Source organism: Octopus sinensis, linkage group LG9, assembly GCF_006345805.1.
Source record: "Octopus sinensis linkage group LG9, ASM634580v1, whole genome shotgun sequence".
Taxonomy (NCBI): Eukaryota; Metazoa; Mollusca; class Cephalopoda; order Octopoda; family Octopodidae; genus Octopus; species Octopus sinensis.
In genome coordinates this window covers 22,982,039-23,270,396 of record NC_043005.1, presented here as the reverse complement: position 1 = coordinate 23,270,396, position 288,358 = coordinate 22,982,039, and the positions used below count along the sequence as shown (strand labels likewise).

The window sequence follows — 288,358 nt, the reverse complement described above, 5'->3', positions numbered from 1 at the left end:
TCCAGCAAATCCTGGTGTTGACCAAATCGACACCAGGACTTATTCTTTGTAAGCCTGGTACTTATTCTATCGGTCTCTTTTGCTGAAGCACTAAGTTACAGGGACATAAACACACCAGCATTGGTTGTCAAGCGGTGTTGGAGGGACAAACACAGACACCCAAACATACACACACAAACATATATACACACACATACATATACATATATACGACAGGCTTCTTTCAGTTTCCGTCTACCAAATCCACTCACAAGGCTTTAGCCAGCCTGAGGCTATAGTAGAAGACACTTGCCCAAGGTGCCATGCAGTGGGACTGAACAGCCACTCCTATGCTTATGTGAAATTTTGGCAAAAGTTTTTCATTTAAATCAATTTAAAACGCAGTTTATTTCATTGACATGCAAGGATTTGATAAACCAGAAGTAATCTTCATATCAAGGTAGGTTGATATCAAAATGTTCAATCAGTGTTTATGTTCACTATCACATTGCTCCATAGGACATTTAAGTTATCAGCATTAGGAACTTAAAATCTAAATTTTCTGTAGGTTTAATATTAAAGCTTTCTTAATGATATTCATCATTATGCTAGGCTAATCAACAAATTATGAAAGCCCAACATATATCCTGATTATTTCAGTCATCCTGTATTTCAGTGTTTTCGCTCTCTATTCTTGGTTGTTCCACGAGGATTGGTGACATCCATTTTCCCTCCACAAATGATGAACCATGCCTGATTTTTCTCTCTCCCTGCAGATTACAGCATATGATGTTCCTCTTGCTTTCCATTTAATGGGTACTTTGTTTCACCTTTATATCAACTGCTACAACTACTTGGAATGGAATACAGAATACAAACATGTTCTTTTTGGTCATGATTTCTTCTTATGGAGGCCAACTTCAAATGGATTTGAACTCAGAATATAAAGCAACACAACAAAACACTGAAATATAATTTAGTCCTGCTTCTCTGCTACTTCAACACTAAAGTGATGAAGAATACTGCAGTTGCTTGTCTTCCTAGGAATAGCTGTCAAATGTCCCTCAAGCCATGTTCTACTGTCTTTAAAAAGCAAGGGCCACATTAGGCAATGTAGTAATACATATTTTATATTAATTTGCATACCCTAGTTTTAGAATAGACACATCAAATCCTTGCATGTCACAAGAGACGACTAAAAGGGTTTGATAACAGGAAGGACATCTGGCCCTAAAACATTATCACAGAAAATATGCTAAATGCAAGCCAGCATGACAAAGCTGATGTAAACAATGATGTACAACGATGATGATGATGCCTAAAAAAAGATTAGTTGGTCATAGATAGAATACAAATGATCATAGATTTATTGGATAAGAGGCTAAATAACAAGGAAGGGTACATCAAAAATGTAGTTCTAGAAACACACATTTTGTCTCTTGAAAAGAAGAGGATGGTCACAGGCAGAAAGCTTTCAATGACAGATCTGTAGAATCAGGACTAGCTTGGATCAAAACAATAACCATCACCACTAGCATCTTTGAAAACTCCTTTATTCTATGTTCTACAATAAAAATGGTGGGGGGAAATGGCAATATATCAATTATTAAAATTCCTTTGTAACAAGAAAAAGCACTTTAAAAATCAATTAAAGATTTGATTCCATTTATGAAACCAAACAGAGTGAGGGTGAGGTGAAATGATAACCTTTAACCTTTAGTGAATCCACCCACTGGTTGACCCACATTACTGGTCTTATATCTGTAACATTGATTCAGAAGAGCAGGTGGGTGAAATGAAATGTCAGCTGTCAAATGGGCCTTATCCCTATTTCTAAATGCTTTGTTTGTTCACTTGTACTGGTTCGTTTTAAGCTTACTCTTTACAGCTAGTTTCTAGAGAGCCTTGCAAAGAGTATGGCCTATTTAATTTATTTAACTGCAGTAGATGTAAACATATTTAGATATAACTTTGTCAAACTGATGGGAAAAACTTGTGTTTTGTAAAATGGCGTGGATCTTTAATGATTTGGTCACTGCTCTTCTTCAGCTGGTGTGCATTGCATGACTCTGTACCATACATAATTACGTATGTATGTATACACACACACACTATTATTGTACTATTTTTAGTACTTTTCAATACAACTAAAGGTTTTACCCTTTCATTACTGTATTTATTTTGCGATGCTCTGTGTTTCTTTCAATTACTTTAAAGATAACAAAGAAATTAGTGAAAGAACGTAGTTATCATTAAGCTAGTGTTAGGAACATAAACTGTGACTAAAGTCTGGTGGAAGATTTTAATTCAAAACTTATGAAGACAAGACATTTGTATTCGGAGCCAGAGCCGGTTTCAACTGGGTTGGTAAAGAAAGGTTTAATTAATAAAATCCTGAATCATATCACAAAGCATTAAGATACAGTAGCAACTGTGGAGAGTTTGTAATTGCTGTAAGTGCATATATATATATATGCACACATAATAAACTACTTTTGGTATGTATGGGAACATCACAAAATCCATTTTTCATACATGTGATTCTACAGATCTTACAGATAAAGAAATGACTGAAAATTGAAAACCAAGCTATTGGATTTGTTAATATTTACATCACACACATGCACACACACACACGCACACACAGATATATACACAGTTATGAATGGATCTATGATATATATATATTCATATACACATATTTACACGTATATATACATATGTATATCTATATATATATGTATGTGTATGTATATATATATATGTGCGTGTGTGTATATATATATATAGATATGTATGTTTGTATATACACAAATATATAGATATATACATACATACTTATATATATATATATATACATACATATATATATATATATATATATATATATATATACACACATATATATATGGATGGATGGATGTATCTACAAATATATATATGTGTTTGGTGTATGTATGTATATATACACACACACACACAAACATATATACATGCATACATACAATATATATGCATGTATGTAAATATTACCAAAGTAAATATGTTCTTAACACCAACTACAACAACAACAACAAGACTAGCAACCAGGGAAACAACAACAACAAGATTAAAGCATAGGAAGACCACCTGAATATTAAATTTTCCTCAGAAGTGTCTTTGTTTCAGTGAAATATCCTTAGAGTTAAAGCAGAATAGCTGTCAGCAAAGAACATAATAAAGGCAAGTGCACTGTTGCCAAAGTGTTGAAGTTAGGAGACCAGTAGTTTTGGAAAGGAAAGCCAGCTTCTGGCAGTGAAAGCTGAAGAGATATGGTTTAAAGATAGCAGCTGTTGTATGAGAAGATGCAAATTATTTATGGAGACTGCTGAGGAGAGAATTATATCGATAGAATTGACTGGAATGAAAACAGAAGGCACTAAAAGAATTGTCAATGATGATTTGGGAAGAGAAAAACCAGGGAGTCTCAATTTAAAAAAAAAAATTTTAATACAGGAACAAAATAAAATATCTGCTGATAGAGATTTTTATTATTAATGTAAAATCTGAAAGTCTAAAGGATATAAAAAGGAAAGGTTGTTTAATAATTTATACTATTATTACAACAAAATAACAATAAAAATAAAGTGAATATAACAATGTACGTGTATTTCTAATGATTAATATGACTTAACCATGATGACAAAGGAATGTCATTTAAAATTCATGAAGACTATTTAATGTCTACTTAGGCTCTGCTCCATCTATTGATTTCTAACAAGCACAAAGTCACAAGTTTTTGGGAGAAGGTCTATTTGAATATAGTGACCCTATTATTTGATTTGTATTCATTTTATTGACCCTAGAAGGATAAAAATATAAAGCTGACATTGGCAGAATTTGAACTCAGAGCACACAAAAGCTTGTTACTAAATACCTCACTGGTATGTCCTGACACATATCCACCACCATCCCTCTCACTCTCTCCATCTCTATCTTTCTTTCTTAAGTCTCTCTTTGTCTCCCTTCTTCTCCAACTGGGGTATCCTTGTATCTCTTCTACAGCAAGACTCCTACCTCTATCCCTCTATTATTCTTTTAGCCTCTCAGCAACTAGCACAAAAACCACTTCCTTCAGTACTACCCACCACAGTTGAGGGGACTTTGTCTTGCAAATTACTTGGTGACCCTGTCAGTGCTGGTGCTATGAACAAAGACTCTGGTACACTCTGTGTTATGCAAATCGTGCTATGATTTCAGTGATTTCCCTGAAAGGGCATGCATATTTGATGATCAAAGAGAGAGTTAGTATACATTTTTTATATCTGATGGATATTTGTCCTCATCTTGTTTGTTGTTAACACAACGTTTCGGCTGATATACCCTCCAGCCTTCATCAGGTGTCTTGGGGAAATTTTGAACCTGGGTCCTCATTCCTTAGGTATTTTTCAATGTTGTTGTTGTTGTTATTATTATTATTATTGAGTGAGAGAGCAATGCCTGCCGTCAAAGTGACATTGGGGTAAAATATACAAAGCTCAGTATACCCATTATGACTACCCGTCTGATAAGGGTACACCAGGCACATGCATCACAACCATATGTGTGCGACATGGTGATCTCATATCAAGATAAACAGCGCATGACCTTGCAGGTGGGGCCCAGTTAGAATTTTCTTCTGGTCGAGTAACCCATCCCACTCAAAAGGTCTCTGAATGTTGAACGAAACATCCATGTTTCCAGAGGTGAATTATTCAAACCCCAAAGAATCCCTCTCAACACATGGCTATGATGCTCCCCCACTTCTTCTGCTCGTGATCAGAGATGCACATATCGTCAGCTACAAAGGGACATGCTCAACTGGTTAAAGTCAAACAACTGAAAGCAAATCTGTGATATCGAGCAGAATATTTGCTGTAGCCCATCTTTTATATGAAGACAAAATGATGTACATGATAACACTTCCAATCAGTCAAGATCAGAAGCCATGAGAGCCACTGCCTGGTACTGCATCAGGGCATTTTATTATTAATATTATTATTATTATTATTATTATTATTCAGGTCACTGCCTGGAATCGAACTCGGAATCTTGGCGTTAGTAGCCCACACTCTTGCCCACTATGCCATATGCCTGTCAGTGTGTTTTCTTATTATGCTAAGTGGATCTCCAAATTTTCTGACAAAATATATTCTCTCAATAATGCCTTGAAATTTCTTCTTATAGCCAACAAGTAAAAGCATTTGAGTCATTAAAGATAACGCTCTAAAACAACAAGAAGCGTCCCTTCAACTGCGTCGATCTCAAAGAATTCTGAAAACCCTGGAAAGGCTTGATCTATAAAAATTTATTTTAAGTGGGGGTGAATGTTATGCAAATAGTGTTATGATTTCAGTGATTTCCCTTGACATAAAAGGCATACACATTTGGTGATCAGAGAGAGAGAGAATGGCCATTTTGAATAACACATTTAATTTGGAATATCATGGATAGCACTATATGACACTTTACTGTTTTGGACTATGATTAGAAATTAGTTTCTTTGAGCCAGGAATTATTGGTCATTCATAACACTCTGCAAAGTGGTTGGCATTAAGGAGGGAATCCAGTCACAGAAACCATGTCAAAATAGACAGAAGAGCTTAGCATAGTCCTCTTGCTTGCTAGCTCTAATCAAATCATCCAGCTCATGCCAGCAAGGAAAATGGACATTAAATGATGATGATGACGATAGTGGTGACACTAATGCTGACACCAACGCCACAGTTGCAGCCACCAGTGCTGATACTGACAACAATAACAACAACATACTGCCCGTCCACCACCCCAGGCCTTACTTAATATACTAAATTCTCTTATTCCTAAAGCTACATCAGTATATTTCCCTTTCTAGTATTTTACAGAAAGGTTAAAAATGTTATTTCAAAGAGTTTAATGGTTGTCTGCTTTGACCTTGCATAATATTTAAGATTTTTCTATTCTTTACAACACACCTAGTTACCTTTGTTCAGGTATTTTTTTATAAAAAAAAAGGCATAAACACTAAGAATTCAAGAAGACTAGTTATTTGCTTCTCTGGCACTGCTGCAAAAATGTTAGACATTCCTTTTCCTCATGACACATCAAGATATCTCAATTTATGCTTTGGCATGGAACAGATAAAAATCAAAATTCAAGAGGAACTGTAATTGTCTACTTGGACATTACTTGAAATGCCAGATTTTCCTTCTCTTGTTATACAAACATATTTAACTTTATATTGTTTTTTTCACACAAAAGAATAAACACTAGAATTTGAGGAAACTGGTTGTGATGTGTACAGACAAAATGGCCAAGTGGCCAGAGTATTAAACTACCAAATCGTAGTCAAGAGGTTCAAATTAGATCCACTCTTTACTCTTTACTCTTTTACTTGTTTCAGTCATTTGACTGCGGCCATGCTGGAGCACCACCTTTAGTCGAGCAAATCGACCCCAGGGCTTATTCTCTGTAAGCTTAGTACTTATTCTGTCAGTCTCTTTTGCTGAATCGTTAAGTTGCAGGGACGTAAACACACCAGCATCGGTTGTCAAGCGATGTTGGGGGGACAAACACAGACACACAAACATATACACACACATACATATATATATATAGATATATATAAATATACACATATGTACGATGGGCTTCTTTCAGTTTCCGTCTACCAAATCCACTCACAAGGCTTTGGTCGGCCCGAGGCTATAGTAGAAGACACTTGCCCAAGGTGTCACACAGTGGGACTGAACCTGGAACCATATGTATGGTAAGCAAGCTACTTACCGCACAGCCACTCCTGCGCCTGTTGATAATTTTTGTTGTTGTTAGTTAAACTCTGGTTGAGAAAATTGCTTTGTTGTGGTTTGAGCCTACATTGCCATAGTTCATCCTAGCTATTTGGTAGAGTGGGTACTGCCAAATCATATAGGAATGTTATCTGCACTAGATTGCTGTTCTTTTCAGGAGAACTGCCGTTCACCTTGTGCAATGAAACCAGAGTTAATTAAATACTGACATTTAATAGCTCCTAAAGCTTAGGTTAGGTTTTAAGTTCCTGGCAACTCAAGTGGATATGGCTCTGCAAGCACAAAAAAGGAAGTATGGAATAACTAGTGTGTTGCAAAGAATGCTTTCAACAGAGTGGACTCTGCTAAAGCACACAATGACCAGGTACTGGAGTTAACACTTTCTTTATCATTATTCTGTTGAAATGCATAACATTAGATTCAATGAATTTTGAAAATAATGAAGAATAACATAAAATAATTTATTCATTATTAAACTGGAGTTTGGAACATTAATTAGCATGGTAATGTGAGAGAAGGTTATAATCTAGATTACTTAAAAATAGAAAGTTTGAACCATTGAACCGGGGCAAGTGTCAGGTAGATTGGTATCAAAGGGGCTAAATCAGATGACGAATTAAGTGTATTTCCTAAGAATGGCTCATCTCTCCTTCTGATGGGTTATTTTGCTCACAAGAGTTTGGTTGTTTTGTTTCTATATTTTAGTCAGGAAAGAAGGACAGTGTCCATGACCCTTTACTGGGCTTTTGTTGCTAAATACATCCAAGGTGGGGGTATTAAACTGGATGACAGACTAAATCTACCACCCAAGTATGTTATGGTGGGATTTAAACTCAGAATGGAAGTAATCAGAATAAATACCAAAACACTTCCTGTCTGACACTAATACTTTCACCAGTGAAGGATGAAAAGTAAAGTTGACCAATGTGAGATTTGCACTCAGTGTACAAAATCCCAGAGTAAATACCACAATACATCTCATCTGACTTTGTAACGGCTCTATCCACTCACTCACCTATGTTGTAGTAGAAAATACTTACCCAAAACGCTGCATTGTGGGATCAAATCTAAAACCACAATTAATTTTACACCAGCTTTCATGTTAATGACTTCATCTTCATGCTACATTCTAAATAATTTGTAAGAACTACAGCTTTTTTTGGATCTATTTGATTTGGCTGCCAGTATCAATTGTGTTCGAATTAATTTCATATTCAGTGTAATGATACATTTTTATAGGCTGATGAATCATGTAAATCAATAAATAAAGAGTTATTAGCAATTAAAGTTTGAAAATTTGGGGTACTTTTAGCCAATCATAAGCCACAGACACAGTCATGCCTCTTTCCATAGTAACAAGCATAACATGAGAACTCTTTTGTCTGCGAGAAAGCGTGTGCCTGTTTTCATTGTAACAAGCAGAACCGAGAACTCTTTTGTCTGCGAGAAAGCATGTGTTGACAAATATATATATGTATTGACTTTTTGATGCTGTGTTCTGTTGGAAATTATACTGTTTGATTATGGCAGCAAGCTCTGGTAAACTTGCTTCTGTGGTGGGGACACAAAGAACAGAGGAGGATACTGTGTCATACCTACAAGAAAAGGGTGTTATACCTAAAAACGTTTTGGATAAATCTCATGCTATCATAATGCTTAAAACTACAAAAGGCATGTTGTTTACTCTTTCTTGACAATATGTGCTATTCCCAGGATGTTGACAAAATGTGCAGTCATGCACAAAATGACAGCTTCCAAATCCTGTTTCCTGACTGGGTGGAAATGATCGAACTTTAAACCTCTATAACTTTTTAAAAACATTTTCCTGGAAAAAGTGAAATAGCTCCAGCAATTCAGCTTGGAAAAGTATACTAATGTGCCACATAAAAAATTTTTTAATAAACTTTGATTTTTGAAATGCTGGCAACCAAACCAAACAGATCCACTATTTTTAACATTAGTTATGGATCCTATGTTAACACTTCTCTTCAGAGGAAATGTAACTTTAATTAATTGACTTTTTTTTGTTGTTCTCACTACATTATGCATGATAACATTTATTCAGTTATTATGTTTATTGCAGATGGTGTCTCCAGGTAATTCTTCTCAATGATTTATAGTCTGGAGCTGAACCATTCTTGTTCCATGATGCTAACCTGATGACATGACAAAACATTTCTTAATAAAAGTCATTATTTGAAGAAGAATCTTTTTGAAGCAAACAGACAAGCACAAAATGATTGCATGAAACTTGTGACATTTGTAAAATAAAAGGCATGGCTGTGTGCCTAAGAAGTTTATTTCCCAAATATATGGTTTCAGGTTCAGTCCTACTGCATGGCACCTTAGGCAAATATTTTCTACTATAGCCATAGGCTGACCAAAGACTTGGTAAATGGAAACTGAAAACAGCCACTTGTATGTGTGCACATGTGAGTGAGTTCATATTTTCTTGTTTACATGTGTTCATTTGCTGATTTTAAACAATGGCTTCAGTGATTTGCTTGCACTCCACCATGAAAGCATGTCCTGGCTTTTTGACATGTTTTAACATGTTGTATGATCTTTATCAACAAAAAGCTTTATTCTTATGGTGTTGTTTGTTTCTAGTTCTCCCAGTAAACATGTCCAAACTATTTGTTGTTTGGTAGACTGGGATATCATTGTCTCACTTGGAAACAAGTGGGTGGCATCCAATCTTAGAAAACACTACCCTAATATAGTTTTATGTGACCCATGCAAGCATGCAAAGTAAACATTTTTTTCTACTCTAGGCACAAGGCTTGAAATTTTAGGGGAGGGGACCAGGCAATTAGATCAACCTCAGTAAGCAACTGGTACTTAATTTATCGACCCTAAAAGGGTCAACGCCAAAGTCAACTTCAACGGAATTTGAACTCAGAACGTAAAGACAGATGAAATACCACTAAGTATTTCACCCGGCGTGCTAACGTTTCTACCAGCTCACCACTTTATGTGAAAGTAAACATTAAAACTACAATGATGATGAAGAGGAGGAAGATAAGGATGAAGGTAATCTCTCAGTTAGATCATGTTTTTTAACCCTAGTCAATCCTACTCAGCCAATCTTTGACCAAAGGAATCCCAGCCACAACTCTCCCATTTTCTTATAACATCTAGCATTACATTATTCAATATATCCTCCCCTTCTTTTTAAAGACAGCAAAGAGGGATTTGAGGGAGATTTGACTACTTTTTCTAGTGGGTCAAATGACGCCATAGGTGCTCCCTAGTTAACTCAAAACACAAGTTAGAAACTGTGCTATCATTCCACAAAGCAAAAAGCGTTTTTAAGTTGAAAACCAAAAGAGTACACATCTTTGCAGATATTTTCTACTGCTGCCATCCTTGTGACATGCCATCAGTTTCTAGTTTCTACAGCATTTATAATATATTATAAACAGAAACAGCAACTGTCATTCTGACCAAGTCTACTTTGTTCCCTCTTACAGGAATACAGGAACAGATTGGACAGTGGAGAAAATACAGTTTGTTTAGCCTGTTATGTTGCACTTCATATCATACACCACCATACAGCAGGGGTAGTCAAGCAGGTGGAGGATCACAATAAATCTGGAACACTAGTTCTATGAATAGCACTTAGTCATTCAAGTGACTATATGCCATACACCTGGTCAAATGGTGCCGACCGGGACTACACAACATCCTCATCACCCCCACCACCATCACAATTGTCAAAATTGTTTTAACATCCACTTTTTTATGCTTGCATGGGTTAGATGGAATTCATTACAATAACATATATTGCTGTTCAGTACATGATGCTATCTTGAAGTTCCATATCAATAAATGGCAACAAGCTATATTAGATATGAGTAGAAACTTTTATTGTTTTATTTTTCTGCTTTCTCTTTTTTTTTTCGTTTTGTTCTCAAAGCATCTTCCATATTAAGTGATGACAGTGACTTCTTAGATGGCTAAAAATCATTGTGGAGGGAGAAAGATGCAGTTGGCTACTTATTTTATTGACCTTTGAACAATAATTACTAACAGAGCCATTAGGTTACAAATTTGGTGGGATGGATATAGGCAGTATCACCTTGTCCTTGCATTCCTTTAATAGCACCCTCTTCCTCTCTCTCTACTAACTGACACCAATACATGACTGGTACTTCATTTTATCAATCCTTTCAGCAGAATTTAACATTAGAATGTAAAAATGACTGAAAAAACACTACAAAGCACTTTGTCTAACTCTCTAACAATTTTGCAAACCCACTGCCTTCATTTGGCTCTAGAACAAGGAAAAGTTAAGGTGGTTGCAGACATGGCTGTGTGGATAAGAAGTTCATTCCACAGCTATGTGGTTCTGGGTTCAATCTTGCTGTGTTGCACATTGGGCATGTGTCTTTTACCATAACCTTAGATTGACCAAAACTTTACAAGTGAAATATAGTGGACAGAAACTGCATAGGTGTAGAAGTGGCTGTGTGGTAAGTAGCTTGCTTACCAGCCACATGGTTCTGGGTTTAGTCCCACTTCGTGGCACCAAAGCCTTGTGAGTGGATTTCGTAGACGGAAACTGAAAGAAGCCCGTCATATATATGTATATGTGTGTGTGTGTCTGTGTTTGTCCCCCACCTCCCACATCACTTGACAACCGATGCTGGTGTGTTTACGTCCCTGTAACTTAACGGTTCGGCAAAAGAGACCAATAGAATAAGTACTAGGCTTACAAAGAAAAAGTCCTGGGGTCGATTTGCCGCAGTCAAATGACTGAAACAAGTAAAAGAGTAAAAGAGTAAGGGTAAAGAGAGAGACCAATCTTGTTTTGGAATGGTCAACTTAATTCATTGCTTAATTTAACAGCATCACCTTGTCCTTGCATTCCTTTAATAGCACCCTCTCTGTGGTCGTATTATTGCCAAATCTCTGGTCTATGAATAGTTTCCTCTCTTCCTCTCTCTCTCTATCAAGCTCTGGGGACTTGAAAAAAATTATGGGTTCTATTCTACCTCTGATGAAACCATGAAAAAACGCAGGTTTTTAAGTTTAGAACATAAATCATCATCACTTAACGTCCTCTTTTCTATGCTTACATGGATTGGACAGCATTTACTGAGGCAGGATCTCTTTGATTGGATGCCCTTCCTGTTACCAACCCTTACATGCTTCCAGGTAAGATAATATTTCCCCATGGTCAGATGTTTTCTATGGAAGAATAGAAATGAAGGACACCATGTGTGTGATGCTGACACTCATTTACAACTATCACATGATGTCTTCACAAAGAGACACTAACACACACACACACACACATATTTATATGCATATGTGGCAGAATTCTTTCAGTTTCTGTCTATGAAATCCACTCACAAGGCTTTGGTTGGTTTGTGGCTATAAAAGAAGACACTTACTCAAAGTGTCACACAATGAGATAGAACTTGGAACCATGTGGTTGAGAAGCAAACTTCTTACCACACAGCCAATCCTGTGCCTATAAATGGATGTAACCAAAGACACTAAGTGTGAACAGCTTACCATTTCTGTCATTACATTACTTGATACTTGGTAGAAATATAACTATATAAGGCTAAATGGATTTCAGTCAGAGAGTTTTATTTTTAAAAAAAATCTTTTATCTATATAGCAAATATTCTGACCTGAACTGGTTTGTGACAGCTGTGTGACTTATTAACGAGACATTTTTAACAGACTACCTGAAGAGGTAGTGAGAATTTCAGGTTTTACTAGTTGAGAACTTGCTTGTTTTGCCATCACAAATTACCATGCCTTTACCTTGAACCAATAAAGGAGACTCTATATGATTGTTTTACCTGCTAGAAATAGCAACCAAATTCTCTCCAATTACAACTACTAAAGGGAATAAATATTTATTTCTTTATTGCCCACATGGGGCTAAACATAGAGGACAAACAAGGACAGACAAAGGGGTTAAGTCGATTACATCGACCCCAGTATGTAACTGGTACTTATTTAATCGACCCCGAAAGGATGAAAAGCAAAGTCGACCTCAGCGGAATTTGAACTCAGAACATAATGGCAGACGAGATACTGCTAAGCACTTCACCTGGCATGCTAACGATTCTACCAGCTTGCCAGGAATAGATATTGGCAAATGTATGTAGTCCTTGTATGTAAAAGTAAAAGGAACAGTCATGGCTGGGAGGCTTTCATTCATAGGTATGTTCAATGAGATGGGATCTGAAATCCAACAACAACAATAATGATAATGATAATCATAAATTACAAGAAAGAAGATTGTGTGGTCATTTGATCTGCTAGAAATAGCCACCAAATCTCAACTTCTAGCCTCCCTGAAAAAGGGAGAACACATTGGATAATGTAGTCCTAGGTACAGTATGTCTGCAGAAATGATGAAAAAGTCGTAACTGAAATGTCTTTGATCATATTTCTGCTCAACCAGGCTTGACATGAATCTAAACAATAGCCACAATCCCCACCACTGCTACATTGCCATTACCACCACCACCACCACCACCACTACCACCACCACCACCACTACCACCACCACCACCATCGTCATCACTGTCATCCATCACCATCATTATCAATAGCAATAAGCCAATGAAGAAGCCTTTACAAACAGCGACCTACTATTTCTAGCAGGATGAGTGACCCTTGTTGGCTCATTTTGCTACACATTTCCACAATGGAAATTCAATGGTTGTATCTCTATGGAACATGATTTAGTTTATTTTCAGAGTTTATTCCTGTTCTGTAAAATCCAGTCCCATACTCTATGTTTGATTCTCTAACCATACCAAACCTTGTTTAACCATATTGAAACTTTCATCCATCTACCTAAACAATTTTCTATGCACTTTCTTCTGTTTCTTAATTCTTCTTCTCTATTCTCAAGGCATTTTTCTTGAATTCTTCAGGCTTTACACACCCTCTAGTCTTATCTAGATTCCAACCAACCTCAGCTCTTCCAGTTGAGATTCTACATTATTTCCTACATGACTAACCCTAACATGTCACCATGTTTAATACCACCATCTGTCATTGGGTGCCTTTAACAGAATTCACTCTGTTAAAAGTGTTCAGGTCAGGGCCATGGTCTGACACTAACTTCAGCCCTTTCTCCCATCAGTTACATATGCCTGAAAAAGATTATGAGTACTACTCTCCCCTCTAATCAAGCTGTTAACCCCAACCCACCTCAAAAAAAAATATAAATAAAAACGTTTTCCCATCTTGTTTACATTTTTCTTAATCAGTTATCTTCTTCCTCTTTTTACACAAGACATATTATTGCCAACACCTAAAAGAAGGTGCTTCTTTTCTATTCACCAAAGTGAATGGGAACATTGGCCAGAAGGAATTGATGTCATCAACGATCGATTGATTGGGTCTTTTGACCCTGAACCGTAACACCCTCTTGTTGGTGGCTCAGTAGAAGCAGCCAAATCCCTGCTTATCATCTACTCCTGGCTTCCAGCTTAACTTCTCTCTCTTACTCCATAACTAGCAGGAGGCTCTTTCTGCTGCTTCTCCCATCCTGCACAAAGCCACCTTTCACTCCTTTCCTCTCCTCTGTAAGTTTCCTCCATACCGACCAGGCAGGGAATCCCCTTCAGCCAACCTTGATTGGGAAAAGCCATGATTGCCATCCCTACTCCCTGCAATTCTGCAGAAGGTTCTTGCTAATCTCATTTTTGGAAATACAATTCTCCTTATAAGGTCGTTATTGTTGTGTTTGCTTATTTGTTTTTTTTGTTTTGTTTTGTTTTAGGTTTTAAAAAAAAAAATTCTTATCTCAGTTAATCACATCTCTAATCTCCTCTAGGATTCCTTATACCTTAAAAACAGTATTTTGATATGACCCATATGTTAATGGCCAGAAATTTATTTTCCTTTCTCAGCTTAAATTTAATCACCACTTCTCACCCACTGAAACATTCTGTCAGTTAATTCCTTCCTGCTGGCTTCCTTTCTCTTATCTAACTCTATTCTATCCAAGTATTTATAGTCCTCTTTGCCTATCTCTTTTATAACTTCATTACTTAGTAACCATATCCTATTATGTTATATTACACTGTCTTTCTTTATTTCATTATTAAAACTCCACATTGTTTAATGACAAATTCCATTCCAATATCTTCTACTAAAATCATGGACTGTTTGCCCTCAGGAATCTATTTGATCTCCATTCTTTGTAAACAGCTTCAAATCACCCATAAACAGATGGTTGATTTTATGCTGCATGCTTCTATCCATTCTTTATTGTTCATAGTACTGATATTAATGGTATCATTTTTATCAAATAGAATAAAATAAAAATGCAAAAGGGACTTGCAATCACCCTAAAATATTCCATCATCGATGTTAATACTTCTTAAATATTGAATAAGTTATTTTTGTTTCCCATTCCACAAATTCTTACTTTATCTGATAATATCTAATATTTTCTTCTATTTCTATCGTGTCTAAATATTCTAAAATCCAGAAATGACGAATCATATCACAGGTTGTAATCAACCAAAGCTATTTCAAGGTTTCTATATCACTATCTATAATCCTGTAATATTGTTTTCTATTAATAATTACACTTTAGTTTCTCTTCTCTTTCTGTGCCATATCTTCTGCTCTTAATGTAATGGACCTTCAATTTCTTCATATATATATATATATATATATATATATATAATATATATATATATATATACATACATACATATACATATATACATATATATATATATATATACATATATATATATATATATATATATATATATATATATATATATATATATATATACATATATACACACACACGCACACACACACACACACACATATATATATATATACTATATCTCGTGTACAACTGCAACATCAATAATAAATATGTTATTGACTTTCTTATGGGATGAGTCAACAAGGACGTCTCTACATGGTCACCCAATCTTCTAGAAATAACAGCTTTATCTCATGTCTGTTTGTGATTATACTGATACCTAAAACAATTAGAAAAAGCATAGTACATGCAACTAAGACATCCGTGATTGCAAGTGACAGATGGGACATTGCACCCTTGAGCAAGGCACTTCTCACCACATTGTTCCAAACTACTTATGGCTACTTTAGGCTACTTCAGACCACTTTAGCCTACTCTCATCATACCAAAGTATGGTAAAAGGAACAGATTTATAGTTGTGGAAGTATGGTAGAGGAGATAATAACAGAGTATACACTATAAGAGGAGAGAGTATATAATGGACATAAGGAAGGAGGAAGGGATCAGTGCCAGGGGTTAGTAAAAAAAGGAGGGACAGAGTAGTAAGATAAAGGTAATGTAGTAAGATAAAGGGTGTTGGGAGGATCCTGTGGTCTCCCATATTATAAAGGTGAGTGTAGGTAAAAAGTATGAGGGAAAGGGATGTCAACAAAGAGAAAATGCTGAAGTGGAAGAGAAGCTGTGGGGAGAATGCAGTGAGGGAAAAGAGACAGAGGAGTGATGGGTGAATGCAGTGAGAGTAGTGATAGAAAGAGAGGCTGGTGGATATGATAGAGGTGGAAGGGAGAGCAGAGTATGAGTGCAGAGAAAGCATCCCCAACAGGGAGAGAGAAGTTCAAGGATATCACAGAGGTAGGGAGAGAAAGAGAAGATGGAATGTACCATAGAGAATGGAGAAGAAAAATGTAAGATATGAATGCAGAGAAAGTATCCCAAGCAGGGAGACTGTGGAGAGAAGATGATGAGAGAAAGAGAAATAGGGGTGGAGCAATGGGTGAATGCAAAGGAAGAGAAAGGGAGGCTAGAGGGTACCACAGAGATGGGGAGTAGAGGGTGGATGCAACAAGAATAATGAGATAAAGATAGACTAGAGGGAAGAGGAGAATTCCATAGGCTACTATGAAGTACCATAGAAGTAGGAGAGAGAGAGAGAGAGCAGGGGATGAAAGCGTTCTTGGTTATGGAAACACTGTAATAAGAACAGTGAGAGAGAGGCAAAGAAGGATCTATAGGTGATTGCAGCATCTCCACCTGCCCCAGAGAGTGGGGTGGTGGTTTCTATTACAGCTTATTACCAGTTGTTGTGATCATATATAACCACCTTTGTGAGGTTCAGAAATGTGAGATTGGTCTTCACCAGTTCATCCCATGTCTTTTTAAACCTTCTTGTTCCACTGGTGCAATTGCCATCCAATTTGAACACTCAGACCTTATTTATGAAGCTATCTTCATCCATATGATCACATACTTACACCAATACAGTTTCCTCTCCTGCAAACCATATATATTTGTCTATGTGAGATAGCTGCTCAATCCTAAGTGGGTGGTGTCCTCCACTTCAATAAAAGAAACTTGTTCATGAGCTTACACTTGGTAAAAATTTCAGATCTGGAATTAAGTTGTGTGGTGGAATTCTTGGACCTAAAAAAATGTACAATCTTTCAGCTGTGCATAACTTGCATCTCTTTGAGCCATTTATGTATGGCATAGATTTCTCTACGATTCTCCACTTGATTGTATGTAGTGTGCAGTTGGTCTTCAGACACCATACATGGCTAGCCAACTTAGTGGCCTTATTTTTATCAATGTGTCAGAAAGAAGACTGGCAGTTTACATAATGGCTTTTAAAATTGCCTTCACATAAACCAATGTAATTTTTCTTCTCAACTAAGTTGTCTTGGAGCACTACTGTAACTTTGGATTCATAAACAACTGCATTTATTAAGCACATCTGATCAAGCATGTGAGCTTCAGAATCCCCACTAGATGAATCCATATTTTCAGGAGTTTATTTAAGTGAAGACTTAAAACTATTTTAAGCCACTAAAACTATTCCCCCTTACAAGTCCCTTCCACTCTTGTTAAAGTCAGACACATGCATGCATACATATGTGTGAATGTTTAGTGTGTAAAAGGATGTATGCTTCTGAAAAGTTTTACAAAGGTGTCTACATAACAATACATACAGTATTATGTTTTTAGGCAGCAAAGTTAGTTTACTTAAATTTACAATTATATATGTGTGCATAAGCTTTCATGCCTAAGAACAAATGTATTTCATATACATATATGTGTAGATGAGAAAGAGCATTAAAAGGTACACCTACCTTGAATATCACTAAAAGCTGATTGGTGTCTTATGACTGCCCTACCCACACCTTCCCCATCCTCCCTTGTTTGCTAATGCTTGCCCTTGAAAATTTTGTGGGATTGGAGGGAAACAGAAAACATTGAGTAGTATATGCGTATATACCTATACCTGCTTTCACTGGCATGTGCAAGAACCCACTACCCCCAGACAAGTGCCTGAAAATGTACTCATCATCACAGATGTTAAACACAATTACCTGTGTGCTCTCTCAATCTTCTGATATCCAAAAACTTGGAACAGCTATGATAAATGTCAGTACTGTGAAAAGTAGGTCTTGAACATAGATATGTAGATATTTGTTGCATGCAAGAGATACAATGGTGGAGATTCTAAGTTAGACTGTTTGTGAGTAAGCAGCATAGAAGTAAATTCTTCAGGCTAAAGAATTAGTAATGAAGTAGGTATACTTCTGGAAGAGAAGTGGGGAGATAAGGAGACTGAGGTAGTCAAGATATGTGGTTGGATTATCAGGTTAAGAATAGTTTTGTATAATGTAAATCTCTGCTATGCTCCACATGCTGGACAAGCTGTTGAACAGAAGGACTGTTTCTATGAATCCTTTCAGCAGACTATCTCAATAAAAAAAGAAAATTACCTTATTATTCATAGCTGGCGGCTTCAATGGTCATATTAGGCAACACTCCAATAGATTTTATGGTGTGCAAAGAGATTTTGGCTTTAGCACTAGAAACAAGGCCCCATTGTCTGTTTTGACATGGTTTCTAGGGCTGGATGCCCTTCTTAATGCCAACCACTTTACAGAGTTCATTGGTTGCTTTTTATGTTGTACCAGCACCAGTACCTTTTACATGGCCTCAGCAACAGTGCTTTTGGATCTTATCTGTTTGGTTGCACTTTTTGAAATTTTAAAATTAAGTGAAAATTTTGAAATTTGGTGTATTGATGAGATTTTTCTTGATGAATATCAGGGCCTAATTCACTTGTTTCAGAAACTTTTTTTTAAAGTTACACAGGTTTTTGATCATTTTTACCCAGTCAATAAACAGGATTTGGAAGCTGTCATTTTGTATGTGACTGCAATCGTAAGACACACGTGGTTTTTCATAAACATACGTGGAACTCTCCAATGGTTGGCTTGTTACTATTGAAACAGGCACCTTTATGTCTGGTTTTTGATTGGTTAAAGTTACTCAAAATTTGCAAACTTTAAAAGCTATTAACTGTTTTTTTTTTTAATTTGTGGCAAAAATGAATTTCATGCCAATAATTATCATACAGATCTACATCAATACACCAAATTTGAAATCAATAGGAACAAAATTGAAGAAATTGAAAAGTGGCAGTAAAACAGAAAAGATCTGTGCTTTCTACATGGCTTCATTACTGACTGGGTCATCAAGTAACTTGCAGGACAAACCCCCACTCAACTGGAAGTTGGGAGTAGTATTGAGTAGAGTGGTTTTGTGCCACTTGATGAGAGATTAAAGGTAAAGAGGGACAGAGAAAGGTGTCTTGCTGTAGAGTAGATACATGGATACCCTAGTTGGAAGAGAAAAGTGGGTGAGTTAGAGAGTAAGATAAAGAAAGCAGGTGAATCAGAGAGTCAAATAAAGAGGGCAATAGTAAGAGAGATGGTGGCAAAGATGTGTAAGGGACATGCCTTCAAGGGATGTGGGGGGGGGGAATTAGAATAAGTGGGGTGATAAAAGTTTGGATTGGGTGAGAGGGCATGATAGAGGTAAGTGTAGTAAAATAATGGAGAGAAATAGAGGAGAGACTAGAGAGTGGGGGTTGCGATGGACATGTGAAAGTATTGAGGGTGATAGCAGATAAGTGATGGAGAACAGCACAGGGGAGAGAAGACACAGAGAGGAGGAGGCAGTTGGCAAGGGAAGATAATGGGAAATGGCAGTGGTTCAGGGAGGGGGAAGGAAGGTATCTGATAAAGCAGGGAGATGTAGTATGTGCCTATTCTGCTCTCAGGTGATAGAGAAATGATGGGTATTAGGGGGTGAAATGTTGTGGGGAAATGGTTGACAAGGCAGAGAGGATGGAGCTGTGGCTGGGGCAGGGGCCCTCATGGACAAGCATTACCAAGGTGGTTTTAGGATATCAGTTCTGCTGTGGTGGACGAGTCTTCCTGAGTACAACATGGTACCAGATATCTCTGTTCTTCGTTTTCTCCTTTGTAAGGTTCAGTAACTTGAGATCAGCTTTCAATGCTTCATCCCATGTCTTTCTGGTCTCCTTTTAACCCAACTTCGGTCCATTTTATGCGATCAGCACTTCTTTATGCAACTGTCCTCATCCATACAAATCACATGACCAAAACAGTTCTGTCTTCTTTCTTGCACACCACAGCTAATTCCTCTTACGTCTAACATTGCTCTCAGCACACTAGCACTGTGTTATACATGTACACTGACATTACACATTCAGCAAAGCATACAAGCTTCCTTCCTCCCTAGTCTTCACACACCCTCTGCAATCAGGACCCGCATCTCACTACCATGTAATATTGCTGTCTGTATACATACATCATACAATCTTCTTTTTACTTGAAGAGAGAGAGAGAGAGAGACCTTTGGTTGCCAACAGAGATAAAAGCTCTTTGAATTTTCTCCATCCGATTCTTATTTTAGTGATTACACTCTCAGCACATCCTCCTCCATTACTGATTGGGTCACCTAGGAAGCAGAAATTACCCACTACCTCTAGAGATCTTCCAGGACGTTTGAGAAAATCAATTTCCTGTGTATTTATATAGATTTTATGGCTCCTGTGCATCTTCCACACACAAACATTACTTTCTCTGTTAACTCTCCTCTTATTCTACTGCACCTTTTGTGTGTCCATACCTTACACTGGACACACCATATGAAATTCCTGTCTACACCTTTCCTACATACTGGACAGGGTCATTTACCTGATGGGTGTAGGGTCCTGTCTGTTTTCTTGTTTACTAGCAAGTCGCCTGGAAACCAAAGATTGAATAGGAGGGAAATGAGAACCAAACCCTTGTGAACACCTATCTGTACACTAAATTCATCACTATACTCATGGCTAACTCTTACCTCCCTGACAGAACCTCTGAACAAGGCCTGTACAGGCTTTCACAAGCCACTCAGCTATCCCTAGCTTTATCAGGACCCACCATTTCATACAGTGAGGTACTCTGTTGAAAGCTTTCTCCAAGTCAGCAAATGTCAAGTACAATGGTTTATTCTTAGCCAAATACTTCTCCTGCAGTTGTCTGACTATGAAGATAGTGTCAGTTGTGCTTCTCCCAGCACAAAGCCAAAGTGTATTTCATCTAACCTGATTCTGTTTCTAATTTTCTGTAACCTTCATGACTTGGCCAAGCAATTTCATGCCTCAGTAATAACTTCTATCTAAAGCATGTCCCTTGCCTTTGTAGTAGCTGACTATAACGCTGCTATACCAGTCATTGAGGATGACACCTTCCTGAATAACCTGATTAACTTTCCAGATAACCAGACCGTATCCTACCCAACCAGATATTTTAAGCATCTCAGCAGTAACACCCAATGGACTAGGGGCTTTCCCTGTCTACAAATCCTTAATTGCCTTATCTATCATACTGCTTTCAACTCAAATAGCTGGTTCCTCAGTTAGGTTCACATAGAGAAGGCTCTCTTTCTACTATTCATGTCCCACAGTTAACTATCTTTCATAGTAGCACTTCCAAACCTCTTTCTTTTCAGAGTCGCAAAAAAAAACCTTTAGCTATTTGCACACATTTCTCACCCACCACATCTCTATTCTCTCTGACACACTGCTATGCAATCCTGAACACCGCATGACTCTGATCCTCAAGCTGTAGAACATTGGCAAATCTCTTACTTTCTACTTCTTTTATGTTAACTTGTTCCCTAGCTTCCTTTCTTACTACCTGATGTAATTCTCAACTACCACCATTTTTCAGTCTTTCCAGGCCTGTCGCTTTGCTTTTATAGCACTGTCTACCTTCTTGTTCCACTACCATGTCATCCTCAGCCTGGTTATGGATTTGCACTAGCCACAGATTTGGTCTGGAGCCCTCAGTAAGTTGTTCTACAGGAACTTCCTATTATGCTCTTAACATTTATAGGAAATTAATTATACGGCTGGTCATAGAGTGACGAATGGTTTTGCATCTGTAAAGCACTTAGCCTTATAGACAGCTTGTCAGCCATATAATTAACATCTTATAGATACTTCACTGCTCCTGATTTAGAGGGTGCTTCTTTTACAGATATATGATTCACTGATGATCCATATATGTATATACATGTACATACATATGTGTGTGTGTGTGTGTGCATGTGTGTGTGTGTGTATATATGTATGTATGTATGTGTGTGTGTGTGTGTAAATATATATATATATATATATATATGTATGTATGTATGTATGTATGTATATAGGTGTATGAAGGTTGAATGTGGATTCATCCTTTAATTGGAAGTTTCCAAAAAAGATTTCCAATGTTGATTCTTCATACTTTGCTGGGAGTTTACAGGCGTGAATTTGCAAAGATATGGAAGTAGTACTTGTATATAATGTATGATGAATTTATGGAATTAAGTTCCATATATCCCATCAATTTTGTTAAGAATGGAGAAAACAAGTTGTTAAAATTTATAAGGAGTTTAATTCTTGCAGACAATCATTTTGTACAGAGATATAATAATATAAATTCATGATTGAATTAAATAAAATAAATATCAACATACTCTTCAGTGCAGGGAGGAAAGAAACTATAATACAAGGAACTTAAAAAAGAGGAAAAGAGCAGAAAAAATTAGATCTAGGAGAGTCATATTGGTATTCATGTGAGAAAGAGATGGGAGTCATGTCAGATATTGAACCATAACTAACGGCTTCAACAGTTATTTCAAGATATAAGTAAAGAGGTATCAGAGACGTTCCCTCTATAGATATCAAAATCAAGAGGTGGGGCAAGATCAGCAAAGGCATCTTCCTCCTGCAGGACAACGCTCCGGTTCACAACTCGCGTGTCGCCAGATCAGAAGCACAGGCGTGCTGCTAAGAACTCCTCCCCCATCCCCCCTACGCTCCTGACCTTGCACCCTCTGATTTTCACCTCTTCCCAGCCATGAAGTTTTTTTTTGAAAGGAAAGCATTTCACAGATGATGCAGCCTTGATTTCTAAAGTCACGTTGTGGTTGGAAGACCAAGCTGGGGTCTTCTACAAAAACGGTCTCCAGCGCTGCATCAAACGATGGGAGAAATGCGTAACTCTGGGTGGTTCCTATGTAGAAAAAGACTAATAACTGTGTCAAGTTTCGTTGCTCTACTGCTATGGGAAGTGGGTCAGGGGCATTACTTATTGAACGCCCCTCGTATGTATATTAACATATATATATATATATATATATAAAAGCAACAAGCTGACAGAATCGTTAGCATACCAGATGAAATGCTTAGTGGCATTTTGTCTGTCTTTACGTTTCTGAGTTCACATTCCACTGAGGTCAACTTTGCCTTTTATCCTTTTGGGGGCCGATAAAATATGTACCAGTTTATCACTGGGGTCAATGTAATTGACTTGCCTCCTCCCCTGAAATTACTGGCCTTGTACCAAAATTTTTGTGTGTGTGTGCATATGTGCATGCATGTGTGCATGTGTGGTGTGTGTATGTGTGTGTATATATGTATACACACACACCTATTCTGAAAAACTATCATTAATCACCTTCAGGTAATAAGTTTAGATTCAGAACCCTAAAGGTAGATGATCTTGAAAACTTTAAGACCAACCTAATGAACCTGATAAAATATTTAAGATTTAGAGACCATACCAATAGCCTCCAGAGTCTTCTCAATAAGCACATCATATCCATCAGAGACACCTGCAACATTCACATGATTACCAGAAAAACAACAAAAAAAAATAATAATCTGAATAGTGCTGATAGCACAACACACTCCAAACTCCTGTCAGGCAACATTACTTAAATTTACAAAAGGATAATATAATCAACTTTGAAGCAAATTCATTAGCCTAAAATTAAAAATAGATGACAAGCTGGATTGCCTTGTCATGTACAAGTTACATATTACTGTAAACCTTTTATGACCAGATTTGCAACACGAATACATTCAGATTCTGTGTATTAATTGTTAGAATAATTAAGAGTTAGGAGAGGCTTATGGAAAGAACTAATATGATAAGTAGAAATTTGAAATGCTATATTCATGTTATAATATTTCAGCTCAAGATTTGAATTCAAGTTTCTTCACTTTATAAAGGCACCAGATTCAGGAATGCTGCTTTTTGAAAAATATAGGATCTAGAAAGATGCCTTTGTGTCCAATCCCAAATATAAATTAACAACTGCACCCCATAAAAAAAAACAAAAAAACACAAGACATTGAGGAAATATATCTTTAATTCCATTAGCCTAAAAATTAAAAGCACCAGAGAATTATTAAAAGGGAAGAGAGCAATGCCATAATTAAGTAGTTCAAAACAAAAACACTCTGTAGACTTAGAGACCACACCAAACGCCCTCAGAGCCTTTTCAATCAGCATAGCATATCCATTGGATATGTTCCATAGACTTGAAAGAGCATTACTACCTGGAGCTTCACTGCTGGTATAGCCACCCTAGGTGGGCCAGTCTCCTGGGGAGGTTCCAGACTAATGGTGACCTGTGGTATGTCAGCTCATCACAGCCCCTATTCCGTGGAGGACCAACTAAGATGGCAGCCCCTATTTTGTGGAGGACCAACTAAGATGGTAGCCCTTATTCTGTGGAGGACCAACAACTTATTTAGAAAAACCCTCGACTCATTATAACACTGACCAGAAAAAACTCGACTGCAGTGGTGGACCTGATCAGCTCTGTGTACCATGATGTGTCTGTCATCAAGCAAGGGCTCTTACATTCACAGATACATTTCTAAATTGCATCTCCAAAAAAGTCTTGGAATTCTTTAAAAGCTTTATTATTATTATTATTATTATTATATTATTATTATTATTATTATTATTATTATCATTATTATTATTATCATTATTATTATTATTATTATTAACAAGACTAATGTAATGAATAGTAGGCAGTTATTCTTACCTTATGGGGATTCTTTTGGAGTTAAAAAACAAATCAAGGAACTTTTTGGTGTGTCTATGGCTCATTCAGAGATAAAAGGCATAACAAGGAACTTTGAGTAGATTTGAAGTATACAAACTAGTTGTTCTTCTCCATTAAGGAAAGAATAAACCCCCACCCAATATATGATAATATAAAGTTGACAAGTTAATAGTTTCCCTCCACAAAATTAGTTGTAGTATTGACAAATTTTGGAAAGATGTGACATAGTTGAGAAATTTGATTTTAAAATAGTTCTCTGCATTAATCATCAATGTTTTATCCATGACATTAGATCTTACCACAGGTAAGCACAACTACAGAAAACCAAATAAAGACAGTTTATATAAAGAAAAACTCCAACCAGCACCCTCTACAATCATAAAAAAGATTTTGTAAGGTAATATAAGTAGGAACATATCCACCCTATCCCCCAGCAGGGACATATTCAATTGGGCCACACTCCACTACAGTGACTCGTTTATAAGAAATTGCATCAAAGAAGAATTAGAACACGTGGAGCTAACCCCAACAAAACAGCAGAACTGAGAAAAGACATCATCTAGTTTTAAAATTTCCTCCCCATCGCATGAGCATAGCATTCAATGTAGCTGATTATTTCTTGCCCTTGATAAAAGAATATTTCCTGTGAAATGCATATTGTAAATATAAGCTCTTCAATATGGCTGTCTTTGCCTTTCAGTAAAGGCAGCCATATTAAGCCAATGGCAGTGTTGTGCATGGAGTAAATGTAAATATGAAAAAAAGTATTTCATCTCTAAAGAAGATTTAATAATCAGAACAATAATAATTTTATTAATAACAAACTCATTTCAGAAACTTAGATAGTTAAACAGTTATTGGGCTGTTGACCATAAGCAATGCAGTGCATAACTGAAATATCTCAACTGTCTACAGAGTACTTGAAACTTGATAAAACCAAACACTTTTGCTCTTAAAGGATTGTTCTAGACAGTGGAATTTCTAGAAACTCTATCATGGCAGAGTTCACCAGCAAAAGTAATTTTGATATATAGGCACTTCACTTGCGATTTCAATGAAGTAACCACTACATCATAATTCAATCTGTTCAATATGTTAGATTTAGCCACCGAATATTCTTAAAAATCATATCCTTAGGCATAAGCATAACTGTGTGGTTCAATTCACAGCAACAAGGTTTGGGATTCAATACTACTACACTAGACTTTAAGGGCCTGAAAAGAGTCACAGATTTTTACCCTTCCTTCTCAAAATAATGTAAAAATAAAAAAAAAAGAAAGAAAAATGGAACAGAGGAACACATTAGATAATGTAGTCCTAGATAGACTATGCCAGGGAAATAATATAGGGTGGCTATGACTATAATACATTTGACCATATGACTGTTGGATCAAGACTGCTTGGAGCCAAAAAACATGACAGAAACAGCTAACACTTTCATTATGAAAACACAAACAAGACTTAAACTCACAAGGTAGATCCATCATTTATTGTGTTATGTATTTTTTAATTTTTGTTATTTGTTTGGGAAGTGGGATTGTACACATGAAGCTTTCAAAGGCATTTGAAACTAGTCAGATTAACATAGTTGATGTTCCACTTCTAACAGCTGTAAGTCAACATATGAAGAGAGATAATGTTTAGGGGAGAAATAATTGGGGAAATGGTTGGTGCAGGAGTAGGAAGTAGATACAATATGAGTGATGACAGAAGGAAAGACAAGGGAGACTGACTGGACTTGGTGTGAGATAAATCAAGTCCAAAAAGCAGAGGCCATTGTAGTAAGAGTAGAAAAGGTTGAGAGAGAAGACAAAATGTCTGTGGAACCGTATCATGAAAATTGTTCGAAAACAATTGTTTGAAAACAATTATTCAAAAAACAGTTATTTGAAATAAATTTCATTTGTGTACTTGATTTTTAATTTTATCATTTTTATTTATATAAAAAAAATTAGAATAATTAACATTTCATATAATTGTCCTTTTGAATAATTTTCATTAATATAATTGTCCATTCGAATAAATGTTTTTCGAATAATTGTTTTCGAACAATTATTTCGAATAATGCTCACATAATCCTGAGGGACAGAGATTGGAGTGTGTTGGAGAATGACTTCTGGTCAATTTGTCTGGTGGCATTGGGGGCGGGAGGGGGTGCAGTCTAGCATGTCTATATGTGCTGTAGCAGTAGTACCATTCCAGATATGAGAGCATTACTTCATCGTGTGTCATGGTTAAACTTTAGAGTGATGCAGAAATGATGAGATTACTGAACAGAAATGTGATGCCTCTTTTGGTTGTTGCTGTTGTTGTTATTGTTGCTGTTATTGTTGTTGTTGTTGTTGTTATTGTCGTTGTTGTTGTTGTTGTTGTTGTTCTTCTTCTTCTTCTTCTTCTTCTTCTTCTTCTTCTTCTTCTTCTTCTTCTTCTTCTTCTTCTTCTTCTCCTTCTTCTTCTTCTTCTTCTTCTTCTTGTTTAGTCCCAAGTCAATCTCAATCAAGCAGATCTATAGTCAAAGATGCTCCAGCTCTGACTAACCCATCTTTTTGTATACCTAGGATTATGCTGGCTAAAATATCCTTCCTGTTTTAAGGCAGTAGGGAGTTATTTAAAGAAATTCAGTTGCTATTTCTAGCACATCAAACAACTATACAGAGGCTTCTATTTTGGTTGGATGCAAAATTCAATTACCAAAAGAACTGTAAGAATCAGATTCAGTTTGGGAAGTTTAAATTAAGTTGCACAGCTTTTGTAATGGACATACTTTGCCAGTTTTAATGCTTAAACAAAAACCAAAAAAAGAAGAAAATCTAATTTTTATTAAATTCTATAAAACAATTTTTTTAAAGAACAACAGAAGACATTAAAGATCAAAGAGATTCAATTAAAGTTACATCCACACTACAGCTAGAGGAATAATTTCTGTTGAGATGAGAAAATGACCAAAGGAAAAGACCTAGCTGTAATTGTTTGTTTCCTAGAGCACTTGACTGGGAGTTGACACTTGGTCTAGAGGGACAGCTTAAAAGTCATCTCTTAATCACATCGTCCTTGTTGAGATCGGACATTGTCTTGGTTTCAGATGCCTCAAGACAGCTCATTTTGCTGGAACTAACTATGCCTTGAGGTGAACAGAGCAAGTGAGGTAGTGAGCAAAGTATCAGGAATTGCAGAAACAGGTGCAGGAGCAGATGCATGTCAATGGAGACAGGGAGTAGAAGGTTCAAAGTTCAGTCTCTCCTTTGGTAAGGCCTGTGGAGCCATGGGTATCAAAGGAGTGACCAGAGGAAGACCCATCAAAAATTAATGTAGAGGCTGAAGAGAAAGCATCTTGATAGCTCTAGCTAAAAATAGATGACCAGTGGGGTCAGCTGAATGCTACTTGGACACAGGTCAAAGACTGATCGACTTTAGTTGGGTCACCCATTCAGACACAAGCCAAATAGACATACCAAAGTGGCTTGTCCTAACTTGAACAAACCTTGTGGCCCAGAACAAAAATACTACTTTGGCAGCGAAGTGAATACCAATTTGTTCAAAGGTTCAAAGGTCACACTCTCCTTTGGTAAGGCCTGATGGGAAGTGAATACCAATTTGTACCAAACCAACTATCAGAATCAGAAACTACCCTGACACCAAATGGTTGGACATAATCATTACTAGGGATTTTTGAGATGTAGGACTGTAAGCTATCATAAAAAAGTATTTTTGTTGTATTTATTACAAGTCATTGTCATAGCATGGCAGCTTATTAAAAATGCTGAGTTCCTCTCCTTAAGATCCACTTTTAATGGCATAATGCAACCTCTTTGACCTTGAGGTAGTTATCATAGTTGTTTAGCAATAGTAGTTTTCCTTACAAACCCAAAACCAGATAACCTAATTCCAATTTCTTTCTTTGCTTATCCAATAAAAAGTGCCACCTCCTATTTTTTTCTAGTTGACTTACCCCCAGAAAAATCAGTTTCACTAAGAACAACAACATCAATGTACTTGTAAGAAGAAAGCCCTCTCCCTCTCTAAAAACAAGGAGCATCACCCTGAAGAGTTGTGCCTTCCATGATTTAATATTCAGTTTTCTCTTGACAGCTCTCTTAAAATCATTTTATTGTTTCAACTGCTATAATTAAATGCATTAACCTAGCAAGCCAGAACATGAATACTTTTAAAACTTTTTTTACCACCCCTTCATTGTTCAAGGATAGCAATGCCATGTCTGAAAAAAAAAACTGTTTTGTCACCAACAAAGAGCATGGACTGGATAAATACTCATTAATTAATTTTTTCTTTTCATGCTATCATTTGAATCTTGTCATCTTGTCACTGAGAAGAATCACAGTTGTGGATTTCCAGTAGTGTCCTCTATTTTTCTCCATTGTTGTCACTCATCACTAGTGAACCCAGTGCTAAATGGATAAAAAAAAAAAGAATTGGAATAGAGTAGCAGTAAGTATAAGCTGACCTCTACAAGGTCTAGTCTTTGCTGCAGTATGATGGCTTGTGTATGTCAATGACCCTGAGAACCATGTCAGCAAGCTCCTGGTAGGTCTTTCTATGCTGGACATGTCAAAGGATATTATTTACATTATTTACATTTGACAGATATTTGTCATCTTGTTTGTTGTTAACCCAACATTTCGGCAGCACACTTAAGTTCTTCATGCAGAATACGTGCTCTTTCAAAAGTGTCGACCCCCTTCTTAACCTGCTTCCTCCATCTGTGGTGATGACAGGCATTGCTCTCCCAGTCAGTCTCCTGCATATCACAGACCTTTAATGAGGACTTGACACAATCCTTAAATTGCAGCCTTGGTTTCTGCCATGGTCACATTTCATTAAGAAGTTCCTCATATAGCATCTGCTTAGGGATCCTGCTATCCTTCATTCTAAGGTGTCCAGTCTAACATAACCAGTGCTTGTGCACCATCACCTCAATACTCAAGATATCAGCTGTCCTCAGGTCATGTGTGTCTGGAGTTTTTAAGGTCCAGCCAACATTCAGAATGTGTCTGAGACATCTTTGATGAAATTGTACATACATACATGCATACATACATACATACATACATACATACATACATACATACATACATACATACATATATGCATGCATACATGTATGCATGTGTGCACACACATACACAATGGGATTCAACACTGTTTCCATCTGCCAAATCTCACTCATAAGATCAACTCATAAGATCAAAATGCTGCTGCACAATGAGATCAAACACAAAAACATGGTTAGGTAAGATAAACCTTTTAAACACGCAGCTATATCTACACCCATGTTGCCATCATTTGTTGGTGTTACAGTAGACTGAGCATGTCTAATTGTTCTTCATAGAAAATTATCTTTCTGCAGCTTATCAAGTTGATCAGTAGCAGTTGGATCAATAGCAGACCCAGTCAATGAGTCGAGCAGTTTCCTCATTCACTGTTAGGTGTTCCATGCACTCACTGTTATTCTTTGGTGGAGCTTTCAGCTTTGCTTTCTATCGATGATAAACTTTGTCTGTACTGAAGCTGTTCATTTTGTCTTGAAGAGACAATTATAATATCTTTATCTTTCTTCTGGAGAACTTCCAAGTCAGCAATTAAGAACAGTGTCCACATACTATTAGTCTAATAATGCCACTGCAGTGAGGTGGTTCTATATGTTAGGAATAGATTATATAGGTATAGTAAAGCTTTCAGTCAAGACTGCTTGAGATATATTGGGAGAGAGGGGCGAGTATTCATTTTGTACTCATTTGGGACCAAGTGAATGGTGTCTACTATTATTGCATGTGAAACAGGCGAAGTCTATTGAGAAAAATAACCCAACAACCTAAACAGTATAAAGCTTGCATATGAAGTATGATTAGCCATAAACATTGACTGCAGATGATTTGCAAAGACTTGAAAGAAACAAAGATAGCATATTCTACAGGATATGTAATATTAATGTACATGAACGACAGTCTACAAATGAGTGAGATAAAAACTGAATTTAAGAGGAATAAGATGTATGCAAGAGAAGACTGATGAATATGGAGGTCGGTAGCTGTACCCAGAAGTGTGCATACTCAAAGTGATTGAAGCTTGTGTGGATGAGAGAGAGTGAGGAAAACTTGGGACAAAGAAGTTAAGACTTATCTGAAGATGCTGTGTCTCATAAAGAAGCATACGAATGGCCATGAGGATTGGTAACCTACTGAACTGGAGAAGTCCCAACCATTTGTGTAAGCACCGTGAAATGTATGATAAAATATAGATGGCGATGGTAGTGATGGGATATGTAATACATATCTGTATCTGAGTCTTTTTTCTATTTCTTACCTGCTAAATCTCTATCTGCAGCAATAAACCTGAACAGAAACTGACTTGCTGATAACCTGTCCAGCTCATGCCAGTGTGGAAAGCAGACATAGACTGATGTATATATATATTGTTTGTGCCTTCTTGAGCCATGTGGAGCTTGATGTTTCGCTCATAAACACACACATCGCCCAGTCTGAGATTCGAACCCGCGATCCCTCAACCACGAGTCCGCTGCTCTAACCACTAGGTCATGTGCCTCCACACACACATATATATGTATGTATGCATATATTTATATATATATACACACATACATACATATATATATATATATACATACATATATACATACATACACACACATATATATATATATATATATATATATATATTGGGTCATCCCATAAATAATGCAGTTTTTTTATACTTCTTTTATTTTTCATAATTAAGATAACCAAAGTTCTTTCTAAATTTAAAATATACTCTCCTTCATTTTCTACAATGCTCTTCCATCTATCTGGTAGATTTGCAAGGCCCCTCTTCCAAAATTCACTTGTCAGTCACGAAAAATATTCCTCCAGTACTGTTCTGACCTTGTCTCCAGAATTCATACTTTTTCTGTCCAAATGATTTTGAAGACTGCAGAATAAATGATAATCAGATGGGGCAATGTCCGGTGAATATGGTGGATGGGGCATCATTTCCCATTCAAACTGCTTCAGCCTTTGGAATATCCTCCTCACTGTATGTAGCTGAGCATTATCCTGATGGAAGAACACCTTTTGTCTTGAAACCAAAGATGGTTGTTTTTCTTCTAGTGCTGACTTAAGCTGCTCACAGTAGATTTCCTTTCTTATCATTTAGTTTGGGTTTACAAGTTCAAAGTGGACTAAACCTTTCATATCCCACCAAACAGATAGCAACACCTTATGTGGATGAAGACCTTCTTTAGCCTGGGCTGCCAATGATTCTCCTTTACCTACACTCTGCCTTTGGCGTTTGACATTTTTAATGAAAACCCATTTCCCATCACCAGTCACTGTTCAGTCCAAAAAAGGTTCATTCATGAGGTGTGAGAGCAAACAAGAGCACACAATCACACTCTGCACGTGATTAGACTTGGAAATTTTGTGAGGAACCCACTGACCCAATTTGCCAACTTTTCCGATGGCCCGCAGGTGCCGATGAATGGTTGAATGACCAAATCCAAGCTTTTCTGCTAGTTCTACAACACTTGCAATGGGATTTTGTTCTGCCAGCATTTTCAGGATGTCCTCATCAAGCTCTACATATTTTCTAGGATGAGGCTCATCTTCTTGGCTGTATTTTCTGGATTGGAATTTCTGGAGCCACCGTTGAAACTGGCTTACACTTATTGTTTGATCCCCATATATTGCATTAATATTCTGCGCACTTTCCGTTGTGTTGTTGCCTTTATTGAGCTCATAAAGCAAAATATGCTGAATATGCTCCTTTGTCACTTCCATTATAACTTTGAAAAAAATAACTGTTAAAATCGAACAGCATTCTTCAAAACTTACACTAAGAATATATACAAGGTAAAATTACTACCTGCTTTTATAGCAAGTTGATGCAGGTAGTTAATCCTATCCCCCTTTGACTTTTAGTTCATGCAATTGAAAAACTGCATTATTTATGGGATGACACAATGTGTGTGTATATATATATAATCATGATGTTATATATGTGTGTGTGCAATAATTTTATATTTATATATAAAACGTAAAGAAGGAAATTTAAAGAAGCCTGTCCTATATGTGTGTGTGTGTTTATGTGTGTGTGGGAGGGGATAAGTGTATCTCAGTATCTGTGTTTACCCCACCACCACCATCACTTAAACCTCTCTCTTTGCATCCTCATTCAGCGCAGGTGAGCCATCATCCATGCGAACACATTTCTCTCCTAAAATATCACGATTCTCTCTCACACTGTCTTGCAACACGAAATACCTCAAGTCTTTGGTCCTCACGGGGCAGAACATTGGCAAATTTTTTCTTATCTGCTTCCCCTCTGGCTAAATAAACCTGCCTCCTAGCTTCCCTTCTGGTAGTCTGATACAATTCCCTGCTACCACCATTCTTCCAGTCCTTCCAAGCTTGTTTCTTTTCTCTAATAGCCCTGTCAACAACATTGTTCGACCACCACATTATTTTGGATCTAGAGAGGACCTTGCACCAACCACAGATCTGGTCAGTGGCTCTTAGCAGGTTGTCTTGTAGAAACCTCCAGTTGTCTTCTATATCATGTGAAGCTATATCCCCTACTTTTTCGTCAAAGGCTTCAGTTAATATGCCTCTAAATCTCTGTCTGTTTGCCGGATCTTTAAGTCTCCAGACCCTTCTTCTCCTTGCTGGTCGTCTTCTGGGCATCCATTTAGCCCTGATCCTGAAGTCACTAACTACCAGTCTATGTTGTGGGGTACATTCTTCACCAGGGAAGGTTTTGGCATTTATAAGCAGCCATCTTTCCCTTTTAGCCATCTTTCCCTTTATATATATATATATATATATATATATATATATATATATATATATGTATGTATGTATGTATGTATGTATATATATATATATGGCAACCCTGTCAGTGCAGGTGTTACTTAAAAAGCATCCAGTCCACATTGTAAAGTGGTTGGCATAAGGAAGGGCATCCAGCTGTAAAAATGCTGCCAAAACAGTCACAGAAGTCTCTTGTCAAACCGTCCCAATCATGCCAGCATGGAAGGCAGACTTTACATGATGATGATGATGATGATGACGATGACGATGATGATGATATATATACATATATTATTATTATTATTAATATTTAGTAGAAGTAACAGAGTGACTCATTGTCCAAGAATTTCGTGGCTGTGTGATGAGAAGTTTGTTTCCCAACCACATGGTTCCAGGTTCAATCGCACCACATAGCACCTTGGGCAAGTGTCTTCTGCAGAATGACCAAAAGGCTTTGGTCATTCTGGGGCTGTGGTATAAGACACTTGCACAAGATTCCACGCAGTGGGACTGAACTTGGAACCATGTAGTTGGGAAGCAAGATTCTTACCACATAACCACACGTGCGCGTGCGGAGGAAGAGAGAGAGAGAGAGAAAGAGACAGACAGACAGACAGACAGACAGTCAGACAGACAGACAGACAGACAGACAAAGACACTGAAAGACAGACAGAAATGGACCTGTACCAGCAAAAGAAATTAAACATACGAGTCCAAGAGTTACTTCCCTTTCCGTAATTTTATTGTTGTTAAAGAACAATAAAATTACGTTCTCATGTTTAGACTTTACAATTTCCACTAATTATTATCATTTTAATGGTCTAATCCTTTATCAGTTTTTCCTGGTAACTGTTTGACAACTGAAAATCTTATGTTTCATAGTACCATAATTTATTTGACGTTTGACTTGTAGATCTGTGGAATTTCTTTCTTTTGCTTGGAAATAATATTCAGATATCGAAACGAGGTGAACTTCTTTGAATTGAGTTCCCTATCAGATGTTTTTTAACCCCATGGCAATATATTGTCAAAGACACAACCATGATCATCCCATCTTTTTATTCGAACATTGTATCCTGGTCTTCATTATCTTGTGTCTTTCCTTTTATTTAAAATTGTAGAATATAATAGAAGATTTTGACACTATTTCTAGCAGGTCAAGCGACCGTGTAAAGATTCTCTTGTGTAATTCTTAATCAGTCTTGATTATGCAAACCTCATATATCAATGAGCTCTAACCGTGACCATTCCATCCTTTCAGACATAGTGTATCTAGGAGTGACTTATGTAATGTGTCTCTTTTTAAAGTAGTAGGTTAAGATTTGACTACTTTTTTTAGCAGGTTGAGCAACTCATTACAGACTTTCTCATTGAATTTATCGAGTTATGTTAATGACGTTCTTAAATTTAGAAAAACTCCTATTCCATGAGGAGGAGGTAGAGAAAAGTGCTGACGTTTTGGGTCAAATTCCTTGAACTCTGTTTTATTGGCTATTTCACATATCGTTCCACCAATTTAATTTCCTAGAGAAAAGAATAAACGTCACAACTTCCTATTTACTCTGTTCTCCCTTAAAATATAAAGATCCTAGGACTACTTTAACGTGAAATTATTTCGTAAATATAAGTTTTTCTCAAAAACGCTAAGAGTAAAAGAACGTTTTATATGACACATTCTACCAGTGTCCGAAGTTTGAAAGTGTTTAGTTACAAAAAATATTTTTTAAATCTGTAGGTCAAAAGGTAAAGATCCAAGACTTATGCTGACAGATGTGAGTTTGAGTAGCCTTTGACTTCTTTTATGAAAAGGGGCTTTTAACTCAATGTTTACACGCTATCATTTATAGCTTTATCTACTGCAAGTTCTACCATTAAAAACGAATTATAGAGACTATGTTTAAAAACCAATATTTATCAAAACCATATAATTACTACTTATATGCAAGGAAACAATATCTATTCATAAAAGTACGAGATAATTGCAGATAAATATGGGCTCAAACTAGAAAATAAATCCCCCCAAAAATATTCCACACATTATTCTCACTTCATATATTGCAATTAAATATAGAAATATCTTTAAATGTTTATTTACTTATTGAAAATGTTATTGATGTTTCTTGCCTTTTTTTCATTCCACATCACTTTTCAAGCTGTTGAGACCAAATTTAAAAGAGAGTCTCCAAGACTTTTAGTGGAAATACCAGCCCCACCACATTATCACACCCAATCAAAAATTTTCTTATATTTAGAGCTATATATTTTCTTTTAAATATCTCTATACTATAGAGATATATAATATGGAGTCTATGGGGTGGAGGTGCAAAATGGGGTGTTTTTACTGCATTTTTCACTTTGAGACAAAATATATTTTTTTACAAATACTCACTACATTAGAAAACTTATGTCCACTCTGCTGGGTTGTTGGTGTTAGGAAGGGCATCTAGCTATAAAAACCGTGCCAAAAATAGACACTGAAATCTGGTGCAAGCTCCTGCCTGCCAAGATTCCTGTCAAAGAAGTTACTCATTTTCCCCCACTCACCCCTACCAAAATGTTATTCACTGTTACAACTAATGCTGAATTTTCAGAACCTGTTTTAGTTGAAGCCAAGAAAGATCTGCGAATCATAACGATCCAAACAAAAAATTTTTATTCATAAACATCTCAAACATTTTTGATACATTTGAAATGAGAATTACTAAATTGTAACTTTCATTATTAAAAATTTTAAGATGTAGGGTTTTCGTGTCATGTCAATGTATGGCTAACATTCTAACTTTTCCATATTTCAGGTTTTTTGTCTCAAGACCTAGAACTTACGCCTGGTTTCATTTTGAAAATATGACGTCGTTATCGAAAAAATTTGGCACAGGTAAGATGAGGTTTGTAATTATGGGAGGCAACTCATGTATACTTGGGTTGTTTGAAGACGATGGCTACAGCAGACCATTTGGTTGCCTTAAACACTATTCTCCCTTTAGTCACCAACAGGAGGCAAAATTTTCAATTGTATTGCGAAGACCCCAAACAATTAGAAAACATTATTTAGTAAGAATTTAAGGAAAAAATTGAGAGTGAGTTTCTTCGTTTTTTTTAAAGAAAGTGGGATTTTTGCTTTATTTTAAGGAAAATTTCCAGCTATGATAGATGTGTATGTGGAACAGGAAATAGATTGTTGTGTGTATTATCGTAGTGTGTTTTATCGTAAGGTTTTAGTGAAAATATAGTAGAGATAGCTTAGTATGTAGCGGATTAAGATCTGAATAATTTTTGAAGAAGTTATGATAAGACTGGAAAGTTGTCCTGGATTAAAGATGAGGGTCAAGTTTGCTGTAGGAACTATGGCTATTTATAAAAAGGTAGGAGTATTGTACAGTAGTACAGTAGACCAAGTGTTTATATATATATATATATATATATATATATATACAGGGGTTGGACAAAATAATGGAAACACCTTAAAATTTGAAACAAATTTATTTTAATATGGGGTAGGACCACCTTTGGCAGTAATTACAGCTTGAATTCTACAAGGTATGAATTGTTTCCAAAGGAATTTTTGTCCATTCTTCAACTAAAACAGTCTCCAGTTCTTGTAGTGATGATGGTGGAGAATATCGACTCCTTACTTGTTTTTCTAAAATGCACCATAAATGTTCAATAATATTGAGATCTAGGGACTGTGGTGGCCAGATGCCCACAAAGTTGTCAACCACCTCACCAATAACAACACTGAACACCTTTTTGATCCCTATGTGTCTAACACACGTGGCCATGCCTACAAAGTCAGAAAACAACACAGCTCCCATGACTTTCGGAAACATTTCTTCACGCTCAGAGTTGCTGAAGCATGGAATAAATTGCCTGCGTCAGTTGTTGACTGCCATGACACTGCATCCTTTAAGGCCCTCATGCTTTCCGAAATCCGTCAAAACTACACCTGATTATATATGCACTTTAGATGAGTTGTAGTGCACCTGAGCACTGTACACAATGTTTATTATTATTATTATTATAAGATGTTCAACTTCACTAGAATGTTCCTTGTGCCATTCAATAACAACTTTAGCGGTGTGAATTGGTGCATTATCATCCTGAAAGATTGCATTTCCCTCTGGAAACAGTTCCACAACCATAGGATGAATTTGATCTGATAAAATGCTTAAATAGACTTGACTATTAATTCTGCCATGAAGGGAAACTATTGGGCCAGCGGATTTCCAAGTTATAGGTCTGCCAGATCATCACAGATCCTCCTCCATGTTTAACAGTTGGAAGAAGGTAGTCTGGGTCAAATGCTTCTTTTGGCTGTTTCCACATGTATACTTGGCCAGTGGTTGGAAATAAGGTGAAGGATGACTCGTCTGAGAAAATAACATTCTTCCACTGCTCTAGGGACTAATTCTAAACGCATTGCAACATTTGTTTTTGAAAGTAGTGGTTTTCTGATTGCAGCCCTCCCATGAAATCTGGCTTTGTGCAGCTCCTGGCAAACAATTTTTGAGGAAACTGAGTTCTCAAGGTGGTCATTAAGCTCTGCAGTAATTTTGCCCATCCCCTCTTCACCGTGGTGGGGATGCTGGCAACGGGTAGTATCAGAGCTATGCCATCGGGAACTTCGGTTCCTGGTTAGGCCACCCAAGGTGGATTGGTCTGACACCGAGTGGTATTAGGCAGACAGGGCTCTGGTGAAAATCCTCGGAGTGTCTGTTTCGGCAACTGGCGGCTCCTTGGTCATTCTGTCCCTGTGTCTGTGGACAATCTGTGGCAAACAAGACGTCTCTACATGCGGGATTGTTGGGGACCGCTTGTGAAATTCATATTCTCACGAAACTTCTTCCAGTGCCATGGTTCAAGATGCCTCGAGGGTGGTAGAAGAAGCCGACTCAACCCGCCCAGGGTGAATGTAAGTACAAGTACAAGTACAAGCAGTAATTTTGGGAGCTGTACTTTTGTGATCCTTTCTAATGATTCACGTAAGAGTCCAACAATCCCTATCTGAAAGTTTTGGTTTTCTTCCGGAGTTTTGTTTTGACAAGGAGGTTTTTCCCACTTTCTCAAAGGCTGTCGTTACTTTCGAGACAGTACTTCTTGATACACCAAACATTTCAGCTGTTTTTGTTATGCTAGCACCTGCCATACGAGTACCAACAATTTGACCTCTTTGAAAGTCCGATAGATCTGTCATTTTAATGAATTTTAATTACCTTTTTCTGATGATATCTGAAAAGAAACAGCAATGTTAGCAAAACATATTAAGCAACACTAATAATAAATCAGAAAACATAAAAATAAACAAGCTTTTGATGGTTTTATAGATATTTCAAAATTATTATGCTAGGTGTTTCCATTATTTGGTCCAATCCCTCTATGTATATGTATATATATATATATATATATATATATATATATAAGTTCAGTAAAATTGAGATTCAGTTGAATATGGTACTTAAGTTAAAGGCACCAGAATTTAGTATGGTATTATCCATATAATTCAAAATGGGGTGATTTTGATTGTAATATATATATATATATAGTGAAGGCATGTGGCCTAGTGGTTAGGGTATTTGGCTCACGATTGTAGGGTCACAAGTTCGATTCTTGGCAGCGCATTGTGTCCTTAAGCAAGGCACTTTATTTCACGGTGCTGCAGTCCACTCAGCTGGCAAAAGTGAGTAGTACCTGTATTTCAAAGGGCTAGCCTTGTCACACTCTGTGTCATGCTAAATCTCTCTGAGAAGTATGTGAATGGCTACACATGTCTGTGGAGTGCTCAGCCACTTGCATGTTAATCTCATGAGCAAGCTGTTCCGTTGATTGGATCAGCTGGAACCCATGTCGTCCTAAGGGACAGTGTGCCAATTTTATTTATATATATATATATATATATATATATATATATATATTATATATATATATATATATATATACACACATATATCAAGAATGCTGAAGTAAGATCTTGGTCAGCCACTCTCCAGCTATTTATTTAAAGCTGTATATGGCTATGGTACATCTGCACTTAATGTTTGCATCACCAGTCTGGAAGCCCTATCTTTCTCAGCATATCAGTCTCCTGGAAACTATTCAGAAACATGCAACTAGATGAATCCCACCATCAGGCATCTACCATACTCTGAATGTATTGCTTCCCTGGGTATGGACACATTGACTCTCCACCATCTGGCATCTGATTTCATGGACCCCAACAAGATTATCCACCATCCTTCTAACAATAATCTTGGGCACTTTTTTGATTTTGTAAGCATGTTTACTCATGGACATTCTTACAAAATAAAAAAAAAACATAACTCCCATGACTTTTGGAAACACTTTTTCATGTTCAGAATTGCTGAAGCATAGATTAGATTACCTATATCAGTGGTTGATTGTCAGAACACTACATCCTTCAAAATTTCCATGCTTCCTGAAATTTTCCAGCAGTACACCTAATGTCCCTGCTCCATCTTTTCTTTTTAATGACTTATTCTATTCTATTCTGTGTACTTTTCATGTACTTTTAGCTATTTTTTCTGATGAGTTGTAGTGCACCTGAGTGTCACCCTCTTGAACCAGGGCAACACTGCCTCCTCCGGGCACTTGATGTAGGCCTCCATGTTGAGTTTGAGGCAGTGTGAGAAGATGAATGGAGGCATAATGTTGCCATTGCTAGTGATCACTCCAAACACCATGATGTTGACTGGATGTTTGATTTTTATCACTCTCAGTACATGTCCTCAGATTGCACTGTCCTCAGATTGACCCCCAAACACTTTGAAATGTTCGTATTGAAGTTTCCAGCACAAATGCCAAGCAGTACAGCATGTCATTTCCAAATTTCTGGCAGAGTGAATTGCGTCATGGTGCTGTTTTTCTCACAGATGGTGCCCAACTGACCCTACTATACTGTGTATTCAACAAAATCAAAAACAATCAATGTGCATGAACGAAATTAAAAATATAAAATGACAACAATTTACCCATCCCACCTTGTATATATATATCGATGCCAACCCCGCCTCGAATGGCTTCTGTGCCGGTGGCACATAAAAAGCACCATCTGAACGTGGCCGATGCCAGCCCCACCTCGACTGGCTTCTGTGCCAGTGGCACATAAAAAGCACCAACTGATCGTGGCTGATGCCAGACCCCTCTGGCACCTGTGCAGGTGGAACGTAAAAAGCGCCCACTACACTCGCAGAGTGGTTGGCGTTAGGAAGGGCATCCAGCTGTAGAAACACTGCCAGATCAGACTGGAGCCTGGAGCAGCCCCTGGTTCCCCAGACCCCGGTCGAACCGTCCAACCCGTGCTAGTGCAGAAAACGGACTTTAAACGATGATGATGATGATATATATCATCATAGTGCATTAAGTTACTGGTTAGACAACTGAGTGGGATTCACAGATTCTGTAACTCTCAATATACAATGCCTTTGCATTGTTGGCAACCACTTAGACATGCAGTTGTTATCATTAAGAAGTACAATATGACATTTGAAGCATGTTGCCTATTTTCCACCACTCAGTGTTTCTGTGTTAGCAGCCCCCACCTCTCCCTCCGTCAGCCCTGATCTAACAGACACATGATGAAAATCGTAATTGTTCCTTCCCTGACCATCCCATTTTTTTTTTTTGTCTTTCAATGACAGTGTGTTCAGAACTACATTATCCAAAACTTGTCTATGGCTGTTGTAGCTTAATTCAGACCAAGCCTGATTAAGCAGATCTGTGATCAAACGCAATCCAGCTATGATCATCCCATTTTTATTTCAGACATTATGCAGTGTATAAGTTTGTTGTTGTTGTTATTTGTTGTTTGTCCAATATATGTCCAGTTGTAGCAATTTACCTTCAGTTCAGCCCAGACTGAGCACACATACAATCAAAAGCATTTCAATCATGAACATCCCAATGTTGTCTCATGTGCATTCTCTAATGCTCTTCCTTTTTTAAGATGGTAGCATGTAATTTGTAGGAAATTTAACTGCTCTTTCTAGCAGGTAGAGTAACAGCAGAAGTAGATAAGGTGGATTCACTCAAAACAGTTTTGTGCTTTTGTACTTATTACTGATGATGTACACCCCAGCACAGTATTTGAAACTAATCAAGTTATTGATGCTGTTATTATTTTGTATGGGTTACGATATAGCAGTCCTGATCAAGCAGACTTTGACCAAAGACACTCTAGCTGTGATCATCCTATCTTTTTCCTATATACAGAGAATCCAGGACAACATTATCAAATGTATCCTTTTTTTAAGACAAAATGTAATTTGAAAGAGATTTGACTGCTATTTCTAGCAAGCTGAATGACTATGTAGATGCTCCCTCGTTAGCTTATACTGTTTCTATATATTATAAATACTGAGAAACAGTACAAGCCAAAAAGCTGTTTGTGGTGTGCGTCCCTCAGCAGAATGTATCACTGACAGTCCAATGGTGCATGAGATCCCACAGCGACATGTAACTCTTTTAGATTTATATATAAATAGATGAAATACTATACCAGAAATTCTATATAAAATTCTCCGAAATTACATTTTACTCAAGTTACAAGGTGATGCTAACACTCTCTAAACGTCTGCCAACATTAACTATAACAATTGCTACGATTTTCTCTGTAATGATTTCTGATATTGACATAATGCTATATAGTTTTAAAGGAGGTTTAAGTAGATTGAATCAAAACTGAGAACTTGATAAGTATTTGCTTTATTGGCCCTAGAAGGATCAAAGGAAAATTCAACTCCAGCGGGATTTGAACCAAGAATGTAAAGGGAGATAAATTGAATATTACAAAATTTTGTCTGGAACTATTGATTCCATTTTCTTCTGAATAATGATGATGATAATAATGATGATGACGACGACTTCAGTGGCCACAAAGACTGAAGACGTTGGGATAGTGCCAAGGTAAAATACCAAAAAAAAAGAGAGAAACGAGAAATAGTGGTGAGTTTACATAAGTAAAAAAAATATGATCAACAAATACAGTGAAAACATACATAAATAGGTATTAAATAAGAGCACAGAACAACACTAACAAGACTAACAGCACAGAACAGCAAAATAAAGACAAGAAAAACCCTTTAAAAGAAGGATGGGCGTCCACTAATGATGATTCAACCTGGATCACAAAGGCCAGTGCTTTATCCCAGTTTTGCCACCTGTCTGCAAGCACATGGTGTAAGTTCATTTAACCATGGCAGTTTTACCACTCTCACTCACCATAAACTTCATAAAATACACTAAAGATCAGTATCTCTCAGTCTACACTTACCTTCTCCTTCGAATGATATTTGAAAAAGTTGATGAGGATTTGGCCTGAGAAAGAAAATATCTATCCTCAAGCATTTCAACCTTGTCCACCTCACAATTTCTTTCATTACACCCACTAGAGATGAAAACTACCCATTTTTCTTTCCAAAGGAAGATGATGAGTTGATCTTGTGATAAATTTAACAGAGATTTGGGCGAGTGGTATAGCCATTCACCCAAAGTGTTTGTAAGGCGGTTATTTCATCAACCTTTGAAGAATAAAAGGCAAAGTCTAATGTGGAAGAATTTGACCACAGAATGTGAAAGAGCTCTAAAAAATAGTATTGGCAAGACATTTTGTCCAACTCTATGTTAATTTTGCTACCAAGGCAATCAAAATCCATTAGCTCACAACAAGAGGCACAACCTTCTCCTTTCATCAATCCCAGACATCAATTTTGTTGTCTTCACTATTCATCTCCTTTCAATTAAATATCATTCATATTCTGGGGTTGATTTAGTTAACTGCTCATCTCTTCTACAAGTTTGTAGCCTGGTGCTAATGTTTTATATTTGATGATAATTGAGAACGATGGGTGTGTCAATTAAAAGATGATGAATTGTAGACTTCGAAGAATAAAACTTTTCTGTAAATGTTTTCCATTGTCATCTCCTCTGTACATTTCTTACTGTTGCTCAGCCACAACATTTATGATCTTCCTAGAACTCTTTCAGTGGTTGTTTGTTCATGACTGACCATATTAGCAAGAGATTGTTGTTACTGTTATTGCTGTCAATGTTTAAACCAGTGGTTCCCAAAGTGAGTGATATTGTCTCCCTGAGGGTGGTGGAAATTTCCAAAGGGGTACTGAAGAAAGGTGCGGCAATAATAGGGTAGTGATTCATGTAAAAAGAGGGGCGATAATGGGGTAGCAATTCACGTAAAAACAACAAAATAATGGGTTCATTAGGTTAAGTTTTATTTGTTAAATACAGTTACTTTGAATTTGCTTCAGAAACGGGTCTATGTTTGTGATGATTAGTTGAGGTGGAGCCACTAGGAATGTGGCCTGGGTATCAAGGGTGTGGCAGCCCAAAAAAGTTTGGGAACCACTGGTTTAACCCTAAGATAACCCTGAATGAGCAAAAATAAAATAAGCATTCTAGCCTTGATCATCCAATCACTTTTTAGGCATAGGTTATCTTGAAATACATTATCTAATTTGTCCTTTTTAAGAAATGAGGGTGAAATTCGAGTGAGATCTGGCTTGCTATATCTGTTTGTAAGGCATTAAAGTGTTGTAATATATGATTAAACTACTTTGTGTTCCAGTGTTTGGTAATTGATAGAAGAGTTTTATTCTTCAACGTCTACCATTCACCATTCTTTAATTGACACACCCATCATTCTCAATTGTCATCAATTATAAAACATTAGTACCAGGCTACAAACTTGTAGAAGAGATATGCAGTTAACTGAATCAACCCCAGTATATGAATGGTATTCAATTGAAGGAAGATGAATTGTGAAGACAGCTTGACAATATTTGAATTCAGAACATTGAAGAACAAAACAAAATACTGTTTAGCATTTAGTGCTTATGTCCTACCACCTCTGCCATTGATTTCCACTGCAATCTTAGTACTTTCTACATCATTAAATCCACTACAAAAATTTGATTAGAGATCCATCTCCTTCAAATTAGTAAAAAAAAAATCGTGTTTACATGATGCATTTTTTTTTTAATATATATTCCAATTTTTCTATGATTGAACAGACAAAATGGATTTTGAAAAATTATTCAATTATATATTGATTTTTAAAAAATTGCTTTTTCATTAAATTTTCTGCTATCATGTCTGGAACAGTCTTTGCAAATTTTGACATTTGAACAGTAATGAACAAATAATAGAATATATTATAATAGAATACACCTCCCTACTGCTAACCCTTCATCATCATCGTTTAATGTCCACTTTCCGTACTGGCATGGGTTGGACGGTTTGACATAGAGCTGGCCAAACTCCAATTGTCTGTTGTAGCATGGTTTCTACCGCTGGATGCCCTTCCTAATGCCAACCACTTAACAAAGTGTGAAGAACCTGTTTGTCAGCCAGCCAGTTTGGGAGAAGAAGAAACATGTGACTTACTCATGGTGACCATATCTCACTTGTATATTCCAATTTTGGCATATTTTCTAAAGCCCTTCATAACACCAACCACTTTAAAAAGTTAAGTGGGTGTATTTTATCATGTGACACATAGTACTAGAGAGGTCATCATGTTCATGTTGAGACTAAATGGTTCTTCTTAATCCCACACTGTATCCATTCATTCACTAACCACCTTAGAGTATATGCTGAATGTACTTTATTGTGACAATAACACAAGTGAGGTTGTCTTGCAAAAGACCAGTGAAAGGCAACTTTGCTGTTTTTGATGCTGCAATTAAAGACTTTCTGCATTATATATGTATTGTTTTATTTGTTTAAGGCATCGTGATCAAGAGAGTAAATACAAGACTGGGTGGTCCCAGAAAAAGAACCATGGTGAGAGGGTGAAAGAAGAGAAACAGTGATGGGAAAGATACAGTGATTAGAGTGAAAGGGTGGAAGCGAAGAGAATAGTGGAAGAGGACAGTGATTGTATCTTTGTATCTACAAGTCTGCAGGTAAGAGAGAAAGAGAGAGAGAGACACACACACACAAATTGTGGGGAGACACAAATGTAGACATATTATACATCCCAGGTTGCATTAATACTACTTTTTTCAACATCTGTTTGATTATGTTTGCTTAAGTCAGAGGAGCTTCTCCTGGGTCATGAGTCCCCAAACATTGCTGTTCTTCATCATCTTCTTAGAGAGACTCAACCTTGAAAACATAAAAGAAAAAGTACAGAATCAAACACAAATGTGTATGCAGCCTCCGGTCCCCCACCCCCAAGATGCTGCACATATGATACCACTGCACACATTCCATACACTCTTTTCCAGGAAAGTCTTGTCACCTTGCAACACCTCCAGAGATAGCATTTTGGTACCAAGGGACATAACTCTTGTTCTGTTCATTTCATTGTCTTTTTCTCAGCAACCACCAGCCACATGTTTCTGCTCACCTCCAACAATAGAGACCAGTTGCCATATTGTATTCCATAACTACCATCACTGAAGAGCACAGGGTTACATAATCGGACTATTACCTAACGCTTCACTGAACTCCTAGTGTGAAACCAGTTGGTAAGGTTGGCTATAATGGATATGTAATATTGTACACTTCAAGTATATATATATATATATATAAATTATATTAGAGATAAAAACACTATTATGCAAATCAAACAGTGAAAAACATAAACCAAAACATAAAAATAAAAATAATTAATATAATATACAAAATATATAAAATATAAAATTCAAAATTTAAATTATTTAAATTTAAAATTATTAATTTATATTTATAAATTTTTATATTGTTTTAAATATTTAAAAAATTTAAATCAATAAATTAAAAAATTTTTAAACTTTTAAAATTAAAATTTTTTAAACATTTAAAAAAAATTTAAATATATATAACTATCAAAAAGTATTAAAAAGTTAATATAAGATATATATATATATATAGTTATGTTATATTCTGTTAGGAACATGGTAGAATACAGTATAAAGCTCATTCACCATCAGAATTGCCCAGTACTATCGGTAGTATTATTATATACTTCCAAGTTTAGGCATTCATTGTGCGTGAATGTAAAATTGAAGAAATTGGAGTCAAGAAGAAGTACAATTAGACATTTATTTATTATTCATTACAGTTGTTTCAATGCAACATAGTTCTCCAAGAATACAGCCATTTGATTATGCAACTGTTAGTTTGCATAATGACTCCAATTTCTTCAATATTCTAATATAATAATGAGCATAGTGTTTTTATATATTTGTATATACTATTTTTACTATTTTACTTGTTTCAGTTATTTGACTGTGGCCATGCTGGAGCACTGCCTTTAGTCAAGTGAATCGACCCCCGGACTTATTCTTTGTAAGCCTAGTACTTATTCTATCAGTCGCTTTTGCCGAACCGGTAAGTTACGGTTGTCAAGCGATGGGGGGGGGGGCAAACACGGACACACACACATATATATATATACATATATACGACGAGCTTCTTTCAGTTTCCGTCTACCAAATCCACTCACAAGGCTTTATCAACCCGAGGCTATAGTAGAAGACACCTGCCCAAGGTGCCACGCAGTGGGACTGAACCTGAAACCATGTGGTTCGTAAACAAGCTACTTACCACACAGCCACTCCTCTGCCTTATATACAAATATATACAAATGTTCTATAATTATAAACATAATTATAATTTGGGGTCAGCTAATTGCTTCACCGCATACCGAATTTAGAAATAGGAGTTAAAAATTCCTTTTCTACTACTGTAAGAATCTCTACAACAGTAACACACTTTTTTAGGTAGGCAAAGAGAAAAATAATGAATCAACATGACTCTGATTAGTCACAGACATGTTTTGAGATTAAAGTGTTTTAATTACTTACTTCTCTCTTCAGTGTAGCATTTCCAATTATAAAACTTGAAAGTGCTAGGGTTAAATATGCACACGATCGAGCGACATCATGCAACAGATATCCAACCAACACTTCCAAAATTATTATTTATATGTATATAATTTATATGTTTTATTTATTGTTTTGCACATTACTTAATCATCGTTATATGTTTTATCTTAGATTTAATCTTTCTACAATACGTAATTTTTCTAAATGGTATAATTTAAATTTTCATTACTGAATTGATAAAAGGTGGGTTTTTTCTAATTTGTATATATGTATATATATATATATATATATCATCATCATCATCATCATCATCATCATCATCATCATCATTTAGTGTCCGCTTTCCATGCTAGCATGGGTTGGACGGTTCAACTGGGGCCTGGGAAGCCAGAAGGCTGCACCAGGCCCAGTCTGATCTGGCAATGTTTCTACGGCTGGATGCCCTTCCTAACGCCAACCACTCCATGAGTGTAGTGGGTGCTTTTTACGTGCCACCAGCACAGGTGCCAGACGAGGCTGGCAAATGGCCACGATCGGATGGTGCTTTTTACGTGCCACCGGCACGGGGCCCAGGCGAAGCTGGCAACGACCACATTCGGGGGGTGCTTTTTACGTGCCACCAGCATGGAGGCCTGTCAGGGCGGCGCTGGCAATGGCCACGTTCGGATGGTTCGCTTACGTGCCACCAGGACTGGTATCACAGCTACAATTTCCATTGATGCTGATTGATTTTGATTCTCACTTGCCTCAACAGGTCTTCACAAGTAGAGTTTTGTGTCCCAAGAAGGAAAGGTATGCATAAGTGGACTGGCTACATCCCTGCTGGGTCTTCTCATGCACAGCATACTTCCATAGGTCTCGGTCTCTAGTCATTTCCTCGGTGAGACCTATATATATATATATATTTGTCCAAAATCACGCAGGAGGGAGTAGGAGAAAGAGTAGTATAAGTGAAGGGAGAGCAGAGAAAATAGTAATTCAGTGAAGGAGAAGTAGTGAGAATGATAGCCCTGACTGAGAAGGAATGAGAGAAAGTAATAGCAATGAGAGAGAGGAAGTGGTAAAGAGCGCGTCATGTGTCTTCTGTTTTTCTCCGTCACATATGAATGAGAAAGGAAGGGGTGAGAAAAAAATCAGCATTTGAACTCTGTGTGAGTATTTGTGTGTGTGTGTGTGTGTGTGCAATGGAAGTGGGATGGTGAATGTTCAATGCTGAAAAGAAAATTCAAACAGCATTTCAACTCTGTGTAAGTATATGTGTGTATGTGTGTGCAGGTACAAGGGATGCATGTGTTTGATTCTGTAGTATATATACTATATAGTTATGTTAAATTAATACACTTGTCAAACAAGTATATTAATTTAATTTACCTTCCATATCTTCTACTATAATAATACTCCTCTGTATTTCTCCATCACAACATATGAATGAGAAAGGAAGAGATGATAGATGAATAAGGAAGGAAGGGGTGATGGCAAACTGGTAGTGGGTTGGTGGAAGTTCTATGGTGAAAAAAAAAATCAAACAGCATTTCAACTCTGCATGATGATGTGTGTGTGTGTATATAAAAGGGAGTCATGTAAATATTTGTGTGTGTGGTTGTGTGTGCAATGGAAGTGGGATGGTGAATATTCAACACTGAGAAGAAAAATCAAACAGCATTTGAACCCTGTGTATATGTGTATGCATGTACAAGGGAAGTATGTGAATATTTGTATCTGTGATTATTATGTACCTTATTTTGTACCTTACTTATATATGAAATACAACAATTTGCCAGCTACTATATATATATATATACTACAGGGGTATTAAACTGTTGGATCAGGTGATGAAGGTCACAGAGAGGGTCATAGCCCATCTCATTAGGGAGAAAGTTTGCTTAGATGAGATGCAGTTCGGTTTTGTGCCAGGTAGAAGCACCACTGATGCCATATTCCTGGTTCGACAACTGCAGGAGAAATACCTAGCTAAAGATAAACCCCTCTACATAGCTTTCGTGGACTTGGAGAAAGCCTTTGACAGGGTCCCCCAATCCCTTATCTGGTGGGCAATGCGGAAACTGGAGATTGACGAATGGTTAATAAGGGCTATACAGGCCCTATACAGAGAGGCTGTCAGCAAGGCTAGGATTGGCAATGAGTATAGTGAAGATTTCTGGGCAGAAGTAGGTGTCCACCAAGGTTCAGCCCTCAGTCCCCTTTTATTCATCATAGTCCTCCAGGCAATGACAGAAGAATTCAAGATGGGTTGCCCCTTGGAGCTCCTCTATGCTGATGACCTGGCCCTCATAGCAGAATCACTACCGGGTGTGGAAGCAAGGTTTAGAATCAAAGGGCCTTAGAGTAAATGTAGCAAAGACCAAAGTCATAGAAAGCAGAAAGGCGGACTCATCACCCACCCCCTCGGGGAGGTGGCCTACTCGATCTGTAGGAAAGGTGTAGGTAGAAACTCCATAAGATGTACCTAGTGTAAGCTATGGATGCATAAGAGGTGCAGCAACATCAAAGGAAAATTAACTGATAAGATAGCTTTCATGTGAGGCAGATGTATAGGGGCAATAGACACCACAGATACTCAGAAAACAGATTCCATCACACTCCAGGGGGAGAAACTAGAAGTAGTTGATAGTTTCCACTACCTAGGTGACCAAGTTAGTAGTGGAGGTGGATGCTCAGAGAGTGTCACCACTAGAATAAGAATAGACTGGGCAAAGTTTAGAAAGCTCCTACACCTACTGGTGACAAAGGGTCTCTCGCTCAGAGTGAAAGGTAGATTGTATGATGCCTGCATGCGAACTGCCATGCTTTACAGTAGTGAAACATGGGCTGTGACTGCAGAGGACATGCGTAGACTTGAAAGAAATGAAGCTAGCATGATCCGCTGGATATGTAATGTCAGTGTGCACACACGACAGAGTGTAAGCGCCCTGAGAGAAATGCTGGACATAAGAACCATTAGATGTGGTGTGCAAGAGAGATGTTTGCGCTGGTATGGTCATGTACTGCAGATGGATGAGGAGAGATGTGTGAAGAAGTGCCACTCCCAAACAGTTGAAGGAATCCGGGGTAGAGGTAGACCCAGGAAGTCATTGGATGAGGTGGTCAAGCATGACCGAACGTTGGGCCTCACAGAGGCAATGATGAAAGACCGAGATCTCTGGAGATATGCTGTGACTGCAAAGACCCAGGCTGCTTCCTGCACCAGTTTCGCATAGCCCCAGCTCATCCAAAGTACCTTGGATTGCAGAACGACCTGCTGTGCTTACCTTAGATTGTAGGGTGACCTGCTGTGCTTGAGGAGACCTATTGAGTCAAGTACATCAATATCAAAATAAATATCAATGGAAATTGTAGTTACAATACCTGTGCTGGCGGCACGTAAAAAGCACCATCCGAACGTGGCCGATGCCAGCGCTGCCTTGACTGGCTTCTGTGTTGGTGGCACATGACCTGCTGTGCTTGAGGAGACCTATTGAGTCAAGTACATCAATATCAAAATGGATATCAAATGGAAAAAGTAGTTGTGATACCTGTGCCAGTGGCATGTAAAAAGTACCATCCGAACGTGGCCGATGTCAGCGTCGCCTTGACTGGCTTCTGTGCTGGTGGCACATAAAAAGTACCAACTGATCGTGACTGCTGCCAGTCTCCCCTGCCACTTGTGGCGGTGGCACGTAAAAAGGACCCACTACACTCACAGAGTGGTTGGCGTTAGGACGGGCATCCAGCTGTAGAAACACTGCCAGATCAGACTGGAGCCTGGTGCAGCCTCCTGGCTTCCCAGACCCTGGTTGAACCGTCCAACCCGTGCTAGCACAGAAAACGGTCATTAAACGATGATGATGGTGATATATATATTGTTGCTATTATTGTTAAACTGTTGTATGTCCAAATTTGGCCAAGTGCATTTTTTTTTTCAATATTTAATTTTGCTTGCAATAGCTGGTTCTTTTGGTCATACTATTGTATCTGCAGCTGCTTCAGATGCCAAGATATGCAAATAAAAGCATAGTACAATGGTTTAGCATTTCTCAAAAGTATAGTAAGTCCCACATACAACAGTTTTGTAAAAATATTTCTGACTGAAAATATACATGCTGGAAATTACGATTTTATGCACCCAACAATGTATCATTGTTAAGCTGAAACTCTTAAAGCTTCTCTCTTAGTTGGAAAAAGAAAGTATAAACCTAGAGACAGTTGTTAGATATTGGAAAAGGTGAGACAATTTCAAGAAAATTAATTTCTGAAGTATTTCAGAATAGGAAAATCTGGTTTTTGTTTATGTGCATGAGACAACTATGGATATGTTTCCAGCAATTGGCCCTCATCAACAGAGTATAATCTAACTAAGCCTGCCAATCAATAGATGAAGATATTTTTCATACTAGACATAGAGTTACGAAATTTTTTACAAATATAAATTTGCATACATATAAATAAAGATAAAAAATTATATAAGGGTGAATCTTGAAGTGGAGACAGCTATAAATGATAGCAATCAATGTACTATATTTAAAAAAAGTGGATGGAAAATAAGTTAGTAAAAACAAAAATGCTTATGAGTTATTTCCCTTGGCTTATACTTTTTATTTATCTATCTTCACACGCCTTCCGTCGCCTTTCATAATATATTCGTCGCTGTATAGTCAGACGTTTGCTTGCCAACCACGTGGTTCCGAGTTCAGTCCCACAGTGTGACACCTTGGGAAGGGTCTCCTACTATAGCTTCTGCCTGACCAAAGAGTTGAGTGGATTTGGCAGACAGAAACTGAAAGAAGTGCGTCATATATATATATCATCATCATCATCGTTTAACGTCCGTTCTCCATGCTAGCATGGGTTGGACGGTTCGACCGGGGATCTGAGAAGCCAGAAGGCTGCACCAGGCTCCAGTTTTATCTGGCAATGTTTCTATATATATATATATATATATATATATATATTAGAAAATACACCTGTATACACCATCATCTGTAAAATACCTGTACATCATCTCCAAACCTTCTAATATATATAGTCTAATTCTTCAATTGCATGTAACACGGGCAACGCCGGGTATCTCTGCTAGTCTATATACATATATATAGGAGTGGCTGTGTGGTAAGTAGCTTCCTAACCAACCACATGGTTCCGGGTTCAGTCCCACTGCGTGGCATCTTGGGCAAGTGTCTTCTGCTATAGCCCCGGGCCGACCAATGCCTTGTGAGTGGATTTGGTAGACGGAAACTGAAAGACGCCTGTCGTATATATGTATATATATATATATATATATATAATATATATATATATATATATATATATATATATATATATGTATGTGTGTGTGTTTGTGAGGGTGTCTTAATGTAAAGCAGAGAAGTTGAATTGTTGAGAATCTTTTTAACTTGGGTCTTATATCTATTGTTTGAATTTCTTTGAAATAGGAAATATATGTTCATTGGGTTTGTAAAAGAGAGCAAAACTACTGGAAACCAAAAGACAAATGATCACAATAAGCAGTCAGCTACCCTACCCTAGTCGTTACCACTCCCAATGTAGGATTCCTCACCATCAAGGTGACAGGCATAGCCATAAGATGCATTACGAATTTATCGCAATTGAAAGGGCGTGACCCAACTGAAATAAACATTAACAACTGTGTGACATGAGGGCTAAGGAGAAATGAAAGTTGAAGTTTGTAAATGACCACTATACAGATACGTAACTGGACAGAATAAATTTATAATCTATAAATGTCTTTGAATAACCAGTCACTCATCTGGGAAGGTCTTGGAATCAATGTTACCATCTGGGGACTATGTGTGACCCAGTGATAATAAAAACACTGAAAGGAGGTCTGCAATCAAATAACTTTACTCAACACGTTGCAACTGGATCAGTGGAGGCAATTGCAGAAATCACAATCTAAGTGTATGTCAAAGCAAACTGTTACACTGTTGTATCATTGAATTATAAATAATGCTCGTCTTTTATGCTCGGGTAACCCTACAGCTTCCAAGAGTACAACTGTATTTGTCTTTGCTTAGATAAAATGACAAAATTGTGGGTGTTACATCGCCATGGAGGGTCTTTCTAACTTGTAAGAAGATGAAATTTTATAAATATTACTTCATTTGTGCCTAATATCTATGGTTAAAATTTCATCAATAGCAAAAATATATGAATTGTCATGGGGTTATGGCCCTTATGCATAGAATATAAATTCCAAATTTCATAAAGATCCATTCAGTACTTTTGACCTAGTTTTGGATCATAAAAGAAATGACTAAAATTTGGGAGTTAAGGCCCCCATTAGGGTGTTTTATATATATATATATATATATATGGAAGGTGGGGAGGGTTAGTTAGGTTTAGGGTTAGGGGTGAGGGAAGGGTATCTTTTTTTTCTTCAGAAATGTAAATAAACCTAATTTGTTTCTTAGGGACATTTTCATATGACACCGCAAAAAATTGCTGTTGACAGACTTCGGCAGATATTGTTTTCACCTCAATAGACGTCATTGATTGGTTGAAATTGCCGAAATGAAAGAAATTACAGACCAAATATCTTACAAACTACAGAATTTTCTCAAGAAAGCCAAGAGAAAAAGATGTTTTATAAACACATTCTACCAGTATACAAAGTTAAAAATTTTTTAGTTACATAGAAATTATTTTAAAAAACCGAAACGATCCAAACTTTCTTTTGCCCATGACACTACATGGACCCTAAGTAAGGCATGTGTAAAATTTGAATGAAATTGGTTGTGTAGTTCTCAAGTTTTAGGGATTCACACAGACAGACAGACACACATTCTCAGTTATATATATATATATATATATATATATATATATGTGTGTGTGTGTGTGTGTGTGCGTGCGTGCGTGTGTGTGTGTGTGCGTGTGTGCGCGTGTGTGTGTGTGTGTTTGTCCCCACATACCATTGCTTGACAACCGATGCTGGTGTGTTTATGTCCCCATAACTTAGCGGTTCGGCAAAACAGACCGATAGAATAAGTACTAAGGTCGATTTGTTCGACTAAATAGATCCTTCAAAGCGGTGCTCCAGCATGGCCGCAGTCAAATAACTGAAACAAAAGAATATATGTATGTATGTATGTATGTATGGATACACTCACTTATTTATATGAAAAGAGCTTTTTCTTTGTGTTGAGTTTATGTCAATCATCAAAATTTTTTAACCCTGCGTAGTCACATCTTCATATAGAAATGCTGCTGATATGTGCTAATTCTTAATGAAGGCAAGCCCAAAATGAGAAAAACGTACACGATCTCTTTATATATAAAAGTCAAGTTGTGTGTCTGTCTCCTACGATTCAGATTCCTAACTACTCCCACATTTTGCGGTGCAGTTTAACCAAAACCGGGTATCTTATAGTCGTGATTCATATCGAGCCCTTCTGGGTATTAGCGCGCGTCTACGATGAGTCAACGATTTAAAAAAAAATTTACCATCATTTTTTTCCATTTTAATGCATTTTTTCGCTATTATATAAGGGAAGTAACTCTCTAAAAATGTCTACGATGAGTCAACGATTTTTAAAAAAAATTACCATCATATTTTTTCCATTTTTAATGCATGTTTTTGCTATTTTATGGCTATAACTCTCCAAAAATGCTTATATAGTTATTTCCCTTACAAACCCGAGCAACGCCGGGCGATACTGCTAGTATATATATATATATATATATATTATATATATATATATATATATATATATACACGCAGACACAGAAAACTTAGGTGTGTTTTTGGCCAATATAACAAAATCTGTTAATTTTTTTGTAAGTGAAGTTCTGTGTTATTATGGCCCATTCAAGTGAGGAGTTACTGACTGAGGCATATCTGGATATAAGTATAGGTGGCTTGACTGGTATCCCCTAAAGAAATTTTATATAAATATGAAAATTTTGCTTAGTCATAACGCTACTAATAACACAAAACACACTGTATATATGCTGCAGAATAAAGAGTTATGCAAGCATAGAACATAATATGAAGTTAAGTAAATAACAAAGGAACAAGAATTACGTAATCAACTTCATTAGCTTACAGCTGTTTCTACTATTAGATACAGTGCACCTAGATCTGAGTGTTTGTGCATTACTTTATAGCTTCATCAGAGTTTCACATATAATGTACAAGTTTATTTTGACATACACACACACAGACATATATAAATAAACATACACATATAAACATTATATATATGTATGTATATATATATATATATATATATATATATCCACACAAAGATATAGTGAGAAAGCTAAAAGGAAGTTGTCGAGTCAGTCTCACGTGGACCGATGAACAATCGGAAATAAAAGCAAGTGACATCATATTGACATGCGCAGTGGCAGCTGTAGAGGAAGTCGAAGCTGTGTAAAGTGTTGAAGTTTTTAGCTTAGTGTCAATGTGAAAAGGAGGAGCTTACGTCTGCCGTCGACCCCCCACTGTTGTTGTGAAACACAGGCTACAAAATATGCCATTATTTGGTAACTCGGGATCTTTTGATCCTGATGTTGGTAAGTAACAATATATTGTTAAAGCAACAACGACAGAAAATACGATATAATATAATATAATATATATATATATATCAGTGTAATCATTTGACAACGCATACATCAAGTACTTCCTTCTGTTGAGATGATGGTCTGTTTGTGATATGGTTCTGGAGCTTTATATATAAAGTGTGGTATATATATATATAAATATATATATAAGTATATAATATGTATGTATACACACACATATATATATACAGACACACGTATATGTGTGTATATATATATATTTGTGTGTGTGTGTAATTTTGTATATGTAGTAATATATTGATGCAGCAGCAGAAAATATTACACACACACACCTATATATATATATATATATGTAATAATTTCACAGCGTGTATATACACATATCAAGTACTTCTTTTTGTTATCGTCTGTGTTGTGTTTGAAGCTTAATATTTTGTCTTGGGAGATTCATTACGCCTGTTTATATATATATATATATATATATACACGACAAAAACGAAGTATGTGAGTTTATTCATAAAAATGTATATGTATAAATGTATAGAAATACATAATGTTTGTGTATAAAGTTATATATTTATAATAAACGTGTTAGGGTGTAAAGTGAATGACTAAATATTTGTGTAAAAGCGTGTGTGTGTGTGTGTGTAACCCCCCCCCTTTTTTTTTAAAAACTTTAATAGTATATGATCATATCTGATTGTTAAACATAAACATTGTGTTCGACTCGAAGCTGTATAATACTTGTAGTCACTACCAAGACTGCTACTATCTTTGCGCTGACGAACTAAGGAGGGTCTCTTCACAGTCACTTAGCTTTTTAGAAGTCACAGCCAAACCCATATCTTCCCCGAATAGCAGCAACACTCTATCCTGTTGGGGAATTTAACAAAAAAAAAATAATAAATAAATAAAAGAAAAACAGGGAAGGACACATTTAAAAATGTAGGATCTAATACACATATATAAAAATAGTAGTCACGGTTAGAACTTGGTTTGTTCATTCAACATGCCCCAGATCAAAACAGCTATCAATGCTGTGAGTCAGTGAAGGAGCCTCTGTGATTCGAACCTACTAGAATAGGAACCAAACCTCACTGTTTTTGGTATACCATTGGATTTACCTAGGGTTATATATATTTAAAGGATGATGAAGGCTGAACTGTCTTTTATTATATGTTTGTTCGATCTTGGCTAAAACCTAATATCTAAACAACAACTAACATACCTGCTATTTTAATTCTAATATCTGTCGCATTTTAGATGTTTTGTTTTACGTAAAATATTCCGAGTTTTTTTTAACTCTTTTTCATATCTATGGAGTAGACTAATGGACTACCGTGGTAGTTTGAAATCTCTTGACTTATTTTAAAAACTTTATCGAACACTCGATGTTATCATGTCTCAGTTGGAATGTGTTGTGTTCAACACGTCTAAAACGCACATCTTAAATCTCTCTCTCTCTATCTCTTTAATTTCCATTTCAAGTTAATATCCTTTATCTAATTATATATTCTGGGTTGGTTGTGATCGAGTTATATGTATGTATAAACGTGTGTCTAATATATATATGTGTGCGTATAATTTGTGTACACACACACACTATAGTAAGGTGGTCGTGCTTGCTACAGTGTATCAAAGCTTACTTCATTGTTTTCAGTTTGATGTTGATTATTACTGAACAGGAACGAGATAAAACATTGCTCTACAGTGTTTAACTCTCATAATAAATATATCCATTACCTACATAAATAAACTACTATTTCTGAAGTTTTGGCTACGAAAACCTAAAGGCGATCGTCTAACCTTCGAAGTAAAGATTATTAAATAGAATATGTTCATGTTTTTTGTATTTTGAGTCATTTGGCCCAAACATACGTTTGGTTGTATATCACTTTATACTTCTCTATTAATTGATAAATTAATACATAAATAATTTCCTCTGTTAATTACAACAGAAATATATTAATCGTTCAGATAAACCTTTAAAAAGTAAAGATTTTTCGGGTCTCGGGTTTTTTTATTCTATTTGTTATTAGTTATAAAAAATGTATTTATTTGGGTCTGCTTATAAAAAAAAGAATATTTTGCATGTCATTTTTTAAAACTCTGGTATGTCCCCTATCATAAATAAAAAAATATTTAACATCCTCGTCTTAATGTGCTAGTTCCAAATATATAAAATAGCTAAGTAGTTTCGAGGGAGGTGACTTATTTTTACGTTCCATCACCAATTTCAATGGGTTTACAACATATTAAGTATTACGGGGTGGCAGCGCTAAGCAGTGATGGTTATTACCAGTTCAAATATGCTTGGGGCATATTCGAGCCCGTAATGTTTTTTGTCGTGGACAAAATTTACACCATTTGTCTACTGTGGGGATTCGAATATGCTTCAAGCATATTTGAACTGGTAATAACCTTATATTAAACACTGTTCATTGTAGGTAGTATTAGTATTGTTTATTCAGTTTTTTTTTTCTTTTAATTCTTTGTTGCGGACGATGTTTATTTACGTAGCTTTATGGTGAGGATTTGAACACTGAACATAAATTACGCTTTTCATCCTTCTGGGATCGATAAAATAAAGTGCCATTCAAGTACCGGGGAATATCGTTTGAATTAATGGCAGTGCCCCTGCCCGATCAAAGCACACTGGCTTAGTAGAATTGGTAAAAAAAAGTTTTTGTATTTACCAAGCACCTTGTTAATACCATCTCAAGCGAACGACGCCTTAGTGTGGTCGTCCGAATTGCTAGAAATAGCAGCCAGATCTCACTTAAATCGTATTAGTATTCATATTAGATTTTTAAAGCAGGATGGTCACGTCAAGAATACTTTTGATCTGAAGTTTACTCGATTGTTGGTGATCTAAGGTTAAAATATCAACAATAACATTCGTTCTCTCTCTCAGATAGAAACTAAATAATGTAGACTTCTCTGCAAGGTTTCTTGTTTGAAGAATGTTGCGGGAACGTGTCAATGTTTATAGCCAACATATTTAGTTCTTTTATTTGTTGTTTTCGAGAGAAATGGAAAATCATCTTTCTAAAATTTTACACTCGAAACTAAAAGCTATACGAAAGAATATCTCTCATATATGTTGTGCGAGAGAAAGGCTTGTAGTTGATTGTGAAGGGCCATCATAATATTGATATGGCACAATGTAAAAATAGGATATTTAAGCATTTATAGTATGCTGAGTAGTAGCAGTATGAAGAATAAACAGTTCTGTCTACTTCCTCTGTAGAAATGTCCAACAAATGCTCTATATGTCAAAACTGTTTCATACAAATAAAAGAAAAATATTAAAAAAACAGCTGTGTCCTCTATATTTTCTCTTCGATTCTAAAATATCACATAATAGCAAAACGTGAAATAATATTTTTAACAGAGAAATGGAAGGGAAAAAAAAAACGGCTTTGTCTTGTCTATTAACAAACAAAGGCCTTCACTAAACTGTGGATGTTTGGTCTCTGCTTTTGTAAACCAAAGTTGATTACGAAATGACAAGACATCATTTTGCTTCAGTTACTGACTTGTTGATTTTGTTTTTGATATTCCAATTTGTTTCCATTTATGTTAGCTGTATAAGAAAAATAAGCTAAAAGCAGACAATGGAAATGGTCTTATTTGCCACAAGGGCAGCGATTGAGACATTACTAGGAGGGAGTTTGATAATGATGATAATAATAATAATAATATAATAATAATAATAATAATAATAATAATCGTTTTTAACATACAACAACAATAGATTTCCTTTATCAGAATGACTTACACTAGAAGATATTGGTTTCTAATTTAGATATAAGGCCAGAAGAGAGCTAATTAGGGATTAGCCTATACTATCGACTCCAGTACTTGACTGGTACTTTATTTTATCGACCCTAGAAGGATAAACGGCGAAGTGAACCTCTGAAATTACAAGGATAAATTACAAAACGTTATGGGGTTTATGCAGTAATAATTATATGAAAAATAGAATACATGTTTGTTGTTTTTCTTCCCAAAATAGTTAATAATAGATGTAATAACGCTTACTCTAATGTAGTAGTAACTTGTTTCACAATAATATAATATGGCTACTAATAATATATTATTGTAAGCATTATTACCCCAGGTAAATCTCATCGATCAAGTCTATGATCTCGTATTTTTTAGGCATTAGTATATCCTCCCCTTTTTAAGATATGGTGTGAGTTGATAAAAAAAGTTGGCTACTATTTCTAGCATGTCGAACTACTAACATAGAGACCTCTTTGGTTTCTTAGTATATAGTAGCTGCAACAGCAACAATGGCAAGAGTGTAACAAGAATAATTTTAATAGTAAATAATGGCTATTGTCTGTGATAGTAACAACAACAACAACAATAATAATGATGATGATTTCTTTCTTTGCAACATGTAAGCTCAAGGCCACAGGTTTCTAAGACTGATAAATTAGATTATACGATGTCCATACTCGTACGTAATACAGGCGTTTGTTGAGCTCGTATCTACAGTTAAGTAGGGTTGAGATGAGGTGATATTCATGCCTTACTCAGCTCTAGTATTTGTAGAAGTGAGATAAATGATGTTCATGCTTTGTTCAAGTTGTAGTAGCAGAAGTAATTGTTGTTCAAGCTAGAGATGATTTGCTGCTGAAATTATTCACACAGCATCGTTTACTGTTTAATGCCTTCATCTTCACCGTCGCTACCTTCAATTTCTTGTTCAGTGACACTATTAATTGGCAGTGGCTAATTAATTGAGCAACAATAACTCTAATTCATACATACATATGTATGTTTATATTATATAGTATGAGAGAGAGAGAGAGAGAGAGAATTGTGTTAGTGTATATGGACATGTCTGAGTATGTGTGTGCATACATTTTAGTGTCTGTGTTTAGATAGATAGATAATAGACAGACACAGATATAAAAATGTGTGTATATATAGATATATAATTGTGTGTGTGTGTGTATATATATATATATGTAATATATGTCTGTGTATGATGATTTATGCGTGAACGACTGTATCTGTTGGTCTGCATATGCATAGATATTTGTATCTGTGTATGTGGTCTATTATCATTATTTAACATCTACTTTTCCATTCTTGCATGGACCTGGTAAGAGCAGAATTTTCTACGGCTAGATGCCCTTCCTCACACCAATTCCCACCTGTTTTCAAGTGAGGTAATAATCTTCCAGACTATCGAGCAATAGACATGTTGCTTGAACATAGTTATGCAGAGAACTGCAAACAAACGACACTGCTTGCAAGGACATTGTTTACAACCAATGAAGACGAGGGAAATATGAACTCACTCGCTCCTGCGAACACACGACATACACACGACAGTTTTCTTTGACTTTCGATCTATCAGATCCACTCACAAGGCTTTGGTTAGCCTGTGGCTATAGTAGAAGATACTTGCCCATAGTGACTTATAACGGATAGCAAACTTCACCATACAGGCTAGTCTGCACCTATATCAAACTCAAACATCTTCTTGTCAACTTATCTCTATGCAAATTCATTCGATTTACAGTTATTTTAATGAATAATAATATATTGAAAATTAATATGTTAAGTATGGAATTCTTAATTTGTTAAATATAGAGTCAGAGACAAGGCTAATCTAGCTACCAATTTCACTTAGAAGTTATGGGTCAATTTTGAGGCTCTAGAAAATGATCCAAGATGTTATGTATAACCATGATCTCATGATTGCAGATCAAACTTCTTAAACATATAACCATACTATCCCTACTACATAGCATATATATGTGTATATAAGTGTGCATATATTTATTGCTGGGTAGATAATCAGCTTGCTTTCCCACCATGTGGTTTTGAGTCCAGTCCTACTATGCCGTACTTTGAATAAGTGTCTTCTGTTACAACCTCATGTTGACCAGTGGCTTCAGCGAATTTGGTAGATGGACACTGAAAGAGGTGTTTGCATCCCCTTGCCTTGACATTGAGCAACAGTTTTCAACAAGCTTCACTCTTATACAAGTGTTGTCATTTTTTTACAATCCTCTTTGAAAACACGTCGACCCATTGTAATGATCATGTTTGAACAACTAAGAGAAATATTACAAGGCTTGGAAGCAGTTGGGAGATTGTGACAGAAAGAGTATTTGGGCATAGAAAATCTGCTTTAACAAACAGCAAACCCATACAAGCATAGGAAAGTAGAAGTTGAAATGATATGTATATCCTTGTATATGCTTGTGTGTAGACATACATCTGTTTTGTCTAAGTGAAAGTCCCCTCCCCCTGCCCCAAAGTCCTTGAATGTACAGTGACCAGACATGTCATCAACATCACCACTAAGTACTGACAAGTATGGTATATCAACAAGCCTGTACTCTTACACAAACAAGCTCCCTATGATTTCTATACCAATTTCATTCACAAAGCTTTGTTTGGCCCAGGTTAACCCTTTAGCATTCAGATTATTCTATCAAATGTAATATTTATTAATCCACATTATTTGAATTAATCCTGCATTATAATTGCACCTTCAAGATTATGATGTGACTGTATATTTTTACAATGACATTGTAGGGTAGGTGTGAGAGGCTAGATCTGGTCAGTTTGAACATAAAGCAAGTAGAATATTTTGGCCAGATATGGTTGGTTTAAATGCTAAAGGGTTGAAGTATATACCTCCCCAAACAGCTATGCTATGGGACTGAACCTGAAACTACACGGTTGTAAATTGAGCTTCTTAACCACCAGGCAATACATGTAACCTAGATAACTAAGTTGGTTTTGTCTATTATTGGCAAGAGCGTTGGGCTTCACAGAAGCTGTGACTAATGACCGAGAGACCCTTGGCAATATGCTGTGCTTGAGAAGACCCGTCAAACAAAGTGAAATCGGAGTTATGGCAGATACTGGTATCATGCAACTGGCACATGAAAGTACACTCTCGGAGTGGTTGGTGTTAAGAAAGGCATCCAGGTGTAGAAACGATGCCAAATCAGACTGGAGTCTGGTGCAGCTCCTCAGCTTATCAGCCCTGGTTAAAAGCATCCAACCCATGCAAGCATGGACAACAGATGTTAAGTGATGATGATGATATATGAGAAATTAAATAACAGAGAAGAAAATTATGTAATGAACTTCACTAGCTTACACTTGTTGCTGCTCCAAGATGCAATGCATTCATAGTTGAATACTTGTGTATCACCCTATGGCTTCATCAGAGCTTCAAAAATGAAGTGCAATCTTATTTGGGAAAGCATTTATATATATATCATCATCGTCATCGTTTAACGTCCGCTTTCCATGCTGGCATGGGCTGGACGGTTTGACTGAGGACTAGCGAACCAGAAGGCTACACCAGGCTCCAGTCTGATCTGGCAAAGTTTCTACAGCTGGATGCCCTTCCTAACGCCAACCACTCTGAGGGTGTAGTGGGTGCTTTTACATGCCACTGGCACGAGGGCCAGTCAGGCGGTTCTGGCAACAACCATGCTCAAAAAGTGTTTTTTTCGTGCTACCTGCATGGGAGCCAGTCTGGTGGTGCTGGCAACGATATATAGTGGCTGTGTGGTAAGAAACTTGCTTCCCAACCACATGGTTCTGGGTTCAATCCCATTGTTGGGTAAGTGTCTTGTACGATAGCCTCAGGTCAACCAAAGTCTTGTGGGTGGATTTGGTAGACGGAAACTGAAAGAAGGCCATCGTATTTTATATATACATATCTATATGTATAATCTCTGTGTGTCAGTGTTCCCCTCCCCATCTCTGCTTGACAAAACCAGTGTTGGTGTATTTGCGTCCCTGTAACTTAGTGGTTAGGTAAAAGAGACTGATAGAATAAGTACTAGGCTTAAAAAATAAAGTCCTGGGGGGTGATTTGTTTGACTAAAACTCTTCAAGGTGGTGCTCCATCATGGCTGCCATCAAATAACTGGAACATGTAAAGAATAAAAGAATACACAGATACACACACACATACACACGTATAGGAAAAGCATTACCATTAAAAAAGTATAGGTTGAGGCACAAGCATTCAACTATGAGTGCATTGTATCTTACAGCAAAAACAGCTTGTCTTATGTTTAATCTCTTATTACTGATCTGTACTCAACTGATGCTTTTTTCTGAAGGATACGTATATTGAATTCTAATGCCAGCTTATTAGTGTTGCAATCAATCCTTAAGTGAAATAACACACACACATATATATATTATAATGTCCACATTTCTATGTTTGCATGGTCAAATTAGAGTATGTTAAGCACTGACCAACACCTTTGGCGATATACTGTGCTTGAGAAGACTCGTCAAGCCAAGTGAAACCGTAGTCATGGCTCTTGCCAGTACCGTGTAAAGGACACCCATGAAATCATAGTCGTGGCTGTTGCTAGTGTTATGTAAATGGCACTCATGCTGGCGGCACGTAAAAAGCACCCATTACACACTTGGAATGGTTGGCGTCCAGCTGTAGAAACCATGTCAAATCAGATTGGGACCGGGTGCAGTTCTCCGACTTACCAGTTCCAGTCAAACCATCTGACACATGCCAGCATGGGAAACAGACATTAAATGATGATGGTGTGTGTGTGAGTACACACATGCATATGTGTCTTTTATCTTTTACTTGTCTCAGCCATTAGACTACAGCCATGCTGAGGCACCACCTTGAAGGGTCTAGTCAAACAAATTGACCCCAGTGCTTATTCCTGGCACTTATTCTCTCTCTTTTGCCAGACCTCTGAGTTTCTATTAAGAGTATGCAAACAAACCAACACTGGTTGTTATATATATGTGTGTGTACGTATGAAATGCATATATATGGACCGAGATGATTGGCAATTGATTGTGCTTGAGAAGACCCATCTATCAATGCAAAAACGATGTCCTAAAACCACCTTGGTTGTGCTTGTATGTGCAAGGCCTTTCTTGTCAAGCGTTCTCCCAAATATAACACACATTACTGCTCTCTACCTATGGTAATGCCAGCTGCTGTAATCACTTGAGAGCAGAATCTGTACATGTTACAACTCTACTTCCAGTTTCCTCCATCCCACCCTAGGACCTCTTCCATTCCTCATTTTCTTTATCCTCTCCTCCTGCATTGTTTCTATTGATCATTACCTCTTTTCTGTATCTTCAGCCATCTCCCTCTCATATATGCTATCATTCCCAACACTTTCTTCACAGCCCACTTACTATAGTCCCTCTTTGTATCTCTGCACCTCTTTTTCCACCACTCTTTGTACATCTTCCCCCTATTTTTCAATCTGCTCTCCTTCCTGAGCCACTTCTATCCCTCTTACCTTACTCCTTCTCCAATACTGATATTTACCAAACTGCATTTCCAGTTTTTCCCCACTACCCATGTTTCTGACCATCTCCTCTTCTCTTACATCACCCTGAGACACTCTGGCATCTAATCACCATCATCTCTTTCCAGCTATTCCCACCCTCATATAATGTAGAGTATCCATGTATGTAGTCTATTGCAAGACACCTGGGCTATCCTCTGCCATACTTTTTAAACCTCAACACTTCTCTTACACCTCATCCTAATATTCTTCCTTCCAACTTATTCAAGGGTATTTTCTTTTTCTCTTTTCTTTTCCCTCTATTATACTTTCCTCTATTGCAAGTCACCTGGTGACCTTATTAATGTCAGTGATACAAAAAAAAAAAGAAAAAGAAAAAGCAGCCCAGTACATGCTGTAAAGTGGTTGGTATTATTTGGAAGGGCATCGAGCCCTAGAAGCTGAAGTTTGATGCAGTCTTGCAGCTTGTTGACCCTGTCAGTCCATCCAGCCATGGAAAATGGACGTTAAATAATGATATATACAACTATGTACAAATAATCCTTCTCACTACCCTGGAACCATTTTACTTGATATCCAGCCCCTCATCCTTAATAGTCCTCTCCATCCACACTTTATATTAACCTCCCACCCCCTGTTCCACCAAATCATCTCACCTTCATCACCATTTGTTTCTTGCACTTTCCATACACTATACTTGCCTCCTACCCACTCATACAACCTACCCAACTCAATCTCTATCTCCCCCCCCCCCATTTACTGTATAATCACTACTATTCTGTTTCTCTTCACCCCATAATCATTGGTCATCTTCCTACCCCTTATCCAACATTCACTACATCCACCTCACAACTTTACCCCTTCTCTACAGTTGTCTCCTACTCATCTACCTTATCAACACTTGTTCTTCTTTCTCTTTACTCACCTCCTTACCCATACCCCATCTCTCACTCTCCCATACACTCATACAACCTTTCCCTGCCCACGTTCCCAATCCTTTTGTTTGTACTTCTTCTACTCACCTTGTACCCTTCTTGTATTCACCAATGCTTCATTACTACTATTTTTATCTCTTCTTCATTCCACCCCAATCACCTCCCACCCTCTCTGAAATGTGAGTTGCCATGTGGCCCCTCTACAGTGAGAAACCTGTTCTACCCCCCCCCCCCGGGACCCTACTCTTGTACTTTAATCTTAGCATGAAACCATCTCTCTTGGGGTTCATAGGTTTGCAAGCTGCACTAGTGCAAGTGGTATGTAAAAAGCACCCAGTTCATGCTGTAAAGTGGCTGTTGTTAGGAAGGGCATCTAACCATAGAAACTATGCCAAAGTAGACAGCGGGGGACACAATGTAGTCTTTGGACCCTGTCAGATCCTGTCAAGCCATCCATTCCATGCCAGCACGAAGCGAGGACATTAAATGATGATGATGATTGATAATGACATATTTTATTCCACTAAAACAACCGTAAAGCACATTCAAATTATGAATTCTGTTAGATTTATGCTTTTTTGCTTTTTATTACATGCAAGTTTGTTCCACCTGGATTTACTGCATTGTGATAATATTGGAGTTTAATTATATTTGTGATCAACTAAGTTCTTAATTACCAAGGTTATATTTTTTTAATGTTTAATGCCCTATTGCCACCATTTTTATTGCTTTCCAGCTCCACCTGATCACCTTCCACCCTTTCTTCTAATATTTGAATAGTCATGTAGTTCTTCTACATCAAAACAGCCTAAAACAGACAATACCCGACTAAACACTACAGAGAGAACATTACCAGCCTAACACAGACAATACCCGACTAAACACTTTAGAGAATACCCATCAGATCCTGAAAGCTACACAATACACCCCGCGAATGCTAGAGACACAAAACTCCACTAAATAGTAGAGAGAATCCCCACCTAACACTACACAGAATACTCCACTAAACACACACACACACACACATATATATAGAGAAAGAAAGAGAACATCGCCTAACACAGACTTTTACCCCTCATCTCCTAGCATAAAGCCACCCACCTTCGGATTCATAGTCCTGTAAGTAGCATGGTGACCTTACTAATGTTGGTGCCATGAAAAAGCACCTTGTATATGCTGTGAAGTGAAAGGCATTAGGAAGAGCATTCAGCCATAGAGATCATGCCAAAGCAGACATGGGACCACTTGGAACCACGAGACCCTGTCAAACTATCCAATGCATGCCTGTGTGAAACATGGATGTGAATCAATGGTGATCGTGATTTGTAAAAACATATTTAAATTTTCTTCATACAGCTGTGGTGCTTTTGTATAGGAGTATGTTATGTATTTACATGTATACTGTAATAGTTTTCTTCATTTTGTCAAATGAAAATTCACTGTTTGACATTGTTTTCTTACCTCTTGATTACTACACCTGTCCTTTCCAAAGCTCTGAATTTTGCTAATGCTATTATATTCTTGAGGTGGATATACTCTGATATCCATCTAATCATACATGGAATTTTTTTTTTTTTTTTTAAACAAGTGGAGTTGATTTATTTTTTGTCTCTTGTGAATGAAATTGGGTATTAGAAACTATGTGGAAGCCAAATGGATAGGTTGCACCTATAATTTACTATAAGGGTATCCTTACCATATGCTATATCATACTTATTTGTCTGAGAATTACATCAAAAGGTACAAGTGTGTGAAATGCTCAGGTGCTTAATTGAATGAGTAGGTAATGTAAGTGATCTAACAACTGGAATACTCACTGCTGAAACTGATGGAAGAGGATCCATAGATCATAAAATCTATACGTCTATATGTATGATGCTGCAGCTAGCCACTGAAGACCTTGATGAAGAAGATGGCATCTACACTTGGTAGCATACTGATGGCAGCCTTTTCAATCTGAGGTGCCTGCAAGTTCACATGAAAACACTGGAGCAACTCCATGAATTACTCTTTTGCAGATGCTATTCTTGTTACCCATCTAGACACAGCTCTGCAAGATGCCTCTCCTTGACTTGCAGAAGCTACCCAGCATTTTGGCCTAGAAATCAGTTTAAAGATAACAGAAGTCCTGCATCAACCAGCACCACAGCAAGAATACCATGTCCCTCACATCACCATCAGGGAGACTGGACTAAAGACAGCCAAGCAGTTCACCTACCTAGGGTGCACCATCTTATCAGATGCTGAAATTGACAAGGAGGTTAATAACAGACTGGCCAAGGCAACCAACGCATTTGGCAGATTGTACAAAAGAGTCTGAACAATAACCATTTGAAGAAGGGGACTAAGATTAGTATATACAGAGCTGTCTTTCTGACCACTCTCTTCTATGGCTCAGAGTCATGGATCATCTATGAGCACCACCTTCAACTTGAGTGATTCCATTGCAACTACCCTGGCATCATTTTATGCCACTAATGTCTTGGTCCAAGAGCAGGTGAAGGTCACTAGCATTGAAACAACTCTGCTACGTTGGACAGGACATACTACCAGGATGGGGAGTCATTGACTTCCCAAGATTACACTGTATGGTGAACTCAGCTCTGGTCACTGATAAAGGCATACTAAAGAAGCGGTACAAGGGCTCCCTAAAGAAATTGCTTGGTGCTGACTACATAGATTACCACCAGAGGTCTGTTCTTGCTGCTGACTGTGAAATCTGGCATCTCATTGTCCACTGGGCAACAGCTCCTTTGAAGACACCTGCAGGACTATTCTTGCAGACAAGAAAAAAGGGAGAGAAAGCAAGGACACCACAACCAGTCCTAATCAGCCATGCAGTTTCTGCAGTTGTGCTTGTTTGTCTTGAATCAGACTTTTTATGCATCAGCAAGCTTCTAACAGACATGGACAGTATCCTCTATAAATCTTTGCTTGCAAACCCAAGCCACATGGTGTACATATATAAAATAATGACTGTGATGTTTTTATATGCTATCTCATTAAATTGGGAGGGAGAGAGGGGGATGAGGATACTGTATCAAACAATGAATAGAGAATGAATGACTAGTAAAATGAAAGTGAGTTGAAGGATGAGGTGTTTCTCACTCTTCTGTCACTGGCAAACAGGAGGAAAGAGTGAGTGAAAGGAATTCTGGAATAATGATAATTACATGTAAATCATTCAAAGGTAATATTTATTTTTGGAAATATATTATCATTTTAAATTACATTTTTATGATTATCATTAAATTGTTTGGCACTACTAGCAAATACTGGTTCCATCAGTTTACTGTCTTCAGACTCAGAGGATAATATCAAAGACATAACTGAGAATATAATTTCATTATTGAACACTTCCATTCTTTAAATATTTTCGTTATTAAATGTCAAAATTAAATTTATAAAATAACTAATAAGGATAAAAGTTGTGGAGTTGAATACAATCTGAAAATATGGGTTAAAAGGTTGTTTTTGTAGCATTAATTGTTTGATCAAATGCATTATCAACAGTTTAACTCAACAGTTGATGCCTTTGGAAATGCCATGCACTTCTGATATTGCTTGTTTGTCATGTTATTTCAAAAATAAATTCATCAATATGTGTGTGTGTGTGTTAAAAAAAAACAACAAATTCCAGTTATGAAAGTATTTCAAGAACAAGTTTTTGATAATGAAATTATTTATAATCCCATTTATGTTTTTACTATCCTTTTATAGTTAAGATTGATTAAAATAAGTCAATGGTACATGTGTTTGCTAGTAGTGGCAGCCATTCGGTGGACCAGGAGAAGTGATGTGCTTATATAGCACAATCACGTTTATGAATTATTGGTCTCAGCCTTTTGCTATTAAATACAAACTCAGTACAATTTATCATTGGTTTTGTCTGTCATTTTGAAAGGTGCACCCACCATTCTTTGTAATTAATGAAACTTATATTTGTGACACAGGTATACTTGTGTAATTGTGTGTGTTTACATGCATGCATGTATACATACATGTATCTGCAGATATGGCTATGTGGTTAAGAAGCTTGCTCCCTAACCACATTACTAGTTCAGTTCCACTGCATGGCACCTTGGGCAAAATGTCTTCTATAGTCCTGAGCCCACCAAAGCCTTGTGAGTGGATTTGGTAGTCAGAAATTGAAAGCAGCCTGTCGTGTGTGTGTGTTTGTGTTTTGACTTGTGATTGTTGTAAATGAATGGTCGTTTCCAATATTCTGAGAAAACATGTCTAGCCATTGGGAAATATTACCTTGCTTGGAAACAGGTATGGCTTGGTGACAAGAGTATCTGGCCTTAACAAATCTACCTTAATAAATTCTATCCAACCCATGCAAGCATGGAAAAGTGGACATTAAAAGGATGATGGTGACCAAATATAAAGCTAAAAAGAAAGAAGTGCTCTATCTTGATGGATACATTACACATATCTTGTCTGACACACATGGCCTTTCTTTCTGCTTACAACACAGAAGCAGAGTTCTGCTAATGTTTATAAATGACAGTTGTAATGAAAGGAATTCTTATAATACTACTTTAAGAAATGCCTAAAAATGTACAGAAGCTGAATATTTTAATATATCTATATAACATTACTTACTATAATTAATTTTATAAAAACTGGCAATAAGATAATTTAAAATGAGCAGCTTAATAATTATAATAATAATAATAATAGGCAATGCTTGATCGATACTTTATTTCATTGACTGCCAAAAGGATGAAAGGTAAAATTGACTTTAGCAGGACTTGATCTCAGAACATAAAGAATCTGAAGAGATACCAGGGTTAATAAAATAATGTACCTATCAAGTTGTGGGGTCGGTGGTTTTGACTAATCCCTTGCCCTCTAAATTATTGGCCTTATGTCAAAATCAGAAACCATTGAGGGTTGATAAAATAAAGTACCAATCAAGTCCTTTCTCCCACTAAAATACCTGGTTTTGTGCCTGTGGTAAGAAATAAATGGTTGTGTTACAATTTATATACTATGCAATATCTGGAGTTGCAAATGTTAACTCTTTTGGTACCATATTTCTATTGAAGTACACTGTCCCTGTTTCAATCAATTATCAAAATAATGAAGAATTTAGTAAAATGACTTAAGTTTGTGTTTGAAACTTGAATTAACATGAAATTTTGAGTGAAGGCTTAATCAATTAAAAACATGAAATTTGTATCATAGAACCTGAATGGTTTCAAGCAAGTTACTAAATGTGATTGGGATAGTAAGAGATTTAAAATTTTTTTATATTGACTGTTAGTCATGGGGTAAGGTAATGGCTCATGACGCTTTTATGAGGCCTCTGAGACTGGTGGGAGATAAGGAAGACCTGGCCTGTGCACTTACAACTTTGTTAAGGCACTCATGTTGCCAGGTGGTCTTGTTAAACCAGGCAACTGTCTACAACTCTAAAACTATGGCTGAGCTTCAACTTAGAACACAAGCAAGTGCTACAAGGTATCTTCTCTGGTGTCCCTTTTTGTGGTGCCAGTCCATCACCCTAGGTTCATATTCCAAAAAGGTGATAGGCAAAGTTTTCCTCAATGGGATCTGAGCACAGCGAGTCAAAAGAAATGCCTTGAATCATTCCATCCAATTTACTAATGATGCTGCTTATTGTTTGAATCTTACTTGTTTCAGACGCTTGACTGTGGTCATGCTGAGGCATCGTTTTAAAGGGTTTAATCGAACAAATCAACCCCATTACTTTTTTTTTTTATGCCTGAAACTTATTCGATCAGTCTCTTTTGCCCAACTGCTAAGTTACATAAAACAAACCAACACCGGTTGTCAGGTGGTAGTGGTGGACAAATACACATAAATACACACACACACTCGCGTGCGCACACACAGCAGGCTTCTGTCGATTTTTGTCTGTCAAATTCATTCACAAAGCTTTGGTCAGCCTGGGGCTATAAATAGAAGACAGCCATGGTGCCATGCAGTGAGACCTGAAACCATGTGGTTGGGAAGCAGACTTCCTACCACACAGCCACTATTTATATATTTGTTTATTTTGATAATTATCGTTTCATTAGCTTTTTCATGATGCTTAACCCTAAGTCAGCTGTGATTGAGCAAGACCTATGATCAGACATCTGACATAACGGTTCTTTGTTTTATTCCCTCCACCTCTCCAGTAATCTCGAACTGCATAATTCAATCTATTCTCTCTTTTTTAAGACGGTGGGGTTTAATTTAAGGGCGATTTTGGCTACTGTTTCTAGCAAGTCAAGTGACCATACAAAGGCTCTCTCATTATCACTTATGATGTTTATGAGGGTCGGGTGGTGGTGGGGGGCTGACAGTTCTTTTATTTGGTGCTGGTGTTGTTATTATTTAATACGAAAATGTAAAGGGAAAATAATTTCATTTTCGACATGAAAGTTCGCCCTAATTTTAGATGTTGGAAGCTGAGCAGACTTCTTGCGTTAAATGGATGTTGCTTTTCTCTGTTCGTGACGTTGACTCTGTGGATGATCTCTGCTTTGCCACAAGGACTACAAAGGCGCGGTAAAAAAAGTAAAACTGTGGTGTGTCAGAAGAATACAGCAACAGTCTATAACGACATTTATATATATGTATAAAATAAGCAACAGGCAAAAATGCTTATAAACGTATTTATTAATATGAAAAATATCCAACTCCATCAAAATACATGTATCCTGTATCCACTTCCAAAATGAGGCTATAAGTTACCAGTAGAGGAATGGAAACACCTCAAATAATAAATTTTGGCCTTATTTTCTATAAAGACACCAATGTAGGGATTCATTGCTTCGACAAAAAAAAAAAAAAAATGAAAATTCAAGACAACGAAGAAATACTTAATCGGTTGCTCGACCTGCTACAAATAGCAGCCAAATCTCGCTAAAATTATACAATCCATTTTTTTTTTAAATGAATAACACAGCGAAAAACATTCCTAGATATACAAATAGAGTGTGGTCTAGACAGGAATAGCACTGATCATATTCATTGATTTGCTTAACCTGGGTTGACCAAGGGCTAAAAACAAAACAACAAAATACTTGTAGTGTTATATCGTGTGGAGTATCTAAAAATATCCGATAATAAAAATACATCAGTATTTACAAACAAAGAAATTAATGATATTTAATATTAATATTTAAATTCAGAACATTACAGAAGCAATAATAGATGTCAACCACACACACACACTCTCTCTTTTTCATCACACACCCTTTTTTTATACACACACACACACACTCCTTCCCTTTATCTCCCGCACACACGCACACGGTCGTTAAACTTTAGAAGCGTACTCAATATATGTCGTAGAATTTATATATTCGAGGATGAAGCTTCCGTCCATCTCTACCGTTTTCCATTCCTATATAATATAGCAGCGATATAGGGAGGCATTTGAGCGTATTCTACATGTGATTGAATCCTTAATTATTTTATAAATAAACGTTACAAAGTGTTTTCTTTTAAGTATGTTGTGTACATAGGTATACGTAATTTTTTTACGTACATAAACATATATACTTATACACAAATGTAAATGCACATGTACACATACACACAAATATACAAACATACCCGTGTGTGTACACACACATTTCGTGTTATGAAGATTAACGACTAAATGGATTATTTCTGTACATGTCTGACTAAGCTCGGAAGTGATTATGATCTCGTCTCACAATCTGTCTATTCCATGTCTAACTGACTGTCTATAACTAACGACTGCCTCTTCTTTGTGATGTGTGTAGTAAATCCATTATTCTCCTGTACCTCATTAACTGAAGTTCTAACCTTATCCTCCATCTATTTACTATCACGACTACACAACCATCCAGTAACTTTCGTTTCATATAATATATATATATATATATATATATATATATATATATATATATATATATATATATATATGTATAGTACAATTTTATTGTCCTAATAGGGATGTTTACAACGTCTCTCTTTTATGTAATGAAATAAGCTGTAGTTAATGACTCGGGTAGTTGGTTATTGTCATACATTTATTATCAATTGACTAACGGATTAACAGTTTCTCTATCCCTCTTTTTCACATACTCTGGTGTGTGTGTGTTCGAGAGAGAAAGAGAGAGAGAACTTCCCACAAGCTAAAATAAATAACGCCATATCTGCTGTGCACTAGTTGATTCGTTGTTTTTTTTCTTTCTTCTAGAAACCTCAAACTGTAACCTACCCTAAATTCTATTTAAAATACATTCCCTTTTATATTTTGTTTATCATTAATTTTTTTTTTTAAATGTATTTTTATTTTTATTTGTTAGAGATGCATGAAGGCCAAAACCTCCTGTGTGTTATGATTGTATCATTTAGGTCAGATTTCGTTCGCTAAATTGTATGTCAACGAAACGAGAAGAAATCTGTTGGAGACGGAGTGGATGTACGATTTGCGATTGTAGTGGCAGTGGTGATGGTGGTGTTTAAAGTAATCAATATATATATTTATCGATGATTAATTAGCAAAGAAAATCTATAAAACGAAAATTAATTTTCATCCGATTCGCGAACTCAAAAATTTAAGATGTCATTGTTTTAATTATTCCTGAAATACATCAGTCCATAATCATTGTAACCCCAAACATACAAGGGTGGGGTGAGTTTCTTTTGCACTCAAATGATGTAAATCTTATACGTTATCCCTAAATAAATTAGTGAAAATAATAATTTTTCGGAAATATCCAAATTTTCCATTTAACTAGCACTTTAATTACAAAATGACTGCTTTTGTGGTTGGTAGTCGTAACTTATTACGTGTGTGCGCGTGCGTGAAAAACTCCCTGAGGTTTCATCTTTCTTGTAAGAGATATTAATTTGCTTTAATACAAACCATTTCGAATTTCAGATAAGAACAACTAATGATTTGTTTTGTGTTTGAGGTGTTAAACACAAAGAGGAAGCCATTCCTACTTGAGTAGGAAATCTATTGATTTCCATCAAACTATTTCCTATTCATCAAGCTGTGTCCTCTCTCTATCTCTTGTTTTGTAACTGAAGCAGCCTCTGCTCTTTTAAACTTCTTAATCTTCTATGCACTACAAACATTCTAAGTACACTGAAGGGACTGTATTTCTGCAGCTAATTCCTTTTTTATCCTCTTTTCAGCTCTCTACTCTCTCTGAAATAATAAAGTCAATCATTGGTAGGATTTGAACTTCAAAACAGAAATGAAACTACTGTTAGGCATTCAGCCGAACATTTTACTTCTATCTCCCATCCATGGCACTATTACCCAATTTATCTTTCATTGTTAACTTCTTTGTTGTTCATCTACCTCAGTGAATTGAACTTTTTACATGTGTATCCTCTCGTATGTGTAAAACAAATATTCTGCTTGAGTAAAGCAGCGAGGGGGCTCCTATCTAGTTGCTCAAGCTAGTAGAAACAGTAGCTAAATCTCCTCAAATTACTCTCACTGTCTAAACAATGGAGGACATATTGGATAATTTAGTCTATATTAAAACTGTAATACCTTAATCCGAAGCGTGCTCACTCAGAACTGACCTGGAACTCAACAACAATGATTTCCATTATAGCCTTTTGGGAAAACTTGTAATTTCATTGAATTTGCACTCAGAATCTATGAGCTGGTAACAAATTTGTTGAGGAGCTCTTAAAGCAGATGAAAGCTGACTCTTCACTTGGATAAGATTCCAGTCAATCACAAATGTTTCCGGGTGAGCTAGTAGTACATGACAACTTGAGTGAAATAAGACAGTGTAGAATAAAGTATTCTGCTAAGGGCAAGAGAAACTTGATGGTTCATTGAATTCCAGATGATTTTAAAAATTAACATATATATATATCATCTGTATATTTTTGTTAATAATATATTCAGAGTTATTACTATAGGAGGGTATATGATTTGTAAAAGGGTGTGATTGTGTTTATAATACAAGTACTCTTTTACTCTTTTATTTGTCTCATGCGGCCATGCTGGAGCACCACCTTTAGTCGAACAAATCGACCCCAGAACTTATTCTTTGTAAGCCTAATACTTATTCTATCAGTCTTTTTTGCCGAACCTCTAAGGTACAGACATAAACACACTAGCATCGGTTGTCAAGCGATGGTGGGGAGGCAAACACACACACACACACACACACACATATGTGACGGGCTTCTTTCATTTTCCGTCTACCAAATCTACTCACAAGGCTTTGGTCAGTCCGAGGTTATAGTAGAAGATGCTTGCCCAAGGTGCCACGCAGTAGGACTGAACCTGGAACCATGTGGTTGGTAAGCAAGCTACTTCTCACACAGCCACTCCTAGGAATAAATCTCCATGCATTCTATTGTCTGTCTTTTACTGGCTTCTGTCACTGGACTGTGGCCATGTTATGACACTACCTCAAAATAACACCTTTGAATATATCAACACTTGTACTTCGTTTAGTGCATATTTAATTTATCTTGTGAGATACAAAATGCAGAGTTGGTATTGGAAGAAAGGAGTGATAAGTTAGTCAGACAGAATCACCATAGTGTTTCAGTTTGAGTATACAGGTTTTGCTCTCCCTATACTGATATAAGCATATGACACACACACACACACTACAAGATTCCACACAGGTGCTATCTAACAAATTTCATTCATGATGTATTGGTCAAATCGAAACTCTTGCTGAAGGTGGCATGTGTTGGGATTAAATTTGGAATCATCATGATTGCAAAACAAACTTCTCAATCACATTGTCATGTCTGCCCCAGTTAGCATATGTGTTTAGTAAATAAATTGTGTATAATTGCTTTATATTTCGCTTGGCACACTGTTGAATACATAGTGTACTATCATTAGGTATATGGTCAGTAAATGGTTAAGTCACATCTGTCCTTTAAATTCACCTTGCAGGTCATAGTTCATTATTTAAAATAACTGACCATGTTCTAGTTCCATACTCTATCACATCACTTCGAGATAATATTTTGTAGTTTAGAAAAACAACAATCAATAAATAAATTTGTTTTCTCTATTTTATCTAACTCTGCATTTTGACCTACATTTGTCATTCCACCATCTTCTCAGTGAAGGCTCAGCTGTCTGCAAACCTTTTGAAAAATATGTGTGGGCACGAGAGTGTAAAAAAAAAGAAATTTAATTATCTCCTTGCTTCGAGGAACTTTTACAGAGCAATACTGAGATATTATTTTTATGGTGTTAAGCTTTATGAGATACAATCTGGTTAAACACATAAAGAGCAGAGTAACTGCTGACTTAACCCTTTCAGTACCTACCTGTCTGGGACCAGCCTTGGTTCTATGATTCTGACTTTCTGTTAAAACCTATCAAAATTTCTCCCCAATTTATGTTCCAAATCCCAGCTTGATAATCCTTTCTATTTATAATAATTTTGGGAGGAGGGGAAAGTTGGTTAGTACTCAACTGGGACTTGTCTTATTGACTCCAGAATTTGAACTTGCAACATAAAGACCGACGAAATGCTGCTAAGCATTCTTGTTGTGCATGCACAGGCGTGTGAAAGTGCTTGTACTTCCTAACAGAGAGGAGGGGAAAAAATACATGCTTCTGTGTATAAAAAGATTTCAGAGCACACAGATTAGCAAACTAATTAAGGGGTTGGCAGTGGGTGGGGATGTAAACAACATATGTACCAGTTGAACTCTGGGGTTGATGTACTTCCTCCCCTGGACTTGTTGGCCTTGTGCTAAAATTTGAAGCCATTATTATTATTACAGTAGAATCTCACATATAAAACGTAGGTTAAGAAGTAGTGATAGCAGATAGTGTGGACCAAGGAGACTCATGGATAATCAAATGATTAAGAAGATGCATAGCAAATGACTTGCTTCTAGGGAGCTGAACCTTCAGCCATTTCTTTGACACGGAACACAAAACATGTGTTATTTGTGCTTGGACATGTGTGCAGAAGCACAAGGGCACAAAATCTATTTCATGAGCCTGAGTGGCTGAGGTGCAACATGGCATCAAAGCCATGTTTTGAAATCTGATAGATGCAGTGGACACGTGCTATTTGATTTGAAACAGATGAGTGTGTAGTTTTCCATTATTACCTTGCCAAATTCTTCATAAAGCATGATGGACTGGAGATGGTGAATGTTGATACCTATTTTAACAGGCTGCCCCCAACTCATTGCTGAAGATCTTACAAAAGTGGCAGAAACATTGAACCGATAGTGCAAGAGGCCAGTTACCAAGAGGACTTATGAGCTTTATTGCTATATGCAAGACATTTTTGTTACTGTATTAGCAACTGTCTACTGCAATTATCAGTAGACCAAGAGCACTCCTTGTCATGTGACTAGGAATAGTGACATTGGAGTGGAAAGATCTGAACAAGGAGAACAAGAAACAAATTCAATCTGATAACTTTTCTAAACAGTTAAAAATATGGCAGAGGAACTCCTAAAGGGGTTGGCACTTGTTAGTATAGTCAGAGATGCACAAAGTTGTGCAATCCCTGACAAAATGATCCATGACCATCTCCCTCATGTGATACATCAAAGAGTAAGTTAGGAATACATCTGTCTTTTATGGATCACTGACCAATTTGGCTCAATCTAAAGCTTACAACAGGATCCAGTAATGCTACTTGATGGCTATCTTAAAACTAGACAGTTTTGGTCTTGCCTTCAGAGACTGGATCACTACAATATATGATGGTATCTGTTCAATGATCAAGTTAAATTATTACTTCTCAAAGTGTGGAAAGCTTTCTCAGAGTTTGGAGACAGTGAGGGACATTCTGCTAAGACTGCAACACAGGAGAGCCATGTCTGCATATGTGGATGACATCATTATCGTAGCATCAAGTAGTTCTGAAATTGAAGTGGTCAGCATCTAATAACTGGTTACCAGGAGGTTATGAGAGTATGCATAATCTGGGACAAGTCAGTAGGCTAGCTCAAAACTTGGTGAGACAAGTTAATGCAAATTGTTGCTTTTGTGTTAAACTGAGAGGGTCTTGTTAAAAGCATGCGCCACTTGTTTGGAATAAGCTTTACAGAAATATTGGCAGATGAAACTGTCCAGCAGTATGCATCCTGGCTGAACACAATAAAATACACAGTAGCTAAGCACTTGGGTTGAATTAAACAAGTAGTCCCCTCCCTCAAAATGCATGGCCTTATACCATGGTTAGGAATTGTTGTTGTTATTGTTAACATAGTTGCAATGCTGAAGACTGAGTTTTTGGACATTTGTTAATTTCCACCAAACCTCCATTCAATTGTCCAGTATTTCTGTTTGTAGCAATCAATGAACATAATTAATCTGTCTCTCTATTGCAAGCATTTCTTAACACAAATTTAAATAAAAGCTGTTGTGTATTGTGTATGTCACATTTTATACAGTAGCAGAAGCAAAATGGCTGGATAGATACAATATTAAACTACCAATATACATATTATAAGTTGAACTTCAATTATCTGGACTGTACACTTAATCCTACATACCTCTTGGGAATGTTTCTTATATTTCATTTAGGACAGTGGTTCTCAACCTTCTTTTTCTTACCTATGGACCCCTTTGATTTCTCTTTTACTCGGATGGACCCTCTTTACCATTTTCTGTTTAAAAAATCCTATTATATTTTTATAATTAAATATCATTAAGAAATGTATAAAAAATTTTTAATATTTTGTGTCTTGTAGAAGAATAACCAATTTTATTGCAGATAAATTTTAACAAACTCTTATGTGAACCCCATGGGCCTTGAATTGGGAGAATATGTAACTTTTTATTGACCCTCGAAAACTGAAAGAAAAGATTTACAGGCATTTGAATTCAATGCAATGGGATAAAACTAAGCCCCACCAAGCATTTTGTTCGGTGCTCCTGCCATTTTTGCCATAATTAAGATAATACAATTTTAACACAGGAAACATTTGTAATGGGACTGTGTAAAGGACTGAATTACCCTCAGTACATGACAAGTATTTAGTTTTTGATTCCAAAGTGATGAAAAACACTCATGCACAATACTGTAAAAGGATGCAACTGAGTAGTCCATTTTCATGTCCTTCAAATAATAAGGAAAGGAGGACAATGCAAAAAAGACAGCCTACAACATAGTTGGGTGGGGGTGTTATGTAAAGTGTATAAAAAGGAATAGCAATTAATAAAACCCTCCTACTCCCCAAAAAAGAAGATGGCTGCCCAGCACCAATCTCGTTGCTATTTTTAATCGGTTGAACAAGTGTGTAAAGGTTCCCTTTATTGAACCATTAAGACATGTTTTTCTTTGTCTGGTGGCTATGGCAAAAGAAGTTGTATGATGGATGAGGTTGAAAGAAATGAAGACAGACATGTTCCTTATTGACCAAGACAAATGCTGCAAGACCAATGCTCAGTGCTGGCTCTTAAAAGTGCTCAGGGTTCAGCAGTATGCTAATAGGAAATGAGTACAGAAATGAATTCATTTTTTTTCATTTGTTAAGCTGGTTTTAAAAGTGATCCAATCTAGAAACTGGTCCACAAATAGAACTGGCTATCCAACCAAACACTCCTGTAATTATAATTGTTGCTGATTCATGTGTGTCATTTCTAGTACACACAAACAGTCATGTGATTTAAGTCTAACCCCTTTTCACGTTACATAACTGCTGATTTCAATAGAAGAAATACTTTTACCTAATGTGACATCTAATCACCTGATTATTAGTATTTGTGAATTGTCAGGTCAGCTCTTGTTAACCACCTTTATCAATGCCTCTTCCCTCACTCACATCAGCTATTTAAATAACATTAATATTTGACATAGTAAACCAAGAAATTTAAATTAAAATCACATCCTTAATGATATGAACAATAATTTTCTAAAACGTTAATCCTGGTTAAACAATCCCGAAATTTTAAGAATATAATCTGGAATGTAGTAATGTGCAAGTGTGATTTTTGTTTTATTTTATTTTTTAAAAAAGCTTTTTTTTTTTTTAGTGATAGGGTGACTACTCCAGACATGTTTAAGTCTTACTGGACTTTCTCAGTTAAACTTGGCCAGATCTTAACTGACCAGAGAAATATATAGGACTTCTGTGAATGAACACATAGTGGTGTTATAAATGAAGAGAATGACGGGTGGGAGTGGGGAATATCCAGGGGTACCTGCTGCATACACACTTAATAGTAAAGTGAGGGGGCACTAACATACTTGATTTAGTAAATCAAGAAATTTTTTATAAATTAAAATTATTGCTTCATTAATGATAGCTATTTTCTAAATGACTAATTCTGGTTTAAAAGGGTTGAAAACTCTAAAATTTTAGTTAAAAGTAATTAAATAGGGAATGCAATGGAAATTGTGTTGTACATTGACAACTCTTGACATGTTTCCATCTTATTATACCACCTCTGTGGTTTGTGACAAGTCAACTGCCCCAGATCACTTTATGATAAAGTACCCTCACAGTACCAGTAGGTTACTAAAACTGCTGAAAATAACAACCAAATCACCAACAAATCATGCTCTGTTATGTATAGGAAAGACATTTTTGTTTTAGATAACCATAATAAAAAGATTGGGTGGTCATGACTGGAGTGAGTTTGATTATAGGTTTGCTCCATAATGGTTGACCTGTGGCTATACAACAACAACCTACACAATATAAGCATGTTTTTTACTGTGTTGGTTGTCTCATGTATAACAGGGGCATATAATAAAAGCCATTATTATTAATGTTGTTGTTGCTTGATCCTGATCAACCCTCACTAAACAGATCAAGGACATTACGTTTTTTTTGTAAATCAGGATTATATTATCCTATGTGTCTTTCCTTTAGTTTTTTAACCCATTAAGTCCCAGGGTACTTAACTTTCTAAATATTACTTTTAAATTTTTACAGATGATTGAAAATAGGTTAAAATGAAAAATATAATTATTAACACTTCTTTACTTCAAGTAGAAATGGAAATACCTGGTGTCCTATAAATAGGACACTGAGACTATGTGATATAGCTTATTTAAGGTTCTCATTTAGTGTCCTATTTATAGGACAGTGGGACTCAATGGGTTAAAATGATTGATGTGATTTGAAGAAGATTTGATTACTAACAGTTTGGATGAGCATGTAGAAGCTTTTGTTATTAGATTGTCCTGACTTGTAGGTACTGTGAAAGAGGCTGCAGAAGACTGAAAAGGGCTGAAGAGTTGGTATAAACCCTTCACCGTTTACAAGTTCTTTTTGGAAAAGGAGAGGAAGCTGGGGAGGAAAGTGCTGCAATTCTCCCCTCTCCATCAGTAAATGTGTTAAAAGATGCGAGAGAATGGTTAACGTCATGAGAGTGAACAGGTTTCCTCTGAACATGTCTAGGCCAGGAATTGACAGCTGAGAGAAAGCACTTGCACTTGGTGGTTAGGGTGGCCCAGATTTCAAGGGGCTCCATGATTGGTCCTAGGTAACTTTTGAAGGGGGGTGGGGGACATTTTTATGTACTGCCCCTTCTCACTATACTGTATCCTATCTGTTTGTAATGTCCTTATCGAGCCTCTGTGGTTAATATAGAAATTATCATTGCTGTATTTGTTCTGGCTCTATATTTAGAGTTCAAATCCTGGGATGGTCAGTTTTTACCTTTCATCCTTCCAATGTGATAAAATAAAGTTCTAGTTAAGTACTTTATCATTTTAATTAATTGACTCCCCTCCTCAAAAATTCCCAACCATGTCTCTGAATTAGAAATTATTTATTTATTCATTTAGATCAAGGGTGGTTCTCAATCACCTTGAATACTGTTTGATTCTGGTGGACCCTTATAGCCATTTGATGTTTAAAAACTAGTTTTATCAAAAGTTCTTTCAAAATCCCTATTTTGTCTTCCACACATTAACTTGTGTAGGTTGAATTATGTAAAATGTTAGAGAAAGAAACCTGTTTCTTGCAATACATACCAATACATACATCTAAACTAAATTTTTTGCAAGGGCCTTTAAAATACTATTATGGATCCCCAAGTTATTATTTTATTGCATGGATCCCCAAAAATATTTTAGGGATCCGGTAGAGAAACCCTGACTTAGACCAAAGAGGAATAAATTTATTTAATGAATATCCCTAACAATGAAATTGGTGTTCAACACTTGCAATTATACTTTAGTTTATTAAAAATAATTAACAAACCACCAACAGTAGCAGCCATGGATGTAGCTTCATCATTGACAAAAATTACAAACATTTTAAGGAATTTCACATGAAGAACAATATATACGTTAAATCCACCCAGCCATGACTAACATGGTCATTTTGCTAAAATGAATAACTAATCGGTTAATCAGTCAACAAAATTAATTATATATTTGGCAAGGCAATGAGCAATAACACACAGTAAATACAGTTTTAATACAATAATTACAACATAATGTCATTGATAAATACCAGCACAAACAGATGTCTAGACAGTATGTTTCTAGCAAGACAGTTTAGGTCCTTGTGGCTATTTCACTTTTTTTTTTCACAGCACTAATAAAAGCCATGATCATCATAACTTCCATTGATTTCCCTCAGTCAGTAGATATTCCTTTTCTTTCTCCTTATGGACATCTGCAATTAGAAAAATTAAAACACTTGACTCTCTTTATCACATTTGTATGTAGGAAATAAATAATAATGTTGATTAATTGATTGATAAGTCAATGACCTGTTTGTATTGATTAATTTTTATTACCTGCTTCTATTCTTTGTGTCTGACTGTAAAGTTTATTTGGTTTTGTCTGTCGTTTTAAACATTTCACTGCTTATTTTGCTGCTAAAATGATGGGAATTCCTCATAACTAAAGCAGGCTGTCCACTTGGTAGTGGTGATGGTGGGTGTATGGTGAGTTCGATGTGGAATATACTGTACACACCAGCCATCACTTGTAACCTGTAATCAGAATCATTATTTCAGTTACTATGACAAGACAGCTGTATAAACCCAGGCCAACTCCGATTGAGCAACTTCTACTCATAGATAATCCAACAATGACCACCTTGTCTTCTATTTAGATATAAATATATTTATGACTAATAATCTTCTTTCATTTGAGGGAAATTGGATTACTATCTCTAGCAGGTGGCACAACCATGCAGACCAGTGGTTCCAAACCCTTTTATTTGAATGAGTTTTCCCATGGACTCCTTGTGTGTGTACAGACCCCTAGTACTACCTTTGCAGACCCCAGATTGGGAACTACTGATGTAGACCCTCCTTCAGCTGATGGCCTGATAGACTGGTGGTCTCTCATCTGAAGTTGAACATTCCCAGATAATCTGATATCTACTTCCTCACAGCCAGTTAAGAAAAATGTAGAATATATTCTGCCCAGATGTAGGAGCCTGGGGAAGATTTTTCAAATGTATTCTTTTTGTTGTTGTTAGTGTCTCACACACACACCAAAAACAAAAAAGAAAGAAAATGGTAATCTATTTGAGAGACAGCTATCCATTATCTCAAACACCATAATCACTATTTCACTTGCCCAGTGTATCCCTACCATGTGTTGTAACTGTGCATTGTATATAATATCCCTTTGACGCACTAAACCTGTTCTGAAGATGGACATGTCAAGCATGTTTTACTCACTCCTCCCATTGTTTACAGCACATGCATATACATTACACAACATGTGTAGGGAGGACAATTCTCGTTATATCCCTCTTTTTTCAACATTGTTGATTATTTCAAATGAGAGTATGAGTTGGGTGAGATTTATTAAGACACAAACCTTTAAATATTTCCAAGTAAGGTACTTATATTGCACAGTTTTGCATGAACCACTGACCTGCCAGATGTTTTGTTCATATGGAATGGTAAATATTGTCATAAATAGTGTGTCATTTCAAATACATGCAGAGACAAATACACACAGGTATGTATATGTGTAACCAAATTCAACCCAATGCTTCTCTCAAACTAAGGCCATAGTTTAGATACTGACCTAACGTACAAACTTTTTAACCACACAGCTGAACTCTACGGATTCCAAGTATAACAATGTAAGCAATGAAAAGGTTTTAAATAAGCGTCTAATGTTGGTATCTTTTTGTTTCTCTTGATGTAACTATTTCAAGAGCAAGTTAGTTAATGCTTATTAGATCACTAGATCTTCTCCTGCTGTGACTGTCTTACTATTTAGGGAATTTGTTTTTATTAGTTCACTTGTGTCATGAAGATCAGGAACTTTGTGAGATTACTCAACACTACTATCTGCTAAATCCAGGCTATTGGGTAAAGCTCTTCTGCATTTTATGGCTTGCGAGTGTGCTTTTCCTGTTTTGCTGCTATAACCATCACTCATGATATAACTACCTGTTATTTTCAGTCACTTTTGCAAGTACTCAATCATGATCATTTTTTTTGTCTTGGTGGAAACATATTTTGCCGATCTGCATTTTAGCATTTGCTCAGTCTACCATTATGTAGGATTCTGGGCATTCAGACACACTCAGTTTCAAGTGGAGATTAGTAGTAGACAGTAAGATTCTGGTTCTTCATCCAATTAATTTGAACTACAGGAAAAAGTACATGCACTGGCCTAGCTGTATTCCTATTGTAAAATATGGACCATCTGCTTTTTCTAAGTCATTTCAAAATTCCTGTAACTCTTTCTTACACATCATTAGGTTATAGACATATGTGGCTGGAAGTTCTGTGCACAAGTTGTTGAGTGTTGTAAAATTCTTTGAATAACTAACTTTTAAATGATGGCTCATTGTCTGTCACAAGATTCACTGCAATACTATGTCTCACAAACTAAAACTTACAGTGGTTTATGACTTATAATTTAGTGAATTCATTGTAGCAGTTTGCTGCACATAAGTTCTTTTCTTTGGAAAGTAAATTCAGATAACTTCTCAGCAGCAGTGTTCTCAGTAACGGTCACTAACATTGTATTATGCACCTGTGTCTAACACTAACATTGCATTATGCACCTGTGTCTAACACTAACAGGTCATATTTATCACTTCTGTTGACACTCACAGCCTCCCCACTATCTAGTACATTCACAAACAATGTGTCTGTTTTAAATGATTTTGTTTTTCTGCTTCCCTCTTCATGGAGCTTTCTATTTAAGCTTTTGATAGCCTAATTTGCCACATTTAAAACAATCTTTCTATATTTGTGGCTCTCTGCTGGCTTTGTTTTTGAAAGGTTTGTGAAACTGACATTCTTCATAGCATGTATAGCATTACCATTATTTAGATCTCTGTTGGTTTCATCAGCTCTTTGTACAAAATGGCTACAGTTTTAGCCAGGTCAAGATGTTCTAGACCAACAACCAATATATGCAAAACCAAACTGTCAGTCTAATTATTAATCTCACTTCTATAATGTAGGTCTCAGTTCTATCAAATATTCATTAATATTTCTCCTTTGTTTGGTAGTAAGAAACTAGTTAACAACATTAACCCATTAGTGCCCAAATTGTTTTCATTTGATTTATTACCAAAAATCTTTTTTTCTGATAAAAGAATTTTTATTACAATATTTGAAAGACACGACAGTCTCAATGACTAACTAAAGATATCTCAGAAAAATACAGGTGCTGCAGAAATATGATGGATTATCCTTCTGGTCCTGAAAAAAGGACCATGGGTGCTAATGAGATAAAGAGCAATTCTAGGTACACAAAGCAATTCTATGTCCTCTGCATATATATGGCTTCCCTCATCTGTTGTATTGATTGATTTCATTCATTTAGTCATTAATAAAATTACACCTCCTTGTTATTTTAATGTACAATAATTCAGAATTAGGTTTTCAGTTTTGGTTCAAATTAACCTACTGGTAATTCTCATTGGCTCATTAACATCAACTATTGTTCTTTCATGTGGATAGCATCTACTTACCCCACTAATCCCATCACTAATTCTGCAAGTATGGTCAAGTCAGTGAAACATTTGTCTTTCACACTTGTCAAAATAATCAAAATGTTAGTCAATAATTAATAATATTTGGGGGGGGGTCCCCCTTTCACAACAATCTTTACAAATTAATCATTTTTCATGTTCCTTGCATTAAATACATCAACACAAACTTCTATAGAATGGTTTTTTAGAATGGTATCATATTCTAGATCCCTAATTCTTAACTCAGTTGGTATTTCAGGATTTTGAGGGTAAATTTAGACATTCCAATGAAGAAATCATTTTTCCTCATTATTTCACAGTTTTTGTTTGATTTATTTTGCTTAATGTTGCTTTTAGAGATCCCAATTTTAAATTAATATAAAACGCTGTTATGCAATAAGTTGTGTTGTATACATGACTGTTCATTTATTATATGTAAGGTGGGCTGCCATGGTAAGCTGAAAAAAAAAAGCATAAGAAACAAGATTGTTGATTATTGTAAGTTTCTTAGCAGGCAATATTTAAGTATATTTCTTATCCTCATAACATCTGATACCAGTTCCAGCTAGTTTCAAATCATTTACTCTTATTTAAAATAATGTAGTTTAAGCTTTTCTGTATATGATAGAAGCTAATTGTTAACATTGTTTGAACAGAGGAGTGATATAAAGTAGGGATGTTCTCTATAATTTACTATATTATTGGGGCACCATAAAAAAAATCAAGAATTTTAATTAAGAAATAAGTGGTGTCTTTTAACTTTATGTTGAAGACAGGATTTGAGTCATCACAAGCTTGTCATTTGTATCTGTTGTATACATTACTTTCTGTTGTTCATACTGATAAACTTTACTGTGCCACTGTATCTGTTTACAAGTTGTACTAGCCAATCCTTTGGCGTCATATAATGTGAGTGTACTAATGATCTTAAAACCATTCCTTCAATCTTATTATATAAAGTTAAGTTTTCACTCAATGTTTTCAGGTTCCAATATTAAGTACTCTTTATTTATATACTACATAGCCTGATTTCAATTAAAGGAAGACTTATAAGGTCTTCAAAAACATTCATGATTTTGGTACAGTCAAATTGAATACCTTTTCACCTGTCTGTATTGGTTGAGGTGGTGTTAGTGATAAAAATAAAAAATTGAAACTCATTGTATGAGATGTGGGTGTGATAAATTTTATACTTAACCTGTAAATGTGGCTGTGTAGTGAGAAGCTTGCTTCTCAACCACATGGTTCTAGGTTCAGTCCCACTGCATGGCACTTTGGACATGTGTCTTCTACTATAGCCTTGGATTGACCAAAGTCTTGTGAGTGGATTTGCTGGACGGAAATTAAAAGAAGCCTGTCATATATGTGTGTCTGTGTTTGCTCCCTACCACTGCTTGGCAACCGGTGTTGGTGTGTTTATACTTTGTAACTTAGCAGTTCGACAAGAGACCTATGAACAAGTACCAGGCATAGCAAAAAAAAGTCCTGGGGTCAATTCATTTGACTAAAAAAATTAATCGAGGCAGTGCCCCAGCATGACCACAGTTTATATATAATAAATGAACAGTCATGTATTCAACACAACTTATTGCATAACAGCGATTCTGCTAGTCTATTGATATTTAAGCTATTTTAATTCTCTGAAAATAAAAGTTCTCTATCATCATCATCATCATTACTACCACTTTGATTGTTGACTGGATCTTATTAGCATTCTTTGATTGATAGACAACCCTTTTGATACCAACTTGTCTGAAACCACTCCTAGTCCCATGATACTAACTTCCTGTCTTAAAGTGACCTAAATTAAGACCTTCCATCAAAATTTCAAGTTAATTTATGTTCCAGGTGCCAGCATAATATCAAACTTATTTTACTAAATTCTTCAATATTTCCAAAACTAATTGAAACTAAAGCAATGTATTTCAATAGAAAAATAGGAACAAAAGGTCTACTTCATTGCATGTTTTATCACTACCATCTGACCCTTGGGTGCCGTTTGCAGGGTGCACTCTTGCAAGAAGTTGATCCACATTTCAAGTTTGAAGATAACTTGTTCCCTTTCTCCTACCAATCTAAGATCCTGAAAAAAAGGTAATGAGAATGACCCTTCTTCTCCAAGTCATGTGAAAACAGTAAGACATATCTTTTTACCCTACTCCATGCTTTCCTTTAACTATAGTTTTGGTGTAAAATAAAAAGGGTTTCTTTATATTAAAAAAAAATGAAAAACATATTACAAGTAAGAGCTGTCATGGTCTCAGGTCACTAATTATTGACACTTAAGAAAGTTACCTGCTGTGTGCTGTTGTCCTATTCAAATGAGCTATACTCTGAAATTATGTAGTTTTTAAAAATATTATTAACTTTGGAAATTAAACAGTATTTATATTTTTATATTGACAAGTCAGAGAATTGCAGGTAATGCTTTATAGCCTTTTGTCAGTTACTTCTGGCTAGGAGATAGGGAAGAGTTGGTGAGAATAGTGTGGTTAATGTTCAGTTTGAATTCTTACTGGTTAATGTCACCCTCTTGTGACACCCAGGCCAATTTATCAACCTAAGTGATACAAGCTGAAAGGACCTTGAGGATGATCCATTGACCCAAAGAAACAAAAGTTTTCAAGTGTAATAGCCAATCAGAGATCATCTTTCAGTTGATATAATATAAAACTATATAATATACATAGTTTTACATACTAGTAAAGTAGTTTTAAGCACTTTATCCTTTGTTTTCTACATGCACCTATCAATTTCAATCCATCTCAAAAGAAATAAAATGGAAATTACTATTTGTAAATCTTACAATGAGAGATATTCAGCAACAGTACTTTGGAGTAAAGATTGTTTGCCAACATAACATGGCAGTCCTGGTTTAGGACGAATGTTGCTGTAATTTAGCCCCAGGAGACATCATCTCCAGCTGGCTATACGACACGATCAGTGACTAGTTGTCACTTTGAAAACTATATATTTTGAACGGGAATTTGGCAGCGCCACCTCTAGTCGAACAATTATTCTTTGCTGATGAAGAGAAATAACCTGGAAATTGTGATACACAGATATTATTTTGAGCTGAGTGAGGGTGCTAGATTTCCTTTTTAAAAAATATAAGGACACAGATCATGTTGTATAGCCAGCTGGAGACAATGTCTCCTGGGGCTAAATTACAGCAACATTCGTCCTAAACCAGGACTGCTATGTTGTCAAACAATCTTTACTCCAGAAATAGAATAGTCTTTTTGGCTACAGTTACCAAAACACTGTGTCTCCCAAAAGGGTTAAAGAGAAAAGGAATGGAAGAAATATACAATTCTTGAAAATAACAATTTAGCAATGTTTAGTATGGCAGGGCATGTCTTGATGGGTGGGTATATATAACATATCACTTCAATAACTGAAAGAGGGGTGATAAGTGCAATGAGTTTTGGAGGAAGTGGCAAGTATTCAGCCAGTAAGTTGAAGTTAATAGCAGTGATGGTGGTTGCAGTAATAGGGAATGTTGTGTCATCTAAATGTATTCAATTACTTTTTTTTAGAAATTGGAATGTTGTCACAGTAACTGCAAAAATATAATAATTTTTTTAGACCTGACATTAACATGTGAGTTTTGTGCTCTAAACACAATCCTTTATGGCTATTGTGTTGAAGTATGGCTATTAAAATATATGCCAGCATATTCAAACATTGGTATAGAAATTGAATTACTCTGTTAATGTAACAACTCCATTCTGAAGTAAAAAAAATATTTCTACTGTGTGTGGTTTTAATAGCAATTCAAAAGACGTATGAGGAAATTAACAAATAGCATTCACAGGAACTTAGCACAAGATGATAGAAAGACCCAGTCTGCAGTGATGTGACAGTGCTAATGATAGATATGTAGACATACCTAAACTAACTGCAGTATTGCTAGTCATATTAGCTGGACTATCAACCTGCAGAGTTTGAATATAACATGATTATTGAAGTATGAGCATTCTTATATCAACTGTCCATCCATCTTGGTTAACTCATAAGTTGTAGTCATCATCAGTATGATTTAGAAGATTGTGTAGCAACATACAGTAATTCCTTGCCATATTGCAGTTCACCTATCACACACTCAATACATCGTGGTTCACTCAATACATTGCAGATTTTTCTGGCTAATATATGTAAATTTATATTGTGGACTCCTCAATATATCTGGGTTTCTGCTGCTGATCGGTATTTATATTTTTTTAGATTTTAATTATTTCTGTGGGAATGTGACACCCATGATAGTTCAGGGGTTACTGTATGTGTGATATATCCTATTGTCCTCACTATATTGATGCATGGTAGAATGTATAGCATGATCACAAAACAGACAGCCATTTAGTATATCTAGAGTACCAAAACCTGTGGGAAAGCTTTATATATTTGATGACATAACCTTTATATTTAGTTCTTCACAAGTACAGCTGATCAAAACTAATTAGCAACAGCAATAACAGTATTTTTAGAAACATTGAAGACTAACATTATACTTACAAGTTACATAGTGTAAGAATGTTCAGGTTTCTAATTTAGATGTCTTTATTACTTAAATGAAGTGCAGTGAGCTACCTTGGCCAAAAAACTGAAGCAAATAAACAGACCATTGCTTTGTAACAACACAATGTAATGTTGTTAGGCACTTCCTGCTGCTAATCTCTGAATGATGAAGTGGCAATGAAACCTGTTTTGTCAGCCAGGCAGACTTAGACAAATGCAGTTACAACTACCTTAGGAGCACAGCCCAGTGACTGTAGCAAAGATTGAACTTGTGACCATGTAACCTGTAGTCCATTATGCCTGTACCTGTGTTAATGTAAAACAAAAATTGGCTTATCTCATTAAAATAAAATATAGCAAAACAATGACAATTTAAAAATTGTGATAAGACAGATCTATATCTTATGACTGCAATTGAACTTCCAAGTAGATAGTAACTACTATAATAAACTATTTTTGAAATGTATTATTTAACTCCATGTCAACTTGATTATGTAGACCTATAGTCAAAAGCTCTCCAGCCATGACGACCCTGTCTTTTTAGGGATATGTAAGACTTATGTGTTATTTTCTTATTTAAGATGGTGGGGTGTGATTCGCTGGAAATTTAGCTGCTATTTCTAGTAGGTCATGCAGCAGTGCTGATGAGTTACTTGGTACATTTGCTCATTAGTATTTAATCATCATTTAAGTTACTCATAGCTTTATAACTAACACCATGTAAGGTTCTATATTTCAGTATGGTTTGGGAGTTTTGTAATGATAATAACATAATTGCTTCAGTATAATCATTTTAGCAGTTGGTTCTATATTAATGGAACTATTATTTACACCATAGCAAGATGTGTGTTGGGGAGATGGTTTAGATTGAAAGAAGTTAATGCTTCAAGTGATTTTCTGTTTAATGCTGGGCACATTGTTTTTAATGAATCATAAATTGGGTGATAGACTTAATCTGTCATTCAATTCAACACCACCACTAGGCCCTTGGCTACCTTTTCTTGGAGCTCACTGTTTGCAAAACTTTGAGCCAGGTCACCAATCTGAAGATAAATTCCTACTTGCTTCTCACTGGTCTTAGATGACAGATTTAAAGGAGATGCATCCAACCCATATAAGTAAGCGATGGATAGATTGGATGGTAGGCTTAAATTGTCACCCTGTTTAATACCACTACCTGATACTTAAGTACTTTTACTGGAACTCACACTCCTAGCATTTGGGCTAGGTTTCCTGTTAGAAGATACTTTTCCCTTCCTCCAGTCTCAGAGGCTCTGTAATGCAGTGTGGCCTGATTAAGTGACTGGAAAAAATTGCAAATGTAAAATTAATTATAAATGGAATAATATCAAGATGTTTTATTTTGTATTTTGGCACTTCATTTATTCAGACCAAATCATGTCAAGGACTGCTTTAATCTTTCAAAAATTTGATAAAATATCAGTAGTAAGGTGGTAAATTGGCAGAATTGTTAGCATGCCAGAATGCCTTGCCATATTTATTCCCTGTGTTCTGATTTTAGATCGTGTCAAAGTCAACTTTACCTTTCATCCTTTTTGGGGTTAAAGTTAATAAAATACTGGTCCAGAGTAGTGGCTTGACACAATCATTAGACCTTGCTATATCCACTCTGACTTTCTGCATTCTGAATTCAAATTCTGATTTTGGTGTCAATAGTTAGAACTAATCATCCAACTACAGGAGTCGCTCCAGCCTGCAAATGACCAATAAGGACAGATAAACCTAGAGCCATCATAAGATAAGTGAGCAATGATATAATGAGGTTTCATTCTGCAGTGAATTGAAAAAGGGTTTATGGCAAATATGCTGGTTTTTGATTTATTCAACTATAGCATTCCTATTTATGGAAAGTTGACCCTCTACTTAGTCAAAGAAAATTTCTCGATCGTGGTCGTTTGCCAGCCTCCTCTGGCCCCTTGCCGGTGGCACGTAAAAAGCACCCACTACACTCCCGGAGTGGTTGGCATTAGGAAGGACATCCGGCTGTAGAAACACTACCAGATCAGACAGGAGCCTGGCGCAGCCTCCTGGCTTCCTAGACCCTGGTCGAACCATCCAACCCATGCTAGCATGGAAAACAGACATTAAATGATGATGATGATATATAATAATTGCATTGCATCTGAACTTCTTTACTTCAGGTCAGCCCTTATGATGGAAGATTTTGATCATCCCATTTGTTTTTTTTATAATGTATCTAGGAATACGTTATCCAGTGTAGCTTTGCTTTTTCTAAGGCTGTACAGTTTAACAGGACTGAAATTTAGCTCCTATTTCTTGCAGGTTGAAAGACTGCATAGAGGCTTTTTTTCATTTACTTGGTGATTGTATTAAAGGTCCTGTTAAGACATTCCAGTTGTGACCATCTCACCTTTTTTCCCTCAGACATGTTTACTTTCTTTCACTTACCATGAAGTATAAACATGGAACCTGTTTACTTGTTTTAATTTTTCTAGTTGACGAAACAATTTTGTACCATATTCAGTTGTAATTGCGGTTTGAATTTGTAATCATACAGTTAATGAACTGACATCATATAACTTCACAACCATCATACTACATCTGAACGCTTGGGAGTTTATCAGTTTTATGCTGTTCATTCATCTATGGGATGTGTCTACATGAAACATGTAGACATACATGTGTATGCAAGCACATTCATTGACTTAGTGTTTTTTTTTTAAAACAAAAGAAATTTAAAAAGCAATTACAACTAATTTCCAAGAGAGCTCTCTCATTAGTGCTCCTTAAGAGCCAATGCTTAGTTCTAGTTTCATGGCATTAAGCAGATGCAACAAGTTTGTTTGGATAAAATGTCAATCTATCATTGGCAACTATGACAGAATGATGGAAACTGAGACATTAAGTGTCTGTTCGAAGTGACTTAATGTAAATAGTTCAAATCAACCAATGCACTCTATGTACTTCTAACTTTATGGACTGGTTAGTCCAGTCTAACATTTCACATCTGCTAAAAAGAAGGTTACTGTAGTTTAAGCTGATGAGAGAGAGAGAGAGGTTAAGGTTCCAAGTGATCATTTGTTATTGCTTCTTTCATTAATGTCTTTATTGAACCATAAATGTATAAGAGAGTCAATGTCAGCGAAGCTGCTTAGAAGTCATAAATCTCTAAATAGAAGATTGATCTGTTTAGTTTTTATCTTCCTCCTCCTCCTCCTTCCAATATGTTGCATTGTCTATCAAAGATACATGGAATTAAGACATTATTTTATGTCTTATAGTTCCAGGAACTGTACTAATATCCATAATCACTCTGGAACCATCATTGGATTAATACAAAATAAATAATTTAGAAAAAAGCTAAACGGGTTAATTTCTTTTCCAAGTCTTAGCTATTAGAGGAAAGGGTGTAGTGCTTATCTCCAGTTTTTGTAGAGATAAGCAGATGAAAAACAAATCAGTCCTTGGAGTTTCACTGATTTATTAGATAGCTTTGGGAAATATTAAACCCAACATAGCATGCCAGAAAATCATTTGTCAAATCCCTAGTGTTGCCACTGCATACATGAGTGAGCTATAAAGCCTCATGGTACTTATTTATACTACTGTATAGTGTTCGTTCATGTATAGCTACTTGGAGGTTTGTGAACTCTGCTTTTAAGAGTTAAGTACCTTCAACACTAATGACATGACATAAACTGTCAATATCCTTGCTTCTGAAGACAAGGGGTCTATGATTTAAGTATGAAGGATACATCATACATTGTGTGTGTGTGTGTGTGTGTGTGTGTAGGCCTGCTCAACTAGCCAGTAGGGTGGCATCCTTTGAAAGCTAAAATGATGGTTCGATACTGCTATATATATATATATATATATATATATATATATATATATATATATCTCTTTTACTCTTTTACTTGTTTCAGTCATTTTGACTGCAGCCATGCTGGAGCACCGCCTTTAGTCGAGCAAATCGACCCCAGGACTTATTCTTTGTAAGCCCAGTACTTATTCTATCGGTCTCTTTTGCCGAACCGCTAAGTAACAGGGACATAAACACACCAGCATCGGTTGTCAAGCAATGCTAGGGGGACAAACACAGACACACAAACATACACATACACATATATATATATACATATATATACGACAGGCTTCTTTCAGTTTCCATCTACCAAATCCACTCACAAGGCATTGGTCGGCCTGGGGCTATAGCAGAAGACACTTGCCCAAGATGCCACGAAGTGGGACTGAACCCTGAACCATGTGGTTGGTAAGCAAGCTACTTACCACACAGCCACTCCTGCGCCTATATATATATATATATATATATATATATATATATATATATTCTTTTCTTTTTCTTGTTTCAGTCATTTGACTGTGGCCATGCTGGAGCACTGCCTTTAGTTGAGTAAATCAACCCCAGGACTTATTCTTTGTAAGCCTAATACTTATTCTATTGGTCCCTGTTGCTGAACTGTTAAGTTGTAGGGACGTAAACACACCAGCATCAGTTGTCAAGCAATGTTGGGGGGGAGGGGCAAACACAGACACACAAACATCCACATACATATATACATTTATACAACTGGCTTCTTTCAGTTTCTGCCTACCAAATCCACTCGCAAGGCTTTGGTTGACCCACAAATATTTTAATAATCATATACATAATTATCACAAGGGATTGGCTATAGGCTTCTCCACATGCTAGAGAAATAGATGCCAAAAGGCGCTATTATATATATATATATATATATAAATCTTCCCAGAAGCTGAATAAAATGAATTGAGGCATGTAGATTTAAATGTCTTTTACGTATGTCTATTGTATTTTTTCTCATTTGCTTTAGATATTTGGGATGGGGTCTCATGAAGCCATATGGCAAGGAAAAAGAACATAGTATCATTATATTTCTCTTCTTGACATATATATGATTTTGCATCTATTAATTACCTCTTCATTTTAGTAATAAGCTGTGTAAACACCTGATGCTTTTAATTTTTTTTTTCTTAACATGTCAATCATTTATTTGAATTTAGTTACTGATAAACACTTAGATAGAAACAGTTTGCTAGATATTTATATAAATTAATTTTGAAAAGAAATATCTTTAAAGAGAGGAAGATAAGGATCTATATGGGAGGTTCTGTGTGTATGTGGGGGTGGGGTGTATATATATATATATATATATTATATATATATATATATTATATATATATATATAGTTAATCCTAACAAAAAAACACAACAACGCAAGGACGTGGAACAAATAAAGTATTATTGGATGCTCAGGAAAGAAGGGAAGAAGATATATATATATATATATATATATATATATATATACACAAACTAACAAAACGGGAGTATGTTTTTAATTAGGGTTTATATATTCTATTTGGTTGGTGCTGCAGTAAAGTTGTTCATCATTGATGTAAAGTGTCTAACCATAAGACATTTTCTTTTGAATCTGGATTGTCTTGTTGAAAAGTGATATCAGAATCTAAACTGGAGCAGGGTGAACTTTGTAGTGAGAAAAGTAGGTAAGTTGTACTGGTACAAACAGTTACATTGATAAAATGGTAAACTCTTTGGAGTATAATGTTAAGGTTTGCAGCAGATGCTGGGGTGGAGGTGGTGATGATAGCTGTTCTGTTTCTAGTTCCTTCACATCAAGTCTACTTTGCTGTGATGATAAAATTGGTTAATTCTGGTTACAGTGTGAATGAACACTGGGAGTTCTTGTATTAGACACTACTACTTTTGCTTACTGTAGTAAGATTTGTAAAGTGGTACCTCTTTGTAGTTGAGTGGACTGGAGCAACAACTAGAGACTTCACTATAGATGGACACCAGTGGTTTACTGGTAATGATACAAACTGTTGACCTAGTTAATGATCTTGAGAAACAGTTTGAATATAACAACTTTCATTGCTTCCTTCATTAGAAGATAATTGGGTTAATTAGTAATAGATGGATACCACTTGTTAGGAAGAGTCAAACAAGTGACTTCATCATATTTGTGTGAGATAAAGTTATTGATTAATTAAAGTAGTAAAATGTAAGAACACTTTCAAATGATCATTCACTGTATAAGGAACTAGCTATATATCAGTATTTATAATTTCTGTTTATTTAAGTACACAAGGTAAGAACTTATAAGTCTGACTTGGTTACTGACAGCTCATAATACAAGTAGTGGTTCTTGTTTGAGATGCCAATCTATTGGAGGAACTAATTAAACCCATTATGTGAATGCTAATAAACGTACAAAATGCAAAAGAAAATTGTTATGAGCTCTGTAATTGTTAGACCTACATAAAATAGGAAGAAGGTACGTGTGTCCAGAATATGTCAGTCTTGGAGACACTACAACTTAAACACTGGATGTTTATAATTTGAACATCTTTGATTGTAAGCCTTTTTAATCAGGGCTTTGGACTTGAGCCTATAAACAAGAAAAAATTCTGCTCTCCCACCTCCTCAACTTTATTTTTGTACATCATTGATGCTAGCATCAATTAGATACTTCTTCAAATATGAAAAACTTCCTGAATTATGGAGCACAACTAGTAATTATTTTCATAGATATTATGTACAAAGTAGAAATTAAACATACACTCGCACACATATTTACAATGGAAAGGTTGATAGCAACTGAAGTTTTGCAGCTGTTAGCTTTGTCAGACTATCCAACCCTCTAAGGAAGCTTATGTCCAACAAAACTTTGAAGCCTCTGTCAACCTTTTCCTAATAAAAATAAATGTATTGAGTTGTCCTTCAGAGTTGTCCTTCAATTAATGTTTGGCTGTTTATATATGACTATACATAAAAAAATGTGTGTTTGTATACAACATTCCTTCATATATAAGCACATTTTCTGGAGCGTATAGAGTGGAAGGTACATTCTTTAGGAGTAGACATTTGCCAATAGCCACAATTAAAACTTATTTTAACTAATAAATTTTACCACCTCGGATGATTGGTTTCTTACATGGGTATAAGGTTCAGGATAAATAATGGGAAGAGAAATGAGGTTCAGGATAAATAATGGAAAGGGAAATGAGGTTAAGGATAAATAATGGAAAAGGAAATGAGGTTTTATAAAAAAAAAAAACGTTGAGGTGATTGGAATAGTAAAATAAGTTTGTGGAGAAGATAAATTATCACATCAGGTCTTTCTGGTAAATGTGTACTAAATATATTTAGCCTGGTCTTCTGTTAGATGCCTGCTATTATGTTTGATCATTCAAATATTGAAAGCAAACAATATATTTACAGGCACATTTTTTAGCTAAATTTATTATATTTTTAGTGTTTGTGTGTGTATTTGATTGAGTAGGTGTGTTTCTTGTTTTTGATGTATTTTTCCAGACTAGGCTTAGTTTCTGTTGAAGTAATTGCTTTTACATCTGGTCACTCTTCCAACTATTAATGTGAATTTAAATGTGAATGAAGTAGAACTTGTTTTGTCAGCTAAACTGAAACTTGCAGCATATTGTGTGTTTCCCAGAGCTATAAAAAATATGAACACACTGGTTGTAGTCAGGTTTGATCTCAAATCTGTATATTCAGAAAGCTCATCACCACAACCTCACAGCTATTGTACTATTATTTCTACCAATAAACTTCATACCATCTTTAGAATAGGTACACTGAAGATGGTGGGGGAAATTTCTGCATGGTCATTCATCTATGTCCCTCTTTGTCCCTTTGTCACTCACTCACAGATTTATACAGCATTCTACACAATATAATGGGACCTCCAGAAGATAAAATCTAGCCTATTCTAATATGATGGCAGGTTCATATCAGTATACTTGGAGTAATGGATGCTGTGCAACTCTAAAAGTAGGATTAGTAGCAGTTGCAGTGGTAGTTAATGTAAATGGCTTTAAGTAGCTCCAAGGTACTTAGTTTTCCTTTCATTGAAGTCATGACCCTGTCTCTTGGAAATAGGATGTCACATGTTCACAAGTATTTCCATATAAATTTGTCCCTAATCTTGACAGCTGTATGCAATAAAGCAATGTATAATTTAGAGTACACTGCTGAAATACAAAGTGAAACACCTTCAGGTTAGTAGAAGAGCTTTAAGCTGGTGATCCCTTTTACCCCCATCTATTCAAGATCTATATATGATTTTAAATACCTTCTGTAGAATGATCATTTCAGGTTTTATGTTTCATATACAAGAGGGTGCTGAAAAGTTCTGGCTTCAAAGGCCTGGCTGGATGCTCAAACTTCTGAGTTCTTTTACAGGGCTTAGAAATACTGAAGGACCACTACAATGAGGGGAATATGTTGAATAAAATCATAATTAATTACACCTCATGTATCTTCTCTTACCCATCACCTGGAACTTTTCAGAACCCTCTCACATTATGATCCATAAAATGAAATGTTGTCTGAAATATAACCAATCAAGTATTTTAAGGGCATGTTTTGGTTATATTTGTAAACAAGATGGCAAGACAATAAGCTTGTATTTTACTACAATTGTTTCAAAATCTTTGCATTCTGTTTTTGTTTTGGAATGTAGAATGCAGTGAGGTAAAGGAATTCTTTTTCTCTGATGAAAAGGAATATTTATAAATATTTTGTTATTGTTCTTTTCATGAAATTCTATTAAATAACAACTCTATTTTCAAGGTTAAAGCATGTGATATAATGATTTTTGTTTACATCTAACTTGAATTGTCAGTGTTTTAAAATCAATATTTGTATAGTTAGTTCATTGATCAAAAAGTTCAGTTCATCACATGGTAATATAACCACGCTATAATGTTGAATGGTGTGTCTGTATGTACAGGTGAAATTCCATTAGAGAAAATACCAATATAACGAATTTTCTCAGTGTAATGAAATTTTTTTAATCTCTGGTCATAATCCTAATGAATCAATGCTAAATGAATCTGGTTATAATGAAATTCAATATGATGAATATTTCAATACCACAAAACAAAATTGAACTTCTAGCAGCCAAAATTTCTTGCTGCAGTAAAAAAAAAATGTTTTTAGAAATAACAGTCCTGTAAAGTCAATCATACAGACAGTATAGAATATCAATTGAAGATAGACCCAAGTGATGATTGAAAGTCCAGTAGTCTTAACATCAAACCATGTCAAATGTGTGCACTAAATACAAAGTTTTCTGTGTTTATACATTCATTCATTCATTCATTCATTTGTATTTATTTTTGGGTCCAAAATAGAAATTTCATGAAGTCAAACCAAATCAGTCTGATTACCCCCTCCCCCCACTTTTTTTTCTTTTTTGGCACATGCTAAATTTTATTGGTTAGGTCAATAAGGAAGTAGAAATTATTTATCAGTTTATCAAACTGTAAGAATGAAAGCATTCCAACTGTGAACATCTTGTTTTGTTTTTTTTTAATTGAAGTGTTCATCATTATCATCTAACATGCTGTGATGGTTATTTGTATTTTACAAATTTTTCAAACATTACCATACTTTTTTTATTTTTTAAAAAATCTTTTTATGGATTCAGAGACAGTTTCATATTAGTTAGAATGAAAGCATTCTATGACTATCCTCTTTTTTTTTCAAATTCAAATTTTAACTCAAAGATTATGAATCAGTTTGTTAGTGAGCAGTAGGAATCAAAATTAATAAAATTCAATACAATTTGATAAAACAATATTATTGCAATATAATACAATTCACATAATAAATATAATTAATGAAGAATAACGATGCCACCATGCATAAGAACACGAGTGGCAGGGTTAAAGTTGCAATGCTTTCATTTCTGTGAAAAATCTGTAAAAAAAAAAGTTGAGTGGTCATGCTTGGAAAGGTGGAGAAAAAAAAAGACATTCCATAAAAACAGGTAGGAATGCTTTTGTCTTAATGGTAGGGTTGAAAATTTTGAGAAAAATCCTTGTGATTTCATTTAAAAGATGGAATGGGATGGTCATAGTTGGAACACCTTCAGGTTTGATAAACTGATAAATAAATTCTAATTCTTTCTGCTCAAACATATTTTTAGCTCAAGCTCAAAGAGAAAAATGTGTTTACAGTTTGTTTTTTTGCAATCTCATTATAATGAATTGGTTTGTTGCTACAATTCTTTTTTATTTCCATACTGTATGGAAAGTTGTTTTATTCTAAAAATAATGTAAATGCAATTAAGACTGGAATTAGCCATGCCATTTATTTATCAAATTGTGTGACAATGAGCAATGTGTAATTGACAATATAAATAGAGAAGTTTTAAGAAAAATTGATATGCTGTTGTAGTGGGTAATAAAGAATAGAGTAGAATGTAGCACACTTGATGAGTTATGTTTGTAACTTAGTTTTGCTTCCTTTCATTTTGGTTACTTCACTTCAATTATATCACTAATGATCTGAGAGACTGGCAAGAAAGTTATTGTTTTGGCTCTTTATGTAAATAATTCTAATCATCCATCTGACAGATACAAAGAGGCAGGTTACAAATAGACAAGCAGTTTACTTAATCACACTTTTAAAATAACTAAAATATTGATTGATTTGATCAGCAAATAGAAAGAAATTTTACTTAATGCTTAACTTCATTTAATGTTCATATATTCCTATATTAACCCTTCAGCATTCACATTATTCTGTCAAAAGTAATGTTTATTTATTCATGTTTTTAATTAATCCTGTATTATCTTGTAGCTTTGAGATTTTGATGATGTAACTGTTAAATTTTACAATGATATTGTAGAGTAGGTGTCAGAGGCCACATCTGGCCAGTTTAAACATAAAACAATTGGAATATTTGACCAGTTTAAATATTAAAGGGTTAAAGGTTCCAAAGCAAATTTTTTAAAGATATTTCATCCTACACTAACTCCACCAGAATCATGAGTATAGTTTTCTTACTTCTTCACATAAAGAAGAGACCACATGGTCTCTATGTGGTCACACGACATTTCTTAAATCATAGGATAACATACCCTACAATAAGTATGGGATAACATTAGTTAAAAACAAAACTCTTGTTTGATTGGCAACTGCTGTCATGGATGTACTGCCAACCTTGGTAGGATAAAAGACAAAGTCTGTCCTGTACAAAGAATTATAACAATGACGCTTTCTAACACAGACACAAGAGGATTAGTTTATTAAATCAACTTCAAACTTTGGTTTGAGTCTTGTTTTATTGGATTTTTTTCTCTCCTAAAAGATGAAAAATGAAATTTGAACCCAGCATGCAAAGAGCCAGAGCAAACACTGCAAGGCAATCAATCTGGTCATCTAACAGCTCTTCCAATTTGCCACAGTGGTTCAAAGCAATCTTTCAAATTTATATGAACGAGAGAAATGAGATTGTGTCAAGTTCCCAAGAGCATCAGTGACTAAAGTAAAGTGAAATAAATGGTTATTATTAAAACCAGGTCAGAAGACAGTTTACTGGAAGCTCACTTCATCAAACAACTTCAATAAAAGCTATAAAATTGAAGTACTGCCACTATTTCCTTATTCAACCGACATCTCTCTCTCTCTCTTTTAGTTGAGCTGACGTAATTTTTTTTCTCCCTGTTAATATCAGGAAGAGTCAAAAGCCTACTCTGATCCATTTGTTGATATGCATCACTGAATGGACTTGCTTGCATCTGTAATAGACAGCTAAAACTATTTATTAGGAGGAGAAAAGACAGTGTGACTAGGTTAACGTTTAGTCACAGTTTAAAGCTTACATTTAAGTTCAGACTTTGATCTATTAATCTGGTATCTTAATTAACTATGTTACTTGCTCAGGCTAGCAACTTAATTGGCCATAAGAAGTCACCCAACTTCTCCTCTGTAGAATTTATACAGTCTGTGTCTGTCTATGTGTATGTGCATACGAGTGCATGTGGGTAACAGTGGATATATTTTATTTCTGATTTGATTTATTCATATTGCTTATTTGATTTGTTTAGAGATAGGATGTATGTGAAGTGAGAAACTGTTAAAATAAAAATGTAAAATAGGTTGGGTAGGGATTTAGATATAAATATTATTTTACTTTGATTTCAGTTTCAAATCTGTTGAGTTACTGGTTGGAAAATTACTATAAATGGGGATTAGTCTAGCTAGAAAATGAAAAGAAGAAAAAAATTGATTGGTTTCTTATCATAATATTTTTGTTGTGAATCATTATATCAAAGTTGGCTTCATCTCAACTATTGAGTGGCTGATGTAATCAGACTCTTTCTTTAACAGTCTAGTCTCTCTTAGTCTAGCTTTAAAGAGGGAAATAGTTTCTTTCTTTCAGATCAAAGAATAAATAATATAAACTAAGTTCCAACTAGATGTGTTTTTCTTTCTTTTTTTTTTTTTTGGTACAATTCCTTGTTTTTATATATATTTTTCCATTTTATAATTTTAGTGTCTGTTGTTTTTATCTGTGCTGATATGGTTTTTGATAAGTCTGCAGTCAAGTTTCTCTTGGTGTATTCGTAAATAACTATGATCATTTATAAACGATATGGTAGTGAGCAATGGTTCCAATTTTGACATAATTCTAAACAGCATAACTGTGACTGCAGGTAAACAGAAAGAAAAAGATTGAAAGAGAGTAAGAGAGAATTAGAGCAAAGTGGCACAAAAATGAAAGCAAGAAAACTCGTAAGCATGACTGTGTCATATCATAAAATACTTGCAAAGTTGTACATACATGTATCAACCTGGAAGTTAACAGGTACCAACATGACTAAAGCTAACAGTATACATTTTCACCCTTGCGTCAATTACCTTGTAAGCCCCAATGTTTTTAGATTTGACTTGACCACTTTTCCTCAAGCCACCTTCATCATTGTCATCAACATTTACATCAATTTTCCATGCTGGCATAGGTTTGATGACTCAACAGCAGCTAGCAATCAGAAGGATGCACTAAATTTTAGGATCTGCTCTGGTGTGGTTTCTACAGCCGGATGCCTTTCCTAATGCCAACTACTTTGCAAAGTGTACTGGACACTTTTTGTGTTCACCAGCATTAGTGAGGTTACTAAGGAACCCACAAGGACAAGACACCTTGACTGAGGGAGGTGGCTTTATGCTGACTGATGAGAGGCTAAAATATGATAAATGAACTGGAACAAGTATCTTGCTTCAGGGAGATATACATGGTTACTCTTGCTGGAAAAGGTAGAAAACAGTAGTGATACGCCAGGTCATACCTTCAAGTTATAGAAAGATGAATTTTAAGACAAATAGCATGGGTGGGACACATATTGGGTACACAAAACATAATTTTATCCCAATTCTAAACTAATAAAAAAGAATAATTAAATTTTGAATCTGCCTTAAGTCTTTGACTGTGTGATACTTGTAATATGATGATTGACATTTAATACCAGAGACCATTTGACCAGCTTAAGAAGTCAGCTGCCATTTAATACTTTAAACCAGAGGTTCTCAAACTTTTTGGGCCACTGTCCCCCTCATGGCCACACAATACCCTCAGTACTCCCACTCCTATTTTTTATGTGTAAATAAATATTTTATATTTTACTAATTTATATATATACTATGAATCATTTGATATTTGATATATTATATGATTTGTTTACAATATTATAATATTATAAACTCACAGTGTGCCCCAATCCACTGCCTTCCTCCCAATGCCTCCTTTTTTTCTACTACCACCCCCCTTAAAAACCAGTGCCCACCTGGACCCTCTTAATGCCCATCGGGGGTGGGGGTGGGGGTAGCGCCCACTTTAAGAACCTATGCATTAAACCATTATTGTTGCTTTCCATTCACTGAGTGCAGAAAGTTTGATAAGTCTGACTGCATGAAACTTGTAGATATGGGGTTCTAATACAGATCACACCAACACGCGTGCACATGCACTCACACACACACACATACACACACAGAGTTTTATTGATAGATTTTAGAGCGTGAATGCTACCTCTTCCAGTTAACATCATTTGAAGTGATTGATCCTCCAGTTAAGCTTTCATAACTTGCCAAGCATTCACTTCCTTTTGCTAGTCTTGAACAATGTTAATCATCATCATAATAATAATAATAATAATAATTATTATTATTTTTGCTACAATGCAAGACTGTTTGTTAGCAGAAAGGGTTATGCTATAGTCTGTTAAATAGCCCTGAGTATATTATTTGTATTTAATATATTGAACCAAGAAGAGTTAAAGAGAAGGAAACTTAGCCTGACTGGATTTAAATTCTGAAATGTTCTAACCTAACTAAAAACTAAAAATAGCTGTAACATGAAGTCCCATTATCTCTTGCTCTCTCTCTCTCTCTCTCTCTCTCTCTCTCTCTCTCTCTCTCTCTATATATATATATATCAGGGACGAGCACTATACATTGCTTTATTATTATTGATGATCAGGATATATGTAGCCTTTATCTTTGTTAGAAATTATTGTCAGGGAGGTGAATGGCACATAGAGCAGTAGAATGCTACACAAAATGTTGTTTAACAATTACACACATACCTTTGTTTTGAGTTCAAATCTCAATGAGGTCAATTTTGGTTGCCATCCAGCAAAGGTCATTAGATTATTCAGTCATATACTGAGGTCAGATTAAACACCTGTTTCTTGCACTTTGAATTTTTGGTGTTGTGCCTAATTTAGAACCTGTTATTATTAATATGATGGAAGGTAGAACTTGCAGAGTGCCAATTATCTGGACTAATTAGTGACCTTACAATATTTTATTACTTTCTGAGTTAAAATTTCACCACATTATCTGTGCTCATCAATGTAAAGAACACTAATCATCTGTTTGACAGATACAAAGAGGCAGGTTACAAATAGACAGGCAATTTATTTAATTAACTTTATATCTTCCCCTCAGAAAATTCGACCTCATACCACTGTTAGAAACCTTCATCATTATTAGTATATAAGGCAGAGAACTGGCAGAATCGTTAGCATACCATGCAAAATGCTTTGTAACATTTTGTATCTTTACATTCCGAGTTCAAATGCCACTAAGGTCACCTTTGTCATTCATCCTCTTGGGATTGTTAAAACAAGTACCAGCTGAGCACTAGGATTGATGAAATTGACCTTACCCCCCCCCTGAAATTGCTGGCCCTGCATCAAAATTTAAAACCATTATTATTATTATTTGTTTGCTGCAGCTAATGATGATGAACTACCAAATGTCCTATACTCGGTTGGATCATTTGACAGTCCACAAAGGTCATCCACAAATCTTTATCTGCATAGCCCCTTCTTTTGGATTTCCTCCCCCTGGCTGGTGGTGATGCTGCTTTAGCATAGGGTTAGATGAAGAGACATAATCCTAAACCAGGCTTTTGGGAATGTATACTGTGCACACACAACGTATCACCATGACAAACATCTGACTCATTGCAGTCACTGTCACCATGTGGAGAATAACGAGGAGCTGTTAGTTGACAATGAAATGAAAGTTATTTAGAACAATGCTTATAACAGTTCTCAGTCATACAACTTAGATTCTGTTTAATCCGTCATTGCACCTGCTTTAGGATACGTAAACGATGAAAGCGTGTGTGTGTGTGTGTAATCTTTTATTAGCTGAAATTGTTACAGAAGTAAAAGGGATTGTATATACTCTGCTTTACATATTAAGTTCACTTTCCTTCATTTGTAAAAATCATGCATCATCATCATCGTCATCATTTTCTGTGTGATTTCCATGCTTGTATAGGCTAAATGGGTCATCACAGTTTCAGATTTCTTATTTGGACTTGGAGGACCATATTTTGCTAACATTTTTGGTTCTGTTTCTATGGCTGGATGCCCTTCCTATCACCAACTACTTCACAAAGTGTATTGAGTGCATTTTATCATAGTACCAGTGCTAGAAAGGTTGTCAAAACTAAAGGATCTGTCTTAATTCTAAGCTTTTAGTTCATTCGCCAATCATTTTGCAGGGTGTACTGGGTGCATTTTATCATGGCATCAGCAATATGGGTTTGTTTTGTATCCCACAAAACTAAATCTTTGTGATCGCTTACCATGATCACAAAGAGGGATAGGAGATAGAGTTATGCTAGTGAAATCAGGATAGGTGAGAGGAGGTAGCAAGAGTATGATGCTAGAAATGGAATGATTGGAAGAGGAGAGTGTGATGGATAGTAATAGGGGTGGGCAGTAGCAAATGACTCACTTGGAGAGAGATGACAAGTTATAAAGAAAGAGTGGTGATAGAGTACAGAGTAGTGCTACTTTTCTGACACCTGCAACATAATAGAGTGAATATAAAAGAGGGAGAGAGTGGATGATATCAGACATGGTGGAACAGTAGGATGTGAACTTGATGAGGACATACTGAGAGTAATTTACTGCGAATATGTAAATACACACCAAAGCTTAGAAGTAGAAGTCAATAAACGTATGTGGTGGTGGCTAAATTAATCTGTATCCAAGGTACACTTGACTTACCAAATTACTTAAGTTGGTATTTATAAAACTATGAAAGTTGCATTACATGTTTCTATGGATGAACATAAAATAGTATAGAACTACAATGATGTCAAAGTTGATTTAAATGTTAAAAATGATCAAAACTGTAAGTGAAAACAAACTAATGTTGTCTTAAAACTAAACCTGGGGGTTCTACCAGTCAGCCCTTAAAAGACAAGCATGAAGGAATAGGGCAGTTTATTTGCTTAATGAGATGGATATATATTTTATATGAAAGTCTCTACACTTGCTTTGCCTGTTAGAAATACTAGGTACATCTCCCTTTAATTATTACTCTACCTTCTTAAAAAGAGGAAAGTCTTATTAATTCTTGTCATCCTAAACACACTATTCTTGAAAGAAAAACTTTGGGTGGTCATGGTTGGAATTACTTTCATCATAAAGTCTGCTGTCAGGGCTGACATGGGGCTAAACAACAATCACCAATCCCTAAATAAACCCCAAAGTGGTCAAAATTTCACCTTCTGTCAAATTTGAAGCCTATTACCAATCAGTTTTCTTAAAATCCAATTGCTTAGATGATTGTTTAATCCTTAAGATAAAAGCAATACTTTAATATTAGTAGCTTTCAGCACTTCATAAAGTTATTTTAAATATAATAGCATTAATAATGATAATAATAACAATAATAATAATAGCAAAGCTGTCACTTGCAAGAGAGAATGACTTGGTAGCAAGTGCCATGTTTTTGCTAATTGTTTTTGATGCTTAGTCAATCATAAGCAGACATAAACAACTTCTTATCTCACCCAACATTGACTCAGTATAGCACCAAGGACATGACAGCTGGTGGGAGAGAGACTTCCCCAGCACTTAAATGGTATTAAATTTCAGCTGAATAGACTGGACCAATGTGAAATTAAGTGACTTGCTCAAGGAGACAATTCCAGCTCAGGAATTGAACCCATGACCTTATGATTGTGAGATCAACCCCTAAATGTGCCTTCATTAGAGAAAATCATTATCTTATTAATTAAAGTAGCATATTTTAATTAATGTTGCTTGATATGGTCACAGGCATATCAGTTAATTTGTAAAATTAGTCATTATTTTTCTCATCACAGATGCATCTCCATACATTCACTTGAAATTCAATCTTCTAAAGTTTGTCCACTCCTGCAGTATGCAGTTTCTTGTTCTATTAGAAAGAGCAACCACATTTCCCTCAAATTGCACTTTACTGTATTAAAAAGGAATGGAGATATGTGTATCCAAGATAATGTAGTATTAGATATATTATTCCTTAAAAATATGAGATGATTATAACTGGAATGCATTTGATTATTGTTGTGCTCAGTCAAAGCTGACCTGGAGTACAATTCACTCTAATGTATTTTATTAATAGTTGAAGTGTTTTGTTTGACATTTTGTGCTTTGAATTGACACTGGTCTTTCAATGTGATTGATTTGTAGAGATGCTACTAGTCTTAAGACAATTCCCTGTTTGTTATTTCTTCCCTCAAATACCAAAGTATCCTAATAAGATAGGATTAATAGGATCTCAACTAATCTCATGACAATTCCTTATTTGTTGTTTTCATCTATAACTTTGATAATTCTTAAAGTTTAACCCTTTAGTGTTCAGATTAATCTGTTAAATGTAATACTTTTTTCACTAAAATTATTTTCAATTAATCATACATTATCTAACAGCTTTGAAGTTTCAATGGTGTGATAGTTTATTCTTAGAATGTCAATGTAGGTTAGGTGTGAGGGGCTGGATATGTAAAACATGTAGGATATTTGGGCCGGATATGGCCGGCTTAAACACCAAAGGGTTAAAATGTTTGCGAATTGATGTGGTTTAACCCAGTGTTTGATCAACCGTGACCTTATTATCTCAAGAATTTTGAAGTTTTGACAATGATATTTCCATTAAGTTAGATTGTTCTGCTAATCCACTGCTGTTACAATACCATTTGTCTACAAGGTTTTTTTGGACCGTAAATCCTCATTTAAATGTTTTCAGTAAAGATAATGGCATAACATAAAATTGCATTTTTTTTTTTTTTTTCATTATAGAAAAATATCCGATACAAAAATTGACAAATTTTATAGATATATGCTTTTGAAAAGTATAATTGAATGTGATGGTTAATCTCAAGCTAACATACTTTATACAAAGCAATGAGAAGCCTAATCAGCTGATGAAATGAGTTTCCCTGGCTTTTTTAATCTGCAAGATTTGATTCAATATTTACAATATTCAGTCTTGCTGAATCAACAGATTTAAGGTGGCATGCAGTGAGACTGAACCAGAAACCACACGTTGGGAAGTGAACTTCTTAATCATACAGCCATTTAAAAAAAACTAAAATGAAAATGAAATGAATCTATTATTTTCTATTTCCTTTCTCTTTTGATTTAGACAAAATTTTCCATGAATTAGACTTCATTGTTTATTTTGATCCTAAAGTTCTCTAACATTAAGATAATAGTTTGTAATTATAATTTGGATGTAACAAACTTCCTAATTTGTGACAAAATTAAAATTAATAATTAAATACAATTCATGAACCTAAATAATAGTTTTTAGAAAGATGGATTTTATACTGAGCTTTTTCTTTCAGAAGTATCTCTCACAATTATTATTATTGTTGTGTTTTTTTAATCAATTAGGATTCAATTTTTGGCTCTATGATTCATTTAAATTTTACTCAGGCATATGAAGCCAAAAATGGATGCAATATCTAAAATCAGATATATTTGACAACCTAGTTCATTGATATCATCAATCATCCCTTCACTAAATGAAATGATTTGTTTCATAAGAAAAACAGATAGATTCTGGTAAAAGGCCAAGAAAATAGATGAAGAGCTACATGTTTGATAACTTTCATAAAATAATGTAATGGAAAGAGGCTGTTTTTTTGGTTGGGTATGAGAAATATATAGGGACCCACCACCTGATACGCTATTATGTACCAGGTAAATCTCCTTCTAGGTCTTGCTATCTATTTACAGTTAAAATAGAATGAAATATTGATAATTAATTGTCCTCCAGCATGGGAACAATGCAATTTTGATAACTGAATCTGTTTCATACTTTGTTCAATAGAAAGTTGTTTCTCTCAATCTACCTCTCTCACACTCTTTCACATTCTCTCTCTCATTACTCTCACTTTCATCCCTCTCAATAATCTCTCTAATCCCCACCTCCCATTAATCTACTAGCCACTTCCACCTACTCCAAATCTCCTGTTTAACCAACCTTAACTACTGTTGTTACTATATAAAGATAGAAGCCAACAATTACCTATCAATTCACCACTACACTGTCCATTGTATATAAGAATACCACCTACCTGATTGCCAATTTCTCATTCACTGATAACCCTCTCCTCAGACACCATATTGCCACACCTAATTAGTTACCATCCCTCCCCCCTCTAACCTATACTTTTCTCTCTTATTAATCATAGCAGTTTATCAAACATTACTCATTCTCCATTGAAAACCTTCCTGTTTGCCCCAATCTATCTACCTGATACACCTTACCATCATATCTTTTCTAAGATTCTTTTATCCAGCATCACTTTGCTGTCTTCCATTTAGGTCTGTATCTCACCTCTAAAAAGTTGGCTTTTTGACTACAGTTTTACTTTCTTTTTCTCTCTCCCATTAACTTAGTCACGGGTAAACCTATTTTCTGTTTTCCACCCAAAGGATTCACCTGATGTCCGATAGATTTTTTTTTTTTTTTAAGTTAGCAGAATAATTAGTGTCAAAAAAAAAAAATGCTATGTCACATTTATTCCAGCTCTTAATATTCTCAGTGCAAATCCTACCCGGGTCAGTTTTACTTTTCATCCCTCTGTGGTCAATAAAATAAAGTACCAGTCAAGTACAGGGGTCATTGTTATCAACCTAACCTCTTTGCCTCAAAATCACTGGCTTTGTACCTGACCATTTTTATTATTATTATTATTATTATTATTATTATTATTATTATTAAAGCGGCGAACTGGCAGAATCATTAGCACACTAGATGAAATGTTTAGTGGTATTTTGCCCTTCGCTACGTTCTGAGTTCACGTTCCACCAAGATCGACTTTTCTTTTGACCCTTTCAGGATCAATAGATTAAGTTCCAATGAAACACTGGGGTTGATGTAATTGACTAGTCCTCCCCATCAATTTCAGGCCTTGTGCCTATAGCAGAAAGGATTATTATTATTGGTGAAGGCAGTGAGCTGACAGACTTGTTGCTGAACCAGGCAAAGTGCTGAATGGCATTTCTGTGTTCAAATCCCACTAAGGCCCACTCAGCTTTTTGACCTTTCAGAGTCAACAAAGTCAAGTATTGGAATTGATGTAATTCACTATTGCCCTCCCACTAAAATTGGTCAACTTGTGCCAAAGTTTGAAGCCATTATTATTATTATTATTATTATTATTATTATTATTATTATTATTATAATGCCTTTCATCCTTTCGGGGTCAATAAATTAAGTACCAGTTGAGTACTAGGGTTGATGTAACTGACTTGCCCCTTCCCCAAAAATTTTAGGCTTTGTGCCTATAGTAGAAAAGATTGCATTCTGTCTTGATAAGACAGTAGTTAGGAGTTTTATATTACAGACTCCTAAAGAAAGTCATTGATAGAAAAAGATGAACATATAAAAAAAAGTAAAGAATTTGGAATGTTGGTTTGTACTTTGTAAAGAATTCCTGATTCTGCTAGTCATCTTGGTTGTAGTCTCAATTCCAAGTAATGATGTCATTTCCCTCCCAAGGCTTAGTCTAAACTCTCTACAGTAAATCATTTGGGATGAGAAAATAGGGCTGAACTTTTTTTTAATTTAAAATAAGTATTTTATTATTTTTGTTTTTAGATTAACATAGTTTTTCTTTTACATCTATTCTTTCTTTCCTCTCTTAGGTTTTGTTTTTATCTGCTAGTAATTTAGTGACTTATAGAAGAGTTTTTTGTCTTTAGCCTATAAAGTTACTAATTGTTTAACTTTCAAATAGACTTGGTTAATTATTTTTAATTAAAACGTTTTTTATTGTTATATTTGGGAATTGTCATGTTTTTGCCAATTAACCACATACACACACTATGAACTTGGTCTTCAATTCTGCTTTATTATTATTTTTGTGCTCTCTGTCTGAAATCTTTCATCACACAGCCTGTGACCTCTTTAGAGACTCCTCATCGCACCTGTTTCCTCCTGTCCTGGAGGGGACACAAAGCTTAGAGAGTCACTAAAGCAGTCACAGGATGTGTGATGAAAGATTTCACACAAAGGACACTAAAATAATAATAATAAAGTTGAAGTAAAGAATGAATATATCACTGCATGTGGTTAATTGGCAAAAATATAAACATCTTCAAATATAGTAATCTGTTTCAACACACAATTTCAGATCAGGAATTGTGCAAAACAAATACATAAACGTAAAAAAGTTCTTTGTTTTTGTTTTTACTAAAAACTCACAAAACATTAATAAACAGGAGGAATATGTGTTGAATTAATAAATATCTTCATCCACTTTTTTTACTCACATGGGTTATACAGACTTTCACTCTCTGAGTCAGTTCTTATCTAGAGTTATTACTCTCCCTAGTCTGAGGACCATGTTTCACTCGTATGTTTAATTTTTGGCATTAATAATGAATGTTTAAATTTTAAAATTCCTTTCATAATTGCAAAAGCTGCCCTGATGTTCAGGTACTGTACTATGCAATTCAATGTCCAAGAGGTTGCTGTTGTTTAGAAGTTCTGATTGAGCAGATCTATGATCTATGATAGTCATGACTATACCATCTGTTTAGGAGTATGTAGGACCATGTGTAATTTTCTTATTGAAAATGGAAAGATGTGTTGTGAGGGTGATTTGGTTTCTATTTTTAGTAGGTTGAGAAACCAAGCAGATAATCACATTGGTGCATGCCAATGGATAAATGATTAAAATATACGGCTATTACTCATAAAGCCACGAGTTCAGATTTTATCTACTGTTAATTATGTTGTTTCCCAGTACTTATCACTGTACAACTACAATAGATCTATGCTACAGTACAATTACACTTATCATCAGCATCACTATTTTTACATCTGTTTTCATATGCTATCATGGGTTGGATGGGACTTCTGAAGGTAGTGTTTTATGGCTGGATGACCTTCATGATGTGAAATCCTTTTAATCAAATCTCATTATTGGCTTGTCATTAATGGCTATATTTAACTGGAACATAGGTAGTGACCTTAAGGTCACTACATAAAACATAAAAATGTTCTTACATGAAAATAAAATGGAAGGTGTTAATTTATATAGGAACACTTTAGCGTAGATGGTTTTGTCTCATAAAATCAGAGACTGGTCTCAGTCAAATTGGCATCAAAAGCGTTAAGGATTATAAAAAAAAGACATGCTAAAGGTGGGTGTACATCAAGATGAAAATAATGTCTACACACCCCACTTTTTTAGTGCTTGTTTTAAATAATTTGATAGCAATTTTTCCATGTCTTTGTTGTACCTTAAAAAAGAAATAATTTATTGATTTGACATTTTTGTATTTCAGAAAAAGCCACCAATGAAATGCGTACAACTGAAGACTGGGGTCTTATTATGGACATCTGTGACAAGGTCAGTCGGACTCCCAATGGGTAAGTATTTCTATTCTCTACTCTTGGATGAAATGTTGGCATAGGTTCTTTTTTTTTTTTTTACTTCACATGTTGCAGTTTGTTTTAGTTTGCTTTTTTTTTTCTTCTCTTTACACTTTATCTGAATGTATTTTAAAAGTACCCACATACAGATTGACATCCATTTCCAACAAGGTCAGCTTTACCTTTCACCTTTCCAGGGTTGATAAGTACTAGTGAAGTATTGTCAGTATCATCATTTAATATGTTGTCCATGCTGGAATGGGTTAGAATGTTTGACCAGAGCTGGCAAGCTGAGGGGCTGCACCAGATTTGACATGTCTGATTTGACATGGTTTCTATGACTGGATGTCCTTTCTAATGCCAACCACTTTACACAGTCTGCTGGGTGCGTGCATTTACATGGTGCTGCATGGGCCCTTTTCCATGCGCTTTTACTGTGGTTAAATAAATCAACTATATTCCTCTCTTCTGACTTTGTGTTTATGTAAAATCACTCTTCTGCCATTTGGGTTAAATGGTTTATTTGTATGAATGATTTTACTTTTTTCCTACCTTAATAATGTCCCTTCTTACTGTTAACAAAGGCAACCAATTGGCAGAATCATTGTTGTGCTTTGCAGGAATTGTTCCATTTCTTAACATTTTCTATTCAAATCTTGCTGAGTTCAGCTTGGTTTTTCCTCTATCAGGTCAGTAAAGTCCCAGTCAAATACTGGGGTTGATTTCCCCACTTCCTTCTCTCTTTCTCAGAACTGATTGATCTGTGCTCTTATTGCTGATTGTTCAGTTGTGAAACAGAGAATAGATTTTGCTTTCCTTATCATCATCATCATTTGTCTATCCTGCTCAAATAAATGAAATGGCAGCTAAACTCTTTCACAGATTCTGTTGCTTACAAGCATGCATCTCTTCTGCCCCATAATGCTCACAGCATGTTTGTTTAATTTTTGTGTTTGTGTGGAAGTTGACTGATTGATTCATGTATGTAAGGAGAGAGGGATGCTGTCTATTGTTTGTGTGTCTATGGAACATGTGTTTGTATGTGTATGGTACCAGTCCATGCTTTTGTGTGTATTGTACAAGTGTGTGTGTGTGTATGTGTGCATTGCACCAATCTATGTTGTGTCAATATGGAATGTATTTGTGCTGTGTGTCTGCATGTGGGCTATATATTATTATTTTTACTGTCTTAAGATAATTCTGTATAATTATGCGTGTGTGTGTGTCTGTCTGTGTATATTTTAAGTTGGTTCACTGACCGATGTACACATGTGCAATGTTGAGCAACTATTAAGGACTGAAATATTTTCAGGTCATAAAAAAACAATACAGCCTTTTGGCTTTGTAAAAGATGTAAGAGGTGGGTGATTATGAAAGGTCATTTTGAGATGTTTAGATTGTGTTGTAGATTGACATGTATATTGTTCAGTTGTTAATAAAGCAATAGCACCAAATGACTTGTCAAAGTTTAATGTCATTACTGTTGTTGTTGTTTTACTCTACATCGGTAATGACAAATCTGTGACTTGTGTCTCCAGTAACACGCTTCAGGTTTTCAGCTAGCATGCTGACATACAATCATCATTTTACATCCATTTTCTATGATGCCATGGATTGGATTGGTCATCGTGACCTAAGGGAGTTCTTCTTCAGAATTACTACCTTCCTAGACATGTCAGAGGACTGCATCTCAATTGTACATTTGTTTTTGGCTTAGTTTTTACAGTTGGATGCCCTTCCTAACACCAAACACTTTACAAGGTGTACTGTGCTCCAACATTTGTAAGGGTCCTTCTGCTCCTCAAGACCTCAGAGTTCTTGCTGTGTCAGTTCACTGAAGGCAGTGTGATTAAGCAAGTGAACAGTAGACGAGGATAACAGAAGAAAATGAGTCTGAATAGAACAAGATTATGGTGATAGAAATAGGGTGACTAAGGTGTGGGTGAGGGCGAGGAGGAGAGAGTGGGGATAAAATGAGTGACTTGGGAAAAGGGAAGGATGATTGGTATTGCAGAAAGGGTGATGTTTGAGGATATTGGGTACAGTCTGGTGGTGGGGGAAGACCCTTATTACACAGGTGGCCTAATTTAGTGAGTAAGAGAGAAGGTTAGCATCAGAAACGCGAGAGGGTCAGACAAGTTCAATGACCTCAACACAGGTAGCATGGTATAGTAAATAGATGAAAGTGGGGAGTGATACAGAGAGTTAGAGGGTGTCAAGGAGGAGCAAGCAATGATGAAATTTGAGAAATAAAAACAATCTCCTGCAATATCAAGTTCTAAAAAAAACAATCTATAAATATTTACCTAAAACTAAAATACATGTATACATGTAAGTGATACTCCAATAATTAAATTAAAATTTCATTGTGCCAGTCTAAAAAGACTCACCATCATTGCCCTAGGTCAATCTGATTGAGTACACCTATGATCAAATGCATTCTAGATTTGAATATCTCGTCTATTTAAGTTTACATTATATCTAATCTATTTAAGGATTCCATTATCTAATATGTTCTCTCCCTTTTTAAGATTGTAGGATATAATTTGAGGTATATTTGGCTGACACTTTTAGCAGCTCGTAGATTTCTGATGATGATTATCTTTCCATCACTTGTACTGAGTGAATTTTCAAAATAAAAATTATACAAAAAAGACATGTTACGGAGATGTACTTGCATAGCAAGTGACTTGATCTGAGATCATGTGCTGAAACAAAAACAGTTGCATCATGGAAGATGTTTATAAGCCATTTAAAAACACACAAAAACCATTAGATTCACTTCAACATTTAAATTGAATTTGTCAAAATATTTTCGTTGCTTTGAACCCATAACCTGTTCACTGACAAAATTCCATGCTGCATCTAATTGCTTATATAAGGCATGGTTGTTTAGAATTAAAATTACCATTTTACTGTGGTAATCACTTTTATACTTTTATCATGAAGAAAAGGTAGAATCTATGACATTATGAGGTTGGGGTGATGTTTCTGTAACTGGTAGGAGGAGGGCATGGAATAAGTAACTACAACTTATGGGTTACTGCATTAGTGGAGTGATATATTGGGTTATCCTCAGACTGCATCCAAAAACCAGCTTGTGGTGTTAAACTTGATGACATTTTAAGTGTACCACTCACATTGTATTTTAAATAAATATCATGAAACTGTTGATATAACTAGACCTCTATAGACAGCTTCAACCCCAAAGAAATATTAAAACTAATGATTTAAGCATGACTAAATAAGTTTGTACAAATGATAGCAGAGGATTACTTGACAGAACACTAATGGTCTTTAAATTATAGTATTGTGCTGCAACCTGTAAAGGCTTGTACTTAAATCCTCTGCCAGCAGTTAATTTAATTTTATATTCTCTCAGCTTCACTTCAGTGGGAATGGCTGTATGATCAACTGAGAGTGTTTCCCCGAACTAACCTACTTTCTGTAATGGAGTGGGAATTACAGTCATCTTTTTGTTATGCAACTGCAGATAACCACCAGCCTTTAAGATGGCCTCCAGAGGCTTAGGAAATGTGTATTTTTATATTGAACTAAACAGCTAAATCTGATCATATTGGAGCTTTGTGATTAGATTTAACTAGCTATTAAGTCTCACCAGTTTCACAGCTTTATGAAGCTATTGTCTGTCTGTGAATTCCATAGTGTTAAGTAAGTGGGAAATATATCCAGATTGGATGTTGGTGTACTGTAGGTAGCTTTTTGGTGAGAGAGAATTGAACTTGGTGCTACAAACCAACAAAAATTTCATCAATTCAACAGTGTTTCCACTCTTGTCAGCTATGAACTATACTATTTGGAGTTCTCTATTTAAGAGATGAGGAATTATTTACATTTGACAGATATTTTTGTCCTCATCTTGTTTGTTGTTACTAACCCAAAGATTCCGAGTTCGATTCCAGGCAGTGATCTGAATAATAATAATAATAATATAATAATAATAATAGTAATAATAGTAATAATAATAATAACAATAATAACAATAACAACAACAACAACAAAAAATACTTTAGGAATGAGAGCCCAGGTTCAAAATTTCCCCAAGACACCTGATGAAGGCTGGAGGGTATATCAACCGAAATGTGTTAACAACGAACAAGATGATGACAAATATCTGTCAAATGTAAATGATGTATACTATTTGGAGTAGCTACTTAAAGCAAGATAAATTCAGCCATTGAGAGTTGAGCATCTTCATCAAGGACTCCTGCAGTACACATTACAAACCACCGGGCTTTCTATTCATTGTCTAGTATTACTAACTTGGTTAAAAACCTTATGTTATTTTAAGTTTCTCTCTTTTACATTTTAATTCAAATCCTGATGGATTCGTTTTACTATGCTGCGTCCCTGCTAATATTGGCTTCGATCTGATTAAAGGAAGTGAACGTAATATTTTATAATCATTGAACAAATCTCAAAAAGTAGTACCAATTAATGGTATTTGTTGGTATTACATTTAGAGCTTCTGTTTAACCCCAGATCAGCCTTTATCCCATAGGCATATGATCAAAGATGTTTCAGATGTGACCATCCTTCTCCCTTTTTATTCATCCAAAACTACTATTGTTCAATACATTCTTCCTTTTCTTTGGTTTAGCTGTTGTTTCTTGCAAGTCAAGTAACAGTATATACCTGCCTTCATTGTGTCATGACTTGAGAATTTATAGTGATGTAACTCACAATTACACATGCCACTGTTTCAGTTGTCTGCACATGATACATACGTGTCTACTTGTGTGCTAAGCTGGAGTTTAAACATAGAATATTTAACTATTGACAGGTAGGGATGCTGCTCTAACCATTGGATTGATACCTCCCTCCTAGAACAAAACAGACATACACACATGCTTGATGTTGGTTACAAATTTGTCATGAAAGGTATCAGTACTGTAGTGGATAGAGCGAGCATATAAGGTTGGCAGAGAAATGGAGCGATAAAAGAATTGAATTAGTCAAAGTATGTGACGGAATAATTAGCTTTAATTACTCTTGTGTAACACAACAGCAACAGTGATCTCTGCCTGTGCACTGATAAATGAGTAAAAGGATCATTTCTATGAGCTCCTAATCTTGACTACCTTAATAATGATAATGAATGATAGTGACATTGTTATTATTGGCTAATAGTTTTAATGGACATTTTGGGCAAACACCATAATAGCTATTCTAATGTATTTAGAGGCTATAGTTAAGCTGTATGGAATGAAGAAGGATCAAGGCCCACAGAGTTCTGTGATGCAGTTGACTAAGTCATTTGCAACACTGACTTTAAGAAACCAGCTTGTTACCTGATCACTTACCACTCAGGCAAATGCACAAGTCAGATAGGCTACATAGTCACCAGGAAATGGGATAGATAGATAGATGGCTTGAGCTACTCATTTATGGACCCAGAGACATAAAACAATTTGCAGAAAGATGTCGAAGGAAAAATTCTGTGATAATACATAGGAATAAAGAAGTATAAGGTGACACATATGATGAGAAAGCAATAATATAGTTGACTAGGAGTTTCTATAACCTACTACAATCAGATCTGTGGATGGAGTATAATTCCATCTAAGTGAAAGATGACATGATAGTGGAATGGTATGAAAGAACCATAGAATCTAATAGATAAGTCAATTAAAAGAAAAATGGAAGACAGTGAATATCACAAAACAGTATCAGATAGCTAGAAGAGATGCTTGGCATCAGGTCTTCTAAAAAAGGAGAGAAGCTGAAAGTAAAAGATTTTCCAATGTTCTATAGTGTGTGTGTGGATGAGATGTATTTTTTATAACAAAGCAGTGTGACTGCATGAATCAGGTTGTGAAAAGTGTATATAATATCACTGATATATTCACCTTCACTGACACTGAAAAGTAAAAGGCACAGAAATGCTACTGTGAGAGGTTGCTGTAGTCTGAGTAAAGGAGTTCCTAGTGATCCAAGTGGAAGGAACTTGTTAAAGAAGACCAAGGAAGAAGTAATGAAGGCTGATCTCAGTTGGCTAAACTTCACAAAAGAGATAGCAAAAGGCTGCTAGTGAGATGTGTTGGAAATGACTTAAGCTATACAAGTATGAAAAACAGTCAGCAAATGATAGCAATGATAATATCACCTGAAAATGATTCCAATTTATTATGTATACCATTGTTTGCTTCCACTCTAAATTTTTGGAAAATACAGACTTTGTTCAGTTGTAGATTCATTCTCTAAAAATATTGATGCCAGAATTATCGTTCTATGTCTTTGTATCATATTTTTATATTTTTCAGGCCCAAAGATTGTCTTCGTGCTATTGTGAAACGGATGAATCATAAAGTTCCTTTTGTGACAATGCAAAGTTTAACTGTGAGTCAAAGTTTCTACATTTAATACATGACACTTTGATCCAGTGAATCTACCATTTGTACTAGAGTAATGATGTTGTTGGTTTAACTAATATAGTGGTAGACTAGACTATGTTCAACTAATTCAGACTCTATCTGGGAGACTATGCTGTGCTGGTGAAGTCATCATAATACTGAAACATGTCCTGGGTTGTCTCCCGGATCAACTACCTCCAACCTTGTTCACCATTTACCTCACCTTTATACTCATCTCTAATCATCTGTCACTCTCTGTATACTCTTGTAAACTTACCTACCCATCTTTTCTAATCCATATAATCCATATTCTCTCTCATACTCACTTTCTCTTATTCTGAAAGTATTCCCAGACACTTTGTCATTACCATCCTTATTTCTCTTTCCAGTCAATCCCACCCACCCTCATATAACATGAGGTAGCTATATACCTCCACTGTAGCAAGACACCTGTTCTTGTCTCTGTACCAAATTTTAGTCTCTCAACTTCTGACATAAAGCCACTTCCCTTTCTAGTGGGCAACAGATTAAGTCTATCATCAAAGAACAATAATGCTCCCTTTGAGTTTCTGTACAGTTTCCACCTACCTAATTTCCCTCATATGGCTGGGGTCAACCCAAGGCTAATGACCTTGCTTGAATCTTTTTACACATGCCACTGGCACAGGTGCCAGTAAGGCGACACTGGTAATGATCACGCGCAAATGGTGCCCCCTGGCAACAATCATGCTCAGATGGTGCTAAAGTTTATTAATTAAAATTATGTAAAAGATTAAAAAAAAAATCTGAACCTCAATAAATAAAAAAAATCCCACATTTTTTTTAAGAAATCAGCCCTTAAGGATTAAAGTCTATATCATCTTAAAGATACCTGTAGTTTTTCATCTCTTTATTTTTGTTTCCATTTCCAGCTTCTGGATGCTTGTGTAAATAACTGTGGTCGACCATTTCATTTGGAAATTTGCTCCAGAGATTTCGTGTCTGAATGTCGCAATTTTATTGGACAAAAAGTAAGTCTTTTGTTGCGCATTACTCAATAAGATTACTAACTACTGTAGGTACTAAATGACTTGGTTTGTTTTAAGAATTTCACTTGTCTTGCAAAAATATCAGATTACCAAAAGCAAGGTCTTTAGAATTACTTGAGTCACATTTCCAACACCAAACATTGTACATTGTCTTCAATTCTTCCTTTAACTGAAGTTTGCTTTACATGATACAAACAGTTTTTAACTCGTCATGATATTGTGAATGAGAAATGTCATAAGTCTTGAAAAAGCATGGAAAAATAGGTTTGGGTGGAGATGCCTCTTCAAATATGGTGACAAAAATTGTATAGAAAAATTTCTTTAGCAGTATATAATTATTGCAATCTGTAAGATGACTAAATATATCACTGTTTGGCACCTTGGGCAAATGCCATCTACTGTAGCCTTGGAATGAATTGGAAAAGCCATTGCAGGATATATATGTATCTAAATATTTTGCCAATATGCATCAATGAAAGATGTGGCATCAAAAAAATAAAAGAAAAACATAAATATTTCAAATAAAAAAAAATACCTTGTGTAATATTTGTTTTGTCAAACAATGCTTTATCACTCCCACTATCAGAAACGCTGCGAATCAGTGATTGGTTTGTTGGTAACTTGTAACCAATGATGTTATTGTTCATCAAATAGCAATATGAATTCTTTTATTATTGTTGTTAGCATCAATGAGTATCTGTTGTCAGCTTTACTTAAAGAGACATGTGACTTGAAGTGAGCTGATTGAAATAACAAGAGAAGGCCATATCTCAGAAATGATTTACTAAATCACACACCATAATGACTGTATTGTCTGTAGTGTAGCAATCAGGACATATTGTTTCTGCATTATTTTTTAAACTGTTTGTGTATGATCAGGATTTTACTTGTAGTTGCAGAAGAGACAGGCAGGACAGACTTAATTAGTGGAGCACTAGTTCTGCAATTTTGCATTTTTAAGCAACCTCTCAGCAAAATTAGCATGCTTTCTTTAATGTTTAAAGTAAAATGGAGGTTGTGATATTAAACCAAAAGATTACTTTGTTTCATTTCTAGCATAAGCTAAAAATATCTCTAAATATCTATTTTGTACATGTGTAATGCGCGCGCGCGCACACACACACACACTATCTGTTCAACATAAACACACACAGGCAAAAATTGTAAACAGTTTTGGAAATGAACAATATCGAAGTTTTCATCAACATCCTAAGAGAATCTGAAATATCGATATATATATATATATTTCATCTTATCTGAAATAAAGTGTTTGTTTCTTTTGTTTTCAGGCTCACCCAAAAGTAGCACAGAAGCTGAAGTTGTTGATAAAACGATGGGCAGAGATGCCAGAATTCAAAGATGAACCAGCTCTAAAGTAAGTCAAATTAATATTCTTAATTTTTAATTTAGGTTTCTCTTTTCTTAGTTTTCATCTCCATTTTTTGTGGTTATCACTGTCAGCAGCTGTTATTAACCCAACTGGGTAATTATGACCCAAAATGTTCCAACCTTTGGTCGCTCTACCTTTTTTATGTCCAGCACTGCATTATCCATTGTGTCTGATTTTAAGATAATAAGGTATAATCAGACGGATTTGGCTACTATTTCAGTAGGGAAATGCACTGTCTGGCTGTTGTTTTCTGCTGATGATCTTGAAGGAAATGTTGGAGGAAATGCTTGTGCTTTTTATATCAATTGGGTTCCAGAGTGGAGGTTGATGCTGCAGACACGGGACATTCTTTTCTTCTTTGTCTTCCCAATTGTCTGCATTGAGTACCATACTCCATTACACTTTGTATACATCTTTTGTATGAGAAGAAAATATTTTGTTGCCAACCGAAGCTGCTTTTTTAAAAAAATGTATTTTTATACCATTTATTCTACAGTAAATATATACTTTCATTAGGCCCAGATTCAGCAATAATTGTATCCATTCTCTAAGAAACATAGCTAAACTATTGTATCCAGCAGGCCATCAGTGCAGTCTATTGTCTTCAATTTATGGCTGCTGGTTTTGCCAGATATTCTAGTGTGCTGTTATTTCTAAAGCCCTTTTTGTTGCTGACAGTATGCCAATGTCTTTATTGTATCTTCTGTGCACTTCAATATGCATTTTCTATAAAGTTATTGTCGGCTGCAGAGTGACAGGTATGCTTGTGGTGAACTGAATGAAACCTACTTTTACTTTTGGGAAGTGCCATAAATGCTGAAACAGTTATTGTTGTATTTGAATTTTCTTTTTCCTTGTTTTGCTTCCAATCATTAATAAGTTGTGTCTCCATCTTTGATAAATATCAGGCAATTGTAAAACCTGTCTTTTTTCTTTTTTGTTTTAATTACATAAATTTATTGAAATGTTATTATTTTGATAATTCTCTCTAGCTTGATGCCATCGCTGTATGAAAGCTTAAAAAAAGAGGGACATGACTTCTCCGATCCAGATACAGTGGTAAGCATTAATTTTCCTAATGTTTCCGTTTTGAAATAACTTGTGCAATTTTATTTTAAATAGTCAATTGGTTAAGAAGTTTATTTCTCAATCACAAGTTTCCAGGTTCAATCCTGCTAAGTGGCAACTTAGGCAAGTATCTTTTCCAATAGCCTCAGATTGACTTAAGCCTTCTGAGTGAAACTGGGATTGATGGAAACTATGTGGAAGCCCATCACATGGTTTGTTCCTGTAATTCAAAAGGGAAGCTTTGTTATGCACACTGTCCTGCTGATTCTGCAGGAAGATTACAATAAGAGTACACATAAGTGGAATACTCAGACACTTACATGATAATTCATTGAGGAAGCACTTTGTTGATCACACAGCTGGATACTCGTTGATATTTGTAGTAATCTAGTTATTGTGTAGTAAATGTTGTCTAATAGATTACATAAAGATACCATTTAAGATTTTGTTAAGATAGAGGTCTGAGATGGAGCAGACCAATTTGATGGTGGGTCTGGACAGGGGTAAGTCATCTTGGCAGTGGGTATAAACTAGGGCAAGCCAGCTTATAATTTGGAGGATTACTTAATTGAGGCTTATATGTCTTTGTTGAATAGTAACAATTGGTAAAAATATTTAAACTGAAAACCTTTTTGTCAATGAACCAGAACTTTAGTAATATTTCCTAGCTTCAAGTCTTATGTCTCATTTTAGGAACTTGAGATTGCTTAATTTGCTTTAAAGTTCTCACTTTTAGTTTAATGTAGATTAACATAATTAATGTATCCTACCTGTGGTAAGTAGCTATTGAATTGAACTTATAATCTAAACTCACTTGTGGAGCACATTTACTGGCTGGACTAAACTTCACAACATCTAAGGTTTCAACTATCTTGAATGGTTTTAGTAGTTGTTAAATTATTTTTATTGATTAAATGTGTGTTTAAATGCTTATTTGATAGTCAACTGCTCAACATGGAGAGAAATTAAATGCAATAGAAATATGGGATATATAAGAAGCAAAATCAGTTACACAAATTACAAATGAAATATATTAACATAGAGTTACATAACTACATAATCTCTTTCGAATAGAAGTGACAATGATAATAGTTATCATTGCAAAATACATTCAAATATTAAACATGTTATCATCATAGTAACTCCCACTTTTCCATACTTGCATGGGTCAGACAAAATTCATTGAGGCAAATTTATATAGCTCTTCCTGTTGCCAACTCTTGCCTGTTTCCAAGTAAGGTAATATTTCCTCTAATTCTTTGAACAGGAATAGAATTACGACCAAAATATATATACAACAAGCTTCTTTCAGTTTCCATATATCAAATCCACTCAAAGGCCTTGGTTGTCCTTGTGCTTTTGGAGAATACTTTTGTCTTAGGACTGTGTAGTTGGACTGAACTGTGTGGTTGTGTAAGAAATTTCTGAATCAAATTCTTGCATATGTAGAGAAAAAATTTTTATTTGTTTTTATTTGCTAATTTTGCTTAATATTGGTGAATTATTTTCCCTGATTATATAATTGAAGAGGAAAAGCCTTGTTTATACATTTCTTGTGTATAATATCTCATCACTATATATACTGTTTTATTGTTGACTGCTTAAATTATAAAGATCACATGTGACAGTGATTTGAATGTTAAAAGGTTAAGCAGCCATGACTTATTTCATTGACAACTGGTCTGGTTTTTATGAGATTTAAAATAATATATGATATCAAACATTTGAGCTTTACAACTGCATTTTTCTGACTTGTGTCAAGTTTCCATTATTCATTTGCTTACATATTTCGTTGAACAAATTCAAAGCTTCTGTTTAATTTTTTTCCACATAGCTCTGGAAATTGATACTTTACAGTCTAGATATTGGTTACTTTGATATTATAAACTAAGGTACCATGTAGTCTATTTAGTCATGAGTAAATCATACTCAAACTTTTCTACCACTATTATGTTGTGTCCTTTAGCAAGATTCAGTTTTCAGCTCATCTGAAAACACCTCTGTAACTCTTATTTTATTTGGTGATTAGAAAGGCATTCATAACACTCCCAGCAACAGTTCATAGGCTAATTTTTATGTCTTTTTGCTCATCCTTAAAAACAAAAATCAAATGTAAAACTACTAAAACATAAATAGTAAAACTTTGTCCTAACCTGTTAACTTAGGTCTAAGGTGTGTATTCAGGGACGCCAAAGAGAATGAAAGAAACAAATAGGTACAGTGCATCATGTGACCAAAAATAAAGAGTAGACAACAACATATCATGTGACCTGCAGATGTAATCAGAAACCACAGTGTTATGTTTGCTTGTTACTGATATTTCAGTGTAATAGATGTCATTTTTATGTCAGTTATTGAATATATATATTTAAGATATAGGTTGTGTATATTTTTATATCATAGCTGTAATATATTCACTCATTGAGCTGTTCTGAGTTTCCTTCAACATTACACTCATCTGACAGGACAAAGTGAATCATTATCTTAGAATTAAAATATAAATACACATAAACATTAAATACATAGGGGTGTCTGTGTAGTTAAAGAGTTCACTTCACAAGCATGTGATTTTTGGGGTTTGATTGCACTGCATGACAACTTGGCTGTAGTCTTCTACAGCCTCAAATTGACCAATGCCTTCTGAATGAAATTGTTTGGCAGGAACTATATGGAAGTCCATTTAACTCTCACACATACACACACACACGTTTATATGTGCATGTTTGTAACTATGTGCCTTCATTTGACACCCACTTTGCTGATGAAGTTGTTTACGTCTCCCATTAAAAAGAAAAAAAAACAACAACCGTTTGATATGCAAAGTTTTGAATAAAATACTTTGTAATTGGAAAACAAGGGTTGGTGTCAAGAAGCAGCTAGCAGTCATAAAATACTACTTCAAGATTTGTCCAACTCATGCCAGAATGCGAAAAGTGGCTGTAAAAAGTGATGATAATGAAGAATGCTAATGAATGATAATGAAGAATGCTAATTATTAATTGGTTTTTACGAAAGCAGAGCAATTAAAGTGTACATGCATGTATAATTAGGAAAGCATTAATATTTACAAACTAGATGAAAGAAATATTCATTACAAAGAAGTTTAAAATTTGATTTTAAAACTGAAACTTGACAAGTTACAATTATTATTATAAGGCAGCGAGCTGGCAAAAACGTTAGCACACAGGACGAAATGCTTAGCTGTATTTCGTCTGTCTTTACATTCTGAGTTCAAATTCTGCTGAGGTCGACTTTGCCTTTCATCCTTTTGGGGTCGATAAATTTAGTACCAGTTACGCACTGGGGTCGATATAATCGACTTAATCCCTTTGTCTGTCCTTGTTTGTCCCCTCTATGTTTAGCCCCTTGTGGGCAATAAAGAAATAAGAAATAAGTTACAATTATTAGTTTTATATTCCTAGTCCTTTGATGCATGTTTAGCTAATCATTTTTTTTTTCTTTTTCTTTAACAGCCAAAGAAAACACCAACACTTATTTCAAATCCTGATGCTGTTCAAACACAACAGGAAGAAGATGACATAGCAAAAGGTTAACATTTCTTTATGTTGTCTCGTTGTTTGAATATCATCATAGATGGAGTTTTGGTATTTAGGGAAGTTTTATATGTCCTTAAGGGTTAGCAAAAAGATTATCTGGCTGTAAAATAATGCCTCAATGATTATTTGTCTAACCTATGATAACATTGAAAAACATGTAAAAATGAATGAAAGATGTGTGTCTATTTGGTTGTGTGCATGTCCAATGAATCTGTATAAACATATTTATATGCAAGTGATGCTCCACTGGATGTGCAATGTCAGTGTATACGAACAACAGATTACAAATGTCTTGAGAGAAAAACTGGGTATAAGAGGAATCAGATTAGTGTGCAAGAGAGAAGACTATGTTTTGTGGTCATGTAATGTATGGAGATGAAGGCAGCTGCATAAAGTGACATTCACTTAATGTGGATGGAATTTGTGGAAAATGGAAATCCAGAAAATCTGGGACAAGGTAATGAAGACTGATCTAAGGATGCTAAGCCTCACAAAAATGACAACTGAAATGACTGGCAATATGCTGTACTTGAAAAAACCTACCCATTACAGCAAAACTACTAAAAGCATTTTGTATATGAACTCAATTGGGCTCCATGTCCAATTTATCACTCTCAGTCTCTCCTTTCCCTCTTATTTTTCATCACTCTCCTAACTACTGCATTATTCTGCTGTTGTAGTTAAATGAGAACAGAACTACATGTTTCATTCATTTTCTCTACTACCTGTCATCTCCTCCCCTCCTTGAAATCATTTCTTTTTGACATCCCACATTCTAAACATTGACCATTCTCCATTCTTATTTTTCACAGATCATCCTTTATCTTTTCTTCCCCTAATTAACATCCTACTGACACCCCCTTGCTCACAGTTGACTCTTGAGTGCCACTGATAATATGTAACCCAGTGCAACCTGTCGTGTGGTCAGGTTATTGGTGACTACACCAGTAACCACACCAAGCTTCTTTGGTGAGGAGGGTGATTTATTGGACATGTTGTGGGATGGAAAACAAAACCTGTCAAAGGGCAGAAGAACTCAGGAGTCAACAGCCATCCAATAATGCATGAAGGTACATGGCCTAGTGGTTAGGGTGTTGCTCTCGCAATTGTGAGATCATAGTTTTAATTTCCAGACTGGCTGCATTTTGTGTTCTTGAGCAAAACACTTCATTTTACATTACTGCAGTCCACTCAGCTGTAAATGGGTCACCCCCATGTTTGCTCTATGACAGATTGGCATATAAGGGTGAGAGGGTGATTCAAGAAAAATCACCCAAGCAGATGTCTCACAAGCCATATTTTGCATTCAGCAATCAAAAAGAGGATTTGTACAACCAACCTGTTCTGTGAATCCCAATTGGTTGGGATTAGTTGTTCAACCAAATCAAAGGATGAATGATGCTACTTATTAACACTGTTTCTACCATCAACTCCCCACTATCTTTATTCACTTCTATGTACCTCTGATCCACCTCACATCATTGCGACTTTATCCCACTCACTCCTCATATTTACCCTACCCATGGTTATATTATTTCACCCTTTCTGTATTGCAAGTTATCACCTCCTCTCTTGTGAGCCACTTCTATTGGCATCCATCTTTCATTCTGACCACCTTTCCCCCAACTCATATATCAACTATTCCTCCATCCTTATTCACCATTCATTACAATCACCTCTGCCCTCATCTCTAATCATCTCTCACTTACAGTATTTCCTCTTTACATTCTGAGTTCAGGTCCTACTAAGGTTGACTTGGCCTTTCATCCTCCCTGACTCACAAAGTTCTAGTCCAATGCTGAGTTCAATATGATTGATTATATCCTTCCCACCTAATTTCAAGCCTTGTATCTTTTAATAGAAATTATTTTTCGGGTTTTCTATTGTGGTTTTGTTTCATCATAATTATGATGTTATACTAATTTGAGTAAATTCGTTAATCAGTTTTTTTTTTTTAATTAATTGGTTTTGATGTGTTTTATATTTTTCAGCCATTGCTTTATCATTACAAGAAGCTGAAAAATCCAAAACTGGTGGTTCGTTATACCCATCAGCTTCTACTGCCCTTAGCAGCAGTAATACTTTGCCCAAAAGCAAAGAGTATCGCAAAGTATGTAAATTTTGTGTTTGATTTTTGTGTGTATGTTTGAAAATAAATATTTATTCAGTCTAACCTTTACATTACTCTCTACCTCTAACTGTTCATACTTTCTTTTCATTCTTTGTCTCTCAATTTTTCATTTTTTGTTCTCCAGATTTAATCAAGTAGTTGTTAGAAAAATAACACAACAGATACTAAGTTCAAAGGTTGCTTGTGCCATTTAAAAGCCAAATTTAATATGCAGAAGTTATCATGTTTGTCTAGCCTCTTTAGTTAGTTGATTTTTAGGACGTTGCTGTGTTTTACATCTTGTCTGTCTGACTATGATATATATGTCCATTGTTAAGTAATGATCTGGAGAATAAGCAATCTATACAAATGTAGAGATCAATAGTTCATATAGGCCAGTCGAGTGGTCTGTTACCCTGGAGTTTGCGCCTTAACTTTAATGGTGAAAGTAGTGCAGTAAAAGTGTGTATAAATAGTACAACAATAATAATAATCCTTTCTACTATAGATACAATGCCTGAAATTTTACATCAACCCCAGTACTTGTCTGGTATTTATTTCATTGACTCCAGCAGAATTTGAATTTGGAACATAAAGAAAGAAGAAATACCACTAAGCATTTCATCCAGTGTGCTAACAATTCTGCCTGCTTACCACCTTAATAATAATATTTATAATAATAGAATAATAATGGTTTCAAATTTTGGCATAAGGCCAACAAGTTTAGGGGAGGGGTTTACATTGATCCCAGTGTATGACTGTTACTTCTTTTATCAACCTTGAATGGATGAAAGACAAAATTGACCTCAGCAGAATTATACACTACTTTCAGGGTGGTGAGCTGGCAGAATCGTTAGTACACCAGGTGAAATGCTTAGCAGTATTTCATCTGCTGTTACATTCTGAATTCAAATTCTGCCGAGGTCGACTTTGCCTTTCATCCTTTTGGGATCGATTAAATAAGTACCAGTTACACCCTGAGGTTGATGTAATCGACTTAATCCCTTTGTCTGTCCTTATTTGTCCCCTCTATGTTTAGCCCCCTGTGGACAATAATAAAATATATTATAGGTTGCTATGGCCTTCAATGATAAGGCATGTCCCTTTGGCTACTTTGTCTGAAGATGCAGCTGAATGCCATGGAAAGTCTAAAGCAACAAGCCACTGGACCAGCCTAAATAGATTATGTATGTCAGTGAGAAATTAGAATGGATAAGGTCTCCTTATTTGTTCGTTGGTCACAGAGTTCAAATCATACTACTGGAATATTAGTTTCTGTAGGGCTATCTAGATAGCAAATAGGTATCAGGCTTCTCTGAAAAATTTACCAGCATGAAACACTAATGTTATCCAGGAGGTGTTATTTTGATTCCTGTGCACTGAATATCTCAGAAACCTTGAGCATAAAGCACTAGCTCTAAGGGACTGTTATGGTTCATTAAACAACATTATTTAGATAGGTTAGTTTACTCAAACATTTTACCATCAACATTAATTGATCAAGTCAAAATGGTTTCTTATCTAAATATTGGAGTTGGCAGAGAAGTATGATGTCAGCCTCCCAACAAACTCTTCAGAGTTAGAATACCAGCTCTGAGGTTTTGTTGAGCACCTCCTGTTACCTTAGATCAAACAAATATATGGTACTGAGATAGCCAAATACAACATTCAAGAGCAACTCATCATTTGTCTGGCACTGAATAACATAGTTATTCACTGTATAACATAGTCTGTTATACTGTGAATGACTCAGTCTTGAACAGCATATAATCAAACTATGTAGTGCTAAATTTTTTCATCCTGCTGTCGAAAAGACAATATTTCTTTCCATAGAAATGAAGAAGCTAAGTTCAGCATTAACATCTGCTGTTTGTATTTTGTTCTCAACATTGTACTTTCCCTGACCAAGACAATAGTTGTAAATGGGTATTGTATGATAGTCTAATTCTCTGTACTGGGTTTGTGACCAAGACAGTGTTTTTAAGTATTTACTATATCATGATAGTCAACTCTGTTGTGTTGACGACTGATAGTAGTTGTAAATAGGTACCATTAGACCATATACTTCATTGTACAGTGTTCACAATCAAGGCATTTAACTGTCAACAGAAGCAGAATGGAATTATAGTATGCAACAGTGACTGTAGAATTTTAGGGGTTCATTGACTTATAGTGTCAAGTTTAATTCTTGCACCTGGAAAGACTGCCTGCAATAGAGCAACATCTTATCCAAGGAGATGTTTAGCTCTCATCTGCTTAATTCTGCAGAAACAAATGATAATCACAAGTCCTATACATTGTTGCAATTTGGTAAAAAGACAAGCAATAGAAATATTTGATATGTTCATTTAGTCTATTGGAAATTCTAAGAACAATCAGATTCATTTTCTAAATTGATGTGATCTTGGATTTTTTTCAGAGCTTTACTGCTTTGGTACCCTGTAAGTTCACAAATTTTTGGACTTCTTCAAAAATTTAAATTTTCAACTATTAGCATATAAAAAATCCTGTCCAGACCTGATCCCAATGTTGAATGTTCAAGAACCAAATGAAGGGCAGATTTTCAATCCTGGGATCATCCTGATTTCAAAAAAGTATAATATGTCTATGTAGAACAAATATAGAGTAAGATACAGGGGTCCTAGACAAACAGACAAACAGAATTTTACATCTATTATAGATTTAGCTGTATTTTATTAGTGTTGTAGGGATGGAAATTAACAAAATCTGTCAGCTCTGGTTTTTACTTAAATAATTTTATCATATTGCAACACTGCTGGGGCAACCAACCTATGTCTATATGTCACCTTGGACAATTGAGACATGTCTACATGTTATTTTAGACAGCTAAGACACAGCTGCATATGACCGTAGACAACTGAGATATGCTTACATGTCACCTTGGACAGCTGGCATTCGTCTGCATGTCATTTTGGAGGACTAACATGTCATCTGCATGTCCCTTCAGACAACTAACCTCTATCTACATGTCAGTTTTACTATGATATTTCGCTTGGTCAGCTGACACCACTTTACATTATGTTGTTTACTAATCACCAATAATTGATAACTAAGATTTCTTTCTGTCTCCCTTCCTGATACAGGTGAGAGCTCTGTATGATTTTGAAGCCGCAGAAGATAATGAACTTAACTTTAAAGCTGGTGAAATCATTAGTGTACAAGATGATACGTAAGTCTAATTTTCCTTATTCTCTTTTTACCTTATTTGTCCCCTCATTAGAATGTGGCTAAATGGTTATGGTGTTGGGCTCACAATCATAAGGTTGTGGGTTCAACTCTTGGATCAGGTAACGCATAGTATCTTTGAACAAGGTACTTTATTTCATGCTGATTTAGTATGCTCAGTTGCAGATGAGTACGAAGCTAATGCAACCCCCTTCTCCCTTCTGCTGTCACAACTTAGATGTTATTTTGAAGTAAAGGATGTGAGGCTGGTTCTTATCAACTCTACAACATTTGAGAGACAAAGCTATATAAGCTATGATTTAAATTCAGAGTATAAAGGGATATAGCTAAATACTGGAAGGGATTTTGTCTAGCAATCCTGCCAAGTCTACCATCTGCCAGCCAGTTTTTGTTATGACAGAATTGCAGAGAATGACAAAAATTGAACTGACAATGGATATTGTGCAGAGAAATGTGATGAGATAGTTGTGTCATGTGTTAAAGAAGAATACAAATGGGTGAGAGGAACGACGGAAATTAATGTGGAAGGATATAAAGGAAGGGGAAGGCCTGACTAAAACTGAAGAAGAGGGTAACTAGGGCAAGACAGTTGATGTAGAGGATAGGACAAAATAGAGAAGACTATCATAGGGCCTGAAAGGATAACTCCTACTTTAGCAAGGAAAATGGACTTAAAATGCTTGTTGATAAGAGAATCAGCAAAGCCAATAGAAATGATAGACCAGCAGATAAAATGCAAAATGTGTTCAAATTCTGCAGATATTAACTTTACTTTTTGTCTTTTTGAGGTCGCTAAAATTAAGTAACCCAAGTTCTGAGATTAACCAACTGTTGCCTCGTTCAAATTATGTAGCTTTGTGTTAAAAGTTATTTAAAATTTATGAGTTTGTGTTTTACATATCTTATGTTTTGTTGTTTTTATAGGGACCCAAACTGGTGGAAAGGTTTCAGTCACAGAGGAGAGGGGCTGTTTCCTGCCAACTTTGTTACTTCTAATCTAACAGCTGAACCAGAAGAGAGTATGTCTGTTTATATATTTATCCCTTTTATCTATGTCAGTAGCTTGGATGGTGGGAAAAGCTTTGGATTATTTTATCAAATTTTTAGAGTTACAATTTTAATTCTTAAAGTAAAATACAGTTAGGTGAACTGTATCATCTTGTAGTATCTACTTACTGTGGTGAGTTACACCACCCTATAGTACATCAGTGGACTGTCATGGAGAATCAAATACTTTGACACAAAATCATGCAAGTGACATTTTAAGAATCTCTTAACTTCTCAGTTGTCCTTTGCACTATCCACTCGGCCATCTGGCTTTCGTCAATTCAATGCTATAACATTCGTATATAAGGTATCAACATGCTTAGAACTGTATCATTAGAACTAACATGTGGTGGTTGACATCACAGTATTTTGTCTCATATTTGTGTTGTCTTTTTTTATCTTCAGTGAAAGAGAAAAAAGGTGTTCAGTTCAATGAAGAAGTAGATGTGAAAGTTATGGAAACTCTTCCGGAAGAAGTAGAAGTGGATGAGGTGAATTTCTTTTCTTTTTATCTCTAAATTATCAGCATCATCATTTAACATGGGTTGGCATGGGTTGGATAGTTTCACTGCATCCAACGAACCACAGGACTTTCTCAAGCTCCAGTGTCAGCTTTGGTTTGGTTTCTACAGATGGACGCCCTTCCTAATGTCAGCTGGATGAATAATGATAATTTAGTCATGGAATAGACCTAAAAATAAAATATCAAATTAATGTTTTATAAGCCCACTTATGAATGCCTTTCCTCCCTTGGACACAAAGACCGGTTGAGGCAAGCGAAGTCAATATAGAACCTCATCCGACGACAGACACCCATGCCAACCCCCCATGCTTGCGAAGACATGTTGGGGCAAGCGAAATCGAAATCGAAACCGAATTGAACCAGCCAGGATCCCTGGCCTGGTGGTACGTAAAAAGCGCTATCCGACTCGTGGCCGTGGCACGTAAAATACTCCAATGCGACCGTACGACAGGCACCCATGCCAACCCCCTTTGCTTGTGAAGACATGTTGGGGCAAGCGAAATCGAAATCAAATTGAACCAGCCAGGATCCCTGGTCTGCTGGTACGTAAAAAGCACTATCCGACTCGTGGCCGTGGCACGTAAAATACTCCAATGCGACTGTACGACAGGCACCCATGCAAACCCCCTTTGCTTGTGAAGACATGTTGGGGCAAGCGAAATCGAAATCGAATTGAACCAGCCAGGATCCCTGGTCTGGTGGTACGTAAAAAGCACTATCCGACTCGTGGCCGATGCCAGCACCGCCTCGACTGGCTTCCGTGCCGGTGGCACATAAAATACACCAATCTGACCGTGGCCGTTGCCAGCCCCGCCTGGCACCTGTGCAGGTGGCACGTAAAAAGCACCCACTACACTCACGGAGTGGTTGGCGTTAGGAAGGACATCCAGCTGTAGAAACATTGCCAGATTAGACTGGAGCCTGGTGCAGCCTTCTGGCTTCCCAGAACCCCGGTCGAACCGTCCAACCCATGCTAGCATGGAGAACGGACGTTAAACGACGATGATGATGATGATGATGAAATCCTATTTCTTGAAATAATTAGAATTAGCTATGGATTTATAAGGGTACCTTTGCACAGTCTCTCGAACTGTTAGAAATAACAACCAAATTTCCTCAAACCAAACTTTCCCATTGAAGGACACATTGGACAATGTAATCCCTTGATATACAAAATGATGGGATGATCACAGTTAGAATACCTTTGATTGTAGGTCTGTTAATCAGACTGTTCTGAGGGCAAACAGCATTAGAATGAATCTAGTGTAACCATACTTTTGTTTTAATCTCTGTAAACTTACCCAAATACTTGATCCTTTTTTTTTCTGTATTTTCTTTCCAAGTTGTTGAGTTAAATACACCAGCTTTCGAAACCTTTTATTTTATATTTGGGTTATACACTTACATCTATATACCCTACTTCACTTACTTTTAGGCAATGACTACCTTTTTCTTTACATTCACTTAAGACAGAACAGTTAGTTTTTTTATAGACATAGATGCTGTTCCTACAACTAGCACTTAGCAGTGAAGTTGGAATAGAGCTTAATATATAAACACACATGCACACTTTATATTATTATCATAAAGGCAGCAAGCTGGCAGAATTGTTAGCACGCTGGACAAAATGCTTAGCAGTATTTTGCCTGTCGCAATGTTCTTAGTTCAAATTCCGCCGAGGTCAACTTAGCCTTTCATCCTTTCGGAGTTGATAAAATAAGCACCAGTTTTGCACTGGGGTCAATGTAATCAACTGCCCCTGGCCCAAAATTTCAGGCCTTGTGCCTATAATAGAAAGGACCATTATTATTATTAAGTGGCAAGCTGGTAGAATCATTAGCATGCTGGACGAAATGGTTAGTGATATTTCACCTGTTGCTATGTTATGAGTTCAAATTCCACCAAGGTCGACTTTCATCATTTCGGGGTTAATAAATTCAGTATCAGTAAAACACTGGGGTTGATGCAATTGAATAATCTCCTCCTGCCAAATTTCAGGCCTTGTCTCTATAGTAGAAAAGATTGTTATTATTATAATACTTGGTGCAAGCATGGTCATGTGGTTAAGAAGTTCACTTCATAACCATGTCTTTGGGTTCAGTCTCAATGCACAGCACTTTGAGCAAGTGTTTTCTACCATAAACCTTGGGTGAACTAATGCTTTGTAATTGGAATTAGTAGACCAGAAACTATAATGGAAGCCAGTTTGTGTGTGTGCCTGTGTGTACATTGTATGCATGCTTTGAACAGTTCACATCTTCCAAATTCACTCACGAGGTATTAGTCAACCTATTGTAGAAGACACTTGCCCAAGATGCAGCACTGTAGGGCTGAATCTGAAACCATTTAACTGTGGAGCAAACTTCTTAAACACATATCCAAGCCTGCACCTAAATAAATACATGTTTCATCATCATCATCATTTAGCGTCCGCTTTCCATGCTAGCATAGGTTGGACGGTTCAACTGGGGTCTGTGAAGCCAGAAGGCTGCATCGGCCCAGTCTCATCTGGCAGTGTTTCTACAGCTGGATGCCCTTCCTAACGCCAACCACTCCGTGAGTGTAGTGGGTGCTTTTTACGTGCCACCCGCACAGGTGCCAGACGGAGCTGGCAAACGGCCATGGACGGATGGTGCTTTTTACGTGCCACCGGGGGGCCAGGTGAGGCTGGCAACGGCCACGATCGGATGGTGCTTTTTACGTGCCATACTCCTTATCCATTTCTGTTATGGATTGAATAAACCATAGCTCAAAAAAGTACTCTATGTATTAGTTGTAGAATCAACAAACATATATGCACAACATTCGAGCGTGGTTGTTCCCAGTGTCACCGGACTGGCTCCCGTGCAGGTAGCACGTAAAAACACCTTTTGAGCTTGGTCATTGCCAGAACCGCTGGTGGCATGTAAAAAGTACCCATTACACTCTCGGAGTGGTTGGCCTTAGGAAGGGCATCCAGCTGTAGAAACTTTGCTATATCAGATTGAGCCTGGTGCAGCCTCTGGCTCACCAGTCCTCAGTCAAACCATCAAACCCATGCCAGCATGGAAAGCGGACGTTAAATGATGATGATATATATATATATATTGCTATAACCATCATCATCATCATTTAACATCCATTGTCCATGCTGGCATGCTGGAAGGCTGCGCCAGACTCCAGTCTGATTTGTCATAGTTTTTTACAGCTGGATGCCCTTCCTAACGCCAACCAATCCAAGATGGGTGTTTTTACGTGCCACTGGCACGGGTGTCATTTGCATGGCACTGGCACGGGTGTCATTTGCATGGCACTGGCACGGGTGCCAATTTGCATGACACCAGTATCTGCCACAACTGCGATTTTGTTCAGCTTGATGGGTTTTCTTAGGAATATAAGAGTAGTTTATAATTGGAGCCAGAAATTTTGTTATATGTAGAATCAGTTATTGTACTTGTGCAGTAGATGCAACACAAACCTTATGAAACATTTTGTCTGTTTGAATGTTATTGTCTAACTTTAAAATTTCTCTTTCATTTATTTGTCCTTGAACAGTGTTGTGAAGTAGACACAGCACAAACCTTACAAAGCTTTTTATATTGTACTTCATGTAAATGTCTGTTTAAATGTTATAATTAACTTTAAAAATCTCTGTTTCCTTTATTTTTCCTTAAACAATGTTACTACAGGCAAAGATTGACCAAGTATTGGCACTGATACAGAATGCTGATCCAACAGGAGAAACACAACCAGATTCTTCAGAGTTATTATCTCTTGAAGGTAAAAATAAAGGCTTTTTATGTAAACTTCAGAATAACAGAAAATAGTGACCGAGATGTTATGGAATTTATGCTTTCCTTCAAAAGCTTTAACTACCTGAAGAGAATGACTCCAACGTAGTTTATCACTAGTATCTGATCTTGTATATAATACTCATTTACACACATGGACATGCACACACACCGTACATGAATGCACTATATACATGCACATTCAGTTACTTTAATTTCTCTGCCTCCTCCACTCATCTCATCTCTTTTATTTGCCTGTGGGGAATGTAGATGTGGCTTCCCACAATCCATTTTTCATCTCTGCTTCTGCATCTCAGAAACACTCTCGATTGTGCCAATGTTTATGATGACAGCCCTAAAGTTTTTAGCCTAACAGGAAGTGTTGAGTTGTTAGTGGTGGGTTGTAGATTGGTACTTGTTTCCTGTGCTTGAAAGGCAGAAAGTTTGTATGATTGCTTGGTGTGATTAGGTTTTTCCACAAAAGAGATTTGCTGTTTATTCCATCAATCAACAAATTACTACAAATAATTAGTAACATGATAGGTGTTAGTCTGTGTTGCTTGATAATGTTAAGTTGCAGGGACGTTTGGATTTGTTAGCTGTAGATAGATGTTAACAGTAAATAATGTATTATGTACATATCTACCTAACCACACATTATATAAAGCACACACACACACACACATATACACACTGTGCATAAGATATTTGAGGGCAGATTTATGTTTATAAAATAACAGATATATAGTAACTTTATTTAATAAAAAGGATAAAAATATGAGGATAAAAATAAACCTTCTTTTCTATAATGTTATTCAATAAAGCTACCTTCCCTTCTATATGAGATCTAAATCATCTACATGCTCAAATCAAGTGGTTCTGGTTCATCTTGGACATTACTCTGAAATGGCGGCTTTCATAGAATCTTTGGTGTTATGGGCATGTTCATTGAATTAGGAGGTCAAATGTTTGGGGTTATATGATCATGAAAATTTTCAGCCATCTATTCCTGTGTTACTAGAGCTATATGTGATAGTGCAGAGTCTTACTGAAACACATATGGCCTTCCATTGCATACACTGTTTATCCAGGGCTTAACAATTATTTCCAGGACCTCAATGTAGGTGATAGTTAACTCTAGGGCCTTGTGGAAAGAAGTAAGGAGGCATCACATGTCCTTTATTGCTGACGACCCTTAAAACCATGACTTGCAGGAAATTTTGTCTGGATAACACTTGGAAGGGTCTGCATATAACCATCTGTCATTTCTTCTGTTAACTTTTTGATCTTGGTCGAAGTTTTTCTTGTTTGAGAAAAACCAAATCAAATCTGCTGCTTGATTTTTTTTTAGTTTGTTTAAGAGCCTTTTAGGTCAGATGTAGTGATTTTCTTTTGCTTTTTCTGACAAATTGACCTTTCCTCATCGTATAAGGCTTATATCTGATGTCTTCATGGACATGTCTGACTGTTCCTTCTGACACATGGAGATCTTTTGCAATTAATCTCATGGACTTTCTGAGATTGTAATCAATGGTCTGTTGAACTTGCTGGATAAATTCAAATGTTCTGATAATTTCAGAGTGTTTAGAATGCTTTTTATGCTTTGATACTAGTGATATGTTGCCATCTTCAGTCACTAGCTCCTTACAAACTTTGTAGAACAAAAGATCTGGCAACTTTTAAAACTCAAGAGCATGTTCTGAAGTGGGTGATTGCGTTTGAGGTAAATGGAACACGAAAGTGAGGCAGACTGAGGGAAAGGTGGAGGAAGAGATTAGGAGGGTTGATTTGAAAAAGGAGGGTACCCAAAACATGGCGAGATGATGTGAGGGCAGTTGCTATAGCATTGAGGTAGATCTAGCCACCCCTGTTAACGGGGACGAAACCCAGATTTAAAACACTGGATGATGATGGTATATATAAAAACATGAAGCTAAGCTTTGATAAAGTTAGAGAGATGTTAGTAGTATAATGTAAATATGGAAATAAGGATCTCAAGATAAACTAATGCCATGGTACATGATACCAAGAAAGTGCATCATAGTAAATTTTAGAGAAATTGATTGTGGAGCAGGAGGGGCAGGTGACCCAGTAAGGAATACATACACATGGTTTGGCCACAACCTAGAGGAAAAGTTTGCTAAAACAAAGAGCAACTTTTAAAGTAATTAAAAGATATTAATTACCAATATTTACACTGAAGCATTCTTAGATTCTTTATCTCTGTAGGATGGTGTGAGATTACTGTAACTCTACTAAAGAGTAGATTAAGTAGTATTATGGCTGGTACAGTTTTGCATTCTGAGAGAAATAAGGGTCACTTTTTGTAAATTTGACGGGTGCTAGAGCTCTTGTTTTAACAATGTGAACACTTTTCCTGCTTGTAATCACTCAACTGGAAATGAAAAAGGCATTTACCAGCCAAGTAGACTGAGATAGAGTCTATAGACTTACTCAGACAATGATTAAAGCAATGATTAAATTCTTGACTTTGAGGGCAGAAATGTATCATTATCAGTATTATGATTTTTGCATAAATGATGAGGGAAATTAATACGTTGACTGTTATACCTGTCATTGAAACCCTTTTGCTACCAACCTACTTGAGAATATCACTAGTTCTATGATACAGACTTCTTGGTTTTAAGTGATATAAATTTTTCATTATCTTCAAAATTAATGGAAACAAAGGCAGTGTGTTTCAATAGAGAAATATGGTAAAAATAAAAGTTTAGAAAGCTCCAAATTAGATTTTCTTTCATATAAAATGATTTCCATTACTCTTTTTAATGTTCTGTCAATAGTACCTGCAAGACCCTGATGTGATTCTTTGATTCTCTGAAGGAAAAAGATAGCATGGTCAAAATTGAAATCCTTTCAATAATGAATCAGCTAGAATTTGGCTTACCTGGGACAAGACAACAACTCTAGCTATCACAACTGATTAAATATAACAACCGCAAAGACTTCTATTTAGTCAAACTGAACATTCTGCAAGTCATTCTCTTCATTTGGTTATTTTTGTATCATTACACCAACTCATCAACATGTAGAACAATAATTGAATGGAGGAGGTTGAAAGATATTATTGTAATAAAACAATATCAGCTGTGACATAAGACATAATTTGTGTTGATGTATTTTTTGCAGAACAATGTAAGATAATGGGTCCACTGATTGATGCTGAATTGGAAAGGATTGACAAGTAAGCAAGATTATTTTTTTTCAGCTTCAATTAATATATATTTATACATATATATATATATCATCATCATCATCATCATCATCATTTAGCGTCCGTTTTCCATGCTAGCATGGGTTGGACGGTTCTACTGGGGTCTGTGAAGCCAGAAGGCTTCATCAGGCCCAGTCAAATCTGGCAGTGTTTCTACGGCTGGATGCCCTTCCTAACGCCAACCACTCCGTGAGTGTAGTGGGTGCTTTTTACGTGCCACCCGCACTGGTGCCAGACAGAGCTGGCAAACGGCCACGAACGGATGGTGCTTTTTATGTGCCACCGGCACGAGGGCCAGGCGAGGCTGGCAACGGACACGAAACAGGGCGGTGCTGGCAACGGTCGCGAAACGGAAAGTTCTCTTACATGCCACCGGCACTGGTAACACATCTGCAATTTCCATTGATCGATTTCCATTCTGATCCTCACTTGCCTCAATGGGTCTTCACAAGCAGAGTTTCGACATGCCACCGGCACTGGTAGCACATCCGCAATTTCCATTGATCGATTTCGATTCTGATCCTCACTTGCCTCAACACGTCTTCACAAGTAGAGTTTTGTGTCCCAAGAAGGGAAGGTATGCATACGTAGGCTGGCTCCATCCCATGTAGAAGGCCACGGGTTGTGGACTCACTTGTCCTGCCGGGTCTTCTATATATATATAAAGCAGTTTGACTCAGCTGCACACAATTTAAATTTCATGGAGTTGTCAAACAGTTAAATACATGTTTGGCGTTAGGAAGGGCATCCAGCTGTAGAAACATTGCCAGATCAAACTGGGCCTGGTGCAGCCTTCTGGCTTCCCAGACCCCAGTTGAACCGTCCAACCCATGCTAGCATGGAAAGCGGATGCTAAACGATGATGATGAACTCCAACCAAATGTCTTGAGTGCTACTTTCTCTTTCCTGTGCGTGTGTGTGTGTGTGTGTGTGTATGTACATGTGTACACACATACATGCACACACAGAGGCATGTTTCTGTGGCAAAGTAAAGGTGTTTGCTTTGCAACCACGTGGCTTCAAGTTCAGTCTTACTGTGCAGCACCTTAGGCAAATGTCTTCTATTATTGTTCCAGACTGACTAATATCTTGTGAGAGAATTTGATTGATAGAAACTATACTAAGCTGTGTGTGGGTGAATGTCAACAGGTAACTTATCATGGTTTGAATGAAACTGTGTTGATGCTCGTATTTCCTTGTTAACATTACAACCAGTCACTCTTCACTTTCGAAGATCAGTGGAATAAAAAAGATCTTGCTTGAAAAGATGAAGTTTGGCAACAGGAAGAGCATCCAACCATAAAATCCTGCTTTAAAATCAGTTCTTGGTCAAGCCATGCTAGCATGGTAAAACAGATGTTCATATATATATATGGAAGTAAAAATCCTGTAGAGACTACCTCAGAATGAGGTGATGCCATGGTACATACTACATGGATGAAAAGCAGACATAAAAACACTTCTGCTTTGGATGACTGAATAATTTCTGCTACATGCATTTAATATTTTTTTGTTTCTTTTAAATGCATGCAACTACACTTACATATCTGTACTAAGTTGCAATATATTTCTACACACTAAATTCTATTTGATATATATATATATATATATATATATATGCATAAATGAAGTATAAGGAAAGGAAAAAAATTGTAGTTGTTGATAATCTTTAATTCATAATTCAGGTCTAATTAATTCCAGAAACAAAAGCAAAAAGCTCTTCTTGACATAAAAATTAGATTCTTCTTCAGGAATTACATATTAGTATGAATAATTATGACAAAATAAAATATGACATGGCCTTTCAGAGCCCAGACGGTATGAGTGGTGAATGTATATTTGTTTAACCATGTGGCTTCCATACGATTACAGCCATTTTGTAACCTTACAATGAAAACATTTCAACTCTTTTGTTTTTCTGTTGACAGGAAACACGCTAATTTGGTAGAATTAAATATGAAAGTGATGGATGCTTTACAAATGTACCACAACTTAATGAAAGAAAATCCTGTGTTCTATATGTCCCATCAACCTGCACCACAACAAGCCCCTAGCACTTATATTCCATCAGGTATCCCACAGGTAGGCATTCATCTTGTATTCTTCTTCATATTAATTATCTTCGCCTGGATTGTTTTTCAGAGGATTCCCATTGAATTCTATTCATTCTAGCTTTTAAAAAAGTGATATTTACACCATAATCCCTGACTGTTCTCCACCTGTTTTTTTTTCCTTTCTTAAACATTTTTTCCAGTTTTACCTGAATGTATTGATTTTTCTCTTAAAGCAACTCTTGTTACACAAGACGATAGAGGTCTCTTCCTACCACCAACTGCTCAACTCTGATGTAGGTGCTACAACCACAAGCTAACAGATACAGTTTCCTGTATCTGCTACTTTTACTGTTAATACAACAGCCTCTGCTCTTTTAAACTAGTTTGCTGACTATTCTTTGCATCCATTTTATCCAAACACCTGTCACTCCTCTACATAATCCTTTTCTCTCAAAACTGCAAATTTCTGCAAATTTCTACTTTGCCATTTTCTTATTACAGTGTAGCATGTAGCCATTTTAAAATCAGAGCGCCAATTTGTGGTAGCTGGCAATATGACGTAATGTCGTATTGCTGAAGAAATAGGATTGTCATTTTTCCATTGGTTAATATAACTGCTCATATAAGGATTCTAAGAGCTAGTTAAAGAATATTTGTATGTGATTTCGATTCTTTAAAGTCAAGTTGAGCACTTATAAAAATCCTGGATTTTGAGAAAAACTTCAATGTTTGTTGGATGTAACTAAACTGCACGACACTCACTCCTTTGAGACATTGGTGATTTTTCATGCCATGTCCAAGGAAAATCCAACAAGTCTTGTTTGAATTGTTGAGATTTAATATTAGCTAGAATGAGAAATTAGATAGTTAAAATATATAATCATAATTCTATATGACAAAATTTACTTTTCTTCAAAATATATATAATATAAAAATGCTATATGTATATAATAAAAATTAATGTAGAAAATGTTTTCTCTTTCTTCACGTTCTTCAATTATGTATAAAATGTGTTTCTGTAATTATTAAATTGTATTTTCTTATAGCGGTTAAATGAACACGAAAATCATATTTAACATACATTCTCACTAATGTTCATTAGCGTTCCAGAAAGTATATTTCTCTATGGCATTTATATACTGTAGTTCGGATTTGCGTATAATGATAACACTTACGTTATAAGTGACGGTCCTATCATTATACATCCTTACTTTAAAAGCCAAATAATTTTATCTATTTCCAAATAGGAAACATAAGTAGCATTGCATTAACTGTAAACAAAGCTAACTAGAAAATATACGCTATAATAATAACATAAGAGAAGCATAGGTAGCTATACTGCTATTTTCCTATAAAGTGGCTACTCGCTACATTCAGCCTCTCGCCTGAGAGAGCTGAACTTAAGCTGAACATTCAGCCTCTCGCCTGAACTATGTTTATATAACTGTAGTTTGGACTGCGTATAATGATAACACTTAAGTTATAAGTGACAGTTCTATCATTAACTAACTAGAAAATATACGCTATAATATGACATAAGAGAAACTTGGTAGCTATACCGCTTTAAAAGCTAAATAATTTTATCTATTTCCAAATAGGAAACATAATAAGTAGCATTGCATTAACTGTAAACAAACTTACTAGAAAATATACGCTATAATATATGACATAAAAGAAACTTGGTTGCTATACCGCTATAACAGACACAACTGACCTAATTTTTAGCTTAATCAAGAAAACTGAAGCTAGTAGGATTACATGCTGTCCTCATAGACACAACACAACTTGTAGTATTAAACTTTAAACTTATGACCATCTAGCCACAGTATAACATTTGACCTCACAATTTGTATGTTATTTTGATTTTGTTTATACACTTTAGTATTTCTGCTATGTTGGCCCAAATATGCCTACTCAATCATTTACATTTTCATTATTTTGTAACACTGAGTAACTGAACTCTTAAGTGAGAGAAGAGGATAGAATACCTAGTGTTTAATTAGCTTTATTTAAGCTGGACATTAACAGAAAAAATGACAGAATACCTAAAATTGGTCAGCTCTAATTGAGCTTGACTCTGACAGAGAGAAAGATGATAGAATACTTAGAGCTGATTAGCTATACTTGAGCTGAACTCTAACACAGAGAAAGATAATACCTATGTTATCTACAATTTTCATATACATATGTCACTTTTGGATTAAACTTTGTTGGTTCATTTGAATTTAACTGAATCATCAGCTTTCTAGATGACCATCCATCATGACATCTTTATATTGTGAAGACATGATGTCTCATCCATGATTTTACTTACAACATTTGGTCTCTGATTTAACTCCTTGAATACTAAACCACCTAAAAACCTATGTTGAAGTCATCATCATCATTATCGTTTTTACATCCCATTTTTCCATGCCTGCATTAGATTGGAAGGAATTCAGATTCTTTAACAACTGGATGTTCTTCCCATTGCTAACCATCGTCTGTTTCTAAGTAAGGTAATATTTCTCTATAGTCAGACATATTTTCACAGAAGATTGGGAACAAAGGATATCATTTGTATGATGATGGTGCTCTTGTACAACTTTTATGCAATGGCAAGACAAGGAGACACACAGACATATGTATATATATATGTGTGTGTGTGTATGATTGGCTTCTTTTCTGTTTCTGTCTACCATATCCACTCACAAGACTTTGGTTGGCCTGGGGCTATAGTAGAAGACACTTGCCCAAGGTTCCATGCTCTGGGACTGAACTCAAAACCATGTAGCTGTGAAGGAAATTTCTTAAACATACAGCCATACCTGTGCCTTCAGTGATATTTAAATTGAAATCTCAACCAAAATTTTGTTAATATACTGGAATCATAACAGATTTTTAACAAGTCAACATTCTATAATAGTTTATGCAAAACCTTGCGGTGGGTTGTTGTATTCTGATCAATCACTTAATACAGTGATAAATAGAGGGGACTATAAAATGAGATTCTTTTCATTCATTCATTTTGCTAGAAATAGTAGCCAAATCTCATCACATTTTGTTATGACATAAAGAGATAATGTGGTCTTTGTATATCATGTATGAAAAATTACATGATGACCATGGTTGGAATGCTTTTGATCATAGGGTTCCTTAATGAGACTTATCTAAACATCAACCAACAAATAAAAAAATAAACATATTCTAAGAATTGACAGAAACACAAAGAGGTGAGAGAGAGAGAGAGAGAGATGCTGTCTAAGATAATATATTCGGCATTCACAGATTCCTTAACTATTATATTATTTTACTTATTTGTAATCTTATTAATGACATTATTGTTTGGATTAATTTCCACAGCCACCACCTCAGCAGCAACAACAACAACAGCAACAACAACAATATGCAAACCAACCTCAATACATAAGCCCTGGGCAGGCCCCACCTTCAATCATCCATGCAAACAATGGACCTGTACCCCAGGGACCAATACCAACTAACATGATGTCACAACAGCCAGCTCCAGCTCAGAGCTTAAATGGAAATTCCATTGTTGTATCAGCAGCTCAGCAACCCTATAATGGGTAAGTATTCACTGACAGGATTAAATGTATTGACTGCCCAGAATTACAACAGGTCTGACTAGAACTACAGCATCTCCTTCCCTGTAGTGATGTGCTGCTTTTTAATGACTGGTATTTGGTTTTCAATAAATGATATCAGATGGTTAAGATGCAAATTTGTTTGCACATTCTCAGATGATCTAGTTGTTATTCTTGACAGCTGGATGAACTACGGCAGAGCAGAATAAAATGCAATACTCAATGCACAATGAAATGCGTGCAGTAATTTGAACTCAAGTGCTATGAATTGCTGATAGTTCAGTATATGATACCTACTTGGCCATTTTGATTTTTACTCCGTAATGACCAAGTATTGACTGACAGTCTTTCCTATAGGACAACAGTTACATTGAAACCAAAGCTAAAATTCTTTGAAGCATTTCCCATGGTTGTTGAAATGTATCACACATGTACATCTGATTACAGCAATGACAAATTAGTGAGGAAGCCACCACATGGTCATTTTCTCTGCTGGAAATAGCAGCCAAATATCCTTCAATTTACACTCTAGCATCTTAAAAAGAACAGGTTGGTTAATATGGGTTCCCTGCATTTAGTAAAACTTAAGGATGGTCATAGCTGGAATCCCTTTAATCATAGTTCTGCATGAATGGCAGTGAATAAACATCAGCAATATAGATGTTTCGGTGAAATCATTCTCAGCTGAACTAACACAAGAAAATTCTGTAAAGATGGAAAAACTAGAGAGTACAATGAGAAATTAGATGCCTATAAATCTGGTCATTTGTATATTGTTGGCACAGGCACAACTGATTTTGATGTTGTTACATCATTTCTGCTGATTACCATTCTACTATAAACCAAAAGTGGAATTTGTCAATCAATAAACTAGACTAAGGTCAGTAAGGTTATGTTATGCTCTGGGGTGCAACACACTTGCTGAAATAATAAGGTTGTTGTAATTATGAATCCATCACCTTAATCTTAGACATTGTGCTATATATATATATAACTGATTATATTTAGGCTTGGTAAAACAAACAGGAAATTAGAACTCATAACACGAGTGTATATATTTTCATATTTAACTGGCAAAAGTTACAAAGTGATTTGAGGGCTAATAGCTTCATGTATTAACACTTAGTCTCATAAGAGCTAATGCATGAAACTCTCAGCCCTTGAGTCACTTCGTAATTTCTGCTCACTAAATAAAAAAAACAATGATCTATGTATGATGATGGTAACTGTATAACTAAATCCATACCAAGCAGGCATCCTTGCTGCAAAATCTCTAAAACTTAGCTTCTGTTTACTCATAAATACTGTAAATATACACTGCAAATTGTGGTTAATGGTTAAGTAAATTAAAATCTTAATAGCTACACTATTAACCACGACTTCACAGTATATATTTTTAATATTTATATCTACTGTAAGGCAGTGAGCTAGCAAAATGGTTAGCATGCCAGGCAAAATGCTTAGCATTTCATGTCTTTACATTCTGAGTTCAAATTTCACAAAGGTTTACTTTGCCTTTCATCCTTTCGTGGTCAACAAAATAAGTTCCAGTCGAGCACTGGGGGCAATATAATTGACTCCCCCCCCCCCAATATTGTTGGTCTTACATTTTATGATCAACATTATTGTTTTGATGTCCTTTCTTCCGTGCTTGCATAAGTCATTTGGAATTCATTGAAGCAGATTTTACCCTTCAGGGCATAGTTTGTTTACAAAGATCTTGCAACATGTCAAGAAATCTAGATTTGATTTTGCAGTTGATGCCAAGCATACAATACCATCTGTTTTAGTGGTGAAGCTTTTGTTTTGTTTACAAGTCAGCAAAGTTGTCTATGACAAAGAGAAAGTATGAAATCAACCACACACATACACACACACACTCATAACAGGCTTCTTTTAGTTCCAGTCTACCAATTTCACTCATGGGGTATTATTAGTTGACCCATCATTATATTGTAGAATGTTAATTTGACAACATTCATGTGGTTCCAAAGTGAACATCTTAGCCACACAACCATGTCTGTGCTGTTAACCATATTTTTACTATGTTTATTTCCAATATTTACATCCATTGTTAACCACTACCTTACAGTGTATATTTTTAATATATATATTTATACTTAACTCAATCAGTTCAGTTTTCGATTGATCACCGGGCACATTATTCCTGGATATGTAACTAGTCCTGCACTGCATTTGAACTAAGAACCTTCTATTTCTAAAGTAAGAGGAGCAGTATCTTTATCTATTGAACCACATTGCCTGAGACTATATCAAAGTGTAAAATACTTGATAACCAATCTGAGATGAAAACATTATCATTATCATTCATTAACATCCGTTTTCCATACTGGCATAGGTTGGGACAGAAACAATTCATTTAAACTAGACATTTTGATAATTGCATGAAACCATACTTTGAACTGAATTTCATACACACACACACACACACACTTGTTATTTATTTGTGAAGCAACAAGATGTTTGTATGAATTCTACTAATTGTCAATTCTTACATTTGTTCTCAGAGTAACAGCTCCTGCTCAGAGCAGTATGGCAACCTATGGACCAACTTCAGCACAGTTTAATCCCCAGTCAATGAACAGTATGTCCTTACCCCCAATGGATGCCAATTATGGACCACCACCATCGACTGGAGGTGGAGGAATGTCTTATCAACAAGTACCTCCTCCACAACCTTTGTTGTGATCTGCTATTGCCTTGGAGACAGATGGGGGAGCAGCTGTTGGCTTAGGTCAGTGTTGACAGAAAAGTCATGATTACATTACTTTCAACAAAAACAAACAAACAAACAGGTCTTAAGAATGGCTAAAGTAAAGAAAAGAAATTTGTTATGATTCTGATATTGTATCTTTTTTATTTTTTTTTTCTGAAGACTGTTGTTGTTGGAAACAACTAAATTATGGAATCGTTAGTACTGTGATATGCCTCTCTATGGTTAATAAAATAACTGTAGTGTTTAAGGCTGGACTTGTGGTTTTGTAGACATCAGGTGATAACTGACCAAGCAAACACTCTGCAGAACTAGCAGGTTATTACTTACTGTAGTAACACTGCATGTTTGTTCTACTCCTGCTTCTTAGCTTGACCACTTAACTGTTTCTTTTTTTTTGTTTTTGTTTTACATTGTTGTTTTTTTTAAAAAAGACTGTGGTCACGGGGACTCCCTTTCTCTCTCTCTCTCTCTTCTCTATCTCTCTCCCATATCTTATGTCATGTGAAGTAAGGCATGGATTAAACCTAATTTGTGATGTCTGTCTGCATATGGATACGAATAGTTTGTTTATTTTTACCTTCTTCCTATGTGTGTGCATGCTTGTGTGCGTGTGTATATGCATGGATGTGTGAATGTGCATGTGTGGTTTGTGAACTGCATGAATGTTCGCCATGAAGTGTAAGAAAGTCTTATATTCTAAAGACAGCTGACACAATGTTTTTCTCCTCTACATTCAAGTATCACACAAAATATTTAGTTGTTGTAAAGAAAGAAAGCCTAACTCATTGAAACTAATTGAGACATTTTCTGCATAGTAATGGCAGCTTTGAGGGTGTTAGTTGATTGCATGCTATTTTATTTTGCTGTGATACTTACATTTGTACCCACAGAAACAGATTTCGAAATAAAAAGGGAAAACCGAAGTCTGAAGCTGATATTAAAAACTGAACGTCTGTAGTATTGAGTTTGTTTTTATCTGGCAATATTGATACTGGTAACCAGAAAAAAATGAGAATAACTTCCATTCATTATCTTACATTAGCTTTGTATCTCTCTATCTCTCTCATATGTATCTTATATATATATATATGTGTGTATGTATATATATGTATACACACACACAAATAATCTATCATATATATATGTATATGTGTGTGTATATATATATATACACATACATGTAATCTATCATATATGTATATCTATCTATATATATATATGTCCTTGTCATCTCTCCCTTTGTTACTCTTTACAATTTCATTGACATTTCATTGACATCGACTTTACAATATTTTATATCAGCATATAAAACTGCCTGCCCTCTAATGCCTGCTTCTTGGCTTTCATTACCTGGCTCATCAGTAGAACAAGTTAGTTGAAATACTGTAATGTTCTAGAAAGGTTATTTTTCATACTCGTATTGTCTAGTTCTCAACTACCATTTATCAAGTCAAAAATTACATCAGAACAACAGTCAACTTTTTTATTGTCATTTAGTCTATTTTCTGTAACCATTTTCCATGTCTGCCTTAAAATAACTAGAAGTAAAGATAGACAATATATTTAGAAGCAGTGTATATTTTTTGATAGATGACAAAGTAAGATATTTATGTAGGTCTTGTAAATAACTGGCATGTTTTGTATTGATTAAAATCACAGATGAATTTACTGTTATTCTAAAGCTGGCTGGTAGACAGACAAGTCTATCATATATATATATATACATTAGTATATATTAATTCATATATATATATGTGAAAACTATATAGACAATATTCTTATAATAAATCAACAAATAAGCTTCATTCAATCCTTTAATATTCATGGCATTAATGATGATTTTAGATATGTGGATATATCTATGATGGGAAAGTGATGGAATGCTGCAACTAAGGAAAAACGTGACCTTCTGTGTGATTTGATGAAGGTTTTCCTGCTATTAAGTGTATGTCAACAAGGCCTGGTTGGCCAGTTTAAACAAATAGCACTGTCTTTATGATCATTGGATTTGGATGGTTTCAATATTAATGGGTCAAATTGTCTAGTCTATTACAATTCTAATTAGGTTTATAATTAATTTTCCTAGACAGTTTCAACCTGAATATATTATAAAAATACAAACTATTAATTAGTACCTGTATTACTTTACCAGCTGTTAATATTTTTATATAGAGTGAGTTATTTATTTCAGTGGTTTCCCTCTATAGTAAATGTGTGTATGTGAGATTTGATTTTTGAAATCTGTTAGCTGAAATGTTGACTCTAGATTTTGAGACAATTGCTCAAACATGTTCCAACATATTCTTTGCAAGCACACATGTACACACCATACTCATAAACAAACACTGTATTTGTATGCCAACAAATACATGCACACTTACGCACACGTGTGCACGCGCACACACACACCAACACACACATACTATATTTGTATGAGAACATAACAAAGATGTCAAATACTTGTTGAGAGCTATCTTTTTTTTCTAATGTTCTTTCTGTTATCGGAGTAAAACAAACCTGGTTTATCACATTCTTTCTTGGTAAACCTTGAATTTGAAAAGAGAAAAATATTACTTGTATTTTTATTTTGTTTTATTTATATATTTATTACCAATAGATATTTGCCTCTCTCTTCTTGGTAAAATTCTCTTGAAACTTTGCTTATATTCCTCAATTTTTATGTTTCTTAAGTCATTAAAGATTCCATTTTATTTGATGGTTATATATCTTTTTTTTTTTTTGCTTTGTTTTCATGTCTACTACCAGATTGTCTTAATGAAGAAATTTCAACCAGATTTGTGGACAATGTTTACTGTTATTACATTTGAGTGGCAGAAAAAGCTTGCAATATTTGTTTCGTCTCTTTCTGTTCTAAGTTTTAATCTCAGTCATTGATTTTGCCTTTCATTCTTCCCATGTCAATAAAATAAGTACCAGTAATATACTGATAGTTGATTCAGTCATCTACATCCCTTCTTCAAATGTGTGGTCTTGATCCAATTTTAACAGTTATTCTCATTTGGCAGAATTTGGTTGAGCAACTGTCATTTAGTGTTCAATCACAGCGCTCTACATTATCACTTCATATTTCAGTTAGACCAACTCATTATTTCTCAATGTAGTGTCAACAAAATAGACATGGCATAAATTAGAGGCAGCTACAGCTTGGCCTAGTGTCTAAGTTCTAAATTGAGATCCCACCTAGGTCAATTTTGCCTTTCATCTCTCTGGGGTGGGTGAAATAAAGTACCAGTCAAGTACTGGGAGCAGTTTGATTAACCCCACCTTCCAGTAGTAGAAACAAATCATCGCTATTGCCGTTATTGTTTACTATACAATCAGTGGAGATTTGGTTCCTCTCTGAAGGTAATATGAGGAGTCAGTCTACTGCCATGGTGAAGATTGAAGGGTTCTTCCTCATTTGTCATTTATGGACTTGTGAGAAGTAAAGATGTAGGATGTGCCACCAAAAATAAACTTAAGGTGGTTGGCAGTAGTTATTATGACCGATGAGAAAGAAAAGATGACTATCCTGGAGGTAAATTGGTTGTGCCATGAAAACTGGTCTGGTACAGGAATGGAGCTCCTAATCCAAATCATTCTGAAAAAACTCATAACCTGCTTCCATAAACAAAGAGAAAAGCAGTCTCTTAGCTATGGCCTTCCACTCTCACTATTAACATACAAACATGCACACACAAATACTTACCTTTAACCATACACACCCCATCGTAAAACTTCTTTGTCATGTGACTATTACAGAATTAATGTGAAGAGGAAAAGAATAGAAGCAAAAAAATGGTTGTTCCTAGTCAAAAACTGGAAGATTTGATAAGGCAGAAGAGCTCATTGACCGTGCGCGCGCACACACACACACACACATTCAGAGCAATCAAATTAATAACAGGAAGCACAAAACTAATAATCTCCATAACAGCGACAGCAGTATCACAGCCAAGCATCATAATCATTATTATTCTACATATGCTTTCCATACTGGCATGGGTTGGATAGGATAGCCCTGACTGAGTTAGTTTTATTGGGTTACTATCCTCCTAGATTAGTTGGAGGACCACATCTGATATGTTTTAGTTTCCCCTCTATAATACCAATCACTTTACACAGTGCACTTAATGCATTTTATTCTGGCATTAGCACTAAAGTAGTTGTACACTGCAAAACTAAATTGTCCCCACTTCTGTGTTGGCTCTAATTATTCAAAACAACATGCTTAAAGGGTGTGAATAGCTGAGAGGGCAAGGACAGAAACTGAAGTTGAGTGATATAGTAGAAGAATGAAGGATATGGTGGCAGAAACAAATTGTTTGGGATGAGAAGGTAGTAGAGATTGAGTAATAGAAAAAACAGTGTTAGAGGAGCAATGAGAAATAGGCAGCAATGGCATCTACATGTTTGTGATGAGGGGTTTAAGTGATAGATAGTTATAAAGATGAGAGTTCATAATTGATCTGGGGAAGAAAATTGATGGCTTCCAGTACAAAAGGGTGATGGAATAGTATATCGGATGTGAATAAATCTGATGAACTTCCTCTTTTCACAGGCATCATGATGGAAGAGAGAGAAAAATAAAATAGGGTCGGTAGGGGAAATTGAATATAAAAAGTTCCATGTTATATCCACAGTATATATATATATAATATATATATATATACATATATATATATATATATATATATATATATATATAGTATGGTGAATAACTGAGCATGAGATGGTGTCAAAATGGTGGGGTGGCAATGCAGATGGAGACTTAATGGAAACATAGGTGAGAGACTATGTAGATATGTCCTAGCCACCATTCCTACCACATTTTTTTTTTTTTTTTTGTGCCAAGCTTCTTCAGAAGGGTGGGTCTTTGCCAGCACCATTTACTGCCAACCACCACCATTCTTTGTCATCTCCTTCATGAAACTCAAGATTTTGAGCTCTTAAGTACTCAGTGCTTCTCTGTACAGCTGTCATTCCCCCATACATATGTCTGTGCCAATGAATTATTTTCTCTTAAACACTACATCTGATGCATTATATATTTAGTTTTTCCATCAACTTACATACTCCATTGTTCACGCACACTGGCATTACACATTCAGATCACTTCGTTTCTTTCTAGTCTTCATAAATCCTTTTTATTCAAAGCATATTTTGTTACCAAGCAGCATCACACTAGCATTATGCAATCTACCCTTCACACTAAGAAAGAAAAAAAAAATTGTTGCTACCAGAGGTTTGAACTCTCTGAATTTTGGCCATTCCATTCTTACTCTGGTTACTATGCTTTCAGTACATATATCTCTGCTATTAAGTCACCAACTTTTTCTAGGAAAACATTGGGCAGAGTTTAGTGTGTATTTTTATTACTAACTATTCCTGCTCCTCTGTCATATTCAAAGACTACCTTCTCTATCATCCTTCCTATGACCCCACTACACTTCTTGTATCTATATTAAGCACAATTATGTCCTTGATAGTATCACAGTCATATCTTCTTTCTATTTACTAAGACTCAAGTCTTTAAGTTAATTTTGAGGCCTCTTAATTCTAGATTTTGCTTCCTCTTCTGTAATTTCATCTCTGAATCTTTTACAGATTCTGCTAGAAGAATTAGGTCATCTGCATACTGAGTTCCCACTGATAGCAAGTCTTAAAGTTCTCATATGGCTTACTGGACTATTGGAAAACAAGAAGGTATTGAGGACTGTGCCCTAACAGACCCTTGCCAGCATGTTAAATGTATGCTGAATACACTCTGTAGATGGCTTGTACAGCTTCATAAGCTATTCATCTACTGCTAATTGCCTTAATAGCCTCCAAATTACTATGTGGAGCTCTGTCAAAGGCCTTATCCAGCTCAACAAATGTTAGGTATAGGGTTTTACCATGAGTACATCTGGGAGTTGTCTTACTAGAAAGATGACATTGGTAGTATTTCTTCCTGGCTCAAAGCCAAACTGCATCTCCTCCATACTAAGTTTCTTTGTAATTTATTGTGCTATAAATGTTTCCATAACTTTAATACCGGGTCCAAAAATTTGGTGTTTCTCCCTAAAGCATCTCCTTGTAGCAGCTAAATGATGCTGCTAAACCAGTTGTTGGATCTGATACCTTTATTGACTATGCTAGTGACCAGTCGTGCCCTACTCTACTAAATATTTTAAGCATCTCAGCAACTTTCCACAAAAGAAAACGGAGTGACTTATTGATTTCACTGTTGCAAATAGAAATAGGAACCGATGGAATGCCTTTGAAAAACTTGTCCCCAGGACCCTACCAAACAAATTTCTGTTGAGGATATCAAAAGCAGTCCACTTGTCTCTAATAAGAAAATTCCTAAGTATTGTTGGAATTTTCAGTAAAAAGGGAATAAAAGGCTTTTCAAGAAATTCTCCGCCCCCTTACATTGAGAAAACCAGGCTAACCATCTTTTTTCAAAACCAAAGTAAGTGACCTCTCTTATTTCTTTTCTCTGACCAACATAAAGTATTGTATAAATGTATTTCGACTGAAGTTTGCTTGGAAGAAACATCACAAAACCAAGATTTTCAGGATACATATGCTTATGCTGGTATTCAACAACTACAATATGCACGCATCTTGTTATTTTTCCTGGATCAAGTAGTTGGGTTGTAATGTTGTTTCAGAAAAGTTTGGATATCAAGATATAGATGATCTTGCTGGAAACTGGATACTAAGATGGCAGTACTGAATACAAGTGGTGCAGGTGGTACTATGTGTCATCAACTGGGATAGGGTGACCAGATATCTTCAGGAATATAGAAATGTTCTTGTGAATGTTCTGTTTTTTAGTACTAATGAAGGACTGGCTTTTAGATACCTGATAAGAGTGAGTACATATGTCGAATAGGAGAGGTAAAATGCTTAACCTACTTTCTCAGATAATTCTGCTAGACAGATGTTGGCTTGGTTTCACAAATGCACCATTGTAGATGTGAACCAACTTGAGTCCTCCATATTATATCTAGATAGAATATTTGTTAGATCAGTGAATAGAGACAGTGTAGGGCATCAACAATTTCAAGCAGTTGACTACTCAGATCAATAATTTGTAATCTGCATGATCAACCTAGATAGGATACATAGAAAGAAACCTAACTATTGGATGTTGAACATGTTCCTGGTGCACAAAGCCTATACCTGGATTAATGAATTAGTTAAGCAGCAGTTGATGGGAGTAATCATAACCAATCAGTGGTGAGATGCTCTAGAGAGTGTAATTAGAGTAGAATCAGATTTAATGAAGAAGTAATAATAGAGTAAAGAAAAAATTAGAGGGAAGCTAGTCAGCAAATTTTAAGAGCTTATTAGGAAAGACATCTCAGCCAAATGAAAACGGCTCTATCCTGTTTCTTCCCTGAACAACAAAATTTGTATTGTCAGAACTAGGGTACATACTCTTAAACATGAAGGAATGAAAAGTGGTTGATAGATGCTTGAATTTACAACAAAGTCACAATTTAATTTTTTGTTAGAGCAATACAGGTTTATGCTACTTGATATTGTACAGATGTGTTTAACTTACCAGTGGCACTCTACTCAACTGTATTGGGAAAGCAATGGATGAAAAACTTTAATGGATTTTAGTGCCTACTTTGATAGCCTGCTGTGGCTCTCAGGAGAAGACCAAAAATAGCTGATAAAACAGCTGGGATATGGTTGCATTTGTGCAAAGGGCCAATTTTCTGGTTTATACGATCTGCCCCTTGAGCATTATTCACCAACATCTTAAACATCTTTTACTTATTGTACAATTACATCTATGAGCCAGAGAATAATGCTATGGAAAAATGTGAACAAAGGAGACATTACCTATAATTTTTCAGCCTACAACTCTACTGGGTACAGAGTTTAAAATTTTAGCAAAGGTATGTGTAAAGAAGTTGCTGTTAATGTCAGCAGTGTGATTGGGAAAGCACTGGTCTGTGCAATCTTAGGCAGATCTGCGAGTGTTAAAGGACATCATGTTTGAAACGGGACCTGGAAGAGCTATGTCAACCTAGATGATGTCACTATTTATATTGGTGTTAGGCACCGTAGTAGTCAATACTACTTAAAAAAAATATGAAGTGGTGACCAACAGGTGCATGATGTTACACAGGATCTAATTTAGCCCTGACTACCTGGGGGTTAGAAACTGGGACATGGTTACAAAAAAGATGGCCAGTCTCACCCAGGAATATGTGGGTCAAGAAGAAGCTATCCTTGAAAGGGTGGGCAGAAATGGCAAACCTGTACATCACTTCCATTATATTTTATCACCAAACTATTGTTCCTTGACCCAGTTTTCATCTGACTAGCTTGGAGAGCGTACTCTTTTACTTATTGTAGAAGGGACACATTCTACTAATCTGATAGATGATCTATCAACACCACCCATGCAGTGACTGAGGATGAACAGACATGCACATGAAACTGCAACATATGCAGATTTCAAGTCAGTAAACAGATGCCCTTTGACAAGTACATTCTCCATAGATTGTTCTCTCTTTGGATTTAAATGCAGAATACCAAGACAAAACTAAATTCTATAAGGTACTTTAACCCTTTAGCATTTAACCAGTCCATATCTGGCCCAAATATCCTACCTTTATGCTTCATGATTAAATTAGCCAGTTCTAGCCTCCTCACACATCATATAATGTCATTCTAAAAATATACAATCACATCATCAAAATATCAAGGCTCCAAGATAATGCATCATCATCATCATCATCATTTACCGGCTGCTTTCCATGCTAGCATGGGTTGGACGATTTGACTTAGGACTGGCGAACCAGATGGCTGCACCAGGCTCCAATCTGATCTAGCAGAGTTTCTACAGCTGGATGCCCTTCCTAATGCCAACCACTCCGAGTGTGTAGTGAGTGCTTTTATGTGCCACTGGCACGAGGGCCAGTCTGGCGGTACTGGCAACAACATGCTCAAATGGTGTTTTTTACATGCCACCTGCACAGGAGTCAGTCCAGCAGCACTGGCAACAACCTCGCTCGAATGTTTTGTTCACGTGCCAGTAAAGCGACGCTGGTAACGATCACATTCAAATGGTGCTTTTTACATGCCACTGGCACAGAAGCCAGTCAGCTGCTCTGGCAGTGATCCCGCTCGGATGGAGCTGTTAATGCTCCACTGGCACAGGTGCCAGTCATCAAATTTGGTTCAATTTCGATTTCACTTGCCCCAGCAGGTCTTTGCAAGCAGAATTTAGTGTCCAATGAAGGAAGGTTGGCATGGGTGCCAGTTGTCGAATTTGGTTCTATTTCAAATTCACTTGCCTCAACAGGTCTTCGCAAGCAGTTTTTTGTCCAAAGAAGGAGAGGTACACATAAGTTGGCTGGCTACACCCCTGGTAAAGGCCACGGGTTATGGTCTCACTTGTCTTATAACACTTTACTCTAAGTAGTAACTTTCAGCTTCCACTACAGCCTCAAGATGGCTCTGAAACCTGGAATATGCATTCTTCACTGTGTCCCTGGGAAGATCTTCACCACCAGCTTAGCCTTAATGCTGCAGGCAGAGTGGTTGGTGTCTTAACCATGCCCTACATAGACTAAGAGGCCAGAAATTGGGTCTGATGAAGTCATAGAAATTCTCTGACAACCACTTCTGACTTTTTCTAAAGGTATTTCTTTTATTCTTTTACTTGTTTCAGTCATTTGACTGTGGCCATGCTGGAGCACTGCCTTTAGTTGAGAAAATCGACCCAAGACTTATTCTTTGTAACCCTAGTACTTATTCTATCAGTCTCTTTTGCTGAACCACTAAGTTACGGGGACATAAACACACTAGCATCAGTTGTCAAACGATGTGGGGGGGGGGGGGGCAAACACACACACACACATATATATATATATGATGGGCTTCTTTCAGTTTCCGTCCACCAAACCCACTCACAAGGCTTTTGTCGGCCTGAGGCTATAGTAAAAGACACTTGACCCAAGTGCCATGCAGTTGGACTGAACCCAGAACCATGTAGTTGGTGAGCAAGCTACTTACTACACAGCCAATCCTGCTGCCACAAATATAGCTTTCCAGAAGCAACACGCTGCGGCCAGTTTGACTACAGTCTTCAGCAGCCTTAACCATCTGAAGTAAGCCTAAGGCCCTGTTCAAAAATGTAGGGTAGTATGACACCACCCTCACTGGAGATGCACCCAAAGACTATCACAGTTTGGGGGAACATGGTGAGACATCACATGAATTTTGAAGCCACCTGTTGTTCTGGGTATTGTGCAACTGGTCCCGGCAGTTCTTTTCATCTGAGAACTAGATCATCCCCAACTCAACAGGATGCTTCATTTTGTCCAGGATTTCTTTGCTTTTATCAAGTGGATCTCCTTGACCATGGCTATCAGAATTTGTCCCTTGTGCCTTTAGTGCAAGGTGGTAGTGAAAATTCACAGATAGGGTCAGCTTCATAGTGGTGACTCCAACACCCATCTCTCTTGCCAAAGCCTGGATTCCCTTGCTCGGATCTGCCATCACCTTATCCTGCAGTTGATGGACAAACAGCAGTGTTTGGATGCACTCAGAACACCAGCTGTGTCCTTGGTCACCAACTGCTGGCCACAGCTTTGTAGTTTCTGTTGCAACTGTCCATGTCATGTCTTACAGCCTTTACAGTGTTCACAGAGCATTGAGCAGTGGTCATGATGTCAGCATTCTGATACCTGACATGAATCATCATGATACAAGTAACTCTTTTTCAATATTCAGATGACTTTCAGTCCTTCATGTCAGCTACTTTTTTCTCAACAACTTCATACTCTCCAAAGTTGCTCCTGAAAAATGAGACATAGAAAAAAGTTATGATATTTAGCATGAACATTGTGTATATGTGTGTGCATGTATGTCTGGGGTATGGGAAATATTGCCTTGTTTGAAAAGAGGTGATGGTTGACAACTGGGCAGATATCTTCTAGAAAATCTGCCTCAATGAATTCCACCTAAACCATGGAAATGTGGACATTAAAACGATGATGATGATATACAGATTGTACATACACATGGTGAATTCAAAAAGTATCTGACTTTACTTTTTCCCACCAAAACTAATGCTGCATGGGCAAAATCCTTTGGGTGGAAGATGGAACCACTCTTCCTGCAAATACGTGAAAATTTTCACACCAGTAGGCTGCAACAGTTCCCAGTTGTTATGCCTTTAGTACTGATGCATAGTGCTTGCTCATCAGATTTTCATTTTCATGCAGGATGTCTGAATGCATCAAGCAAAAACTATAAAACCATGTCCCATCACCAGTGATAATGGTCTTCATGGTCTGGATTGTGGTTTGCACAGTCCAGCATGCCCTCTGTAATTTTCATGCAGTGCTAATTCGGTTGCTCTGCCAGCATGTTGGGGATGAATTTTGCTGACTCTTTCTGCATACACAAATCCTCCACTAAAATGGAATGCATTGATCCTGTACTTATTCCCAGTTTGAGAATAATTTTCTGGATTGTTAAATGACAGCCTTCCATGACTAATTGCTGAATCTTCTCAATTGGTTCCTCATTTCAGCTTGTTGATGGCCTGCTTGAATATGCCTCACTCCCCACTTGGTGTGGCCATGTTTGAAGCAGTTGTACCACTTCTTGATCTTGAGTTTTGCCCATGGCATCATCGCCAAAGGCCTGCTGTATCTTCTGAATGGTTTGAGCTTGAGCATCACCATGCTTTTGGTAAAACTTGATGCAATACCTCTGCTGGCAGTGTTTGGTGAATGCAAAAATCTGACAAGCACGCACTACACAGCTATACTTCAGGCATAACAGCTGGGAACTGACGTGGCCTACTGGCACTAAAATTTTCACGCAGACACAGGAAGGGTGGAATCACCACATACCCAAGAGATTTTTCCCACATGGCATTAGTTTTGAATGCAGCTTATATATATATATATATATATGAAGTAAGAAAGTGAGGAGAAGTAATCCTTCAAATGGGTGTGTTAAACATCCAATTCACTGGTACATCAGTTGGATACCAGCCATCCTTTCACACAAAATTTCTTTTTCTAGACCTTGACCCTGAAGTGACTTTATATATAATAGAACTGTGATTATGTATATCAGAAAAAATATATATAAGTCGAAACAATTTGTTGGCCTTTTATGGTTTTTATAATTATTTATGTTATATAATATTGTTATATTATATTCATAGTGTTTAATGTAATATTGTAATACAAATAAATTATTGGATTGTCAATAGTATATCTATATATTTAATTTATCTTTATATATATTTAGGTGGGTTTGTATATGTATTGATGTATATATGCATTATCTTCTTCAACATCTTTTAACATCCATGTTCCAAGCTGGCATAGATTGGATGGTCTGACAGGTTCCAACAAATCCAAGGAATGCATTGACCTCTAATCTTTTGGCATGATTTCTATGACTGGATGTCCCTTTTTAATGCCTAACACTTTGCACAATCTGCTGGGTGCTTTTTCATAACACCAGAAGTCACCATGTTGCTCACAAAATTAACTGAGTGGGGTTACAATAGAGAGGGTGGTGGCTTGCAAGAGTGTAGTGGGAGACAGATGTAGCGCATAGGGAGAGTGAGAAATGTATGGTAATGGTGAGGAAGATATAATTCGGTAGTAGAAAAAGATGGTCGATGTAAAATATGAATGAGGATGACAATATTAAGAATAAAAGTTGGGTGTTAAGTAAAGTGGTTCCAGATAGTGAGAAAGATAACTGGCATCAGATTCTGATACGATCTTTCAATTGGCTTTTTAACCAGGCCTATCACAACTTTTCTTTGGAGATCCTATCCTAAAAGTTGGGATATACTATTTCAAGAATTTGAATGTACTGCTTCAAAAAGTAATTAGTTCCCAAAAGACAGGAGATTTTTTTTCAAAGACTTACCTGCTGCATTGAACAAGCTCACTCAGTGGTTTATATCTATTTACCTTAAAATTTGATTTTGATTTTGAAAGACAAAATAAAATAAAATTAATCCAGGATAATTTTAAAAAGACAAAACAGAAAGAACCTAGCTTCTTTATTACAAAACTGATTTTCACTCAATATCAATGTGTCTTTTTTCTTTTATATTTCTGTTTATTTAAAATGTCATTATTTGTTAATTTTGTTGACAAGAGAGATGATCATCCGTATCAAAACCTTGGTTGTTTGCATTATTATATTTTTGTTAATTTTTTTCAGACAATAGTTTGTTTTGTTTTTTGGTAAAAGAGGTGAAGTCAGTTGAATTGACCATAATATATTGCAGGTATTTAGTTTGGCATACTGAAAAATGAAGAACCAAATTGATATCTTAGCTATTGTTAATGTAGTAGATTGACAGAATCATAAGGGCACCAGACCTTGCACCATTTAAAAGCCTCTTTACATTCTGACATCAATTCCCACTGAGGGTAACTTTGTATTTCATTCACAGAATTGATGTTAATCAAGTACTAGGGTCAATTTAATCCACTGTGGTCCGGTTTCAATGTTAAAAATTGATATCTTAGTATTGAAGCAAGATGAGTTTAGCTACCAAATCAGCTTCTCTAATGTATTTAGTCTCACATATTGCCAAAACACACCTAGAGATTTCCAAAATGATACATAAGGATATAAGAGAAGTAAAAAAGATTATTAGAATAAAAATAATTTCTAATTCAGATACGTGGACAGCAATTTTGAAAACAAGTGGCTGTTAATTAAATACATCCCTAGTTCTTGACTAGTACTTACTTTGATGACCCCAGAAGGATGAAAGGCAAAGTTGACCTCAGCAGGATTTGAACTCGGAACATATAAAAGCTGAACAAATACTGCAAGGTGTTTTGTTCAGCGCTCTCTAATGATTCTGCTGATCCACCATCTTGATAGTGATGATAACATTTGTTTCTCATTTAAGCCTAAGGCCAGCATGTCTGTTAACATTGAATGGTCCCCGTACTTAATTGATACTTTATTTTATCAACCTCAAAAGGATGAAAGGCAAAGTTGACCATGGCAGGATTTGAACTCAGAACATAAGACATCAAAAATAATTTCTGATATAAGTCACACAGGAACAACACATTTTGTGGGAAGTTATTGTTGATTATATTAAACCACAATATTTTGCTGCTATTTTATTTTATCAGTCCCAAAAGGATGGAAAATGGTTTGGAAGCAAGGCAGGAGTCCAACTTGTGAGTAAATATTTCAAAGTATTGGCCTAACGCTCACTGATTTTTGCCATCCACCACAATAATGTTTCCCAATATAAGCAGAAGGTCACAAATTATTGGTGGAAGGGGTACTGTATACTTGATTATATTAACCCCCAGTATTTTACCAATATTTTATCAAGCTCCTAGAAGAATGAAAAGCAAAGCTGACCCTTGAACCTAGCAATAATACAGTATACCATTTAGTCAGACACTTTTACCTACCATGCCATACCACCCAGTTTAGTCAAGAATGGAATCTTAATGCAGTAGCTCAACCTGCTAGAAATAGCAGTCAAATCTCTCTCAAGTCACATATCATCAACCCTTAGACACTACCGTCTTGAATCCTTAGATTCACAGGACCATTTACCCAGTTCCAATAGAGTAGATGTGACCAAAGTCACATTCTCCCTGAACAGGGCACCAGTCCATTACAGCATTTCTCCTCTACAGCTGAGTGGACTGGAGGAATGTGAAATGAAGCAACTTGCTCAAGAACACAATGCACCAACCCAATCTAAGAATTGAAACTATGATCTTGCAATTGTGGATGCAACACTCTAACTACCAAGTCACATACTTAGTTACTCATGCTTTCATCTTAGATTCAGAAAAAAAAAAGAGAGGATGCATTAAATAAAATAGGGATATACTACAAAACTGGACGGTCATGACTGGAATATCTTTGATTATAGGTCTGCTCAATTAGAGATAATCCATATTTATTTCAAACACAAGCACAGAGCCTGAAATTTGGTGGAGCAGGATTAGTCAAATAGACCAAGTGTAGTACTTGACTGGTATGTCATTTTAGTGAACTTGGAGGGATGAAAGGTAAGGCTGGCCCTAGTGGAATTTGAACTCAAAGCACAGAGCTAAGATAAATACTGTAAAGTAGTTTTCCAATGCTCTAACAACTCTACCAAACGTCATTTAATATCTGTTGTCCATGCTGGCATGGATTAGATGTGACCACAATATTAAGTAAAAGGCAACACGAGATGAGGTGGTCAATCAAATCAATTTAGTTCATTATTGGTTTTATTGATCTCCAGAAGGATGCAAAGCAAAACTGACTTTGAGAGGATTTGAACTCAGACAGTAAAAGAATGTAATTAAAATACCATAAGACAGTCTGTCACTCTACTGAGACTGACCTTTGTTCCATGAGACAAACTTCCTATTTTAAAGTGAGCTAAATTAAAACCTTATATCAAAATTTCATGTTTATATTCTAAACAACAACTTAATAATGACAAAATTATTTTATTTTACTAAATTCATTATTTTAAAAAGTAATTGGAACAAAAGCAGTGTATTTGAACAAAAATATAGTAAAGGAAAAGGGTTAATAATATTTATCCCTTGAAAGAATGAATCATAACTGAATCAGTAAAGCACAGTACAAAATGCATCAGAGATGATAAAGTACCAGCAATTAACTGCATCTACTCAAAGCATCAAGGATAATTTAACAATGAAGTATTGGACTGATATAATCTTCCAGCTGTGGCCTCGTACTTAGATTACAAATGATTATCATTACTATTAGAGCATTGTGGATAAAATATCTTGCAGCATTTTGTCTGTCTCTTATGTTTTGAGTTCAAATTCTGCTGAAGTCAACTTTGCTTTTCATCCTTCTGAGATCAATAAAAAAAAAGTTTTAAGTACACAAATGGGCTGGTATAATCAACTGTCCCCACCTCCACACAAATTTCTGGTCTTGTATTTATTTAAGAAACAATTATTAATATAAAAGAGACAAAGGCAGCAGCAAGCTGACAGAATCATTAAGTGCATCGATCAAAATGTATAGCAGCATTTCTAATGACTTTTTTTGTTCTGAGTTCAAATCTCATCAATGTCAACTTTACCTTTCATCCTTTCAGAGTAAGTAAAATAAACTGCCAGTCAAGTATAGGGGTCAAAGTAATCAACTTGCTCCTTCCCTTATAAATTACTGGCCTGGTACTAAAATTAGAAAGAATTATTAGGAAAGGGGGAAAATGCCTTGTGGGATTTAATAAAATTTTCCTATTTGGATTCAAATATTACAGGGGTCCACTCTTCCCCCATTCCTCAGGTATCAATAAATCAAGTGCTGACATGAGGTCAATTACCAAGACATAATTACTGTTATGCGAGTGGTGGATGAGGAATGAGTTCAAATTCTTCTAGGGTCAATAAGTATCAGTTTATTTATCTGTACTCACTCTCAGGAATCATTATCACCATTATGGTGTCTGATCTAAGTTCAGTGAAGAGCATCAGTAAATTAGCAGCAATTTCTAGCTATGGACACAGTTTAAGATTCAGGTTCAAAGTTCAATACCCTACCAACTTGGCATTTGCAGTGCTTAATCTAATACAAAAAGGCAGGACTGAATTTTTGGTGGTACTTAAATACAACACACTACACACTAAGTTCAAATCCTACCAGATTTTCAACTTTGCATTTCAATATACATATATCATCATCATTTAATGCCTGTTGCCCATGCTGGCATTGAGATATATATATATCATCATCGTTTAACGTCCGTTCTCCATGTTAGCATGGGTTGGACGGTTCGACCGGGGGTCTGGGAAGCCAGGAGGCTGCACCAGGCTCCAGTCTGATCTGGCAGTGTTTCTACGGCTGGATGCCCTTCCTAACGCCAACCACTCCGTGAGTGTAGTGGGTGCTTTTTACGTGCCACCGGCACAGGTGCCAGGGGAGGCTGGCAACAGTCACGTTCGGATGGTGCTTTTTACATGCCACCGGCACGGAAGCCAGTCTATATTCTTGACAAAATACCTTTAAGATTCCTTTCTTTCAAAATTATATATTATATTTGAGCTTTGTCTTCAGAACTGAATGACCTTGTTTATTTCAACCCACCCCCCTTTTCCCCTTTCTCTTCCCCACCTCCATTAATGTCCCATCTAACTAGTAGCTTGCTGTCACATTTCCTTCTCATATTGCTCCTCCCTTTACTGGATCTCTAGGCTTGGTGCAACACCTACATTTCATACTGTTTATCTCTATGCAATGACAGGGTTTATTTATATTTTTATTCTCCTCCACCTCCCACACCGATTTTGGGATGATTAATGTATTTCCTTTGATCAATTCACTTCACCCTACTTCCCCATTACTTTTGGTTGTAGAAAGTGAACAACGTACACCAGCGGTTCTCAACCAATTTTTGCCTATGGACCCATGTGATCCCTACTTTATTCTACTGGACCCCCATAGCCATTGACTATATATATGCACACATACACACAAACATGTATGTATATATGCAAGTGTAAAAATATAATCATCATTATTTAATGTCTCTTTCTCTATGTTGGTTTGTGTTACATATATATACCATCATCCATTCATTTTTCCATGCTGAAATATTACCAAATATAATTGTTTTAATGCCTATTTTTTTTTCAGGCTGGCATGGGTTTGATGCCCTACTTTAGTGCCAAGCCCTTAGACGCACAGGTATGAAGCACAAATATACTGAGAGTAAAAGGGGACATCAGAAATTCTTATTGTATTGTACAAGAGAGAAGTCTATAGATGGAAACCCCACACCCAGAAGAATTCCAGCCTGGACATCCCAGACTCTTTTTTCCTGGTATAGTGTGCCTTGGACAACACTATTCAATGTGCACCCTTTTAAAACAGATGATTCAAGGTAGATCTGGCTGCTATATCCAGCAGGTTGAGCAACCATGCTGGGGCTTCCTCTTATTTCGTTAGCTGAGTTCTTGTAATTTAAGGTGAAAAAGTCTTTCTTAGCTAGAAAGTAATTAACTTATATATATATTATTATATGAAATATATTTCTGTTGAAGATTTATTTTAATGTTGAACATAAAAACATAAATGTATTTTAAACAAATGCGAAGAACAAAGCAAAACAAAAATATATAATTGTTAGGTACAGAACCTGCTTTCAGCAGACAACATGGCTTTCAATCCCTGATATTAACTTGATATTTTCTTTTGCATATCATGTGTATGTGCATACTTGCTCTATATAAAATATACAGATTCATATATAACGGATGTTAAACGATGATATATATATATATATATATATATATATTTCTTTACTGCCCACAAGGGGCTAAACATAGAGGAGACAAACAAGGACAGACGAAGGGATTGAGTCAATTATATCACCCCCAGTGCGAAACTGGTACTTTATTTATCGACCCCGAAAGGATGAAAGGCAAAGTTGACCTCGGCGAAATTTTAACTCAGAACGTAACGACAGACGAAATACTGCTAAGCATTTCACCCGGCGCGCTAACGTGTCTGCCAGCTCACTGCCTTATATATATGTGTGTGTGTGTGTTTTTGTTAAACTTTTTACAGGAAAGTTAGTGATAGTGACTTTGGAGTCTCAGCTTGCTGGCTTTCATCATATTGTCTGATGAAAGCTAGCAGGTCAAAGCTTTGAAATAAATCACTCATCTACTCTTTGTAGTATTGAGTAATTCTTCAATTTAATGCTAAGTTGTTTCTATATACAACTTGACATAAAAACAAACACTATATTACATATGTGTGTGTGTGTGTATATATACATACATATGCAAATATATGAGTGTATATACATACAACCACAAGTATAGCTATGTGGTTAAGAAATTCACTTAGCAATTACATGGTTCTATTCAATCCCACTATGTGGCACCTTTGGCATCTTCTACTATCGCCTGAAGTTGACCAATTCTTTGGGAGTGGAATATGGGAGACACAAACAGTACAGAAGCCAATTATATGTGTGTGTGTGTATATAATATACACACACAAACACATCTACACCATAATATACACATCCCTCTGCACACACACATACATTATTTATTTAAATGGAAAGCTAAGTAGAAGTGAAATCCAAAGACTTTCACTCTGCATGTACCTTTAACCCTTTAGCGTTCACATTATTCTGCCAAAATTAATGCTTCTTTATCTATATTGTTTTGAACTAATCATGCATTATCTTGTAGCTATGAGATTTCGATGAGGTAGCTGTTAATTTTTAAAACGATATTGTAAGGTTGGTGTGAGAGACCAGATCTGGCCTGTTTGAACATAAAACAGGCAGAATACTTTTGGCCGGATATGGCCAGTTTAAATGCTAAAGGGTTAATCTTGAAATCAAAAATTGTTCTGTGTTAATATCAAGATGGCTGATATATGGACAAACCTTCACAAATTTGCAGCCTCCTCAAAGAGCAATACAAAAGTCTCTTTTCTAACCAAGGAAAGAGCAACATCTTGAAGACCATGATATATTTTAGCAGACAACCTTTCATAGCAACCTAACACAAATAGATTTAATAAAACATAATATAACCAAATCAAAAATAAACTATCTGGATTCAGACTTGGAGTGATATTCCTAAAATCCTGTAAGGCTAACTTTTCTAGGCCCCTGAAATACTCAATCAGAGCATTCTAAAAAAAGAAAAGCTTTAACTGAGAACATCTCACCAGCTTATGTCTCTACATCTTGAATGTTGAGCAGAATAAGCCATTATACACACACATCCACATATATATATATATATACATCCATCCACACACATATATATAATCACATACACACATTTATTATATATATATATATATATATACATACACACACATACATATATATATATATATAGGTGGAAGATTCTCAAAAATCTTCTTCCAAACTTCAGCATACAAGACAAAAACAAGAGGAATTAGAGGTATTTCCAGAGCTCAACTCTCTTCTTCAAACCCTCTCTTTAGAAGCCTGTAATTAATAAAACCTCCTTCCAAAATTTTTTTCAAATTTCACCTAAATTTCCTTGAGACATTTAAAAAAGTAAATCTATACATTTCTCTTTAACATATTAGATCAGTCATCTGCAAAGGCTACAATCAAAGCAAGCTAGCATCCAATAAATAATTCATTGAGCCACCAACTAGAGATGCTCGTATACTGAAAAAAAGCCAAACAAACACTCAGCAGAAATACTGGACATCTGACATACACAGAGACAACACAAAAGACACAAAGCAATAAAACTGTGCAGGTGGTGCTTGAGCAAGGCTAAACAAAAACTAAAACACATATATATATCCATTACGAGGAAGAGTTAGAAAGTAATGTAATTTTTTATTTGCATCACTTTCTAACTCACCCTTGTATATATCCACTTTAATACCAACTCACCGGAGATTGGCCTTATGATACAAACATTGTGTTTTAAAGTAATATTAATTAAAACCTTCTTCTAAAATTTTATATTATGTTCCAAGTACCACCTTCATAATGACAAAGGTATTTCACTACATACTTCATTTGTTTTCAAAATTTATTGAAATAAAGGTAATGCATTTCACTATAAATATGAGTGATTGTGACTTTTGGCAATTTGCTGTGCTTGAGAAGACTTGTCAAGCCAAGTGAAATCATAGTTGTGGCCAGTGCCAATCACATGTATAAGGCACCCACTACACTCTCAGAATGGTTGGCGTTAGGAAGGGCATCCAGCAGTAGAAACCAAGTCAAATTCAGACAGGAACCTGTTGCAGCTTCCCAGCTTACCAGTTCCAGTCAAGCTGTCTAACCCATGCAAGCATGGAAAGTGGACATTACACAACCTCTGTGTTTGTTCATAAAAACAAGGGTTATAGATATAAAATAAACTACTCAATACTTCAAGAAGTTGAGTGTGTTATGTTTATTTGGTCTTTTGTTCTGGAGCATGTAGAGTTATGTTCCTTGTTTGCAAGTACAGCACAAATAGCTGCAGCGTCTTCACTTTTATGTCCATTTTTCAATGCTTGAATGAAGTAGATGAATATATTATAAATGCATGTTTTGCAACCAGATGCCCTTCCTGTTGCTCGCCTTTACCTGTTTTTCAAGCAAGGAGTATAGCAAAGGATGTCTTCTTCCACATGTCTTCAAAGATGCAAAATAAGTGGATGATACAGTGACAGGGGAAATGACAGTAACTTCACTGCCAAAAGCTGAGTGATTACACATGTAAAGAAACCCACATGCACACAAGCTTCTTTCAGTTTTTGTCTATCAAATTCACTGCAGTGAACAACCCAGGGGACTAACTATGAAACCAGCTAGTTGGAAAATAATATTTTTGTTCATTCATTTCACATTTTTTTCTCATGCTAGTATGGGTGGGACAAATACACATTTAGGCAATGTTTTGCAGCCAGAAGTACTTCTTGTCACTAATCTTTATCAGTCTTTCAAACAATGGATTTATTCTAATCATCTTCAAAAGAGTGGAGCCATGAGGGGAGTTGTTAGCAGGGAATATCCACAAACATCATTACTTTTTTTGTGCAACATTTTTCATATGCAGAAACAGAATGAATCATACACACACACACAGAAGACCGGATTCCATACAGCTTCCATTTGCCAATTTCACTCACAAGGCATTGGATGGCCCACGCTGAGATAGAACAAAGTCAACTCTACATCCATACATGCTTGTATCTCTCATTTTATTAAATATACCTAGAAGTGCACCACACACATGATATAATGTCCTAACTATCTCAGCATGGAAAGCAGATGTAAAATAATGATGATTTTCTTTGTAGCAAGGGTAGGTTTTTGGTGCAGTTATTGCATTTACAGCTGGATACTGTCCCTTTCAATTGCTAATTCAACTGTGAAGTAACAAGAGGAACTCCTTACTCGGCCAGACAAAATGTAGCAAGCAGAATTATAGAGGTTAGTTATAAACTTTGCTCATAGACACAACATTATGGTTATTAGCAATATTCAAACTTATGACCATATGAATTAATTTAAAACAATATGAGAAAAGATAAATTAAAAAATAAAATATACATTGATCAGCTGTTATCTTATTGGATTGGATTCAGTTACTTTGTTAATCAATCAGGAATCAATTATCACTTAGGTAGTTTTGTACCCAAAACTTGTAACCAACTTATGCAAATGTATATGGGCTTATAACTTATAGAGCAAAGTTAACAGAAAGGAAAATGGAAAGAATTTAATATAAAAATGCAACAAAAATTACAAAGTATCTCTAACTGTCATTGAAATGTCGTTTGATGGGGAGTATGTAGTATAATGTCTAGCACAGCGTACAGTGTATGATATTCTGTGGTGACCATTGAAGTGCATTATATGTAATGTGATGTATAATGTACTAGGTACTTTGTTGTATGATGTGTAATGTAATTTAGTGCTTACTGTACAATGAATGCTGTAATGTAGTGTGATCATTTTGCAGAAATGATGCAGGGTATTGTAAATTCTGATGTGTTTAGTATACCACACAGTGTGTAGTGCTGTGCATAGTGTTATGTCTAATTTGTAGCATAGCATAGTAGCACATAATGCATACATCATATAGGATGAAATGTGTAGCATAATACAGACTGTAGTGAATGAAATGAAAATGCATGTTGTAAAAACTATGAAACACGATTACAGAGCTGCGAAGTTGTGTTATTTCCATCAGGAGGCAGCTGATCACTACCAAATTCTACCCAACTGTTTTTCTGCAAATTGCGATGGATGCGATATATTTGGTCCTTTTGGAAGCCGTGTAGGTTTTTTAAATGAGCTAAAAACGTTCGAAAATAGCGAAACCAGACTTTGCTAACGCAGAAGGGACATGAATAATAACCCAATTTTTCACCATGGATTTCCAAAATGTGTCTCCGAAGTGAACAGCGCTGAGTAAAGCTGTGTTTGCATTTCCGACACTGGAGATTCTGATAATCAGCTAATTCTAGGACAATACACTCAGAATATTTCTGATTAGCACGCTCAGGTATATATGACATGGAACTTTGATTATTCAACTCAAACGTCTGGCCTAAATTGTCAATGGGATCAGCATGTATTCCGTGTACTGACTCAAGATGCTGGCAGAAAAGTGGGTATGAGTCATAGATGAGAGTATTAGGACAGTGTGGACAAATATAATGTTGGGGTGCTTGTTTCTTCTGATTAGCAGCACAACACTGGTCCACAGGGCCACTTTGGTCTAGAGGGACACAACATAAATTATCCAAGGACAAAGACTGAGACACTCTCTCTTCTAAATTATGCACTTCATTAATTTCAATAACATCTTTCATCGAAGGATTATCATTCAGAATTATTTCAATGTGTGAAGATTTCGAACTCAGTTTCTCTGATGCTTCTATAGCTTCACCTTCTTTGTTTACTACACAACTTGAACTTGCATGAGTATTGCTTTGTACTATTAGAGGTTTTGTTGAACGTTTTGAGACTTTTTCATTATGAGGTGCTGTGCAAACATTGTTGCTGGTTTCTAAAGACTCACTTTCATCATTGCTTTTATTGTTGTCATTGTTCTCCACACAACCTGCTTTGGTACATGGTAATTTTAGCTGTGGCATTGAACAAGGGCTGCTATTTCTGGAATCACACAGTTCCCCTTCTGTTTCAGAGGTAGCAGTAAAGCAATTGGTTTGTTGTACATTGCAGGGTTTACCAATAGCACAACAATGTGATGGAGGGTCAGTAGATTTGGGGGCAGAATCCTTTAAACTGGAAACAGCAGTAGAAACCTGGAACAAACAGTAATTCTTAATTAGAATAAATTCAAACATGTTCAATAATAAGCCATATATCATAATCAAAAACATTATAGTTGCATACATAAATATAAAATAATAATTGCACACATATTGTAAGAATAAAGTGATAATAGCATACAATTCATAATTATAAAACTGTAGTGGTTTACATATTAAAACATAAAATTACAGTGATATATATGTTGTAAGTAACAAAGAATGGTGACGTGCAACATGTAAATATATAGTGGACTATAAGAAGACGTGGTATGCAATAGATGCAGGACATACAACGTGTAAGTAAAAAAATATAGTGACATACAACATGTCATAAGTTCTGAAAATAATGATATGCTAACACAAAATTGTCATAAACAAGTCATCATTACAGAAACTAGTGACATACAGCCATAATTCCAGAACACCAGTGTCATATATACATGTGATAATTACAGAATTATGGTGATACACGTATGACAAATCAAATATGGTAAATATGGATTGACAGTCAACAGTGGCATTGAACAGCAAGCTTAGAGGGCTTGAGTTGAACGCCTGGCAGGCATCTTGTTGCTTCAAAAGACATTTAATTCTGTATTACTTCAGTCCACATAGATCTGGGAATGTTAGTCATGACAGTCTTTTCAGGGAGATTTCTCTCTCATTTGTTTAATGCAATGAAACTAGAGACAAACACAGGTGCATAAGACTATGTTGGGACACTTGAAGGGACTTCATAAACTACATCACACATTCACTGAATATTCAGGTGTCATATTCATGGCATTAAGTCAATATTTCCTAAATACTGAACCCAGTTGCACTGCTGTATTTTTAGCAGGTTTCCTAACTTATCAAATAAAGAATGGCAGAAAGTGAAAATAATTACTTAACCCTTTCATGATGAATTCCCTAACAAAATATGCTATGTGTTGCTTCAATTAGTTTTTAAAATAACAAAGAATTTGTAGGGATTTCATATAACTAACCTTTCACTAAAACTAAGCTATTTTGAACATAGGAAAGTTAAAATACCGTTTAGAAAGTTTTGAAGTTTTGAAGTTTTGTGTATTAATATATAGAAGCAGTATCAGATGGATTGTGTTTTAAAAGGATAATACATCATACAGCAAAGAAAACAAAAAAAAAATCAGCTCGCTATTAGAAACAGAAAAAAATTAACGGTTTTGTGGTTTTGTGCCAGGTGATGTGAGGTTATAGTATGAAAAGAGGGACAGAAACAGGTGTCTTGCAGCAAAGGAGATAAATGGCTAGAAGAGAAGGAAGGGAGAGAAGGGAAAGAAGAGAGAGGAGAGGAGAAGATATGAAAGCGGGGAGCTATCTCAAATTACAGAGAATAAAGATTAGCAGACCAAAGGATTACATACAGCAATTCATAAAAAAACAGTGAATCTGATGAAAGTATAAACTGTATTTGTCTTGTGCCTGCTACCTTTGGGAAACTGTATAAAAGAGTTTCTGCTGCAACAGAAGCAAAACCTGCCCTAACTCGATGATTTACAAAGTGGTACTTCTAAAGTGAAGCTTGTAAGCTTTAAAGAAAGGATGTAAAAAATGTTGGATTGCTTCCATCAGACAACACTGCAAACCATCTTCTGCATACATTAGAATGTCATGAACACTGAAATTCCTTATCAAACCAGACTCAAAAGCATTGAAGCTGAGCTGTTACATTATCAGTTAATGTATGTCACTCGTTATCAAAGATGCTTATGTACAAGGAAAGTATCCAATAGGAACTTCAAGGTGCTAATATAATGGTAAACTAAATAAATATTCAAAACTTTGTTTCTCCATCAATTGTTGATGCATATAACACTGTCCACTGTGGAAGCAAAAACGCTATGTTGGGTGCAATATCTTTGAAAATAACTGGGAATGGAATCAGAAGGAAGGAAAAGATCAGTGGAGAAGAAACAGACCCAGCTGCACTCTGATTCTCATGATCTCATTGTCAGCATCCTTTGAAGTAAAAAAAAAGGCATATACAACCATGAATTCAATAGAATCAGATTCATGACACTGGGCCATGCCAATGATGATCCAACATGTCCTTCCTTATCTAAGATATGATGTGATTTGAGTTAGATTTGGCTGCTGTTTCTAGCAGATCGAGTAACCACAAAGAAGTTTTATTGTTGGATCATATCAGTACACTCAGTAAATTGAGAACATCAGGTCAAGAATCTTCTCTAGTGTTAATGGAACAATAAAATATAGTCTATAGACTTTGTAAAATGATTGGTGATAGGTAAGGCATCTAGTTATAGAAACCATACCAAAAATGTACAAGTGAGAAGTGATCTCTAACCCCTCTAGGAGAGCAGTCACACTGAATAACAACTAACTCAGACTTTGAAGACCCATTCAACCCATGCGGCACAGAAATAAGACATAAAATGATGAGAAGATAATAAACATGCTTGATATTTGGTGTATTTCACAAAGTTCCAGTATTTAGCCAAATCTAACACTAATCTTGCTTACATCAGAAATAGTGGTCAATGCAGAAGCCAGGAATAGACGAGTGGTAAGTTAAAGCTGTACAAGTTATGTATAGGGATGCTGCCAGTAAGATGAAGGTTGGTAACAACTATAGCAATGAATTCAGTGTACAGGTAAGAATCCACCAAGGCTTAGTTCTCACCCTGCTCTTGTTTACCTTAGTCCTCCAGTCCTTAACAGAGAAATTCAAGACCAGCTGTCCCTGGGAGCTCCTCTGCACTGATGACCTTGTTCTTATAGCTGAATAACTACCTGACCTAAAGAAGAAATTTCAGGTGTGGAAGCAAGGCTTGGAATCTAAGGGCTTTGGAGTTAATTTAGCAAAAACCAAAGTTCTAGTAAGTAGGAAAACGGACAAATCAAAAGTCTCTCTGGGAGATGGTCCTGCTCAGTATGTAAGAAGGGTGTTGGTAGAAACACCATACGTTGTACCCAGTGCAAGCTTTGGACAGATAAGAGATGAAGCAGTATCACAGTAAGGTTAACAGAAAACATAGTCTATGTGTGTGGCAAATGTGCAGGTAGAAGAAGCACTAAAAATGCGCAGACAATAGACTTCCTCAAATGCTCAGGAGGATCATTAGAAATAGTAGATAGCTTCCATTACCAAGGAGACTAAGTTAGCAGTGGTGGAAGAAATTCTGAAAGTGTCGTTTCTAAAATAAAAACAGGCTGGGCAAAGAATACTTCTACCCTTGTAGGTAGCTAAGGGTCTCTCCCTCAGAGGGAAAGGCAGATTGTATGATACCAGTGTATGTACAGTTTACGTTACATGGCAGTGAAATATGGGCTCTGACTACAGAGGAATTGCAAAGGCTTGAAAGAAATGAAGCTAGCATGCTCCACTGGATGAGTAATGTCAGTGTGCACGCATGACAGAGTGTAAATGATCTAAGAGGAAAACTGGGTATAAGAGGCATCAGACTGTGTTGGTTTGGTCATGGATGAGGACAGCTGCATAAAGAAGTGTTGAGCTCTAATTGTGCACATTTTCTCAAGCTATGTCATCCAACATGTTCTTTTTTCTTCTTTTAGATATCTGTATGGTCTGGTGTTCTCTATGTTAAAATTTTATAAAATTATTAAAGAAAGTAACGACTTATATGATAAAATTACATTCATCAGTCATGTTTCTTCTCATTGATAAATGAATGTATGACACATATTCAAATCCTGATAAAGTTTTTTTTTTTAATGTGTTTAACCCTTTTGCATTCACATAATTCTCTCAAAACTAATGCTTATTTATTTACATTGTTTTGAATTAATCTTAAAGCTTTCAGATTTTGATGATGTGATTGTTAATTTTTAAAATGACATTGTAGGATAGGTCAAGAAGCTGGATCTGGCCAGTTTAAATGCTAAAAGGATAAGATATGTTATACCCAGTTTAAATATTTTATTTCTCAGAAACATCACAACCTTTCTAAACACCCAGAGCACCCCTTGTGAGCTCATAATGCTTCCCAGGGATCATTACTGCCCAAGCTAAGAACCACTGATGAAGTCATAATAAAACAGTGTATCTGAACAAAAGGTGAGAGCCATGGCCTGCTGAATCAGGGTTAGCTTGGCACCAAACAACAATAACAAATGCACACATACACACACAATAAAAGAACACTACAAACCTGTGGACTAGATGCTTCTGTTAGCACGATTCTCTCTGTAGAGTTAGAGTCTGTTTTAGGTTCTTCAGCTGATTTTTGTGTAATGTCCGAAGAATTCCCAATACCTTCCTGAGTAAGGTTTAATACGGCTTTCAAGTTACTCTTGCTTTCTATTGATTCATTAATCTGACTAACGTAATTCTGAAGATACTGAAAATGGTCTGCAGCAGATAAATTCTGCTGTTGCTGCTGCTGTTGCTGCTGGTTATTATCATTATCATTACTATTATTATTAATATTATTATTATTATTATTATTATTATTATTATTATTATTGCTGGATGGTGTACTTTTTGGTTGTTGTGATGGGGTTTGTGCTGAGTCCTCTTCACAGGATGAAGAATTTGTGATAAATGTAACATTTCTGAAGGTTTCTGTTCTCATATTTTGGTCATAGGAATTGATACTAACTGACTTTTCAAGTGGTTTCATGCACAGACTCTTCCGATGTAAGATAAAACCAGTAAGGGCACGGAATAAGTTACGGCAAAGTTTACATTCTAAAATAATGTCAGAATCATTATAAATGAAATGTTTTTCTTCTGGTGAGCCATGAAGCATCATTGTCAATATCTGATCAAGTATTTTGGTACCCATTATGTACCGAATGCTTTGTTAAAACTTTACAAATTCTTCACAATTTATTGTCTGTTTTCATCATAACCTGGAGAAATATAAAGAAACATCAAAAATATAAGGAAAAATGTGTAAAGCAAAATTAGAAATAGAAATATATTATAAAATATAGAAAATAAAAAAAAAACATTAAAAATATAAATAAAAAGCCTAAAACAATCTGTACTGTAGATCATAGGGAATGGCTTTTGAAAGAGTCATTGTTGCAGTCTACAACATGGCCAACAGTTTAGTAGGAAAGCAGTGAAGTGATAAAATTAGCAATAAGTCAATTTAAACATCATGCAATATCTGGTTGTAACACTTTACCACTGAGTTCAAATCTCACCAGAGTTGACTTTTCATTTCATGCGACTAGGATCATCAAAATAGATACAAGATATATACCGAGTTAATTCCATGTGTGGTGTGTGTGTATATGTATGAATCATCCAACCGCTCACAAGTCACGGCCTAAGCTTTCTTATTCTATACAAGTACAGAAGTTGTCAAACAGCAATCAACAAACTGAAGAGCTTTAACACCCAAGAACCTGCCCCTGTCAGTTCCAAAACTTTAAGGCGACAACTATTATGATAGGTAGGTCTGGTGCAATTGTGGATATGCCGGGGCAGAATCCTCATCCAAATTCCTAGTAGGCAAGAAACATTAATACAAATTGATGGCAGGGTGAGATTGGCATATTATTAACTAAGAAATGAATAAAGTAACTGAGGTAGTGAGAGTGTGTGATAGGATAAGATGAGTCTGGTTATAAACAACTCAGCAAGTAACACTCATCAATGCATCGGCCTCACAGCCAGGATTGGCAGAACAGAAGGACTATCTCAATGATGACTGACAGTAACTTTTTATCATGGCTGGTGACTTCAACAGACATTCTGATCAACACCATAATGACTTTTATGACATAAATGGAAGCTGGGGTTATTGAACAAGAAATGAGTTTGTAGATTGCCAGAATTCTGTATACAAGTGATTTAACAGTTTGCAACACACACTTCAAGAAACCAGCCAAACACCTCATCACCTACCAATCTGACAAATACTTAAGTCAAATTTCATCCTTATCAGGAAAAAAAATAGATGGGTCATTGTAAATATAGAATCTTTCCTAGTGAAGAATCCACTAGCCAACATAGTTTAGTGGCTAATGACTTCAGAGTCATAGCTTCATGGACACACAGACAAAAAATGAAATGGAGGAGGAAAACATGAACGCTAATAGAACCCACAATTGAGCATAAGTTTTAGAGAAGTTTTAATTGACACATATGACTATATGGAGAAAGATTAGATAACTGTAACACAGATGACAACTGGAAATTCTTACAAAATAACCTATTTATTGGTCACAGATCAAAATGAGACTGGTGCAAAGTCACAGCAAAACTGAAAATGAAATGACATAGCTAATAGAGCAATAATGGTTATGAAACAAGTCTGGAAAACATGGAAGGAAGCTGGTTTTAGGGAGCATTATCAAATAGCTCTAAGGGCAGCTAGGCGAGAGAGATACTTGGCAAAGGTTGAAGCAAAATGGAAGGGATTTGCACATGTCTTACAATGTGATGATCAGAGGCGTGAAGTGATCAAGTTTGCAAGACAGTGTCTTAAAGAGAACTGACATGTCATATGAGGGAAGTGGATTTGAAATGATGAAAACACTCTTGCCATCACTGTGATGGACAAAAATGCGGTATGGAAGCACAATTATAAGAGGTTGTCAAATACAGAGTGCATGGAATAAAGTGGGGCTGCTGCATGCTGACCCTTTAAAGGTACCAGCAATTCAAGTTGACAGCATTGCAGTACATAAAGCAATCAAGGACATGAAGAGGAGAGAAAGCTGCTGGACCACTAGTAATAATTGCAAAGATGTTAAATAAAAATACATGATAACCACCCAGGTAGCTAATGAAGTAATACAGGAAGGTGTCATGCTCAATGTATAACAGGAATATCATTGTAAATTGCTACAAAGACAAACAGGATGTATTAGAGAGAAAAAATTATAGAAGAATCAAACTGTTAGATCAAGTTATAAAGGCTATGCAGAAAGTTGTAACACAATAGATCTAGCTGATTTGAACATAAAACAGAATATTTGAGTCAGATTAAATGCTAAAGGAATGATGGTGTTGACTTTAAACTTTACATTTTTTTTCCTCACCATAAACACACACACATTTCAGTAAAATAAATTTGTGTGCATACATGCACACATAGATTTTAAAAAGAAAATTTATGTATATACACACACGCATTTTAGTAAAAGAAAAATTATATGTGCACACACACTTTAGTGAAAGAAAATTGCTTGTATACACACATGCATTTTAATAAAATACATTTATGTGCATGCATATACACAAATTTCATTAAAGATATTTGTACATGTAACCACCTTTCACTAAAAGAAATATATGTATACATGCCCACATGCATTACATTAAACAATATTTATAAAAAAGCATACAAAAGATCAAGTTGTCTGAGCCTTTAAGTTTCACTTTCAGCTTCTTCAACCAGTCAAACAAGCTGATGGGGGAAATTTGAAGTCTCTAACTTGATCTTCATAATAAATTTTTATAGTAACCCCATCAGTTAATGTTCCATTATTATTTTTTAACTTGCTCTCAAATAATAATTAATAATTTAATATAAATAATGAAATACAGTATTAAATAGTATACTAAATAAATATGATATACAATATAATAAATGATAAATAACAATAAATAAATATAATATAAATAATAATTTTAACATTCGTAAGTCATCATCATCATTGTTTAACATCCGCTTTCCATGCTGGCATGGGTTGGACAGTTTGACATGGAGCTGTCCAGACTCCAACTGTCTGTTGTGGCATGATTTCTATGGCTGGATGCCCTTCCTAACACCAACCACTTGACAGAGTGTGCTGGGTGCTTTTTTCGTACCACTGACATGGGTGTGTTTACACAGCACCGGTAGAGGTGCGTTAAAACAACACTGGCATGTGTGCTTTTTAAGTGACACCAGCACATGAAAGGACACGCCTGTATGTGTGAAAGAGTGATTTTACTTAGCTTGACACGTCTTATCAAGTACAGCAAATGGCCACATCTCCCAGTCCCTTGTCATTTCCTGAGTAAAGCCAGCATCTGAAGATCCTTTCTCACCACTTTGTCCCACATCTTCCTGAGTCTACATATTCCACAGGTACCCTCCACAACTAGATCTTGGCACTTAAGTATACATACATTTCAGTAAAAGATATTTATTAGTATATGACTTGACTATCCATGTCAGTAATATCTTCAAACAAGGGTGCCTGTATTTGGCCATTTGAGCAGATAGAAATAGCAGCCCTATCTCGCTAAAACTAGACCCTATCTTCTTAAAGAATGGACACTTAGATAACTGCAGATGTTGAAATACTGTCAGGAAATGAGATACGATAGTGAAAGGATGAACACCTTTCACAATAGCTATGTTTAGTCAAGATGGCTAACCTAGGGCCAAACAAAAGCAATTCATGCATCTATGAGCCAGCAAAATAGGCACTATATGGGCACTTGACTTGCTAGAAATAGCAGCTAAATCTTCAAATCATCCTCCACACTTTAATAAAAGATACACTGGACAATGTAGCCCATGATATATACAGGGTGTGACGGGTAAATTATCACCATTTTATATTTTTATATTGTGCATGCACTTTGATTTTGTTGACTACACAGTATAGTAGGGTCAGTTGGGCACCGTCTGTGAGAAAAGCAGCACCTTGATGCAATTCACTTGCCAAAAATTTGGAAACGACATGCATTACTGCTTGGCATTCATGCCAGAAGCTCCAATATGAACATTTCAGAGTGTTTGGGTGTCAATCTGAGGACAGTTCTGAGAATTTGGAAAGAGTTGGAGGAATCTAATGGTGATTACGAAGGTACAGCAGCACGGAAAACTTACTCTAAGAAAAGAACATCTGAATTTGTTGGAGAGATCCAGGCTATGATTGACAATGATCTCGCCAAGTCAATCAGGTCCATAGGAGTGTTTGAGTTTTTTTATCAGGCAGGTAGTGCATGACATTCTGTATTCCTCAAACAAGATGAGAAAAGGCCAATTTTTATCCCAAGTCATCAATGACAAGGGGAAAGACAGCGCTACCAAGCTTTTGAACAAATTCTAGCATCCCCTCCAACTGAACATACTTTGGTTTTTCTCAGACAAGAAAAATTTCTGCCAGAATCAGATGGTGAACACACAGAACAACCGTTAGCTTGCTATGTTCCCAAAACATGTAACAAGAGTGGTAAAAATCAAACGTCCAGTTAACATCATGATGTTTGGAGTGATCACTAGTGATGGTGATGTTATGCCTCCATTCATCTTCCACACAGCTTCAGACTCAACAGAGGCCTACATCAAGTAACTTGAGGAGGTAGTGCTGCCCTGGGTCAAGAGGGTGGCTGCTGGAAGACCTTATCTGGCAACAGAACTCTGTACCATGCCAAACAAGCAGGAGAACCCAATCGTAGCTGTCAGACAATTTCTGCAACCACATCACCCCTAACATCTGACCACCTAACTCCCCAGACTGTAAACCCCTTTATTAATGTGTGGGGCACAGATCAGAGAGAGACCAACGAAACTCCTTGTAACACCAAAGACAAACTGAAGGCAAGGATTATGGCAGCATTCACCAACTTAAACAAGGAGACCATCAAGAAGAGTTGCGGGAGTTTTCGAAGTTGTCAGGAGGCAGTGGTTGAAGCCAATGGTGATTTTATTGAATGAATTTACTCTTTAGTATTTCAAGATATTTTGGTAAATATATCTGTTAAAATGAAATATCAGTGTTATTTTTCATTTTTGTGTAAATTAGACAACATTTTATTAACCACACCCTGTATATATTATCTTTTGGTATTAATACTGCTTCTGTCACAATTATTTGCTAATAAGCCCACTGGCAATTTGTGACACCAATGCCTGAATAGAAACTGAGATTTTATATATTGTTGACAGGAGATTTGGCTGTTATTGTGCTGCTGGACATCTGTCACAGAGGATACTATAGCAGGGCAAAATTACATGATCAGACATAGCAGATAATTCTCATCTGTCAACAACATAATTCCAAGTGTTTTTATGCACCATGAGTCCTTAGAGATTCTCTCAAGGTAAAAAAATGCATTATTTTGTGTTCTAACACAACCCCAGTTAAGTTGATCATGATTACCTGTTATATGAATTCAATATGGGCGGCATGTGCAGCATCGGTACCACGCAAGCACAAAAAACCACCTAATAGTGCAATTTGGGAGACTGCAGCAGTCCAAATTGCCAGGAAAGAACGCCGTAATGCTGAACAGGAATACAAATTGCACAAATCAGAGATCAACAGGAAAAAGTGCAATAGATCAGCCAACCATCTCAAGCAGGTGACGAAAAAGGCAGTGTTTGAATTTGAACAGCGCATAGCAACCAACCCTGACAGCAAAGTGTTCTGGAAGTATGTACACTCAAAGCAGAGACCTCACTCTCCAGTTAGTCCCCTTTGCAATCCCCACTCAGGGCAGATTACTGGCAATCCCAAAGAACGTGCAGAAATCATTGCTGGATCCTATGCAGGCATCTTTACTGTTGAAGATCAAAATGTTCCATCTCCATCACCTCTGACACCAGACTATAAACGTAACCATGCCTTTCCTGGTCTCGATGGTGTTACATACCTACTTCTTAAATGCGGTGGGTACTTTCTTCTAAACCAATTTTCACTATTCTTTCAATTCTGTCTTGACAATGGTGTTACTCGAGAGCAGTGGAAAACTGCCAGTATTAAAAGGTGACCGCACATTGCCTGTCAACTATCGCTTCGTTAGTCTTACTAGCTGCATCGCCAAACTGATGGAATCCTGTGTCAGAGAAACCCTCTGGAACTTCTGGAAGTCTCACAGCCTCATCCAGCCGTCACAATTTGGATTTATTCCTAACTCCAGCTGCTGTAATCAACTCATCGAGTTTCTTGAGGACATTACCCGAATCACTGATCACGGATCCTGGGTGGATATTGTTTACCTGGACTTTGCTGAGGCTTTTAATTCTGTGCCACACAAAAGACTTATGGTGAAATTCTCTGCAATGGGTGTAAAAGATGATCTCTATAACTGGTTGAAGTCCTTCATTATCAGCCGAAAAGAGGTTATCATAGTTCTAGGACAGCACTCTTCATTCTATGAGATGACATCTGGTGTACCACAGGGATCTGCTCTTGGCCCCCTTTTATTTGTTGCATATGTTAATGACATAGATGCCAACTTAAAGAATGCCACATCTGAAATATGCAAATGACATCAAGCTGAGATTCACCAATACTACACCTGATTTTCTCCCCTCCATACACACGCAAGCATGTATTTGACTCATGCACTGTTCACTTTCCAGACATTTGTACATTATTGCATACACTTTATATGCACTTTTGACCAGTTGTGGTGCACCTGAGCACTGTGTACAATAATTTCATCATTATTATATATATTTCATATATTATTTTACATACATACTTACACACACACAAATATGTGTGTGTGTGTATGTAAAATAATATGGAAAGGGAAATGAGGAAAGCTTCTAACAATGCAGAGATGAAAGCTTAAAAAAACTTTTATATATTTCAGATGCACAAGCACTGGACTAAAACTGCCCATTTGGTTATCCAAATGGCAGGAGCCATGTAAACACACATTTCTTTGACTGTACTCTTCTGAAGATGGCCCTTTGCACCCAAAATACATAAAGGTTTTCTAAACTCTGCATTGTTAGAAGCTTTCCTCATTTCCCATGGCGGTGGCACATGAAAAACAACATTCGAGCATGGTCATTGCCAGTGCTGCCAGACTGGCTCCTGTGCAAGTAACACATAAAAAATACCTTTTGAGCGTGGTCATTGTCAGAACCGCCTGACTGGCCCTCATGCCGGTGGCACGTAAAAGCACCCATTACACTCTCGGAGTGGTTGGCATTAGGAAGGGCATCCAGCTGTAGAAACTTTGCCAGATCAGATTGAGCCTGGTGCAGCCTTCGGGATCACCAGTGTTCAGTCAAACCGTCCAACCCCCAGCATGGAAAGTGGACGTTAAACAACGATGATGATGATGATGATTCTACTTCTGTAGTACAATGCTTCAAGCAAACTACACTGCTCCTCTTTCATATATATATATATATATATATAAGACAGTCATGGTTGAAATGCCTTTCACAAAGCCTCTGTATGATCAGGGATGACTCAGGGCTAAACAATAATATAGTCTTCATTTTGAAAATTGAAACTTTTCCTTTTAATTTTGTTTTATCTTACAATTCTCATTTCCAAAATAATTAAAATAGTTTGGAGAGAATTAACAAACAAAATTTTTAATATTGTGACACAAACTAAACCAGAAATGATTGGAAAAGTTGAGGAATTGACTTAATGAACCTCAGCCTTTCTATCTAACTTATTTTATGAAAGTTGGCCACAATGAAATTTGAACTCAGAGTCAGGGCCAAAGCTTAATACTACCTGACCACTGCTTCAGTGATAGTAATCATTCCTCAGCATTCGTGTATACCAAGAATTTATAGAGAAGGGCTTAAATTAGTTGAATCGACTAAGTACATTACTAGAACTTACTTTATTAAATGTGGAAGAATGGAAAGTGAAGTCGCCCAAGCAGGCGGAATGTGAGCAAGAAAGCAGGGGGAGCAAACTAAAAACCACAAGCTCCAGTGCGTGCGCATATATATATATATATATATATATATATATATATATATATATATATAATATATTTGTGGCACCTTGGGCAAGTGTCTTCTATAGCCTTGGGCTGACCAAAGCCTTGTGAGTGGATTTGGTAGACGGAAATTGAAAGAAGCCCGTCGTATATATATGCATATATGTGTCTGTCTGTGCTTGTACCCCCACCATCGTTTGACAACCGCTGTTGGTCCGTGTACGTCCCCCGTGATTTAACGGTGCGGCAAAAGGGACTGACAGAATAAGTATTAGGCTTACAAAGAATAAGCTCTGGGTCGATTTATTCGACTAAAGGCGGTGTTCCAGCATGGCCGAAGTCAAAAGACTGAAACAAGTAAAATAATAAAAGAATATATATACGCTTGCACACAGCATCATTTCTTCCGATTCTTTGCATTATGAGTTCAAATCCCACCGTGGTCAACTTTGCTACCTCTAAAATTGCTGGCCTTGTGCCAAAATTTGAAACAATAATTGTTTCAATAATAAACTTGGAACTGAACGGTGAATACATGTTTACATTTTTAATAAAGCTAAATACGAAAACGTGTTCATGTAAGTGGCCGAGTTTTGAACTCATTAACTTGGGCGCCAAGTTGTTTGCTCTCTCTCACACACACACACACACCACACATATATATATAACTCCTATTCTCATTCTATATATTAGTTGAATAGCAGTTTGGGTTTCTCTGTCTGTACTCCGAGTTTCAGTTAATTTCCTCATTATATATATATATATATATATATATATATATATATATATATATAATATATATATATATATGTGTGTGTGTGTGTTTGTATATATATATATCTTGTTTACTGCGAGATCGGAAATAATCTTTTCATATGTAAGTCTCATAATTAAAACCAATTGATGATGCTCGTTTAATTCACTGAAGGATATAAGAAACAATATCGAGGAGACAAAGGAAGCAAGAATGAAAGACCTCGTTGTTGCAGACAAAAGAAAAAAAATATATATAAATGAAAATAATAATTAACCGTAAAATAATTACAATAACATCAATTTTATCTTTTTGTAAAATTTGATTCAAATTCTTGATGTTTGGATGGGAAACACATAGTAACCAGGCTGTTGTAACTTTTGAACAAGCACTAGCTATACAAAAGAAATCGTTTCCTTTATATAAAAAGAATTTGATCAGTTTAACTTTTCTGCTCCGTTAAAATATAGACTGTTGTCATTAATTGGATTATAAATGTTCTTCTATAGATTTTTGTTTAGTACTAATAGCTGTAATTATTGTCTGAAAGAACAAGAAAAGTTGACATTTGTTCACAAAGGGAAGTATATTGTTACATGAAGCGATATACCACAGCAACCGTTGCAAACATAGATGCAGCGTCAGCAAACACACACAATTCCAGCGAACTTTACCAACAGATGCGAACATTAACAATAGAAGAATAGAGTCTATTTAGCTAAAAAGAAACATACAAATACAAACCATCTTTTAAACGACATGAAACACATAAGGACACCTTACTGGAAATAAATATAGAGTTTTTTTTTTAAACAATTTACCTATAAACAGGAAGTTGGTGGAATTCTGGGATTAAGACGGATCCGAACAAATAATTGTCAACTATGAAAAACAATTCCAAGTAATTTTATTAATGCTAAAAGTTGCTGTTAAAACTATCAAATCTTATTGAGGGGATGTATGATAAAAAGCATTCCAACTATGGCCATCCTGTCTTTTTAAGAATATGTCTCAGACTATATTATCCATTGTGTCCCTTCCTTCACTAGTGGGCATGCTCTGATTAATCATTAAGCGGAATAAGCATAAGTGCAGGCCACTAAAGAGAAGAGACACCACTGTGTTTATTTTGTTTTTGAATTTTTTTCGCACTATTTGTTGTAGCACTGTTTAACCAGAGTTCTGCGAAACAGGCTCATAGTAAAACAAAAAAAAAACATATAACAACAATAATGGTTTCAAATTTTTAATACAAGTAATTTAAGTGGGAGGTGTTAATCAACTACATCGACCTTAGTACTTGACTGGTACTTTATTTTATCGATCTCCGAAAAGATGAAATGCAATTATAGTCCTGAAAAGGTTGATTATATATTTTAAATTTGGGAACTCAACGAAATCAAAATATTGTTCTAGTGAGAAGCAAATACTTTATTTGTACTACTACTACGTTAAATTTCTTTTTTTTTTTAAATATAGTTGTGAGATCTGGTTTTAAAAGAAAATTATTTTTTACTTCATTATTTCACAGCACCTATATCTCAATATCTTGTGAGGGGACAACAGGAAAGCCAAGAAAAGTCTCAAAACGTGCTACCTTGAAAAAGAGATTTTATTTCTAATATCACAAAATTTTACAAACTAAAATTAAAAATTACAAAATGAATTTTTAATTTATTTCACATTCAACACTTAATGATTTATCAAACATCACCATCATCATTTAACGTCTGTTTTCTATTCTGGCATGGGTAGGACGGTTTTACAGGAGCTGACCAGCTGAAGAGAGCTGCCCAAGCTAATGTCTGTTTTGGCATAGTTTCTACAGCTGGATGCCCTCCTAACGCCAACCACTTTACAGAGTGTACTGTGTGCTTTTACGCAGCACCAGCACAGGTGCATTTACGTGGCAGTGTTCATCATCATCATCGTTTAACGTCCGCTTTCCATCCTGACATGGGTTGGACGGTTTGATTGAAAACTGGTAAGCTGGGGGGGGGCTGCACCAGGTTCCATTCTGATTTGGCAAGGTTTCTACGGCTGGATGCCCTTCCTAATGCCAACCACCCCAAGAGTGTAGTGGGTGCTTTTTATGTGCCACTAGCACAGGGGCCATTGACTTGACACCAGCATTGGCCATGACTACAGTCTCACTTGGGTTGACAGGTCAATACAAGCACAGTATATTGCCAAGGGTCTTGGTTATTTGTCACTGCCTCCATGAGACCTAACAATCAAATGATGCTTTTTACATGCCACTGGCATGGGTGCCAGTCAGATGGCACTGACATCAGCCATGACTATGATTTCACTCGTTTTGACAAGTCTTATAGGCACGGCATATTGCCCAATGATTCAAGGGTACTTTTAATGGGCCAGTTAAATGCCACTGGTATCAGCCACAACTGTGATCTCACTTGGCTTGACAAGTCTTCACAAGTATAGCATATCTCCAAAGGTCTCGGTCACTTGTCATTGCCTCTGTGAGGCCCAACATTTGAAGATCATACTTCATCACCTCATCTCATATCTTCCTGGGTCTACCTCTTCTATAGGTTCCCTCCACTGTTAGGGCGTAACACTTTTTCACACAGCTGTCCTCATCCATATGCAACACTTGACCATACCAGCACAGTCATCTCTCTTGCACACCACATCTGATGCTTCTTATACCCAACTTTTCTCTCAGGATGCTTACACTCTGTCATGCATGCACACTGACATTACACATCCAGCAGAGCATTCTAGCTTCATTTCTTTCAAGCCTACGCATGTCCTAAGCAGTCACAGCCCATGTTTCACTGCCATGTAGTATGACTGTTCACACACAGGCATCATACAATCTGCCTTTCACTCTGAGCAAGAGGCCCTTTGTTACCAACAGAGGTAGGAGCTCTCTGAACTTTGCCCAGCCTATTCTTATTCTACCAGCTATGCTCACAGAGCATCCACCTTCTGCTACTGACTTGGCCATGCAGGTAACAGAAGCTATCAACTACTCCTAGTCCCCCCCCCCCCTGCTATGTGATAGAATCAATTTTCTGTATGTTTTTGGTGTTTATTGTAGCTGCGCACCTTCCACACAAAAACTATCTTCCCTATTAACCTTCCTCTGATATTACTGCACCTTTTGTGTCCATATAAAAATAATGATGAAATTATTGTCTACAGTGCTCAGGTGCACCACAACAGGTCAAAAGTGCATATAAAGTGTATGCAGTAATGTACAAATGTTTGGGAAGTGAACAGTGTATGAGTCAGATACATGCTTACGTGTGTACGGAGGGAAGAAAATCAGGTGTAGTGTTGGCGAATCTCAGGAAGCATGGAAGTTTTGAAGGATGCAGTGCTCCGACAACTAACAACTGATGCCGGCAGTTTGTTCCATATTTCAGCAACTCTTAGCGTGAAAAAATGTTTCCGAAAGTCATGGCAGCTGTGCTGTTTTCTGACTTTGTAAACGTGTCCACGGGTGTTTGACAGGCGGAGTTTGAAAAGATGCCCAGAGTTATTGTTTGTAAGATGGTTAATAATTTTATGGATGTCTGCCAAGTCAGCTGCCAGATATTGGAGTTTCAATGTATCCATGCCCAGAGAAGTAAGGTATTCAGAATATGGCAAATGCCTGATAGAGGGTATTCTCTTGGTTGCACGTCGCTGAACAGTTTCCAGACGATTAATATCCTGTGTGTATATATATATATATATATATATATATATATATACACACACACATTTTTCATAGCATTTTTCCGATGGGTGGATAACTGAAGAGATGGCGGCATGGATTTCCACCTTGGCATCCAAAACTCAGAGTTTTATCGTGGCTACTGAATAATTGTCACATATTACATTTACAGATATATATATATATATATATATAATGGAAATTTCTTTTTTAATTGCAGATAGAGAACAAAATCTTAGCAGTAACAGTTAACAATTCTCAAAGAGAAAGGGAGATGATTTTAAGAAATTAAGAATTAAATTCACAAAATTTATTCACATACTTCTGTCCCCTAAAACTGTAAATTAATTTTGTGAAATTCAAACATCTTTAGAGAGAAACAAAAATGTCACCTGGTGTGATGTATGATTTTTATATTTGAAGAGTATGCATCCCTTTATATTTTGTTTATTTTTATACTGATTTCTTCTTCACTTTAGCCATTTTTTCAATAAATATAAGATATTATTTAAATGTTTAATATCTTTGAATTATTTTTCTATTTATTTTTAAGATACATTACATTTCTTCAGCTAAGAAGGAATACAAACACATCGTCCCTTATCCAAACTCATTGACCTACTTGTGTTTTCTCCATTACCTCATTTATTTTTTCTTTATAATTTATTTACATATTGGTTCATCTCTCCCTGTCAGTTAGTTTAACAATGAATATTCCAGATATTAAATCAAAGAAGCTCCTATTCTCATTCTGTTATAGAAGCTAAGTAAACTATAAGGCAGAATAAGCATGATATTGTGTGATAAATCCAGCCTTTAGGGGCAGTTCATTTGATGGGCTTCCTGTATACCCAATTTCACCTACAAAATTTTGAGTTGACACATTTCTCTGGTAAAGGGTTCTATTCCAAACATCAGGTTTATAATAGCATGAAACATATTACACTGCTTGGACTATTTGTGTTACTATCTTCCAATGTAGACGGACAACAGTTTTCCCAGATTCTACTGTTTTATTATTAGAGAATGTAGTCTATATACACAATGCCTAAAATTAAGATGGAATGGTCACTGTTGAAACTTTTTCTTCATCTGCTAGATCAGAGTTGAGCAACTAGACTGCAGATAAATAAATAAATATACTAGACTGCAGATAAACAACCTGTTTTGACCAGCCAACTGCATGACATAATGTTGTTTTTCAATTAATTTGAATGATAGCTGACACCTTTACCACTTTGCAAAAGTTATTACAGATTTATACAGGCATAACTAGGGTCCAAGTTGAGTTTTCAAACTAGGTTTGTAATCAGTGCAACTTCACCTCTGACATTCGTTGCATAGCTGAGCCTCACTTGAGTAACCAGCTTCCTGTTGAAAATTTGACTGCTGTCTTGAGAAGCCCATTCATGTTAAAGTTTATTTACTGTATCCCAAGAGTGCAGTCATTGTTGTTTCATTAATTCTCTCTTCAATCTTGAAGAAAGCAGAGCTATCTATCTAATGATATAACTGGTTGGTAAAGATTGTTTTTTCCTGAGTGCCTGATGAAGAAGCAAATTCTCTCACATCTTTGAAATGACAACTATTTCTCAGGCCTGAGATGAATAGAAAAGCTATAGACAGAAATGTCAATTGGAGTCTAAACCTGAAGAAAGCCATCAACACTAAATTCTGTGAATAATAATATCAAAGGAGCAGTTCATACTCTTTCTTCCCTTTTTAGTCTTGCTCATTCTAACACTGAATTCCTGGACCAATTGAAATGAAACCATCCTTCTTTCAATAATTATTTACAATAGCCTTGGTCATCAGGCTATTTAGGACCAGATTTACCAAAGATAATGTAAGAAAAGTGATCATTTCCTTTACTGTGGGATCTAGATGTGACCTCTTAACCCCTGACATCTTATAAATAGGATTTCCATGATGGTTGGTGATGTGAGTCTCAAGTTTTCGGAATATCACAAACAGTTCATAAACAAACTTTCTTGTGAGAGTATCCTTTCCTACATTTTTTCTTATTATTTTATTTACTTGTTTCAGTCATTAGACTGTGGCCAGGGCACTACCTTGAAGAACTTTTAGTCAAATGAATCAACCCCAGTACTTTTTTTTAAACATTTTTTTTTGTTTTTTAGTGTTATTCTGTCTTAAACTAAATTTGATTAGCAGTTTGGTGTACTTTGAGACACCTCATATCAGAAGTGGGTTTGTCATCAAACACCTACTATCTCTCTCCTCAGCTCTGGGTTGATTCTAAACTGGCAAAGCTACTATTCATACATGTCAGCACTCCTAATAAGATCCACAGTATAGTTTTTAAAATGCTTCCAACTTAATCAGACACAATGTCATCTTCAGCTCAGTGAAAGAGAGAATCTTGGAGCTCAACCACTTTGCTTGGCAGACTTATTGAGAGCCCTCCCATCTAAGGTTCGGTGATTAGCACATTGCCAGTAATTCAACAGGTTCTGAACTGTTTGTCCTGGCATTGATGGTATTTCTAGGCTGGGATCTGATTAGAATTTGAATACTTGTAACTTGATGATGTTTGCTAAGGGTACACTCTCCAGCTAAGATGATAACTGAGGATTTTGGTTGCCGAATCTTGAAGCAGATGGTTCCAAAAATGGACATTAGACAATCATTCATCTTCACTCTATCACTATGATGAATCTATTCAACAAATTCTTTCCTCCATCAGCATGAATTTCCCTTCGAGCCCCAATTTCTGATGTTGCTTTTGGACTGACCTTTCTTTCTCAGATGTTAAAACTTGAGCTGCATCAAAGGTTCATATTCTTAGGGATCTATTTATCTGTTTCTAAGCTATTTTATATTCTGAGGGTTAACTCTTTGTTAAGAAACTTGTCATCCTTGTATATTTTTGATGATGTCATTTATGAGAAACTCAAAAGCTTGGTCATGTTAAGCTTACTTCAGTATCTGTTGCCCAAACAATTCAGTGTCTGGGTTTTTGTAAATACTCCTCTCTATTTCTCTCTTGGTTCTTTTATTTCATTCATACTCATTCCTCTTTGACAGACAATATTCTATCCCTTCAACAGGTAGTAGGAGGGAGAGATGAAGCTCTACAACAGTGGAAGATGCTTTGATTGTTAGTTTCAGAGCATGGAAAATTGAGTGTGGGATAATTTAGTCAAAACATATTTCTGAATCTTTTTGATCTATTTAATCAATTATTAACATGCTGTCTACTGTGGTAAAGGCTGGTGTCTTACTTAGTCTTTCAGTTCTGTGGAGTTGTCCAAGGAGAATAGCAAGAGACCTAATGGACTCACTCTTTACTCTTGGACTAGATATAGATATCTTATTTTGGGCACTGCTATTAGCAACTCTTTAGCTCCATCAGACATCCTTCATGCTGCAACTGTAGCTGAATTATATTTCACCCAGCACTGAAACATCGATAAATTATATTTGTCAACCTGTGACTTTTGCAACAAGTTGAAGGAGAGGTACTGGGTCGTTGACAAAGTAATTTCTTACTTCGTTAGCGTTACGTCTCACTGATATATCATCAGATGGAATACAGGAGGTGTTTCTGGCTTGTCCAGGGCTTCAGCTTCACAATCACCAGCAGTAATGCAGTGAGTGTTTTGGAGTGTCTCAAAAATTCTTAGAGGCATACACCAGTTTCTGTTGGTGCCATGCCGTTTATTTATTTACTAATATATATAGCTGGTGTTTTTTTTTTGCTTTTTGCTAAAAATTAAAAAATATAATTACTTTTAAGCGATAAAAGAGAAATAGTTTCCCAATGGAACTCAGAATTAGATATCTATGATTTGCCGAGCGACCACGTCACGGGATTATAATTGGGATTCAACTGGATCCAGTGCGGCTGTTTAAATAGATTTCATCAACAGGAACCTCCCCACCACCAAAAACAAACAGAATGAGACAAACAAACATAAACAGCAACACTGCTACATTAGCACACACACACATACAAAAACAACGGGATCTTTTCGGTTTGAACGGCAGTTTTTTCTAGCGGTGTCATATGAAATTGTCACCCATAATTATGACCCTAGTATCGATCTATTGCATTTCAATCTATTTTAGGGTTAGGGTTAGGGGTGGGGGGAAGGGTATCTTTATTCTTCAGAAATGTAAATAAACCCAATCTGTTTCTTAAACGAGGGATATATTCATACGGCACAGAATGTTTTCACCTCAATAGACGTCATTGATTGGTTGAAATTGCAGAAAAAACAACAACAAATATCTTACAGACTATAGAATTTTCTCAATAAAGCCAAGAGAAAAAGATGTTTTATAAACACATTCTACCAGTATACGAAGTTTAAAAGTGTTTAGTTACGTGGAAATTATTAAAAAAAAACTGCCGTTCAAACCGAAAAGATCCAAACAACGATAAATCAGTACACACAGAAACATAGAGACTTTAACAAACACTCATATATATATATATATATATACCGGAGTAAACACATAAATGTGAAACAAGGTGGAAAAAAGAGTGCTCAAATACCAGTGGTAGAGTAATATGCTTTATTTAAAGCAGCAGAAAATTCAACAAAACCTGTTACTCTGAGTTTCAACAGGTTTTGTTGAATTTTCTGCTGCTTTAAATAAAGTATATATATATATATATATAAAGTGGTGAAGCTGAAAATATACTCGGGCACGCATTCAGCACTTGCACAACGTTAGAAGGGGCCTTCGTAATGTTATTTATTGTGATGTACCCAAGCGACCAACACATGTGCTTGTTTTGAGGTCAAATTGTTGAAGTTTACAATTCCATGGCTTGTTACCGCTTGGTTCCTCCGCTCACTCGCAGGCTTGGTCACCTCCACACCTTAATAGAAGCTGTCAGTAACGTATGTGTTTGTTATTACATTTTAATTACTCAGCTTTCATTTATATTATTATTATTTTAGTTGGCGAACCTTCGGTATATGTTTATAACTACTTACATAACACTAAGTGGATACAGACTCGGAAGAAACTGGTTTAGCCTGTTCAGCTGTAATTAGTCTATAGGAGAGTTCGATAAGTTCATTTGCCGTGAAGAATGAAGAATCTAACCTTTCCGGTTCTTTGTCAAAGAGTATGGAAGAGAAAGTAGTATTGTTATCCCACATCCAAGGCAACAACATCACTTTCTCTCTCTGACGAAGGACGAGAGCTCAGAAAAGTTTTTTTCCTTATTTACTCCACACAGCAATATTGACTCTATTTAAGATGTGTACTGGTTTCAATTCCTAGTTGCAACCAATATTTATTGTCTAAAGTTACTAATGACCTTGAGAAACGTGTGAGTTTCCTATCTCTCTCCAAATTCGAGGACTTGCTTTCGTAATTCATAGTTGTAGAGGTCAAGCTACCTTCCAAAGAGCCAAGTTCGCTACATGGGCATATCTTGGGCTTCGTTCATTATCCAAGATGTTCTTCATTTTAAGATGGTACGGTGTAATTTGAGGGAAATCTGAAAGAAGAACAACAGCATATAACGAGTATGGCCGGCTTTTATAACAGGTCTGAAAACGTATGTAGTAGAGACAACACCATAAGTTACAGTTAGCAGCTAATAAAAAGATTGATCGGCAGAAAGTGTGAGTAAACGAGAGAGAGAGAGAAATTGTTCAGATTAACAGAATCGAACCTCAAGGTTGATCGAAATGTTAATGTAGTGTTGTGTGTCACCATCCATTTATGCCGCTCACTATTTCTGGGAGGGTCGTCGGAGGGAACGTTCTAAGTCACTTCTCCTGAGGGTCCTATCAGAAGCAACAATCATGACACTTTCTTGTTGGATTCCCATGCTGACCAACTGAGACTATGGATATTATCCAACCATCTCATACCTGCTCTACTCCTAGGTCTCCTGCCAATTGGCTCAGCTTGAGGAATCTCTCCTTTGATCCTTTTCTGCAACATTCTAACCACATACCGGAGCCATGGTCTCTCAATGCAGAGGAATAGTGGCTCAACCTGGAAAGACTCCCTCGTCTCTGAGCTATGGACCCTGCTTATATTTGCAATTGGACTCTTAGTCGTTACCTAACATTTATGACCAAAGGTAAGGATAGGCATTGGAAACTAATTAAAGATAGCAAGTTTGGCTTTTTTTATACCAACCTCTTCAGAAGATTGACTGTTTAAGCTGGTGCATTACTGTGTCAGCTCCTGCAATGTTTATATAATCATGGTTACTACACTTATAAAGTCATGAAGGGCCTAATATAATCAATTGCTCATACTTGATATAACGGTTCCTCCGTTGATTCGTTGGTCTCTATTTTCTGTTTACATCTGAGTTGGAAAGGTTTTTTTAGAAAAGCTTGAATATCACATGGTCTTACTTTTCCCGTCATTGTAAATTCTGAGCTTTTTTGTTCAAATAAGAAATCTGCATTTAACCTCTTCCTCATTTCATGATTTGGCAAGGAATAAGGATACCTGAGGAAACTGTTGATAGGGTTTATTGGAACTGTAATATCTTTTATTGCCTCATCTTTTAAAGGCATATATGCAGGCATGACTGTGTGGTTAAGAGACTTGCTTCCCAACCATGTGCTCTTGGGCTCTGTCTTCTATTATGACCCTAGGCCAAGTAACCAAAGCCTTGTAAGTGGATTTAGTTGATGATTTTATATATATATATATATATATATGTGTGTGTGTGTGTGTAAAGTATCACACCCTAGCAGTAGAGGGAACCTGCGGAAGAGGTAGACTCAGGAAGACCTGAGAAGAGGTGTTGAAGCATGACCTTCGAACGTTGGGCCTCACTGAGGCGATGACAAGTGACTGAGACCTTTGGAGATATGCTGTGCTTGAGAAGACCCAGCAAGCCAAGTGAGACCATAACTGGCCTATGCCAGTGCAGCATAACCAACCCGTTTAAGAATACCCTTCAATCATTGAACTGTAAACTGCGCTTGCGAAGACCTGTTCAGGCAAGTGAAGTCATCATTGTGACTGATAACAGTACTGCCTGATTGGCTCCTGTGTTGGTGGCATGTAAAAAGCACCATTCGAGCGTGGTCGATACCAGCACTGTCTGACTGGCTCCTGTGCTGGTGGCATGTAAAAAGTACCATTCGAGTATGGTCAGTGCCAGTGGCATGTAAATAGCACCATTTGAGTGTGGTCACTGCCAGTGCCACCTGACTGGCTCCTGTGCTGGTGGCATGTAAAGAGCACCATTCAACCGTGGTCAATGCCAGTACCGCCTGACTGGTCCTTGTGCTACTGGCACGTAAAAAGCACCCACTACACTGTTGGAGTGGTTGGTGTTAGGAAGGGCATCCAGCTGTAGAAACATTGCCAGATTGGATTGGAGCCTGGTGCAGCCTTCGGGCTCACCAGTCCTCAGTCAAACTGTCCAACCCATGCCAGCATGGAAAGCAGACGTTAAACAACAATGATGATATATTATGTATATATTTGTGTGTGTCTTTGTGTTGGTGTTTGTTCTTTATCACTGGTTGACAACTGGTGTTGATTTGTTTACTTCCCCATAACAGCAAAAGGGATCAGGATTGCAACTAGAATAGTGGACTTATTCTACTGTTCAATAAATTTCATAACACCCAAAGTTCTATATGTATCTTTGTAAGAGCTAGATCCAACCAAAACTGCTCACACATTTGGGTAGGTCCCTCCAAACATCTGTTCATTCTTGGTAGAGTACAAAATCGAATATGTAGTCTAGTTGGTGAGGAACTCTTTTCATCACTCCAACTTTTCTATCAATGTTGCAAGTCTGACTCTTTTCTACCATTCTACACCTACAGGGAAGGTGTTCAGATGTGCTTCATTCTCTGGCCCACTACTTTGGAAATTTTTCATCAGAATTCAGTCTGCTAAATTTTGCAATTCCCATTTTTGCTTCCTGGGTATCTTGGAAACATGGTACAAGTCACATGAGTAAAGATTTTCTTCTTGGAACAATGAAATTGTGGAATAAACCATCCCCCTCTTGTTTTCCTGCCAAATATGATCCCTTGAAATTCAAAGTTAACAAGTTGTTGCCTAATATTGATAATTCTCTTCCTTTTACTATATTTATTAGTTCTTTTATTTCATTTTATTAGTTTCTTTATCTTCCTCCCATTTATCATGTTTTTATTGCCATGAATACTTTTATCAGTTCTTTTTCTATCATCTTATTTATTTCATCAAGATTTTTTTATCAACTATTTTGTTGCCAACATTTATTAGCTTCTTAAATCTACATTCACACACACATACACACAGAGTTTTATGGTGTCATTGCCACTCTCCCTTTCCCTAACATTTTGCTTATAGATAGCATTTGGGCTTTGCCTGGGATAAATTTGAGAAGAGTCAAAAAATTTTGAAATCATAAAACCAAGAAAATTACTAAATTTTGTTTTTCTCTGTAAATATCTATAGTTATTGTGGTTGTTTAACCCCGGGTCTTGCTCACAAACTAACCATTGATATTGATTTTGTATTTGAAATAAATCTAATTTTCATTTGTTTATTTTTTTCTGCAGAAATCTATATCATGTCAGCTGTCCACTCAAATATCTGCATTACCTGTTATCACAGCCAGACATATTCTACCAAACAGATTGAGTTCTTGTTTGATAAATACAGAATTACAGGTATATTATTACTATTATTGTTAAAAACAATTATTTCAGAAATAATTATTTTATGTTAGAAACATTATTATTATTATTATTATTGATATTATTCTTTTTTGTTGTTGTTGCTGTTCATCATCATCATCATTGTTCAACGTCTGCTTTCCATGCTAGCATGGATTGGACGATTTTGACTGAGGGCTGGCGAACCAGATGGCTGCACCAGGCTCCAATCTTGATTTGATGGAGTTTCTACAGATAGATGCCCTTCATAATGCCAACCACTCCGAGAGTGTAGTGGGTGCTTTGTACGTGCCACCAGCACGGGGGCCAGTCAGGCGGTACTGGCAATGACCTCGCTCGAATCTTTTTACACATACCACCAGCACAAGTGCCAGTAAGGCGACGTTGGTAACGATCATGCTCAAATGGTGCCCTTTTATGTGCCACCGGCATGGAAGCCAGTTGGCTGCTCTGGCAATGATCATGCTCGGATGGTGCTCTTGGCATCCTGCTAGCTCGGGCATAAGTGCCAGTAAGGTGACGCTGGTAACGATCACACTCAAATGGTGCCTTTTATGTGCCACTGGCATGGAAGCCAGTTATCCGCTCTGTCAATAATCACACTCGTATGGTGCTCTTTGCACCCCGCTAGTACGGATGCCAGTTATCAAATGTGATTTTGATTTTGATTTCACTTGCCTCAACAGGTCTTCGCAAGCAGAGTTTAGTTCCCAAAGAAGGAAAAGGTACGCATAAGCAGGCTGGTTACGCTCCTGGCATAGGCCACAGATTATGGTTTCATTTGGCTTGCCGGGTCTTCTCAAGCACAGCATATTTCTAAAAGTCTCGGTTGCTAGTCATTTCCTTGGTGAGGCCTAATGTTCGAAGGTCGTGCTTCACCACTTCATCCCAGGTTTTCCTGGGTCTACCTCTTCCACAGGTTCCCTCAACCACTAGGGTGTGGCACTTTTTCACACAGCCATCCTCCTCCATTCTCGCCATATGACCATACTAGCGCAGTCGTCTCTCTTGCACACCACATCTGATGCTTCTTAGGTCCAACATTTCTCTCAAGGTAGTTACACTCTGTTGAGTATGCACACTGACATTCCACATCCATCAGATCATTCCTTGCGAGCTTACGCATGTCCTCGGCAGCCCATGTTTCACTGCCATGTAGCATGGCCGTTCGTACACATGCGTCATACAGTCTACCTTTTACTCTGAGCAAGAGGCCCTTTGTCGCCAGCAGAGGTAAGAGCTCTCTGAACTTTGCCCAAGCTATTCTTATTCCAGCAGCTACACTTTCAGCGCACCCACCTCTGCTACTGACTTGGTCACCTACGGAACGGAAGCTATCAACTACTTCTAGTTTTTCTCCCTGGAATGTGGCAGAAGTTGGTCTCTGCGCATTTTCATTGTTTATTGCTCCTGAGCATCTGCCACATACAAAAACTATCTTCCCAGTTAGCCTTCCTTTGATATTACTGCACCTCTTATGTGTCCATAGCTTACACTGGGTACATCTTAGAGTTTCTACCTATGCCTCGACTACAGATTGAGCAGGGCCATCTACCTGAAGGGATTTGTGGTTTGCCTGCCTTCCTGCATATTAGGACTTTGGTTTTAGCTAGGTTGATTCTAAGGCCCTTTGATTCTAATCCTTGTTTCAACACTTGAAACTTCTCCTCTAGTTCTGATAGTGACTCAGCAATTAGAGCAAGGTCATCAGCATAGAGGAGCTCCCAGGGGCATCCTGCTGAGGTTGACTTTGCCTTTCGTTGTTTTGGGATTGATAAATTAAGTACCAGTGAAGCACTGGATTCAGTGCAATCAACTAGTCCCCTCCCACCAATTTTCAGGCCTTGTGCCTATAGTAGAAAGAATTATTATTATTATTTAAAAAAAAAAAAAAAATATGGTCCATTGTCTTCTGCTGAACCGGGTCATCCCTTGACTCTAGGATCACAGCAGGTTCTCATCTCATGGAGAGTACATGGCATAAAATGTGTGCGGAACCTAGCACACTATTTTCTGAAGTTCTCCCACATTAACACTGCAAGGGGGTTTGTTGAGCTGCTTATCAAGGCCCTTTTTAATTAGCCCTAATGCTTCAATCACCACTGGTGCTGTGCTGCTTTTCATTCCCCACATCTTGGTCACTTCTATTTCTAGGTCTTTGTACTTAAATAACTTCTCAACTTCTTTAATGGACACATTTCTCTCTGATGGTACTGTCACATTTATCACTAAACATTTTTTATTCTTCCCATCTTTGATGATTATGTCCGGCCTGCTTGCCTTGATTTTTTTTATCGGTGTTGATTAACCTTATCCCAGAGTACTGTTACATCATCTTTTCTGGTCACAGTTTCAGTTTCAGGTTTATGCTTGTACCATCTTTCTGTCCTGAGCTCTTCATCCATACATGAGTGTCTCATTTTTCTACGTCTGATTTGTTCACTCTACATGGGTATCAGCCATGCATCAGTTTTTCTAGCCATTCTTCTTTGCTCTTCTTCTGGGCTTGTTTTTTCATCTCTTCCTTAACTCCTTTAGCAAACTGGATTACTTTCACACTCACCTTCATCATAAGTTCCTTATTATTATAATTATAATTATTAAGCAGAATTGTTAGTACGCTGGATGAAATGTTTAGTGACATTTCTTCTGACACTATGTTGTGAGTTCAAATTCCACTGAGGTTTACTTTGCCTTTCATCCTTTTGGGGTTAATAAAATAAGTGCTAGTTGTATACTAGGGTTGATATAATCAACTTACTCTCTCCCCAAAATTGCTGGCTTTGTGCTCAAAATTTAAAACATCATCATCATCACCATCATAGATTAAGGCAGCAGTTTGGTAGAGCATCAGACAAACTGCTTTATAGTTTTTTTTCTGGTACTTTATGTTCTGAGTTCAAATCCTGCCGAGTCAGCTTTGCCTTTCATCCTTTCAATATGAAAACAACTGACAAAATAGAATAATTTTGTTTGTGCTGAGTAGAAGTGAATTCTTAAGTTTCTGGAAGATTACTTCTTTGGAGAAGTTCTCAAATGTGTGTTGTGTGGCTGTAAATGAAGTTGAAGGCTGTAGGAAGAATAAAGGTTTAAATACGTTCTATGTATGCATACACATTGCAGAATCGCATACGCATACAGACACATTTGCATGTATAAACTTCTGTGTGTTGAAGTGTTAAAAATAATTTTTGTCTTCTACAATTTTTATTTTCAGCAAGGTTCTGTTTCTCAGGAAATAAGGTCAGCTAGTACAGGTTGGTTTTTAAAAGTACGGCAGAAACTTGGTTTGTCTTCAAAAATGAGATATCCTAAATATGTAAGTATCTCTAGCATTTCTGCACCTATCTTTATCTACATCTTCTCTCTCTCTCTCTTTCTCACACACACACACACAGAGCCAAGTGAAATTGTAGTTGTGGACAGTGCCCGTGCTATGTAGAAGGCATCCACTACACTCTAGGAGTGGTTGGCATTAGGAATGGTATGTAGCCATAGAAAATGAGTCAAAATTACACTGGAGCCTGGTATAGCTCTCCAGCTTACCAGATTCAGTCAAGCTATCTAACCCATGCCAGCATTTCTTTGTAACTAAACACTTTTAAACTTCGTATACTGGTAGTGTGTTACATAAAACAGGGTATCTTTTTTCTCATAAATTAGTGACAAACTGATATGACACCACATTGACAAACAACTGCAGAAATTGTATTCACCTCAATAGACGTCATTGATTGGTTGAAATTGCCAAAATGCAAGAAATAGCTTACAAACTACAGAATTTTCTCAAGAAAGCCAAGAGAGGAAGATGTTTTATGTAACACATTCTACCAGTATACAAAGTTTAAAAGTGTTTAGTTACAAAGAAATTATTTTAAAAATCTGCCGGTCAAAGTGAAAAGATCCTGATAATGTTACTACATTTTAACCCCAGGAAAACGTCTTTTCCAGCTGGTTACTGACATGTAATCTACAGTACTGTTACTACATACTTCTTGCTCAGAGATTTAAAACTAGTTGTTTCTCTCTTTACAAGATCAGGGACTGGTGTGATGCTTTAAAAGTATATACTGTGAGCAAGAGTGAGTGGCTGCTATCTCTAGCCAGTGGTTGTCCTGTACCGATGAAGGGAATGAAGACCCAGGCTTCTCTGTAAGCATGGTGAAAAGAATTTTAAAACCGTGGTCTCTCTATCAGTCACTTTCTCCTCTGCACCATATCATACTACCTGTATAATATGGAATTACATTGGGTCTCTTCTCTATTTACCTCTCCATCATTATTGTTTTCCGTTCAGCCATCACCATGGGATTTCATCAGAACTGTTCAGATCTGATGCATCATTCGTCTGTTAATCATTTCACTCTTTCCCATGATTAGCTTCCACCACTTTCCTCTTGCTATTTGCCCATCTGTATAGCTATTCATCAATCACTCTCCCTCTTACAACCAAACGTGTAGTTGCCTTCACTGTCTTACATTTACCCCTGACGTTATTTGTCTCCCTTCTGTTATTTCCCCAGATACTGTCACTTCTGTTACTTTTCCCTCTACTAACCTCTTACTCTCCTCCAATAGTCCTTCCGCTACCATCTTTTCACTCCAATAATGCTGTCCCTGCCATCAAACTTCTGTCGTAACCCTCTCCTCTATTCACCCTTTTAGGTATGTTGTTTTAAATGAATGAAAACAGTGTATAACTGTGGAGGTTCTTTAGTCTTGCAAAGTACATGATAACAAGATACCTAGTGCACTCTGTAAACTGCTCTTTCTCTCTGTCATGTCTTGATATATGATGATGACGATATATATATATCTCATGCTGGACCATTGAAATCTACAAGTTCTTTTCACTCTCTCTCTCTGTTTATTTTCTCTTATTCCTTTCTGTTGAAGAGCATAGGTTTGAAATGTAAATAACTTTTTCATTTTTCCTGAGCATCAAACTAATACACTTGCTTGTTGTTCATACACCTGTCTTCGTCTTTTGTTTTTCTATAAATTTCAACTATATATTTCGTTTTTGGATTTGGTTTGCAAGATTCTTTATATGAGTTCTTATTTTTATTTTCTAAAATTTTCGTTGCATCTTGCAACCTTTTCATGCAAGACGCAACGAAAATTTTAGAAAATAAAAATAAGAAATAAGTGGAAATTTTACCGGTGAGTGTGTTAACCCTTTAGTGTTCCAATTATTCTATCAAACATAATGCTTATTGATTCACATTGATTTGAATTAATCATGCATTATCTCATATCTTCAAGATCTTGATGGTGTAATTACTTAATGTAGAATAACATTGTAGGGTAGGTGTGAGAGCCTGGATCCAGTCAGTTTGAACATAAAACAGATTAAATATTTTGGCCGGATATGGCCGGTTTAAATACTAAAGAGTTAAATAATAAGGCACTAAAAGAGAATGTCTCTCCCCAGACACAACAGAATTCAACTATATATATTATATATATATATCTATATGTATAAAAGCTTAGCTGTAGCTTGTGTTACTCTTTCTTTAATTATTTTAGATGGATATGTAGTTATAAGCAGACATTAGCACTCCCTCACACTTGAGCCAACAGAATATTTACAATGTGATAGCTGGAGGAAAATAGGTTTGCACCAGCAGTTAGCTGGCACTCATTTTCATAGGGGAAGACTGGGATAACTTGAAATAATGTGCTTTATGCAAAGACATGCCACATTGTGTGGTCCAAAAATTGAAGTCACAACTTGAGTTCATTATGTGTGTGTGTGTGTGTATATATAAGCATTTTCTTGTTTTTTTTTCTTTTTCAGAGATTAGCAAGATCGTCTTATAGTATGTATATGTGTTCTACAGAAATTCCTGATTATATAGAAATGATTCATGGTAAGTTCTCTTTGGATAACGTTTGTGTTCCTCTTTCTCTCTTCTTTCTTTGTCTCTCTCATCAAGTCTGATTTTCTTTACATTTCATGCTATAAATATTGAGATATCTCCCCACTTTCTACAAGGCACTCTTTGTGAGCTGAAGTTTGGCTCCTATCTCATGACCTGAAACAAACAAGAGATAAGAAATACTTGTGTATTATTGGTGATATTCCCAAGTAATTTAGGGATTCCTATCATTAACAAGGTGAACAGGTGTAATCTAGATTAAGGTCCAGAGAAACTACAGTGAGGATGAGATCATTCCTTGATTGGATACCATTCTATCTTTGGTAACATTCTCTGACAATCTGTAGGTACCTTTTTCTTTCAGCAGTTTAATAGACAAAGGTAACGTAGAATATAATGTTCTATTTAGAACCACTACTACAAAATGTTAATAGCAAATTTGAACTTGTGTCTCATGAACAGGTGGTGTATAAAACCTAATCCATTTGATTGTTCTATATCTGGACAGTGAAGTGGTCAAGTCCTTAGAGTTTTGGACTAAATATATTGTGAGATTTATTTTGACACCTTAGTTCAAATCAACTTTGACTTTCATCCTTCCAGATTTGATAAATGAAGTAGTAGTGTAGTTCAAATCTTGTCATTGTCTATTGAGAGAAAAGACTTAATTTGTTGCTTAGTTTAACACCACCAGTTATTAGGTTGTCAAGAAAGTTCTTGTGGGTTTTAACTTTTAAATTCAGATGCACATATCTTGGCTCAAACAAAACTTTATTAATCGAAATCAACACACTTTTGCCAACGCAAAACAAATTTATTTATGCCAGTAGCGTAAAAATTCTGCGTTCTGGTGGTGATAAAGTCATTGAAGGTATGTGTGTGTGCCATATTTATGCAGGTGTGTGTCTGTGTACCTAACTACCTACACACCACTTTCATGGCTCTTTCAGCATCAGAACATCAGAAAGGGCAAGCCTGTCATTATCATTCTGTACTTTCATATATATATATATATATATATATATATATATATATATGTGAAACACTGCCAGATTTGACTGGGCCTGATGAAGCCTTCTGGCTTCACAGACCCCAGTAGAACCGTCCAACCCATGCTAGCATGGAAAACGGACGCTAAACGATGATGATGATGATGACGATGATGATGATGTGAATGGTTTTGTTAAGCGGTGTCAAGTTTTACAATTCTGTAAATAATAATAATGGTATTTTTTATAAGCTTAAAGTTTATAGCAATCACCATGAAAATGACTAAGGAAAATTAGTCTAATAATGGAGCATATAAGCCCTCGACAGAAAAAAGTAGGCTTTCTTGTATGTGTTGGACTTGAACCCACATTCCTTTGTTAACGCAACTGTGTTACTAATTACACCAGCAAACCAGCTTGCTCCTTTCTGTCAAATTTAAGGACTATATTAGTTCTCACCAAAAGCACATAAACTTTGTTTTCCTTAGTCATTTACATGGTGATCAATATAAGCTTTAAGCTTATAAAAAAATACCATTTTTATTACTTATAGAATTGTAAAACTCGACACTGCTTAACAAAACCATTTGCACCGAAAGCACATAAAGTTTGTTTACAAAAACAATTACGAACTAACATAGCTCTTAAATTTGGCAGAAAGAAGCAGGCTGGTTCACTGGTGTAGTCAGTAACACACTTAGTCGCGTTAACAAAGGGATGTAGGTTCAAGTCCTATGTGTACGGGAAAGCCTACTTTTTTCTGTTGAGGGCTTATATGCCCGATTATTTGTGTTTGCCTCCCACTACTGCTTGACATCTGGTGTTGGTTTGTTTATGTCCCTGTAACTTAGTGGTTTGGCAAAAGAAGCCAATAGAATGAGTACCACCCTTTAAAAAAATAAGTTCTGAGGTTGATTTGTTCAACTAAAACCCTTCAAGCATGGCTGCAATCCAGTGATTGAAACAAAATAAGAAAGTAGACATTTTTTAAGATCATTTATTCTCCATAATGCATGTTTCATTTGCTAATAGAAAATTATTATTTTAATTTTCCCTCTCTGATGAATTACTGATGTGCGATTTCTTGTGTGTCCATGTAACATGTAAATTTTTGTAATTTCTATTTGCAAATGAAACACGTGTTATGGGAATAAATAACACCAAAAAATGTCCACTTTCCTATTTTGTTATACAACAACTCTGCAAATAATATTTCCATATTCTGTTGTGTCTGGGGAGAGTCATTTTCTTTTTGTGCCTTATAATTTAACACACTCACTGGTAAAATTTCCACTTATTTCTTATTTTTATTTTCCTAAAATTTTCATTGCGTCTTGCAATCTTATCAATAGTCTGCAAGACGCAACAAAAATTTTAGGAAAATAAAAATAGGAAATAAGTGGAAATTTTACCGGTGAGTGTGTTAAATTATAAGGCACAAAAAGAAAATGACTCTCCCCAGACACAACAGAATATGCTTCAACACACGAACTCACATAAAGAATCATGCAAACCAAATCCAAAAACGAAATATTTCCATAATTCTCAATTTTATTAAGTATTTTGATTGTCATACAACAGTAATAATGGAATGAGCAGATGTGCTTCTTGAGAAAACATCCCACACATACACACACACAAAATATTATCTGAGTAATAACCTCGTAACATGTGTTTCAAAGCCTCTGTTGGGTTATTGGCCACTATATGCCATCATACAGTAGGGTTATTCCTTTTGCTGAATAGACATGTGGAACTACATGAGTATATACGAAATTTATATAAAGAAATTTGTAAACCAAGAAGATGGAATGAACAAGCTTTAAGTAATAAAATGCAATTGTTTCTGTAAAGTAGTAACAGCTGTTGGCTGCTGAGTTTTCCATATCATACAATTACATAAATTATTTTCTAAATAATTTCATAATGAAAGAAACAGCATTGGAGGGTTGATGCATACCCTGTGCACATAAATTTTTTTCACAAATTATAGTGTGGCTTACAATGCGTTGCTTACCTGTACTGTTTAATTGAACTGAATTAAGCTTTGTAAGTGTTTTATTAAACTTACTTATCAGGAAATTTGTAAGTTCAATTTTAAAAAATCCTTTTCTTTTTTAAGTATCACCATTATAAGTATTCATACTCCGAAATTAAGAAATCAACTCACAAATAAACAGAACCTTCAAATCCATCACTGTACAAACGCTTACATACACACACAGTCGCATATCTATGTATGTATGTACCCATATGTGTATACGTGCATAGGTACACCATGATCTACACACAGATGGACAAAGGTTGATTCATATGGAAAAGAAAAAGAACAAAATGAAATACTTATTGAAAAATATTTTATAGAATCTGAGAAGTATTTTGAACACCTTTCAATGACAGCAGGTGAATCAACTGTAGTTTGTTGTAGGATATAAATAAAATGACCACTTGTTTATTGGGAAATTTGTAAGTTCAGTTTTTAAAAAAATTGTTTTTTTTTGAAGTATCACCATTATAGGTATTTATACTCTGTTGGAATTAAGAAATCAACTTGTAAATAAATGAAACCTTCGAATCCATCACTGTACAAACACACACAGTCGCATACCTATGTGTATATTTATATATGTTTGAATATAATCAAACCAAATTTTTGTCATTTTGAGCCACTTACCCAATGAGTATTTCTGCCAAATTTGGTGAAAAGCCGTTCAGCCATTTTCCAGTAGTTTTGCAAACACATAAACAAACAGACGAGTGATTACAATATCCTACATTTGCTTATGTGCACAGGTTAAGTTTGATTCAACAGTGACTGTGTGCCTGCAGTGCTATCAAAGCAATTCACCTGTTGCTGAATCATATTTACTTATGTAATTATTTATAAAATAATTTATGTAAAAGTATGATTTGGAAAACTCAGTAACGAACATTCATTATTACTCAACAGAAACAGTTGTTGTGTTTTGTTAATTAAAGCCTGTTCATTCCATCTTCTTGGTTCACAAAATTCTTTATATACATGTATGTATATATATATTAATGATATCTTCTTATTTCAGATTTCCAATTAGATGATACATATCTATCATGGTTCTTACTCTCAGAACTACATGTTTGGTAAGGAAATTTTTTTAATATGCTTTTTATTACACTGAGTTCATCCATTCACCTCTTCTCTTAATTCTTCCTCACTTCCTCCAACTGTCTGTCTGTCTCTTGATAAATAAATACTAAAAACATAGATCAATAATACAATCACTAATCCAAAATCTATTCGAAGTAAATATTTCATAACTGACAGAACGACTTGCACGTTGGACAAAATGTTTAGCAGCACTTCTTCCAGCTCTTTATGTTCTGCTTTCAAATCCCACCAAAGTCAACTTTCCTATTTGTCCTTTCAGGGATGATAAAATAAGCACTAGTTGAGTGTTGGGGTTGAAGAAATTGCCTAAGCCTCTGCCCCCAAAGTTGCTGGCTTTGTACCAAAATTTGAAACAATCATCATCATCATCATCATCATTATTATTGTTAGTTGAAAGGTATTCAATTATGCCTCTTTACATTTAAGTTCAAATCCTGCTGGGGTTGATTTTGTTTTTCAATATCCTAGTGTCAATAAAGTAAAATAAGTACCAGCTGTATACTTGGGGATTGATTAGATAGTGCTCAACCATCATCACCATCAAATATGGATGTGTGTGTTGAGGCCAGTCTTGATTAGGTGGATAACTGCTGAAAATTGAGATCACACTTCCCATCAGTCATTGGAGCAATACCAGAGAGATCCTTGTAGGTAATTGTTATAAATCATTTTATTTCACTGTATGTTTTTATTCCTGTTTCTTATGTCTGTTTCCATATTCCATATAACCTCTCTCTCATCACTGGTTTCAATATTTTGTCCTTGTCCCTCCCCATCAGTTGTCTCATTTGTAGCAACAAAAGAAACTATAAGGTGAAGGGATCAACAGAATTGAACCCAAATCCCTTGTGGTATTTAGCTACGGCTCTTTACATTCTTTGTTCAAATCTTGTCAAGGTGAACTTCACAATTGCCATTCAGGTGTCCAGGGCCACTAGAATAGAGTACCAATCAAATAACAGAATTTAATTAATTGACTAAACCCTCCCCCAAGTTACTGGCTTTGTACTTAAAACAGAAATTATTAAGGCTCGTTAGTGTCAGTGAAAATATATTGCAGCTCTTATGATCTGAGCTCAAATCCTGCTGAAGCTACCTTTGCTTTGCCTTTCATCCTTTTGGGGCCAATAAAATAAAGTACCAGTCAAGTACTGTTTTGATGGTATTCACTACTCACTGCCCAACTCTCAGAATTGCTGGCTCAAAACGGAAACAGTTATTATTATTGTCTTTTATATCTTGCAAGTTTCATGACAATCTCACTAGTGCCAGTGACATGAAAAAAAAAAGCAACCAGTACACTCTGTAAAGTGGTTGGCATTAGGAAGGGCATCCAGACATAGAAACCATGCCAAAGATGACATTGGAGCCCGATGCAGCTTGTTGGTTCCCTGTAAAACTGTCCTACTCATGCCAGCATGGAAAGCAGATGTTAAATGATGATGATGATGTTGTTGTTAAGGTGTTGGATTAGCAGAATTGTTAAAGCACTGGGAAAAAAAATGCCTTGTGATATTTCTTCTGCCTCTCTCTATTCTGAATTCAAATCCAGCCAGGGTCAATTTTGCCTTTCATCTCTCTGGTATTTGATTTGGCTCTTTATGTTCCTTATGCTGTGAGTTCAAATCCTGCCAAGGTCAATTTTGCTTTTTATCCTTCTGGAGTAGATAGAATAAGTATCAGTCAACCATTGGGATCAATGGAATCTACTAGCCCCCTCTCTGAATCTTCTGGTTAAAACTTTGTGTCTGAAACAAAAACCATTATTATTATTATTATGCTCAGCAGCATTTTGTGTTCAAATTTTGCCTCTGTTGACTTTGCATTTTATTCTTTTGGGGATTGATAAAATAAGTAACGATTACTGGGATCAATGTAATCAGCTTAACCATTCCCCTGAAATTACTGGCTTTCTGCCAAAATTTGAAACCATCATCATCATTATCATCATTACTATTATTATGATTATTATTACAACCTTTGTCTTTTATTCTGTAGGTTGATTTTAGTACGACTATCCCAAGCTCAGCTTGAAGGAGAATTTGTCCGTAAAAACTTTGTCAAAGCATTCTGGGCTGATGTGAAAAAACGGACGAGTAAAGTTGGAGGAGGAGGAGTAAGAACTTTATTTATACATTTAATAAACTTTGTCATTAATTATTATTATTATTGATTATCTTAATTATCACTGATTTACTTAATTATTATTGATTTTATGGATTATTAACATGAATTTTAAAGATTTTTTACCATAATAATTTATAGAGTTATTACCTATTTCTTTATTACCCACAAGGGGCTAAACACAGAAGGGACAAACAAGGACAGACATAGGTATTAAGTCGATTACATCGACCCCAGTGCGTAACTGGTACTTAATTAATTGACCCCAAAAGGATGAAAGGAAAAGTCGACCTCGGCGGAATTTGAACTCAGAACGTAACGGCAGAGGAAATACGGCTACGCAATTCGTCCGACGTGCTAACGTTTCTGCCAGCTCGCCGCCTTTATAGAGTTATTACCATTATTATTTTTTGTTGTTATTATTGCTAGTAGCTTTGGTAAGGCAGTGAAATAGCATAATCATAAATGCATCAGAAAAATGGTTTTCAGTTTTTATGCCTTGAGTTTAAATCTTACCAAAGTCAACACTGCTTTTTATCCCCACAGAGTTGATGAAATAAAGTACCAATTAAATATTAGGGTCAATAATATTGACTAACACTAACCCCTCAAAACAACTAGCCTTGTACTTAAATTAGAAACAATTACACTGTGGATTGGCGCATTCGTTAGAGCTTTGCTTTGCCATATTATTTTATATCTGTGTATACTCAGAGTTCAAATCCTGCTAAAGTTGACTCAGTCTTTCATCATCATTCCAAGGTTGATAAAATAGTGTCAATTAAGTAGTGTGATTGATTCAGTCGATTATGGTCTTCTTCCACTCAAATTTCAGACCTATGTTAGATGACTTGGACTGAAATGACTTGTAATATTTGCTCCAGCTCTCTTTTATTTCACCAAGGTTGACTTTACCTTCCATCTTTTTGGTGTTGATAAAATAATTACCAGTTTAGCAATGGGGTCGATGTAATCAACTTGCTCCCTGCCTTAAAATTCCTTGCATTGAGCCAAAATTTGAAAACATTTGTTCTAGCACTTTATGCTATGAGTTCAAATCCTGCCAACATCAACTTTGCCACTCATCCCACCCAGTTTGTTAAAATAAAGTACCATTCAACAAGAGTTGCTCCCCTCAAAATTGCTGGCCTTGTGTCTAAATTAGAAACAATTATTATTAATTCTAATTATCATGAGAATGTTGTTATTGATAGTGTGGCTGATAAACAGCCCCAGGCTCTGTAGTTCACAGTGATGTTGCCTTGTATTTGATGGCCAAGACACTTAACCATTGATGATTAAATCCACATTACTCTAAGTCAGTAATGTGTCTATTCTGATTAGTGTACAATTGATGAAGGATTTGTTGGCTTGCAGTCCTGGATTCAGTTTCTCTATGAGAAAGCTATAATAGACAAATATCCAGTCTGTGAAAAGATTTGTCTTTCATTTACTTAACGCTATTGAAATCAAAGGTTCCCTGAATCTTTCTGATATTTGGCACCTCTCACTTGCAATGTTTTCTTCAGGTTTTGGGTAGATAAAAACTAGTTGTAACTTTCAAAGCTGAACTGCAATTAAATGGAAGGACATTATTGCTTGGAATAATACACAGGGAAACCTACAGATAAGTGTTCAGCAACAGTGTGACAAAGCTAATATTAAAAGCAATATGTCAGTGTTTATAATATGGTATATTCTAAAGGAATTTTTTATTATTTTCAGCCTTCACAAAATCAAGAAGCCTTACATGATCTTGTATTTCACTTTAATGCTGCTTTATTTTCATATGATGAGGTGAGAAACATGTCTTGTACAGATTATAGTCAACTGTGTAACTTATTAAACTTTTAAATCATAGATTGTCCTGAAATGGCCATGGATAAAATATTGGACTACCTACTAACTGGATATGTATACAAATATTTTACTACCTTTTCATTGTGTTTCTGGATAGAAAATGTTACTGTCCATTAAGTTAGTTCTCTCATTGAGAATAATAGGCACCAGATCATCTGAAATTATACAATTTAAATCAATTTTATTATTGGATCCAGACTTAAATTCTGATTACCAGTTGTGTGATTGTTGGTCAGCAAATAAAAATCATTTCACACATATTTATGGCGTATTTCCATAGATCATCACTACACACACTGAACTGTAGGTCATCTCTACACAGTCGTTGGATGGCTAAATTCAACTTTTGTTTTGTTCAAACATGTGGTCTCATTTTTAGTTGATCTTGTTAGTATGATATCCAGATCCAAATATTACAACCTTTCCAATACTCTTCTGTTTTCTGGAAAAAAGGCTGAACTTTTGCTATATGGATGTTATTGTATCAAGTAGAGCTATGTCATGCATGCACTCTGACATTATACATCCAGTGGATCATGCTAGCTTCATTTCTTTCGAGCCTATGCATGTCCTCCGCAGTCACGGCCCATGTTTCACTGCCATGAAGTATGGCAGTTCGCACACATGCGTCGTACAATCTACCTTTCACTCTGAGCGAGAGACCCTTTGTCGCCAGTAGGAGAAGAAGCTTTCTAAACTTTGCCCAGGCTATTCTTATTGTAGCAGTAACACTCTCCGAGCATCCACCCCCACTACTAACTTGGTCTCCTAGGTAGTGGAAACTATCAACTACTTCTAGTTTCTCCCCCTGGAGTGTGATGGAATCTGTTTTCTGAATATCTGAAAGCTATCATCTCGGTTAATTTTCCTTTGATATTGCTGCACCTTTCATATGTCCATAGCTTACACTGGGTACATCCTATGTAGTTTCTACCGCCACCTTTTCTACAGATCGAGTAGGGCCACCTACCTAAGGGTGTGTGTGATGAGTTCGCTTTGCTACTTACTAGAACTTTGGTCTTTGCTACATTGACTCTAAGGCCTACTTCTACCTGGAATTCTTCACTAATTGCCTATCCTATCCTAACCTTACTAATGGCCTCTCTGTAAAGGGCCTGTCAAAGGCTTTCTCCAATTCCACAATTGATGAGATGGGTTATGACCCTCTCCTTGACCTTCATCACCTGATCCAGCAGTTTGATACCCCTGTAATTATTTCTATCTAGAGCATCACCTTTACCCTTGTAGCAGTTGACTATGGTGCTGCTACGCCAGTTGTTGGGTATGACTCCATCATGAACTACCTGGTTTACAATGCGGGTGACTAGGCCATAGCCCACACCACCAGATGTTTTAAACATCTCAGCAGTGATTCCTGATGGGCTGAGGGCTTTTCCTGGCTTCATACCCTTAATTGCTTTATCTACTAGGGAGCTGTCTATCTGAATAGCTGGTCCTTCTACTGGGTCAACATTTGGCAGGCTCTCCTCCTTCCATTCAGCAGTCTTTCATAATGGCTTCTCCAAGCCTCTTTCTTTTCAGAAACATTAAAAGCGAGTGCACCATCATCCATGCGGACACATTTCTCTCCTATGACATCACACTGTCTTGCAGTCCAAAATACCTCAGTTCTTTGGTCCTCACGTCGCTGGACATTGGCAAACTTCTTTTCTGCTTCGCTCTTGGCTATGTATACCTGCTGCCCAGCCTCCTTTTTGGTTACCTGGTACAGTTCCCTGCTATCCCCACCCTTCCAGGCCTGTTTCTTTGTTCTAATGGCTATGGAATAATTACTATGAAACATTGTGTAGAATATATTGTATAAATCACAAGAAAACAAATATATGAATTAATGTAGACTTACCTTGTATTCAATATTTCAAGGTTATGACCCCATTTTCTACATTTATTTATTTATTTTTTTTGTTTTGCCTTCAATTTACTTTGCATTGTTCTGGTCTTACCCATGGTCCTTTATACAATATATATGTAAATATATTTGAAGTCAGTTCTTTAAGCTAACGAAACACTTTGCATTTAAACAGTGATAGCTGGTTGTAGATAGGTGGACTGAGTTTGTATATGGCTTACTTGAAGCATTGTTCTTGATAATATAAGCAAGAATTGTTTGTCCATAGACTTAATATTGCTACTGCTGGGATATAAACAAGCAACCTTTTGGTTTTTATTCATACACTCTATCAAATCAAAAAGCTCTGTCCTAAACATTTCACAATCATTTAATATCCCTTGGTGTGTCATTGAAATAGTTTTTTTTTTTTACACATTATACCTCTATTATTTTAAGTTCACATATTATTAAATGATTATGTTCTTGATTTCAGGGTTTGATGTCAAATGACAGAGTCCTTGCCAGTGCTCTCTGGAGAAACCTGTTTGCATCAAAGTATACTGAGCCTCAGAACCTTGAACTTGCAGTGCAGTATGTCAGAAAACAGGTAACACATAATTGAAACCATCATCACTCTGCTGTATAGTGTAGTTTAGTGAATTCTATGGATGGTTGATCAGGGCACCCCTACCAGTTTTGGTTTACCTAATTGGGAAATAACAGTCATCCTCTATCTTCACATTACTCAGTTTGAGAAAGGACAGTGACTGCAGTTGTATTTTTAAACAATTTAACATTAAAAGATAGCAATCATTATCTTGGAGTTAATATAAATGCTCAATTTAAACAGATTTAACAGATTTCCCAAAGGCTAAGCGAGTTGTTATTTCTGGTTTCTGTGGCACAACTTGGAAGAGTAACACATTTTCCCTTGGTTAGAATGTATGCCTATTGATGACTTTTCTTGTAGAAATTAAAACTCAATACAACAAAACTAGAATGCACTTATTCATTTTTACAATGCATTTGTTGCTCATAGCAGAAAATTACAACCAGTGGTGTCTTCTGGCATTTGTTTTCTTTTGTTATGGGTGTTGTATTTACTTTCAGTTCTTAAATTTGATCTTTGTGGGATTTGAACCATGATGGCTCATGTATAGGAACTGCAGTACCCCCTATTTCCACTTGATATTATCGATAACATTCAATATAATGAGTCCTTTTCTTTAATTCTTTCTTTATACTTGTATATTGTATAATCCTTAAGCTTAATGTCAGTAGCCACCCATTAGTTTATGAAAAATATACAAAAATCCTTATATAGAACTGTGCGCTTCAGTGTTTGGCTGTTGTGTGCATACTCACATGTCTGAAATAGGAAGCTTCGCACAAGAGAGAAAGAGCACTGTGTGAATGACAGTGCCGAGTGAAAGGTAGTGTTATTTTTCACTCAGCATGTGTTGTGCTTAAAAACATGCTTATATACTTGAATGTGATAAAATGTAGAATTAGATTATTATCCTGCTTCCAGGATTTGGAAAATAGGGCACATTACCTCACCTTATTTTGTGATTTAGGGGGGATTTTTGAAAAACAAAGGGGAATTCACAGCAGTGTTCAGTGAACAAATTAAACACACTACCTGGTAGTGGCTAAAACACGAACTGATCAAGTTTATGCTTAAATTTTCTTTTTATGTTTGTTTCCTTTTACACAATATTAAAACAGCTAAAAGTTTTCTGAAGCAGCATCCCAAATAATTTTATTTACAAGCTGCTACTGGATTTGAATGCAGAATATATAATTTTTTGACTAAATAACACAAAGAATTTAGCCTAGTTACTTTAACTTTACAACCCAATGCCACAAATGTTGGATATAGTTGATTAAATCAACCCCAAACTACTTGTTTTATTCATCCCTAGAAGCAGGAAAGGCAAAGTTGAACCCAGCAGAATTTGAAGTCAAATAATAAAGGGATGTAACTAAATACAGTAATGCCTTGATATACGAGTTAATTCATTCTCTGAGACCATTCATAAAGCAGAGCAATAATTTCCCATAGTAGCAATGTTATAAAGTGTAATTTGTTTCAAGAGAAATATTTTAACCTATAAAATTTATAATACTCGTAAATAAATGGCAATAAAATGTAAAGAATACTTTATGTAAAAAAAGAATGTCAAGATCACTTATAATAAAAAATATTATTATAATCGTTAAGGTGGCAAGCTGGCAGAGTTGTTAGCATGCTGGGCAAAATGCTTAGTGGTATATCATCTATTGTTATATTCTGAGTTCAAATTCCACCGAGGTCAACTTTGCCTTTTATCTTTTCGAACACTCATAGACAGACTTGTAGATTTCTCTTTAACATTAAAAAAAACAAATCTAGAGTTGTTTGCTTAGAAGAAACTTTTTTTCTTTTGCTCTATAAATTTCTCGCTAACATGAAGCATTTGTTATTGTAGTATAAACTTTTGCGCTTCATTCAAAATTTCAGCTCCCCATACAAAAATGAGCTGTAAAATAAAACTCATAAACCCAGGGTCTTGTAAAGTGAGGTATTACTGTATTGCAAAACATTTTGGTTGGCCTAATTCTACCATCCACATTTTGAAGCTTTTGACAAATTTTATTGTAAGTTTTCTCTTTATCATATTTGAAATAATTCAACAATTATATTTTAATTTTTGTTTATCTCATTTTGTAGGTCAAACATCTAGAAAGCCAATCTGATGACAGTATATTATATAATGGACTGGTCTCCTTTCTGCCTCTTCATTCAGATAAAGAAGAGACAACTAGAGTAAAGTCTTTATGGAAGAAAATATATGAGACTGATATATTAATACCTAAATAAAAGATTTTGAATTTAAATAAAATATTTATTAAAAAAAAAGTAGGAGAAATTAAACTTATCTTAGTCTTTTTTCCACTCTCATCAAATAGTTACATGAAATCCATTCTGGCATAGTGCATGAAAACTGTTTGGAACAGAACTACTGTTCAGTTCTATATTTAAGAGATGAGGAATTATGTACATTATTTACATTTGACAGATATTTGTCCTCATCTTGTTTGTTGTTAAAATGTTTCGGCTGATATACGCTCCAGCCTTCATCAGGTGTCTTAGGGGAAATTTCGAATAATAACATCGAAAAATGAGAATCCAGGTTCGAAATTTCCCCCAAGACACCTGATGATGGCTGGAGCGTATATCAGCTGAAACATTGTGTTGACAACAAACAAGATGACAAATATCTGTCAAAAGTAAATAAAGAACTACTGTTGTTTAGTCCATCATGTGTGTGTGTGTGTGTGTGATCTGGCAGAGTTTCTACAGCTGGATGCCCTTCCTAATGCCAACCACTTGTGTGATCTGGCAGAGTTTCTACAGCTGGATGCCCTTCCTAATGCCAACCACTCCGAGAGTGTAGTGGGTGCTTTTACGTGCCACCAGCATGAGGGCCAGTCAATCAGTACTGGTAACAGCCATGCTCAAGTGGTGTCTTTTACATGCCACCTGCAGAGGAGCCAGTTCAGCGGCACTGGCAACAACCTCTCTTGAATTTTATTCACGTTTGAATGGTGCTTTTTACTTGCCTCCAGCTCTGGTGATAAACATTACTTCTCAGTATAGATACTGCTTTCATCTCTTACAGAGATTTTCTTAAGCTAATTTGCTTTTATATATATGTATAAATGTAAGATACAAGGATCAAGGTGTAGGAAGGTGAGCTTCAAACAAACCGTAGAAAATATTAAAAAAACTACACATGGACAATTCGATCAGAATTGTCCGTGTGTTGACATATATTTCCTTACGACAATGTAAAGCTTCATTTAATCAAGATACCCTTGGCCTGAAGAGTAGCTTGTGGTATACACCTCGTTTGGATATCTACCACGTCTGAGGTTCCACTTGTTATGAAATATGTAGCTCAGATTTTATCTACTCCATTCCTTAACACCTGTGTGTGTGTATGTATGTATGTATATATATATATGTATATATATATATATACACATACATATAATCATTTGATATCCTTCTTCCATGCTGGCATAGGTTGGACAGTTTGATATGACTGACAAGCTAGAAAACTGCACCTAGCTTTAACTGTCCGCCTTGGCATGGTTTCTACATTTGGAAGCTCTTCCTAATACCGAACACTTTACAGAGTGCACTGGGTGATTTTTACATGGCATCAACGCCGGTGAGGTCACCCAGTAACTTGCAAGACAAAGACCCTAAACTGAGAGTAGTATTGAGTGAGGTGGCTTTGTGCCAGGTGATGATGAGGATGAAAATGTCTTGCTGTAGAGAAGATACATGGTTATCCCAGTTGGGGAGAAAGGAGATGATGCTGCCATGCCAGGTCATACGTACAAGGAGGAGACTAAATTGTATAGAGGATTGGATGGTGAGTGAGCTGGGATTTCATGAGTGCAAATGGGGAGAAGGGGAATATAGTGAGTGTCAGACATGGGTCCACAGGAGCAGCAGGATAGCAATGATACAACTGGCAGGGGGGGGGGAGATGAGAGTGTGACATTGGGATGCAGGAGCAGGGTAGGGAAACAATCATAGTGTGTGAAGAGATGTAGTTTGGTTCACTGGGATGGGGGTGAGGGGTGAATTGTTATATGTGGGTGGAATACAGTGCTTCTAGAACTCAGTTTCACTGAGATGAGTGGGTTTTCTTAAGAAATTCATATCACCAGACATCTCTGTGAGGCTCAACATCTTGAGATCAACCCTCACTACTTCATCCCATGTCTTCTTCTGCAGATTTCAACCACTTTAAGCAATCAGCACTTTATACAGTTAGCTTCTTCCACATGCATCACGTGTCCAAACCACAATAAATGTATATTTGTATATACACACGAGCATGTGTGCATACCTTGCTTGCATATGCGTCTTTGTCCTGACGTTGCTTGATGGTGTAAACAGGTATTGTCCATTTCCAATCTTCATGGAAAACATGTCTGGCCATGAGGAATTATTACCTTGCACAGAAACAGATGAAGAGTGGCAACAGGAAGGCCATCCATCCTTAGAAAATCTATTTCATTGGATTGCATAAGATCCATGCAAGCTTGGAAAAGTGGACATTAAAATGGTGTTCTCAAAATCAGCTAGTGACTTTGACTTTCACTTCATCTGGTTTGACAAGTACCAGTAATATACTGGGGTGATACACTCTAAATATTCTAGCCTTGCTTGAATCTACAAAAAAAAAAGGGTGGTAGAGACAAAATGGTTTTTGATTTAGGGCACAAGGCCAGCAATTTTGAGGGGAAGGGGGATTAGTTGATACTGTTAACCCAAGTACTTAGTTGATTTCATCAACCCTGAATGCTCTCACATATCTACTGTGAGGAAAGATTGACAAGAATAAATCCTCAATCAAGCAGTAATTTTATCATCTCAGTCGGTTGTGGCTATCTACCTACAGATCTACATGGCTTTATGATTAATTAAGAAATTATTATTATTAGGACCCGAGTCCAAATATTACCAGAGTTGACTGTCCATGTCCTATCAGTATTGTCATCATTGTTTTATGTCTGTTCTTCCATGCTGGTATGGGTTGGACAGGCCTGCTCCTGAACAGCGTCTCACTGTTTGCTATAGTCCTTTGTCATTTGATACAGACAAGAGGAAATTGCCAATCTTCATTGCTGTTTATGTTAAAGTTTAATCATGCTACTGGCATTAGAGAGGTTATCTGTCAAGTGTAAAGAGTCTGATATTTTACTGATTCAGATGAAAGATGACAAAGACATTGATTAGACTTGCAGACATTTATAAAAAAAAAAAAAAAGGTGTGGTATTTATTCTGTTGATTCAATCTTTTAATTTTTGAGGTCGATACACTTTTATGTGAATTGCTGAATTGGTTCTTGTTAATGTCTCATATTCTAGTTTATCATTTGCTGGTTCCAAGTCATCAGTGAGGTAAACTGTTGATGTGTTAGTGGATATTTCCACAGAACCACAACCATTAGCCTTCAGTTGCAATGCTAAATTAACTGCTCTGTTAATAGCAGCTCCTAAAGCATGGATATAGACTTTGTTGCCATTGTCTAGAAATGTTTGACAACGAATCATTTGTGCTTTGAAATTAGTCTTTTTGCTAATATATACATCATTAGGTCTCTTTGGAAATGTCCGTGGGAGCCGTTTCCTCAAAATATATTCTTCTTGATCAACTAGTTCACGTAGTTTTTTCTGTTTCTCTTTTCCCTTTGCCTCTGTAGACCTGGCACCTTTTCTTGCATCAGCCATTTTTGAAATTTGGACAATATGTCTTGGCTGAAAAAGAAGTACATCTTGGAAATTATAGTGTCAAGAGGATTAGTAAGATCAACATCAAAGACACACAATACATTAGTAGAGTGTAAATAAGATTGTTACCATCATGTTGTTGCTTCAATTGGAAAAAAGAGACTTTTTGAGTTGAGCCTCATTTGACCAGCTAGAAATAGCAGTCACATCTCTCAAACTACACTTTAGAGTAAAAAAAAAAAAAGAATACATAGCATAATGTCTTTATTCTACTAGATGGAGCCCAGGGAAAAGTGTATGTGGAATGACAGTGATGCACACACACTTACAGATACCAAGAAGAAACAAGTATAGAAATGCAGTTGAATAAAGAAAAGTGTGTGTGAGAGAAAGAGAGAAACTAACACAAGTAGAGCTATTAACTATTGAAGTTGGCAGTTAGAAGATTGAAAGAGCTGTAATGCATATGATGGCAAGTAAAGCTGCAGGTCCATAAGGGATAGTGGTCAAGGTGCTGAAAATATCTAGTGAAGTAGGACACATAATAGTTACTTTACACAGTTAATCAAGTAACATAAGGTGTCAATGACTTGCATAGCACTATCGTCATCAACTAATACAAAGGCAAAAAAATAAAAGCTTAGAAAAGTGTGCCTAGAGGAGCATCAAATTGAAAGACGAAATTATGAAATTGGCAGAAAGAGTTACAATGCAGCTAAGGAGAGAATCAGCTCAGATGGGTTGCAGTTAATATTTGTACCTTTGCACCTGATAGGGAAACCACTACTGCCTTCCTCTAGAGTGAGAAGTTTTTAGCAATACAGAAATTCAAAATGGACTAAGCAGAGCACACACGAAGACAGAAAGTGTAGCTGAAGAGGTCACAGATGTGTGACGAAAGATTACTGGACAATGGACATGAGTTAAAATAGGAGTAATACAGAAACCTATTATCTAGGAAGTGACCATGCTTAATATGCAGAGACAAGAAAGTAGTGACTCTCTATTGTGTACTCAAAAGATACATGTGGAGTCACTGGCAGGGTGCAGAGAAGAGCGAATTTATTTGTAGCAGTAGAGCATGGGGATTTAGCATTAATAGTTAACCAAGATGGTAGGATGTAATTGGGAGGAAATTTGGTGGTCATTTCAACAAGAAATTGTGCTTTTCACTATTAAGTACTAACATATTTTAAAATTCTAAACAGCACCGTTGTCTTTTGGTTTTGGAAATTATTACTCAAAATATAGCACATTCGGAAATTGTTCATAAAAAGTATCAGAAAATTAACTTAATGAAAGCTAAATTGATAAATTTCATGTTGCTGCTTTCATAAACAGTTCACAAAACTTAAGTGGTAAACATCTCTTTATCTTGGCAGTGTTTTACTATATAAGATAGATTTATAGGTAGTAAACTATAAGAAATAATAAAGAACTTCGAACTATAGTTCAGAAAAAGTTAATACCTTCAAAATTTCCGCTCTCTGTTTCTACTATCATAGACTGATATAAATAGTGGTAAGTTTTAATTACAGAAGAAATTAAATAGAAGATTAAATGAAAATTCAATAAACTGAAAAGATAAAAATAATTTTACAAAAACTAAAAGATTAGTATATTATTTGGGTAAAAATAAAAATTCGTTTACAAATTTCACGTACCTGACACACACAGAGGATAAAGCAAATTGCAGTTGCCTCCCTTGAACTGACTGTCCCACGTGACGTACAGCTTGGTTATTTTTCATTTTCTAACTCTCCTGACATGCCAAATCTCCTGAATTATGTCCCTTTAGAATCTGGGTTCAAACCTCGTCGAAGCCAACTTTAAATTTCATCTTTTCGGGTCGTCGAAATATTGTACTAATAAAAAAATAAATTTGATTACACCAACTGTATCTTCCCCAAATGTCTATGCTTGGAAGCGTTTGTTCTGAATATGTTTAGTTTAACTACCATATTTCGTTTTTGGATTTGCTTTGCAAGATTCTTTATATGAGTTCATGTGTTGAAGCATATTCTGTTGTGTCTGGGGAGAGTCATTTTCTTTCTGTGCCTTATAATTTAACACACTCATCGATAAAATTTCCACTTATTCTTTATTTTTATTTTCGTTGCGTCTTGCAACTTTTCAATAGTTTTGACTATTGAAAAGGTTGCAACAAGCAACGAAAATTTTAGGAAAATAAAAATAAGAAATAAGTGGAAATTTTTACTGGTGAGTGTGTTAAATTATAAGGCACAGAAAGAAAATGACTCTCCCCAGACACAACAGAATTAACTACCATAGTTTCTCATATTTCATATTTGTCTTATATTTAAATATCTATTTAACTGTTCAGTTACCTACCTATCTATATAATCTACCTAATTATTTATTTATCCCTTTATCACTTTGTATTGATCTACTTACAAATCTATCCCTAGAAATTTCCATCTCTTTCTCCTATCATTGACTGATATGAAGAAATGTTCCTCACTCTACAGTTCTAATCAAAAGTCCGAATAAAAGATTAAATCTAGTATTTTTATAAATATGAAAACAAAAGTAATTACTTATAAATTAACAAAGTTAATTCACATTATGAGATATGAACGGTGAAATGTTATTTCTTAATTTCATCATCTATTTGTCATTTGTCATACAGCAAAGCACATCAATATTTTATCCATTTATAGAATTGCCAACTAAAAAAAAAAAGAGCCCAAAATATTGCTTTATGTAGCAATGGATTTATGTTCAAGATGACATCAGCTTAGCTAAATGTTTTTGTTGGTGCTGCCAGCAATGGTTTTTTTTTTCACTTTCACTTGACAGGTGGATACAAATAATTTGCAAATTGAGGCGCGGGCATAGCTGTGTGGTTAGGGAGCTTGCTTCCTATCTACATGGTTTCAGGTTCAGTCCCACTGCGTGGCACTTTGGGTAGATGTCTTTCACTATAGCCCCAAGCTGACCGGAGCTTTGTGATTGAATTCGGTAAGTGGAAGTTACTGCCGTGTGTGTATGTGTGCGTATAGCTGCTCAGTGCCTCTCCGAAAGAGAGAGAGGGTTGAGGTATAGATCTCAGGCTTCAATTTTGTTGGCATACTTCATAAGTTGTCATCAACTATGTAATGTACTAATAAGACAATAAAATGTCAATTATAAAAAGAATTCCATCTAGTAGCAAAACACCCATCAAAAAAAACAAAGAAAAGTCATTTAAGTTTTGCAGGAGTTATAAAAATTGGTCAAATGAAAACAAGCTTAAAGTCATGTTTAATGACAAAACATGACACTATGGAAAAAAATCATCCAGTGTACTTTGTAAAGTAGTTTGAAGATTTAGCTGAGATAATGCAGGATTGAGAGGAATCTTTAGGCTTACCAAAAGCAAAACAACTTCTACAGGACTAATGAATGAAAAAAAATGTACCCAGTTTACTTAATAAAGTAGCTGAGTGTTAGGAAGGGCATCCAACCATAGACACCATGCTAAAATTAAGACTTTGGAGCAAGATATTATCTTCCAACTCCATCCCAGCATGAAAAGTCTGCATAGGATGTTGATAATTTTTTGTTCTTCTGCTAAATCAATTGCAGTATTAAATCTTACAATCTTATTTTTAACTGTGTATTCAGACTTGAGCAGGACTGTATATTGAATATATATATATGAAGGGAAGTCAAAATTTATTCACACTTTTGCCATGGCATATCTTTATTATTGTCACACTGCCTTCTGTGTATGCATGCTTATAGTGGGGACTATTGTGGTCACGTGATCGAAATTTGAGCTTGATCACACCATTTTACTTTCTGGCTTTACAGAGTAAGCATGGCCGCTCCACTAGCAATGTGCACCAAAGATAACAATGAGCAGTGATTGGTAGGAAGATGTGTCAGGTGCTGAAATTCATCAGAAGCTTTTAGCATAATTCTGGGACAGTGCACTACTGTGTAGAAGTGTGTATGAGTAGATCGAGAAGTTTAAAAGTGGCCAGACAAGCATGACACAGGAAGAGGGAGCAGGACATCAATCAACCTCCATCACTGATAAGATTCAGCAAGCTTGAGAGATGGTAATGGTGAATTGGTTCACCATTACCATCTCTCAGATCACTACTCTTGTTCTTCTTTGATGCACATTGCTAGTGGAACAGCCATGCTTACATTGTAAAGTCAAAAAGAAAAAATGGCGCAATCAGGCTCAACCTTCAATCATGTGACCACAATAGTACCAACTATAAGCACACATGTGCAGAAGGCAGTGTGACAATAATAAAGATATATCATGGTGAAAGCGTGGATAATTTTTGACTTCCCCTCATATATCATCATTATCATTTAATGTCCACCTTACATGCTAGCATGGGTGGGATGGTTTGACAAGAGCTGGCCAGGCAGAAGCCTGGACCAGACTGTTTTGGCAGGATTTTTACAGCTGGATGCCCTTCCTAACACCAACCACTCAGTAGAGTGGACTTAGCAAGGTTTTTACAGTTGGATGCCCTTCTAAATGCCAATGACTTTACATTGTGGACTGGGGGATTTTAAGTGGCACCTGCACTGACAGGGTCACCAAGTACTTGCAAGACAAAAAAGACTCTTTTGAGAGCAGAGGGGCATTGGAGGAAGTGATCTTGTGTTGAATGATGAAAGGTTATAGTGAGGCAGAGAGACAGAAACAGGTGTCTTGCTGTAGAGGAGGTACAAGGTTACTTGGCAGGGGAGAGAGAGGCAGACAGACAGACAGAGAGAGGGTGGTGGAGAGGAAGAAGAGAAACAATATTTCAGAACATCCTCCACAATTGCTAATTTAGTATACACACACACACACACATATATATATATATATATATATATATGTGTGTGTGTGTGTATATATATATATACTAGCAGAGATATTTTCTGTAATGAACTGGAATATCTATGTTTTGAATTTCATCAAAATTGCAGATGAGGGTTATTTCTCTCTTTACACACCCTTAAAAAAATTGTAATCGTGCTACATGTATCCCATACTACTGATTTTTATGCGCATATTTCCAAAATTCCAGTCTTATAGAACCTGTTAAAAGGATTTTGCACCTCAAAAATGAAGGTCATGGAGCTCTAAAATGTGAGAGTTAAGGCCCCTGTTGGGGGTGGGTGTCTTAATGTCAACCAGAGAAGTTGAATTGCTGAGAATCTTTTTCACTTGGGTCTTATAATTATTGTTTGAATTTCTTTGAAATAGGAAATATATGTTCACTGGGTTTGTAAAAGAGCAAAGCTACAGGAAGCCAAAAGACGAATGATCACAATAAGCAGTCAGCTACCCTACCCTATCTGGTAGTGTGGGTTATGGTCTAGTCATCCATATTGTAAATCATATGGTTCATGAAGGAGTCATATCCAATGACTGGTGTAGCAGCACTGTAGTCAACTGCTACAAAGGTAAATGTGGTGCCTCAAATAGAAACAATTACAGAGGTAACAAATTGTTGGATCAGGTGATCAGAGTTACAGAGAAAGTCATAGACCAATTAATTAGGGAGAGAGTTAGTCTATATGAGATGCAGTTTGGTGTTGTGCTACAGAGAAGCACCACTGATGCTATATTTCTGGTAAGGCAGCTGCAGGAAAGATACCTGGTCAAAGATAAACCTCTGTACTTGACTTTTGTTGACTTGGAGAAAGCCTTTGACAGGGTCCACCAATCCCTTATCTGGTGGTCAATGCAGAAACTAGGGATAGATGAGTGGTTGGTGAGAGCTTTACAAGGCTTGCACAGGGACACTACCAATAAGGTGAGGGTTGACAAGGAGTACAGCGAGGAATTCAGGGTACAAGTAGGGGTTCACCAAGGATGGTCCTCAGCCTCCTCTCATTCATCAGAGTCCTCCAGGCAATAACAGAGTAACGAAGACCAAAGTCTTAGTAAGTAGGAAAGCAGACAAATCACAAATCCCTTCAGGTAGATGGCCCTACTCAATCTGTAGAAAAGGAGTAGGTAGAGACTCCATAAGATGCACCTGGTGTACGCTTTGGACACATAAAAGGTGTAGCAATATTAGAGGAAGGTCAACAGGGAAAATAGCTTTTGTATGTGGAAGAGGCACAGGTACAATAAACACTGAAAATATACAGAAAATAGACTTCATCAACTGCCAATGGAGTAAGCTAGAATTAGTAAATAACTTCTGTTATCTTGGTGACCAAGTTAGTAGTGTAAGTGGATGCTCCGAGAGCATAGCTGTGAGAATAAGATTAGGCTGGGCAAAGTTCAGAGAGTTCCTACCTCTGCTGGTAACAAAGGGCTTCTCCCTCAGAGTGAAAGGCAGATTGTATGATGCCTGTGTGTGAACAGTTATGCTACATGGCAGTGAAACATGGGCTGTAACAGCTGAGAACATGCTTGAAAGAAATGAAGCTATTATGCTTCACTGGATGTACAATGTCAGTATACATGTTTGACAGAGTGTAAGCATCTTGAGAGAAAAGTTGGGCATAAGAGGCATCAGATATAGTGTGCAAGAAAGACAACAGTTCTGGTATGCTCATGCGATGCATATGGATACAGACAGCTGTATAAAGAAGTGCCAATCTCTAACTGTGAAGGGAACCTGTGGAAGAGGTACACCCAGAAGACATGGGATGAGATGGGGAAGCATAATCTTCAAAGTTTGGGCCTGACAGAGGTAATGAATGGTGACTGAGACCTTTGGCAATATGCTGTGCTTGAGAAAACCCATCAAGCCAAATGAAATCATTGTTGTGGATGATGCTGGTGTCACCTAGTTGGCACCCATACCACTGACAAGTAAAAAGCACCTTTTGAGCATTGGGCCTCATGGAAGCAAAGTGGCCGAGCTCCTTTCGAGTGTTGGTCCTCATGGAGCAATTGACTGAGATCTTTGGCATCATATTGTGCTTGAGAAGATCCATCAAGACAAGCAAAATCACAGTCATGGTATATAGTAGTGTCATGCAAATGGCACATGTGCTGGTGGTATATAAAAGCATTACACTCTCAGAGTGGTTGGCGTTAGGAAGGGCATCCAGCCATAGAAACCATGCCAAATCAGACTTGAGTTAGGTGCAGTAGCCTCCCAGCTTGCCAGCCCCAGTCAAACCATCCAACCCATGCCAGCATGGACAAGGGATATTAAATGATGATGATGAATTGTTAGAATATGGGACAAAATGCTGTGCCCTATCTGTTCCAGTTCTTTGCATTCTTCATTCAAAACCTGCCAAGGTCAATTTTGCCTTCATTCTTTTGGGGTTGATAAAATAAAGTTCCAAAGAATTAGTGAGGTAGATGCTAAGAACTTTTGCACTTGTCTCAAAATTGCTGATCATTGTTCCTGAATTTGAAACCAGTGAGGAAACAAGCTAGCAGAATAATTGGGGCATTAGAATAATTTAAGTCTTAATCAGAGATTATTGTTATTATTGTTGTTGTTGTTGTTATCATTCCAACCTTACAGCTCATGGTAGATATGGTCAGAAATGATAAAACTCAAGTCCTTGAAGTGACAAATCACTATGACATTGCTAATATATGATCCTGAAATAAGCTAAATGTTATATTCATATCATGAAGTCTTAATAAATGAAAAAGATCTTTGATAATATTCTAGTATAACTATAGTAACACAAAACACATAGATATAAATAGTGTGTGTATGTGTGTGTGTGTGTGTGTGTGTGTTTGTTACTGTCTCCTTGTTTTGACTCTGTGTGATATTTGTAAATGAGTGTCACTACCATGTAAGCAATATCCTTTGTTTCTAATTTTTCATGAAAACACATCTGGACATAGAGAAATATGATTTTACTTAGAAACAGGTAAGGGTTGGCAACTGAGACAGCATCCAGCCAAAGAAAATCCACCTCAACAAATTCCATCCAACCCACGTGAGCACGGAAAAAAGGATGTAAAATGATGATGATGTTGATGCATGATGTGTGATGGAAGGAAATTTAGCTGGTTACTTCAAGCTTGGATAAATTTATGATAAAAGCTATTCCAGCCATGACATTGTTGCCTGTTTTTACATCAGAAACTACACTAAACAAGTGGCTAACAACCTCTTCTCATAGAAGAACTAATATATGACTGAAACTGTCCAAGAATGGTCTAGAAACATGTAATATAGCTTGGAATGGTAATAATAATTTCTGATTTAGGCACAAGGCCAGTAAATTTGAGGAGGGAAAATTAGTTGATACCATGGACCCTAGTACTTGCCTGGTACTTTATCAATCTTAGAGGATGAAAGGTAAAGATGACCTGGGTGGCATTTGAACTCAGAATGTGAAGAACTGAAACAAATAGTGCAAAGCATTTTATCCAGTATTCTAATGAAGCTGTCAGTCTAGCATCATCTCAGGAGGTAGATTTGAACCATTATTCTAAGGATGACAAATGTATACAGCACTATTACAGTCTTCCACTCTACCAATAATAATGGCTTCAAATTTTGGTTCAAGGCCAGTATGTTTGAGTGGGATGGTGTACTTGTTGATCACATTGACTCCAATGCTCAACTGGTACTTATTTTATCGACTTCAAAAAGGTGAAAGGCAAAGTCAACCTTGGTGGGATTTTAATGTACAATGTAATGTGTTGGAAGAAATATCACCAGGCATTTTGTATCATGCGTTAACAAGTTCTGTCAAATCATGGTCTTTCTAAAAAAATTATAGCTATTACTATTGTTATTATTTCCAACACTAATGTTCCAAATTTTGGTACAAGACCAGCAACAGGGGTTGGGCTAGTTGATTACCATAATCTCAGGGCTCAACAGGGTTTACATTAAGAAAAACATTATGGGCAGCACAGGACAAAACAAAGACTGTGCGTGTGTGTGTGTGTGTGTGTGTTTGTGTGTGTGTGTGTGTGTGTGTGTGTGTGTGTGTGTGTGTGCATGCGTGAGTGTGTGTTGTGAGGGTTTTGCATGTAAACAAGACTAACAAAATTTTTTTTTCAAATCAGCAATGTGTAATCCACAGTAGGGAGGAAACATTTGAGGGCTGCTCATGGAAAAACACCTCCTCCCTATTGAGGATTACATAATGGTTTCAAATTTTAGCACAAGCCCAGCAATTTTAAGAGGAGGAGATTAGTCGATTACAGTACTTTACTGGTACTTTATTTCATCAATATCGAAAGGATGAAAGGCAAAGTTGACCTTGGTGGTATATGAACTTAGAACATAAAAGAGCTGGAAGTAATGCTGCAAAACGTTTTGTTTGATATGCTAACATTTCTGCCAGCTCACAATACCATTGCTGTCACTACCGCTGACAGGATTAACCTAAAATAAAGTAGCTTGCACCTACAGTACTTTAGACAATCTAGCTTGTAAATAATTTGTTTATAGCTAGTACATTCTCTGTATTGATCATAAAAAAAAACCATCTACAAATTAATTAGATCTCTAGCTATTGTATTTGTGAATAATCACTTCATCAAACATTCTGGTCTTAACATTGCAAAACTGAAATTAAGCAGAAAGCAAATTATTTATTGGTCTTTTTCAGCACATTCGAAGATTAATATTTTTCTCCTCATCATTCTCCATGCTTTTCCAGGTTGGTAGGGTCTGGGTGGATTGTCATACTCCATGTCAGTTGTTATTTGGAGTTACTACCCTCCTAGACACTTTGGGGACCATGTCTCATTCATACATTTCACTTTTTTGGGCATGGTTTCTGTGGATGGATGTCCTAAAGGAATTTGATCATTGAGATCTTGTTTCCAATTAGACAAAAAAATTCTGCCTATGCTACATTGTCTCTGTTTGTTTATTCACCATGTTCTATGTAAAGATGTTATAATACATATAAACTTAACCATATTACATCCCTGTTATTTGATGGGTTACAGATTTGTATATTTTCTAAAGCACTTTACTTGCAGTAGTCAAATTTGGTGGAAAATTTTTTAGAAGTTCCAGCTTTATTAACTACAATGATACGGAACAGTGATGGAAAAAGGGTTTGGGGTATGGCGGTGTATGGCATATACCTAATTTGCAATTTCCAGGTTTATTTGTGTGCTCAATGCCTATTCATGGTGACAATTATTATTAGCTATTCCTTATTGAGTTTCTATCAGTAAGACTTTACTTGTTTATTTATCATAATTATAAGAGAAAACATTGGATCTGGGAGCACCAGATCTATCTAAAACTCTGGCAGTTATTATTGATTAGCATAACACATAAGCACCATTGTTGATGCTTATAAAGTTTGTCCTCTTGAATCTTCATTCAAGAGGACAAATTTCACTCAAGAGATAAAAAGATTAGAATCCTTGTTCTCTATATTTTCTTTCAGAACTCAGCTTCAATATTGTTTACAATTTGTGTGCTCAAGTATCATTAATTGTATCACAAGCCGTATTTTAAGCTTTCTGAATTGTCATCCAAAAGAATTCGCCATAGTTGTTTGCTACAATTTCAACAAACATTGCTGTTTTTCATTTCGCTATTCTTTATTAAATTTTTGATATGTCTAACCTTGGTTATCACTGATTTGTTCATCTCTGACTCGGGATAACATGGTATGCGCATTGTGTTTATTACAAATTGATCTGTGATAGTATGGGTCAGTGATCAGTCAAAGATTCTGCTCGGACCACAAAAGCATGCTCTGGTAACCATCTGCAATACTCAAAACAACTTGAGGTCTTGGAAAGAAATCTTTTTTTCCCATGTATTCATTATCACTGATTCATTTAACACTTTTGTAACAAATATCTCTGGTAAACAAAGATAGATATACTGTTATTAATTTTGATTGTCTGTTTCTTCTCTTTTTATGATATTTATGTTTATTCTTTTTATTTTTTGTGGACTATCAGACATGTATTTCAGTTTGAGGTTAGGTATAAGCTTGTAGCATACGCTTAGGGAAATTCATCTCTCTCTGTTATATATACATAAATACGGACGTAGTAGATAACAGCTAGCCTTCGGCTGCCCTTTTGGACCCTGTTGTGTCCACTACTCTGATTGGTTGGTATTGGCGCAATTTGTCTCTTGCTCTATTGCGTGCCAATATGCAACTCAACCAATCACAGCCTTCTGATAAGGTCACATGCGACAGTCTCTTCCAAACTTCTGGTGAGCCAATAGCATGCTATAAAACTCTAGTGACACACTGTCTCGATGTCTTTCGGTTCCAGACCTTTTAAGGTCTAGCCACTGACCACACAGGACATTGCCAGTTCCAGTGGCAACACAACAGCAGCCACATGGAGACTCAACTTTGTCCAGCAGCATTCAGGACTTCCATCTCTGTCGCCACCGTCTTCTTAATGTCGTCAACAACATCTCTTTACATACACAGTAACCCGCAACCGTCGCACAGGTTCTATCTCAATGCTGTTTGAGAATTACTTCACCATGGTTAACAGCAAATACAACCTGAGGACTTCCTGTATCAAGTGACTGGCAACAGCATAGTAGCCACAACTTCTTATACGACATGTGCCTCAACCGGCTCTGCATTACTGCCACAACTTCTTGTTATTGCACTTCAACTATCATGTACCTTGACTATGAACTGGCATTTATCATCCTTGTGTTTGAACATTCTTCTAATGTCATAGTATAGACTCTTCTAATGCTCTGTACTTAATGCACACACTTAAACTTTGTATTCATGATCGCCTGTCTATTTTTATGCATATATGATGCACACACACACGTTAACCTATCAATAAAATTTTCTCTTAAACATTTCACCCGGTTGTGTGTCTATTTTTCCTTCTGGCACTTATACTCATTTATCCTTTTCGTATTTATTGTATCGACCATGTGGTGTACTAAAGGAGCCATTTTCGTCACCTCTCCTTGCACGGTTGTTTATAAGCTAAAACATTAACAAATAAAGTAAAACAACAAATAAGAAAACAAAAAAGAAAAATCTTGCTGAGTCTTGATCAACAAAGGTATGTAAAGAAACCTCTTAACTCAAGTTTATTCATATTTATGAACTTCTCAGAGAAAGACTATAACTGAAAGTAGGTAAGGTGCAAATTGTTATTTACTTCAATGACATGAATATTTACTTATATACTGCAATGCCATAAGATAAGATAAGGAAGATAAGAGCTTGTTTACAATTTAAGATTAACAAAGAAAAGATGGGTAAGAAGACAGTTTGCAAAATTTTACAGAAATATCAAAATTATAAGCAATGCTTTGTCATTGAAGACTGGGTCTTTGGGTTCCTTTGTGCTACATTTCTAACAATAATGCCTGTTAATTTTTTCCCATCAAGTTTTTTGCTTAACTTTTCTTAGATAAACTAAAAACAATTTTTAAAAATTTAATTGGTAGAACTAAGTGTTGAACAGAATATTTTACAGCATTTCATTCCAGTTCTCTGTACTCTGTGTTCAAATTCCATCAAGGTCAATTTTATCTTTCATCCATCTGGGATAAATACATAAAAGTATCAGTCGAGCAGTGGGTCAATACTTTGTTTCTTCAGTGTTTTTTTTTCTGTGAATCAGCTTCCAGTTTGCAGAAAAGTGCTGTTAATCTTTAGCTTATTTTATCTACCAAAAAAACCTGCTTTTATTGGACTGGGCCTACTTTTAGCAGAATCCATGGAAGCAGGTGACTACAGATTCAAGGTGTTTAGGAGTTCTTGAGTGGTGGTGGTGGTGGTGGTGGTGGTGGTGGGTGAATGATGTCAACTAACTCTTTAAAAAAATCCTATGAGTTAACAAGGTAACCTCTATGTGGTTGTATGACGTGTTAGAAATAGCAGCTAATCCTCTTTTAAATTAAACCACAGTCCTATATAAACAAGGATATATTGGATAATATAGTCTTAGACACCTGTAGAAAGTTGGAATGGTCGCTGCTGGAATACAATTGATCTAAGCTATGTTGATACCTTTGTTGTCTGGTGACTAAACAAAAAAAATTCACAAGAAACAAAATAAAAAACAAAATAAGCTTTTGTTGTTTTTTTCACTTCTCCAAACTCATTTATTTTCTTCTTGATTTTTTTTTTTGCAATCAATGAAGAATAACAGAATGACATCACTGTCATTGGTTACAGAATGACATCACTGGTTTTCAGCATTTCTAATGGCAGATAGTGACAAGGGAGTATCTATAACTCAGTGTAGAACAAATATTACAAAGGATTTTATTCAAAGAACATCAGGTTTGAAAATTTATTTTGCTAAAGTCTGTATCCTTCACCAATATATATTGGCAAAAGTTGTGCACAATTATACTCCTCCAAATAAAACCTGATACCAGACAGAGGGTACATTTTAAACCTGGAAGACAATTTCTCTAGTGCTGGGAGCATGATAAAATGTACCAGCCTGTGCTGGAAAATTGTTGGTGATAAGAAGAGCATAAAGCCCTCTAAAAAATATGTCAAAATCATGACAGTCACAGACACAATTAAAAATCATGATTGGTGTATATGACTAACATTTAACATGATAGTGCTGTGCAGGCAATGGGATGGTTGGGTGTAAGATTAAAAGATCATATCACCAACTATCTTCCTTTCAGATGCAGAAAATAGATGTCAAACAACCAATCAATCATCTGGAACTCTCCTCCTCTTCCTGTGAGGGCTTCCACTGTTAACGTTGACAGGATGAAAGATAGGCTTGGATGCTCTGCCTTTTAATAACCTCTTACAATTTGTTATGATGGATGAAGAGGACATATCGCTGGCAGAGAAATAGAGAGATAAAGTAACTGAAATAATCAGAATATTTATGCTAGACTAGTAACAAGTAACACAACATCATCAGTGACCTCTGCATCTGCATCACAATCAAGGTTGACAGATGAGCAAAAGAACCATTTCTGTGTGGTGCTCTTGTAGACTAGCTTGATAATAAATGATTGTGACCTCATTATCATGTCAGGAGATTTTAATAGCATTTGGTTTGATCTGCTCATTTGATGTTGCCATCATCATGCATAACCTATTAATCTTCTCACTATACATTTTATCTAACTTGATAGTAGTTTACCAAGCCTAACGCTTGTAACAATTTGATGTCCATTAGGGGAGGCATATTCCATATTGCTGTCACCCTTGATGGGTTTGGTCATTATTCCCTTTTGTCAATTACTTGACCCAAATATTTGATTTTTTCCATCAAAAATTCACTTTTCCGCTTTTAGTCTAAACCCATATTTATTTACTTTTTCGAATACTTTTTTAATATGTTTGAAGTCTTGCTCCACTGACTTACTCTTTATCAAAATATCATTGAGATAAACAAAAGTGAAGTTGCAATCATTTAATATTGCATCCATCACGTGTTGGAATATAGCAGGGGTCACATTCTCTCCAAAAAGATGCTGCATGAATTTATACAATTCATGGCGTGTTAATTGTTAAAAGATGTGTGCAATCTTCCTCTACTTGTTAATAGGCCTCTGTGAGGTCTAACTTTGAGAAAATTTTTACTCCAAGTGTAAGCTATGCACACATAAGAGGTGCAGCAATGTCAAAGGAAGGCTAACTAGGAAGATAGTTTTTGTTTGTAGCAGATGCTCAGGAGCAATAAACACTGAAAATGTCCAGAGAACAACTTCCGTCACATTCCAGGGAGAAAAACTAGAAGTAGTTGATAGCTTCCGTTACCTAGGTGACCAAGTCAGTAGCGGGTGTGCTGAAAGTGTAACTGCTAGAGTAAGAATTTCCTGGGCAAAGTACAGAGAGCTCTTACCTCTGCTGGTGACAAAAGGCCTCTCGCTCAAAGTAAAAGGTAGACTGTATGACACAAGTATACAAACAGCCATGCTACATGGCAGTGAAACATGGGCTGTGACTGCTAAGGATATGCGTAAGCTCACAAGAAATGAAGCCAGTATGCTCCGATGGATGTGTAATGTCAGTGTTCATACTCGACAGAGTGTAAGTACCTTGAGAGAAAAGTTGGACCTAAGAAGCATCAGTTGTAGTGTGCAAGAGAGACGATTGCACTGGTATGGTCATGTGACGAGAATGGATGAAGATAATTGTGTGAAAAAGTGCCACACCCTAGCGGTTGAGGGAACCTGTGAAAGAGGTAGACCCAGGAAAACCTGGGACGAGGTGGTGAAGTACAACCTTCGAACATTAGGTCTCACTGAGATGGTGACTAGTGACCGAGACCATTGGAAGTATGCTGTGCGTGAGAAGACCCGGCAGGACAAGTGAGGCCATAACCCGTGGCCTCTACCTGGGATGTAGCCAGCCCACTTATGCATACCTTTACTTCTTGGAACACAAAACTCTGCTTGTGAAGACCTGTTGAGGCAAGTGAAATCGGAATCGAAATTGCTCAAAAGTCAATGGAAATTGTAGTTGTGATACCAGTGCTTGTGGCACGTAAAAGAACCATCTGAACATGGCCATTGCCAGCACCGCCCTGACTGGCCTCCGTGCCGGTGGCACATAAAAGGCACTAACTGATCGTGGCCGTTTGCCAGCCTCACCTGGCACCGTACCAGTGGCACATAAAAAGCACCCACTACACTCACAGAGTGGTTGGCATTAGGAAGGGCATCCAGCTGTAGAAACACTGCCAGATCAGACTGGGCCTGGTGCAGCCTCCTGGCTTCCAAGACCACAGTCGAACTGTCCAACCCATGCTAGCATGGAAAGCGGACGTTAAATGATGATAATGATTTAGTTTTTGAGTACACTTTTTCTGGCCTTGGTAATGGATAGTTGTGTTTGAGTAAACAGTTGAAAAGTTCACACATACTCTTAGTTTATAATGTTTTTTTACATAAACTATTGGAGCTGCCCACTCTGAATGGTCGACTTTTTCAATTATAGCTAGACTTTCTCGTCTTTCTAGCTCTTTATTGACCTGATCTAACACCACAAATGGCACGCCCCATTTGTGCTTAAAAACAGATGTTGCCTTTTCTTTTACCGTGATCCTCTCTTTTGTTTTAGTGCAACATCCTAATCCTTCCAAAAAACATTTAGAAACAATTTAAAAAATTTTTTGTCTCAGTTGTTCAGCTTTGTTCGAACTTTTAACCATGCTGACTACATTTTCACAGAGAACACTAATGGGAATATCCCACATTTTAAATAATTCTATGCATTCTATGCCAAATAGGTTTAGCAATTTTTTAATACGTAAGTGATCATTCTTTTTGTTTCACTTCAAAAAGTTACATTGTAGATACATTTGCTGCTGAAATATAATTTCTTTCCTGTAATACCATATGCTACTTTATTTGATTTAAATAATTTCGGCTTACTGATTTGTATCCATGTTTCTTCATTTATGATAGTTAGGTCACTACCCATGTCTAATTGCATTTAGACACTAGTGGTTTTGATTCTCGCCTTGATGAATTTTCTGTTCACTGAACAAACTTTTTTCTCTGATGACAAAATATTAATTTTTTCTTGTTGGTCAAATTTCTTGTCATCTTAGTTCCCACAACAAAAACACTTCACTTTTGTGAATGGATACTCTTTTCTCAGGTGCCTACCATCACATGTCATACATGGCTTTATCTCCTGATGTATATTGTGTTTTTTGTGAAGCACTTATCTATCTTCCAACTCTTCCACACTGGTTTCAGCTGTAAATTATCTGTGTTGGATTTCTTCTGTGTTGTGCTTTGCTTTTAATATCACATCACACTCTTCTGACAGTTTCTGGAGAGTTATATCCTGGTTCATTTCCAGCTTTTCGAGAACTTTCATTCTGACTTCTGGAGTTAGTTTATCCAGTTTAAATCTCTCACACTCTCTGTTCACTCTGCCTGCATATGTGGTAAAGTCTTTGCTTTTCTCAGTGTTCAGATACTTCCAGTGTGTGCTGAATGACAATGTTTTTTCATTAAACATCCTACATAAAATGTCAATTGTGCCTGTGAAATTTATGTCAGAAACTTTTTTAGGCAATATAAAGTTACAATATTTTCCATGCTCTATTATCACCAGTTTCCTCAGAATTAGACATGTTTTCATTTTGTCTGTCCAGTCTTGGCAGCCTTTTTCGAATATTTGTTCAAATCTTTGGTAATATAGCTCAAAAGTGATTCCTTCTTCCAGGTCATATTTAAATTCATTTACTGAATTTGTTACAGGATTTGGCAAAAATGTATTTTCTAGTTTTGTTACCAACTTCATTAGTTGTAGCATTTGTTGCTGTAACATTTGTTGTTGTTCTTTGAGTTATTGCTATATTTGCAACTCAGCTAAACCCTCTAACAAGTTTTTCATAATTTTACAAATTTTTTGTAAAATATATACAACAAAAATGTTTGTTACTCCTCTGTCAAATTTTTAATCTCTCCTCATGAAATAATTTTCAACATCATCTGCGTGCATTGTTTAATTTCTTGTGAAAAAACTTTTTTATTTTCAATTTTGTCCACATGAATTGTTTATATCCTTGGTACCACTGTTATAATGTGGATCCTTGTCCACTTGTATGTAGTTGTTGGCACTGTAATATTTTTGTTGCCACTATTATGTTATGGCAGTATTCTGCATCTTATTATCTTTGACTCACTCATTGTGCACCGCAAGACAACAACTTCGAAACATCTACTTGACAGTAACTTGAACTTGACTATAACACATAACTGACACTTAACTCCAACCGAGAACTCATACAATGACTCTACTACTACTGACATCCTACAATGACTGACTGTCTAACTTTATAGTGCCTGGTTCATACCACTTTGTCATGTGGGAAAGGGTGTAGCATTTTCACTACAACAGTATCTAGTCAAACATTAATACAATTCTACCAGTTCCTGAAAGGATGAAAAGTAAAGTTGACCTTGGTGGGATTTGAACTCTGTTGAATAGATGAACAAATACTGAGACATTTTATCTGAGGCCGTAACAACTCTGCCAATTTGCCACATTAATTATTTTAATTTTTCTTCTTTTTTTTTTGGTTTAGTCAGGAGTAAAAGGAGAAAAGGTAGTGATTTGATCTTATCAGGTCTTTTAAGACTGGAAAAATAACTGTTCCTATGCAGATGAGTAAAAACTAGAAATCTTAATCACAAGAATCTTAACCAAAATTTTAGAAAATGACTCCAGGTGATGCTGACCAAAACAACAGATAAATATATAGATATAGAGGTAGATAGATAAATAGATAGATAGATAGATAGAAAGAGAGAGAGAGAAAGAGAGAAAGAGAGAGAAAGAGAGAGATAGAGATAGAGAGAGAGAGAGAGAGAGTATAAATTTATTTTAAACTCGATGCTATTCAAAAGGAACATGTTACTGAGCCAGACAAGAAAGAATGTTGAATTTGTTACCATTACAGTGCAAAGTCTTAGAATTACTATTGTATTCTAGCTTCATATCTATTATTTGAACAATTACAATTTATACAACCAGGACAGCCGATAGCCAGGAAATAGTTATTTCAATATGTTGAATTTGGTTATAGATAAGATAATACGAACCCCATAGCTTATGTTGTTATTGAGGGCTGTCAATTCTATCCATGTAAATAAATAAAAGGTGGCCCAATATTTTGTTTCCAGTGATAGTTCTCCACATTTGCTGGTTTGTTAAGCAAGTTGTTATTGGAATAGGTACCAGATTGTGTAAGGAAAGTTACCAGCAGGAAATTTAGGGAATAAGGTAACAAATAAATAACCAAGACATGACTTGTCTCCTATATTGTCTATTTAGTTGTAAGCAGTGAAACATGAGAAAATTGCTTTGTTGGTTTGTAGTGCTAACTTCCAGGTCCCTTGTAGGTACATTTGAAACAGAAATGAACACCATCACATGGACCAGAAACCCTATACATTACATAATGAAGAACTATTTAGTGGCCCTCCAACAACTATAATGAATTATTGAATAATAAAGAAAAGAAACATGAATTTTTATGTCTTTGAAAAATGCATGTTCTTCATTTTCATCTGTACCATACTCCTGATGCTAATTCCCTTCAATTCCAGTTCAAAACCATCATTGTTCTGAAGTTAGGATCTCATCACCATCCTCATCATTTAATATCCGTTGTCCATGCTAGCATGGGTTAGATGGTTTGACTGGGCTGACACGCTGGAAGGCTGCACCAGACTCCAGTCTGATTTGGCATGGTTTTCTACTCTGGATGCCCTTCCTAATGCCAACCACTCCAAGAGTGCAATGGGTGCTTTTATGTGTCACTAGTATGGGTGCTATTTGTGTGACATGGGTGGGGAGATTACATGCCACTGGCACAGGCACCAATTTGTGTGACACTGGTATCTCATGACTGTGATTTTGCTCGGCTTGATGGGTCGTCTTCTCAAGCATGACATAGTGCCAAAGGTCTTGGTTATAGCCTCCATGAGGCCCAACACTCGAAAAAAACTCAGCCACTTTGCTCTGTGAGGCCCAATGCTTGGTGGGAACTCAGCCACCATACCTCTGTGAGGCCCAACACTTGAAAGGAACTCAGTCACTTTGCTTCCATGAGGCCCAATGCTTAGAAGGAACTTAGCCACTTTGCCTCTGTGAAGCCCAAAACTCGAAAGGAACTCAGGCACTTTGCCTCTGTGAGGCCCGACATTCAAAAGATGTTCTTTATGTGCCACCAGCATGGGTACACTTAGCTTGACGGGTCCTCTCAAGCACAGCACATCGCCAAAGGTCTTGGTCACCAGTCATTGCCTCTATCAGGCTCTAAGTCTGAAGATCATGCTTCCCCACCCCATTCCATGTCTTCCTGGGTCTACCTCTATCACAGGCTCTCTCCACAGTTAGAGATTAGCACTTCTTTATACAGCTGTACTTGCCCATATGCATCACATGACCATACAAGCACAGTTGTATCTCTTGCACACCACATCTGATTCCTCTTATGCCTAACTTTTCTCTCAAGATGTTTACACTCTGTTGAACATGCACACTGACATTGCACATCCAGCGAAGCATATTAGCTTCATTTCTTTCAAGCCTACGCATATCCTAAGCTGTTACAGCCCATGTTTCACTGCCATGTAGCATAACTGTTCACACACAGGCATCATGCAATCTGAGGGAGAAGCCCTTTGTTACCAGCAGAGGTAGGAGCTCTCTGAACTTTGCCCAGCCTAATCTTATTCTCACAGCTATGCTCTTGGAGCATCCACTTCCACTACTAACTTGGTCACCTAGATAATGGAAGCTATCTACTACCTCTAGCTTGCTATCCTGTCAGTTGATGGAGTCTATTTTCTGTACCTTTTTAGTGTTTATTGTACCTGTGCACCTTCCACATACAAAAGCTAGTTTTCCTGTTAACCTTCCTCTGACATAGTTGTACCTTTTATGTGTCCAAAGCTTACACTGGGTGCATCTTATGGAGTTTCTACCTACACCTTTACTACAGATTGTGCAGGCCAATCTACCTGAAGGGATTTGTGATTTGTTTGCCTTCCCACTTCCTAAGACTTTGGTTTTTGCTAGGTTAACTCAAAGCCTTTTGATTCTAGACCTTGCTTCCATATCTGAAACTTCTCTAGTTCAGGTAGTTAGAAAACAAAAGTTTTATTCTGTTCTATATTTAAGAGATGAGGAATTATTTACATTATTTACATTTGATGGACATTTGTCCTCATCTTGTTTATTGTTAACACAACGTTTCAGCTGATATACCCTCCAGCCTTCATCAGGTGTCTTGGGAAAATTTTGAACCTGGGTTCTCATTCCTAAGGTATTTTTCGATGTTGTTATCATTATTATTATTATTATTATTATTATTATTATTATTATTGTTATTATTATTCAGGTCACTGCCTGGAATCGAACTTGGAATCTTGGGGTTAGTAGCCCACGCTCTTAACCACTATGCCTTATTCTGTATCAGAATAAGGAAAATACACTCCAAGTGTGAAGTGTAAACCATCTTAAACTGACCAGGAATTGTGTCTGAGCAAGATATTCCATTACAATGTTATGTTGTTCTTTGGCCTATGTTGCTGTTGTTTACATCTTAGACAATAGGTCAGCCTCATTGAGCAAACCTATCACTGAAGACATTCCAGCTGTAACCATCTTTTCGTGTGTATCAGGAACTATGTGTTCTTAGTTTGAAATGTTAAAGAGTGATTTGAGGGAGATTTACCTTGCTATGTCTAACAAAATGAATGACCACATACTGGCTCCACATAGGCTCTTTGAATGTAACTATTCTGTGTAGCATGCTGGAGCTTATCACAATTTCCAATTCGTTCAGTCTCTGAGAGACAGTCTTTTTTATTTATTTAGTGAAATCAATTAGTTCAACCTATTATTAGATATTAACCTAATTTGACAAGGATTTCTCATCACATATTCTTGTGTTTGAAAACTGCCTCAAAATGAACAGGAGCCAAATATTTGATTCACATAGTCAAGTAGACATTCAGTAATCACTGTGTTGGATTGCACATTAATACTGCTGGTAATCATTGCAAATTATCTTGCACATCCTACTCCTAGATTACACTTGACTGATTATTATATATCATTTGTTTTAATCTAAATAAAGTCATTATTTTATGCATCAACAGCTGAAAGACTGCTATATAATGACTATGCCTATTTAAATGATTATTTGATGAGAAGCTCATTAGAAAAATGTGTTGTGAATAACCATTGCATTCTGAATAGTACAATGACCAGAATATGTGCACATAAGAAATTAAAAAGGCTTACCTGCTTTATATCTCCATGTGTGACTGTGTGACATTCTACCTGCTGATCTTGGATTCTGAGACACCCCACATACAAGAATATAACAAAGACAAAACAATTTGATATGAAAAAAACAGCTATAACTTGTGTAGAGAATATAAATGTCATCATCGTTTAACATCTGCTTTCCATGCTAGCATGAACTGGACGATTTGACTGAGGACTGGTGAACCAGATGGCTGCACCAGGCTTCAATCTTGATCTGGCAGAGTTTCTACAGCTGGATGCCCTTTGTAACGCCAACCACTCTGAGAGTGTAGCGGGTGCTTTTATGTGCCACCGGCACGAGGGCCAGTCAGGCGGTACTGGCAATGGCCACGCCCACGCCCAAATGGTGTTTTTTCTTTATGTGCCACCTGCACACTGGCACAAGTGCCAATAAGGCAACACTGGTAACAATCACGCTCAAATGGTGCTTTTTATGTGCTGCCGGCATGGATGCCAGTTAGCCGCTCTAGCAACGATCACGCTTGGATGGTGCTCTTAGTGCTCCACTAGCACGGATGCCAGTCATCGAATTTGATTTCGATTTCACTTGCCTCAACAGGTCTCCGCAAGCAGTGTTCAATAAAGGGAAGGTGAGAGACAAAAATAATAAATTAATGTCTATGTTGACACTTCTGTCACCATTATCATCATTATCATCTTCATTGTTTCAACATTCAATCTTCCATGCTTGTTAGGGTCAGATGAGGCTTTGCTAGGGTAAAATTTACTATGACTGAATTTTCTCCATGTAAGGTGACAATACCCAGTTTATTGAACAACAAATATCCAGATATGCTTTTGCAGTGGGCTGCAAACAAATGATTTCCTTTGTCTGAACAGTGAGGACTTTGTTTACAATTAGTGCTCAAATGTCTAGATGAGGAGTAATACACACTCATACCTTAACTATACACAGACACATACATAGTTATTTGCCTGTCTATCTGCACACCTGTTTGTCAATCAATCAACCAATTGCTCAATTAGTCAGTCAATCAGTCTGTCTGTCTGCCTGTCTGTCTATCTTTCTAAGATGGGCTTCTTCCAGTTTCCATCTACCAATTTCACTTACAAAGTATTGGTCAGCCCTTCAATACAGTAGAGGGTACCAGCTGACAGCTTCCATGCAGCAGGACTGAATGTCTGACCTTGTGGTTCTGAAGCAAACTTTTTAAATGCAGCCATGCTTGCACCTATATATGCATCATTATCATTTTATGCTTACTTTTCATGCTGGTATGGGTTAGACGAATTGTTATGGCCCAAATCACTCCTCATAGGGGGTTACTGCCTTCAAAGTCTAGGTGTTCATATGTGTCATTTGGCTTGGTTTCTATAAGTGGATGCCAACCACTTTATAGCATATACTGGATGCATTTTCTTAGAGAGGTTGGATAATCTTCAGTGAGACAGGATTAGAGGGACCATGTAACCTAACAGTTTCTCTTGTGAGTGGATTTGGTAGATAGAAACTGAAAGGCGATGAGTTGGCAGAAATGTTAGCACGCCGGGCGAAATGCTTAGCAGTATTTCGTCTGCTGCTACTTTTTGAGTTCAAATACTGCCAAGGTTGACCTTGCCTTTCATCCTTTCGGGGTCGATTAAATAAGTATCAGTTACGCATTGGGGTCGATATAATTGACTTAATTCGTTTGTCTGTCCTTGTTTGTCTCTTCTGTGTGTAGCCTCTTGTGGGCAGTAAAGAAATAAGAAACTGAAAGGAGCCCATCTTTTGTGTATGTGTGTGTGTGTGTGAGTTTGTAAATGATGGTTTGTAAGTAATGACTTCCTGATGGTGATTTTTGCTTGCAGTCCACCGTGAAAAAGGATTGTCAAACTTCTTGATATGTTGCACAATCTTTGTAAAGGAAAGGTCCATTCACACGGTGTCATCTGTTCCCATTGTTCGCATAAAACAGGTTCTGGTTTTTTGTTATTTGGTAGACTGAGAGGTTATTACCTCATCTGGGAAGAAGTGGGGGTGATGACAAAAAGGGCATCTGGCTGCAGAAAACTTGGCCCCCAACATATCCTTATCTAAGCTATGCAAATATAAGGGAAGTAAATGTTAAAACAATAATGATGACAACAACAACAACGATGATGATGATTAAAACAAGGTTTCAATTAACATGTGCTCTAGTGATAACGTTGAGCATGTGAATGTTTGGAAGGTCAGTAGTGTGTAATTCACATGTTTATGGAAATTAATGTTGTCTTGTGCGACACACGTAGAGTTTATGGAAAATGTTGCTAAGATAAAAGAAAGGCATGGAATATAGTTGAAGAAAGAGAGAGGAAGAGAATATAGACAGGTACACAGATAGGTAGAAAGGTAAGTAGATAGATAGATAGAGAGAGAGATAGAGAGAGAGAGGGAGAAAGAGAGAGATTAAAGTTTTGAATTTTTCTCTGAGAGGTAATTCTGATCTCCCTACCAATTTCTTGCTCTAGCTGAGCTCTGCTGTAGAGAGAAAGAGAATAACTTTGAATTCCATTTATATAGACAATGTATGGCTGAGGGCAGCTCCTTGTTCTGGCTGAAGTCTTAGCTTTTAAGTTCTGTTAAAAAATCTAGTGCACAACTAGGCAAAGGCACTTCACGTTCTTTGGTCTAGTGAACCAGTAAAAAATGGTGTGGAATAATTGAGTGTTGACATATTTTCTGAAATGACTATCCTCATCATCATCAGCAGAAGCAGGTATAAAGCAACAGACTGGTCAGTAGAGAATTGCAACACAGCCAGACTGTTACACTGTTGAACTCATAAAACAAAATATGTGGAATAACTTCCTTTGTCACTTCCATTATAGCTTTGAAAAAATAACTGTTAAAATTGAACTGCATTCTTCAAAACTTGAACTAAGAATAAGTACAAGGTAAAATTACTACCTGTTTTTATAGCAAGTTGATGCAGGTAGTTAATCCTGTCCCCCTCCAATTTTTAGTTCTTGCAATTAAAAAAACTGCATTATTTATGGGATGACCCAATGTATATATATAATATATATATCAATGTTTGTATGTTTAGTTATAATAAAATGGGTAATCTATGCTTTTGGCAGATTAATTACATCAACCTTAGTACTTAACTAGTATTTATTTTAGTGACCCCGAAAGAATGAAAAGCAAAGTTCATCTTGGTGGAATTTTAGCTCAAAACATAAAGAACTAGAAGAAACACTGACAAGCATTTCATTCACCATGCTGCTGATTCTGCTGGCTTGTCTCCTTAACAATAATAAAGATAATTCTCTCAAATTTTGGCACAAGGCCAGTCATTTCAAAGATGATGGGTATGTTGATTATACTGACACCAATACTTGACTGGTACTTATTTTATTGACCCCGCCAAAAGGAGGAAAGACAAGGTTGGCAGGATTTGATCTCAACGTAAAGAGCTGAACGAAATACTGCTTGACATTTTGTCCGATGCTCTAACAATTCTGCCAGCTTACTGCCTCAAAAACAATAATAATAATTCTTCCTAATTTTGGCACAAGACCAATAGTAACAGTAAGAAGCAAAAGATATGAAATTTCTTGAGGAGTGAGGAACAGGAAATTGGTATAAAATACCAGTACTTCACTGGTGTTTTGATTTATCAAAACCTCTAATAATGAAAAGCAAAGCTAACCTCAATGTAGAGCCAGAAAAATACTACACAGCATTTTTTCTGATGCTCCAACGATTTTGCCAAAAATAACGTTAATAATAGCACTGAAGAAGTTTATGATATACTTTAAAATAGGGAATATAACACAATTAGAATCTGGTAGGTGACATACACAGCAATCACAATGACTTTATTATATCTTAGTGGGTCTTTTAGATAATGGAAGCATGAAGAGCAAAACCATTGTTGGTCTTAATTTGGCTCTGCCAACATGACACAGGTCTCTTTGGAGTTACACGTTTCCCTTTTCTTTCCCCGTCCTTTTTTGTTGAGCAATCTCTTCAGTGTTTACATTGTTCTTTTTTTTTACCCTTTTCTCTCTTTCACATTGATATTGTTCTATCTCTTCTAAATCGGAACACTACTGTTCTCTTTAATAATTTATTTACAAGAGTGGTGGTTTGGCAGAACCATTAGGACGTCTGATAAAATGCCTCGCAGTTATTCTTCTGGTTCTTTGCGTTCTGAGTTCAAATCCTACTGAGGTCAACATTGCCTTTCCCTGTTGTGTGCCGGTTAAGTACTTGGAGTCGATTTATCACGACTAACCCATTCACTCAAATTTCAGGTCTAATTAGAAACAGTTTAATTACAGAGCATGGGACAAAATACATTACGGCCCTTCATGTTCTCAGTTAAAATTCCACCGAGGTCATCTGTGTAATTTATATTCCTGTGACGCACCTTAGATGTGAATGGAATTAAACTACAAAACTGGAGACCTCATTTTTTTTTCTAGTCTTGCCACACCTCTATCTCTTCCCATGTGTTATACCTTTTCTCTTATTATTCTCCACTTCTTTTCTTCTCACACCTGCTTCTTTTATTCTTCTTCTCTCTAATTCCTTCTCTTCCTCTCCTATTTCTAGTTATCCATTCAGTTGCTAATTACTCTCTTCCTTTTCATCCCCCCTCCTCTCGCCTGCCTTTCTTTCAATGTATTTTCAGTTATCTTTCCTCGACTCCCCCTCTTTCTATTCATCATTCCTTTTTTTTCTTCCTCTAGTATCCACCTACTACTCTTTCTTCTGTTCTATTATCTCTTTTTTCAAGCTTGCCCCATCACCATTAATCTCTTTTACTTTTCATCTCCTCGTATTTATCTTCTACTTTATCTATTAACACTTCTTCTTACCGCCCCTCCTTAATAGCTATCGTATATTTATTTCCTTCCTTCCTTCCTTTTTTTATTATATAATTCTTTCAATTCTCCCTCTCTTTATTAGCTCTTGCCCCTCGTTAAATCTTCCTCCTCTTTTTGACAATATCCTCTCACTCTATCATATACATTCCTGTTTATCTAACGCCCCTCTTCTTATCGCCCGCTCCTCCTCCTCCTCCTCCTTCCGTTCGTCTTCTTCTTTTCTGACATTCAGTACTCCCCTTATTCGACCTCTCTCTCTCTCTCGCTCTCTTTCTCCCGTTATCATCCTCTCGTCCTTCCATCATCTCTGACTAAGCCTCCTCCTTCTCCTCTTCATTGTCTCACGCAATTCTTTGACGTAACACACCCCTCCGACCCACATCTCTCTCCAAGTGATTCTCCTCATCAGCCACCCCTCCCCCGCAACTCTCTATAAAATATTAATATCAAAAGCAACTCGCGCGACGAGGACAAATATGAAATAAGAGAAACTAAACACAAACAGAGAAGCGAAAGGGAAGCACGTTGGTTTAGTAATTCACATGTAAACACATTTGTTATCGTTAGAGTTTGACAAACAAAACTATTACTTCACGAGAAAAACATCTCGTGGTATATATACATATACATGTATATGTATACGTATATATATAATAAAATATAGGCTTAACAGTAGATCTCGCCAAATATTGTTTTGGTTTTTAAGCGCGTGAGTGTATCTATCTATCTATCTATCTATCTATCTATCTATCCATCAGTAGTAGCAGTAGTTTTGGTAATAGCATTAATATTAGTATAATAGCAACAATCGCAACCAACGTTCCTTGCTTTACACTGTGTGATAAATGAATTGGATCGTAAGTTATATAAAGCTAAAATCAGACTTTGGAAAGAAACAAAGAGACCTAAAGAACAATCAAGGTAAATAATTATTAATATAATGTTTGCAATTGTTTATGTGTGTGTGAAAGAATATATATATATACTTTTGTGTAAATGAATTCAAAGATCGTGCTCGTCACATTGTGACGCTGATTCTAAGAGAATTACACGTGTCTGTGGAATATTCAATCACTTCGCATGTTAATTCAATTAGGAGAAAATTCAGGTGCCCGAACACCTGGACGCTTGTCATCACAGTAATTTAGCGTATGAGGAAAAAAAAAAAAAAATTCAAAATGGAAAGTAACACGTCCGATTCATTTGGTCATATGGGGTTATGCTGACGCGCGAATGCATGCACTTTTCTAAATGCTCCTCCTTCTTTAAAAGCGTTCCAACTGTGACCATCCCATGTTTTAAAAGTATTGCTACCGTGACCAATCCGTATGATTTGAAGTCTTCTGGCCATGTGTGTGAGTGTGGATGCACGTGTATACATTGCTGCCGTTCAACTAGCCGCTTGTTTTCCTTCAATACATCGATTTCATTGTTAAAATCTACAGAAATATTTTAAAACAGTCATTTATTTAAATAAGACCTGAAAAATAAAGATAGGATGGTCAAAGGTGGCGTGCCTTTGATAAGTCGGCATTCTTTCGTTACTACTCGCATTTATAAGTCTATTAGATCAATACTGACCTGAGGTTAGGCTAAAATAACTACTCATCCTAGCTAAAGACGATCCTCTACATTATTACTTGATCTGCTTGAAATAGCAGCCAAATCATTACTGCGTCGCGCTTGATCGTGGAGGTTTGTTGGATCAAGATTGCATCAGAGGCTAAACTAATGACAACGAAGATTTCCTTTCAATATGTCTTTGAACGTCTTCCTTTGTCCACCTCCAAATGCACTTTCTTTATTCAGCTGCTAACGAAGTAGTTGTTTGGGCAACCGACAGACCGGCATTTGCACAACATGGCCAGACTAACAAAGGCGAGGCTACATAATCATACGTTCAGTGTAGGAGACACTGGCTTATTAGACCAAGCAGACATTCTTCTGTGCTTTCTGTACCTGGATGTGCATGCTTTTCCTCAGATATCTCTTGTGATACATTTCCAGGTTATGGAGATGAATCATGGAGGAGACTGTACAACATCAACAACTACAACATAACTTTGGTTGTTTGTTTCAGTTCATGATCGTCGCTACACCTCTCTTTTCTGATGATCAAAGTTTATTTTAACACATTTTATATGGTGTTGGATCTCCTCGTTAGTGTCCGCATTCTGTGATACTTGATTACCCTGATAATGTATGTGCTCTACATTTTCCATAATCTGTCTTCATAGTGAATTAGATGGAACAACTTCTTGTTTATTGAAGCAAAACCGATGAAACCGTTATGACAATTTTCTTTTTTACTCTTGCTGGCTTCATTCATTGGACTGTGGTCCATGCTGGGGCACCACCTTGAAGGGTCTTGTTATCCACATCGAGTGTAATGCTTGTCAAAGTGCTAAGTTACAAGACTTAAATGTAAACACACACATACACACACACACAGAGGCTTGCATATAGTTTCTGTTTATCAAATGTTGCTCCTATTGCCCTGGAACCATAGATTGCATAAGTTGTGCTGAAGGAATGCCAATCAGTTTCAGGATTTCATGCATGTCAGTCAGTTTCTGGATTTCAAGTGCTTTGGTTTGCCACCAATTGTTCTTCATTGCATATGTTTGATTCTAGACTGCAGCCTTTGCTTGCTAGAAAGTTTTCTTTTGCCTTCGTTATTCTTGTCATTTTTGTAGGAATGAAAAATGTTCTTTTGTTTTCTATCAGCTTCTTGATTAGATGTTGTTCTTCTCAAACCATTTTTTTGTATTTCCTTATTGTAAATCCAAGGACTTTGCAGAGATGTCTATGAAATTGCATCATACACTTTCCATAGTGTTCTGGGTTGAAGGATGCCAGGTTACCATTTAAGCAATGCTGATGTTGTTCTGCCTGCCTTTGTTAGATTTTAGAGAGACTCAGTGTTGATTTTTCACTGAAATTATTTCTTCAGCCAATGATGCTTTGAAATGAGCTGAATTGCCATTGTCAAGGAGGTGGTATGATCAACTCTTGTCATGATGTGTTAGGCACACATCTTTGTACATAGATATTGTAGCCCATTGACCAAGTCATTGAAGACCTCAAAGCCTACTCCATGCAAGCATTTAAGATAATCAATCATAATGCAGTGCTTTAATCGTTTAGCATTTAAACTGGCCGTATGTGGTAAAAATATTGTTTTATGTTCAAACTGGCAACATCTAGCCCCTTACACCTACCACACAGTGTCATTTTAAAAATAAACTTCAAGGGTACAAGATAATGCATGATCAATTCGAAACAATGTGAATAAATAAGCTTTATGTTTTGACAGAGTGATCTGAATGCTGAAGGACTAGTCATGAATGTTGCTATGCATCTGTATCAGTTTGCTTGTCAAAATAGTGTATTGATGATTACTAAGTTATAATACTCATATTCACTTAGAAGCAGAATGTCATTTTCCAAACCCTCTTTTAATACCATTGCAGAAATTTGATTGCTTTATCTTGTTTTGGTATTGTGGATAGGATATAGTGTAAAGTAGCATAAAATTCCTCCATAACTTTTGTGTGTGTGTCAAGTACAGGCACATACATACAGATGCCTCTTGTATCTGTCAGTCAGCAGAGAGTTATCAATCTTTCAGCAATACCTTTAAATAATTTATGTAGCCCATTGACGAGGTCATTACAGACTGCAAAACCTACTCCATGTAAGTGTAACACTTCTGATGGATTTGCATTGTTTTTCTTCAGCCGAACTTCGGTAGCTAGTCTTGTTTCACAAAGACTGCAATATCAGTATTGAAGCACACCAGTTTCCAAGAGATGAATGATATCTACCATTCCAACCAAAGGCTGTTTTGTTCAGTATATTTCAAGATTCAATACTGATGATGGTGATTTTTCCTTTTGTTCACAAAGGTGGATGTGAAGCGCCAGTTGAAGGAGCTGAGATAAGTTATACTGAAGCACATTTTCTAACCTCTTCCTAATTCTAGAAAGGACTGCTCAGACACAGCTACAAGTGTTGTTCCCACAAAATCTTGACAGAGAGATATCTTGACCCAACAGTAAAGAGTCCAGGTTGATTGGAAGTTGTAGACTTTTGTAGACATCATCTACGATCACAGCAATTGAAGATATGTGATCCACATTTGCCTGTTCTACCTGAGTTTGAATTTCATTGTACATTGAAGATGCTGTTTCAAGTTCCAGGGAGCTGGCTTGGTGATTCTTTTAGAGGTTCACTTTGAAAAATTTGTGGAATTGTATTTTGTGTGTTTGTTTGTGTGTGCATGGACTAACATGTGTATGTGTGTGAGGTCATTCTTGAGCTCACACACTAATGAGCTAACATTTAACTCATGCAACCTTTTCTTTGGTTAGATTACTGTCAACTAAACTTGCAACTCAATGAAACCTACTTGGTGAGGAGGGTGATTTTTAAATATCCTGTGTGATGAAAAAGAAAATTTGTTGGCAGATGAATTCAAGAGAGTAAATGGCCATCCAATAATATGTATATAAGCTTGTGAATATATGTGTTTACTTTGTATGAAAATGAAAGTAAGACACTCTTACTTGACATTTACAGTGTTTGTAGGCTCTGATCATCTTTTCCTTTTGTTTGTTGTTAATATCATGGCTTCAAAAATTTATAGGGTGGCCTTCATGTCATGTAAAAGCACTCATTACACTCTCAGAGTGATTGGTGCTAGGAAGCACCTTTATCTGTAGAAAACCATAACAAATCAGACTGAAGTGTGGTGTAGTCTTCCAGCGTGCCAGCCTGGTCAAACTGTCCAACCCATGCCAGTATGGACAATGGACGTTAAATGATGAGGATGATGATGATGATGATATAGGTGCAGGATTGGCTGTGTGTTAAGAAGCTTGCTTTGCAACCACATGGCTCCTGGTTCAGTCTCACTGCATGGCACCTTGGGCAAATGTCTTTTACTATAGCCTCAGGCCAATGAAAGTTTTTGTGAGTGGATTTGGTAGATGGAAACTGAAGGAAGCCCGTCGTATATATATATATATTTGTGTGTGTCTGTCCCCCCACCGATGTTGGTGTGTTAACGTTCCCGTAACTTAGCAGTTCGGCAAAGAGACCAATAGAATAAGTACCAGGCTTACAAAGAATAACTCCTGGGGTCGATTTCTTCGACTAAAACCCTTCAAGGCGGTGCTGCCGCATGGCCGCAGTCAAATGACTGAAACAAAAAAGAATATATATATATTACTCTTTTACTTGTTTCAGTCATTTGACTGCGGCCATGCTGGAGCACCGCCTTTAGTCAAGCAACTCGGCCCCGGGACTTATTCTTTGTAAGCCCAGTACTTATTCTATCGGTCTCTTTTTGCCGAACCGCTAAGTTACGAGGACATAAACACACCAGCATTGGTTGTCAAGCAATGCTAGGGGGACAAACACAGACACACAAACATACACGCACACACATATATATATATATATATATATATATTATATATATATATATATATATATATACATATATACGACGGGCTTCTTTCAGTTTCCGTCTACCAAATCCACTCACAAGGGTTTGGTCGGCCCGAGGCTATAGTAGAAGACACTTGCCCAAGGTGCCACGCAGTGGAACTGAACCCGGAACCATGTGGTTGGTAAGCAAGCTACTTACCACACAGCCACTCCTGCGCCTATATATATATAATACACACAACTATACTTATATATATATATATATATAAAATGATGATCTATCTATCTGTCTGTCTACACATACATACATATAAACAAACAAACAAGCAAACAGTCGTGCACTATATGCGTGAAAGCGTGTTTTGCAGAAGAAAGATTATTTTGATTAACTTCAAGAAAGTTTGTTGTACACGATACGATTTACAACGATTATATCTATTGTTTATCAGTAGCAAAATTATTTTCTGGTACAATCGTAATATTCCGTTTGCATATTATTTATTTATTTATTTATTCTTAAATATGTTCTTATGTAAAGAAAAGTTTTAATGGTGCAGCTTTTCGCCGTAGAATAATTTTGCTATCGTTGTTATGCATAAAGTGTAATTTTGTAAACAAATATGATATCAGCTTTCTTTTAGTGGCCTATATGTGTGTACACTTCTGTTAGTTCATGGAATTTTTGGTTCAAAAATAGGCACACACCCAACCACCTACCCAATCTCCCCCACATATAAGTGTGTGCGTATATATATAAATACACACGCACACACACACACACAAAATAACATCGTTTCAGCCAAAGGCTGGCGCCATACTGAAGCACCACCTTTTAGTAGTTTCGGGTTTTCCTTCTGTATTGTTTTTGGTGAAGAAGCGAGCTGGACGGAGCTGCTCTTCTTTCTACATCTTGCCGCGATATGGGTTCATCTGTGATTTCAGACAAATTTGTCCAGGTGTTTTTTGAAGGTCTCCACATTTACACCTCGTAAATCTCTGAGGTTGTTTGGCAGGATGCTAAACAGTTGTGGTTCCCTGAAAGCTAAGCTGTTGCAGTACAGGGTCCTTATCCGATATGAAGAAGACGGGATCGTTGGTGTTATGCAGTGTCATCCAGTTCGGTGGTTGGTATAGCTTTTAATTCTAAAGTTGGAAGCTAGACCTTTCACGATCTTCCGTATGTATATCACTGCATATCTTTCTCGTTATCTCTCTAGACAGCAGAGCTTCAATTCTTGTAGCCTCTCCCGGTAGCTGTTCCACCGTAGTCAATCTTCTTTGTGTAGAGGGTCTGGTTTGCCTCAATCTTCACCACCAGTTTGACGCTCTGCAGTGACCACATTTGGGAGTGTACTTATAAATAATAATATGAATATTAGATGTTTATATGTTCAAAACACTAGTGTTCGCACTCACGCACACACAGAGACAGACAGACACACACACACACACACACACACACACGCACGCACGCGTGAAGGAAATAAGTAAATACCAGTTTTTCATTCTACACAGTATAATGTATTAACGGGTAAATGACATTAATACTGTTTCTTTATCCAGAAACTTTCACATCTGTTGGAGAGAATACACTTTGGTTTATATATTCGAATTCCGCTCCTTTTTGCTTGTTCCTACCGTGTTTTCTGCCTCCTGTTTAAGTTCGTGGGTAAAAATAAGACATTGACATCTAAAATTTGCGTAACGTTTTGTGTAAACAAGAAAATTCTACTGCGCATTGACTCATAATAATAATAATAATAATAATAATAATAATAATAATAATAATAATAATAATAAATATGGTTGTGATGCATGTGCCTAGTGTACCCTAATCAGACGGGTTGTGTTTTGTGGTTATATTTAAGAAATGATTATAGTAAAAATATTAGTAGTAGTAGTAAAATCACTTCGATATAAATATAGCCACTCATCAGGTTAAAAATAACTACAATATGTAAGACTAGCAGTACAACCCGGCCTTGTTCGGGATTAAGTTACGATTATTAAGTTAATCAAGTTCTTTATTTCAAACCAAACTAAGTAATATGGACGTCAAATTTGGGCGAAATCCGTTGAAATTGGTTATATTATATTATATATATATATATATATATATATATATATATATATATATATATATATATATATATATAATATATATGGGCAACAGACACAAACACACATACGCACACGTATGTACGTACACCTTTTGCATGTTTTGTGCATGCATACATGTTCATAAACAGAAATGAGTGGAAAAAATGTTGTTAAATTTGTTGATTAACACTCGCACGATTTTCACTAAGAAAAAAAAGCGTTTTTTTTTGCGTGGAATCAACTACTCTGGCATCCTAATATGTTACAAAACCCTTTTTGTGGTCCGTGAAACGGAGTGAGGGTGTGGTGGAAGCCTCGGAAATTGTACCCATTTATATTGTGTAATTCACTGACAAATTGTTACTCACCTCTTTGTTTCTTTGTTGTTAAATACATGGATTCTCAACAAAACACTTTTTTACTTGGCGTAAAATAAAAACAAAACTCTTTCGCACCCAGAGTAATGCGTGAGAGAGAGAGGGGTGGGGAGAAAGATGAACGATTTAAAATAAATAAATGATTTAAAATAAATATATTGTAATTGTTGTGTGAGAAAGTATATATACTATGATTATAAAATATAGTGTCTTTCAAAAACATCCTGAATTTGAACACTATATCTCGTGTTTAAGAAAAAACAAAACATTTTATTTTTTATGAACGTCGTTACTCTCTCTCCCTCTCTCTCTCTCACTTTGTCTTTCCCGTGAAACTCTCTGCCTCCTTCTTCCACTTTTCTTTATCTTATTTTTTTTTGTTAGACGCTGATATTTTTTATGGCTAAACGCTATGGCTGAAAATAAAATTTTACCGCTATCCGCGGGTGCCTCGGGAAAAAAATAAGTTGACAAAACCCTGGTAGGATGTTGACGAATGTTCTCCTAAAATTTGAGCGACATGCGTGCTAATTTGTGGACGTGCATAAATTGCAATCACGTACACACACACGCACGCACACACATATCATGCCTTTTATAGATATGATACTAAATATACATTAAGTGAAAACTAAATACAACACTTTAAACTATATACATTAAATCAGATTATTAATTAATATATTTATTTAATAAACATCCAAATACAGTCTAATATCCATTAAGCAATTAATACTAAAACCTTAAAATTAATTAATATACACTATGCTAGTACAAGCCACAAATACTGGAATCAAAATAAGAAATGGTTCAAATATAGGCACACTTATTAAATAAACTAACTATATAATTAATATATATGTAGTATCTATAGATTTAATATATCACTCAATAATAATGTTGACCAAAATATCAATTAATATAAAACCTAATTTACTTAAATGTAATACTACTTAATAGATATACCACCTAATGATTAAATAATCTATTGTCTAACAAAATTAATTTCTTAAATATAGCCACGAAACACGTATCGTTATTCTACCAAATATATACGTCTCTTATTTATTATTTTGCACATTACTTAATCATCGGTATATTATTTTTATCTTATATTTAATATTTCTATTATATGTAATTTTCTAGATGGTGTAATTTAATTTTTCATTTTGAATTGATAAAAGGTGTTTTTTTCTAATTTCTAATTATATATACATTTAAAAGAAGAAGAAAATAGAGATTGGGAAGTTAATAATTGTTTATTATTAACAGCAAATTGGTCATCTTCACTTACAGCCTTTTCTATTAGTACTCAATAGACATTACATTTACATTTATGTGACATGAGCATAATATCATCAGAGGAAAAAAGATATACCTTTGGATGCGATTTGTATGTTTGTGAATTCATTTTAGCAGACTTCTAAAATGCTAAATTTAATGTTTATTGAGTATTAATAGAAACGGCTGTAAGTAGAGATGACCAATTTGCTGTTAATAATAAACAATTATTAACTTCTCAATCTCTATTTTCTTCTTTTAAATGAATATAAACTATATGTTTTTACATATATCTATTATTTTAAGGAAATTCATTCCTCCAAACTACTAGGTATTGAACCAGTATTTCCTTGGATGAAACCATTCCTTCATGGGGTTAACACAATCTCTAATTCAATTTTTATATATATATATGCGATCCACAGTCGCTGTACTTATATAGATATGATTATGTATAAATTATGAACCAACTTCTGCCTATTGGGCCATTGTATCAATTAGGTTTGTCACCCTACTGGTGGCTTTGTGTCTAAATCAGAAACAGATGAAGTGTGGTGGCTTGGAAGAATCGTCGGAGTATCAGAAGAAATGTTTTTTTTTCCCGATATTTTTTTTTCTGGCTCCTTATGTTCTTAGTTCAAATCCTGCTGATCTCAACTTTGCCTGTCATCCTTTCAGCGTTGATAAAATATAGTACTAGCCAAGGTATTTATTTATATCGCTAACATATGTGTGTGTGTGTTTGTGTGTGTATGTACACCTGTATAACACCTATATGTATATATATATATATATATATGTGTGTGTGTGTGTGTGTGCATATATATATATATGTGTGTATGTGTATATATATATATATATATATATCATCATCATCATCATCATCATCGTTTAGCGTCCGTTTTCCATGCTAGCATGGGTTGGACGGTTCTACTGGGGTCTGTGAAGCCAGAAGGCTTCATCAAGCCCAGTCAAATCTGGCAGTGTTTCTACGGCTGGATGCCCTTCCTAACGCCAACCACTCCGTGAGTGTAGTGGGTGCTTTTTACGTGCCACCCGCACTGGTGCCAGACAGAGCTGGCAAACGGCCACGAACGGATGGTGCTTTTTATGTGCCACCGGCACGAGGGCCAGGCGAGGCTGGCAACGGACACGAAACGGGGCGGTGCTGGCAACGGTCGCGAAACGGAAAGTTCTCTTACATGCCACCGGCACTGGTAACACATCTGCAATTTCCATTGATCGATTTCCATTGATCGATTTCGATTCTGATCGTCACTTGCCTCAACGGGTCTTCACAAGCAGAGTTTTGACATGCCACCGGCACTGGTAGCACATCCGCAATTTCCATTGATCGATTTCGATTCTGATCCTCACTTGCCTCATCACGTCTTCACAAGTAGAGTTTTGTGTCCCAAGAAGGGAAGGTATGCATACGTAGGCTGGCTCCATCCCATGTAGAAGGCCACGGGTTATGGACTCACTTGTCCTGCCGGGTCTTCTCGCGCACAGCACACTTCCAGAGGTCTCGGTCTCTAGTCATTTCCTCAGTGAGACCTAAAGTTCGAAGGTCGTGCTTCACCACCTCGTCCCAGGTTTTCCTGGGTCTGCCTCTTCCACAGGTTCCCTCAACCGCTAGGGTGTGGCACTTTTTCACACAACTATCTTCATCCATTCTCGCCACATGACCATACCAGCGCAAACGTCTCTCTTGCACACCACAACTGATGCTTCTTAGGTCCAGCTTTTCTCTCAAGGTACTTACACTCTGCCGAGTGTGAGTACCGGCATTACACATCCATCGGAGCATACCGGCTTCATTTCTAGCGAGCTTACGCATATCCTCAGCAGTCACGGCCCATGTTTCACTGCCATGTAGCATGGCTGTTCGTACACACGCATCATACAGTCTGCCTTTCACTCTGTGCGAGAGGCCTTTTGTCACCAGCAGAGGTAAGAGCTCTCTGAACTTTGCCCAAGCTATTCTTACTCTAGCAGTTACACTTTCAGCACACCCGCCCCCGCTGCTGACTTGGTCACCTAGGTAACGGAAACTATCAACTATTTCTAGTTTTTCTCCCTGGAAAGTGACGGAAGTTGGTCTCAGAGCATTTTCAGTGTTTATTGTTCCTGAGCATCTGCCACATACAAAAACCATCTTCCTAGTTAGCCTTCCTTTGACATTGCTGCATCTCTTATGTGTCCATAGCTTACACTTGGTGCATCTTATAGAGTTTCTACCTACACCTTTTCTACAGATCGAGCAGGGCCATCTACCTGAAGGTGTTTGTGATTTGTCTACCTTCCTACTGATTACGACTTTGGTTTTAGCTAGATTGACTCTGAGGCCCTTCGATTCTAATCCTTGTTTCCACACCTGAAACTTCTCCTCCAGTTCTGATAGCGACTCAGCAATTAGAGCAAGGTCATCAGCATAGAGGAGCTCCCAAGGGCATCCTGTCTTGAATTCCTCCGTTATTGCCTGGAGGACTATGATAAATAGGAGGGGGCTGAGTACTGAGCCTTGGTGGACTCCTACCTCTACCCGGAATTCTTCACTGTACACATTTCCAACCCTCACCCTACTAGCGGCGTCCCTGTACATGGCCCGCACAGCTCTCACTAACCATTCATCTATCCCTAGTTTCCCCATTGCCCACCAGATAAGGGATCGGGGGACCCTGTCGAAGGCTTTCTCCATGTCAACAAAAGCCAGGTACAGGGGCTTATCTTTGGCTAGGTATTTCTCCTGCAGCTGCCTTACCAGGAATATAGCATCAGTAGTACTTTTCCCTGGCACAAACCCAAACTGCATCTCATCTAAACTAACTCTCTCTCTAATTAGTTGGGCTATGACCCTCTCCGTAACCTTCATCACCTGGTCCAACAGCTTGATACCTCTGTAGTTATTTGTATCTAGGGCATCACCTTTACCTTTGTAGCAGTTGACTATTATACTGCTACACCAGTCATTGGGTATGACCCCTTTGTGTATCACCTGATTAACTATACGGGTGACTAGGCTATAGCCGACACTACCAGACATTTTGAGCATCTCTGCAGTGATTCCTGATGGGCCTGGGGCTTTCCCTGTCTTCATGCTTCTAATTGCCTTAGCTACCACGGAACTATCAACTCGGATAGCTGGTCCCTCTGTTGGGTCAACATTCGGCAGACTCTCTTTATCCCATTCATTTTCTTCATTCAGCAACCTTTCATAGTGGCATCTCCAAACCTCTCTCTTTGCATCCTCATTTAGCGCAAGTGAACCATCTTCCATGCGAACACACTTCTCTCCTACCACATCACGATTCTCTCTCACACACTGTCTTGCAACACGAAACACCTCCAGTCTTTGGTCCTCACGGCGCAGAACATTGGCAAATTTTTTCTTATCTGCTTCCCCTCTGGCTAAATAAACCTGTCTCCTAGCTTCTCTTTTGGCAGTCTGATACAATCCCCTGCTACCCCCATTTTTCCAGACCTTCCAAGCCTGTCTCTTTTCTCTAATAGCCCTGTCTACAATATTGTTCCACCACCACGTTATTCTAGGTCGAGAGGGGACTTTGCACCAGCCACAGATCTGGTCAGTGGCTCTCAGCAGGTTGTCCCTTAGAAACGTCCAGCTGTCTTCTACCCCCTGTGATGCTCTATCCCCTTCTACTTCGTCAGAGGCTTCAAGTAATATGTCCCTAAATCTCTGTCCATTTGCAGGATCTTTAAGCTTCCAGATCCTTCTTCTCCATATTTGTCGTCTTCTGGTTGTCCTCCTAGTCCTGATCCTAAAGTCACTAACTACCAGTCTATGTTGTGGGGTACATTCTTCACCTGGGAAGGTTTTGGCATTTATAAGCAGCCATCTCTCCCTTTGCCTTGTAAGGATGTAGTCAATTTGGCTGGTATGTTGGCCCGATTGGTAAGTGACTAGGTGGCTGGTAGGTTTCCTGAAGTTAGTGTTGCAAATCATAAGATTATTTGCATCGCAGAACTCCAGCAGCCTGGTTCCCTCCTCGTTGCGGGAGCCATAGCCATAGCCTCCATGTACGCCATGGAAGCCCCCAGCATGTCGTCCAACGTGACCATTGAAGTCACCAGCCACAAAGATAAGGTCTCTGTCGTTCGTCAACGAGGTAGTCTGCAGTAGAGTGTCATAGAATCGGTCTTTCTGTCCATCGGGTAGCCCCGACTGAGGAGCATAGGCTGATATAATGGTTGCTAAACTATGATGAAGCACTAATCTAATCTTAAGTATTCTGTCACATACTCTGATTACCTCAATTACTTTATCTACCCATATATATATATATATATATATATATATATATATATATATATATATATATATATATATTTATATATATATCTTATCAGGAGTGTACAGTATTATAGATCCAATACGGCCAATCTTACCAATCTGCCATATTTCATTTCACCACAGCTATCGCTTATTACCTAACATTCCGTTGAATCCCTAGCGCGAAACTGATGGTGAGATCGGCTGTAATGAATATATAATACTGTACACATCGGATAACATACCCACTGTCTTCCTCAACCCAGGCCCATCGAACGGCTTTCGTTCCTCCATGTCTTAGAGCACGTGCCTTAGCCCTGAGAAAGCAGCCTTCGGTACTTCACATTAAAGAAATTGTCGAGTGCCAAACTTAACGCAAGCACGTCAGTCGTGATGCTTTTACTGAGCGCCTCTTCTAGGTTTCTAACTTCATCTTCTCTAGTTTTGTTTTTTCTATAGTTAATTCCTTACTAAACTCTGTCGATTCTGCTCTAATTTTGTTTTTCAAGGTGGGTCATTATTTGTTGTTGACTATTGCTCCCGTCAACACATAGTTAACTAATCCACTAATCCTGTCCAGCTTCCAGTAGCCGGGTCCTGTTTACAAAGTCTATCTGGGTCGATTGTACATGCCACAAATTTGTTGTCTATGTAGCCGGCCACTTTCAATTGTGGACAACCTATGCCATCCTTATCTACAGGATACAGAATACTCTTTGTAAATACGATATGGATAACTCATTACGGTTTATCAATGTCCGCATTAACACATTTGGGACATCTAGTCGGTACATATCAGGCAAAAACGTCTGAGCATCTTCGGAGGGCATTTGCATTCTCACCTCTTTCAGCTAACCCCACATATCTAAGCGGGTATCTAAGATGATGTTCTGCCACTAATGAACGGGGCATGTCTAGGAAGACCTCCAGATGCATGAAGAAATATGGTCGCCACTATATAACCTTTCCTACTAGTCACGTCCAATACCACGACATACCTTCAGGCTTCAGGAAGATACTCTACCTCGTGAGATATAGTTCCTTCCGAAACAATACAGCGATTCCATCTTCCAATCCCGTTCGATCCCAAAATGCGTAGGCCTCGTAGCCGTTGCTTGTGCTTCGGAAATTCTGGTCTTGCTGATGGCCACCACATCTAGATCTAGTGACCTGAGTTCGTTGAGCAGAAGGCCTTGCTTCCAAGGCAACATTCGGACTACGTGCATTCACTTTCTGTTCTGAGAAAGGCTTCGCTAATAAAAGTGAGAAGGATTGTTTACCTTATTTCTGTGGAAGGACTGGCGTTGCAGCCGCACTATTAGTTATGAGTATTTCCAGGTCTTTTCCTCGAAGATCTCTTTTTCCATAGGGATATTTGGTTCTTAAAAAGTTGTGTTATGATGATTTTTATGTGTCGATATGCTATCTGTTGGTGTGATGTAGTCACCATGTATGTTGATGTGATTCATTTTTTTTTTGTTACATGTGTATATGGCCGCAGAGTTAAGGATTTCTTTAAATTAGTTTGATAGTCGAGCTCTGATTGACTGTATGCAAATGAGTTCTTAACTGGGGTCAGGAACTCTCGTGGGGGAAAAAAAAATTCGGGACCGGGACAAGGCACGACAGTCAAGCGGTAATAGATGATGGACGGGACGTACGTGTTAGCCCACCCGACCTTTCATGGATAGCTTCCTCTCGGCCCATTTCTGGGTGAGAGTAGTCAATAATTTTAAAAATAATTCCAAAGCCAGTCATTTAGTGCAAGGGGAACAGTGATTAATATTTCATTTTATCGACCCCTGAAGGGTGAAAGGTAAAGTTGATCTTCGGTGCGATAATTTCAACAGGACAAAAGCAGTCACCAGTTTGTTAACTTATCTTCGCGCACGTTTTATTTTCAGTTTTAACAAATGTGAGAGACCGGTTATCATTTTTTAGAACTTTCCCCCACTTAACCTCTTAGTTTTGTTTTTAAAGTCAGAGCCCCCAAGAAAGTATTTCACTGTGAAATGTCAACGTTCAAAACCTTTTCATAGGTCAATATTGTAAATAAATATAAAAAATAATTCCGTTAAAGAAGAAACAGATAATTTTTGTTCAATGAATCCGTTTTAAAAGTCGGTTGGATGTGATTAAAGACAATCTTGGCCTCTATTTCTAACACTTAGAATTATCACATAGGGGCTCTCTCGTTGGTTCGTATGAGGCGTTCTTGAACACAACAAAATTTTTGAAAAATACTGTTTTTGCGGGAAATATTTTAACTTAAATTTTGGACTATGTTAAAGGAAAATTTCTGTTTTCTTTCGTCTGTTGAAGAATTTTCTTTTGTCTTCTTGCATAAAGTTGGTGCTTTTGTGGATTTGTGGAAAATAGTGTGATTTAATGGCATAGCTACAGTTCAGTGCCTCCCACCGGTTCCCTCGTAACTTTCTGAAAAAATGTATAGGCCTAATTTATTAGTGAAATTTGCAGAGATACTTTTCGATATTGAAGATTACAATTATGTTGCTAAAATGTAGAAAAAAAATTGGAGGAGTTTCAGATCATTCTTCCTCTTCCCAAATTTGTTTCCTCATAAATCTCTTTAACATGCATATCTTTAAATGATATTTTGTCGAAACATTACGAAATGTTGATGTTTCGAGCTATAAATCTACGGGGGAAAAAAGCGAAGTTTCATTAAAAACTATACATTTTTCCATAAGTTATGTAGAAATAACAATAGTTATACCGGTTTAGTGGAATCAAATTTCTGGTTTTTGTTTTGAAGTTCATCGATCCGTAAGGGAGGTCGGACTTGTTTCACCTCTATTCTCTCGAAACTTGAAGAACGTCTGCCTATCCAACAACTCGAGAAACTGTCCCTATGTGTTAGCCCATCCGACCTTTCATGGATAGCTTCCTCTCGGCCCATTTCTGGGTGAGAGTAGTCAATAATTTTAAAAATAATTCCAAAGCCAGTCATTTAGTGCAAGGGGAGCAGTGATTAATATTTCATTTTATCGACCCCTGAAGGGTGAAAGGTAAAGTTGATCTTCGGTGCGATAATTTCAACAGGACAAAAGCAGTCACCAGTTTGTTAACTTATCTTCGCGCACGTTTTATTTTCAGTTTTAACAAATGTGAGAGACCGGTTATCATTTTTTAGAACTTTCCCCCACTTAACCTCTTATTTTTGTTTTTAAAGTCAGAGCCCCCAAGAAAGTATTTCACTGTGAAATGTCAACGTTCAAAACCTTTTCATAGGTCAATATTGTAAATAAATATAAAAAATAAATCCGTTAAAGAAGAAACAGATAATTTTTGTTCAATGAATCCCTGTTTTAAAAGTCGGTTGGATGTGATTAAAGACAATCTTGGCCTCTATTTCTAACACTTAGAATTATCACATAGGGGCTCTCTCGTTGGTTCGTATGAGGCGTTCTTGAACACAACAAAATTTTTGAAAAATACTGTTTTTGCGGGAAATATTTTAACTTAAATTTTGGACTATGTTGAAGGAAAATTTCTGTTTTCTTTCGTCTGTTGAAGAATTTTCTTTTGTCTTCTTGCATAAAGTTGGTGCTTTTGTTGATTTGTGGAAAATAGTGTGATTTAATGGCATAGCTACAGTTCAGTGCCTCCCACCGGTTCCCTCGTAACTTTCTGAAAAAATGTATAGGCCTAATTTATTAGTGAAATTTGCAGAGATACTTTTCGATATTGAAGATTACAATTATGTTGCTAAAATGTAGAAAAAAAATTTGGAGGAGTTTCAGATCATTCTTCCTCTTCCCAAATTTGTTTCCTCATAAATCTCTTTAACACGCATATCTTTAAATGATATTTTGTCGAAACATTACAAGATGTTGATGTTTCGAGCTATAAATCTACGGGGGAAAAAGCGAAGTTTCATTAAAAACTATACATTTTCCCATAAGTTATATAGAAATAACAATAGTTATACCGGTTTAGTGGAATCAAATTTCTGGTTTTTGTTTTGAAGTTCATCGATCCGTAAGGGAGCTCAGACTTGTTTCACCTCTGTTCTCTCGAAACTTGAAGAACGTCTGCCTATCCAACAACTCGAGAAACTGTCCCTATTCTCTCTGGTCTCTCTCCATGTGACGAACGTGAGTACTGGATCCCTCACCCTTTCCCTTAAACGGCAGTTCGGTCTGTTAGAGTCCACCCCAACCACTGTTCATCTCAGGTCGGTGATCAACACAACTCCGAACAATGGTTGACTACCTAACCTAAAGAAATTGACGCCTCCTCCTACTCTCTGTTCTCCCTCGCCCAGTGTACCACAGATTCCTTCAATCGACTGAAAGAGAAACATCTTCTTGCCCCTTCAGATGACTCCCTACACTGGCACGACCTACCAGGCTTTCTACAACCTGTTTTCACTCCGACAATGTCAGGAAGGCCATTGCATAATTTTCGGCGGGTTCTGGCACTGGGATTGATGGCTTACGACCTCAGCATCTCAAAGACGGTATTTCCTTGTCAACTGGTGATGCTGGTCTTGAGCTCTTAGAGATCCTAACGCAGTTCATAAATTTGTCCTTGTCCCTTGTTCTTTGGGGCTAAAATATTTGGTCTCACCAAACTCAGTGGTGATCTCCGCCCTATAATAGTTGGTTGTGCTCTGCGACGGTTCACAGCAAAAGTGTGTCTGTCTTCGGCTTCTCACTGCCTGTCCACCGAATTTTCCCCTACTTAGTGAGTACTAAGCTAGGTTGTGAGGCTGCTGCTTATGCCACTAGAGCTTTCACCAATTTACTCTCACAGTCCTAAAAGGTCATCCTCAAACTAGACTTCAGGAATGCCTTCAGTTCCATCAGTCGGGATGTCACCCTCCGGGCAGTAAGGGAGAATGCTCCACAGCTCTATTACTTTGTTTGGCAAGCTTATCGGAAGCCCTCTTACCGCTCTTTTGGTGACTACCTCATCCTATCTGCCCCTGGAGTCCAACAAGGTGACACACTTGGGCCTGCTCTGTTTGCACTGGGTAATGATGATGTTACAACGATGGGAGCTGACCTAGACTTGATTGTCTGGTATCTCTACGATGCTTGTTTTGGTGGGGTAGGAGCTCCCCTGACAAAGTCCTTGCAACTGCGAGGACGATGATTGAGGAACTTGGTCGTAGGGAGCTTAGCCGTAATAGTTTCAAATGCGTGCTCTGGCTCCTCAGTCATCCAGTTTCACATCAGCAGACTGTAAACTTGTTTACAGACTCCTTCCCTTCTATTGCGGTTCCTCCTTCACCAGCATGGTGCTCCGTTGGAGCCCCAATTACCGACCGAGCTCTCGAGTCCATCTTTCGACCCAATATGGTTAACCTTGAGCAACTTCTAAAAAACTTTGAGGTAATTGAGGCCAACCAGGATTTTTAATACTTAGGAATTACTTGTCGATTCCTAAGTTGTATTTTCTTAGAGTTAGTCCTTATAGATTCTTGTCGTCTCTTCAATACTTTGACGACCCAATCTTCAGGAAACTCGAAAGCTTGGTCATTGTCAGATTCTCTCCAGAGTCCCACGACCAGGCTGCTTTGCCCAAACGGTTTGGGGGCCGAGGTTTGCGTAAGTGCTTGTCTCTATCTCTTCCCTGTTTTCTTTCCGTTTTGCCTGCTCTCCAACATGGACTAGTTCCAACAAGGAGATGGATGAAGTTCTGTTACAGTGGAGAGAACTGGGTTTGTCAGTCCCTGTTACAGTTGAGGATAGATAGAAGCAGAGAGTATGCGCTCAAGTGTCACTTTCGACTCCCTCCTTGATCAATCTGATCAATTTTCAAGGTGCCGCCTACTTCCTGCTTGTGAAAAATTCTAGACACATTAGTGGTCTACTCAGTCTAGATGAGCTCCACATCTCCATCGCACTCAGAATGGGAGCCGACGTCTGTAGGGGACTGAGATGTTGCTGTGGTAGGCTCCTTGACTCCATAGGTTTTCACGGTCTGTTTTGCCGCCTAAATGCCAATCACTTCGCTCGTCACACCGAGCTAAACTTAATCATTTTGTATGCCCTGGCTCGTGTTAATACCCCCTCATGTGGCGGGGTTATCCAGAAGTGATGCGAAGAGACCAAATGATCTTACATGTTGACTTGCTTCAGTAAGTTCCGTCGAACCTTGTGGTGTGCGACCAATTGAAGTACTTGGTATTGCATTGATGTTTATTCCCTTTTTTCTTTCTTTGTTCCTCTTTTTCTATTTTTAGTTTTGGCCATTAGATAAACGGATGTGTATACACCAGCATTATATATATATATATATATATATATATATATATATATATATATAGGTTACATATCATTGCTCTTATAAATATTTAATTAGAAAATAAAAAGTACCTAATGAATACATTCTTCATGAAACAAAAATTTAAGTCCGGAAATAGGGAATAAATTATTTACTTCTCTCTCTCTCTCTCTCTCTCTCTCTCTCTCTTGCTTTGTGTGCGTGCGTGTGCGTTTGCACGTGCGCGTCTGTAATTGTTTATATATTTAAATATTCATACACATACGTATACACACTCACATACTGCTGAAAACATACATATGTGTGCGTGTGTGTATGTTTGTATTTGTGCACGGCGTGAGTGTGATGAAAGGCTAAGTCCGCCTAAACAGGATTTGTTCTAAGAAAGCTTGCAAGTGCAACAGACCTGATTTTAACTGAGGGAGGGACACGGGATTGTCTCGTGCCTTCACTCGCCTGTTTAATTACATCAAATGAAATGGTGCTCTTTATATTTTTTAAGCCTAGTTAGTATCGATTTGTTGGGTAAAGGCGATTATCTTCTCTCGTGCCGGTATTATTTCACAGTTGTTTGTTTACTTGATGTAGACATGCCTATGGTTTCGCATCGAATTCGACAACTGTATGTATATTTTCACTTTCGTTTTGTAATCAAGAACCGAAAGAATACTACATTTATTTTATCATGCCCTTTTCTCAAAAAACTGTGATCAGATTTTTATATTTTCAGCATCAAAAACTCAGAGATTAAATTTTTTTAAATTTAAAATATTAAAAAAAATGAAAATTAGGGGATTTATGGCTATATAAACTATATCGTGATTATGTTTGAAGTGTATGAATATGTTTGGTTTGCATTTATAATTACACTTTCGTCCTTAATACATTCAAAAGTATAGAAAGTGAAGCTAAAGCTTTTAAATATAAATAAAATATAAGTGCAATATATATAATAAAACAAAATATAAGTGCAATATATATAAAATGTAGAAAAAAATTTTGTGGTTATTAATTCCTCTATCGTTAATCAATTTCTATTTAATTTTATTAAAAAGTATCATATTAAAAAAAAAAATAAAGAAAACATCTTGATTGCAATTCCTGAATAGGATATTATCAAAAATCCTGAGACCGTTTTCATTTTTAAGAAAAGGAATGATATGAAAAAGTTAGAGGGGGAGTTTTAAAAATGAATCCATTTCTATGTAATATACTATATAGAGATCATGATCATGATCATCATTATCATCATCATGATCCCATCATAATCATCATCATTATCATTAATTTTCCATACTGTTATAATTGGAATAGGGTGTCACTAATCAAATAGGTTCCAATTTGGATTTTTGACCTCTTAAATGAGTTGGAGTACCATTTTTTGCTTGAATGTTTGATATTGACATGGTTTCAATAGCTGGATGTGCTTTCTTATACCAGTAACTTTATACCAGAGGCATTTTATTATAGCACCTGAAAGACCAAAAAGTCCTCTCTGCTCAACATTGATTCTGTTTTTTCAAAGCAAACATGACTCAGAGGATGAATATAAGAGTGAGTGATGACCAAGAGGGTGAAAAAAGATAGGGTATGAGTATAATGCTGGAGACATTGTATGCATAAAAAGAGTACAAAGAGGGTATTATGGGAAGGAGTATGTGAAGAGACACAATGATGGGCAGTTATAGATTGGCTGCTGATGCAGCATGGAGAGAGAGATAAAGAAATGTTAGAGAAAAGCAAGGTGATGAAAGGAGGGGTAATGGAGCAGGGAGTAATAGAGCAATGTGTCTGGGAGAGAGTGAAGGATTAAAGGATAAGTGATGGTAAGAGGGAACAAATGATAAATAGCGATAGAAATGGGTGATGATGGGTGAGAACTGTAGATGTCATTAAAGAGTGATGTGAGAGGGAAAGAAAGAATGATGGCTAGCAGTAAAAAGTGTGATATCATCCTTTATTACACGGGCAGTGCTCCATTTAGATTAATCTTTTTGTAAACATGCAAAATTTTATAGTCATTCTAGGTATTATAATGAACTTCTAAAAGACAAGAAGAAAATTACATATACTGAACTCATACTGAAGATAGCTCACCATAGAAACAAGAAAAGGAACATAGGCTTGTTCAATCTAGCTTATGTTCTAGAAGAAGCTACACTCACAGCTAAAAGTTTCTCCTTTGTACTTAAAAAAACAAAATCACTTCCCATAGTAATGTATCATAAAATTTTTATTATAGAGTAATATGAAAATAGCATTATTAATCAAATCAGTCCTTTCTCCACTCATCCTAATAATTGCAAATGTACTGACTCTTCTGTATGTTCTGAACTCTTACTGGTTCAATAAGGATATTGTGTACCAATGTAATCCAAAAATGGTTAACTCACCTCTTATAAATGCTTCTGGTTGCAATACCACATTTCTTTCAAACTGCATCTGGGGATTGAAGAATAAAAATACACCCTCTAACCTAAATTGGAGAATCTTTACCAAGGCCAAATCTTACTCTGACAATAGAAAACCCTGTTACCTTTGTACTATGAAAGCATATGAAATCTTTACTAAGGTTACTTTTCTTAACAGACATTCTAAAGGGTTAATTTCTTTCAACCACACAATTTTCAAAATCAACAAATAATCCTAACTGAATTTATATGGAATATAATTGAACTGAAAGCTACATTTCTAACTTTACCCGAAGCCTGAACAAGTCTAATTCTTTTGTATCATTATGTAAAATTCTATTTTACTATTATCAACATTTGCTGTTTCGTTAATTTATGCTACCCAAATCCCAAAAGAATATTTTTCTCCCTCATGTTCTGACCATCTTAACTCTGGTACTCCATCTCTCTCTCTTGGCCTCACTGACTGTCTGTCTGTCTGTTTCTCTCTCTCTCGATTACCGCTTGCTTTGCCAAGACTTCCTCTTCCATCCCCACGCTATATAAACTAATGCATGAACTTGGATTCCCCCTACTCGATTTTTTTTTTAATACCTCCGCCGAAAGAATACATATCCAGAAGATGCTCTTGTGTAAATTTGCTAGTTCACGGTATGTCTGCCCCCCTCCACTTGTACCGGAAGTTCCTATCGTCTATCATCCTTTGGTTGTCTCTCATAAACACTTCTAAAGGCTTTACGCCATCCCCACCCCTATTTACGGTTTATCTCCTATGTAAGGTAGTGATCATATAGTGCATAAATATGATGGTGAAGTGTATGCAGGTTGAATTGAAAGCTATTGTTTGTTTATGAATTCTGCCAAATGCGAGCTTTCTTTTCAAGTACATTAAGCTGCTGTCCCCCGTCCCAGGGTCTCAAGGGCCTACACCTTCCAAACCCTCAGGGTTGGCACTCTCAACGTTGGCACACTGAAAGGTAGGTCCAGTGAGACTGTTGAGATGCTTGAACGGAGATGTGTCGATTTGTGCTGCCTCCAAGAAGTAAGGTGGAGAGGCGGTTCTGCTAGGTTCCTCACAGGCAAAGAACACAGGTACAAGATTTTCTGGGCAGGGAACGCTGATGAGGTTGGGGGCGTGGGTATACTTCATGCGGGGAAATGGGTTGATAAGGTAATCAAGGTAGTCAGAGTATGCGACAGAATACTTAAGATTAGATTAGTGCTTCATCATGGGTTAGCAACCATTATCTCAGACTATGCCCCTCAGCTGGGGCTGCACGATGGACAGAAAAACCAATTTTATGACACCCTCTTGCAGACTACCTTGTTGACGAATGACACGGACCTTCTCTTTGTGGCTGGTGACTTCAATGGACATGTTGGACGACATACAGGGGGCTTCCATGGCGTACATGGAGGCTACGGTTTTGGTTCCCACAATGAGGAGGGAACCAGGCTGCTGAAGTTCTGCAATGCAAACGATCTTATGGTTTGCAATGCTAACATCAGGAAACTTGCCAGTCACCTAGTCACCTACCATTCTGGCAGACACACTAGCCAAATTGACTACATCCTTGTCAGAAAAAGGGAAAGATGGCTGCTTATAAATGCCAAAACCTTCCCAAGCGAAGGATGTACCCCACAACATAGACTGGTAGTTAGTGACTGGTAGGATCAGGGCTAAGTGGATGCCCAGAAGACGACCAGCATGGAGGAGAAGGGTCTAGAAGCTGAAAGATCCTACAAATGGACAAAGATTTAGAGACATATTACTCGAAGCTTTGACGAAATAGAAGAGGATATAGTGAATGGCAGAAAGAGAGTCTGCCGAATGTCAACCCAACAGAGGGACCAGCTATCCAAATTGAGAGTGCCTTGGTAGATAAAGCAATTAAGAGTTTGAAGACAGGGAAAGCCCCCAACCCATCAGGAATCACTGCAGAGATGCTCAAAATATCTGGCAGTGTTGGCATTAGCCTAGTCACCCGTATAGTTAACCAGGTGATACACAAAGGAGTCATACTGAATGATTGGTGTAGCAGCACTATAGTCAACTGCTACAAAGGTAAAGGTGATGCTTTAGATACAAATAATTACAGAGGTATCAAGTTGTTGGATCAGGTAATGAAGGTCACAGAGAGGGTCATAGCCCAACTAATTAGGGAGAGAGTCAGTTTAGATGAGATGCAGTTTGGGTTTGTGCCAGGGAAAAGCACCACTGATGCTATATTTCTAGTAAGACAGCTGCAGGAGAAATACGTAGCCAAAGATAAACCTCTTTACCTGGCTTTTGTTGACATGAAAAAAGCCTTTGACAGAGTCCCCTGATCCCTTATCTGGTGGTCAATGAGGAAACTAGGGATAGATGAATAGTTAGTGAGAGCTGTGCAAACCATGTACAGGCACACTGTAAGTAAGGTGAGAGTTGGCAAGGAGTACCCTGAAGAATTCAGAGTAGAGATAGGGGTCCACCAAGGTTCAGTCCTCAGCCCCCTTCTATTTATCATAGTCCTCCAGGCAATAACAGAGGAATTCAAGACAGGATGCCCCTGGAAGCTCCTCTATGCTGATGACCTTGCTATAATTGCTGAGTCACTATCAGAACTAGAGGGGAAGTTTCAAGTGTGGAAACAAGGATTAGAATTGAAGGGCCTTAGAGTTAACCTAGCTAAAACCAAAGTCCTAATAAGTAGGAAGGCAGACAAACTATAAATCCCTTCAGGTAGATGGCCCTGTTTCATCTGTAGAAAAGGCGTAGATAGAAACTATATAAGATGTACCTGGTGTAAGCTATGGACACATAAGTGGTGCAGCAATATCAAAGGAAGGCTAACTGAGAAGATAGTTTTTGTATGTGGCAGATGCTCAGGAGCAATAAACACTGAAAATGTGCAGAGAACAACTTCCGCCACATTCCAGGGAGAAAAACTAGAAGTAGTTGATAGCTTCTGTTACCTAGGTGACCAAGTCAATAGCTGGGCAGGGTGCACTGAAAGTATAGCTGCTAGAATAAGAAAAGCCTAGGCAAAGTTCAGAGAGCTCTTACTTCTGCTGGCGACAAAGGGCCTCTCGCTCAGAGTAAAAGGTAGACTGTATGACGCATGTGTATGAACAGCCATGCTACATAGCAGTCAAACATGGGCCATGACTGCTGAGGACATGCGTAAGCTCGCAAGAAATGAAGCCAGTATGCTCCGATGGATGTGTAATGTCAGTGTGCATACTCGACAGAGTGTAAGTACCTTGAGAGAAAAGTTGGGCCCGAGAAGCATCAGATGTGGTGTGCAAGAGAGACGACTGCACTGGAATGGTCATGTGGCGAGAATGGATGAGGATAGCTGTGTGAAAAAGTGCCACACCCTAGCGGTTGAGGGAATCTGTGGAAGAGGTAGACTCAGGAAGACCTGGGATGAGGCAGTGAAGCACAACCTTCAAACATTAGGCCTCACTGAGGCAATGACTAGTGACCGAGACCTTTGGAAATATGCAGTGTGTGAGAGGACCTGGCAAGCCAAGTGGCCTATGCCAGGGGTGTAACCAGCCCACTTATGTGTACCTTTACTTCATTGGACACTAAACTCTGTTTACAAAGACCTGTTGAGGCAAGTGAAATCAAAATCGAATCAACTTTGATGAGTGGCACCTGTGCCAGTGGAGCACTAAGGGCACCATCTGAGCATGATCGTTGCCAGAGCAGCTGACTGGCTTCTATGCCAGTGGCACGTAAAAATGCTGCTGGCACATTAAAAAACATTTGAGTGAGGTCGTTGCCAGTGCAGCTGGACTGGCTCCTGTGCAGGTGGCATGTAAAAAGCACCATTTGAATGTGGCCATTGCCAGTACCACCTGACTGGCCCTTGTGCCAGTGGCACGTAAAAGCACCCACTACACTCTTGGAGCTGTTGGCATTGGGAAGGGCATCCAGCTGTAGAAACTCTGCCAGATCAGATTGGAGCCTGGTGCAGCCATGTGAGTCGCCAGTCATCAGTCAAATCATCTAACCCATGCTAGCATGGAAAGTAGACGTTAAACAATGATGATGATGATGTAAATTAATTTGATCAGTGATGATTCTACTGCTTTCCCTGCACTTAATCTTGGTAAAATCATAACATAAATGTTAAGGTTAAGGTGACCTGCATAGTGGAACTAAACCTGAAACCAGGTGGTTGTGGCATGAACTAATGACACAACCACACCTGTGCCAAATATGCACTCACACACACACACACACGCGCAATAAAATAGTTATAGAAATTGCAAGTTTCATGTAGTCATTTGTTGACAATGTTTTTGTTGTATCTAATTTCAAATTTAGATAGTGTACATAACATTCTGTCTGTCTATCTATACATATATGCTCTGCCTGTCTGTCTCTCCCTAGCTCTTCTCTCTCTCTCTCTCTCCCTCATGCACACACACAAAAATGTAAAGAAGAAGCTCTGATACAGTTATATTGGGAAAAGTGTAGGTATCAGATCTAAGACATGTTTATGAAGAAAAAATAATGAGGTCAGATCTGGGCATAAAAGCGAGGAAAACCCAATCTTGAAAGTATTGCAGATATACTTTATTGCAAACTTGCCAAAGCTATGTCAGTGTTGAAGAAAAGTGAAATTAAATTGATTATGAGGATAATGCTGCTGCTGATGATGATGATGTGTGTATGGGTTTATATATATATATATATATATATATATATATATATATATATATATAGCAAAAGAGGGAGTAGTGTTTCCATGCAGGAAAAAAATATAGGAAAATGTGTTGAAAATGTACTTGAATTTCAAAGCTCGTAAATGTTTAAAATACATTTATTTACATATATACTAAACTAGTTCCAACAATATTTTTTGTTTATCAATGGTAAAAGTGTAAAATTAGAAAAACATCGTTATAAGTTTCAATGTTGATAAATCAAAATGTTTCAATCTTGACAAACTGAAATGTTTCAATGTTGTTAAATTAAAATGTTTCAATGTTGATAAATTATCATGTTGAAAACAGAAGATGTAAGTTTGAAATTAAAACTGTATATTAATTTGTTAGAATGTACAAGGTTCATTAATTTCAGTGGTGGTCAACAAGTCATACTGAAAAAAACTAGTGTGAAAATTAAAATAGTAAAAAAAAGGGGGAAATTACGGTTTCTCAGATCTTTAAACAGTCGCTTCCCCTTGCAATGGTATGTTTTAGGGAAAGATGTATTTATAAATTTTTTTCTGCAAGTGGATCTGATTTTGATCTGTTAAAAAATTGATGACATTTTTCTTCCATGGTCAAGTTTGTTCTGATTGGTTGGTTTCCTTGCAAGATATGGTTATAGGTCATTCTGGCTGGTTGGTTCTCTTAAAGGGTCTTTTCGTTGTATTCGTTGAAGTTCGATTTTGATTGGTTTGGAATTATGTGACGTCAGCAACTGGTGTTTGTGGAATTTCGTTGGACTGGAGGTGGGTGATGTCAGCATCTTGTGTTTGTGTGGTGATTTGGAGCTGCGGTTTCGAAACCTGGATGGAAGATTGTTTAAAGGTCTGAGAAACCGTAATTTCCCCCTTTTTTTACTATTTTAATTCTCATAGCTCTGAGCTGAAACTAGAGAATATTTATATATATATATAATACATATCCTATATAGCACACACACACACACATATATTTATCATATATGTATGATATATATATATATATAATATATAGCATCGTCGTCGTTTAACGTCCGTTCTCCATGCTAGCATGGGTTGGACGGTTCGACCGGGGTTCTGGGAAGCCAGAAGGCTGCACCAGGCTCCAGTCTAATTTGGCAATGTTTCTACAGCTGGATGCCCTTCCTAACGCCAACCACTCCGTGAGTGTAGTGGGTGCTTTTTACGTGCCACCTGCACAGGTGCCAGGCGGGGCTGGCAACGGCCACGGTCAGATTGGTGTATTTTATGTGCCACCGGCACGGAAGCCAGTCGAGGCGGTGCTGGCATCGGCCACGAGTCGGATCGGTGCTGGCATCGGCCACGAGTCGGATATATATCATATATGTGTATATTATATTATATCATATTCATATATATTATTTATGTTTATCATAGCATGCCAGAAACATTAGCACGGCAGGCAAAAATGCTGAGTAGCATTCATCCATCTTTACATTCTGAGTTCAAATTCTGCTGAGGTTGACTTTGCCTTTCATCCTTTTGGTATTGATAAAAACAATACCAGTTGAGCACTGGGCGTCAATGTAATCAACTTATCCCTGACTTTACCCACAACATTATTGACCTTGTGCCTAAATTTGAAATCAAAAATTAAATGTTTATAAACCATCAGGTGTTTTTTTTTTTTTTTTTTTTGAAATAACAGTTATTTAGATGCAGCAGTGATGATATGTCTACATCTTCATCATTGCATATATCAGTGTATTTAAAATTATTCATATGTATACAGCAATGATGATTAATGTATTTATTAATACACATAATTGGATATTTAAATTATTCAATTTTGCATAAATGCTTGCACATGCATGTTTGTGTGTACATGCATGATTCATGACATTTATATCCATAAATATTCAGTGAAGTACACTTCAGTTTTGCATGATCATATTGTTAAGACCTTGTATAGTCATCAGTTTTTGTTTGTTTTGCATAGTTGTTTTACAAACTTAGAATTGAAGTTATTCTTGTTTTCATCATTTTAGTATATTTTTTGTGAGGACCTTCTTTTTCATTTGATGGTGGCTGTTTTGTCCCCGATGCCCATATGTCACTTTGATGCTGTCCTCCAGTACATTGATGAATGTTTTACGAATGGACAGTGTTACAGAAAGAATAAAAAAAAACTATGATAGAAATTGTAGAAATGTTACATATATTAACTTTTAAATATCGTTTTTCTCTTTTGTTTTATTGAAATATTATTATGGGATAACTAATTATTTAAATATAAAAAAAAATCATACTTTCAACTTGTATCAAAAATGTCAGACATCAGAACCAGTAGGACTTGGAATACACTACTTTATTCTAGCTGCTTACTTTCATTTACATGGTTCTAGGTTCTATTTCACTGTGTACCATTTGAATAACCATCTTCTATCATAGACTTGGGTTGGCCAATACTTTGTGATTGGCTTTTGTTTGACAAAAACTGTACAGAAGTCCATCATATATCTTTACATCTATCTATCTATCAATCCATATGTCTGTCTGTATATGTCATAAGTTTGGTACTCATAGCACCATCGATCACAAATTGATGGTGCTGTGGGCACTAGACTTACAACAGAAGTGTGGCGATCAGTGTATGTGAGTCTCCATAACTGTATTATTCAATATATATATACATACATATATATATGTACATACATGCATATATGATGTGTGTGTACATGCAATGTGTATTGGCAACCCCTATTTTATTAACTTGGTTGTTTTACATCAAGTTAGATGCAGCCTGGTTACTCTAATCACTAGAAAAACAGTCAATGAATGGTTTGCCTGTTGGAAACTTGTAATCAATGGTGCTTTTGTTCATTAGCTGTAGAATAAAAAAAATTTTTTTTAATAATTAAGGATCAATTTAAAATTTTCCCCCGTTTGAGTGTGATAAAAACAAGTACCAGTTACATTGTAAGGTCAATTTAATAAGCATTAATCATCATCATCACTTAACATCCATTGTTCATATTGGCATGGGTTGGACGATTTGACCAGGGCTAGCAAACTGGAAGCTGTACCAGGCTCCTGTCTGATTTGGCATGGTTTCTATGGCTGGATGCCCTTCCTAACGCCAACCATTCTGAAAGTGTAATGGGTGTTTTTATGTGCCACCAGCACTGGTGCCATTTGCATTACACCAGTATCTACCACAACTGCGGTTTTATTTGGCTTGATGGGTCTTTTTCACAAGCACAACATAATGCCAAAGTCATTCATCATTGCCTCTCTGAGGCCCAACACATGAAAGGTGCTTTTCATGTGCCACCGGTATTGGCCACCTTGCCTCTGTGAGGCTTAATGCTCAAAAGGTGCTTTTTATGTGCTATTGGCATGGGTGCCAGTTACATGACACCAGCATTAGTTACAATTATGATTTCACTTTGCTTGATGGGTCTTCTCAAGCACAGCATATTGCCAGAGGTCTCAGTCACTAGTCATTACCTCTATGAGGCCCAAAGTTTGAAGACCACCACCTTGTCCTATGACTTCTTGGGTCTACCTCTACCACAGAATCCCTCCACAATTAGAGATAGGCACTTCTTTACATAGCTGTCCTTGTCTATACACATCACATGATGATACCAGCACAGTCAACTCTCTTGCACACCATATCTGATGCCTCTTATGCCCAACATTTTTCTCAAGATGCTTACACTCTGTCGAACATGCACACTGACATTGCACATCCAGTGAAACATACTGGCTTCATTTCTTTCAAGCCTACATATGTCCTTGTCTGTCACAGCTCATGTTTCACTGCCGTGTAGCATAGCTGTTTTCACATGTGCATCATACAATCTGCCTTTCACTCTGAGGGAGAGGCCCTTTGTTGCCAGCAGAGGTAGGAGCTATCTGAACTTTGCCTAATCTATTCTTATTCTCACGGCTACTCTCTTGGAGCATCCACCTCCACTACTAACTTGGTCACCTAGATAATGGAAGCTATATACTACTTCTATTTACCTCACTGGCAGTTGATGGAGTCTATTTTCTGTACATTTTCAGTGTTTATTGTACTTGTCCTTCTTCTACACAGAAAAGCTATTTTCCTTGTTTACCTTCCTCTGATATTGCTGCACCTCTTATGTGTCCATAGCTTACACTGGGTATGTCTTATGGAGTTTGTACCTCTGCTTTTTCTACAGGTTGAGCTGGGCCATCTACCTGAAGAAATTTGTGATTTGTCTGCTTTCCTACTTACTAAGACTTTGGTTTTTGCTTGGTTAACTCTAAGGCCCTTCAGTTCTAGACATTGCTTCCATGTACCAAAATTAAAAGTTATCATTAATTCATCATAATAATATATAAAATATATTAATATTACATCATCGTTATCATCGTCATCATTTAACATCCACTTTCCATGCTGGCATGGGTTGTACGGTTTGACAGGAACTGGCCAACTGAAGGGCTGTTCAGGTGCTATGTCTGTTCTGGCATGGTTTCTACAGCTGGATGCCCTTTCAAACTCAAATGACTTAACTGCTGTTCAATTAAAGATGAGATGCCTGCTTTTGGATTCTGTATCATATTTATAATTTATTTGATTTAACATCCACTTAATTTTGGGAAAAAAAGATATATTGACTTACAGATGCTCAAACTGAGTGTTACTCATTTCACACCATTCTCACCTCTCAGAGGTAGGTGGTGGCGCTTATATGTGAAGGTCATGGACTCTACTTCTCTTCCTGTCATCAATGAAACAAACAACGGAAGTTCTTGAATTTGTTTTATCTAAAATATAATAATTAATACTTTATATCATTATATTCCATTTTCTTTTTTTACTTTTGTCCCTTCCACATAATTGTTTGTTGTGTTTGTCATCTCTTGTGATGCAGTTCCTATTTAACAGCTGAGGTAATGTAACACAGGATGACTATGCAGTTTTATTTATAACCATTTATTTCAATTATTTTCTTTTTCTTTTGTTCAGGTAGAATACGTTTTTGTTAAGTTTGTATTTGATATATAACAAAACCTTAGCATTGTTAATAGTAATTATTATTATTATTATTATTATTATTAAATAATGTTATTATTGTTGGTCATTTTTCATTTTCAAATACTTTTGAAAGGCTTTTGAACTTAGTGCAATGTTTGAAAGGCTTTTGAATTTTAGTGCAATGTTTTCATCTATTAGTTTTGATTCTCATCTTATGTGGTATGTGTATCTGTATGTGAGAGAGAGTAAGTATTTAAAAAAAAAAGCATTCTCTGTATCTTCATAGAACAGTGATTGTATCTTTAATACCCATTGTTTGTATGTTTATAAAAGGATGAATGAGTTTTATAAGGATTCTTTGTGAGTTATTGACTGTGTGTATGTAATGTACGCTTCAGGTCACTCCAAGTATTACCAGTGTTTTGTAATCTACTACAATACAATTGGTCACAGGTGACCAAACCAGTACTCCCATCCTACCAGGTTAATCTGGTGATGAGAATAGCTGACAAATTCAGTAGGACAAATGCAAGGATGGAGAAACCCAGCTAGGGTCAGTGACTATCTACCAATAATATACAAGACAAATAAATACTTCAGATCATGAATGAGTATTATAAGGCCACTTGCAAGTGATTGGACCTTCTGCTCTTGTCAAAGCATGTGTCTAAGAAAGGGATAAATAGAGATCCTTGGAGATAGTGGAAGGGACCTCTGCATTGACCTACCATTTCATGTCTGGGTTCAGAAAAAACCCAAAAAACAACGATGAGAAGAGTATACCCTGAAAGAAAAACAAGCCGTGGCAGACAGCTAAAAGGTGGTTTCTGACAGGCCCTTGAAGTCGAGAGGACACACCAACTATTTTAGGTGACTCTTGTCACTGGATCTTCTTCATAGTAAAGATAGTGATTCAGAGAATTGTACATTCCCATTCCCACTATAAAATTCCTTTGCTTAGTTATCTCTTACTGCAGTGTAGACTAAGGATGTTGGGTGGTTGCTGTCATTGTGGTTGTCAAGATATGTTCATCTGCAACAAAGAAATACAATCACTTCCATAGTTTCTTCAATCATGAAGACTAATTGTAAGCAAAGCACAGGTGTAGTTATATTTATATCTAATTAGGAAAATGGACAAGTCACAGATCCTGTTTGGGAGATGGCCTTGCTCTCTATGTAGAGAAGGCATTGAGAGAAACTCCATATGGTGTACTCAGTGCAAGCTATGGACACATAAGAGGGGCAGTGGTATTGCTAGAAGACTAACAGAGAAAATAGTCTTTACATGTGGAAGATGTACAGGTACATTAAACACAAAGAATGTACAAAAAATTGACTCCCTCAAATGTCATTGGAGATCCTTAGAAGTAGTTGACAGTTTCCGTTACTTAGGTGACCAAGTTAGCAGTGGTGGCAGTTGTTCCAAAAGCATAGCCACTAGAATGGGAATAAGCTGGGCAAAGTTTAGAGAACTACTACCTCTGTTAGTAATGAAGGGCCTCTCCCTCAGAGTGATGCCTGTGTACAAAGAGCTATGCTACATAGCATTGAAACATGGGCTGTGACTACTGAGGACATGCAAAGGCTTCAGTATGCTTCACTGGATGAGTAATGTCAGTGTACATATACAACAGAGTGTAAGTGGTTTGAGAGAAAATCTGGGTATATGGGGCATCAGATGTAGTGTGTAAGAGAGAAGGCTGCGCTGGTATGGTCATGTAATGCATATGAATGAAGACAGTTTCATCAAGAAGTTCCAAGTTCTAATTGTGGAGGGAACATGTGGAAGGGGTAAACCTAGGAAGTTGTGGGATGAAGTGGTGAGAAATGATCTTCAGATGTTGGGCCTCACGGAGGGGATGACAGGGGACTGAGACTCCTGGTGTGCTTCAGAAGACACATCAAGTTAAGTAAATACATGGTCATCTATGCATACAGACATGTCCCCTGCACCCCTCTTCAGCTGAGTGTTCCTAATCTTGCAGGCTTATTGGTGCCAGTGCCACATAAAAAGCACCTGTGCTACTACCATGTTAATGCACCCACGCTGGTGCTGCGTAAAAGCATCCATTACACTCCGTAAAGTGGTTGGTGTTAGGAAGGGCATCCTGTTGTAGAAACCATGCCAAAACAGATATGGTGCCTGAGCAGCTCTTCAGCTGGCCAGCCCTGGTCTAATCATCCAACCCATACCAGCATGGAAAATGGACCTTAAATGATGATGATATAAGAGAAGATGGGCATAACTTGCTACTCCTTTATTCCAATTGTTACATTTGTTTCAGTAATCAGCAACACATGATGTCACTCTATAGATGCAACTGGTATCCATTAGATATGGATAACCTGTGAGTACATGTATGTATGTATGTATGTATGTATGTATGTATGTATGTATGTATGTATGTATGTATGTATGTATGTATGTATGTATGTATGTATGTATGTATGTATGTATGTATGTATGTATGTATGCATGTATGTATGCATGTATGTATGTATGTATGTATGCATGCATTCATGTATGTATGTATGCATGCATGTATGTATGAATGAATGAATGACAGCACATAGCTCAGTGATTAGGGCATTGGATTTACAATCCTGATACTTTATTTCACATTGCTCCAGTTCACTCAACTGTAGAAATTAGTTATGTCACTGATGCAAAGGTGTACCGGCCTTTGCCTTTCCCTTGGACAACATTGGAGATGCAAAGAGGGGAGGCCGGTGTGCATGGGTGACGGCTGGTCTTCTACAAACAACCTTGCCTGGACTTATGCCTTGGAGGGGAAATTCCTAGGTGCAATCTTATGGTCATTCATGACCAAAGGAGGTCTTTACCCTTTTAGTTATATAATATAATATATATATATATATATATATATATATATATATTATATAACTATATATTATATTATATATAAGATTATATATATATATATATATATAAGATTATATATATTATATATAAGATTGCACCTAGGAATTTCCCCTCCAAGGCATAAGTCCAGGCAAGGTTGTTTGTAGAAGACCAGCAGTCACCCATGCACACCGGCCTCCCCTCTTTGCATCTCCAATGTTGTCCAAGGGAAAGGCAAAGGCCGGTACATCTATATTTATATATTCTCAACCATATAGTTTCAAGTTCAGTTTGATTGTGTGACATCTTGGGCAAGTATCTTCTTCTATAGTCTCAGGCTGGTCAAAACTTCGAGTAGATTTGGTAGAAAACAGAAAATTTTGAATCTTGATAAACTCTTTTTTAACCTTGTTTTTACCTATAATTTATGAGCATAATACTTTTACCCATGTTTAAATATAGGTAATATACCAGTAGTATTTTGGATACTTTCATCCCTTAGATGGTTATTATAACCTCTAACTCAACTAACCTCTATATATATATATATATGTTTCACAAAACGTATCAGTATATTGTAATTGTTGTAAGACTAGTCAGTAATTTGTATTAGAAATAGAATGCAGTTAATGTAAATAATGAAACTGAAAAACAAATCACAAAGTATATATCAAAGTGAATGTATATTACCCATATCTAAGCTTAAGTTTCATATCTTTCATGATAATAATCAGTTGGAGAAAGGCTATATTTAGTGATATTGTGACTTTTAATGAGCTCTATCTATAGCTGTCACTAAATGGAAATGAGTCAAAGCAAAACAAATTAAATGAAGTAAGCATGACTGTGTGGTTTAGAAGCTCACTTTGCAATCATGTGGTTTTGGGTTCAGTCCCACTGTGCAGCACCTTGGAATCTTCCACTATTGCTCTGGGCTAATCAATGTCTTGTAAGATAAGCAGAAACTGTGTGGAAGCCTGTTGTATGTGTGTCTTTGTGTCCATGTTGTTCTTCCCCCACTGCATAACTAAGGCTGGTTTGCTTACTTTCCCTTAACTTAGCAGTTTGTCAAAAAATATCACTAGAATGAATTTGAGACTTAAGAAACAAGTGTTGGGGTTGATCTGTTAAAAGCCCTTCAAGGCAGTGCCCCTGTAAGTAAAAAGTAAATAAGTTACAATATAATAGTAACCCTATAAGTGTAAACATTATAGAGAGTGAGAGTGTACAACTGATACAATATTTCAGATTTTAAATCATTTCAAATTCTTATATGATTTCTATAAATGACCATGTTGATGTTCCTTTGCCTTAGTTTTCAGACTTTTTCCCTTAGTAGCTTGTTTCACTGTTTCAGCCTCTGCCATTTCTAAATTCATTGATCATAAACCTATGTAAAAATTCATTTTTCATTAAAAAAAAATTTTAATATTTTGTTTTTATTACTCTAATATTGTTTTTCATTTCTTTTCCAGAGTTATTTTAATCCAAAATTTGCTGAAGCTGACTCGTGTGGGATGTTAAAAAATACTTGGACAAAAAAATGCCTAATGCTTTTCTTGTACGATCTAAATCACGGACAGAAGATTATTTTCACAATGATACTAAAGTTGTGGAAGCAGTTTCAAATCTTAAATCAGTGCCTTCTGACACAGATTCTAACAACAGATTCTTATGGTCCAGTCTTTCATATGACCAAAAACTTCTCATTGGTGGAATATGTTTGAGTGACCTTTTATCATCAATATCCCTTTCCATTATGGCACCATTTTTCCCCAAAGAGGTTTTTATCATTTTTGTTTTTGCTTGATGTTTTTGCTTTTAAAGAAAAGTTTGTATGATTATTGAAAACATTTGGGTGATTATTGAGAAAATATGAGTGATTATGAAAAAAATTGTATAATTGTGAATATTTTAGTGATAATTGTGTGAAGTTTGATTAACTATGGTAAATATTTGGATGATTTGGGCAAAAAATTTGTTGAAGTTAAGTTTATTGTCATCCAAGAATACTAACTCCTCAATGATCCAAATTCTTCATAGCTTCTTGTTTATGTTTGTCTTCACCTTCCTGGTTTTCTTTATCATTGTCATAGCTGTCACTGTCGGTGCCATTCCTAAGATTGCACCTTCAATACAGCCTATGTGAACTTTTACACCATCTCAAGAATTATTTGTTTCAGAAAAAAATACAATTTCAAAAGAAATAAACTTTCATCCATTTTACAGTTTTCAAAATAACTGTGGAATTTCCATGGATATTGCTTGTAGTAGTAGTAGTAGTAGTAGTAGTAGTAGTAGCAACAGCAATAATAATAGAGGACCATTCTTCAGGAGCATTACCTCCCAGTAAGAAATGATTCAGATTGTGACTACTCATTGAACTCATGCAATAATAATAATAATAATAATAATAATAATAATAATAATAAGGGTTTCAAATTTTGCCACAAGGGCAGGACTTTTGGAGGAAGGGATGAGTTGGTTACATTGACCCCAGTGTTCAACTGGTGCTTATTTTATTGACCCTGAAAGGACGAAAGGTAAAGTTGTCCTCAGCAGAATTTGAACTCAGAAAGGTAGTAATGGGTGAAATGCTGCTAAGCATTTTGTCCAGCATGCTAATGATTCTGCCAGCTCACTGTCTTAATAATAATAATAATAATGATAATAATAATGATAATAATAATGATAATAAATAATGCCCTGATGCAGTACCAGGCAGTGGCTCTCATGGCTTCTGATCTTAACTGATTGGAAGTGTTATCATGTACATTGTTTTGTCTTGGTATAAAAGATGGGCTACAGCAAATATTCTGCTCAATACCACAGATTTGCTTGTCAGTTGTTTGACCTTAACCAGTTGAGCATGTCCCTTAGTGGCTGACGATATGTGCATCTCTGATCACGAGCAGAAGTAGTGGGGGAGCATCATAGCCATGTGTTGAGAGGGAGTCTTTGGGGTTTGAATAGTTCACCTCTGGAAACATGGGTGGTTCTTTCAACATCCTTAAACAACCCTTATTCAGGGACCGTTTGAGCGGGATGAGCTACTCAACCTGAAGAAAATTCTAACTGGGCCCCACCTGCAAGGTCATGTGCTGTTTATCTTGATATGAGATCACCATGTCGCGCACATATGGTTGTGATGCATGTGCCTGGTGTACCTTTATCAGACAGGTAGTCATGATGGGTATATTGGGCTTCGTATATTTTACCCCAGTGTCACTTTGATGGCATGAACTGCTCTCTCACTCAATGATAATAATAATAATAATAACAATAATAATAATAATAATAATAATAATAATAATACTGGATGACAAAGGAAAGACATTGTTATGTGGCAAGGATCATGAAAAGGAAAATGTTGCATCCAACTTTAGACCAATAACATGCTTTCTGTTAATGTGGAAACTAATGTCTGGTGCTTTGGCCAGTGAACTGTACAGATACTTGGAAAATAATGGGCTGCTACCCATTGAACAGAAAGAGTGCCGAAAGAGGAACTGGGGTATGAAGGATCAGCTCTTAATTAATAATCTAATTATCAGGAACTGCAAGAGAAGACACACAAACATGAGCATGGCATGGGTTGATTATCATAAACGATACGATAACACACTCCTGGATAATAAAAACAATGGAAATGTATGGAGTAGCAGAAAATATGAGAAGCCTTATATGGAATAGCATGAAGTGCTCGAGAACGGAATTGACAGCAGGGAATCAAATATTAGGAGAGGTGAACATCCAGAGAGGAATCTTTCAGGGGAGGCAGTGTGTCCCCACTGATCTTCATGCTAGGAATGATCTCCATGAGTGAAATTCTACAGAAAACAAAGTTCAGGTATGATCTGGGAAGTGGCAAAGGAAAACTGAACCACTTGCTATTTCATGGATGACCTGAGGCTATTCACACAAAAAAACCCCATAAACGTTGCCCTTTTCAAGCCTAGCCAGGCTCATGGGCCCGGTTTCCCGGTTTCTGTGATGTATGTGTTCCCCCAGCTGGACGGGATGCCAGACCATCGCAGCATTACTCAAGAAACAGGAAGAGAGAGTGAGAGAAAGTTGTGGCGAAAGAGTACAACAGGGGTCACCACCCCCTGCTGGAGCCTCGTGGAGCTTTTAAGTGTTTTCGCTCAATAAACACACACAACGCCCGGTCTGGGAATCAAAACCGCGATCCTCTGACCGCGAGTCCGCTGCCCTAACCATTGGGCCATTGTGCCTCCAAGCTATTCACAAAAGCTAAGGCAGAACTGGACAGCCTAGTCTAGTCTGTGCAGAATCTCTCCAATGATATTAAGATGGAGTTTGAACTGTCAAAATGTGCTATGATGGTGATGAGATGAGGAAAACTTGTTAGGACAGACAGCGTATGGTTGCTAAGTGGTGAAACGATGAAGACAATTCAACCTCAATCCAGCTATAAATACCTGGGAATACTTGAGGCAGATGAAATCAAGCATATCAACATGAAGGAAAAACAAAGAGTGGTGAGTGAGAAAATTATTGGCTTCAAAGCTGAATGCCAGAAACATGATTTTGGCAATAAATTCGCGTGCAGCTGCAATAGTTTGGTATGGCACTGGAATCGTGAAGTGGACAGAAGAAGAGCTAAAGGAGATGGACAGGAAGTTAAGAAATTGGAATAGAGTGCCCAGTAGAACTGTTACAAAAGGTTTTCCTCCGTGGCACAGCCAGAATAATCAGGAAGTATTAGATAGCTGAAAAGAATGGCTAGCATGGTACCGTAGGCTGTAGGTAGCAGGAGGTCCAACAAAACCTGTGATAAAGAGAATTAATAATGATAATACTTTCTATTATGGGCTCAAGGCCTGAAATTTGGGGGAGGGGGTAAATTGATGACATCAACCCCAGTACTCAACAGGTACTTATTTAATCAACACCAAAAGGATGAAAGGTAAAGTCGACCTCTGTGAAATTTGAACTCGCAACATAAAGAT

The 288,358-nt window shown here is 36.5% G+C and overlaps 5 protein-coding genes and 2 long non-coding RNA genes across 11 annotated transcripts in view; 3 read left to right on the top strand and 4 right to left on the bottom strand.

Moving 5' to 3' along the window:
- The first annotated feature begins 56,016 nt into the window (after nt 1-56,016).
- On the top strand, nt 56,017-151,490 carry LOC115215508 (signal transducing adapter molecule 1). The gene is made up of 16 exons (XM_029784671.2): nt 56,017-56,203; nt 114,762-114,846; nt 121,134-121,209; nt 122,135-122,233; nt 123,541-123,626; nt 124,634-124,700; nt 128,183-128,258; nt 130,258-130,376; nt 133,481-133,566; nt 134,508-134,602; nt 135,036-135,121; nt 138,822-138,912; nt 142,074-142,128; nt 144,087-144,240; nt 147,555-147,778; nt 150,325-151,490. The coding sequence occupies exons 1-16, from the start codon at nt 56,161-56,163 to the stop codon at nt 150,503-150,505; spliced, it is 1,623 nt and encodes a 540-aa protein (XP_029640531.1). The 5' UTR covers nt 56,017-56,160; the 3' UTR covers nt 150,506-151,490.
- LOC118764802 lies at nt 83,914-91,959 on the bottom strand. The gene is made up of 3 exons (XR_005000604.1): nt 91,806-91,959; nt 84,127-84,324; nt 83,914-84,002 (listed from the first exon to the last, which is right to left on the bottom strand). It is a non-coding gene; the product is annotated as an uncharacterized LOC118764802 (long non-coding RNA).
- A 12,096-nt stretch (nt 151,491-163,586) lies between the features above and the next one.
- On the bottom strand, nt 163,587-167,118 carry LOC118764801. Its single transcript, XR_005000603.1, has 2 exons — nt 165,682-167,118; nt 163,587-164,763 (listed from the first exon to the last, which is right to left on the bottom strand). It is a non-coding gene; the product is annotated as an uncharacterized LOC118764801 (long non-coding RNA).
- A 5,653-nt stretch (nt 167,119-172,771) lies between these two features.
- Nucleotides 172,772-188,625, bottom strand: LOC115215707 (uncharacterized protein DDB_G0289975). 2 transcript variants are annotated; one of them, XM_029785000.2, is made up of 3 exons: nt 188,531-188,625; nt 178,508-179,209; nt 172,772-174,341 (listed from the first exon to the last, which is right to left on the bottom strand). In XM_029785000.2, the coding sequence occupies exons 2-3, from the start codon at nt 179,141-179,143 to the stop codon at nt 173,214-173,216; spliced, it is 1,764 nt and encodes a 587-aa protein (XP_029640860.2). In that variant the 5' UTR covers nt 179,144-179,209; nt 188,531-188,625; the 3' UTR covers nt 172,772-173,213. The 2 variants fall into 2 exon arrangements, with proteins under 2 accessions (XP_029640860.2, XP_036361723.1); XM_036505830.1 differs by lacking the exon at nt 188,531-188,625 and adding an exon at nt 188,456-188,527 and having other exon boundaries at nt 178,508-179,210.
- A 7,488-nt stretch (nt 188,626-196,113) lies between these two features.
- LOC115215843 (ubiquinol-cytochrome-c reductase complex assembly factor 1) lies at nt 196,114-218,810 on the top strand. 2 transcript variants are annotated; one of them, XM_036505829.1, is made up of 9 exons: nt 196,114-196,273; nt 199,922-200,032; nt 203,256-203,357; nt 205,839-205,911; nt 209,972-210,029; nt 212,056-212,170; nt 213,907-213,978; nt 216,387-216,500; nt 218,607-218,810. In XM_036505829.1, the coding sequence occupies exons 1-9, from the start codon at nt 196,196-196,198 to the stop codon at nt 218,754-218,756; spliced, it is 873 nt and encodes a 290-aa protein (XP_036361722.1). In that variant the 5' UTR covers nt 196,114-196,195; the 3' UTR covers nt 218,757-218,810. The 2 variants fall into 2 exon arrangements, with proteins under 2 accessions (XP_036361722.1, XP_029641037.1); XM_029785177.2 differs by having other exon boundaries at nt 212,056-212,173.
- A 2,908-nt stretch (nt 218,811-221,718) lies between these two features.
- On the bottom strand, nt 221,719-224,028 carry LOC115215811 (ribonuclease P protein subunit p20-like). 3 transcript variants are annotated; one of them, XM_036505828.1, is made up of 2 exons: nt 223,864-224,028; nt 221,719-222,222 (listed from the first exon to the last, which is right to left on the bottom strand). In XM_036505828.1, exon 2 carries the CDS (start codon nt 222,189-222,191, stop codon nt 221,751-221,753), a length of 441 nt encoding a protein of 146 aa, XP_036361721.1. In that variant the 5' UTR covers nt 222,192-222,222; nt 223,864-224,028; the 3' UTR covers nt 221,719-221,750. The 3 variants fall into 3 exon arrangements, with proteins under 3 accessions (XP_036361721.1, XP_029640976.1, XP_036361720.1); XM_029785116.2 differs by having other exon boundaries at nt 221,719-222,218; nt 223,856-224,024; XM_036505827.1 differs by lacking the exon at nt 223,864-224,028 and adding an exon at nt 223,661-223,786 and having other exon boundaries at nt 221,719-222,218.
- Nucleotides 224,029-249,015: 24,987 nt separating this feature from the next.
- The window catches only part of LOC115215712 (MFS-type transporter SLC18B1-like), a 94,462-nt gene continuing 55,119 nt past the window's right edge, over nt 249,016-288,358 (top strand). The window contains exons 1-2 of the mRNA XM_029785004.2: nt 249,016-249,605; nt 284,861-285,168. Of these exons, the coding sequence (XP_029640864.1) occupies nt 284,929-285,168 (240 nt within the window). The 5' untranslated portion in view covers nt 249,016-249,605; nt 284,861-284,928. The remainder of the gene's footprint in view (nt 249,606-284,860; nt 285,169-288,358) is intronic.

Excerpts from the sequence above, each read along its gene's own strand:
- LOC115215707 (XM_029785000.2), bottom strand. The coding sequence starts at position 179,143 with ATGGGTACCAAAATACTTGATCAGATATTGACAATGATGCTTCATGGC. Across the intron at positions 174,342-178,507 it reads CAGAAGCATCTAGTCCACAG|GTTTCTACTGCTGTTTCCAG; the intron begins GTTTGTAGTGTT and ends TGTTTGTTCCAG.
- LOC115215811 (XM_036505828.1), bottom strand. The coding sequence starts at position 222,191 with ATGGCTGATGCAAGAAAAGGTGCCAGGTCTACAGAGGCAAAGGGAAAA.
- LOC115215843 (XM_029785177.2), top strand. The coding sequence starts at position 196,196 with ATGGCTTGTTACCGCTTGGTTCCTCCGCTCACTCGCAGGCTTGGTCAC. Across the intron at positions 203,358-205,838 it reads AAATGAGATATCCTAAATAT|AGATTAGCAAGATCGTCTTA; the intron begins GTAAGTATCTCT and ends TTTCTTTTTCAG. Across the intron at positions 205,912-209,971 it reads TTATATAGAAATGATTCATG|ATTTCCAATTAGATGATACA; the intron begins GTAAGTTCTCTT and ends TTCTTATTTCAG.
- LOC115215508 (XM_029784671.2), top strand. The coding sequence starts at position 56,161 with ATGCCATTATTTGGTAACTCGGGATCTTTTGATCCTGATGTTG. Across the intron at positions 122,234-123,540 it reads GCAATTTTATTGGACAAAAA|GCTCACCCAAAAGTAGCACA; the intron begins GTAAGTCTTTTG and ends TTTTGTTTTCAG. Across the intron at positions 124,701-128,182 it reads TCTCCGATCCAGATACAGTG|CCAAAGAAAACACCAACACT; the intron begins GTAAGCATTAAT and ends TTTCTTTAACAG.